Here is a 214,625-nt window from a genome sequence, read left to right as displayed (position 1 = left end):
CAGTCAGGCCTGCTGCCCTGAAGACACATGGGGGGCAGTGAATAAAGGAGGCGGCTTTAAAATTTGTTAAAATTCAAACCAAATTTCAATCAATAAATACCAATTACAGAAACTTTTCAAAAAAAAATTCTATTTTTTTATTGTATCATTTGAATATTCCATTTTATGTTAATACTTTTCTTCATTTGTTTTCAAACAATACATTTTCCCCTTTTTCCCCTCCCCCCTATATTTTCTTCATAGTTTTATCAAACAAATAGCAGTAAATTCATTCTTTGTAATCTCTTCTCCCATATCTCCTCATTGACTCCAGCTTCTTTCATCCAGTCCGCATATATTGTCCATATCTTCAAAATTTCACTCTGTTTATCTTGCCACAGTTTATTTTTTGTTATTATTTCGAAAATGTCCAGTGTCACTTGTTCCCAGATATATTCCAACCATTTCTGGATTGTCCATTTTTTCTTTTCTTTCCAGCCTAAAGCTATTGTTGCATGTGCTGCTTTGATCGTTATTTTGTACATATAGCTATATTTTTTATCAATTTTTCAAAATTAAGACTGGAATTAATAGACAAAACTTATGATAATGGGGGTGTTTTTCTTTTTCCAATGAATCAAACCACAGAGAGGAAGAATTCTTGAACCTTGCTCATATCCTGCGCTGAGATCTAGAGCAGTGTTAGGGCCCGTGGAATTGCTGAAGCCCTTTGAAAACCACTGGGCGTGTCTGCTCTCAAATCTCTCCTCCAAGGGCCAAATGTGCCCCTCAAATGCAACAGCACAGAAATTTACAACATAATAATAATAAACTCATGGAAGGGAAGTGGCATCGTGTCGCCCAATCTAGTCACATTTCAGAAGCTAAGCAGGGTCCAGACTTGGATGGGAGCCCACCACGGAAGACTTTGCAGAGGAAGACAATGGCAAACTACCTCTGCTTTTCACTTGTTCTGAAAACCCCTTGCGGGGGGGGTAACCATAAGTCACTTGTGACCTAACAACACTCACGCACCTAATAATAACCTCAGCAAGGTCACAAGGGAAAAACAGTTCCCAGTCTTGGTTCAGTGAAATGATGAATGAAAATGCAGACAGTCCCTAAGTAGTTCAGGGTTACAACCTGCTCTATTTCTCCCCAACCCCCAAAAACCTGAACAAAAGCACAGTACCTCTTGAACAAAGGACTATGGGTTCTTTATCACTGATTTAATCTATTGCAAATTATACACCCTTTCAAAACGTGGGGAAACTGGGTCAGTGAGAGAAATACACCAGGTCCAAAGCTGATTAGCCTGAGGTCATTGATCAGTAGCCAGCCAGGGTGTCAGGTTTTCTTTCCGTCCCTTTTCATCGTTTGGCAGGGGAAAGGCGGGCAGGTGACGGACAAAACCAGCATTGTTTGCTGCTCCCTGTTTCCCGGAGGGCTCGGAAGTTCCAGGGCAGCCTTCCAAAGGTTCCGTTGCTTTTTGACAGGTGGGAGAGGGTCACCAAAGAGAGAATGCACTCTTTTAGGAATCTTGCAACCATCTCAGTCGAGCAGGCAGGAAGCAGTAGGGAGGAACAGGTGGATAGAAACCGCAGACCTGAAGCTTAAAGTGGAAAAGCAGATTCTGCTAACTCGGTCCACCGTGCTTTCGTCACTTGACTCCCATTTGTTGGAGCGTCTATTCCAGCTTCTAGGATGTCCCTAGAAGGAGGAGAAGTCGATCTATGGCAGTGGTGGCGAACCTATGGCACGGGTGCCAGAGGTGGCACTCAGAGCCTTCTCTGTGGGCACGCGCAAACAGAGTCCCCCCCCCCCCACACACACAATAATACACACACATCTAGGGCTGGCCTGGGTCCTCCGATTAGTTAGCATTAAACCAATACAAGCACCTTAGTTCTTGGGGGAAGCTTGGTGTAGGTAACTCTGTAAAGCACTGTTAAACCCCACTGATTTTCATGCAAAGAACTAAAGCGCGATCCTTTACCTGGGAGTAAGCTTGGTTGCTGGCAATGGGGCTTGCTTCTGAGTAAACCCTCCTAGGATGCGTGGTTTCACCCATTGGAAGAGTTGCACGGTTGCTTCAAAGCAAAGCCACTGACTACCACCAAGCTTACTCCCGAGTAACGCACACCTTCTAAACTAAAACCTCAGCATTCAGGTTAAATTGCCGGGTTGGCACTTTGCGATAAATAAGTGGGTTTTGGGTTGCAGTTTGGGCACTCGGTCTCGAAAAGGTTCGCCATCACTGATCTATGGCTACCAATCTTGATCCTCCTTGATCTGAGATTGCAAATGCCTTAGCAGACCAGGTGCTCGGGAGCAGCAGCAGCAGCAGCAGGTCATTGCTTTCACATCCTGCATGTGAGCTCCCAAAGGCATCTGGTGGGCTACTGCGAGTAGCAGAGTGCTGGACTAGATGGACTCTGGTCTGATCCAGCAGGCTTTTTCTTACGTTCTTGTGTCCCACCTTCATGGTTCCTGCTGGGCTTGGCTGTCAGAGCAAATATGGCTGGATTCCTAGAAGGGACAATCAAAGGATGCAGGTCTCAGCCTCCAGCCACAGGGCCATGTCACTGGCTAGCCACACTTGCCCATAAATCTCTCATCCAAACCTGATTCTCTCCAGCCCCTGCCAGCCCTGTTACACTCTGCAGACTACCAGCAAAAGATGCCAGCTATTGGGTACAAGGCCATAGGGCCCACCTTCCAACATATTCCATTTTCTCCAGGGGAGCTGATCCTCATTGTCTGAAGATGAGTTGTAATTCTGGGGATCCCTGGGCAGCCTGTTGTTTGCTGGTTGAGGTGTGGAGATGAGGCTTTCAAGGTGGCTTTTGTGGGTTTTCCCCGATGGTGTTGCTGTGGTCTGGTAGTTTTTGCTCCTGATATTTCACCCATGTCTTTGGCTGTGCCATGGAGAGAAACACACCTTACAGTGATATGATGCCACTGAAGATGCTGGCCATAGAAGTGGATGAAACGCTAGTAGCAAAGTCTACCAGACGGCAGCCACACTGCCAGGAACACCCATAACGGCCAGTTGATTCCAGTCATGAAAGCTTCCAACATGTTGGCAGGGGCTGGTGGGAGTTGTAGTCCATGAACATCTGGAGAGCCGCGGGTTGCAGACCCCTGATCTAGTCCAGCACTCTGCTACTCACAGTGGCCCACCAGATGCCTTTGGGAGCCCTGCCTTTCCATTGCCCATATTCAAGGCAGCTTACAGAGTATAATAAAATCCAGCAGCAACAACAGAATTCACTAAAACACAATAAGGTACAATAAATACAATACAATAAAATCACGCAATGCCACTAAAAAAAGAAAATACAAATACAATTTTAAAGAATCACCTAAAAACACTAAAATTGCTGCTTGCTAAGATCTCATTTGTGAGATCTAGATGTTAAAGGCTGCCCAAAATAAAAACGTCTTCAACTGACAATGGAAGGAGAGCAGGGAAGGAGCAAGGCGGCTTTTATAGGAAGAGCATTCTAGAGTCAGGCGACGCCAAAGAGAAGGCCGTCTCCTGGTCCCTACCAAATGTATTGACGCCTCAATGAGAACAGTGGGCTATAAGACAAGTAAACAAATAAATAAAAATACTGTTTCCTTACAAGGAAACATAGCCTGTAGTATCCCCCCTTCCCCAAGAAAAGCCTCCTACTGCTCAAAGTGGAGAATTCAAAATAATATTGTTTCGTTAAGGGAAGCTGAACTTATTTTAAAAAGAAGCTGAAATGCCCCCAGTCGCTGTTCTGTGGTTTGCGTGGCTCTCCCTGCCTTGAAAACAATAATTTGCCAAGCAAGAATGTGACGGGCTCTCTTCCTTTGATCTGAAGGGCTGTCAGGTTCATTGGCAAGGAAAGCCAGCTGTAATTCTTCCAAAAGGAAACAGGAGGTTAGTTAACTGAGAATAAATAACTGCTCATTTGTTTAACTTCTCCTCTGCCTATGACTAATTGAAATCTTCATTACAAACGCTGAATCAAACCAACCCCAAACGGATAAGTATTTTGGCCAACAGTTAATTTAGAAGGCACACTCCCTGCAGAACTAAGCATCTCTTGTGATGGGAAAATATTTCCTTTTTAGTCACCCTTTATAAGACTCACATAGGGTGACACCGGGATTGTCCACTGTGGTCCACTGCACGCACGCACACAGCCCGAAGCTAGTTTGTTCACTAAGAACATATGCAAATCAATGGTACAAATATCAAATCAGGAATAATAAAAACTGTTTGTGATGAGTATGTAAATGCTCAGGAAGAAATTTTGCCAAATATGTTGAACTAGGAGAAGTGGCCTCCAGGTGATCTTTAGAAGTAGATCAGGTACTTCCTGGGTAGATTGTAGACATGTTCAAAGTCGTGCTTCTGTCTCCACGACAGAAATGCGTCAGGCCTTTTTTGTTTGTGGGTGGCTGCTTACTGTCCTCTGGTGGCCTTTAAAACTAAGATACATGTGCTAAAGTAGCATAGGAAGCTGAAGTCCAGCTGTCACTGTCTCTCCTTAGGACTGGGTATATTTGCTATTTTGCTACAGTAGTTGCACATTTCATAAATAGGACATGTAGCACACACATGCTAACTATAAATGGAGCATTTGCTATTGGAGAGCCACATTTTCTTCTCCATGTGTGAGGAAGGAGTTAAACCTTTAACCAACACTTCATGGTTTCCATCTGACTCCCAAACACTCCCAACATACACTCTCTTATTAGCATTTTCAAGGGGGAAAATGTGTGTTCTAAAGCGTAAATAACAAGCAGAAAGCCCAGTTTTCAATAGTACAGTTAAGAATCCAAGTTTTGCTTTCCCGCGTTACTCTGCGGCAAATTCTTCCTACCCAAAGCTACAATACACAAAGATACAATTTGAATTTTTGCGGAAGGAGTGAGACAAGTCATCTTCCTCTTTTCTATTGTCGCCCTTGATCATCTCATGAATTATAGCCACAATAAACTATGAAGTCATTGTTTCAAAGAAACAATGGTCAACTTTTAAGAAACCCTGGAAAACTCAAAAGGAAGTTCAATTGCCATACACTACAGCCCAAGAAGGTTTGGAACAACAACATCAGAAGTGTATTAATGCTTCTACTCTTGGTTGCTAATATCCAAAAGCTTGTTATATAAAGACAACCAGCACGTCAGTGTAAGGAACAACGAAAAGCAAAGAAAAATAATTTCATTCAGCAGAAACTGAAATCCATTGCAAAGCTGTGAGCAAAAATTCCAGATGGCAAAAGTGACTTTGAGGAAGACAAAAATGCAAGACTGGCTGTTTTTAAGTTAGTCTTGAGTTGAGAATTAAACTTGGAAATTACAGAAAAGGAGCTGTGCTGAACTGTCCTCAGTGATTTGGGTTAAGTGCATCTCTTGATCAAGGGCAAAGTGAGGAGGAAATGGAAACTCTGTTTCCCTGAGTATTGCCCCATGGATCTGCTATACCTATTTTCATCATGGAGATTTTCGTAGGCCAAAATCCTAATAGATCCTTGTGTCCAGTGGTGGGATCCAAAAATGTTAGTAACAGGTTCCCTCGCCAGCCCCCTCCCTCCCCCCCGCAAAGGGGGCAGAGGCGTACCTAGGCAAACCTGAGCCCTGGGCAAAACCTGAGTTGGATGCCCCCCCCCATGGGCAGCCACCCCACCACAACCCCCCCAAATTTTTTTGCACCAGGTCGTTTCTAAATCATCATCACGTTATAGAAAATGCCCCATCTCACAAATCTGGACACAGCAATGGTGAAACACACAGGTTCTTGGATAGAGACTGGTGAGATAAAAGGTACGAAAGGCTGAGAATCAATGAATTGCAGTACCTGAAAGGGATTAACCCAGTTCAGGGAGTTACATTATTAGTCGCAATTGCTATATGGAACCTTCACATTCAAAGGCAGTCTGCCTCTCGGGGAGGCGAGGGCGTGGAGGTGGAAAAGCGGACCCAATTAGTAACCCCCTCTCGGCACACACAAATAATTAGTAACCCACTCTCGGGAACTGGTGAGAACCTGCTGGATCCCACCTCTGCTTGTGTCACTTTGATGCTGTGTGCAACTCAGGGCTGTAGCTAGGGGGGACTGTGCCCAGGGCACGCATGTGCCCTGCGCCTCTGCCATGCCCACGCACCCCCTGTCCCCCTTGGCGCTACACCACTCGTACAACTGGAAGACTACACGGGGAGTGGGAGTGGTAATGCCTATTCCCTGGTGAACGTTCTGTTCAGTAAAATAAGGAGGTAGGCAGAAGGTGGAGATGATGCAGCTGAAGAAAAGGAAAACAGGGTAAGGAACCAGTGGGGATTCTCCTTCTCTCTGGGGTGGGTGCCGGATTTATCTGCAGGCTTGGCAGGTTGAAGCCTAGGGCCTCAAAATCTATGGGCCTCCAACCAAGGTGTATAATATTGTTGACACTGTCATAGGCCTTTTGTACACAGGCTGTCATAACACACTGCAGTCTCTAAACAACCCTTCAGTAATTTTCCTTGCACTCCGTTTCAGAATAATATTGTTTTAAACAGAGAACTCAACACTAGCATTGATTTCTGTATTGATTTTGTCCTTCCAGGACTTCGCCGAAATGGACTCCATTTAGTGAAAATGCTCCTTCGTGCTTTCCTTCCTAATAAATGTCGGAGATTAATTTTACTTTTCATTTTCAGATTCTAATTTAACGATAACATCTGATATCCTTTAGAGGAGGAATTGTGAATTGCGGAATTTTACACACCTGTCACCATCCTGGGCTTTACTCAGTTTTGTTTAAAATACTCTTGCATCTCCCTCTAATTGTGAGGGAGGGGATTGGGAGGGGCCTCACAAGTGGAATAGCCTAGGACAGTGATGGCGAACCTTTTCGAGACCGAGTGCCCAAATTGCAAACCCAAAGCCACTTATTTATCGCAAAGTGCCAACATGACAATTTAACCTGAATAGGTTTTAGTTTAGAAAAAATGGTTGGCTCTGAGGCGTGTGCTACTCAGGAGTAAGCTTGGTGGTAGTCGGTGGCTTTGCTTTGAATCAACCGTGCAACTCTTCCAACGAGTGAATCACGACCCTAGGAGGGTTTACTCAGAAGCAAGCCCATTGCCAGCAACCGAGCTTACTCCCAGGTAAAGGATTGTGTTTGAGTTCTTCGCATGAAAATCAATGGGGTTTAACAGGGTTACCTACACAGTGCTTAACAGGGTTACCTACACTGCTTCCCCAAAACTAGGTCTAAGGTTTAATGCTAATAATCAAGCCCAGTGACCCAGGTTAGCCTAGATATGTGCGTGGGGGTGCTCTATTTGCACGTGCCCACAGAAAGGGCTCTGAGTGCCACCCGTGCCATAGGTTTGCCACCACTGAGTTATGACAATAAGCTCCTTTGAAGCTCGTTCAGGTGGAGAAAAGCAAGATATAAAAACCATCTTTTCTTCTATTACCTGCTCTGTCTTCTGTGAAATGTCTTCTGAGGGGGGTTAACAGCAGCCCTGCTCTGGCCTCCACCCCCAGCCCGTCCCTCGTGCTTGATGTTCCTCGCACTGGCAGCTCTCTCCCCCTTCCGGCTGGCCAGCTGCTGCTTCCCTGTCATCACTCCCCAGGTTTCTGTCAAGTTTGTCTGTTGATGGAACAGTCAGGACCGAAGTGTTCTTTCTTCTGTGTGCCTCCCATCAACGTTGCCAATCCAAACAGATGGAGCTCAGGACAAGGTGCCACCAGCTGTTGGCAAGAGGAAGGCCAGCTGTGGAGCTGCTGCTTACCTTGGAGAGATCTGCCCCCTGTGGCTTAATAAGAGTGATGCTCTAACTGATTTGGAAAGTTCTCGCTGTTATTCTATTTGTGCGTTTTGCAGAACTGAGAATATATAAAAATATATAATTTTTAATCTTCCAATTCGGTTTTGTTTTGGTGAAAAGGAGCTCAGGAAAACACTTGCCAGGACTGGGTTATCTCCACCAGAGACGTAGCTACCAGTGGGCCCGGGGTGCACAAAAAAATCAGGTTCGTTTGTGTGTGTTTTGTATTTTTAAGTGTTTTTTTCAGTTTTTGGCCTGCAGGGGGCACAGTTTTTAGGCTATCAGCACCAACATTTCAGGGATTTTTTGGGAGACCCTCCTGAAGATACCATTCAAGTTAGGTGAGTTTTGGTTCAGGCGGTCCAAAGTTATGGACTCCCAAAGGGGGTGCCCCAGCCCCCATTGTTTCCAATGGGAGCTAACAGGAGATGGGGGCTACAAATTTGAGGGTCCATAACCTTGGACCCCCTGAACCAAACTTCACCAAACTTGGGTGGTACCATCAGGGGAGTCTCCTAAAGATACTGTGAAATTTTGGTGTTGCTAGCTTAACAATTGCACTCCTGACAGCAGGCAACCCCCCACCACCAAATTTCCCCAGATTCTCCTTTTAAATCCACCCCCTTCAGCATGGATTTAAAGGGAGAATCTGAGGTTCCCAGTTTAAGCATTGAAAGTGATGCTGTTTCAGAGTGGGGGATAATCCACCCCAAAACAGCATCACTTTCAATGTTGTTTTAACTGGGGACCCCAGATTCTCCCTTTAAGGTGGATTTAAAAGGAGAATCTGGGCTCCCTAGTTTAAACACCGTTGAAAGTGATGCTGTTTGGAGGTGGATTCCAGCATCACAGCGGCTGCCCATGGGAGAGGGGGGGGGAGCAAAACTCAGATTTTGCATCAGGCTCCATTGTCCCTAGCCATGCCTCTGATCTCCACAAATGTGGGCAGAAAAAACTATTTCCACATTCTTCCTTTTTCTCTTGAGCATCTCTAAATGATACATAACAGTCTGTCAGCTGTTTGCTCAAGACAAGCTAATACTCATCCTTTTGATGACCTGGAGAAATAATCCATTGAAACATCAGACCACCCCCACCCTAAGGACACAAAACACCCCCTGAGCCTGTCTCTTTTTTTCCCTAAACAGAAACTTGTAATCAACATCAAGAGAATCTCCATCTTCATAAAACCTTTTGTCTCAAGAGCGTGAAATATCACGCAGCAGGTCTGGAAATAAAACACAGGACAGAAGCCATCTCAGGGGGAAGTTGGGCAAGGTGGCTGCCAGTAACCCTGTTCATATGACAAGCAGTGAGACAGAAATAAAGCCAAGGATATTACATGTGAGCTACATTGGAAAGACCCTGCCTATCCCATTCATTTGCAAACTTAGACTGAGCATCTCTTATGGATTCTCTGGTGATTCAAGCAAAAGTGAGACTTGGCAGCAAGCGACTGGGAACATTGGCCAGGCCAGGAAGGATTATTTTACTCTTACAATCTACATTAGGTTTCAGGTATGAAAGTCAAGGGTCCCTCCCCTTTTAATGCAGATTGGTTTTAAAAGTGTGCTTATCAGAAGCCTGGAAATTTGCATCAAACTACTGCCAAACCAACCCCTTTTTGAGAAGGGCTTTTCTCGTGCTCTTTAGAATAGCAAAAGAATAAGTAAACGTTGTGAGACAAGCCATATGCCCAATTTTTTCCCCCTCAGTAAACATATGAGGAAACCATCCAGTTCAGCTTTCTGATTATTTTTCCAGATGGGCTGGTGATCTGAAAATTACCTATCCAGGAAGCTGGATGTCTTCCCAAAAGCAGGACTGATAAGGTTATTAGCAGACACAGCGTTCTCTTAATCCCGTGATGCCAGCACCTATTTGTGATGGGGGCATTAATAAAGGGCCATTTGTTAGCATGGAAAGAAATCAAAATGGGCTCCGATCACTCCCCCAGCAGGGGGGTCCGTGGAAGGTAGCCGCATACTATATCCCACCTGGGGGAAGATATAAGCATCTAAATACACATTTCCTTCCTTGGAGTAGAGCATTAGTTGCGAGGGTCTGTTAGATCACTTTTGCTCACATCTGGCGATGCTCTTCCTAAAGAGGTTTCACTATGTGAGAATGATCTAACTTAGGCCTGCTCAATCCGTCGCAGGCTGCTTGGATGATTTGCAGCCATATTCAGCAAAAGAGGCAGTGAAGGAGGGGTTGGGGCCTGTTTTTGTCTGTGAGCAGAACAGGAATTTCAGCCCACAGGTGGGACCAGGGGACCCCCAGAATTACAGCTCATCTCCAGACTACAGTGGAGGAGTGGGGAACCAAACCCAGTCCTCCAAATTAGGATCTGCCGCTCTTAACCACTACACCAGATTCACATGTCACATGCGATGCAGGAGTAGAGTGAAGAGCAAAAATGGCTCTGGAGCAAGCCCAGCTAAGCTGTCCTTGAGTCCTTGGTGTCACAAGCTAGCTCTTCATGGACCACTGAACACAGTGGCACCAACAGTGGTCACTGGCTGACCCTTTGCTTCATCTCACAAAATGGTAGAAGTGCAAGAGAAGACAACTGGTGAGCTGATGTCAGTTACCAATGAAGGGTAATTGACATGAGCTTACCAGTTGTCTTCTCTTGCCCTGCTACTAAGCAGCCCCTGAGGCACTGCAGAGCTGTGGGGTTTGGGCCACCAGCAGCCCTCAAGGGCCACGGCCTTTGAGGGAAATTTCCTGTAAGTCCAGTGGCCAGTCCACCACTTCTGAGGATCCTGCCCACCCCCCAACACACAGGAACAGCTTGTGAATGGAAGGAGGTCACAGGAAGCTAAATCAGGAAGAGGCAGGTGGGAAAGATCCATGTGGCTCTTGGGTCTGTAGCCATAACACATTTGGTGTGGTAGAACCTTTTCTGCTCTGCATCTTACATTCTCTACATGCTTATGCCCAAACAAACATATTTATTTGTAATTTGTCACAAGATGAAGAAGAATAAGAAGAGTTTGGATTTATATCCCCCCTTTCTCTCCTGTAGGAGACTCAAAGGGGCTGACAATCTCCTTTCCCTTCCCCCCTCACAACAAACACCCTGTGAGGTGGGTGGGGCTGAGAGAGCTCTGGAAAGCTGTGACTAGCCCAAGGTCACCCAGCTGGCATGTGTGGGAGTGTGCAGGCTAATCTGAATTCCCCAGATAAGCCTCCACAACTCAAGCGGCAGAGCTGGGAATCAAACCCGGTTCCTCCAGATCAGTGTGAACCTGCTCTTAGCCACCATGCCACTGCTGCTCTTCCTTCTTGCTCTTGCAGCAACAGACAAACAGGGTAGGGCATTTTCTACGCTGTTGGTTTACCGCTGAATGCAGCAGCAGAGATTTATTCAAAGTGGATTTAAAAGACAAAATATGGTGCTTTCCAGAAATTTTTCTTGTGATCTGTGGGAATGCTTTAATCTTTGATGAAAAGACAAAAAAGACCAGGCGCTCTTCCACTCCCAGTGCCTTCCGTTTGTTCCAGAGCAAGTCTCTGGAAATCACAGCAAACGCACTTTTCAAATCTATAAAGTTTGTTCCTTCCAGAGTTCATGTATTTGTCAGCTTGAAAAGCAAGCGAGAGGCAGTGATCCAAAGTCGTTTTTCCTTTAGAAAATCCAATTTGTTCAGGTCCAATAATGTTATGTGTATATAGCCAGTCCATTAGGTGTTGTTCTCAGTGTTTAGCAGACAATTTGTTCATGATGGATTAAAGGCTAATTGGCTGGAAACTGGCTGGATTATCACCCTTTTTGTATGTTGCCATGATTACGGAATTCAGCCAAGAATTTGGTTTGATCCCATATTGGTCAATAAGAATGAATAAATTGGCTAACTGCTGGGCCCAACAGCAGGGACGGAGTGAGGAGGGAAAGAGCCCGATGCTCTGCCCCTGCCACACCCCTGTCCGCCCCAGTCCTGGCCTGGAATGCCTCCGTCCTGCCCCGGAACACAGCCGGAACGCCCTCACCACACCCCCGCAGGGCATGCACCCAGTGCATTGCGCCCCCTGTCCCCTTGGAGCTACGCCTCTGCCCATCAGTTAACTTTTCCCCCCTCTAATTTGGCAGGTAAAACATCTAAACTTGGTGCCTTACCAGATTTTAATTTCAAAATCAATTTTGCTATTTCATCTGAACTTGCAGTGGGTTAGTTGGGTACATTTGATGGAATTATGTCATCCTCATTAATTGCTGTACTAACGATATGTTAAATACTGCCGAACAGGCATCAGCCTGTATTTGAGGGGGTATGTCAGATTCGGGTAATAAAGATTTGCTGTTCCGGGGACTGAAACAGCTGACCAAAAGGTTTTACTATTATGCGTTTTTATAATATTTAACAGATTATAAAATTAATCTTGGTAAAGTTCTTTGCATTTCAAGATAATAAATGACTTTTTTTAACAACAACAAAGAACCTTTATTGGCATAACAACATTATATACACAGATCCACTTAACCAAGTAGAGGGAAACTAAAATAAATGTACAGGGAGAGAAGGCTGATGTTCAGGATTTGCTCCTAAAGCACTGTTTTATATACAAATCCAAAAATTGGGTGACTGCATCGTTTGCATCACTACTGGGGCTGTCCAACAGAAAGGTAATCTTTTGCAAGTCAGATGCATACTCTTTTTTGAGTAGCAGGGGTGACAAGTATTTGACTCTGGGTACTGTGTAAAGTGGACAATAAAGTAAAATATGGTCTACAGAGTCAACACAATTCCCGTTGCATATGCATAGCCTTTGGCGGTAAGGGGTTTTAGTGAATCTCCCTGTTCATACGGCTGATGGAAGGGATACGGCTGATGGAAGGGATAATAAATGACTTGTAAAAGAAGAGTTGGTTTCCATACCCCGCTTTTCTTTACCATAAGAAGTCACAGAACAGTTTAAAAACATCTTCCCTTCACATACACCCCCACAACAAGAGATAGGTAGGGCTGAGAGATTCCTGAGAGAACTGTGACTAGCCCAAGCAGGCTTCATGTGGAGGAACAGGGAAACAAATCCAGTTCATCAAATAAGAGTCCGCTGCTCATGTGCCGGAGTGGAGAAATCAAACCCAGTTTTCCAGATTAGAGTCCACCAATATTAACCACTGCATCATGCTGGTGTGAAGATTAATCCGTTTAATGTTTATCGTGGAGAATTCCTTGGGGTTGAAAGTTCAGGCAGAAGAAACCAGAAATGTGAAATATGTCCCTTCAAAAAGTCCAAGAGCCAAAACCAAGCTGGTGGTCCCCTCTGCCTTCTTCTCACCCTCCCACGGAGAACTGTGAAAAAAACTTCACAGCAGCTGCACTCCACCTTGCCGGAAATCCACCCCCACTTACCCCACCCTTGCCAAGAAGCTCAGTTTTTGGGAGACCATCTCAGTTCCCTGGCATGCAAGGAGAAAGTGCATATCAAATCCACGCAGCAGAATTTGTTAGTCACAGCTGTCCCGTCCCAGTTGCACGAGACACTAGAACACTCTGTCTCACCTCTCACATTTGTCGGGACTCCATGAAAATTCAGTCTCTAATTGTGATGGGCTTTTCCTTCTTCAGACATAAATTGCAGGCTAACCATAGGGGAGAAGGCCGGCTACTCAGGCTGAAAGAAGCATCAAGGACTTGGGTCCAGGCTGCTAGAAGCCAGCACCTGCAGAAAGGAGCAGCAGTGGCGTAGTGGTTAAGAGCAGGTGTACTTGTAACCCCCATGCTCAGAATGGGTTGACCCAGTAAGGGGTGGAGACTCAGAGCAGCATGAGGCAGCAGACCTGATGCAGTTGGAGGAGACAAGGCTACCAGACTCGGACCTTGATTTCTATAAGCCCTTAACACCTTGTTAAGGTAAACTGCAATATTGTTGGGAACTACTGGGAAGGTAGTTGTTTATTTTTGCTATGTTGTAAATGTTGGAGTTTATTGTTTCAGGGTTTCTTTTTATGGTTGTAATGGGTGAGAGTTCTCCTGGAAACCTTCATCATGTTGAAGCCTGTTCATCAAGCCCTTGGAGTCTTCAGGAGCCAACCCACTTGCAAAGAAGAATTGGACTTGGCATTACAAGACTGTAAATATAAGGACTTGAAAATGCAACCTGAACAGGACCTTGAAATGTGATGTTAAATGTTGATGTTATATGTTATATGTTAAGAAAGTAAACCATTTTGTTTTTAAAATTTTGTTGTTGCAAACTCATTCCAAGTTCTGCCCCACAGAACCCACAAGCTGAGGTTACATACTCTAATCTGGAGGAACTGGGTTTGATTCCCCGCTCTGCCGCTTGAGCTGTGGTGGCTTATCTGGGGGACTCAGATTAGCCTGTGCACTCCCACACACACCAGCTGGGTGACCTTGGGCTAGTCACAGTTCTTCTGAACTCTCTCAGCCCCACCTACCTCACAGGGTGTTTGTTGTAAGGGGGGGGGGGAGAGGAAGGCATTTGTCAGCCCCTTTGAGTCTCCTTACAGGAGAGAAAGGGGGGATATAAATCCAACTCTTCTTCTAAAGTGTGAATGAAATATTTTTTTCTACTGTCAAGATAGTCCTAAAGTCTGCCATTCTGTCTTATTTACCAGGGAGAGCCGTATTTGCTAGTGGATGCGTCAGTTTCTCTTTGCTTTGCATTTAAAAGCTTCTCCAGCCAGTCTCCATAGGAGCTGGAGTCCTTCAGATTTCAGCCATCTCTTTGAAATCTCTACAAGCCAAAATTCAGGAGGCGTTCATGGAGTTGTGGGGGTGTGAACAGAAGCATCTAGACAAAAATCACTGTGCTATCTTGCCTTTCCACATGGCAAGTGGGGGTCCACTTACCAGACCCGATAGCATCACCAAGCTGTGGACTCTTTAAGGAGAGAAAGCCCCATTCAGTTCAGATCGGACCCCCGATTCCTTGACTGACTGAGTCCTCTCAATTATGCCTTGGTCCCCATCACTAAATTCAGACATCTGCTCAAGGTGACTGTCTCACTTGGACCTAATGGGAAAGAGAACTGAATACCCTACACAAACCCACAATCACTTGTCCCAACCCTGCTCGACATTCTAGAAATCACAGCCGACACACTTTTCAAATCTATAAAGTTTGTTCCTTCTGGAGTTCATGTATTTGTCAGCTTGAAAAGCAAGCGAGAGGCAGTGATCCAAAGTAGATTTCTGCTTAGAAAATCCTATTCGCCTGCCACTGCATAGACCAGGGGTGTGCAACCTGCAGCTCTCCAGATGTTCATGGACTTCAAATCCCATCAGCCTCTGCCAGCATGGCCAACTGGCCATGCTGGCAAGGGCTGATGGGAATTGTAGTCCATGAACATCTGGAGAGCTGCAGGTTGCACACCCCTGGCATAGACTGAGAGAGCTCTGAGAGAACTGTGACTGGCCCAAGGTTACCTGGCAGACTTCATGTGTAGGAGAAGTGACTCAAACCCGGTTCTCCAGATCAGAATCCACCACTCTTAACCACTACATTACGTTGACCTTGTGCAACAGTGCAGGGAATGGCCATTTAAAGCCACCTCTGTGGATGCTCCCCGAGCTTCCCAAGGAAACAGATGCCTTTAGCTGCCAACGCAGCTGGGCATGTTGTGGTCCAAAAATGGTAAAGGAAGCAGCGGGGAGCGAGCAGCTGGCACAGGGCAGCGGCAAGCCCTTCATTCAGAACTACAATGATGCCACATTTGCTCAACCAGTACTTGACAGCCCTTCCCCATCAGGGCCAGGGAGGGAGGGCGGCCACGACGACGACCCTGCAGAGGGACCACCTCCTCCTTCTCCCCGCCGGCCGCTTCGCTCACGGGCCCCCTGGACGCTTCCGCCTTTACGGCCCCGCCAGCCAATCAAGCGGCAGGAGGAGGAGGAGGAGGAAGGGCGGCGGCAGCCCAATCGGCGCGCTCTCTTGGGACTCGTCACCCCGGAGGCGACGGGGAGGGAGGGGTTGCGTCATTGGCTTCAAACGCCCCCCCCCCCGCCCTGATCGGGTGCCGCAGCTGAGGAGAATCTGCCCCACAGTGCTCCCCCCGTCCCTCCCCTGGACCAGCCACGCTGACCGCCGCCTTCGCACGAGACCGCACGTGGATGTTAGGGGGGGGTGATTCCGCTATCTTCCCGAGCCTCTTTGAGCTTGGCACCCCGTTTGGGCAATGCAGCCGAGAGCCCTTCGCACGAGGCCCCACGTCGAGGTTGTGGCGTGTCCGAGCCTCTTTGGGCAGGGGAGCCGCTGGGGATTTTGCTGCCCTCCAGTGGCCAAAGGTGTGAATTACAAGCGGAACCACCACCGAGACGCTCTCCAAACCCTTCCCGAGACCGTTGTAACGCGCTCCGAGAGCGTGCTAATGCACTCCCGAGACCGTTGTAACGCGTTCGGAGAGCGCACTAACCCCGCTCTGAGAGCGTGTTAATGCTTTCCGAGAGTGTTAGCGCGGTCTCAGAGAGGGGTTAGCACGCTCTCGGAGCGCGTTACAACGGTCTCGGGAGCGCATTAGCACGCTCTCGGAAAGCATTAGCGCTGTCTCAGAGCGCGTTAGCACGCTCTCGTAACGCGTTACAAACGTCTCAAAGCGCATTAGCACGCTCTCGGACGGGTTAGCACGCTCTCTGGCGTGTTACAACCGTCTCGGGAAGGGTTTGCGGGTTCTTGGAGAGCGTCTCGGAGAGGTCGGGAAAGCGTTACCACGCTCTCGGGGAGTCCTCCGCAGCAGCTTCCCTGCTCAAAGAGGCCCCGATTCGCCACTTTATAGCAACTATAACCTGAGAAATGCCGCGTGTGGAGGGGGTGGTGGTTCCGCTTGTAATTCACACCTTTGGCCACTGGAGGGCAGCAGCATCCCCAGCGTCTCCCCTGCCCAAAGAGGCTCGGACACGCCACAACTTCGACGTGGGGCCTCGTGCGAAGGGCTCTCGGCTGCATTGCCCAAACGGGCTGCCAAGCTCAAAGAGGCGTGGGAAGATAGCGGAATCCCCCCCCCCCCCTAACATCCACGTGCGGTCTCGTGCGAAGGCGACGGTCAGCGTGGCTGGTCCAGGGGAGGGACGGGGGGAGCACTGTGGGGCAGATTCTCCTCAGCTGCGGCACCCTATGGGGGGGGGGAGGTCCCGGGGGAGCCAGGCCAAGGGGGGGGGCGTTTGAAGGCAATGACAGGAGCCCCTCCCTCCTCGTCGCCTCCGGGGTGACGAGTCCCGAGAGAGAGCGCCGGTTGGGCCGCCGCCGCCCTTCCTCCTCCTCCTCCTCCTCCTGCCGCTGGATTTGCCGGCGGGGTGCCGATATGTCATTTTGGTGCAGATATGTCTAAAAATGCACCAATGCACCCTGCAGGCACCAATGGCCTGGTGCAAAAAATTTTGGGGGGTCGTGATGGGGTGGCCACCCATGGGGGGTGGGGGGGCATCCAACTCAGGTTTTGGCCAGGGCTCCAGTTTGCCTCCTTACGCCCCTGGAAGGCAAGGTTTCATTGGGAGCAAGCCTGCGCACGCACACCTACTCGGAAGTAAGGCCCAGGTGATTCAGTGGGGCTTACTCCCAAGAAAGTGCCCTGTAAAAGTACACAGAAACGTTTGGGGCGCAAGGTTTGATGATACTGCCACGTTTACCCTAAAGCAGTGGATACAGGCTAGGAAAGATGGGTGCTATAACAGGGTTGCCAACAGGTCTGGAGGAACCTGTCCTGTTCCTTTGTTAGAGGCGTAAAGCATGGAAATGGACACGTGAAGATTTTCACAGCACGTGGAAAAATTATATAACTGGGTAAATAACAGTCCATTAAATCTTTATTCAGAGATACAAGACATATTTTCCATCTAGGCAGTTAGCAAACCAATTAATTCCAATTCTCTTTCCCCCTTGGGACAATCAGCGCCTACAATTCCCGGTTCCTATGGCTAGTCCCACTCTGCTGCCTTAAAAAGCAGTCTGGGAAAGCCCAAAGTAAGCACACCAGTCTTTTGCTTCTTTGCTTTGTCTCTCTGCCAGGAAAAGTTTCACTTTCAAAAATGTATTCCTGAGGAGCTATTCTAAAGGCACAGGAGCCAGGACGGTTAAAAGACAGGGGCGCTCTATCAAGGCCATGCCTCAACACATCCGTCGGTTTTCTTTTTCCTCCCTAACAAGATCCATTCATCCACCTTTGACAAACTCACTTTGGTATTGTTCAAGGCCTTCCCAGTCAGAATCCAACAGCTGTTGTGGGTTTTCGGGCTGTGTGGTTGTGGTCAGTTAGCTTTGGCTCCAAACATTTTGCCCGCATCTTCAGAGGCACGTCATGATAAAAACATGTTTCTCTTTGTGGCACATTGTGGAGCGATTGCACGGCGGGCTGTATGTTTTGTCCATGTCATGGGGGTGGGGGGGGGGGGGGGAGGTGTATTTGCATGTGTCCAGGTGGAGTTCGTTTGCAATTGCAATCCTATTTGCAACTGCGCTTGCAATTATATTAGCATATGTCTGGGTGCACTTTGTACTTACTCTTAGTTGCAGATTTTGAGAAATAGGTTGGCACATCTCTGGGGCTGCCAGTGGCATGGACAAAACATGTTTTGTCTCTTTAACGGAAGCTTCGTGGGATGTTATTCCCCCTGGCATGATGGGAAATGTCAGCTCAGATTGAGAGAAAAGTACCCATATGAAGCCAATATAATTATATCTACAACCGGTGAGGCTGATGAAGTCATCGAAAAATGAGGATTAGGCGCAATGTGTTTTCCTCCTTGTGTTTAAAAGTGTTTAAAAGAATTTGGACTTCTGTCTGTGCACAATTTTGGACTTACCATTGAATACATACAGACTTACCTTAAGGATGCTGAATTGATGGGAGAGTATGAACTAAATACTTACCTGAAATAATACGGATGACCCTGAATTTATTTGTTATAATTGTTAAAAATAAGTTGAACTTACCGGTTGGATGTTGTCGACAAGAAATGATTGTATTTACAACCAATGAAATATATAAAAAATATGAACAATGATATAAACTCATGTATATAGATATACGTATTTGAAATATTAGTTATAGCCAGAGTGCAACAGTAGTGGTAGTTCTATTATTATTAATATTGACTGTTGCACCCACTTTTCTTATGTTATTCCCCCTGCCATGAAAGACTTCCACTGTTGGTTTCCAGCACTAAGGACATTTCCCCTTCCAGCTCTGTTGGCAACCCTAAGTTGAGCACTAGACCTCTCTCACCAGAATAATCAACTTTTTTCATATCCCTGCTCCTAGGTCCTTCTACTGCAATGGAAAACCAAGTGCCCCCCCCCTCCCCCAGTTCCTCCTTCTAAACAGCAATTACAGGTCCAGGAATCTTGAAACATCCTAAAAGTAAAATGTTAGGTCTTCATAACGCAAACCATAGAGCACTTTGGAGCATTTGAGCTGCTTAAGCTTAAAGTAGCTCCAGGTGGTGGGGGAGGGACCAGATCCTCCCAATGAAATGTCCGATCCTTAACTGCTGCTATTAGAAAGGAAAGCTTATTCGTCCAGTTCCTAGTGCTTCTGCAACCGTCCTTCAGACGAAGGCCTCTCTTGGGTGAGTGTAAAGGACATTCTAGACTCTCTGGTCCTATTATGAAGAGCAGAACATGAAACATTCTCATGTAAGCATGCAACGCTGACGGAAAGGGGAAAGGTATTCTTCCTAGAAATCCAAAGCTAGAGCTGACTGAAAATGAAATAGCCGTGCAGAAGGAAACGATTTGACAGTCTCTTCCCCTTTGTGCCCTGGCTACTGACAGATACGAGTCCCTTGATATATTTTTTAAAAATGCTACTGCAATTATGAGGATTAAAAATATTATGCTGCATTCTTTATACTCCTGGCTAGCTAGAAACCTCAGAAGGATGTGGGTGGGGTGTAACAAGCCTAGAGAAAAATGCCCTGTCTCTTTAACAGTGACTTAATAGGGTGTTCTTTAATGGGTGACATTATTTACCTTCTTGCTTTGAAAAGTTTCAGCTGCCTGTTTCTGCCTACCAAGTTTAAAGGGAGCGGCTATGTTCTCCAGGCCTGTCGGCAACCCTATATGTGGGTATTTTCACTATTAAAAACGTCTTAAATGTCTAGCTTGTCTCCGTTCCCACACAAACATGAGGAAGTGATTATTTATTTCGTTTATTTAATTTATGCCCCACTCTCCCTGCTGTAGCGCGCTCAGAGCTGTTTGAAATATACATCGTAAATAACATGAATAAAAATAGCAAGAGTGGATATAGCCAATGTCCCATTTTTACCTTTTCTTTTTCAGAATAGCTCGGCATGGGGTCCAGTGTACCTTGCGACTCTAGATAGTGAACAGGCATGAGAATATCCATGCCAGTTTGTTTCTTGGCTGGGCAGGAATTAAGTTTTCCATGCGCAAGTCCCCTATTTCACCCACTATATCCTCAAGGGGGATAACACGAGAAGCTGAGTCAAATATGGAAGAACATAAATCCAGGGCCAAGAATCCAGGGGGGTGACAGGTCTGGTGGAACTCTCTTTAATTATCATGGTGTTTCATTAGGAAAAGATCAGGATAGCTGAGCCACAAATGTGTAATAGGGGCCCCTTGAGGAACTCTCCGGGTTTTGACGCTCTTCTGAGCACGTGTTTACTCAGGGAGTGCATCTGCAGAGTTTTCTTGCTCTACCACTGGACGCCGAGGAACTCTTCTGTGTTCAGGTAACTGCTTTTGTCTGCCTGTGTGAAGCCTGATCAGGTTTTTTGGGTACAGCCTGAAAACTGGGTCATGGAAACAGCATGCCTCCTAGTGGTAGAAATGGGTCAAAGTCCTTAAAGGCTCCCCAGATGGAACACATCTCTGATGTGCTGTCAAATCACAGATGACTTACGGGGACTGCAGCAGGAGGCTTTAAAGGCAAGAGAGAAGCAGTAACCGTTTGTCATTGTCTTCCTCTGCGGAGTCTTCCTTGGTGGTCTCCCCTCCAAGTAGGGACCCTGCTGAGCTTTCAAGATCTGATGAAATCAGGCTATCCCACTACGCCACCTTCCTTCCTGGAACAAATCTATGCATGTACAGACACGTGCAGCCACTCTGGGCTAAAGTGCAGATGAAAAGGGAAATCAGATACATAATTTTTCTCATTATCTTTTTACAGGGACAAATTCTAACGCATTTAAAAAGTTTTCATAATGTCCGCTCTCCATTAAAAAACAAACAAACCTCTCCCTGCAAACCAGGGAGAAGTTTTTTAGCACGATAATTTTCTGCAGGTAGGAGGATTATTTAAAATGCAAGAGCCATCTAATGTGTACTTTAAACTCCCCCACACATTCTAAAATAGAAAGCCCCTGGCAGACTACAGCATGATATTTTTTTCTGCTCATGTAGATCTGTGGAACGTCTGCCCCGAATGCTTTTGGGAACTACTAACCAGAGGGGCCTGCAGAAAGTCCCACAGAATAAAAAGCTGCATGCATCTTGAGTAGTTACCTGCTCTTCTTTTGAAGCAAAACAGGTATTGGGGGGGGGGGGCTCTGGAGGTAGTCTTTTGAGTTTCAGCTGATTGTCAAAGAATAGCGATCAGCTTCCCTCTATGGTTGCCAACAAATCTGGAGAACAGTGCCCTGCCCTCCCCCTATTTTTTGTAATCAAGTCACAGCTGGTGATCCCATAAGGCTTTGAAGGCCAGAGGTATCCAGAGGTGGTTTACAATAGCCTGCCTCCATGTCACGACCCTGGTATTCCTTGGATGTCTCCCATCCATCCATCCATCCATCCATCCATCCATCCATCCATCCATCCATCCATCCATCCATCCATCCATCCATCCATCCATCCATCCATCCATCCATCCATCCATCCATCCATCCATCCATCCATCCATCCATCCATCCATCCATCCATCCATCCATCCATCCATCCATCCATCCATCCATCCATCCATCCATCCATCCATCTACTAGCCAGTATCAACCCTGCTTTCCTTCTGAGATCTGACAAAATCTAGCCTTCAATAGAGGCTCAATAGGATGTTATTTGCTTTCCCCACCCCAGCCCCGTAAAGTCACAAATGACTTAAGGCAACCCTGTGGAGTTTTCAAGGCACAAGACGTTCAGAGGTGGTTTGCTGTTGCCCGCCTCCGAGTCACGCCCCTGGTACCCAGTGGTGGGATTCAAATAATTTAACAACTGATTGTTTACGAGCACCATTTTAACAACCAGTTCTGCAGAAGTGGTGCGGACCGGCTGAATCCCACCACTGCTGGAATACCTTGGAGGTGTTGCATCCAAATACTTGCCAGGATGAAGGCTGAGAGTGTGTGCTGCTTGCCACTTTGCACGGCCTCAACTTTCCTGCCCTGCCGCTTGGGGTTCCTGCCCCCTCGCACGCCCCTGGTCACCTGCCTCATGCCACCCTCATATGGCCCTGACTTGCCTGGCCCACCCCCTCCCTCTTCCCCCCGCCCAGAAAGTGCCTTGCATGGGGAGGGCAGGGGGAGTTTGGCGGGTGGGCATGGGGAGGTGCTGTATTGCAGCAGTACAGCACTGAGGCTGATTGAGAACCAGCATGATTGAGAACCAGTAGTGGCTAAGAGCAATGGACTCTAATCTGGAGAACTGTGCTTGATTTCCCACTCGCTCTTCGACATGAGCAGCGGACTCTCATCTGGTGAACTGGTGGATTTCTTTCCCCTTTTCTACGCATGAAGCCAGCTGGGTGGCCTTGGGTGGCCAGCTGGGTGGCCACCTACCCGAGAAGGTGTCTGTCGCGGGGAGAGGAAAGGGAAGGAGTTTGTAAACCTCCTTGAGTCTCCTTACAGGAGAGAAAGGAGGGGTATAAATCCAAACTCTTCTTCTCTTCCGAGTCCCAGGCCACAAAGGGCTTTATAGGTCAGAAGCTGCACCTTGAGCTGATCCAAGAATAGGGTTGCCAGTCTCCGGGGTGTGGGGGAGCTTGGGTTCTTCCAGAATTACAACTGATCTTCAGACTACAGAGATCAATTCCCCTGAGGATAAAAGTAGCTTTGAAGGGGGGACTTTGAAGGGTGTGTGAGCCAAGCACACCTTTCGGATCTCCTTGCCCTCCGCATTTCCCAAGGCCCCAAAGGACTTTTTATTAACAACAAATTTTAACAACAAAGAACCTTTATTGGCATAACAACATTATATACACAGATCCACTTAACCAAGTAGAGGGAAGCTAAAATAAATGTACAGGTAGAGAGGCTGATGTTCAGGATTTGCTCCTAAAGCGCTGTTTTATATACAAATCCAAAAATTGGGTGACTGCATCGTTTGCATCACTACTGGGGCTGTCCAACAGAAAGGTAATCTTTTGCAAGTCAGATGCATACTCTTTTTTGAGTAGCAGGGGTGACAAGTATTTGACTCTGGGTACTGTGTAAAGTGGACAATAAAGTAAAATATGGTCTATAGAGTCAACACAATTCCCGTTGCATATGCATAGCCTTTGACGGTAAGGGGTTTTAGTGAATCTCCCTGTTGATATGGCTGATGGAACTTTTTATTAGTAAATTTGCCTAGCAGCATTCGGAATGCCTGGCATGGCATTGAAATCTCCCCCCACCCCACTCCAAAAGCTGATAAAGCCAAACCATGATCAGTTTTATTGACCTCCAGGTTTTTTCAGTGAATTAAAATCTTGAAAAAAAAACAAACCAAGGGTTTTTTCGGCATTTTGGGGTGATTCAGGTTTACTGAATTACCGTGTCTCCCCAAATAATAAGACAGGGTCTTATATTAATTTTTGCTCCAAAAGATGCGTTAGGTCTCATTTTCAGGGGATGTCTTCCCCCCCGCCCCACGATTTTGCCCCCCCCCCCCCCCCGTGACCAGATCAGCTGCACCGGGGAATCTGTAACTAGGGCTTATTTTTGGAGTAGGGCTTATATTTCAAGCATCCTCCAGAAATCCTGAAAAATCATGCTAGGGCTTATTTTGGGGGTAGGTCTTATTTTCGGGGAAACAGTACCAACCTTGGTTGTGATCATGCGAACTGGGATCTCAGGGCTGTTGCAGCTGCTTTGTCCACTAGATGTCATCAATCCTCAAAAAAAGAAGAGAAAATACAGTGGCAGTCAGCAATCAAATACTGTGTGCAGGGCAGGGGCTATGTGCCTTCTCTTTCTCTCTCCCTACATAAATTGCAAAATGTATAGGTCTTTTTTTTTTTAAAAAAAAGCATCTTGTGAATATAAAGAATGAAAAGTTTTCCTCTCATTTGAACTGGAGTTCTTGAGCCCTGTTGGGAAGGTTTTGATCGTGTAGATTTGAACATAATGCGTGGGAAAGTTTTAAAAATGCAACTTTCTGGCAGAGGGCGCATTCTGATCTCTAGCGAGGGCAGACTACCTGTGAATAAACAGCACATAGCATATGCTTCTCTTTCACTAGGTGGCTGTTTTGGCTCAAAAACGAACACATTCAGGCTCCACCCTCTAAGCCACCCTCTGACACTTCCAAGAAGGAAGTGAAAGTATCCCATTTGAAGCTGACTTCTCTTCCTTCACGTGGCTTTCTTGTGCCCTTGTTCGGACCTAAAGACACCTTGAAAGGAAACAGTAAACTCTATGAAGGAAAGTGAGATTTCACCATTTGTGTAAGGACTTGGAGAGAAACCCAGCTGGGAAGATCAGCAGAGTCATCTCGGGGGTGCTGTTTAAACAGCTGTCAGAAGAAGGTAGTAAATAATTGCTAAAGGTTTTGGCTTTTTTCTTTCAATATGGTGGATGTAGATGTTTTCTTTTCTACCAAAAAGTGTCATAAACTTACAAAATCAGTAAAAATATATATATTTGTTGTGCAGGAGAGGTTCTTTTTTCAAAACTGTCTTGTTAAGTTTAAAGCGCAGATAGAAGCAGAAGATGGGGGGGGCCCCCGCAAAATAACACAGTGAAGGGGGTGTTCTAGCATTTGCCCCTGATTTGAATGTGTCAAATATTGCTGACTGTACCATATACCCGATTCAAAATATGGCTGTTTGTGCATTTACTGTTTGCGACAGGGCTGTGTACTTCACGGAGGTGTTTCCCGCAGCTTTCCATTCAAAAGGAAAGTCTCCTGCTGCGAAATATCCCTAGCCGAACAGCCATTTTGCCTCCATGCAAGCTCCTTTTGGTGCTTGTTTGATTCCTGCGCTATTATTTCTAGCATTGTTTTGCTGGATTAAAGATAGATCTCCACTGCTAATGTTGAAAAATACCCTTCAGATGGCGCTTAATGTAATGGTGAAATTGGTGGGACTATTGCCCGCCTGTCACTTCCTTGTTTCTTTTGCTTGTTGCCTTTTTGGTTTGTTGACTGAGTTCTTTTTGCTTTTTAAAATGATTTCTGCATTGCTTTGCTGGCAGGGACCTTTGCTGCATTAATAGGTTTTTATGTTTGTTTTTAAAAGTAAAAGAATCTTGTGAATGATCTCAAATGCAGAACTAGAATGGAGAAAGGCAGGGAGCAGCACCATCTCCTTCATTTTGCCTGTGAAGGCAGGAGGAAAGTCACATTTTCCCTGCTTTTGTAAACCATTGGGATTCTCTTATCTGCCATGTGGTGAGTTTGGGAGCAGGGAAAACATATGTGCATTCGAGAATCTGACCTGAAGGTAATGTTCCCTTGCTACAGAGCTGACCATAGTGCTCAAATATGCTAAGAGTCCGCTATGAGCGCAGCATATAACTAAGCTTGGTTGTTTTCTATTCCTATATTAAAATAGTTATACCTGGCCTTAAGGTTGCCAACTCCAGGTAACTGCCAACTCCTTAAGGTTGCCAACTCTAGTACACCATTCCAGCGATTAGATGTGGGTCTGGCTACTTTGTAAAGTGAAGGTCCCTGTTTAAAGCACACTCCTTTCCTGCCTGTTCTTAAGACTGAATCAATTATGGCTTACCTTTGGCTTATCTAAAGCTGATAAAAGCAATACAATGACAACGGGGACATTTCTTTCTTATCGGTGTAGCAGGTGGGTGCTTGCAAGTGGCAGCCTTCTAAACTGGCTTTTTTTGTTTCGTGATAAATGAGGAATGTGTTTTCTACCAGAACAAGGAAATTAGATAAGAGGATGTAGCGGCTGGCCAGGGTAGAAAAGGCTGAGACCGGCTGAGACCAGTTGAACTGGGGAACTAGGCTAAAGGGCAAGGCTTGCATCAGATTGTACGTATCGAGCATGCTTAATGAGCTAATGCATATTAACTTTTATGTCCCAGCCTGAATAAGGGGCGTTGATAACGAACATACAGGAAGAATATGGGAGGGGGGCACATATTAAGGAGTAACATGCAAATAGGCAGACCAGAAAGTTGTAACTGTAAGTACCCTTAGCCAATGGAGGAACAGAGAGGGTGTGGCAAATTTGGGAGAAGAGGATAAACATGGTGTGGATATACTGTTTCGGCGGAGTCTGCCAATGTGGGGACGGCTCTCTTTTCTCTGCAAATAAATCTACTTAAAACTCTCTTCTGTTGGCTTGATATTTGGTAAAGAAATATTGGGCACCACAGTTTTGTTTTGGAATATGTTAATTTCTCTCAGGGGGTGACCAAAACCGAGAGACTGAGCTGGTTTTGCAGACTGCAGAGAAGTTCACTGAGGGCTTGGTTTTCTTCATTTCCCTTCTGGGAGGGCTGGAAACATTTGTGAAGGGTTTCTAGTCGGTAAAAGAGTTAGATTCAAATCTAGTGGCACCTTAGGCCCCTTCCGCATATGCAGAATAATGCACTTTCAATCCACTTTCAATGCACTTTGCTGTTGTGCGGAATAGCAAAATCCACTTGCAAACAATTGTGAAAATGGATTCTGCATGTGTGGAAGGGGCCTTACAGACCAACAACAGCTTCAGATTATAAGCTTTTAAAATATCTGATGAAGGGCGCTTGGACTCTCAACAGCTTGTGCCCAGAGGTGGGATCCAGCAGGTTCTCACCAGTTCCCGAGAGTGGATTATTAATTATTTGTGTGTGCCGAGAGGGGGTAACTAATTGGGTCTGCTTTTCTGTTAGAAATTCCATTAGGTCCAAAAATCATAAAGTCCTGTTGTTTCCTATGTGGCTGGTTAGCGAAGGTAGAAAACGGGATAATTCTCCCTGTTGGGCTGTTTTAAAAACATGTTTTAGAAATATGGTAAAGTTCCTTGTTTAAGGAAAGTATCCTTCTTTTGATTTCTAGAAACAAAATTAAGTATTTGAAAGTATTAAGTATTTGACAGGCAGTCAATTAGAGGAGAAGTAGTTGTTTCTGTTGGCAGTAGACGATAGGACTTGCTATAATGAGTTTAAATTATGGACAGAAAGATACCATCTAGAAATTAGGAACTTTTTTTTTACAGTAAGAGTTTTTTACAGTAACAGAGAAATTATTAATGCCCCGCCCCCGGAATGCCCGGCCACGCCCCTGCCGTGCCCCACCCAGCCCCATTGCGCTACGCCACTGTTTGAATCCCACCACCATGGGAACCTGTTACTAAAATTTTTGGATCCCACCACTGCTTGTGCCCTGAAACATTTGATGGTCTCCAAGGTTCTATTAGACAGGTAGCCCCATCCAAGAGCCTGGCCACCGCCCCCAAATAGGCCTTTCTGCCGGTGTGGTGAGGCTCAAAAAGTAAAACAGCCTCTGCCGAGAAGCCTCTTTGGTCCTCAATAGGAAACACCACCCAAAATGGTTGCTTAAGTCTCAGGAACAGCCTGCCAGAGTAAAGGCAGGGAGGCAAAGGCAGGGAGGGATCGGACTAATGTTGGCTCCTCCCCTGGTCACACCCCCAGCATCTACAAACTAGCAGGGAGAGGAGCATTGGCAAAGAGGAATCCTCTTGCTTGCTGAATAATCAGCCCCCAGGTTAGCTGCCACACTTCATACAACAAATGTAGGGTTCGTGTGGCTGGAAGAGAAGTGTGTCATATTCAGGTGGTTCCCCAAAGCCAAATATCTCTTGCTGTTGCCTCGTGATCAGGATTAGAATAAACGTGCGAAATTGCAGAATATATTACTCCAAGTAAGACAGGGGAAGCCTGCGCGCTTTGCTTCATCTGCTTAATTAATGCGGGAATGTGTCCGATGCAAATAGTTTTCTGACAATGCCAGTCAAGTCTGTCAAACGTTGCCTTATGAACCAGGTGCTTTGCATTTCCTTCACTATGGGAAAGGTGTGGAAGGATAATAGAAAAGGTCTCTCTGAGGTTTTGCTTAGTAAAGATATTGGTGGAGGCTCCCTTTTGACGGATCAGTGACGCTGCGCAGCAGACGGAAGGATGGAACAAGGTCCACGGCCTCTGGGTTTGTGGCCCCCCTTATTGTATATGACTCTGCAATTAATGCACAAAGGAAGTTCTTACAGAGGAACTTTTCTGTTTTTCACCCAAGACTGAAATGCAACAGCCAGCATGGTGTAGTACAGTGATGGCGAACCTTTTTGAGACCGAGTGCCCAAATTGCAACCCAAACCCCACTTATTTATCGCAAAGTGCCAACCCGGCAATTTAACCTGAATGCTGAGGTTTTGGTTTAGAAAAAACCGGTTGGCTCCCTCTTCCTCCGCCCCACCCACTTGAGCAGGGGCCAGCCTGCTCTAGCATCCAGCAAGTCCCGCGCGCACTGCTCTGTGCCTCTCTAGCCTCTCTGCCTCCTCTGCCCCCCCCCACCCCCCCGGGCAGCAGCCACCCAGAGCACAGGCACCAGGCCCACCAGCCGAGTCCTCCTTCCTCACTGCAGTGCGTGCATGTCGTGCTCAGTGGCCCAGGCCAGCCTAGATGTGTGGGGGGGGGGGCGATTTTCCGTCCCCCACATGACGAACTCTGTGCGCACGTGCCCACAGAGAGGGCTCCGAGTGCCACCTCTGGCACCCGTGCCATAGGTTCGCCATCACTGGTGTAATGGTTAAGAGCAGGCGCACTCTAATCTGGAGAACTGGGTTTGACTCCCCGCTCTGCCACTTGAGCTGTGGAGGCTTATCTGGGGAACTAGATTAACTTGTGCACACCAACACAAGCCAGCTGGGTCATCTTGGGCTAGTCACAGCTTCTCGGAGCTCTCTCAGCCCCACTTACCTCACAGGGTGTCTGTTGTGAGGGGGGAACGAAAGGAGTTTGTAAGCCCCTTTGAGTCTCCTTACAGGAGAGAAAGGGGGGATATAAATCTTCTTCTTCTCCTCTTCCTCCATATGAAGCCTGCTGTGTGACTTTGGACCAGTCCCAGGTGTAAAATCCAATTCTTCTTTCTTTTCAACCTTGGCATTTAGAATTTCATGATAGGTTGAAGCAGTAAAGTTGCCTCTTTCTTAGGTGATGTAGGCCATGTCAGCAACATTCCTGATGTCCGTGAGGAGAATGGCTGAGTCTGTGGGGAGGCTACAGCCTTCTTTTTCCAGGAATTTCCTGGGTTTTTTTCTTTTGTGTTGCCACTCAAAGCAGTAACTGAGTCAGATCTTCAGGGATCAGAGGGCCATGTGCCGTAACACTTGTAAGAAGGACAGAAAAGCAAGGTCAGTCACAAGATGTAATGTAAGACTTGATCAACATGTACACATTTTATGCAAGACCACAGCAAGTCAGTGGGTTCCAGTGGGAAACCAAGAACATGCTTGCTTGGGCTTGGACTAAAGAGGGCTAGGATCAGAAGCAATCCCTTCGCTCGATCTTGCTTGGAGAGTGGAGAAGGAGGCCCTTTCTGCTCAAACCTTTTAAAACGTTTTGAGACAGGAAATAAAACATTTCCTTCATAGAGTTTCACATTGTTTCTATTCCCTTTGTTTTATTTGAAGGCTCAAAACATTTTAAACGGATGCCCTTTTAAAACGATTCTTTGGTTGGAACATTTTCAAAACAGCTTCACTTCCTGTGCGATCTCTTTAAGATATTTTCTATGCCTCTCTGCCTTCCCTGACCTTCCTCCTTCGCATTCCCCCTCATGTGTTTTTGGAGCGTTTCTGTTAGTTTTTGTAGTTTTTTTGGGCTGATCTTTGAGGCATCTGATTATATGAGGCACAGAGAATTGCAGAATGAAGCTGTGAAGCCCATGAGGCATCAATTCGACACTGAACTCCCCCCCCCCCCCAAATCACATCATGATGGTTATGGATCATTTTGAGGGGGTGAGTGAGACATACATCGTGTTAAAGGGGTGAGGGATTGAAAACATTTTAGAAACGTTTTAGGTGCTTTTTGCGGAAGAGGCTGGAGTCTCGTCCCTGCGCAGTTTCCCTCTTGGTCTCTTCATGTGACAAGTTTTCAGTCCAAGTCGCCCTGTTTGCTTCAGGGCACAAAGAGGACAGCAAGTGAGCCATAAAAGGAAGGAAGGGGATATTGGTGACTGAAAGGCTCTGCAGGCTAATGAGGAAGCTGGAAGAGAGAAAATGCAGAATGGGGAAGAGACAGTGGGTGGAGGTGGCTGAGATGATTCGGAGAAACCATGAGTCAGCATGCTTGCAGAATACCTGAAAGTGAATGTGCCTGAATAGTACAGTACATTTAAAAAGTAGATCACCAGGACATAGGTCCCATGGCATGCTTACATGTGAGTAACCCCACTTGCACCTGTGGGACTTGCTTCCTCCCTGGAGGACTGGTTATTTCTTCTAAAATCTGGCGATATGCAGACAAAAGGACCCAAGAATGCAGCCTTGTGAGACATAGTAATCTGACACTACGAGTCTACACTTGTAAAGTTGTAAGTTTTGCTGTTCCTCTGCCAATATTGAAAGTTGATTGGTCAGCAGTCAACATATTTAATTGTAGTTGCAGCTGTAGGGACCTTGGGCCCTTCTTTGTGTTTCCTTTACAAAGAAGTCTTTTCCATCTGTGTAGCTACGGCTGAGGCTTCATTTCGGCTTGCAGAAAGACTTCGATCTTGACACAGCTCAAGTGGCAGGGGGGGGGGGGATTCAAACCCGGTTCTCCAGATGAGAGTTCACCTGCTCTTAACCACTACGCCACGTCGGCTATGCATTTTTTCAGGCTGCAGGGCCAAGGTTTGGTAGTTTTTGCTCCCAATATTTCACCCACATCTGTGTTTTCTTGCATGATACCTTCTGTACAAAATACATCCTGCCATGCCTCTGAAAATGCCCAGAGATGCAGGTGAAACGTTCGGAGCAAAAACACCACAGCCACACAGCCTGGACAACACACAACAGCCATTAATCCTGGCCATTGACAATACGTAGCTCAGAAAAGTTGTTAAATAAAGGGCATTTTTTTTGTAAAGGATGAGATGTTATCCAATCCCCCTATTGTTACTAAGGACCCCCTTCTACCCTGTTTCCCCTAATATAAGACATCCCCGAAAAATAAGACATAGTAGAGGTTTTGCTGAAGTGCGAAATATAAGGCATCCCCCGAAAGTAAGACATAGCAAAGTTTTTGTTTGGAAGCATGTCCGACGAACAGAACACAGAAAACTAAGACATCCCCTGAAAATAAGACATAGCGCATCTTCGGGAGCAAAAATTAATATAAGACACTGTCTTATATTTGGGGAAACACGGTAGCTACGGGCTGTCTGCCTCAACTCCACATTGGCTACATTTGTTGTGGTGATGCTATGCTTTGGAGAAGATGAGACTGAGGCTGTCCTCAGGCTACGTACATGAGTGGCCAAATACGTGGTTGGAAAATTGATTCACTGGTGGGATATCAGTAGGTCTACCCATTGCTGGGGTTTTTGAAAAGCTAGCCCCCCACCAGAAACGATCAACATAATTTCATCAGCATGAGCAAATCTTCCTGAGAACAAAATCTAATCACTGCCGAGCAGCCAGGTAGCTTTGATTGCTTTTACTGGCCTTGTCTGAACATCACCTGCCTCAGGTGTGCCTGAATTCTCCACCCCACCAGCCCTCTTGCCTCCACCCGGTCTGTATTCAATCACCTTTTGCTACCTTTCTGAGAAGCCTCCCAACACTCAATCAAACCACATTTTCTTATCCTGGCCTCGCCCTGAATTCCTAGACCTCACAGGTATTTCTTTGAAATTCTTTTGCGAAGGCTCCTATAACTATCGCTGTTCTGCCAGTCAGAAGTTTGCAGCCTAATCCCCACCGCCCGTTCAGGGGCTGCAAACTCTGCTTTTCTTTCTCTGAAACTTTGGGACGTTTCCTTGCCAAAGCAGGAGTGCCGCTCTGCAGCCTTATCTTCTCAATATTTCCTTGGGACACTGGAAGTTCTACCTAAAGGGCCCCTGCACCGAAATCTCTGAATCATCTATAGACCACATACTCTACACAGGTGAGCCTTCCTTTTCTCCTAAAAACGCCCTTTCCCCTCCTTGTGGCCATTCTCTGACACAGAATTCCCTCTCTGCCAGCTCGGCTCTGTTTTACTTTCTCTTTTTCTCATCTCTTGCAGCTTTTCGTACGCACACCCTTCTGAACAAATAACTCCACTGGGGCATAATGCCGTAAAGTTCACCTTCTCGTGTGGATGTTTTCTCTAGATAAACTGATCTGTGTCACCTGGAGATCAGTTGTCATTGTGGTATGCAGAGGCGTACCGGCCGAAAATGGCGCCCAGAGCAAGACCTTATTTTGCGCCCCCCCCCCCGCAATCAGAAACCACGCCCACTCAAGCAAGGCAGGCGCGGCCTCCAATAGAGGTGGGGGGGCAGCATGATCACATGGGAGTGGGATTTTGCGCCCCCCACGCAGTGGTGGGATTCAGCAGGTTCGCACCACTACAGCAGAACTGGTTGTTAAAATGGTGCTTGTTAAACAACCAGTTGTTAAATTATTTGAATCCCACCACTGCCCCCCCATGATCAAATGGGTGGCCCCCAGGGAGATGTGACCCCACATGTCCCTCTGGCAGATCCGCCCCTGATGGTATGTTGGTGTTGTTGCTTTCAGAGCAACTCTCAGGCCCCTTCTGCACATGCAGAATAATGCACTTTCAATCCACTTTCCCAATTTTGCAAGTGGATTTTGCTCTTCTGCACAGTAAAATCCAGCTGCAAACTGCATTGATAGTCGATTGAAAGTGCATTGTTCTGCATGGGCTCTGGAGGCTCCGCGATTGCTTCATGGGATTGCCTCCTCTGAAGAAGTGCGTCCCCAAAAATGAACCGGTCACAGTCGAGCGCTGCCTCTGTCTTCCTAGCTCCTAGGGAATAAATTGCCACTTCTATTGAAAACTGCGGAGGGGTGGGCTGCAGATTATCTGAGTCATCTTTTAGCATTGTGATTGCATGATGATCTTGTAACCAGTTGCCCCATTTGGAACTCCGTACTTCATTTTCCTGATCAGTTATGCCCGTTGCAGACAGACAGCTGTGGCTTCCCTTGCAAATAGTGTGGAGGCGGGCGGTGTATGTGTGTCAAGGTAATTCAGGCACGGACGTTCATGCCCTTCAGTTTTGACATTGCTATTCTCAGGATTGTTTTGTGAGTCATTGCTTTATTGTGTGTCGAGTTCCGGCTGCCCCAGAGGAACATACACCCACAAACGTTCCTTTGCGGTTATAGATAGGGACCAGGAAACAGATGGTTCTTGGTTAACAGGGACCTGTGCAGGACATTGCTTAGCCTCCCCACAGCACTGTTGCAGGGTGTGGCACGATCGGACCTTGTGCCTGTCGTCCCTCATCACGCAGGGTGGCAATTTGCATGGCTGTTCCTTGCCTCTGGACTGGAACTGGGGCAGCCCCACCACCACATGTTTATGGCAGCCCAAGCCATTTCCAACAGAGATGCACTATGAACCGGTCCATGGGTGGATATGTATTGGCATGTTTGCAGATTTTACTTATCTGCCTTTATTGAGGTGGAGCATTTGTCCAAGGCGTAGTTCTCCAAAGATGGAAGGTCTGCGCTTGCGCCTGCTGGATAGGAATGCTTGAACAGCTGACTTCTTTCTGACCTTGCCCGCTACGCGCCACCTTCTGTCTGGAGCATTTCTTCATCCCCTGCGTGCATGGTAGTAACGTGATAAGTTTCAATGGATTGTTGAAGACTTTCACGGCCGGATTAAACTGGTTGTTGTGGGTTTCCCAAGCTGTGTGGCTGTGGTCTCGTAGATCTTGTTCTGAAAGTTTTGCCTGCACCTGTGGCAGGCATCTCCAGAGGTGTATCACGGAGGGAAGTCTGTTATGCTGTGTCCAGTCTGTGTAACTGACTTCCCTCTGTGATACACCTCTGAAGATGCCAGCCACAGATGCAGGCGAAATGTTAGGAACAAGATCTACCAGACCATGGCCACACAGCCTGGGAAACCCACAACAACCAGCGATAAGTTTCCTCCTTTAAAAAGAATGTAATAGATATTGAATTGGGATTGATATGAAAAAAAACTGCAAATTCACAAAAGTTGCCGCTGTGCAGAATATGCAACTCGCTTTTAACAACAGTTTTGATTTGGCCAGTTGTGGCAGAGGGATGCAAGGGAAGTCGCGTTTAGTGCTCTTGGGCATGCATTTGCATGCTCATGTGCTGAAGCTGAGATGGTTCTCTCCCCACCTGTCAGGTAGTTGTTGCCTAGAAGGTCAGAAGAACTGAAGTGAACACAATAAGCTTTCCAATTTTACCTATCCAGGGGATTCAAGAAATTGACCAAGGTCCCAAACACACCAGTTCTCAGTGAGAATGCCCCAGTCTTATTCTTACAATCAAATATAAACACACCTTTTTAACCATCCATGCTAATAAGAGCAAGTTGCCAATTTCCAGGTGGTGCCTGAAGTTCCCCCAGTATTCTAGAGGTCATTTCCCCTGCAGGAAACAACAGCTTTAGAGGATGAACTTTATACCTGCTGAGCTCCCTCCATGCACCTGCCCTCCCTAGGTCTCCATGAATTTCCCAAGCTGAAGATGGCATAGGGCCGTGGTGGCGAACCTTTGGCACTCCAGATGTTATGGACTACAATTCCCATCAGCCCCTGCCAGCATGGCCAATTGACCATGCTGGCAGGGGCTGATGGGAATTGTAGTCCACAACATCTGGAGTGCCAAAGGTTCGCCACCACTGGCATAGGGTTTCCAAGTCTGGGTCGGGAAATTCCTGCAGATTTGGGGTGGAACCTGGGAAGAGTGGGTCTTGGGAAGGGGAAGGACCTCAGCAGAACATAATGCCATCTAGTCCACCATGCAAAGAGGAGGAGGAGGAGGAGTTTGGATTTATATCCCACCTTTCTCTCCTGTAAGGAGACTCAAGGTGGCTTTCAAGCTCCTTTCCCTTCCTCTCCCCACAACAGACACCTTGTGAGGCAGGAGGGGCTGAGAGAGTTCTGAAGAACTGTGACTAGCCCAAGGTCACCCAGCAGGAACGTAGGAGTGCGGAAACACATCTGGTTCACTAGATAAGCCTCTGCCACTCAGGTGGAGGAGTGGGGAATCAAACCCGGTTCTCCAGATTCGAATCCACCTGCTCTTAACCACTACACCACACTGGCTCTTGCTGTGACATATCTCTGAAGAAGTCAGCCACAGATGTGGAGGAAATATTAGGAGCAAAAGCTACCAGACCACAGCTACCAGAAATATTAGGAGCAAAAGCTACCAGACCACAGAAATATTAGGAGCAAAAGCTACCAGACCACAGAAATATTAGGAGCAAAAGCTACACAGCCAGGAAAACCACAACAGACAGATGTTCTGTAAATGTTGCAAAGGCTAATGAGGAATTTTATCTTTGCAGGTACAATTATGAGTTCGGCCAATTTTTCCAGCATGGAAGAAATCTCTTTAGACGATGTGGACAAAAGCAGCATGGAATATAAGATGCTGATGGTCTATGTCCAACGCCGGCTGCCTGCTAGCAAATACGGCCAACTTCTAGAAAGGGAAGCCAAGGGCCAGGAGGGTTCATCTCCGATCAGACTGGAGGGACCAGAAGCCACCCCGGTAGAACGAGGGAAAGCACCCCAGGACTTGCCTCCTGGAGATTCCAAATGCCCGTCTAGAAAGAAAAGCCAAAAGAAGAAGAGAAGATCCAACTTGAAACGCCTTTTCTTGCCTTCCTGTCTTCGGGGGCAGCCTGGAGAGGATCCCAGGAAGAGTGAAGTGAATGGGAAGCAGCCACCGCCATTTCGTGGTCAAGGTGGGTTTGATTTTTCTATTCATTTTCATACCCTCCACCGCTGCTCCCGGTATTTTATTGCCTCTTTTGTATGACTTCAGTGGTAAAGAGTTAAAGATGTGTTGAAAATTCTGCCTCTAAAACTGAGCACAAACTTTGACTCCATTCCAGTGCCACTGTCAATGCAGTTTGAAGCTGGATTTTTACTGTGCAGAATAGCAAAATCCACTTTCAAACAATTGTGAAAGTGGACTGAAAGTGCATTATTCTGCATGTGCGGAAGGGGCCTTGGATTGGCATGTGCTTTCTAAGCAGGATCTTTCCCTGCTGTTCTGCCTGAAGTTCCAGGAGCTGAGCTAAAGATCTTCAGGATGCAAACTGGGGGCTCTGTTTAAAGCAGCTCTTACACTCCTCTCCGCCTGCTCTTAAGGCTGAATCATGGCTTACCTTTTGGCTAACGTAAAACTGATAAAAGCAATCGAGTGAGAACACAGAACATGTGTAGTGCTTAAGAGCAGGTGGATTCTAATCTGGAGAACTGGGTTTGATTCCCAGCTCTGCTGCCTGAGCCGTGGAGGCTTATCTGGGGAATTCAGATTAGCCTGTACACTCCCACACACGCCAGCTGGGTGACCTTGGGCTAGTCACAGCTTCTTGGAGCTCTCTCAGCCCCACCTATCTCACAGGGTGTTTGCTGTGAGCGGGGAAGGGCAAGGAGATTGTAAGCCCCTTTGAGTCTCCTGCAGGAGAGAAAGGGGGGATATAAATGCAAACTACTCCTCCTCCTCCTTCTTCTCCTTCTCCTCCTCCTCCTCCTCCTTTTTCTTCTTCTTCTTCTTCTCCTCCTCCTTCTCCTTCTCCTCCTTCTTCTTCTTCGTCGGAACTCTCTCAGCCCCACCTACCTCACAAGGTGTGTTGTGGGGAGAGGAAGGGAAAGGGGCTTGTAAACCACGTTGAGTCTCCTTACAAGAGAGGTGAGGTATAAATCCAAATGCCTCCTCCTCTTTCTTGTCAGTGTGGTAGGTGAGTGCTTTCTAAACTGGCTTTTTTCTTTTGTTTTGGGATATGCTGATTTCTCTCAAACAGGTCCACTCCTTGGGGACAAGCAGTGTCTGAAAAGAAAGATTCGTACCTCCAGGATCTGGAAACAGATCCAGCTTTGTGAAGGCAGTGGTGTCCCTTGATGGAGGTGCACCTGAATAAAACATCAGCTGAAAAAAAAACTTAGCTAGTCTCTCTCTGTTTTTTTCAATAGGGGATTCTGGCATCACTCGTGTGGCCGACAAGCTTGCTGAGCTAGTTGATCATTCCAGGTTCAACGCTGGAGGGATAGAATTCAGAGGATTAGACCGTACTGTGAGCCTCGAGGAAGATGGCAGAACGGCCTCCAAAATGGCGTGCCAAGGTCCTGAGGATGATGGAAAAGGTAACCTGCTTCTCCTCACAGCTTAGCTATAGCTTGCTCCTGCAAAGCTAAGGTTTTACAATTTCCTGCTCTCATGGTACCTTCCCAACAGATTCATACGCAGGTTAACCTCTGCACATTGGCCCCAGAATCCCTGTGTATTGCAGTAGTAAACACGTGCAGTAGTAAAACACTTGCAGTAGTAAAAATCTGGAGCCTCAGTGTCGTCCTGTGAATTTATAGCATATGCCAGTGGTGGCGAACCTATGGCACTGGTGCCAGAGGGGGCACTCAGAGCCCTCTCTGTGGGCACGCACAAACAGAGTCCCCCCCCACACACACATCTAGGCTGGCCTGGGCCACTGGGCTCAATTATTAGCATTAAACCTAAGACCTAGTTTTGGGGAGGCAATGTAGGTAACCCTGTTAAGCGCTGTTAAACCCCTCATGATTTTCATGTGAAGAACTAAAGCGCAATCCTTTACCTGGGAGTAAGCTCGGTTGCTGGCTATGGGGCTTGCTTCTGAGTAAACCCTCCTAGGGTCGTGATTCATCCATTGGAAGAGTTGTACGGGGGCTTCAAAGCCACCGACTACCACCAAGCTTACTCCCGAGTAACGCACGGCTCAGAGCCAACTGGTTTTTCTAAACTAAAACCTAGGTATTCAGGTTAAATTGCCGTATGGCACTTTGCAGTAAATAAATGGGTTACGGGTTGCAATTTGGGCACGGTCGTGAAAAGGTTCGCCATCACTGGCATATGCTCTTTACAGTCATAAGTTTTGTCTGGCCTAACTGAGCCTGATATGCATCTAATGAACTTCAGGGGTCCCTGGTCCACAATTTGGAAGCCCAAGTGGTTCTGTCACACGATCCTCCCGGTATTGATGCAAAGGACTACAAAGATGCAAGGGTAATGATGCAACGGGCGTCCGAATGCTTGAATTAAGATTGCTATCAGGGCAGCCTTGAGGTTAACCAAGAACCAGGATAAGGAACCTGCCCTCTTTGTTTTTGAAACGATCGTAGAAATAAGAGTTATCATAAAGAACATTTATGCAAAAAAAAATCAAACTTTTGTGCGAAGTGTTTCCTGGCAGACAGTTCCAGATTTCCGTTCTCTTATGACTTCTGAAATCAGAGCATTTCTGCAGGGAATATCTTGACATGTTATCGCGAAGAGCTAATCCAGCTGTGACTGCTCAACAGAGGGGTTTTGAAGTCCTAAGAGTCTGCTGAAAATTGTCACTGTGGAGTTGTGAACCATCAGGGGCCGGGTAGAAAGTATTAGATAGGCATGGTGCGCATATTGTTTTTGTAGTTTGTAGACAGGGCTTGAAAGCAGGAAACTTATTCCACCGGCCTTCCTGGTAGGGTTGCTGTAAGCAGGACTGGCTCAAGATATTTTAGCATATGATGCAGAAAACCTAAAAGGTGCCACCAAAGCTATTCACCTGAGGGCATTTGCACCATAAGCAAAGAAGGATGGAGATAGTGTTTAGGTAACGATCTTCATTACATGGATCAGGGATTTTTCATTTTTTTTTAATGTTGGGCATGTTCCATACTGAGGTTTAGCTGTTTCTTTCAGAAAGCTTATGCAGCATTCTCCATCTTTAGGCTCAGTTACATGTGTTTTTCTTTTGCAAATTTAACTGGCAGGATGAACTCATTGAGGAGGATGACACAGGGAAAAAGGCGAGACTTTAAACCATTCCTTCATTTTATGCCATTTTCCCATGGGAAAGACTCCCCCAGCTGTTTTTACCCCACTGGCAGGTCGCCTATGGGTACTTGTTAGCTTTCCCCAGAGCCTGCACAAACAGCTCTAGGGTGGCTTTTTCCAGCACAAAAGAAAAGAAAGGAAGAGTTAATGTTTTGTGTATTGTCGAAGGCTTTCACGGCCGGATTCAACTGGTTCTGGTGGGTTTTCCGGGCTGTGTGGCTGTGGTCTGGTAGATCTTGTTCCTAACGTTTCGCCTGCATCTGTGGCCAGCATCTTCAGAGGTGTATCACAGAAAGACACATCTCTCTGTGATACACCTCTGAAGATACCAGCCGCAGATGCAGGCGAAATGTTAGGAACAAGATCTACCAGCCACACAGCATGGGAAACCCACAACAACCGGTTAACATTTTCTCTTTCTCTGCATACCACTCTCTTCCTTGATAGAGCAGTTCTGTCTGCTGCGTTTGCAAAGGGGGTAAGGAAATATAAGTGGAGCACTTAGGAGGCGTATTTGTTTAAAAAGTCTACCCATGAGCTCTAGGAGCATGACATTCTATTTATGAATTGAACGATGATGGTGATTTGAATGCATGCATTCAAAATTAACCACTGTGGGTTTATTCTCTTGACTTTTTGCCAGACCATGAAGAAAAGATTATTGACACCATCGTTGCCTTGTTAAGAAAATCAGGAGATGAGCTGGAGGCACAGGTAAACTCATTTGGGAAGGTGGTCACTTCTCTACGATCTTTCTCTGCAGGCCGCGAATTCTATTGCTCCCAAGTTGGAAGACTTATTATCTCTAAATCCCGTCAGGCCTGCCTTTTCTACACTTCCCTTTTCACAAAGCTTTTTAAGAGAATGCTTCCGCTGATTTGAATAAGGACAGCATTTTGCGCAACTGGGTCAGCTACTCTTGCGGGAAACCCTGCCAGATTTTTGCCAAGGGCACGGTACTGTGTTTCCTCTTATTTGTAAATGTGGTAACAATATTTTTTTCAGGTTCTAGGTGTTTCTTTTAGCTCTCTGATGTGTGTGGCTTCAGCTATGCCCGAGGGTGTGCACCATTACTTAAAACCCTCACTGCTAGACACGTCCAACATTCTGATGTGGCCTGGCACCACGTACCACAAACTTTTATGCTGGCTCTCAAATTTCTGTGGAGCAGAAGTCCCAAGAATTCAGCCGTTGACTGACCCCAACTCAACTCACTCCTCAGTTAAGAGCTGAACGATTTGATTTTTTTGTGCCACAAGGTGGAGTCCTACAAGCATCCAGCATATTTTTGCATTGGCTGGAGGACAATTTCTGATTGGCTGGAGGACATCAGAGCAGATGAACTTGTTTTCACAAAGCTACCAGCCTCAAAGCAAGTTGGCTGCTAGCAGTCACTTGTGGCGGACGAAACACTGGCGGGACGGAGAGAGGAAAACTGGATTTGACACGTTTGATGCGTGCTGATTCCTTACACACACACACACACACACATCATGAAATCACTCTGGTGGTTTGTGGGAAGGGGGAGCGTTATCAACCTCAAGTGAGGGAGGACTGCCAGCTTGATGTTGGGAGATTTGGGGGGGGGGAGGGACTTCAATGGGGTATAATCACTGGTGAGATTTAGCCTATTCGCACCAGTTTGGTAGAATAAGTAGCTAATTTTTTCAAGTTCGGAGAACTGGTTGTAATCCCACCACTAGAAGTTTGGAACCGGTTGTTAAATTATTTGAATCTCACCACTGGGTATAATGCCATAAAGTCCCCCTTCCAAAGTAGCCATTTTCTACAGGTAAACTGATCTCTAGAAATCAGTTGTAATAGCGAGAGATTTCCAGCCACCATCCCTAGGGGTCCTGGAGTTCTCCTGGAATTACAATGGATTCCCAAACTACCGAGATAATATCCATTGGAGGAGCAGGCTGCTTCAGATGAAATCTACGGCACTGCATTTCCATGAAGCTCTCTCTTCTACCCCAGACTCTGCTCTCCTCCCCAGAGATCCAGGAATGTCCAAAGCTAGTTGGCAATCCAAAAGGGGGTGAGAATGACTCCCTCTGTACTTAAAATACTTTGTGTTTATTCTCAGATGCAAAAGGACAAGACCTTCTGTTCGAGCTTCTGGGATTTGATGTCCTACTCGTTCTTCAGGAGAATTGCCAATCAGTTCTTGAAGGAAATTCCTGTGGACCCTGTAAGAGACTCGGAGGACCACGTGCAGAGTACTAGAGCAGCTTACGTGATGGAAGTCACAACCCGGCTGACGGCTGTCGACAACCATCCCATGAATCTTGTGCTGGGCTTTGGAACGAAGTACCTCAGAGAAAACTTCAAGCCTTGGGTCTGCAGCCATGGAGGATGGGTAAGGAAAACAATGGCTGGCTCGGTTGGAGGATCCCATTTTCCTGTACGCTTTCGAAACTGATCTGTGGCGGCTTTTGTGGGCTGGTCCCTACTTGGGTTAGGAATGCTTCGGTATAATGCTGTGCTCTGTCATGAACAGTAGTTTCCAACCAGAGTGAGCGCTTATTCTTCCTTCAGGGAACTGTAGTTCCGTGGAAGGATTAGGAGAATTTCCCACAGGTTTATCAGATGATAATTCTCAGGATTCTTTGGGAGAAGCTGTGTAGCACAGACATGCCCCAAGACCTCAGTGGGCAAGGGCAGGTGTGATGGGTGAGGGCCCATCTATGTGGGCACACTGAATAGTACTGAGAATTGCTCACTGCAATTAAGGCTGGCCAAACTGAAGAAGAAGAGTTGGTTTTTATATCCTACTTTCCTCAACCTTTAAGGAGCCTCAAAGCGGCTTAGAGTCACCTTCCCCTCCCTATAACAGACTCCTTGTGAGGCTGAGAGAGTTCTCCAAAAACTGTGACAGGCCCAAGATCACCAAGTGGGCTTCACGTGGAGGAGTGGGGAATCGAACCTGTTCCTCCAGATAAGAGTCTTCTGCTCTTAATCACTATGCCATGCTACCTGTGCATGAGAAAACTGATCAGCGAGTTCCATTAACCTAAGCTCAGCTTTGAAGAAAGCATCAGACAAGAGAGCCAAACTGCATTTTTAATTTTTACTTTTAAAACACCGATGATCCTAGTGGTAAACAGCGGCAAACAGAATACCACTGTGGTAAACAGAATATCCTAGTGGTAAACAGAATTTCATAAAACTTTATCTAATCACAAACTCATCAATCCATTAAACACACCGGCATGATAGGCCACAATGATGTGTGTCATTTGCCATCAAGTCATAGCTAATTTATGGCGACCCCATAGAGTTTTCGGGGCAAGAGAAGTTGAGGTGGTTTGCCATTGCCTGTTTCTGCATCATGACCCTGTTATTCCTTGGAAGTGTCCCATCCAAATACTGGCTGGGGCTGAGAGTGTGTGACTGGCCCAAGGTCACCTAGCAACCTTCCATGGCAGAGTGGGGGCTTGAACCTGGCTTTCCCAGATCCTAGTCCAACACCTTAACCACTACACCACACTGGCTGATAGGAACAGCTAATGTTTGTTTTTTTATTTGAAACGACTGTTCTTCCTTTTGTCTTGTGTCCAAAGCAGATGTGCTTCTCTACCACTGGGATAGCTCATGGGGTCAATAGCAATGAAACACCATTCCAACTCTCTGGTGAACCATGAGCTGGGTTTCACTTTGTCTTCCTCGGGAAAATATGTATGGCTTTCACCTCCTTGGGCAATGGCCCTCTCTGCTTAAACAGAATTGTGGCTACTGGGCAGTTTCCAACATGTAATGGAAGATCAGGATAGGTAACACTCAAGGTTCTTTTGTCCCTGAGGAGAAAAGGTTGAAGTCCCTTCTGATTCCTGTTCCACGTTTTCCTTTGAGTGCCTCAAGAGACTTTGAGTGGCACTTGAAGCTCATGCTTTAGGGTTTCTGTGGCAAGCAGATTCTGCCTGCAAATCCATCACACATGAACTTGGGTGCCGTCAGTAACAGCACACTTGTTTGTGTGAAGAACTTGGTGTCGGGAGTTGATGTGGTCGTATCCTCTATTGATGGAGTGCCATGGTCCGACCACTTTGCCCTGAAGGTTCGGATGGACTTGCCGCGCCAACCCTGTCTAGGCGATGGGCTGATTTATGCCCGCCCGCAGAGACTTATGGATCCTGTTGGATTCCTGAATGCTCTGCGGGATCCTGAACCTGCTGGCACCCTTGATGAGCAGGTGGAAGACTGGAATTCCAGGCTTCCCGATGCCACTGAGGTGATTGCTCCCCGGCGCCCTCTGCATCGCCGCTCCCGGCTAGCTCCATGGTATACTGAGGAGCAACGCCATATAAAGCGGGAGCTCAGACGGCTAAAGCGAGTGTGGAGGAAGTCTCGTGATGAAGCTGCACGAACATTCTTATAGGACGCTTCTGAAGGCCTATGAGATGGCGACGAAGAGAGATTATTTCTCGTCTTCTCTCGCATCCGCAAGCTCTCGCCCAGCCCAATTGTTTCGAATTATTTGGTCCTTGTCCTCATTAAGTGAGGGCTCTAAACATTCACAATTGGCTCTTAGCTGTGAGGCATTTATGAGCTTTTTTGTGGGTAAAGTCTCGTCGCTCCGCCATGAACTTCCTGCCACCCTTGATACAATTGGTGAACTGGAGGCTCCGTGGCCATCTTCAGGTCCTTGTTTGGACCAGTTTTCTCTGCTCGCTGAGGCTGATGTTGACAGGGCCCTGGCTGCTGTTAGACCTACTACCTGTCCTCTGGATCCATGCCCCTCTTGGCTGATTAAAGCTTGCCATGAGGAGTTGCGGCCCCACCTGTTGAATATTATCAACTGCTCCCTTGAGCAAGGAGTGTTTCCTGGTGGGTTGAAGGAGGCAGTGGTCCGCCCACTCTTGAAAAGACCATCTTTAGATCCTAGCAATCTGGCCAATTACCACCCCGTTTCGAATCTTTCGTTTCTGCGGAAGGTAATTGAGAGAGTGGTGTTGAAGCAGCTTCAGGGCTTTCTGGAGGACACATCGGCGCTCGACCCCTTCCAGTCCAGCTTCCGTGCTGGACATGGGACGGAGACCGTCCTCGTCGCCATCACAGATACACTCCGCATGCAGCTTGACCGAGGCAAATCGGTGCTGCTGGTGTTACTGGATCTTACCACAGCGTTTGATGTGGTCGACCACGATCTTTTGACCCACCGCCTGGCTGCTGCCGGGGTCCGGGGCATAGTGGCTTGCCTCGTTCCTCCGGGAACGGAATCAGCAAGTGTGGTGTGGGGATCAGGCCTTTCTTGTGGTGTGCCTCAGGGAGTGCTGTTGTCCCCACGGGGAATCAAACCCCGTTCACCAGATTAGAGTCCACCTGCTCTTAACCACCACACCAAGCTGGCTCTTAAATTCATACCTTTTACATATTGTATTAATTGGCATTATTTGTAGTCAAAGCATGGTAGGTTCTGTTTGTTATGCCTCTGAACATGCCAGTCATAGATGTGAAACATTAGGAGCAAAAACTACCAGACCACAACTACACAGCCTGGAAAACCCACAACAGCCAGTTGATTCTGGCCATGAAAACCTTCCATGATACTTTTCTTTCAGTTTCGTCTTGAACAGGGGTCTTCAAACTATGGCCCTCCAGATGTTCATGGACTACAATTCCCATCAGCCCCTGCCAGCATGGCCAGGTGACAGGGCTGATGGGAATTGTAGTCCATGAACATCTGGAGGGCCGTAGTTTGAAGACCCCTGGACATGTTGGGCACCGTCTGAGTAGAATATGGCTCCCTTAGTTATGCATTACGGTCTCTCTTGTGCTTGCTTCATCCACCTGTTTCTGCAATCTCTGTTACCTAGTGGGTTACACCTTGTGCCTGAGTTGGTATTTGCTTGTGGTTGAGAAGTTGGTCTCACTGTTCCGTCGCTCTGCTGGGACTTCCGAAGCATCCAGAACTGCATTCATCCAACTTTTCTCTTTGTTTTCAGGAAAAAGCGTTGGGATTATTGGATCAAGATGAAGTGGAATAATGAAAGACTGTGCGTTTCAGGAGATGGTTCTGAATCTGGAATTGCCCGTTTAGTGAAGAAGAAAGAGAAGAATACAACTTTGGGGGCGAATCACCTCAAAGTGTGTTTGGTACCTCTTACGTAGCTTTCTACCCTCCTAAGCTGGATTTAGGAGGGTGTAACTCTGCTTATGATGGTACATTTTTGGTATATGGCTTCTTGGAACTGAGGAGTTGCTCAATGCATTCCTAGTGAAACTGGGTACGCTTCTCTTCAGAAGAGGGGAACATATTTTGCTGTGACATCCCAGTTTTTGATTTGACGTGTATTTTGGGGAAAGGAGAGAAGCCCTCATTTGCCTCATATGTGTTTATAAAGAAAATAGCCAAGAGAAATTAAAAAGCTGAAGACTGGAGGAGGAGGGCAGACATGTCAGTTCTGACATGGGGCTTTGTATAGGGGCACGATTTCAGCAGCTGGGTTTGCCCCAGTAGCCTTCAGAGAATGGGGAGAGTCAACTAGTTCAGATCTTGCTGAGTCTTACTTCAGACCAAGTGGACAAGCAGCATGCTGGGATTAAAGACCACAGAGGATTTTCTTGAGTTGTCTTGCCCTGTTTATTCTCCCCTTCAGACAAAGTTCTGCATGCAGGAACACATTTACAGAGAGGAGTGTTTGGAGGTAGGAAATACCTTACCTGCATCCTGGTGGGACAATCCAGCAGGCGCTCCAAGTCCTATCATCCAAGAAAGGGCAGTGTCACGGAAAAGGATGAAACCTAGCTATGGAAAAGCATAAGATCGTGAAAACACTGCAATTAAATACAGAATGTAAACCAGTAATGGGGAAGGTTAAGAGGGTCAGAAGCAAGCCCTTTCTGAAATTTTGTCAAAGGGCTCTCGAGTTAGTTGCCAGAATTATCTGCGCCTGTTGTTGCTCATCTCATACTTGAAACGTTTATTAGTGATTCAAAGACTGGACATGCCAAACAGTCAAAGGCCCTCACCCTTTTCCCTTTTCCAAAATGGTGGCGTTGTAAAGTCATCTATGTTAGGGACGGCAAATGGACACCTCTGGTCAAAGCCAAGACCAGTACGGGATTGCCACATGCATTTCCAACTCGGTCATGCCAAAACAAGGGGGAGCTATGGAAACTGCCATATCCATGGTACAAGGACCTGCAGGCAGGTCTCCTCGGGAGGTCAGAATATATCTTCGACCTCTTCCACTCTGCTTTACTCCACTTTGTGGTCTTCCAGGCATGCCTGTTGCCCACCCCTTTCAGGGTTTATTAAGGTTGTCCTGACTGACCAGCAATTGTGGGTAAAGGTGTAAACGTGTCAAAACTGAGAGACGCTGATTACGTTCCAGGATCAGGTCCACCAGCCATGAAAGAGGCTGCCGTCTCTGCAGTTTCCGTCTACCTAACGACTTGATTGGCCAGGGGAGTGCAACTTTGCTCTGCGTCTACTGATGACGGAGGGTGCTAAAAACTTCTCACGCCTTATAACAGTGCAACCAAGAGCACTTCCTTTGAAAAACAGGGCTCAGCAGAGCCTGCTGCGATGTCACTGAAATGCATCTGAATTTTTTAAAAACAGGAGCGAGTCAGTCAAGTGCAGCTGATCACATGTACCTTGGTCAATAAGCTGGGTTCTGGTCAGGAGCAGACGGCATCGTGTTCTCTTGACTTTGGTCAGAAAGTGGATGGCAAGGGCAAGAACCCTTTTTCTACAGCTTTTGCACCGAGGCAGGATGTGAGGAGTCCCTGCCAAACACACTGCGGCTCCAGGGAGGGTGGTAAGCGTCAGCCGTCCCCAAAGACCCAGCTGTTTCTCATTTCCCTCCCTCTGTGTTCCTGGGTGGGGATGAGAGAGATTTCCTTCATCAGGAGCCAGTACAGAAAACCACTAGCCAAGAAAGCTGACTTGTGTTGGGAGGCCTGCTTTTAATTTGAGTTCGACTCACGTCATGAGTTAGTGAAATCCTACAATTGCTTGCTTTCCAGAAAGTGGGAAAGTAACTCTGGTTGACAGTAAGCAAGACACATTAACCTTGGGACCCGCTAATCTCACTGGATTTTATTGGCTTCTGCTTGCAGGTGAGCATGGGAAACAGCGAAAGGCAATCGGTCTCGAGGCGGTCATCAGCAATCGGAGGAGACAGGCTTAATTCTGCCCCGTTTTTTTCATTTATTCCTGCCAAATTAGTTCCAAAACTGATTCCAGGTTAAGCTGCCTGCAGTTCTCTCCAAGTTTGTTATATGAAAAGAAATACTTTTTCTTTTTAAGGGCTGAAGTTTTTCAGACCTTACAACTCAGGGCAAATGTCTACCATCTCTCAATTTATGGCTGTCCCCTGTGAAATGGGAGGCCAGAATTTCTTGCAGGGGTGAAGAATAGATCCATGAATTGAAGGGTGGGGAAGCTGTTGTGCTACAGCAGCTCGGTTGAACAAAGTGGTCGCCATTTTCATTGGACTGAATGTACAGTTTGACAATCTTTACTTTTGGCAAATGTAATAAAAGGAGAAAAAAACAGAAGTTACTAAGGACTCGTTTCAGTGCAGCGAAGAACCAGAAAAATGTTTGAAATAAATGCTTTTAAAAGGGATTTGGCACCTTACGAAATACACACACACACACACACACACGCACGCGCGCGCGCAAAGAGTTGATTCTTCTTGGAATTGAAATGAAAATTAGCCCATATCAGCAAATTTCTGGTTGGGGACTGTTAAGCAAAGAAGTGAAACCAGAATGCGTTACCCAAGCCTGTAGCAGCCAGCGTTGGACTACATATAGGTCTGGCTGTCTCACCTCAAAAAACATATCCTCAGAATGAAAATATTATGGGCAGCCCAATCCTGATTGGGGGGGTGGGGAGAGCAGCTTTAGAAACCAGCGTGTGGTTGTGCCAGCGTGTTTGCCCACCCCACTGGTGAAAGTGGCACTTAACCAGTGGGGAGGGCAAACTAGGAGGTGGGTAGGCATCAGAGATCTGAAGAAAGCCCAGCCCCCAGAGAAGAAGAAGAAGAGTTTGGATTTATCCTCCACCTTTCTGTCTTGTAAAGAGAACTATGACTAGCCCAAGGTCACCCAGCAGGAATGTAGGAGTGCGGGAGCCATCTGTTCACCAGATAAGCCTCTGCCACTCAGGTGGAAGAGCGGGGAATTAAACCTGGTTCTCCAAATAAAAATCATAAGAACATAAGAACGAGCCTGCTGGATCAGACCTGAATCCATCTAGTCCAGCACTCTGCTACTTGCAGCGGCCCACCAGGTGCCTTTGGGAGCTCACATGCAGGATGTGAAAGCAATGGCCTGCTGCTGCTGCTCCTGAGCACCTGGTCTGCTAAGACATTTGCAATCTCAGATCCAAGAGGATCAAGATTGGTAGCCATCGATCGACTTCTCCTCCATAAATCTGTCCACGCCCCTTTTAAAGCTATCCAGGTTAGTGGCCGTCACCACCTCCTGTGGCAGCATATTCCAAACACCAATCACTTGATTTTCCCTTTCAGCTTCCTGCGCACTATCCCCCTCATCTTTGAGAAATCCCCTTCTGAATCCACCTGCTGTTAACCATTACACCACGCTGGCTCTGAAATCAACCACCACAACCACATCGATACATCTTCCACTCTGTTTTATTATAAAAATCAACATTTTTTAAATTTGTTACAACTCAAATGTATAGTAATAATTGAAAAGGTGGGTCGGAAACTTTTTACAAGGCTTATATACACAGCTTGCAAGCAAAACATTTATTTTATAATAATATAAAAGGATCAGTGAGTGAAGAGGGCAGACCAAATGTTGGTCATTCTAACATAAATACATCCTTGCGAAGCTCCATCATACGGAAGTCGATGAAGAAAATGAACACACTCGCCGGATTTCTTTCTTTCTTTCAAAGACAAGGGCAAAGGAATTAAAGCTTATGGACATAGAGGAAATAAAATAACAAAACAGATTAAAAATAGCAACAGATCCTTCACTTGCAAACAAGGCATGTTCAGCTTATAACAATGGTACCCTCTTCATGTAAAGATAACGTTGTTTTCCCCCCCAATCAGCTAAAAATAATGCAGCTAGATTTTAGAAGATCTACCAGTGCTTTTAGGCCTTCAAGAGACAGCAGGTATGAAACACCCTTGAATCTCTGCTACTCTTATGGCAACAGAAGTGGCGGCTGCATCACGCTCATCTGTTCCTCTGGAATGGATGCTGGGAAAATTTATACTCATATTTTATACTGACAGTATTTGGTCTGAGAAGTATTTAAGGCAAAAAAAAAGTATAAAGCTTTTAGACGTTGATAATCAGCAGATGCAAATACATTTCAGAAAGAGCGCACGGATAGATTTAGGAATTATCATTTTACCTGCAAACTCCTACGCGGAAGGTTTTACCGAAACCCCTAAATCCTATTAAGAAGTCTTTTACTATCTTAGCCTTAGGTGTGTGAGTGTATTTTTGTTCTCTGATATCTACTAAAACCGGAGGTCAACATGTGTGGGCCCGATGTGGGCAAAAGATGCGACTCCTTTCATTTCAGTGGGTAAGATGCAGACACAGCTCTCTGCTCCTCACCCCACGATTCTTGCCATTTAAAACTACCAAAATCTGCACTCTGTAAGCACGTAGTTTTCCCATAGAAGGAAACAACAGCAGTAGCTGCAAAGATGACAACATGGGGCAGTGAAATCATACAGCAACTGCATAAAGCATAGATGTCAAACTCATCTATGATGGGAACTGTAGTCCATAACATCTGGAGGGCCGTGAGTTTGACATCTATGGCATAAAGGAAGGGAGCAGGCAGAGCCAAAGAGGCAAGTCAAGGAAAAGTGGAGTCCTCCCTTCTCTCTCTAACATCTTACAGAATTACATGCTGCAACCAACTGGCTGTTGGAAGCTCCCCCCCCCCCCCCCCCCCCGCTCTCTGCATCCACTCCAGGTAAGCCTTCTCCTGGTAGGAGGCATTGCAGCCCCCTGCTGGTAACACACAAGCAACAGCTCACACAAGAGTGAGAACATGTGCAAATTTCAGCTACGGGGAGTGACTTCAAAAGGATGTTATCTTTCTTATACTCAAGGTAGACCCTGCTTCACAAACCCACACCTGTGCCTAGGGTCCTCAGCTGCTGGCGGCTCACATTTCCAGGGCTTGCCTTACGTTTGCACCACTCATGCCGGATGGCTGTTTCGCACAGAAGAGTTATTGAGCTACTGCCCTGCCGAATTCAAATCCTCACGGGAGACCAATTCTACCGCCCCCTTTCGATTGTAAAAATACCCAAATGGAAACAAACAGGCAGCCCCGATACTGTCACAGAAAGAGGATACCACAACAATAAGCTTAACAACCTTACAAAAGAAACTAGCACGAAACACACACATTCATGGCAGGAAGAAAAGAGTGTTGCTGATGCGGCATCTGCATTGGGATAAAGCAGGGCAATAACCAAGTCCCCAGCGCGAGTTTATATACACAAACTCTCACGCAAAAGGGCATGTTTACAGATCTTGGCATTCCTGAAGCATCACTTCTCACCTGTCCTCTAGACCTGTGTTCAACATTCAATATTTTTCACCCAGCGGCAACACCACTGAGGTTCTTTGCTGGCTTGTAACACCCAGGTTTCAGGAGAGCCAAAGGGTAAAATGGACAGATACAGAACTTCCTATGGATCGGAAATGTGGCCCCCTACTTCTGTTTTTGCAAATGTCACAAAATCTGGACTTTGGTTCTAAAAGTTTGAAGAGAATTCCAAAATTCAAGTTGTAACACCATCACTGGAAAGTAAAATCCTTTAAACTCAGAGGGGGTTTAAACGTTTAACTTCATGCATTTAGGAACAGAATTCACAGAGATTTTCTTTAAAGCATGTCTAAACGCATCCAGGGACACTGTTTACTTCTGCTGGATATCCAAACATCGTGACTGGAGTACAGCTGAACTGAAGCCGAACTTCTGGCATCTGAGATGATGTGTACAAGTCAGTGTAAATTCTCCTGAAACCCACAGATCCAAAACTGGGAATGCCTGGAAGCCTGTCAGCTTTGGGTTGGCTGGGATAAGACGACAGGTGGGGGCAACTTCACACTTTGTGTAGCAAATTGTAGTTGCTACAGTTCCACTGTTTCCCAAACAGAAGTGTGCAACATGCCTCCAAACACAGTGGAGTTGCAAGGAACTGTAATTCCCTGTTCCAGGCACCTAGGTGAGTCCACCTTGTGCACATTTAGAACAGCAGACGCAGGTGTAACTCGGGAGTAACCAGGGCTAACATTTACTGTTGCTCCTAGCGAAAGCCATCAAACCTGCTGACATGGGCAGAGAACGATTTGCTAAAATCAGGAAGAGAACACTTGGTGCATCCTCCTCATGCTAGTAAGATTCAGAGAACCCTTTAAGAAAATCTGTATAGCAGATCCAGATATTTATCACCTAAAACCATTACAAAAATCGTGTAAACTCCAGTCTTTCTGCCTACTCTTGCTGGGCAGTTTTTAATGCGTTGTGTTTTTGCTGTTATCCAAAGCAGCCATCAAATGAAGACATAGCATCCCTTTCAAATCGCTACAGAGGTGTAAACAACACAAAAAAACCCCAATATGTAATGCAAAGGCATAATACATCAGTAGGCAAAGGATATCCTTGAAGACATGTATGGTGGTCTATGCCTAAGAACTGAATTTATGCCACGTGAAAATTAGTGGCACGTCTTAAGTCACACGGGCTCCTCAAAACTGCCTCAACAGGAAAGGGGAAAGTTTTCAGCACCCTAAGTGTCTAGAGAGCATCCTGACAGGAAAAGTTTAAAATGTTTCCTAGTAGAGAAAAGTAGTGTATTTGTGTGTGTGTGTATATATATGCAAGTGACTACTTATATATACACACACAGAGAGATTATTTGTGTACTGTGATATTTAATCTATACTCAAAGTACTGTAAGAATATAAGATTCATTTACATTAAACTAAAAAAAATCAAAGTTAAAATTTATAATTCATATAAATATGTCACCTATATTATTACTATGTTGTATAAAAATATGACGATTTTGTGGGGGGCACAGAAACATTTTGAAGAAATGGGATGAAACGTCGTTCAGGCATAGCGACAGTCACCGTTGTCACTGTCACGAAAACAGCACTGATGTGGCATGAGAACATAATCCGATTGTAGCGGCAGGGGGAAAAGCTCTTCTCTCGGTTGCATACGTGCATACATTTCCTCTCACACTCACAAACTTGGATCCTAACTCCTGGCAAAGGATGGAGGAGTCAGGTCTCATATGCTTACTTTGCTTTAGACCAGTGGTGTCCAACTCTGGTGCTTCAGATGTTCATGGACTACAATTCCCATCAGCCCCTCCCCATGGACTACAATTCCCATCAGCACCTGCCTGTGGACTATAATTCCCATCAGCCCCCTCAGAAAACAGAAGGGGTTGCTGGGAATTGTAGTCCACGAACATATGAAGTGCCAGAGTTGGACACACCTATTTTAGACTTATATCCCATCCCTCAACTGGGTCATGGGGCTCAGGACAACTCACAAGATTCAAATCCACTCTCCTCCCTGTTCACGAAGCTCTGCTCTGCTCGTTCCTCCAGTCTCCAGCTCATCCAGCTGTTTCTCTGCATGGATCCTGCTATCCTAAGAGCGGTCTTTCCAGGAATCAAAAGGAAGCTGCGGGAACACTGGCAAACCTCCATGACGGAATGGCAGGATGTCACCCAATGGATTCCCTTTCCTGTTTTCCCACTCCGGAGAAAAAATTGTGACAATGCAAACTAGGTGATCCCACATTCGCCAACACTGGATCCTTCCTGACCCTGCATGACAAACATGAGTCACTGGAGATTTAAATGGGCAGACTGAGGCCTCCCCAAGGGAAGGACGCCGGGGTACACTTGCTGAATGAATTAGTCAGGAAGAACTGAAAAAAAAAACAATTAAAATGAGACGCACACAGCCGTCAGCAAGACTGTGCTCGACGAGACAACTGAGCTGCCAGGAAGAAACGAACAAACAAACAAAATCCGCTTCGCCACTTCTGATGATCTGAATTAAGCATCCAAAGTCCTCTCTGCCGTGACTGCTGCATTCTCGTAGAAAACAAAGCCCTTTGTGTACCGCTGTTTGTTTGTTAGAACAGTTTTCTTCAAGTTTAATTTAAATTGCTGGCCCATCAAAGTTAAACGCAAGAGGTGATTTGGCTCCAGATGCTGCTCAGTGACAGACTTCTTTCATACTTTGCCTTGCTCGGGAAAAAGCTCTCCTCCTCCTCCTCTTCTTCTTCTTTTGGTATTTTGGCTCATTGAACAGCGACGCGCTCCCCTCCTTCCGTTTTCCCTCCGCTCAGTCACTTCACTGATTTAAGGCATCTTCTTGTGTTCCATTTGGAAAAATAATAAAAAAACACACTTCTGTGTACAAATTTAAATTTTTTTTTCTTATGGCACAAAGCAGCAGACTGTTTTAAGAAAATATATAAATAAACCTTCTGCACCCCCCCCTTTTCTATACAAGTTCTCTGGTATACCCCTCCCCCCCATTTAATAATTTTAATGGTTTCACCCTGCCTCAGGCCCTCCCCCCTCTTGATAGGAGCACTCCGTATTTACACAGTTGGTTGGAGGCAGTCAAAGGAGGGAGGGAGTCTCTCACGAGGAGTCCGTGCAGGGAGAAGGGGGCGGCGGATACAAGTGATGGGAATAGCTCCGCTCTGTGTAGGGAGACGGCGGGCAGCTCTCGTAGTTCTCCTCTGCTGACAAATACTGGCTGCGTGGCGTCGGCGGAGGGGGCACGGGCTCAGAGTCATAGTTCAAGTCGCTGGTGTAGCCCTTGCCCACTGTAGTCACCACCCGGCGGCTGGGGGCGTAATCACTGTCACAAATGTCCGTACTGCAGGGCGTCGTGGGAGGGGCAAAATGCCGGTAGCTGTATGGCCTGTAACTGGGGTAACAAATGGTAAGCATTAGTACGTGGAAAGTAGTATCTCGGGATCTTGATCTTCTGGGATCTAGCAAAATAAAAGCTGTTTGGGACTTATTTGCCTAAAAACAAACAAACAAACAAACAAACAAACAAACAAACAAACAAACAAACAAACAAACAAACATACATACATTCATTTATATATATCTATATATCTATATAACATTTTATATATATAAAATATATATATATATAAGATTTTAAGCCGCCCATCCCTGAAGGGCTCTGGGCGGTGTACAGCAGGCCTGCAATAACAATACATAATGACATTAAACACAGCAGGCTAAAAACAACATTGTACACATAAAACAAAGGTGATTTAAAACAATTACAAATTTATAATTATGCCGCCTTCCCACCCAAACAGCGTCCACCGTTTCTTGTTTATAACCTTTCGTTGAGGCAGCTACGGGGTTTCCCCCCCCAACTTGCTGGCCTTGTGATATTTGTCCCCCCTTCTCCTTCCCTAGTGAGGTAAATCTAAATTAGGAATGGCGAAGAACGGGGCACTAAAATTAATAAAATAAGTGATAAACTTGCAGCCTGAAACCTGCAACGAAGTACAAATCACACGCCAACATGGTTCTCACATGTAGCCAGTTCTGCCTGAAAAAATGCTGAAGCGAGTTTGTCCTTTCACCTGGCAGGAAGAAAACCACCCAGGTGACCAGGTAAGTCCCCATTCCTCACAGAGAGGGGCTTCACATAGAAACAGAAGGGGCTTCACCCATCACCTTCAATATATAGCGCTGTGTTGAACTAAGAACATAAGAACAAGCCAGCTGGATCAGACCAGAGTCCATGTAGTCCAGCTCTCTGCTACTTGCAGTGGCCCACCAGGTGCCTTTGGGAGCTCACCTGCAGGATGTGAAAGCAATGGCCTTCTGCTGCTGTTGCTCCCAATCACCTGGTCTGTTAAGGCATTTGCAATCTGAGATCAAAGAGGATCAAGATTGGTAGCCATAAATCGACTTCTCCTCCATAAATCTGTCCAAGCCCCTTTTAAAGCTATCCAGGTTAGTGGCCATCACCACCTCCTGTGGCACCATATTCCAAACAACAATCACACGTTGCGTGAAGAAGTGTTTCCTTTTACTGCTTTGGTTCTGCTTGTTCATAGCTGCCAGGGGCTCTCCAAGACAGCAAGCCACCGGGATCCTTTCCTGTTAGTCCAATGGCCAGTCCCCCCCTGCTCAAAAGCTACAAAGGATGCTGCTCCTATCTCTTCTCACCTGTAAGATCGATGAGTGGAAGGGCTGTTGGAAGAATAGCCAAACTCCAGAGTGTAATGTGAACGTTCAGTCGCTGGTGATGGAGGCGGGTTCAAAATCTTTTTTAAAAAAGCAAATGGGAAGGGAGTCATGAGGGTAACAAAATCAAGGCAAACAAGTGGCTTTAAACACGGGCTGTGGCTCACTGGAAGAGCATCTGCTCAGCATGCAGGAGGCCCCAGGTTCAATCCCAAGCATATGCAGTCAAAAAGGTCCAGGAAGTAAGTGACGCGAAAGGCCTCTATCTGAGTCCCTGGAGAACTGCTGCCTGTCTGAGTACACGACAGGTGAGTTTACAGCATCCAGTAACTCAATTTTTTTTGAAATCATACTACGGCTCTTGTTTTGGTTCACACTGGGTTATGCCTTGAGTTGGAGTTTGCCTGACTGCCCAGAAACACCTGCCAAGTGTATCCTTTTGTCACTGACTTAGGCCCCTTCCACACATGCAGAATAATGCACTTTCAATCCACTTTAAATGCCCTTTGCAGCTGTGCGGAATACCAAAATCCACTTTCAAATCGTTGTGAAAGTGGATTGAAAGTGCATTATGCTGCATGTGTGGAAGGGGCCTAAGTCTCTCATTTAAGACACAGGTGTCAAACTCGTGGCCCTCCAGATGTTATGGACTACAGTTCCCACCATCCCCTGCCAGCATGATGCTGGCAGGAGATGATGGGAACTGTAGTCCATAACATCTGGAGGGGCGCGAGTTTGACACCTATGATTTAAGAGATTCTCTCTGCCCATGACAACAGGGAATACTTGGCAGTCCTGTCGGGGCAACTGGGCAAACGCCAACACAAGGCATTAACTAACACATTTAACAAGAAACAGATGACCATGCGATAGTTTGCTTCTAGAGCACCCGAGAAATAGAAAGTATTTGCTTCCGTTCTGAGCTGTCCCACACACAGGTGTCAAACTCATGGCCCTCCAGATGTTATGGACTACAGTTCCCATCATCCCCTGCCAGCATCATGCTGGTAGGGGATGATGGGAACTGTAGTCCATAACATCTGGAGGGCCACGAGTTTGACACCTATGCTTAGAAGTACCAACGTTTTCTCATTTTATTGGCAAACTTTTACTCCTACGCATGGTTTTGATGAGAAAGCCAGTAAGGGCAGTGACTACAGTGTTTGATGCTGAGATATGATTGTTCTTCCCAGCTTTGGAGCTATTCTGTATTAATTTTTAAAAGCAGTAATAAAGAGTATTTGTACTTTTCCCACCTACAAGTTTTTGCCTTGCTAGGGTATAAGACCGGATACTGCACCTTCCCTCAGCCCCTTTCCCTGACTTTAGACCTTTAGACCAGATTTTCTATAGGGCTGCTAACACAGATACCATTAGTTGTAGATACTAAGCTTGTTCTATTGTGTGGAAGCATCTAAAGAAGAAGAAGAGTTGGATTTATATCCCCCCTTTCTCTCCTATAGGAGACTCAAAGGGGCTTACAAACTGCTTTCCCTCACAACAAACACCCTGTGAGGTGAGTGGGGCTGAGAGAGTTCTGAATAACTGTGACTAGCCCAAGGTCACCCAGCTGGCATGTGTTGAAGTGCACAGGCTAATCTGAATTCCCCAGATAAGCCTCCACAGCTCAAGCAGCAGAGCAGGGAATCAAACCTGGTTCCTCCAGATTAGAGTACACCTGCTCTTAACTACTACGCCACTGCTGCTCCTTTAGCTGCCAAACCCGATGCAGTTTTTGTAACAACATTGGTACTTAGCACTAAAGTCATGTTTCTAGGAAATTACTTACTGGTGGGAAGTAAGTGCCCTTAGTGCTTGAGGAACTACTAGAGGAAGCCCCGGTAACGTGGGCCCTGTCGTACGGAGGTCCACTGCTTCCGCCCATGATGCTGAGAGAACTGATCACAGATTTACCTCGGGACATTCCTGTGGAAAAGAAGATTCCGTTACAACAACATTCCAATCTGTAAAACAGTCATTGCTAAAGAAGGGCATGGGGGCGGGGAGAGAGTTTGGCTGTTGTGGGTTTACTGGGCTGTGAAGATGAAGTCTAGTAGTTTTTGCTCCTAACATTTTGCCCATGTCATTGGCTGGCCTCTTCAGAGGTATGTCAAGGTGGGATACGCTTCTCAGGGGAAACGTCAGGAGCAAAAACTACCAGACCACGGCCCGGAAAAACCACCTGTTGATTCTGGCAGTGAAAGCCGTCGACAAAGCTTTTTATACATTAGTGGCCATTTCCCCCCCAGGCCTGGCATATTATGAGGCCGATATTCCAGAATAACCACTCTTGACCTTAAGAGATACCAAATATACTCGAATATAAGTGGACCCAAATATAAGTTGAGGCACCTAATTTTGACCCAAAAAAACGGGAAAACTTATTGAGTATAAAGCTAGGGTGGGAAATGCAGCAGCTGGCTTCCCCTGCCCACCTCCATCCAAGGTCCCATGGGGTCTCCGATGGAGGTGAGCAGGGAATTTCTGCACCCTGCACCGGGCTCGGATACAGGCTGGATCCGAGCCCTGCGCAGGGTGCAGCCTGGCCCACTTCCCCTCCCCACCTCCATCCAAGATAGGCAGGGGATCTCTTCACCCTGTGCCGGTGAATGGCGCCTTGCTTCCCGGCATGGCAGTGAGAATGAGGAGACTTTGAAAGCCTCCTCACTCTAGCTGCCATGGCAGGAAGCGAGGGGGCTATCAAAGCCTTGCAGAAGCCAGCTGCCAAGGCAACCGGCTTCTGCAAGACTCGAGTATAAAGTCGAGGACGGCTTTTTCAGCACAAAAAATGTGCTGAAAAAGTCGACTTATATTCGAGTATATACAGTACATCACGAATGATAAAATTCCCACTGAGGGCCAGCTGGGTGGGTAAACTTTGTGAAGCAGCACTCGGCGAAAACAAAACGAGGAAAGAAGGAACAAAACGAAGGAGAAAAGATCAACGGAGAGGTACGAAAAATGCTCGCTGATATTTCTCACAATCTTTTGTGATTAGAGGCGCAGCTCTTTCCCGAAGTTTGTGGGAACAGGCCTCTGGGCATGAGGCCTGTTCACACCATGATGCTTTCAGCAGAACACGCAAAAGGGATAACCGACCTGAATGCACATCCTACTCAATGCAGTGAGGACAAACCAGAGGAAAGAGGGCAAATTAGACTCTGAGAAGACATAGCTGAAGGAACCCATTTTTTAGGGATAATCCCACTCTCCAACATGACTCTCCTTTCTACTGTGTGACGGCAGTCCCCTCTGCAGCACAAAGTAGTGGATACCACTGGGCAGATCCTCCTTTGGTTTGGTAGTTCTGTGGGGGGTGGGTTGGCAAGGAGAACCAGCTGGGAGCCCCACCCTCGACCACAGTGGCCATCAGGTTCAAGGTCCCAGGAAGCGATACTGGCTCAGGATCTGCCCAGTGGTAGCCACTACTTTGTGCTGCGCTCACACAAATGGCTACCAGGAAAACATTCTTCATTGCCATCATTTACAGAGCTCACACAGTTCAGTTTTTGATGTCTCTGTGTTATTATGAATCAATAACTGACACTTAAAAAGAATAAACTGTGCAAGAACCCATCCGGTGTAGCTGTGGAACAATACAGTATGCAGCCAAGCTCTAGAAACTAACCGGGGAGAGATCCAGAGAGTGAGCTCGGGTGAGGCACGTAGCCTAGAGGTACCGAAGCTGGTCCGTGCACCACGTAGTCGTTGGTCATGGTTTCCCCATCTCCTTTCATGCGTGGGCACAACACCCTCTGGCACACAAAGTACATCGCACCAACCACAAAAACGGTCAGGATCACACCAATGATGGAGCCGATTGTATTGCTGGCTTGTGGGGCAGGTTCCTCTGTCGTATCTGAGAGCAAGGAGAAAAACCAAAAGACGCCCAATGTTCACAGCTTCGATACTAGAGCACGTTCTAGCCACTGCCTCCAAGAGATTACGCCCCGACTCAAAGCTAATGGAAGGCAGGAGGGTGAGGGAAATCTCTGCTCTCAGTCTTCGTGAGAAGGGAAGCAGGAGGTAAGAGTAGCACAACTATAATGATACTTGGGAGAGGACAGCTCTGCGGCATTTCAGAACAAGGAAAGAGTAGAAGGAATGCAGTGAACTGGATGAGGAAGGTAGAGGTTCTTTAGGTGTTTTGGAAAGGCTATCAAAATGGCATCCACAGCATGGATGCCAGCATCAGACAGAAAGTCTCTGTTGTCCCTGCCTGCCGTGCAGGCTGAGTATGAACACAGAATCTTTCCATGCACATAGTAGGTAGAACCTACTTTTACAGCCCTGGCCCCTGCCTGGTGGAATGCTCTCCCACCAGCTGTCCGGGCCCTGCGGGACCTAAATGAATTCCGCAGGGCCTGTAAGAATGAGTTATTCCGCCGGGCTTTTGGGGAGGCCGGCTGCTGATATGTGCCCCTTAACAACTAAGACCCGCTGTTCCCCTCTCAGAGGAGTTAGAGGAGTTTTAATGGTTGAACGCCATCTGTTTTAAACAGTTATGAATTCTGAGCGCTGCATTTTAATTGGTATTAACTTTTTAGCACTTTATTTCGTTTAACCACCTGTTTTGTATTTATGTTGTAAACCTCCCTGAGCCCTTCGGGGGAGGGCGGTATAAAAGCAGAATAAATAAATAAATTAAATTAATAAACCTTCAGCTGGGGGACAGAGGACTTGCCACAACGCTGCTGTTTTCGGTGGCAACCCCACAGCCAGAATAAAGTGTGCAGTTAGTACATCAGACTTTTCACTGAAGTCTGTACATCACTGCTCTGAAGGAACATTCAACACCAAAAGATAAGGTTGTCCATTCTGTTCCTGGAGAACATGGGAGCCGGGGGTGGGGGGTGGGGGGTGGGGGAGGGAGTAGGAATGGACATTCTATGTAACTATGTGCCATGGCTGCAAGTTAGTCGATGCCAACCATCTTGTAGTAGTGCACTGCTGACCCAGCAGCGCCGTGGTAGAACGTTAGGGGCATATTAAGCCGGACCAGCGGCCTTGCCCGATTATGCGCCCTCCTCATCCCCATGAGTCCGCGGGTCATGAACTGTCTGAGCTCAATCACGGGCGCAGGGACCAATGAACTTGCCCCAGGTGAGGATTGGAAGCTCCAGGCAGCGTGCGGCTCCCTCATCCGCCGTAGCCAGATGAGATCATGCATCACATGATGATCTCCCGACCTCCCGCCTCCCGTTCTCCCGGAACTCCCCCCGGTCCTCCCTCCCTACCGCCCCGATGAAGTAACAATAAAGGTGCAGGAACCCGGCAGGCCGGGAAGACTTCATGGGAACGGACCTCGGTCTCCCGCTGCCAGCGTCTCCACCAGATGTTATCTCAGCGTCTGCGTCTGGATTCCATACGCTGACAGCGTGGAGTGCGACCTAGCTGGTGATTGCGAAACCGGGAATCCTCAGGAACCTCCACCCTGCTCACCGTGCATACAGCCTGGAAGGGCAGCGATACCGAAGTCCGGCTGGATGCGAGCATCCAGGGACCCGCGATTTCGGTATAAGCCTGTCCTCTGGTCCTGAATAGGTGCATCCAGAGAGAACAGCGATCCTACCGGACACTCTGCGATCGGCCGGAACGCACGGTGAGTATGGGAGCTTGCAAAAGCGGAGCTTATGATGTAAGCTGCGTTAGCCGAACTGAAAGCGTTAGCGAAATGCGCGGCAGGGGTCCCCATTAAAAGAGAGGGAGCTGCATAAATTGGTTGAGAGATTGAAGCTCAGTGTCCATGAATTTGCAGAGGGGGGACATTGAATCTCTGGAACTGGGAAAACGCCGAGTAGCACTCTTAGCACCACAGAGCCTGCGTAGCGCCCGATATTGGCTACTTACTGGCGTGGAGACAATGTTTTGTCATCAGCATCCAGCCTGCAGACCCTCACGGCTCCCTTGCAGCGTAGGCCGCCCTCACTTCGATCTTTCACCTTCAATTTCCAACCCGGAATTTTCTCTATCCCGCAAATTGGGCACCTGTCACTCCTTCTGCCCCTGGCTCCTTCCACGCAATTCAAACTCTCAGCGGCTCAGCCTCTGCTCCCACCTTCATTTTCCGAAGCCACTGCACCTCCGTCAGCATACGTAATGGCGGGTTTCAAAACTCTAAAGAGCGGTATTAGCCACGATCTGCAGAGAAAGAAACCCTGACGGAGACCGATGCGAATTCTTGCATTGTGCCCGTCCACTTCACAGATACTGAGGGGGGAGGTGCGTCATTCGGGTTGTCGAGTACCGCCCTTTGAAACTATAACATCCTCACTGAGCTCCATGAAAGCTAATGCGGGGCGTGGGAGTCACTGCTTCGATGAGAGGCATGCTGGAGACCGCCATGAGGAACCACCTAATGGTTCCAGGCGACTGAAGACCACCTTTTCGCATGCTCTGAGCCCTACTTGGTGTGGTCTGGGAAGTGAGTTCCATGGCAGTGCTTCAACAGAGCAGCCACCTCTGGCGAGCTACACCGCCCAGCGCTACGGCTTGAGGCTTCCTTCAGCTAGCGATCAGATTATTCCTGCCGAGGCCCACCCTTACGGTCGCCTCTGGAATTAATATAAGGCATTTGTTAAGGTCCCCAGCGCCCGGCCAGCCAACCCAGAGTTTCTCTCCTCCATCCGGCAAAAGCCAGAGCCCTATGCCGAGTTTGTGAACAGGCTCCAGGGCTCAAGGCGGAGTGAATGGCGAGGGAGGGCCCAAAGCGAGGCTCCTCGTAGCCTGCCATAGGGGCGCCTCCGTGAGGATGCCGCCAGAGGCGATCCGGGCCTGGGAAAAAAATCCTGAACTGGCCGACATGGCAAGGCTTGCCGGGACAGCCGGATCCTCCAGCCCACCAAGCCTTAGCCTCCTGCGCGCAGCACTCTCCCACGTGGAGGCAGTCTCAGGATGACTGCTTTAACTCGCGGCAGATCCGGGACACTTCCGAAGGGAGTGTAGGCAGCCCGGTGGGGGCCTACAGCCCGATGGAGGAGGTCCCTCCCCAGGAGGAAGACAGCCACCAAAACCCGGTGCCACGTTGCCAGGGGCTTCCACAGAAGCGACTGCCCGGTGAGCTCCCGCCAGCGTCTCCCCAGCCAGGACCAAGGAGGAGAGTACTGCGGCAGACTGGCAGCAGGAGCCCCTACCAAAACCACCCCTTCACAGGCGGCATCTGGCTGCATGCACCCAGCCCATCTCCTTCTAAGGTTTCCCCCACGAGGTTCTTGTAAGCCCCAACCCAGGTATGGCGAGCCCATCCCTACCGGGACAATTGGGCTAGATGCTGCCAAAGAGCCTCTGCCGCTGAACAGGGGACTGTTCATAAGTCTCCCGAGTGATGATGACTCCGCGCAAGGACCCATCCATCTCCAAGGTCTGGACAAGAGCATCCCACGGGGAGTTGCCACCAAGGCCAGCTCGCAGCTCAGCTGATTCTCTTGCTACCCCATGCAGCTGCCAGCTGCCGACCCAATAAAGGCTCTGAGCCCCAGCAGTAACATGGCGCAGCCCACACCACCCGTCGCAGGCAGTGGGGCAGCCTGCTCGGGGAGCTCCGCCCGTACCTGGAGCACAAAGCCAGCAGAAGGATGTAAGTTCAAGGGGCCTGGTGGTTACACGGCTGATGTTACCGTCATCAGAGCAGCCGGTGGCCCAACCAGTGGCCCGACCGAGGCTTGCGCACATACACTCTGGAAGAGTTTGGGGGGGGGGCGCTAAACCGGGCAGAGCCGGAGCATCCATAGCTCCACGGTCAACAGCCCAGGGCTTCGGCGGCAGCTCACAGTCCAGTCCATTATCGTTTTAGACATCCATGTCAATCTCTGGGAAGGGACCTGTGGAGTCCAGGTTAAAGCGACTCTGGTCTGGGATGGAGTAAAAGCCGTCACAGATCGCTGATCTAATCGTGCCCTCCAGAGACTGCCCCTTGCTAATCCCGTGGAAACTGTTTCCCTCTCCCACTCAGCACTGCTCTTTCTGGCTTTCCAACCAGTAGAGGCGGAGAGGGCCAATTGTGACTGGCCCACTCCCTGGATTAAAATCTGGGCCCGTCCTGATACGCCCAGCACTGTCAGGATTCAGGCCCAAGCTTAGGAGTTGCTGCAACCTAGATCCACTCCTTGATTTGCGGGTGGAGTGAATTGTTTGCCAGCCTAGCTGACCAATGCAAAGACCAGGCTTCGGCCCGAAGCGCCCACCAAGGAGAAGGCGGTCTGGCAATGGACGGCAATTCCCAAGATAATTGATCAAAATTTTAGCACCATCCAGCTTCACTGCAAATTTAGCCACCAAGGTCACGCAGTGGGGTGCAACTTTCCCGCCAAGAACCCCCCTCCCTTCTCCTTTGTGTATTGCTAGAGATTTTGCCTCTAATTGCCTGATTGCTTCACTCCTTCGGATGCACCCATCCCCACAAAAGGTGCTCCCAAAAAAAGCCGCTTTTTACGTATTTGCTGATTAGCAGCATGCATACCCTACAACCCCCCCAGGGTTGCGCCCTGCTCCCTCCCCTCGAGGCTGGGACCCACCAGCCTTGGCAGCACCAGATGGCGGCTCTGAAGCCAATTCCCACCAGGGTTAAGCATACCTCCTGCCCTCCCCTGTCAAACAACTAAAGAAGAGGTAGGCTGACCCCAGGAGGATTGGTTAAAAGCTTAACCTTCACAGGCTGCAAAACAAAGCCTTCTTCCTTCTTATATTAAATTCTAAACACTAAGCTTCGATCCCGATCTCCCGCCATCGGCTTTGAGCCTGGGCGGACCCGACCGTAACCTGGGAAAAGGGTGTGTTTCAATCCCCTCTTCCACCACAGGTTCCTGTGGACTCCGATTAAGCCATGACAGGCCAGCCCATGGAGATGAAGCCAGGAAAACCAACCCCCATCCGGAGATGGAGCAGCATGTCTCTAGAGGATCCATTAGCGATCTCCAGCAGGAGCGCCCGTCGCCAATGCCCAAAGGAACCCGAATGACCTGGGGGCGTCCAGAGGCGTCCACCAATAAACCCTAAGAGCTGCTGCTGCTTAAGCAGACCACCCGAGACACCCGGGGGGAACACTCTGTACGCAGCTCTCTTTAAACGATCATCACGTAGCACCGCGCTTTCGACCACCGTCCCTTGCCTGCTCTGCCTTGCCTCCTGCCGATGGCGATCCTGGCCCGCCCCTGACCGAGCTTTCACCAGACCAACATCTGGGAGCAATTTGCTGCAGCTGCCAGCGATCTCATCCTTCTGCCTGGGCCCGAGGTACCTGATTGGAGCCTGCTAAGCTCCTGCCTGCTCCCCACGATAAAGAAGCGCCGGAGACTCCCTAAGCGGAGTCTGGGCTAACCCCTTCATGAATGCCTCTTCCATCAGGTACCTCTATGGCGCTGACTAGGGACCTGCCGTCCAAACCCTCCCGGCCCGGCGCTCTCTCTCTTGTCACTGAAGACTACAGCCAAGCTAACCTGCGAATCTAACACCCTGCGCCCGCATGCGGCGCCAATAGCTGAAGGAACCGACCAGACCCGTTGTCGGCTGCCAGTGGAACTACACACACCGCAGGACTATTCCCCATGTTCGGAAACATCCTGCTCCCCAGGGGCTGGTTCTGGACCTGCGAGGAAGAGCGTTAATTACATTCCATGCCCGACTCTCTGCGGGACTCTTTGTTGCCTCCAGCTTGCGCCTCACCATCGTCCTACCCAGGCTCCACCCGGAATTTCGGCCGCCCGCCGCCGCTGGCAGCTCCAGCTCTGCCTTTTCGACCCTCACCTGTCGGACAGGCGGTGCAGCCCTCTCGAAAGCAGGGGATTCGTCTCCCTCGCCAACAGCTTCCCTGGTGGGAGTCGGACTTCGCTTCAGCTACAATGCCTAAGACTATTGGCGGCTGGCCTGTACCCTCGCCCGAAGATCCATCCAGCTCCACCTCCGCAGCTCTGGGCGCCCTGGCTCCGAGCAACAGGAATACCGTCAGGCGACCCTAGACAATGCGTGCAGCTATTGATTACTTGTTGTTGTTTATCCCACCAAGGTTGTGAGGATGTACATAATGACGTGTTATTTTGAAATCTTTCTGGTGATTCCCAGTGGGTTCACATGAAAGTCGCATTGAGCTGCAAGAAGTTGTATCTAATCCCGGGGTATGATGGTTTTTTTGCCCCATTGGTGGTGTAGCCTCTGGGAGCTGAAAGCTTACTTGGGGATGGTTGAAGTGCTATTGTACAGCTCTGCATTGGTTTAATTGTGTTGCGCCCATTGTTATCGGATGCTTGTTTAACGTTTAATGCGTGTCTAATGGCCGCACCGCTAACGTAATGTAAGAAGCCCCTCGAATTTCCCCTACCCGGTAAGTTCCTAATGTTACACAAAGCAGCTTGGTCAGCTTGACTGGCGAGGAGGAGACAAAGCGTCCCTTTAAATGCAGCCCTTAGCATTGCAGGCCCCAACTTTTTCTAAAATGTAAAAAAAGGAGGAGATGTAGTAGTGCACTGCTGACCCAGCAAGCGCCGTGGTAGAAGCGTTAGGGGCGTAGCGGACCAGCGGCCTTGCCGGTCGCCATCAGCGCTTCGCTCCCTCATCCCCCATGAGTCCGCAGGGTCATGGGCTGCCTGGCGCAAATGCGGTACGCCCAGGACAATGGTGCACCCCCCCCAGGTGAGGATTGGAAGCTCAGGCGATGCGTCACGCTCCTCTCATACGCGTAGCCAAGGATGAGATCATGCATGCGCATGATGATCTCCCGAGCCTCCCGCCTCCCGTTCTCCGGAACTCCCCGGTCCTCCCTCCTACAGCCCCGATAGGTAACAATAAAGGTGCCAGGAACCGGCCAGGCGGGAGACTTCGCTAGGAACTACGGACCTCGATTCTCCCGCTATGACGATCTCCGCGGATGTTATATAAAGGCGTCTCGTCTCGTTCTTACGCTGACCGCGTGGGTCGACTACACATCTGACCTGTGAGCAACAAACTTCTGCAATGGGCTGAAACCACCAATGGACTTACCTGTGAAACGTCCTTCTCTGCTGAGCCTAAGCAGGACATCTATGGGTGATTCCCACCAATCAGAAATTGTAATTCAGCTTCCTTTAACCTATGGGAGTTGCCCCTTGCTCTGTTTTGGAAACCCTGAAGAGCACCCCTAAAACAACAACTCGCAAAGAAGGAACAAACGTGTATAAACTAGACACAGAAAGGGGTAGCGATAGCATAAACAACACAGCCGTGTAAGTGTACAGTAGAATCACAAGATGGAAGAGGAATAAAGGAATTGTTCTCCGATGTTTGGACAGCAATGACTTCAGGAGGGCAACATGTCCTCCTAAAGCTCAGTGGAGAAGGACCTTTCACAGGTAAATCCTACGGTCATTTCAGCCCAGCTTAAAAGTTTGTTTGCTTGCGGATCAGAGAGGAGTTTACGTCGGTTGGCATCAACTAACTCGCAGCCGTGGGACACGATTCCTTGCTCAGTGGGAGATTAGCAGCTGCAGCGCACACGTTTTCATACTTACAGCAACCCTGTTCATCGGAGCTGTCACTGCAATCCAAGTTGTGGTCGCATTTCTTGTTTTTCCCAATGCACTGCCCGTTGGCGCAACGGAACTGATCGGACAGACAAAGAACTGGAGGAGAGGAAAAGTAGATCAGGAATCGTTTGATGTCAGGAATGATAAGAAATCAAGAAAACAACCTCCTTTCCCTTCCTCTCCCCACAACAGTCACCTTGTGCGGCAGGTGGGGCTGAGAGAGTTCTGAGAACTGTGACTAGCTCAAGGTCACACAGCAGGAATGTAGGAGTGGGGACACATATCTGGTTCACCAGATAAGCCTCCACCACTCAGGTGGAGGAGCAGGGAATCAAATCCAGTTCTCCAGATTAGAGTCCACCTGCTCATAACCACTACACCACGCTGGAAGAAAGGAGACAGGACTGGCAACTGTGAAGCAAACCCCACACCATCTGAGTCAGTCTGTAGGCTGACTGGGGGCAAAGAAACTGCCTCTCTGAGAATCAAATCATTTTAATACAGAAGCAGATTCGGAGCAGGTACGTGCAAAGAGAAAGTAAGATGTGAACGTTTGTCGTTTAAAAGTTATCGAGCTGGATTCTTTAACACTGAAAAAGTAAGCAGTGTGGTAATGAAACCAACCTGGTATCTAGTACCGATCTGGTATCGATCAACCGGTAAGTTGCAATATTTTGTAATAACAGGTGCCAGGGGGTATTTTAAACAGACGGGATTTTATTGGTATATGAACAGACATATCTTTTTGTATTGTACTTTTCATCGTAAGATGCCCTGAGCCCATATTTGGACAAGCGTGGGACAGAAATCCAACAAAACAAGCAAACAAATAGATATTTCTACTGCAGACTTCCAAGTGTAGCTCCCTTCCTGCCAAATTATAGATCAATGCCTCTTTCTCAACACGTCTTGGTGGATCCAGTGTTGCCCCACCCCAGCCTGGTTTCTATAGATGTCAGCTAGGGTGAAAGCACCAGAGCAAGGCAGATTCAGATCAGTCAATCAGTTTATAGCAATCAGAGACCAGTATAAAAACATACACTCCAGACAGAGCAAGGCGTGGCTCCCCATATGCTTCATGCTTTAACATGAAATTGCAAGCCTCAAAGAGAGAGGAAAAAATCTGGACCTTAGCCTCCAAACTCCAAAGGTCTACCAGATATTTTTCTTTATTTACTTCACAATCTGCCCTTCTTGCTGAGGCTCAAGGTAGATTCCACGGTGTAAAACAAGGCCACCCTATTGTAGGAGACATCTAATAAGCAACGCAAGTAGGACTCGCGTTAGAAACAGCACACCAAAAAAAGTATCAGACGCAATATGTCAAGCAACACAGGAAATGGAATTTATAAAAGTGGAAAAGAACACAGTTAGTCCAAGGAAAACTGCATCCCTTGATGCCCTGTAAGATATCCAAAGAGGTGCCAATGGGGTAGAAAATATTGACAGAGAGAAATTTTTCTCTCTTTCTCACAATACTAGAATCAGGGGACATTCATTGAAAGTGCTGGGGGGAAGAATTAGGACTAATAAAAGGAAACACTTCTTCACGCAACGTGTGATTGGTGTTTGGAATATGCTGCCACAGGAGGTGGTGATGGCCACTAACCTGGATAGCTTTAAAAAGGACTTGGACAGATTTATGGAGGAGAAGTCGATCTATGGCTACCAATCTTGATCCTCCTTGATCTCAGATTGCAAATGCCTAAGCAGACCAGGTGCTCAGGAGCAGCAGCAGCAGCAGAAGGCCATTGCTTTCACATCCTGCAGGTGAGCTCCCAAAGGTACCTGGTGGGCTACTACGAGTAGCAGAGTGCTGGACTAGATGGACTCTGGTCTGATCCAGCAGGCTAGTTCTTATGTTCTTATGAATTCTGGGAAAGGAATTTTTCTAATGGGCACTGGCTGGCACTTGAGTATCTTGTATACTTCCACACACCTTCCCGTTCATTATCAAAGTCAGAAGAAGAGTTGGCTTTTATACCCTGCTTTTTTGTACTGAGACTCAAGGTGTCTCAAAGCAGCTTACAATCACCTTCCTTTTCCCTCCGCAGAACAGATACCTTGTGAGGTAGCTAGGGCTGAGAGAGTTCTGAGAAAACTGCAACTAGCCCAGCCGGCTTCATCTGGAGAAGTAGAGAACCAAACCCGGCTCTCCAGATTAGAGTCTGCCACTCCCAACCACTTTTATTTATTATTCTTTATTAAACTTCTAGACCACCCCGCCTCTCTCAGGCTCAGAGCAGTTCACAACATAATAATCATGTAACGCAAAACTAATAACATCTCTAAAACAGTCCAATCCTATAGTTTAAAACTAAAAAAAAATCAAGCAGCGACACAATTTACAGTTTCTCTAAAAATTCCCCTTCAGACAAGCTGGGAGCAGGTAGGACTCAATCCATCTGCCACAGCGACTCCACCCGTTAACAAAGTTTAAATTATTATAAAATAATATATATTACACACACACATTTATATATATATACACACACACATTTATACACACACACACACACACACACACACACACACACACTTATATGTGTGTGTGTATGTATATGTGTGTGTGTGTATATATATAAATAAATAAGGTGGTGTATTACGAAATTATAACAATAATTATGATAAATGACAGAATTGAGGACCCTTTCGCACATGCAGAATAATGCATTTTCAATCCACTTTCAATGTACTTTGCAGTTGGATTCTGCATAGCACAGGGGTAGGGAACCTGCGGCTCTCCAGATGTTCAGGAACTACAATTCCCATCAGCCTCTGTCAGCATGGCCAATTGGCCATGCTGGCAGGGGCTGATGGGAATTGTAGTTCCTGAACATCTGGAGAGCCGCAGGTTCCCTACCCCTGTGCTATGCAGAATAGCAAAATCCACTTGCAAAAAATTGTGTAAGTGGATTGAAAGTGCATTATTCTGCAAGTGCGCAAATGCCCTAAGTGAAGCAAGGATTTTGCCAACGTCCATAATTTATAGTGACCGTAGAATCTAATTCCTCTCTCAGAACTGAAACTGCATTACCTGGGTGCAGAGGATGCAAAATAGCGGTAAATTAGGAAATAAATGAAAAGAAAAATCCGTAGGGTGAGTTAGAGCTTTGCACTCTTTTCCCCTTCCCAAAGCCATGACTGTTATGCATTCAAATGCTACCGTACCATCACAGTTCTTCTCATCGGAGCTGTCCTGGCAATTGGCTTCCCCGTTGCATACCAGGCTGATGTCGACACACTGCCCGCTCTCGCACTGGAACTGGGTCTCCGGAGGCACTACAAGGGCGAGTTCTTTCTCATCGCCATGTAGATCTCCTGCGCATTCTGTTGTTTGCCCGTCACGAAGCGTAAACGACAGGGATGCAGTCAATCTCTCCCGTGAAACATGTGAACTGTTGTGGTGAACACGTCGGGGGTTCTGTAACACAAAGAACCAAGGGATGCGTAAGCATCTTAACAAACAGCACATCTCTGGGATGGGAGAACACGTATTTTTGGAACTTTTTTTTCTTAATGAACGTCATTTTAGTTTGAACGAAGCAAATCTGCAAAGGACTTTTGACTGTGGTTGTGTACCAATGGACTCAGCTGCTTGCCTACTGGAGCTATATTTATTTATTCTTTATATTAGACTGCCCAACCCCGAAGGGCTCTGGGTGATGTACAATCAATATACCAGCTAAAACAACATCATAAAAACCTTAAAAACAAATCATGTAGGCTAAAAACTAATTCCCAGATGGCAAACAGCTCTGCTTCCCCTGGGGCGGTCAAGAACCGTTGACCACTGAAGTATAGGGAATGGCACATAGACATCGGTGGCTGTCTCTCCCCAAAGGCCCGGCGGAACAACTCTGTTTTACAGCCCTGCGGAACTGCTCCAGGTTGGAGGTAGAGTGTTCCACCAGGCTGGGACCAAGGCACTAAAGGCCCTGTCCTGGGTGGAGGCCAGCCACATCATAGAGGGGCTAGGGGCCACCAGCAGATTGGCCTCTGAGCTTGATTGCTGATATGCAGATATCATATGCTGATATGCTGATTGCTGATATGCAGATATCATATGCTGATATGCAGAACATGAGCTTGCTGGATCAGACCAGAGTCCATCTAATCCAGCACTCTGCTACTCGCAGTGGCCCACCAGATGCCTTTGGGAGCTCACATGCCGGATGTGAAAGCAATGGCCTTCTGCTGCTGTTGCTGCTGCTGCTCCTGAGCACCTGGTCTGCTAGGCATCTGCAATCTCAGATCAAGGAGGATCAAGATTGGTAGCCATAGTTTACCTGAATGGAAGACCAAATCCCTAATGAATGAATTTCGGCAACATGAGCTGAACTGACCAAGGCTGTGGGCCATTACTGAGCTCCCTCCTCCCCAAACAGGGCAACAGTACCGCAAACAAATGCTGTTTATGTCCCTTTGCCCTTTTGCATCTACATGCAATGGATACGGCTTGCTTTTCATCACATTCCTGCTTTAGGGGGTATGGCTGTGTCAAATGTCTGGAAGTGAGCTGGCCGCCAAGTCTGTAATAGGCTTTTGCAATTCAATCCCTGCTGGTGGTTTGCTAAGTCCAAAGCTGCTCCTTTTTTCTTACAGGAGTGACCATTTCCCCAAAAGCAGGCCGATCCAATCCACACAGTGACCTGCAAACGTGGAGATTAACTTCAGGGTCATTTTTGGACGGCACCCCCTCCAAAATTCTTCATCAATCTACGTCAAATTGATCTGGCTTTGGTGTCTGCTTTTCACATGCTGCAGCCCGAACAAATTAGAAGTGACGTTGCGGCTGGTTTACTATCTCAGATCTGCAAGGACCCAAGTCACTTAGCATCAGCATGATGGTGGGGAAATTTTCACACATCTCAGTGAGCGTAGCTTCCTCCTTCCCCAGTTCTGCAGACTAATTAGCGAGTCCCTTCTCGAGACTTCTATTTTCACAGCTACGGCCTTCTGTGCAATCCGGTTTTGTTCACAAAGGCACGTTACATTCCGATGCTCGCCAATAATTCCGTACGAAAACATTAAAAAAGAGAGATAACGCACAGCAAACGGACCCACCATGACTCAGTGTCTAGTTATGCTCATTCCACCGTTGCGTTCGCTCAGGAAGAATTCAGTTTGCTTCTTCAAGTCAATTATGGCTCTCTCACTGCAGCTGTTTGGACCTCCTTATCAGGGACACCCCTTACCATGGGCCCCACGGAGGAGATGAGGAAATTGCTCTCCCCCCATCCTTTCGCGGTATAGAACTCTATCTAGGAAAACACGGCCAGACTACACTAGCACTCACTCCAGTTGTTTAATTATCCTGAACAGAGCCTTGGACCACTGTGGAAACTGGGCGAGCTAATGAATAAAAGCCCACATGCAATTCACACCCCCAAACCCTCCCCGTTCCTCATTGAACTGAGAAGCTCCACCTTCAGAGACATAAAGGAAACACAGAAGGGCTCTAGTGACACATTCTAGCTGCAGACAGATCCCTTAATGCCTGGACCTTGGCTCTCATCTCAGCGTGGTGTAGTGGTTAAGAGCAGGAGGATTCGAATCTGGAGAACCAGGTTTGATTCCCCACTCTGAGTGGCAGACTCTTCTCTGGTGGACCAAATCTGTTTCCCCACTCCTACATTCCTGCTGTGTGACCTTGGGCTAGTCACAGTTCTCTCAGAACTCTCTCAGCCCCACCTGCCCCACAAGGTGTCTGTTGTGGGGAGAGGAAAGGAAAGGAGCTTGTAAGCCACCCTGAGTCTCCTTACAGGAGAGAAAGGTGGGATATAAATCCAAACTCTTCTTCTTTACTGTGAGAAATAGGAGAGATCAGGAGCGGTTTGTGGGATGTGCCATCTCCAACCTTTGTTTCTGTCTGGAAGTCTCTGTCCACCCAACTGAACCTTCACTGACTTAGCGTGGCCAGATTCAAGTCCACTGACACCTTAGCGACAAACAGGGCATAAGCATTCAAGGCTCGCAGCTCCTTTCTTTGACTCTCGAAAGCTTATACCCTGCAAATCTTGTTAGTCTAAGGTGCTTCATGGCTCAAATCCAGCTGCTCCAACACAACAACCCTGTGAAACGTTGACTTGGTGCTCTATCTTTTTATTTTATTTCATCCTTCCACCAAGGAGCTCAGGATAATATACATCAGGTGTGGTCAACCTATGGTGCTCCAGATGTGCATGGACTTGGATTCCCATCAGCCCCTGCCAGCATAGCCAATTGGCCACGCTAGTAGGGGCTGATGGGAAGTGTAGTCCATGAACATCTGAAGAACCATAGGTTGACCATCCCTAATATACATCATCCCCTCATCCCAAATTTCCTCACAACAGCCTTCTGAAGTAGATGAGGCTGAGGATGAGTGGCTGAGCTGTGTCACCCAACACACTTCCTGGCAGAGGTTTGGTTTGAAACCGGGTCTTCTAGCTCAACGCTGCAGCCAAAGAACTGCACTGACAGCAACCTTACCTCCACATGAAAGTTCATCCTGAAGCAGGACTAAGTGCACCGGGCAGGAGCATCGCGTGGTCCCGTCACCTTTCACGATACAAATGTGAGAACATCCGCCATTATCTTGGGAGCACAGGTGCTGCTCTGCAAAGCAACGTGAGAGGGAAGAAAGGAAGGGTCATGAAAAGCCATAGGCTGCCTGCCCCTGGTGCGACTCAAACTGCTCTGGGAAACTCTGGGCCTCTTCCAGATGAGCAGGTTCTCTGGGTTCCGGTGGGTTTTCCGGGCTGCGTGGCCGTGGTCTGGTGGATCTTGTTCCTAACGTTTCGCCTGCATCTGTGGCTGGCATCTTCAAAGGTGTATCACAGAGGGAAGTTTGACCACGGCTACACAGCCCGGAAAACCCACCGGAACCAGTTGACTCCGGCCGTGAAAGCCTTCGACAATATTCTCTGGGGTCTGCTCCATTATTATTCCGCAGACTCAGAGGTGGGATCCAGCAGGTTCCCGAGAGTAGGTTACTAATTATTTGTGTGTGCCGAGAGGGAGTTACTAATTGGTGATTTTGCCACGTGATTTTTGCCTTAGTAACGCCCCTCCTCTCAGCAGTAGCGTGCAGAACTTGAAGCAGTCTAGCAGGAGGTGCACCGGCATGCGCGCATTCGTTTCCCGCCCAAGGACCGGCGCAGCTGCTGCGTCCTTGCCACAGCCCCGCCCAGGAATGCCCCACCCGCGGAATGCCCGGCCATGCCCCCTTCGTGCCCCGCCCATCCCCATTGGCGCTATGCCACAGTTTGAATCCCACCACCATGGGAACCTGTTACTAAAATTTTTGGATCCCACCACTGCGCAGACTGGTTATGCCTTCGGCTCTACTTCGATTGTCTCCTGGCAAGAGAGACAGTCTTGCTAATAGTGCTAAGTAAAGACTATGATTAATGTCTAACAGAGACTTCGATGGGCTAAGCAATATATTTAATGTAATAATTTTAACTATGCCATTAAAGGCTGTCTTGTCTTGTCTCCATTTCCTTCCGGAGATGACTTGTAATTCCAGGGGATTTCTAAGTCGCTGGCCCTGGTATCCCTAGTCCTGAGCTATTCAGTTTCCCTTTTCCAGGTGGCTTTGTGGTACTTACTGTATTCCTGCATATTGAGTTCTTTGACAGCATGAATATCGCTGAGCTGAGCAATACGGGCCTGAACTTTTGTACGCCCTTCCCGGCCGGTCATGTCAATTTTTTCAATCATTTGTTGATGCTTGTCGATCCAGTAGAGCCAGTTTTCAAACACAGTCAGTCCTACAGGTTGTAATATGTTGGAATCTTCTAGAACTATCCGATTAGCACCTTTAAAAAAAGAGGAAAAATGCTGCTAAGATATTTTTCAAGTATATTTTACAATATACGAAAGGGGAGTAATTCTTTATATCACAAGTGCAGATTAAAAAATAAATTGCAAAAAAACCCCCAAACCCCAGTTAAATACTTTTAACTTTTCAACTCAAGCACAGAGAGAGCTAGCACATGGATTAGTCTTGTTCTAAACTGAGCTTGTGGAGAGTTAACCAGCAAACCAAGTTTTACACCCACAGGGAATGTTCCTGCTGTATTCCCAAGCATTCCTGGACACAAAGCAATATCAAAAATATCAAAAAGATGCCAGCCACAGATGCAGGCGAAACGTCAGGAGAGAATGCTGCTAGAACACAGCCATACAGCCCAGAAACCACACAGCACCCAAGTGATTCCGGCCGTGAAAGTCTTCGACAATACAATATCAAAAATATTTTGGGCCGTCCCCTGTGCCCCATATTCCACCTTGGCGGCCAACTGCTCGATGAGCCCATTGTTTATATCATCATTTGATTTTAAGATGGAGGTTGGAGCTGGTTGCTAATTGTGTTTAACTGGTATTTAAAAATGTTGTTTTATTGATCATAATTTAATGTGATTGTTTTATGGGCCGTACACCGCCCAGAACCCTTTGGGGATGGGGCAGTATATTAAATCTGATATATAAAATAAATAAATAAATAAATAAATAAAGATCAGGAAAGGAGCTGGGCTTGCAAATATTCCCCACAAACAGCCATCGAGAACATGACAAACTCAGCACGCTCAATAAAAAGCACTAACTTAAAGAAGGAAAAGAACATAATTCCTAGTAAATTGTGAAATACTTTTGATTTAGAAAAGGAGGGTGAAAAGAAAAAGGCCGGAAGCTTCACGCCACCTGAGAGGTCGCTGCTTTCAATTCTCCGGAGGTCAGAATCGGCCCAGAAGAGTTTCCCTAGCTGCCCGTCAATCGCCAAGGCCACAGGCTTGCTCAGCCCACTAGAGAAGAGGACTTCGCGTTCGGTCCCATCTAAAGCTGCCCTTTCTATTTTAGGAGACCTCTCCTGGAGGTTGGTGAAGTACATATACCTGTTAAAACAAAAAAATCAAGAGAACAAACTTAAATCATGCTTTCTAAACCTTCTTCGCCTTTTCCCTTCTCCCGCTGAGCTGAAATATTCCCATATATTTGCGGTTTGTGAGAACAGACCAGAATGATTCCAGTTTAGTGGTATTTACTATTCTAAAACGGTGCCATGAAATAAAATTTGTTCCTCATGATTGTGATTACGTCCAGCCGCTCCAGTTCAAGCCCACTGATTTTAACGGAGAAACCCTGCCTAGGATTGTACTGCGAGGGAAGAGGTGAATTTTCAAATGGTCCTCAGTTTCTTTCCCTTCGTAGAAGAAGACGCAGGAATTGAGGCACTTGAATGTCTGAACAGCCACACTATCAGGCCTGAATTCTGTGGGTTTTGCTTTGTGTGAATTCTTCTGCTTGTTAGCTCACTGCCTGCCAAACGCCAGGTGCTTTATCAGCTTCCCGGCGCTGGCCTCAAGAGCAGGGGTCTGCAACCTGTGGCTCTCCAGATGTTCACGGACTACAATTGGCCATGCTGGCAGGGGCTGAAGGGAATTGTAGTCCATGAACATCTGGAGATCCACAGGTTGCAGACGCCTGCTCTAGAGTGAAGGCCACTTTCCCAAAGCTACTTTCACACTGTTGCTCGCTATCTGGATGGGAGGGGCAGGGGGCAGTTTTGCTGATATGCATCAGGCAGAGCTATCTTTGAACTGTATTGGATCGGACTTATGCCTGCAATAAAGAAACCTTTGTGATTCACAAGTGTCTTGTTGTCTGGGCAAAGGGATCTTGACACACACTGGGCTACACTGGACTGCCACCATGTTGTAGGAGGAATACGCCTGACGGATGTTCCCTCAGGACCCGTTGCACCAAATATCTGAATTGTGGAGCATTTCAGATTATTTAAGAAGAAGAGTTTGGATTTATATCCCCACTTTCTCTCCTGTAAGGAGATTCAAAGGGGCTTACAAGCTCCTTTCCCTCCCCCACAAACAAACACCCTGTTAGGTGGGTGGGGCTGAGAGAAATCCAAAGAACTGTGACTAGCCCAAGGTCACCCAGCTGGCATGTGCACAAGCTAATCTAATTCACCAGATAAGCCTCCACAGCTCAAGCAGCACAGCAGGGAATCAAACCTGGTTATCCAGATTCGAGTGCACCTGCTCTTAGCCTAAACAAAGACACCGTCTATGTGGAATCCCACCTACCCTTTCTCTGGGTTCACAACAATAGCTCTGGGCCTATCCTGGTCGCCTCTCAGCACCACTCCCATGGGTCTCCCGTCCAGGCGAGTCACGTTGATCACATTTGTCGCCTCACAAGTCCAGTAAACGTAGCGACTATAAATGTCAATGCTCAGGTCATAAGGCTGGATGCCAAGGTTCTGGTTTGGGACTGGACTTGACACCACCGTAAAGGCCTACGTATCAGACAGGGAGGCAACAAAAGAAAATTATAAATTGACAGGTGACCACACAAGACAGGATTATGCGGGGCTTCCATTACGTCTTCAAAATAATTAGGAAATGCAGAGTGGACACACCACCCGTAAACAATTCTGAAACAGGAAGAATGAGCAAGCTACACCTTCTTCCACTTTCATGCTATTATCATAATTTTCAAAAATTGCGTCGTTCCGCTGATGCAAGAGCTGTGTGATAATCCAACATCAGGCGCCCATTCATCTATCATACTGCTCCACTTTGTACGTAAACAGTGCTGATCATTCACACTTCCTATTTCACAGCTAGTTGTAAGCTACCCTGCTTTAAGAAAACATCAAAGGGAACACGCAGCTAAGCACTCATCTCAGCCAAAAGGGAGGTTCTCTGATTTAAGCTTGACTACTTTCAGTTCAAAACACAGCATCTTCCTTGAACGCTGAAGTATCGGAAGGAAATTCAACACATGTATTCAGGAAATGATTCTAAGTCTGAAAACTCAAACAGCTTGATTTCAGTGCCCATTTTGAAGACTTGGAAAGAGTAAGATATGCTATATCTAGAGAAGGCTCCTTGAGTATTGTGTTTAGCTACTTATCATCTGACTGCTATGATATTCGTGCATCTTGAGCGAATATCCAACAAACCATATCTGGACAGTGGTGTCGCACCAACAGGGTGGGGCAAGACGCCCCAGGTGCCCACTGCATCAGGGGCGTGCCTGGGGCATTCTGGGGTGGGGCGCCACAGCGGCGGGGCACAGGGTGAGTGTGCCCCTGGGCGCAGTTTTCTCTCGCTCTGCCCCCGTATCTGGGGAGAAGTTATAGAGGCACCCCTTAATCAAGAGGAAAGGAAGACTCAAATTCTATTCAAACCTCCTCCACAAAACTAAGGTGGTTCTTGCTATCTATCTATCTATCTATCTATCTATCTATCTATCTATCTATCTATCTATCTATCTATCTATCTATCTATCTATCTATCTATCTATCTATCTATCTATCTATCTATCTATCTATCTATCTATCTATCTATCTATCTATCTATCTATCTATCTATCTATCATTCCATTTAATATGCCGCCCCTCACCTCTCGATAAACAATATCTTGAATATAATATCTAAACTATGAGTTGTGATTCACAGAAGCCGCCTCCTCCTCCCCCTCCTCCTCCTCCTCCTCCTCCTCCTCCTCCTCCTCCTCCTCCTCTTCTTCAGAAAAACAAGGCAACCTGTGCTGAGATACCTGTTCACCATCCTCCTGTGACCTCCGGATAATGTTCTGCCGAGAGTCGATCCAGTACAGCTGCTTATCCACAGGATCGTAGTCAATGGCCCGGACATTCCTGAGACTATGGACTGGAAGGATGATATCTGGACTCTGCTGTTCGTCTATCACCATGCGATTGATGGCATTTTTCTGACTGAAAAGCAGGAAACTTGTAGGGGCTTTAATATAAGCAGAAAAAGGGGGAGAAAGGAGGAAATTGAAAGAGTGGTTATTTTTATGGTGAAGGTTCGGAAATCTTTGACCTTGCCCCACATAGTTGTTTTATAAGACCATTGTTGTATAAGATCATTGAATTGATTTAAAGAAAATGCATTCAGATATAATATTTATCCAAATGGTTTCAAGTGAAGTCCACATCTTAAACAATCCTTTTTCAAAGATCATACAAAAGCAACGGATTAAAGTAATTAGAAAACACAATAGCATTATTATGAAAGTTAAAAACTGAATGTACAGTTACATATTGAAAAGTCCATTTCTGGGATTTCTGGCATTAGAGTATGGCTATCTGAATGCAACACTGAGCGGCTTATTATGAGTATGTTATCGCATTTGTCTGAACGTACAAAGATGTGTGATACATACAAAGAGATGCAGGCTTGTATCTCTTAGGTAAGGTTTGGAGAGATCAAAGCAAGACATAAAAGAGATTAAAGGATATTCTGACATCATTATACTACTGAATCTATTATTCAGCAGAAATTGTTTATGTATAGATAATTGTCAGAAATGTTATTCCTTACTTTTTTATACTGTTGTAACCCTATAGTCCTACATGTGATATACAAGCTTATGTAGCTTATCCAAATCACCCAAATAAGAAGTATACATAAAAAAATGTTCCTCAACTCATATTATCATACAAAGTTGCGCATACACTGTGAGTCAAAGAAAATCCAGAAGCAGTACAGAACATGGTATAAAATTTAGCTTCCCCAAAATTTTTGCTCTTGTATAAAAGACACATCATGACTATTTTAAAAGAGATCTACAGTTTAGCTTTTTAAGCAGTGCAAGATCAGTACTACTGATTCAAAAAGATAAAATGAGAAAGTGAGATCAGTGTACACTACCCTGAAATACTTGCAGGAGGGACAGCTAGATAGGTACAAAATTACCCCAATCTAACATTAAACACTTAACACTGTGCAAAGGATGATTGATTATAATACTAGGAGCAATGAGAGAGAGAGAGAAATACACTACAATGCTCACAGAATTTTAATGTAAATTTGTTAAAATTAAAAAGAACCAAAGGGACTGAATTATTCTGCATGCACACAATACCCCAACATTTTAAAAATACTTCCAGTCTCTCTATGCAAAAGAGCTGTTATTAGTTTCTACTCATCGTACATAAGCTACGGAAGTCTGGCCCAGTTGACTACTAATGGAGTGGGTGGTGGAGGGAGTTTATCTAGAAATGTTATCCAATGCATCATCTGAAAACAATCTTTTGTTTCCACATCATCTAGGTTGAGCTTGAAGTTTCAAAATATTCTCTTTTACTAGCTTTCCTATTAAGGCCTACTGCAGCATAGTGGTTAAACCTACGAGTAAAAATCCTCAGTTCAAACTTTGCTCAAGTCAAAATTCACTTCAGACTTGGCTGTCTGGGTGTTATGTGCCATCAAGTCACTCCTGACTTTGGCAACCCGATGCATTAATGACCTTCGAAATGCCTGTTGTCAAAAGGCTTGTTCAAGTGCTACAAAATAATGGCTTCCTTTATTGAGTCAGTCCATCTCATGTTCGATCTTCCTCTTTTCCTGCTGCTTTTAGCCTTTCTCAGCATCACTGTTTCTTCTTGTCTTCTCTTGTCTGAGAGCCAGCGTGGTGTAGTGGTTAAAAGCAGGTGGATTCTAATCTGGAGAACTGGGTTTGATTCCCCGCTCCTCCATCTGAGTGGCAGAGGCTTATCTGGTGAACTAGATTAGCTTGTGCACTCCAACACATCCCAGCTGGGTGACCTTGGGCTAGTCACAGTTCTTCGGAGCTCTCTCAGCCCCACCTACTTCACAGGGTGTTTGTTGTGAGGGGTCAAGGGAATTTGTAAGCCCCTTTGAGTCTCCTTATAGGAGAGAAAGGGGGGATTTAAATCCTCCTCCTCCGCCGCCATCATCATCATCATCATCATCATCATCATCATCATCATCATCATCATCATCATCATCATCATCATCATCATCATCATCATCATGTGACCAAAATATGATAGGCTGTTTAATAATTTTAATCAGTTCAGTCATTTCAGACTTGGTTAGCACCCTCCAAACACAGTGGGAACTTAAATAATACTTGTTTAACCTTACTATAAAGATTACCAGTATATGTGGGTTGATGGCTTACCGCTACAAGTCCTGTTGTCAGAGTTCAAGGAGTAATGAGCTGGACACCCGCAGATAAAACCACCGACCGGCACTGCCAAACAGAGGTGGGAGCAGTGTCCATTACTGGAGGCGCACTCGTTCCAGCCCGCTTGTCGGGATGAGTGGAAGACCAAGATATCCATCACATAATCCAAGTGGTTTTGGATGACTGTTCTGTTCTGGCCGCTGGTCTTGTTGGCTCGCTCTATGCTGCGCCGGCTCCAGTCTGTCCAATAGATATAATCCTGGTACTGAGTCAGGCCAAATGGATGAGGCAAATCGTCTGCAATAACATCACGGTTGAGTCCTGTTTGGAAAGTGAAAAGGGATGGGGAATATGTAAAAAAGACGATTGAGACGTTTCCCAAATCTACCTCCCCCAGCACAAATCAAGACTCGTTAAGCACAGTCTTAATACAAAACATCTGTAATTTGGGGATTTGTCTTTTTTTTTTTCCAACGCAGCCAAAGCATAAAATGAAGCTGTTCTCGTTTTATGAACTCTGCAAGTGAAGAAAGATGCTGCCTGCCCACCACTTCTTATGGAAGGAAGACCCCGAGTCACTCCAAAATAGAGCAACTCTATCCACTTCACATGGAAAATATGCTTTTTAAAACATTATAGTCACATACAGTGTGAATATATGTAGCCTATATTTCTGCATAGATACTTGTAACAACAAGACAGACTTGTTCTTTCTTGTGGAATCTTCATTCCAATAAAGGTGTATGTTAGATGAGAACAAAGGCAGGCAGGCAGGCAGGCAGGCAGGCAGGCAGGCAGGCAGGCAGGCAGGCAGGCAGGCAGGCAGGCAGGCAGGCAGGCAGGCAGGCAGGCAGGCAGGCAGGCAGGCAGGCAGGCAGGCAGGCAGGCAGGCAGGCAGGCAGGCAGGCAGGCAGGCAGGCAGGCAGGCAGGCAGGCAGGCAGGCAGGCAGGCCATGCCTGCAGTTCAGACCCAAGCATACTGACACTATTCTTAGCCCAATGACTTGAGTGGACCCAGTTTGGATTGGACATATGGACGCACGGAGCTACCTTAAACTGAACCAGATCACTGGCCCATCAAGGGCAGTGCTGTCTACTCAGAATGACGGTGGCTTTCCAGAGCCTCTGATCTGGTTCTTCAACATCATTTGTCACCTGAGCCTTTAAACTGGAGACCCCAGGAACTGAACCTGGAACCTTCTGCATGCTAAACAGATACTCTACCACAGAGCCGTGACCCCCTCCCATTACACTATTGGAGCCTAAGGGATCCTCCAGAGCTGCTCTGGGGAGGAGAGGAGCCATATGATTGTGCCTGGACCTCAGAGACAACATTGGGCCCCCTTCTGTGGCCATTTTAGGCTTGGGTGGTATACCTTCATATTTGGACCCTGCCACTGCCCGGCCGTCCCCAAAGGTGTGATTTCAAACACAAAGAGGCCCGGTTTTTTGGATTGCTTTTCCAGGGAGGGCAAGACATTCTGATGATGGGGTTGGTGAGTTGTTGCATTGGTGGGGAATGAAATTTAGTCAGCGATAAGCTGGCTATTATGTGCTTGAAAATTAAAGTTTGGACAAGGAGGGAGGCAACGGTGATGGTTAAATTAGGAAGAGATACGTTGGTGAGAGGGAGGTGAGCCAAGCAAGGGGAAAGTCAGACAAGCCAGGCCTGTGTTTCATACCGGTCAATTGACAAATGGGACTTCAGTTGCCATGCCAACCGGCTACTCGGCCTGGTGCTGCTGCTGGATAGCAGCTTAGTAGATGGGAGAACGCCAATCAGGAAGCTAACCTGACTTGCATGAATAAGACCTGGTTGGACAGGGTGGGGAGAAAGGCTCTCCACTAAGGATTTTATTACCCAGTTCTTTAGCCCCCAGTGAACACAGGGTTTCATTAACAGGGAAGGTTTGTGTGGAACTGGTTCAAAAGCGGGGGGGGGGCATATTTTTCTGCTTGAGGTGACTTGGCTGTGGAGCTGTGTGGCAGTCTGCCTTGTTTTCAGGTTTCTGGAGGTGGTTTGTTTTCGACTCTTGCTATGAGCACTTTGTCCTTGTAGGCCAGTCTATGAGAATTCCTATTAGATTTCAGAAGATTTTGGTGGGGAAAATATCTAAATAGTAAGCACAGAAACTGTACAAAGATTCACCAGCCTCTGTACAACCTCTCCAGCTTACTAGTAAATACTGACATAGAAGTCTTGTTAAGTAAACAAGACAAATGGTTTGCAATTTTAATTCCTCTTGCCTGGTTTCAAACTAGTTTTCTTTTAGCTGAATGGAGTCAGTTTGAATTTACTTTGAGTACCGACTAGGCCTCACTTCCACCTGAGGTGAGGTAGATAAGACTGCACATCTTTACGGGGCAAGAGCAGACAGGCCATCTAGCTACAAGTATTGCCACTGTTTCTGTGAAATGTGACTATAAACGACGGGTTGGATCTTGCAGAACAGATACACGGGCTCTAACCCTGTTAAGTGTCTTGACAGCTCAGTCTTCAACAGTTGAGAAAGTACAGTTATTACCTGGTGGGGAGCCTGGTTGTATGGTTATACTTTGGCGAGCATTCTCTCCTGTTGTTTTGCCTGCATCTGTGGCTGGCATCTTCAGAGATGCAGGCGAAACGTCAGGAGAGAATGCTGCTAGAACACGGCCATACAGCCCGGAAACCACACAGCACTCCAGTGATTCCGGCCGTGAAAGCCTTCGACAATACAGTTATTACTATTTGATTATTACTACCAGTGCAGCTGGTAACCTCAAAGTATCAAGACGAAGCACATTTCAGCCTTTTGCTGCTATAGTAAGTACCCTGCCTCTAGACTGAAGAGGAGAGAGACGATCTTAAACTGCATCCATAAACAAACTAAAACTTACCCAACATATCTGAAGATTCGATCAGGTTGGTATCCAGATCAGTCCAGTACAATCTTCTTTTAGCATAATCGATGGTCAGTCCATTTGCCCGTCCCACATTTAGAACCAACGTGGTCCGCTCCCCACCATCCATGGCTGCTCGGTCAATTTTGGGCTTTCCGCCCCATTCTGTCCAGTACATAAACCTAAAGGTACGCATCAAAAATAAAACACATTATATTTACAAAAAAAAGGAGGAATAGTATTGAAACAGATCTCAATTGTAAGGGTAAACTATTGTTAGCATGAAAGGGAAAGAATCCCGAAGACTGAGCACAAGACGTGAACCTAGCTCTCCCAGCCAGTCCTTGGCCACTGCTGAGTGAACAAATAGGAAAATTCACAGGTAAGCAAATTCTCTATTTTGCCTCCTTATCACTGTCTAGTAGTCCAGACATTGCAGTGTTACAGAACAGTGGGTTACCACTCCCCAAGCAATGATGGAAAGTAATCTTGAAGCAGAATACAGTGGGAAAATACTCCTTGACTACAAGGGACCTAAGCAAAAACAAAGGCCCCTTCCGCACATGCAGAATAATGCACTTCCAATCCACTTACAATGCACTTTGCAGCTGGATTTTACTGTGTGGAATAGCAACATCCACTCACAAACAATTGTGAAAGTGGATTGAAAGTGCATTATTCTGCATGTGCAGAAGGGGCCGAAGTGTCGTAGTATTTTGTGGAGACATGGGATGAGAATCAATGGGCGGCCCTGCATGCCTTCTGGGTGCAAGATGTAGCCCTCGTTGCTTAGGAAGGGGCTGCTCTTCAAATGCAGAGCTATGATTGGATCAGGGAGCTTTAAATATCTAAGCAATTGTAAGGCTGAAACCACTCAGACAAAGTTTACTTAGAAGGAAAACTTTATTGATTTGGCTCGCCCTAGCTACAGCGTGCTGGAACTGAGGATCCTGTCCACGGTTCCAGCATTTATTGCAGGTTCGAAACGGCTATGTCCAATCACTCTCTTCCCCTCGGCCTCTTTGGCTCAGTTGAGTTGTTGTCGCATTCCCGCTTTGGGACCAGGACGGCGGGAACTGGTGCATGTTGGGAGTTGTAGTCCTGACAGCAATATGACTCTGAATCACTTGGTGTTGCAAGAGATCACAAAGGGTGAGATATGTTTGAAGAGCAGGTCACTCATGATGTTGTTCCTGAGGCCCCTTCTAATAGTCCCCTCGGGAGCTGATGTGCTTACTGCCATAGCCCCTTATCTCTAAAGGCTCTCTCCTCAGAAGGCTTTATGTGTGTGTGTTTGTGTGCAGAAGACAACCAGTTAGAAGGCTGGCTCAGCAACTCAACTGAGCAATAATCAAGCAATGCAGGACTCGTCAGCCACAAAATAAGTTGCATTCTCAATTCATTCCAGGGGTAGGCAAGGCCTAGCTAGCACCCCAGGTTAGCTGAGATAGTAACATAGAAGATTTTGTGAAACGTATATTTATTAAAATATACCTAGGAATCCTTTACAGTGTGTAAGAGGTCTGAGAAAGATGTGCTTCTTCTGTAAGGGATTCTTCTGTAAGAAAGTCAGTATGAAATGGGTTGTAAAGTTGCAAACGCAAGTAGTAAAAGTTGCAAACCACTATACTGTTTCTCACCAAAAGGTGACAGGAGATTTGTGAATTAATTCGCCATTTCCTGGACTTTCTTTGCTCCACTTGGGCCCTAGTGCCTTGGAGACAGAACTAGGTAAGCACTAGGGCCCAAGCAAAGCATTCTAGAACAAAGAAGGTCCAGGAAATTACAGATTAATTCACAAATCACCCGACAGCTTTCAGTGAGAAACAGTATAACTGTGCCAAGAAGCTCACAGAATACAGTCCATGGGTGCTCCTCAGTAACTGAACAATACGGTTAACAAACAAAAACAGAAAAACACACAAATGGCTTACCCTTCGGCAGGATCCAGTGCCAGAGCTCGAGGGCTGTCCAGATCCTTCCACACCAGGACCTGGCGATGCTGTCCATCTAGCTTGGACACTTCGATACGATTTGTGCCTGTGTCGGCCCAATACAGGTTCTTCCCTAGCCAATCCACAGCCATCCCTTCTGGGTAATCCAGGCCAAATTCAACCACATGTTCCAGGGCGCTACCATTCATGAATGCCCTGCTGATAGTCTGCAAGGTGACAATGAGGGGGAGACAGCAAAAATCAAAAATCACAAACCAGTTTGTTCTCTTCAGTCTACCTCAGGGGTGTCCAACTCTGGCGCTTCAGATGTTCATGGCCTTCAATTCCCATCAGCCCCTGCTGGCACGGCCAATTGGCCATGCCAACAGGGGCTGGTAGGAACTGTCGTCCGTAAACAACTGAAGCGCCAGAGTTGGACACTCCTGGTCTATCGAATGCAGTCTGTCTTTGTAGGATGTTGTCACAGATGCACTTTGGCACAGAAGGCAAATCAGGTCCGCAAAAGATGTTCCTGCTACTACAGGAACACAATTTGGGGGGCATCCAACTTCCCTAGCATTGAACGAGGAACTCACAAAGCCAGCCTTTCAGCTAAGGCAGAAGAAAGGCTTGGGGCTATGCTGACCTTGACTTGATTTTCTTTTACATGCATTAATGTTTGATACATATACAAAAATGTGTGTGTGCATGCACCATCAAGTCACAGCTGACTTATGGCAACTCCATGGGGTTTTCAAGGTAGGTAGTTTACCACTAGAAGTGGTTTGCCAACACCTGCCTTCACAAGGGCTGAGAGAGTTCTGAGAGAATAGAGTAAGGCTCAAACCCGGTTCTCCAAATTAGAGTCTGCCACTCTTATCCACTACACCAAAATGGCTTTCAAAACAAAATACAAAAATAATTACATACAATATATACATAATCAAACTGTACTGCTTGGTTTTCTATTCAAAGTTTCAACTCGATTTACACATCTAGTCTGACGTCCACTCAATCTTAGAACTGGTTAACTTTAACTGAATTAACATATTCCAACATTTAATTTCCTCCTCTTCTACATTCCCTGTCTCCCCCCCACCCCCCAACAACAGCCTGTTATCAGTATCCTTACTGCCACTGTTAAAATCAATACCAGCTCAGTTTCTTAATTAACCCAGATTTTAAATATAACCTAAAATAATAACTTCTGGCTCTAAAATGATTTCAGCCTTGGCTCTTCTGTTAATTATTTGATGTTATCTTGACATACCCCTCTCCAATCAACCAAGCAAAGTGTTAGTAATATTGAGTGTGCTTTCTATTGTATGGTTTGCAGTTCTATAGTATTCTTCCTGATAGTTTCACTCCAGATTTGTGGTTGGCATCTTCAGAGTGATCAGAGGATCCCTCTGAAGATGCTGCAGCCACAGATGCAGGCTGAAACGTCAGGAGAGAATGCTGCTAGAACACGGCCATACAGCCCAGAAACCACACACCACCCCAGTGATTCCGGCCGTGAAAGCCTTCGACAATACAAAGTGTTGTGTTTTGTCCAACTTTCTCCAACTTCCTCCTTAAGCCAATAGCCAGTGAGTGTCAACTGCATGCCGTACCTTTAATGAGATGTCTGTCCAATATATGCGATTGTCTGACACATCAAAATCTAGAGCCGAGGCTTCTTTCACTCCCGTGAGAGGGATAGCAACATTGTTGTTGTTAGTCTCCAGAGAGATCCGTCTGATATCGGCTCTCCGGGAAAACAGTAGGAAAGCTTCTGGGACTATGCAGGTCTTCATGTCACTGATGAGCTCTAGTCCAATGGGGCAGGCACAGCGCAAACCCTGCGGCCTATAGAGGCACAAGTGGCTGCACCCCCCATTAGAGTCTGCACACGGATTTGTACCTAAGGACACAGAAACACAATGGTTTAGTATTGTTTGCCGATGCAAATTATTCCAACACACCAGTGATTGTAACTGCAAAGGCGACTATTATCAGTTAAGGCTGTCCGTTCCTGCTATTCCTCAAAATGACATTATGACATTGAAACCAGAAAAAATTATGACATTGAAACCAGAAAAGGCTGGAAGCATCTGTTCTTAGACTGTTTGTTTATTTTTCCGATTGATGAATCACCCTTCCCTGAAGGGCTCAGGGCGATGAACAACAGTAATAAAACATTACAACAACAACAATAGTAAAAACAGTGGGTCTCAACCTTCCTAATGCAGCAACCCTTTCATACAGTTCCTCATGTTGTGATGACCCCCAACCCTAACATTTATCCATTTTACAGATGGAGAACACTGATGCAGAGAGTCTTAGGCGACCCCTGTGAAAGAATCCTTTGACCTCCAAAGGGGTCATGATCCACAGATTGAGGACCGCATAAACGCAGCATAAAACTTTAAAATAATACAAGATTAACAACCCCTTATATGTCCCAGGGAGGCCACTAATATAAATGATCAAATCAATTTAGACCCGGCTGGCCTGGTGGAACAGTTCCGTTTTACAGGCTTGCAGGAACAATTCAAGTCCCTCAGGGCCCTGATTTCCTTGGGGAGGCTGTTCCACCAGGTAGGGGCCAAGACTGTAAAGGTCCTGGCCCTCAGGTTGGCCAGCCGGATGCCTTTTGGGCCAGCACATTTTCCTCTGGTGGACGGAGGGATCTTAAGGGGTGAGGTATTGTCCAAATGATCCATTTGTATCCAAAAAATAAAACAGCAAGAGAAAGTATACCTAGTCTAGCCACACTATTGATATGCTGGTTTCAGTGCTATGCTATGCTGGGTTAAGGGGTTTGTTGTTCAATGTAAGAACGCATCCAGACATTCAGCCCTGCATCCCATAACATCTGAAGAAGTGCTGCCCAGCAACAGTTGTGCCATGTGACAAGATGAACTATTTCGTACCAGCCTTGGTTGTAGTTCTTTGCTCATTAGAACACTGTCACGCGACAAAGTTGTAGTTGCACTCATTACAAATACATGACCTTTATATGGGTATCAAGATGCTCCCTCTTTTCTACATAAGAATAAAATTAAAATGAATATGAAGCAACGATCACTCATGTGGCACCTTAGAAGAAGAATGCAGGGGCAGGGGGCGGGTTGCTATCAAGTCAGAGTTGAATTATGGCAACCTTGTGGTGTTTCCAAAGCAAGATATGTTCTCAGGTGGTTTGCCATTATCTTGCCTCATGACCCTGGAATTTCTTAGTTGTCTCCAATCCAAGCATTAACCAAGACCAACCCCTAGACCACAGGTGTCAAACTCATGGCCCTCCAGATGTTATGGACTACAGTTCCCATCATCCCGTGCCAGCATGATGCTGGCACGGGATGATGGGAACTGTAGTCCATAACATCTGGAGGGGCAAAGGTTCGCCACCACTGTCCTAGACTAACCCTACTTAGCTTCCATGCACAATTCCATTTGTGCAGGGAAACCCAGCCTACTATATTGCAGCGCTTACCAACCCTATATACAGGAGAGCCTACATGCTGGCTAGATTTAACATTATGCCATCCCCGCTCCATAGAGAAAGACTCAAGGGTCTACCAAACGATAAGAGGCTTTGCCCCTGCAGTCCAGGGCAGTTGGATTCCATTGCGCACATTCTCCTCCACTGCCCACTTTACCAGAATCCAAAATCCAGCTTATTATTACAAATCATTGACTCTATGAAAACCCTGACGGAGCTTGATAAAGTAAATATGCTCTTAAACTGTAATGACCTTGACTGTTGTCTCGCAGTGGCAAAGTTTCTGGCTGAGGTTTGCGAGCTGAACTTATGATCCAGTGTGAAGTTTTATCTAGTAATTTTAACTGTATTTATATTGTATGTTCTGTATGCCAATAAAGGCTTATTGAAATTGAAATTGCTCCCAAAATCTAGCCTGGTTATCCAGGTTGGGACACCTTTCATTTAGCAGTACAAAAAAAAAAAATCAGTCTGAGCTACTATTTAAAATGATAAATATTTTCAATAGCTCACATGTCCTTGGTTGTTATTGAAAGTACAAAATCCAAATCAATTCTAATGCCAGCTATGGCCATAAAACAAAGAACACAAATATGGATTTCAAGTACACAGTTTAAAAAACTACTAAAAGGGGGGGGGGGGGTTAACATTTTTGTTGGCTAATGAAACTTTGCGAAGTGCCATGCACAGTGGTGTTGTTGAATAAACCACAAATCATACTGTTATCTTTAAGCCAAAATTATAATTGACTCCAACGGGCTAAAAGGAAAGAGATCAATTTAAATGGAACAGACAGATTAATTCCAGCAACTTTACGCTTAAACGGACTGTGGTTGTGTGAAAGGAGAATCTGCCACAGAACTCCCCAAAACCCTGTGAGTCATGTAAGGTGGAGATCAGATTTTTAGGGTACTCACCAATGATCTGGTGGACATTTGTTGCCTTCAGCCCCATGAGATCAGGCAGCTGGTCTATGATAATCTCTCTTTCAGCTGTCCGCTTGTGAACTCGCTCGATGCTTCGCCTTTGCCAGTCCGTCCAATAAATGTAGTCCCCCAACAGTGTGAAACCAAAGATGTGGGGCAACTTGTCCTCCACAAGGACTTTCCTGTTGGCGCCATCTGTGTCCATGACCTTTATGAATACCAAAGAGACGACTTTGAGGGACAGAACTCAACTTTTTGTATCCTTAGTACCTGCTAACTTTAGGCTGCTGTCCAATAACAATCGAACGGTGTGCCATAATAAACAAACAAACAATTCCTGCATCCCCACAGGAGGATATTCATCACATCTCTGAATGATGACCTGGCTTTGCTGCCTCAAGACAGTCTTTATTGGGGGCAAATCATCTTTTCATTACTGCCGTAAATAGGATTAGATTCAGAAATCCCTTTTGACAAAGACACAGCAGAATCAACTACCTGAAGAGGAGGGTGTGTGTTGCTTCTCTGCATGACTGACTCACTGCTAGAACTGGCAAAAGTCTGGAGAAAAATATCCTGGCCCCTTCAATAAAGAATTAACAGGATGTTACTTACCTCCATATTGTAAACAGCTTCACATGCCCATTTCCATATACTAAGCCTCTATTAAAGGAACAGGATACTTTTTTCTCCAAGCAGCTGGCAATTCTACTCGCTGCTTTGAGCTTCTCTCCATCCAGTTAGTAAGTTCATTCACTAAGTTACGTCTGCTTATGGGAGATTTGATTCTTGAATTGAACGAGGGAAATTTGATTCTCGAAAGCTTATATCCTTTCTTGCTGGTCTTTAAGGTGTTACTGGACTCTGCTTTAATTTTTCCATTGCAGAAACACAGTAACCCTCTGAAACTACTTACGGCAGTTCAGTTTGCACTTTTGCCTAGCCTAAAACTAAACCCTTTAGGTGTAAGAATGAATCATGTTTTCAGTTTTAATTTGGCACGGGTGGAGATTTATCAGTCATAAAATCAGAGAGACACTGAACTAGTCAATTCAATTAAATGTTACTGTACCAGCCAAAGACCAAAACAAAATCAAATAGCAACAAACATAACTTTTCATTAAAGTACATTTCATTCCAATATATACACAAGTCCATATCCAATCTTTAGCTGCTTTTATACCAGTTTTGAGGTCTAGCCCTGCTTGTGGTTACTTAAAAAATACCTGGGATGTACCATTTCAGACCTCATGTGAGGTTCCCATGATGCAATACTTCTCTGTCTATTAAAAACATTCTCCCTGATAGTTTTCAAAACAGATGGACTGTTTTGTAAGAATCGTTCCATAATATAAGCTCTCACCTTCAGTCTGAAGAAGTATAGCTCAAACATAAATTTATCACCAAGGTAGCAACTGTTGGGTCTATAAGACCTAATGAAAAAAACTTCAGTCATCAACTACTGTTTCACAGTATCTCATATGCTGTTGGATTGTCCTTTTTATGAGATAGGTAGGAAGAAGAACATTATCCCCTTCCTGCATGGAAGTGAAGGCATTACAGATAAACAGCCACAACTACGAGCTGTTGGAAGCGGTGGCTAAATTTTTAAATGGTGTTATTTTAACTCGTCAGAAGTTGTAAAGGCTGTTATTATCTTGCAATGTTGATAAACTATTTATATGCCATTAAAGGTATTCGAAATTGAAATCGAACTACTGTTTCACAATTTGTTTCAAAAAACCTTACAGCCGTTCACCTCTTGTGTATCTGTACAACATGCAGTGTGGTCTTGGTGAGGTTTTATAGCTTTGGTGGGTTTTCCAGGCTGTGTGGCCGTGGTCTGGTGGATCTTGTTCCTAACGTTTCGCCTGCATCTGTGGCTGGCATCTTCAGAGGTGTATCACAGAGGGAAGTCTGTTACACAACAGACTTCCCTCTGTGATACACCTCTGAAGATGCCAGCCACAGATGCAGGTGAAACGTTAGGAACAAAATCCACCAGACCACGGCCTGGCCGTGAAAGCGTTCAACAATACATTTTATAGCTTTGTTTCTACAAACACTCTTCCAGAACCTTGATGCATATTGACTGTCCATCAGGGAGGCAAGGGAAGTCCAATCCTGTTTTCCATGAGCCCCAGAAGCAGATCTGACCGTGCCATGCCTCTGAAGATGCCAGCCACAGATGCAGGTGAATTATTAGGAGCTAAGACTCCCAGACCACGGCCTGGCATAACATGTATAATAGCCAGTTAATTCCAGCTGTTAATGTCTTAGACAATACACAGCCCTCTAATTACTTGGTGCCTACCACCCTACCAAGTGAGCTACCACTTTGACAAACAGGTCCAAAAGCAGCGATGGCAAGTTTTCCAGGAAAAATGTCCACTGAACTTTAAATAAACAATTTAATATTTAAATAGTGTTAGCAGAAGAAGGATCATGAACAAGGACCAGGATTTATCCATGCTTCATATGCCCCATTTAGCCCATCTAACATGATTGACTTGTGGCACAACAGTCTTGAGAAATTTCAGCGCCAGATCACTGGCTAAAAGTGCCATCCTATGTGTGTCTTCTCAGGAGTAGGTCCTCTATATCCAGTGGGGTTTGCTTTCAGTTAAAAGGGTATAGGGCTGCAGCCTACATTCCAAAGCTGGAGAAATGCTCAATCTAAATCCTAAAACCAGCACCTCCAACGGTTTCTGCTGATTTAAACCACAGTGCGGTCAGGTTTCACATCCTGAGGCTACTCCTAAACCCTTTAAAACCACAGCAAGAGTACAGAGTACAACAAAAAACAGATGTTGCTTTACCACACTGCATGCTGACTCTTTCTTGCTAGGGTGACTTTCATATACAAAAATGTTACTTCAGCCATTACAAATATGCCAGATGCTGGCAGCTAAGAATTAGTGCCATTTTTTTCCCTGAAGCGCACCAGAAAAGCCCAGTTGGATCAGACCAGGGATCCATCTAGGCCAGCATCTTGTCCCACACAGTGGTCACCCAGTTCCTCTGGAGGTCCAATAGCCACTGATAGACATCTCCATGAGTGGCCTTAAAAAGTGATAACATTTGCTACTCTCCAATCTCCTGGTACACAGCAGTTGAATTTAGTGATAGGTAACATATAGGGGTTAGTACATCAGCAATCCCATATTTGAGTTCCCTATGAATTCTCAGGTTGATGTCATCAGGGCCTGGAGAATTATTGGTTTTTAATTTCTCCAACAGGTTTAGAACTTCATCTATCATCACCTCAATTTGACATAGTTCTTTAGATTCCCTTCCTAAAAATAGGGGCTGTGGCATGGGTACATGACCCCCACACTTGCCACAGAGAGGAGGCTGCTGCTGCCTTCTCGTCTTCCTTTGGCAATCCCTTCATTCTTTTCCATTGTTTTACTGAATGCTAGCATTTATAAGGCTTTTAACATTTTTGTTCTTTACCTCGAGAGTGTTGTAGCTAGGAGCAGTCATAACAGCAACTTCGAGTAAATAAATAAAACCCAAAGAACCACAAAAAACAGAAGTTGTCATTAACGTTTCTGCATAAATATCCAAATATTATTCCTGTTTTTTTTTAAAGAACAAAAGTGATGTGTAATTCAGATCATTATTTGGAGGACCGTGAGCGAGCTGCGCTCACATGCCCTCCACCCATTTTGCATGGCTTCCTGTTCGACTCCTTTTTAAATGTTTACTGCAACTTTTGGATTGAATTGGCACAGTATGAGAAGCCCTCGCACTCCAAACCAGAGCTCTGCTTCAAAATATTCCGGAAATCACAGCAACTTTTGCATTTGTCAGGGACAAATGTGGTGTAGTGGTTAAGAGCAGGTGGATTCTGATCTGGAGAACCGGGTTTGATTCCCCACTCCTCCACCTGAGTGGCAGAGGCTTATCTGGTGAACCAGATGTGTTTCCGCGCTCCTACATTCCTGCTGGGTGACCCTGGGCTAGTCACAGTTCTTTGGAACTCTCTCGGGCCCCCCTACCTCACAAGGTGTCTCTTATATGGGGAGAGGAAGGGAAAGGAGCTTGTAAGTCACCTTGAGTCTCCTTACAGGAGAGAAAGGTGGGATATAAATCCAAACTCCTCTTCTTCTAAACATGGAATGGGAGGTCCAGTGGAAGAGGAGGCAGAACTGGGGTTGCTGACTTTCAACTGGGCCTGGAGAAGGCAGAGTTTGGGAAGGGACCTCAGTAGAACAGGATGTCAGAGATTTCAATCCTCCGAAAGTAGCCACTTTCTCCAATAGGACTGCTCTCTGTAGTACACAGACCAGTGATTCCATTCTAGTTTGGTTCAGCAACTCTGCGTGTCTTCAGGATATTCATATACTCCTTCCCATCAGCCCCTGTCAGCATGGCCAATTGGGGCTGATGGGAATTGTAGTTCATGAACATCTGGAGAGCTGCAGGTTGCAGACCCCTGACCTAGATGCTGGGAACCATAGGGAGAACACAACTTTAGGATTTGTTCACAAACCTTTGAACACTGGATTGGAAGACTGTCTGGGATTTTAATGCTTGCATTGAGTGCCTACCTGTCTGTGGAGACTCGTTTCTATCAAATGCAGAACTGTTGCTCCCCCCCCCCCCCATCTGGTGTATCAGCCTCTTGATAGAAGGTGCATTGCTTATTTGCTAACAACTTGTGTTTACATTGTTTGTGGAACGGAGCGTTTTAGTTCTGATTTGGATGCTGTAAGCTACTTTCAGATCGCATCCGGCACAGAAAAAACACGAGTTAAAGCCACACAAATAAACGACTCGCTTGTGTAAAATTATTTTTCAAATTGCTGATTTTCTCCCCTCCTCACAAATATATAATAATTCTCAGATGTTCAACAAAACTTCAAAACTCACTGGGCCAGAGGTGTGCTTCGTGCGCCACCGATTTCTCTGGATCCCACTAATGCAGAACAAACAGATTCAGAACAATAGCTGTTGCTGGGGAAAGCCGTTTTAAGCACTGAAGAACAGGCCAGGACTCCAAGAGTATCCACACTCATTTGCAAATTTCAATACAGTCTGACCAGCTCTAGAATTACAATACTCAGCAGGTTTGGAGTATCTGTTTCGTCTGCATTTTTCTCTTAATGCTCGCCCAAGCCCGGGCCCCTTTCTAAACTGAACTACACAACAGTCTGTTCTCAGTTTGGCAGGGAATCAACTGTTCCGGCCTATCGACTTACATCTCTCTTTTGGAAAGGGCTGGAGGGAGAGACAGAGAAATGGGAACAGTAGGCACACAGTATGATTAAGCTCTGTGTATAACTCAGTATTTCACAATTCACAACATGTCTATCAGATTTTGCAAAGTCTAAAGGGCAGGGCAGCGCAGTGTTTCCTAAACTTTTGGTCTCTGGGAACAACTGTTTCTCTGCATGATGCGACCGGGGAGACATCTCGTGCTTACAGTCAAATATATATATATACATAAAATACGAGGGTTCCTTTTAAAAAGGAACAAATTTACGGTAGCTCATTTCTTCATGTGCGTACAAAGTTTCTCACCCAGCTTTTGCAACAGTAAAATAGGCGTCTTTTATTTACTGAACCAGTCATTTCCCAACCTGTAGCTGGCCGCCCTACCTCCTCTCCGTATCCCCTGCTAGGAACTAGGGAGGTTTGGCAACCCAACTGAGGACCCAAGGTGAGTAACAACAATATGAAAACAATTTGATAAACATTACAATAGGAGATATTAAAGCATCTAAAAACCGCTCTAAAACACTTCCCCCCCCCCCCTTTCCCGTGGCTTAGCCTGCCTCAAAAACTCCCCAGAATATCTGTTTTGTAGCCTCGCCACAAGATTAGGAACTTAGAAACCTTCTGACGGATTCTGGGAAGTTGTTCTAGAGCACAGGCGTCAAACTCACGGCCCTCCAGATGTTATGGACCACAGTTCCCATCATTCCCTGCCAGCATGATGGGAACTGTAGTCCATAACATCTGGAGGGCTGCGAGTGTGACTAGAGGTAGCCAGAAAAACTGAGTGGGGCCTGTTTCTCAACATGACTTAGGCAAGCCCAATGGCTACTTCCTTCCTTCCCATTTCCCAGTCAAGGTAGGGCATGGTCTGTTGTTTTCTGAGGCTACTGGGACGGTCCCACTATTGCCAGATGTAACACAGGGTTCCCTGGAAATCCTGTTGCTTCCTTAGTCCCTGGGGATGATGCCCATACATTTGTAGGAAGAATGTGAAGCAATGATATGCAGAGATATAAAGCAGCCAATTGCATTCACAGGGCATCTTTTCAAGGCATATGTATCTGTAACGGCACAGTGTACTATGATTGCCTTCACTGGGTTAAAGAGGCAAAAAAACTTCCTTGCGTCAAATGATGTGATATTTATTGTATTCATTTTTATTCTATTCAATTTACACCTTGCCCCCCCCTCCCCCCCCCCAGCAAAAGGCAAGCTCAGGGTAGCTTCCAAAAAAAACCCCGTTATTACAACTTACCACATTTCAAATTTAACAGTACAATTGCCCTGCCTTTCCCCCTAATGGGGACCAAAGAAGTCTACATTGTTTCCCACTCTTCCAATTAAATCTTCACAGCAAACCTGTGACTCACGACCTCTGCGTGGAGATGGGGGCAGGGGGTGAAGCAAGTCCAGCTGAGGAGTTCGGGGCTGGGAAGTTCGAGGTTGGTTACAGCGGGGTGGGGGGTGGGGGTCGGTCCAGTGCCCCGAGTACGCTCTGGGTGCTATTTTATAAAGCTACACCCCTGCCTGTGAGGTGGGCTAGAATGTGTCTCGCTCAGGATCAAGCTTCCACGGCACAGGGAGGATTCAAACCTCAGCATCCCAGAACCTAATCCGACTGTAACTCTCAGTGGGAGAAAGGAACATGGTTTTGATATCACAGAAATTGCTCTTGGATAGTTTTTGTACCACAGGGCTCAGGGAGTTATTATCGGTGGCACTGACTCATCACCCTGGGATCTGATCCGTGGGGTGTCCTAGGATTTTACTCCCCCACCACTAAATTTAAATGCCGGGCCCATTCACTGAGGTCCTCCACAGTTTTCCAGCTATTCATTTCTTTAGCTGAACCTCTGGCTCTGGCTCTCCTGATGCTGAATCAATGTCTGGCTGCCATGACCAAGAGAGTCGACTGAAACTAAAGATGGAGCTGATGCCGACTGGGGAAGTAGATCATCTTGCCCAGGAATTAGGGAAGGGTGAGGTAGAATTTTTTTTTAATTAAATAAAATTGCAGGCTTTGCAATGCTGCATGAAAGTATTAAACGGAGAACTCTCGGGATACCAATCTTGCCCTCAGGTTTGATATTTTGATCGCTGTGCACAGCTGGGCAAGTTCTTGCTCTCTTTGTATGTTGCACTTTTTTTTTTAGGTGTGTACTGTAGACTCCATGCAGACATTCACACTACTATCGTACAAGTCTATATACGGAGGCCAGACAGGATTTGTGCCTCCTGTCCCTGTGTTTGCAGAAATTAGACCAGGGGTCTGTAACGTGCGGCTCTCCAGATGTTCATGGACTACAATGCCCATCAGCCCCTGCCAGCATGGCCACTGCAGGTTGCAGACCTCTGAATTAGACCCTATAAGTTAGTAGGAGTGACTATATGGCACTCCAGATAAAGAGTGGATTCATAATTCCTGCCAGCATGGGCTAATTACACTGCTGGCAGGGGCTGATGGGAATTGTAGTCCATAACATCTGGAGTGCCAAAGGTTCGCCACCATGGCCCTATGCAAATGCAACCCTGAACGCAGTGAACTCATCTGCAGACCTCCAAACCGCATTCACACATTCATTTGCACGCTAAAGTAAATGTCTGCATAGGGCTTAATGCAGAGGTGGGATCCAACCAGTTCTCACCACTTCTCTAAAAGTGGTTACTAATTTTTTCTGAGTGCCGAGAAGGGGTTACTAAAGCAACCTCCCTGCCCAATAGGGACTGGAGGTGCGGCGCCACTGTTTGAATCCCACCACCATCGGAACCTGTTATTAAAATGTTTGGATCCCACCACTGGCTTAATGCGTTTTAAGGGATTACCAAAAAACTGGGGGGGGGGGGGAATGAATGCAAGAATAGACTGTCTGAAAATACCTGTATCCTAAAGGGACATCTTGAGCTAGAATAGGATAAAACTGCTTGTCGAGTTTACCACTGATGTAAATCCAGATTTGCCTCTGTGTGTTGGTGTACGTGTGAAATGGCTGTCTTTTAGAAGGTTTGCAAATTAATTCAGATGTTAGGTTAGGAGCTGTCTGAGTTAAGGGAGTATGGCCGTTTTCTAGTAGCATTCTGTGGCTGGTATCTCAGAGGATCCTCTGAAGATGCCAGTACCACAGATGGCAGGCTTTAAACGTCAGGAGAGAATCGTTGCTAGAACACGGCCATACAGCCCGGAAACCACACAGCACCCAAGTGATTCCGGCCGTGAAAGCCTTCGACAATACATTAATCTGTGCACGGTGAAGCAGAATTGTGGAAGAATAAATGTTTAGACCTATGGCACTGAACCATCAGGAGCATGGAAAATGAGTTGCAAATAGATTAATCCTGCACTAACAAAGAATGATAAACCTTTATTTTGCGTTAGTGGATGTTAAGGATCACCACTAGCAGGGGCTCATGCGTAAGAACTGCCTTCCTTAGACAAGGAAAGGAGCGAGAAAGGGGGAAATTGATGGGTAAAAGCCAAAACTAGAAAGCAAAAGCAAGCGCTTCAGACTGGAAAATAGCTTCCTCTTAATATGCAAGGATGTAATTGTACACTTGTAATTGCTACATCAGCACAGGATATTTTGGACCCAGCCTGGGTCTTAAGACGGCCGTGTACGTGACCAGCACTCAAAAGAGAGAGAGAGACAGAGAAAGAAGGAAACCTACCCCACGTTCAATTTAGAACCGAGAATAAATAAATATATAACGCCAATTCAACAAAAGCAGATCATACATTTTTAACCTCACGGCACGGCAGGGGGAAAAACCCGCTTCAAACCTGTAGCAAGTCAATGAGAAATCTTCCCCACTGGCAAGCACAATAGCAGCCATCCAATTCAATAGACGTTTATCAGCGGTGAAACCTGATCGAGATAAATGAGGAAGCTGTTGAGCCGCGGCCTGCCTCTGCCTGCTGCCAGATAAAATGGGAATAAAAGCTTCCTGCTGAACCCCCCACTGGTCTCCATTAGCCCCCGCTGACGCTTTATTATCTGGGGGCTGCTGGACTGTGCGGCATGAATCGGTAAGCTTCAAGAAAAATAAAATTAAATGCACAAATACAGAGCAAAAAACCAAACAAACCAAACACCTCCCCATCAAGACACAAAATCTAGGTTTGCCAAAGACATCTCCTTTTTTTCTGGGGATGTAGCGAGCTTAATAACTGAGTAATAGCCCATGCTGGAAAGGAAAATACCGCCATTGTTTTAACAGGGGTGTCCCAATTCTAGCGCTTCAGATGTTCATGGACTGCAATTCCCATCGGTCCCTGCTGGCATGGCCAATTGGGGCTGATGGGAATTGTAGTCCATGAATCATCCTGGAAGGCCATGAATTGACACCCCTTGGTTTATAATGTAGTTTGAAGCTCTTTTAGCTACAGGTGTCAAACTCATGACCTTCAGATGGTATGGACTATGAGTTTGTCATCATCCTGCCAGCACCATGCTGGCAGGGGATGATGGGAACTGTAGTCCATACCATCTAGAGGGGCATGGGTTTGACACCTATGCCTTAAAGTCTGTACTTCTAAGTAGGTTTGCTCAGAATCCTACTGAAGTAGCATTAGAGCCATATTTTAAATAGTCCCCCCAAAACTCTAAAATGTATTTTACATACTACATGCACTATTATTATAAAATATGAGACCATTACCAGGCGCTCCTGTAAATATTCATACGAAACAATTATTACTTGCTAATTTTTGGAATCGCTTTTCTAGGAGACACCATAATTTAGAAACATTTGAAGATTTCACAGGTACTTGTATCTGCAGACATTCCACAGATGGCACCATTATGGTACCCATCTTATCGGAAGATAAATTTTTTTTCAATGCAGTACTGCCAGTGGGATCATTTTAAAAAATGAGCGATTTGCATTCTCTGCTAATCCTAAAAGCGTCACTCCTTATTCCTTTAAATATATTTATGATGTCAGGGTCTTTGAAGCCGCTGAATCGTAAGCGGAAGGCATCAGCCAAAGCCGCACTAGGTAAAAGAGTGGCTCTTAGGATTGTTCCTTTGGCAAAGCGCTGGCTGTGTTCTCTTCCCTGGTTATATTCCATCACACCGAGTTTTTATTACATGGTCAAAAGCACAACCTAAAACAGGGCGTGGGGTATAGATAAAAGCAGAGGCATCTTATTTTCCCTTCTCCCACAATCTCTTATTCTGCTTCTCTCAAAGCCCCATAGACTTCCTGCTTCCTTCTCTCCTTCCCTCCCACCAGATAACTTGAGAACCTACTTTTATCTCTCCCCACCGCCATCCTCAGCTTTCTTTCCATCCCTCCCCGTGCAGTCTCTTCCTGGGCAAAGTCTGGCCAAGTTGTGTAGTGCTGGTCACCGGGCCAGGGCCAGTTGTATTGGTAGGGAGTCTTCAGTGGTAGGCCCACCCCCAAAGAGTCTTCCTCTGTCAGAGACATGGTAGGGGAAAGAATGGAAGTGCCTGGGAATCCCCCAAAGAGTCTTCCTCTGTCAGAGACATGGTAGGGGAAAGAACAGCTGCCTGAGGAATCCCAAAGAGAGTCTTCCTCTGTCAGAGACATGGTAGGGGAAAGAATGGAAGTGCCTGGGAATCCCCCAAAGAGTCTTCCTCTGTCAGAGACATGGTAGGGGAAAGAATGGAAGTGCCTGGGAATCCCCCAAAGAGTCTTCCTCTGTCAGAGACATGGTAGGGGAAAGAATGGAAGTGCCTGGGAATCCCCCAAAGAGTCTTCCTCTGTCAGAGACATGGTAGGGGAAAGAATGGAAGTGCCTGGGGAGATCCCCCCTAAAAGGAGTCTTCCTCTGTCCAAGGGGAGACATGGTAGGGGTAAGAATGGAAGTCCCTGGGAAGTCCCCAAAGAGTCTTCCTCAGTCAGAGACATGGTAGGGGGAAAGCAATGGAAGTGCCTGGGAATCCCCCAAAGAGTCTTCCTCTGTCAGAGACATGGTAGGGGAAAGAATGGAAGTGCCTGGGAATCCCCCAAAGAGTCTTCCTCTGTCAGAGACATGGTAGGGGAAAGAATGGAAGTGCCTGGGAATCCCCCAAAGAGTCTTCCTCTGTCAGAGACATGGTAGGGGAAAGAATGGAAGTGCCTGGGAATCCCCTGGAATTATGGCTCACCTCCAGACAACCGAGATCAGATCCCCTGAAGAAAATGGATGCTTTGGAGCACAGGTGTCAAACTCGCCGCCCTCCAGATGTTATGGACTACAGTTCCCATCATCCCCTGCCAGCATGAAGCTGGCAGGGGATGATGGGAACTGTAGTCCATAACATCAGGAGGGCCGCGAGTTTGACACCTGTGCTTTGGAGGGTGGACTCTACTACATTGTACCCCACTGAGATTCTGTCCTCCCCAGGCTACATCCCCAAAATCTCCAGGAACTTTCCCATCTGGTTCTGGCAACCTTACCCTCCCATCCCTCACTGGTGGCCAGGGGAGACGTGGCAACCCTAGCAGGGAAACAGGACCATTTGCAAATCCCCCCCCCCCCCCCCGGCTCCCTCCCATGGTTTTGCTTTACAGAAACCAGCCCCTGGACGTATCGTCGAAGGCTTTCACGGCCAGATTCAACTGGTTCTGGTGGGTTTTCCAGGCTGTGTGGCCGTGGTCTGGTGGATCTTGTTCCTTACCTGTGTAACAGTGTGCAACAGACTTCCCTCTGTGATACACCTCTGAAGAGGCCAGCCACAGATGCAGGCGAAACGTTAGGAACAAGATCCACCAGACCACGGCCACGCAGCCCGGGAAACCCACCAGGACCAGCACCGGGAAGGCTTTGCAATATTGTTGTCTTTGCCTATCAACGTCCGCGGTGGCCACTGCTACCTCAGTGGGCATTCTTTTTTTAAAACTACAACTGTACTGTATTTTGGAGGATTTTACTTTTGCATTCTTCTGCAAACTTAAGAATTCCGTCAGGTTTGTAGAGAAATCCTCCTCCTCTTCCCTGGTCTGTCCCCAGATCCATGTCATGGATCTATTAACCATGTCTTTCATGGCAGTTTTGGAACGAGATATAATGATGACGTGGACTTTACAAGATCTGCAGGCAGGCACACTTGTATGAATCGTAAAGTTCAGCACCAGCAACCCAAACTCCACACACACAACAGGCAGAACTATGATGGGCCAAAATTAAGCATTTTCATAACAGATGGTACTGCACCACAATTTCTTTCCCAGCTCAATGTGCCTTTAAGAAAATCTCCCAAGTCATTCAGACAACTTTGACCCTTTCTTAGAACAGCAATGATGATTCAGATAACTGTCCAAAGACTCAGAGAAAAGTCAAGAGAATCCTGGAACAAGAATTCGCCTTAACGCTATTTCCAATTGCTGCTTTTCAGAGCTACCAACACAGTTATGGCCACAAATTCAGGATGGGCCATCTCTAGAAAATAACCAACCAACCCCCCCCCCACCCACCCTGTATTTTCAATACAATAAAACACAGCTGATTACAGACCTCAATTTTGTCCGTTTTAGCGTCTCCCCAGTAGATTTTGTTTTCCTCATAATCCAGTGCCAGTCCATTGGGCCAACCAAGTGAAGTATTCACCAGCACAACCCTGTCTGATCCATCCAAAGCAGCTCTCTCAATCTTTGGAATCTCTCCCCAGTCAGTCCAGTACATGTATCTGCATGGGAAACAAGAGTTAGGGAGACTCTAAGCACCTACTATTTCCACAGTCATTATACCTTCTTCCTCCCCAAGGGAATTGTTACAATAAAATGCAACCATCACAAAGAGTGAACCATGGGTAGATTTGAGGGTGTGCTTCTAATGAAGTCTGAATGGTTATACATCTGTGTTGCAGTCTTTGTTTTCTTTAATTAAAGTGTACAGTGCTGTTCACATGAAACCCACGGCAATTTGTTGTGGAATTCTCATAAATTTGCTATGGAATTTATACATGCGGTAATAGTGGATACTATTATGTCATTGTTAGAAATATGTGAAGGAAACTCCACAGAGCTTTGCATATGCGCAAGGGCAAACTCACACACACGGAAACACATTTATTTGAGGGAAAAGAATCTCTGACACACAAAGTTGTTGTTTTAAATGAACCAATATGCAATGGCTTACTAACGAGGACATAACTATTTTGTTCAGTGCATTTTGAAAGATGGGGAATTTCCATTCTGGTATACAGGAGAACAAGTTAGTAAATATTTAAAGAAATAAACAAGCTATTATGGGATGAACCGCATAATGCCATCTAACATCATTGTTCCCACCCCCCACCCCCTGGTAAATCAATGAATAATTTCTAGTTTGCTTCTAGACTAGAAAAATACACTTTGCACATTCCTAGCAAATTGGTATTCCAAACTGGGAAGAAACCAGAGTTTGGAATCCTGGTTTGCAGAGGAAGCATAAACCACAGTTTGCTCATTTTAACACAATGACACCTGTGGTTTATTGCAAAGGTGGAAATCGTTCATTAGCTTGTCCGAAATGAGGGGAGGAAAGAAAGCAGAAGCCCAAAGGCTTTCCAGGCTCCTTTACATAGCAGCAAATCACAGTTTTCCATTATGTCTGGACAAAGCCATTTGGCCACTGCAAGGTCACTAAATGAGTTTAACAGCTGAGTGAGAATTTGCACAAGAGGTTTCTTCAGTCCACGCCCGACACTCTGTGCACTCCATCGGAAGTCTGATTGGGAATGGGATGCTCTCCAAAAGCAGGGTTTGAATGACTGTAGCAGAGTTTGGCAAGAGAAACCTCTACAACTTCACCTCTTGTCTCATTTCTCCTCAGGCACTTAGCAAAACTGCACCTGAGTGTGTGTGTCTGGGATTAAATGACCAAGCATGACATATTGCAAAGGGAAGTGAGGCATGAAGTCCTCTGTGTAGCAGTCATCACATATCCCAGGAATAGCTTGCAAGCAAACTATTCTCACAGCCTCTCCCCAGGTCTATAATAATATTAACTATCGTTCTGCAGATTATTGGGAAAACATAATTACAAAGATAAATTATGGCATCTTGGTGCTTACCAGTGTACAGGAGAGTTATGTGAAATCAGGGACTTTTGGGGGGCTGGTAGAAAACCTTTGGGGACAGATCTGGTCCTCCGGCCACCAGCTGCCAACCCCTTAGCTACTTGCTCTAGAACTGAAGAGGAGGAAGAGTTTGGATTTATACCTCGCCTTTCTCTCCTGTAAGGAGACACAAGACTGCTTACAAACTCCTTCTTTTCTTCTCCCCACAACAGACACCTTGTGAGGTAGGTGGGGCTGAGAGAGTTCTGAAGAACTGTGACTAGACCAGGGGTCTGCAACCTGCGGCTCTCCAGATGTTCATGAACTACAATTCCCATCAGCCCCTGCCAGCACGGTCAATTGGCCATGTTGGCAGGGGCTGATGGGAATTGTAGTTCACGAACATCTGGAGAGAGCAGCAGGTTGCAGACCCCTGGACTAGACCCAGCAGGCTTCATGTGTTGGAGTGGGGAAACAAGCCCAGTTCTCCAGATTAGAGTCTACAGTTCTTAACCACTACCCCATGCTGGAGTGGATGTTTCTAAATGGGGATGAGCCAGAAGACTGAAATGAAATAGATATTAGGCATTATTCTTAGAAGCTCCACAAATAAAATAAGCATCTTACCCAACCATGGGATCCAGAGCTATAGCTCTAGGTTCTTCCAGATCTTCTGAGATCAAAATCTTCCTCATGGTCCCATTAAGCCTCGTCACCTCAATACGATCTGTACCAGTATCAGTCCAGTAAAGGTTACGGGCAATCCAATCCACAGCAATTCCATCTGGATGTGCAATTTGCGCTTGGACAACAAACTGGCTAGATGACCCATCGATGAAAGAACGCCGGATGGCTCTCACTTCATCATCTGTCCAGTAGATGTACCCTTCCACAGGGTCATAGTCAATGGCAATGGCATGTCGAATATCTTCCAGTTGCAAAACAATATCAGTAAAATCTGGAGTGTCCAAAGAAATCTGCCTCAAGTCAGTCCTTCTGGCTAATAGCAGCAACTCTGTAGCTCCTAGACAAATAAATAAAACAAAATGAACTGATGTTTACATTAATGTTTTGCTAAATCAACGTCCTGCTCCTCGTTTAACATGCTCAGGGCAACACAGGTGATGCTACCTATGTAAGACATGGTTGGCTTGCAGCAGTACAAGCTGGCAGTCACAGTGCCTCTTTCAGGAAGGGCCACATCTGCTATACACACCAAAGTTAGTTGGAGGGGCCATGTGTCACAAAGGAAACCTATGCTTCCATCTGGACACTGGGATCTAGTAGCTCCCAAACCTGCAAATTTGCTCCCAAAGGGGAAGTACTGCTCCCTCCACACAGGATGATTCCACAACCGCAGCCAGCTTTGCAATGAACTGTACTACCACAGTCTTGTATGGACTGAGCTTCCATTTCGTCCAGACTACTCCCACTTCCAACCAACCATCCAAGACAAGCACTATCTCCCCAGATTCCACTTATGATGAGAGGCAGAGTTTGCATCACCCATATCTTGACAGCATCCCAAATCTCCAGACCACCTCTTCCAACAATTTCATGCACATGTCTACAAAGCAGGGGATTCCAGATAGTACCCTGAGAGGTTCTGAATTTCACATTAAGTCCAGCGACAAGACTTGGGTTGTGCTGGGCCCTCAAGTCGTTGTGACTGCCTCCCCCTGCAAAATAGCCCACTGCTTGCTTCAATTCAAGCCACCCAGCCACTGTTGCTACTGGTGGCAACAAAGCCAGAGTGGGTCTGAGGGTGTGTCATATCACACCATGACATCTGGGTTAGCCAGCAGGATCTAGCAGTCTGATGGAGGATCAGGTAGCAAGCTGCTGGACCAATGGCAGGCCAGGCACAGTAGGAGCAAGAAGAGTGGCATGACCACAACAAGCTGAGCCACTGGGAGGGAGAAGAGGTGTATTTAGAGAAGCCCCACATGCAGGCTGAGCAGGAGCTTAGTAAACCTACTCCGGGTGAGGGAACAGCAGAGGTTACTGAGAGGAGAGGAAATCAAGTGGAGCAATCTACTCCTCCCTGATTTGTGGCCTCAATTGGAAGGTGGACACAGCAGAAGGATTTTGAGGGTTGGGCAAAGGAGAGCCCCCTCCCCCCCAAAAAAATATGACAAGGGTTCTCCCATTTCCACCCAGTATTATCTTGCGAAACTGGTCATACAGAAATAATCTAATGAAGCACAGTAGGCCCAATAGCCATCTCCAAAAAGACATTATGGAACCATGGTATCAAAAGCTGCAGAAAGGGCCACAAGAAGGTGGTCAGGGCAATGGAGAAAATTGAAATCCCCAAACTGCATCTGAAACCGAATTGTGACAAGTTTTTCCTCTTCCTACTGAGGGGACACACACAGCTGCCTAATATTTCTGGTGTCCAGGTTTATTTTGAACTACAGACCTTCCCCTCAGTTTCCAGATGTTCCATAGGTAGTGAATGTATAGGCTTTTAATTTGTTGCTGTAAGGAAAGTCTTGTGGGTCACAAGGCAATTATTGAGGTTGCCGAGACGGCTCAATATATAAACAGTTAAGAAGATTTATTTATTTACAGATTGGTTGTAAAGGGACAAACAGGCAGCACAAGTCTCCAGATGGACAAAGCAGAAACCTGGCTGAAGCACAAAGATTTAAACTGGTTATGACTTCAGAGAGTTATTAAGACTTTTCTACGATGCTTTCAGGCACAAGCAGACTTTTATTGACTAGCCACTAGGTTGGCTCCTCTCTCACACAGGATTCCACCCACATCCGCCTGCTCTTTCCCCAGAGTCAGACTAAATTGTACAAGGTCTGCTCATCACCAACAATCGAGCACTGTCTTCTCTCCCAGGGATAGGGCTAAACTGCTCTGCCATATTACCAGGCACAGCTACCCTTTATTCTGCTCTTTTTCCTGAGCTGGACCTGAGCTCTCCTGGCTCCCTCCCTGAGGCAGAATGCAATGTCCCTTCTCCTGTGTTTCCTCCAATATCTCATCCCCTTCTCAAAGGTGACTGGATGCTGGTGCAACACTCCTACGGGCGCACCTGAGCGGCTACTTTTCCCTTCAAGGGCAGGATGGTCTCCTGTCTGTCCTAGTAATCAGGGCAATTGAGACAACCTCAATCCCCAAACTGGGTCTCAAGCCAAATTGAAAGGGCTTCACATAATCAGTTTTGTCCAAAAAAGACAGGGGATGAACTGCTACCACTTAGACAAGTTCTGCATTGGAAAGGAGTTGGTTTTTTAAACTAGGTGATAACAGTCCAACCCTCGAGGGTCCAGAGAATGCAGATTCCAATGCAGATTCTCACGGCTGCATTCGTCAAAGGCAGTCAAAGCCTTAGAGAAGCATTAACCATGCCCAGAACCCAGCTAGAAACTATAAATCTTGAAGGGCAAAGGAAGCATCTAGCACACAAATGTTCTGCCATCCTTCCCTACATATTCTGTGTCAATCCTCAAGTCACAATAACTGAAATTTTCCCAAGCTGCCACAACAGGTCTGTACTCCGACAATAAGTGTGGGATCGACCGTGCCAAATCCCTTAGCTGCCTATCCATTGCTACTTCTTATTTTGGAGCAAATGTCTGGAAACAGACATTCCATGACGAGTTAGTAATCAGCATAGAAGTAATTAGTATAGAATTCAAGAAGATCTATTGTTTCCACTTCAGACCCCTAAATCAACATTGTTTTTGGAAATTTCAAATAAGAGTGGGGGACAATTTGTACGCAACAGCTGTAAAGACAAATGACTGGCTTTTCCAAACTGCAGTTATAAACATACACACACACACTAGAAAGATCTCTCTGCTAAAAACTGAGATGACAAAAAAGTTAGTTGTCATGGAAACTGCTCCGCTGGGGTCAGCCTGGCTTGCCTGTGGCTGTACGGATCATCTGTCAATGCCAAGACACTATAAACACTAGAAATCCACATAGTATTCCCTTTGCTTCCCAAACCACCTCTAAATGCTCCAGCCCAACACACCAAGGAATGAATGCAAGATGCCTGTTAGATAAATAACCACTATCCTTTGAATTAACTGCAAATAAATTATGCCTGCCACACTTCTGGCAAAATCTACTAATGAATTTAATATTATACTACTGAGACGCTCCTTCCTGTTCAGTTTATATGAAATATACTTTGGTAGAATAATATAGCAAGTCTGATCACACATGCAACTTCTGTGTTTTTTTTTAAAGGTAAGGAAGAACTCATTATAACTGACATGCGTAACACCCTGGCTCTCTTCCAAGTTAGACCTTAGTGGAAAATCTTTCCATGTCTGTTTTTTTTTCCTTTGGGGTTTTTTTTGGTTGGTTGTTTTAAACAAGAAATTTGCTAAACAAAAATGGAAGATGTTCTGCAGGAAGAAACCTCTACGGAAAACAAAAGTGTTTTATTTCTCAAAACTGAATGGGAGATGAGACTCAAGCTGTTGGAATTTTCAGCCTTGTTTGCATGCAGCAGCAGCAGCACAGGCAGCAGGGAATTCTGGGAATCTGCACAAACATTCTAAAAGTGACAGTTAAAAACCATTGGTAGTTCTGTTGTTCCTTGACTGACTGAGAGAAAAGAGGTTTCTCTGTGTACTGCTAACCAATGCTATGTAAAAGTGTCTTTGACTAAAGATACTGTCTAAGCTTACCATCATGACCAAATTGTAACAAACGATGGGCCGTGAATGTAACGATATATATGTGATACTTTGTTGATATGTATTTACTGTGTATTTTTTTTCTCTCAGTTAAAGTAAACATCTTCATGTTTATGAACTTCTGAGGTAAAACAGCTGGTTTTTTGAGCGATAACTATTCTTATTTAACGTGCCACACAATCCACATTTCTGCTCGTTACTCTGCTTGACAGGATTATATATTGTAAATATACCTGTTGCCCTTCACAAACGACACTAGTCTTTTGGCATAAGAATATAAAAACTGATGCAATGGTTCAAGAAAACCAGAAGGGTCGTTTAGTCTAGCATCCTATTTGGAATCATAGAGTTGGAAGATGGAACAATCGAAATCAGCAGCCAGAAAATAAACAAAGTCACTGAATTCAAATACCTTGGATCACTGGTTTCAGCTGATGGAAACACATTGACAGATGCCTGGTCACGAGTCAATACTGCGTGGCTTAAATGGCGGCAAACCACTGGCATCTTGTGTGACAAGAAAATGACTCAAGGCCAAAATCTACAAAACAGTTGTTCGCCCAGTAGCACTGTATGGAGCCGAATGCTGGCCAGCAACAAGAAAACATGAACAAACAAAAGGCCCTTCACAGTGAGTCTCCAATGGACCCTTCATGTCATGGAAGGGTCCATTGGAGACTCACCGTGAAGGGCCTTTCTACTGGAAGGCAAGGAGGACATCTTGTGTGGCACGCCTTGGATGTTCTTAGGGCCCTCAAGGCCTTTATCATAAGAACAGACAGAATCAGACAGACTCAGAACTTGTTCATTAACACTTCTTCCTCCAGACTGGGGCTTCAAATGTCCACGGCCGCTATTAGTGCAACACTTAAGTGATGCATTGTAGAAGCTCATGAGGCCAAAACCTCCCAGTGCCCAGGGGCATCACTGCCCACTCTACCTGTAGCGCAGCTACCAACGCAGCCTTTTGTAACAACACCTCGGTAGAGCAAATATGCAAAGCAGCCATTTGGGCCGGCCCTTCCTCATTTGTAAGACATTATAAGTCATGGGGAGCTGCAGAGACCGTCTTCGGTTGCAGGGTACTGGAGAACATATTGGACACCTAGCGATGATGTTTTCCAAACCCCTTCTACCAAATGCTACACAAGATGTCCTCCGCCTCCAGTAGAAATAAGGATGCTTCGATGGATGCTAAACCTGACACTGTTCGACCATGTGCCGAATGATGACATACGGCAAAGACTTAAACTAACACCAATTGACCAGTACATGAGGAAGGCACGGCTAAGGTGGTATGGCCACATCATGCGCAGTGAGGAAACATCTGTGGCAAAGACAGCCCTGCACTTTGAACCTGGTGGATGCTGTCCACGTGGCAGACCCAAAAAATGATGGATGGACACAATCAATGAAGACCTGCGAGCAAAGAACCTTACCCCAGAAGACACTCAAAATCGTGACAATTGGAAGAGACAGTTACAAAACTGATCCTGCACATGCAGGAAACCAGTCTGGAGGAGGAGGAGGAGGAGGAGGAGGAGGAGGGGGAGGAGGAGGAGGAGGAGAAGGAGAAGGAGAAGAAGAGGAGGAGGAGGAGGAGGAGGAGGAGGAGGAAGAAGAAGAAGAAGAAGAAGAAGAAGAAGAAGAAGAAGAAGAAGAAGAAGAAGAAGAAGAAGAAGAAGAAGAAGAAGAAGAAGAAGAAGAAGAAGAAGAAGAAGAGGAGGAGGAGGAGCTGGAAGGGGAATACAGGTCATCTAGTCCAGTCCACTGCTTAAGGCAGGCGCAGCCTAAAGCATCCTTGACAAGTGTTTGTTGAACTGCTGCTTGAAGACCACCGGTGATGCTTCTGAGAACCCCCAAAGCACAGGATGAAAGTGACAGACCAGCTGTGCTCTTTGCTGCCCTCCACCTAGCAAATGCTCTGTTCTGTTTAACTGTCACGGATGCCTACCGCAGCTTTTTCCTCCGTGGATGTGCAGAAGCAATATTAAACTCAACGAAGTCACCAGCCATCACCAGATTTTGCTAATTTATGCACTGTATAAAGAGCCATTTTTTTCTGTCTGTCTCGAATGCAGCCCCCTGGCCATTTTCCTGGGTGAACCCAAGCTCTGGTATTGAATTAAACGCAGAGTTCTAGCATAACTGCAGGTGCAGGGAAACTGAACTGCCACAGTAGGCAGAGATTATGGAGGGGACAACTCTAAATTTTCTATGAGATTAGCTCATGAAAAATAAAAACAAAACAAATGAATATTCAATAAATAGCCAAAGGGAATCTATTTGTACAGAAATGGGTATCAAGAGCCTGCAACAAGCAGTTTGCTACCTTACTTGTGGGAGGTAGGGTTGGAGGTTGGAAGGGGAGAAAGTGGTGATGAATGAATTACCACTCCACTTAGATCTTTTGGTGGGAAAAGGTAATAGCGAGTGCTTCTAGAAATCCTCTGGAATGCTCCTTAACTGTGAATTGTCCAGAAGCCTTCTGATTAAAACCTGCTAGAATTATTAGGAAAGGCCGGATGCCACCAAGAATTTATCCAAAAGGGCAACCTCCACATGGTAATCCAACCCCCTTGTATCCCCCTTCCAAAAAAACCCCGTACCAAATATGTATTGTGAATATCTTTGCCAATTATGCCACACACAGAAATAAAATGCTGAGTGATCATGGCTGTTGTTCTTTCTGGAGGCGTACCATGATGAGTGGTATAGACACCTATCATTTTTTACAATGTCCTCTGCTCCAGGTTAAAAACAACATGAAGTCAAATACACTGGTAAGATTACCTCAGCCTACAGAGAGAAACTTCAGAGAGCTTCAACAAACCATTAGCTTTATCATTTCTGAATATCAAGACTAACCAGCTTCAAGGACTCTCTGTATTGTTTAACATACAGATTTAGGGAATTCTTTACCACAAGGTTTAGTTGATGATTGCTAGCTTATGTGGGTTCAGAAATATTAGAAAAAATAACAGAGAATGGATCTATACATGGCCATGGGGCAGATAAATGGGACAATCTCTCTCCAACAGATGGCAAGACTAAACATCAGGAGAATATCTTGCTTTACCAGCTAACTAGAAGTACCTAGCTTAACTCTACTGGAGACAGAATGCTGGACTAGCAAGTTCCTTAACTGATACAGCAAAGTAAATCTTACATTCTTAAGGGAAATATCCACATAGATCTGTTGCGGTGATGCACAGCAAATATTCACTTTACTGGTTAAATTCTTTCATTTGCATTTTGAAGTGGCACAATTATTCACTGTAACCTCCTAACAACAACATTTTTCAAACTCTTCGAATATTTCCTGTATATTAATTGACATGTCAAAAATTATTTTACTGTTTATTTTAAAGCTGCCTTCCCCCTCATATGGATATCACACAGAAATTCTCCCTGATTTATCATTACAACTGCCCTATGATGTAGGTTACAATTCTCAGCAGAGTTATTCTCTGAAAGAACTGTATTTTTTCTTTGTTCTCTGAGAAGACATTAATTTTAATGTTTTAATGTTTCTTGCAGTCGTGGTTTTATTAGCTGTTCATGGTGACAATCTGGAACATGCAGAAGAAACTGAACAAATCTAATTGTCTGATATCTGTATTAGATGTTATTTCAAATCGCTTTCAGAGGGAGTGTATTTTCTTTAGCAGTTGAAATGAGCTTTTCAAAATCCAGCTCTCGCCTAGAATAATAATTTAGACAGACAATGTAAACATTACTAGTTTATGCATCGCCGCAATTGGATGAGAAAATGTATTTTTGTGCAAGGGGTGGTAAGTGCACCAAATTTTGAAAGCTCAGTCGATAGCCCTTAGATGTCACAAGGCAACAAATATTTTAAGAAAGCTTTCCATTGTTCCATATAACCAAGTTATAAACAATGAGGGGGAAACTTGAAATGGGTAAAAAAGGAAACTAATATTGAAAAACAGTTAATGCACCCTGAAAAATGTTATGAAGGACATTAAAAATTGTGTGTATCCTGTGTGCTTTCAGAGGGATTCCATTTGACCACCCCAAAAGGCTATGCTGCAGATCATTGGACCTGCATGGACATCTGTGTGGGTTGCAGACTGTGATGAGAAGGACAATTGCCACAGCAACGCGTGGCCGGGCCCAGCTAGTATTTAATATATTTTAATAGACAGTTATCAGACTTCTCAACCTCTTTGGCTTTCGAGCAAACGAAACCCTCAAACGCAGGTCCATATAGCTATGCGCTTTGGTGCTGAAGGACTCTGATGTGCTTGGCGCAGCCTTCTGAACAACCGTCTCGCTGCCTGAAATTTTGCACATGCATCCCCTCCCGGTACCTTGCACCCCTCTCCACAGTTCAAGAGCTCCTGCCATAGTATGAACAACAGCAGAACTTTTCACATGTTTGCTTTAACTTACAGCGGGCTTGTCAAAAAGGGATACTGTTCAGTTATAACAAAAGTTCAATTTTCTTCTTCAGGGTTAAGTTTATTCTGTAATATTGTTTGAAAGCCAACGCCTACCATTTTTGCAGGTCTTCTCATTTTCAAGGAGCTTCACTCCCGTGGGACATGCACACTGATAAGACGACTTGAGAGGAGACATCAGGCACAAGTGGGAGCAGCCCCCGTTGTTGGCCCCACACGGGTTTGCAGCTGTCAAACATAAATACCACTCAGGTCAACTCTCCTGGTAGCACTAAGTAGAATTACATGACAAATTACGAAGCTAAATATCAAAGTTGAAGCAATATGGACAGCTGAAGCAGTCACAAAAAGTAAAAAGGTGAGTGTGTTTATCTTGGAAATTTATATGCCACCTCTCGCGTCTGAGGTGGCTAAACAATTTAAACGACGGAAGAGAATTTATGAAGACAAAAGGTCCCATATAGCTTCAGTTTTGATTAATATTTGAGGGTCACGGAAACACAAGATAAATGTCTGATTAAATCACAAAATGTACAGATTTGAACAAAACACTTTTTTTTGCCAATTCACACCTTGGATTAGTGTGCCAAATAATACATCTAAGGTAAACACAGGTTGTAAGTTAAAACCACATTACTGGTTCTATGAGCTTGCACTGCCCAGTGATTAGCTCAGCTGTTTGGAAGTTTTTACAAACACTCCAGTGATAAGATTTTTTTTTAAAAAAAATTGATGTCAGCATGGGGAGAGGAATTATGTTGGGTTGGTGAAAAGGGATACAGCAGAGAAGGCAATGTCACCAATCAGAATTAACTGTTTATGTGAGAATGATTATAATCTGTATACATATGTTCAGCCATTATTTATGGGAGGGCTATTGTAGGAGGGGAGAAGGAGGAGAAGAGTTTGGATTTATATTTCTCTCCTGTAAGGAGACTCAAGGGGTCTTACAAGCTCCTTTCCCTTCCTTTACCCACAACAGACTCCTTGTGAGGTAGGTGGGGCTGAGAGAGTTCCAAAGAACTGCGACTAGCCCAAGGTCACCCAGCAGGAATGTAGGAGAGCAGAAACACATCTGGTTCACCAGATAAGCCTCCGCCACTCAGGCAGAGGAGTGGGGAATCAAACCTGGTTCTCCAGATTAGAGTCCATCTGCTCTTAACCACTACACCACGCTGTGGAACGATAGCAAAGAGACTGCTGCATACAAATCCCACATTGCAAATCTCTATTAGGAAAGTCACTTTTATTTATAATGTTGTTTTGTAAAACAAAACAAAAAGACTAGTTCCCTTAACCTTTCTTCACACAGTGCTTTCCACAAACAAAAAGCAGACCAGCACATAAGGAGGGTGAGGAAAAATAGAAGGGTGACTTAATTTGGCCATCTTTTCTAAACAGTTGAACTGTGACGCACCATGTAGGTTTTGTCAATGGCACATCAAAACAAAGAGTCCATAACCATGGTTTGACAAGATGGTGAATGGTTGTCAGGCCTGGCTCCCACCTAGGCCTGGCATGGAAGGGCCAGATACAAAGCCACACCTGCGCTTGCTGTTACCTGCAGCCTGAGGGCCTTTCTGTTTTCTATGGCTTTGCTTGTAACTAGTGAAGTATGCAAACCTCCCCTCTTCTCTCCCATTTCCTGGAGAAGGGAGTATGTCTGGTTCTTGTGGGTTTTCTGGGCTGTGTGGCCGTGATCTGGTGGATTTTGTTCCTAACATTTCGCCTGCATCTGTGGCTGGCATCTTCAGAGGTGTATCACAGAGGGAAGTCTGTTTCACACTGCGTCTAAGTGAGAAGGGAAAGTTTAGAGTGGTATATTGTCCATGTCCCAATCATTAAGTGTTTGGGTGGAACTTGCTATGCAAAGGTGTGGTTGAGTGCATTGTATTGCGGGTGGGGTTATCAGTCCATTTTTTAAGTACTGGGAGCCAGACTTTGCTAATCTTTAACCTCTTCTTTCTTTTTGAAGTTGTCCTGGTGTTTGTGAATGTCAATGGCCTCCCTGCGCAGTCTGACATAGTAAGCTTCTGAACTGTCCAGAATTTCAGTGTTCTCAAATTGGGCAAACACATAACAATGCAGTATTCACACTATCCTTTTCTCATGCGGGCAATTGTGGGAATCAATGGGGGGACGGGGACGGACACCTGAATGAGTAATGTCTGAAGATATATACTTGCTGCAAAAGGTGGAGCACCAGCTCTAGCTTTCTGCAGCCGAGGTCCTGACACAGTTCAATAAAGCCCTTGAGTCTCAATAAAGCCCTTGAGTCTCAATTATTGACTGGAGCAACAGACCCTTACAGAGATGCATATTCTGTCATTCTGTTCAACAAAGTCTGAACTGTTCCTCCAATCTGTTGTCTTTCTGTCTAGCAGAAGAGAGACATGTCGGAGGAAGACTTTAAATTTTATTTATTTATTTATTGGTTATATTTATATAGCGCCCTCCCCCCGGATGGTAGGATACAGGCCAGCATTTCGGGAATATTTTGATAATTAATCGAAAGCTTGAGGAAACGCTATCTTCCTTTTCAGAAGGGAAATAAAGACTTCTTCAAATCAGTTCCAGCTTGGAGTCAGCAAAGAGAAAGGCTTGGAGCTCACCATTTGGTTGCCTCTGTTGGCTGAACACGTGGATATCCATAGGAGAAAAGATGTTGGAATGTATTTCGCGCAAGTTCTCCCCAGTATATTTGTTGCAGGACAAGATAGAGCGTGTGGTCCAATCAGTCCAGTACAAGGTGCTCCCGAATAAAGTCAGAGCGAAAGGATGTGGAAGGGTTCCTTTAACAACAGCTTGCCTGAAAAGGGAACACAGGTGAATAGTACAAGATCCATCTACATGCCATATGCCTAAACCTACAGGTAGATACTCTTATGACATGCTGGTTGACTGGCTGCTCTTTCAGGGCTAAACTGCTGATGCCATTGCCACCTCATCCAATTTTAAAAATGGAGGGAATATTTTCTCCTCAGTCAGTGCAAAGAGCCTGGACAGGTCTTTTTAAAGGTTAATTGAGTTTACCTAGGAATGTACAGTTTGATGGTTTGTATGCCTGACACACAATTTATGCATCTGAGGAAACATTTCAAGGTTAAGCATGCATTATTAAACCACAGATGTATGTTGAAGTCCTTGTCACTGGATTGTACAGTAGTTGTCCCGTATATCACTGATCTTTCTAGGAATGACTTTCAACCACATCAGCACCATCCTCACTGCGCTTTCAGGAGGAGAAAACTTTTCAAAGTTTTCAAAGTCCTAGAAAAGCATGTTACAAACATAGTTCTATGCCTGAACACTGTTCGTAATTATTTCAGGGCAAATATAGCAGAAAGGGAAGCGCACGGCACCTCGGTGTCTGACTGTTGCTGAAGTAACATCCCCCCCGCACCCGCTCATGTTACAACACCGCCCTCTAAAAACCCATCTCATTAGCAAAAATGCTTCCTGGGGGACTGTGCTGAGTGAGTTTCCCTTCAGCCAGTAACGTGTTAACTTATTAATTAGGACTCTTGCTGCAGGGTAAAGTGAGAAGAAAATTAATTCAAGATCCTTCCTTCGCTGGCATTGCAGCTCTAAATTTCAGTCACAGGAGAGCATGCTGGAAGCCCGTCTCATTGAATTATTCTCACAAGATGCGACTGTTCGCTCTGATAAGAAAGCAAAAACTTAAAACAAAGAGGAACCAGACACTCTCAATACTTGGGATATTTCCCCCCTATGATTTGCTGCTTTCCCTATCAATATTCCTTCGCCCCACAAATTTTGAAGATAATAATAGATTCATTTTAGATTGTCACTTCTTATATATCAGTCATCAGAAAATACAGCATTATTAGGCAAGAACTAGTTACTTAAATTCCATTGTTCAGCTTTGCTTACTATTAAAAGGGGCTTGGACAGATTTATGGAGGAGAAGTCGATCTATGGCTACCAATCTTAATCCTCCTTGATCTGAGATTGCAAATGCCTTAGCAGACCAGGTGCTCAGGAGCAGCAGCAGCAGCAGAAGGCCATTGCTTTCACCTCCTGCAGGTGAGCTCCCAAAGGCATCTGGTGGGCCACTGCAAGTAGCAGAGTGCTGGACTAGATGGACTCTGGTCTGATCCAGCAGGCTCTTCCTTATGTTCTTATTCCATTATGTTATTTCAGCAATGTGTTGCGCGGTTCTCAGACAGCGGGGAAACAGGGACATGCCTTTTCCCCTCTTATTTCCCTTCCCTAAGCTTTGCTTGTGGCTGGCTGTTGTGGGTTTTGCCAGAATGTGCAGCCGTGGTATGGCGGCTTTGGATCCTAACGTCTTGCCTGCATCTGTGGCTGGCACCTTCAGAGGCATGGCATGGTAAGATATGTTCCTTTCCATGGCACAGACTTTGAAAATGCATTTGCTTGTTCCATTACATATGGTGTTATTCTTGCTCATTTACAAACAATTCGCCTTTCCACTTCTGGTCTTCTCTCCCTGATCCTCTTTGCCGTTCGTGCACTTATCTTTGCCAAGGGTGGATGCTCCTGCGGCTAGTGGCAGAAGCAAGGGGCCAGCAGAAAAGCAAGCATCTCCCCTCCCACTAGGGCTCATTCCACACATGCAGAATAATGCACTTTCAAACTGCTTTCAGTGCTCTTTGAAGCTGTGTGGAATAGCAAAATCCACTTGCAAACAGTTGTGAAAGTGGTTTGAAAACGCATTATTTTGCGTGTGCGGAAGGGCCCTCTGTGTACCCCAAGGGAGACTACATTTTCCATGGTATATCTTGGTGCTGCACCTTTGAAACAGTATCTGAGTTGCCGGCCCCAATGCAACTAGAATGGTGGGAGCACAGGGACAGCCACCTGCCAGCATTTCTGCTCCTCCACTGGAGTAAGTACCATGGGAAGGGTGAATCCACTGGCATGCCCATGCGCCACTTCCACAGTGAGATTTTCCCCCCTCCTCCCCTTTTGGATGGGGCTGTTAGGCACCACACCAAATCATTTTTCTTAAGCCAGACTTTTAATTGAAATATTCACCACCTTGTAATTTAATTGAAATATTCACCGCCTTTGTATGAACTGCAGAGGATGGTCTTGTGGTTTTATGGGTTGGTTTTAATAATTCGAATGACTGTGGTTTATATGGTACTATTGCATGGCTTTTTTAACTTTGAGACACCTTGAGAAAGTCCCTTGAGAGGTGGCATACAAATTTTCTCAATAAAATCTACAGAAGAGCAACTGCTTCAATCATTTCATGAACACCAATTTCTGAATAACAATATGCTAGGTAGTAGCTTTCCTATTCTTGTTCTGGTTCTAGGTAGTAGCTTTCCTATTCTTGTTCTGGTTTTTTTACACTTGCTCCCATTCCCACTTACTTAGCCCCACACCGGCTTCACACTATGATCTACTCGCAGATGATAAATATCTTCTCCATTTAGATTTTTGCATTAGTCCCTCTGAGACATCCTAGTCCAAATATCCACTAACAGGGAGGTCTGAACTGCCAGTCAATGTGGCAGATAAAATTAAAATAGCTCAGATTCTTAATTAGACATGATATTAGCAAGTGGGTCTTGAAGGAGGCCAGAATTCTGCTAGCATGTCCCACTGGGAACTCCTGCCTTAGCAAAAATTATACACTTGCACTTCAAATCCAATCAAGTAACTGATGGAAAACATAATACAGAAGCACTTTACAGTTACATCCAGAGAGAAATTTTCCCTTGGTTCTGGTGGGTTTTCCAGGCTTGGTGGCCGTGGTCTGGTGGACATTCCGGCCACACAGCCCGGAAAACCCACCAGAACCAGTTGAATCCGGCCGTGAAAGCCTTCGACAATAAATTTTCCCTTGTTTGAAATTAAAAAAAGAAACTGAATTGAACAGAGTTCTCCACCACGCTGTACATTTAATTTAACTATATCTTAACTAAGTATACAACAAAGTGACTCGGGCGCAGTCACAAGACTGCCTTCCCATCACCCCAATGCTTTTTCTGTTTATTTTTCCCCTTGTTGGAACAAAAAGAAATACTGACTAATTTTGTCTGGTGCCAGTATAGTTAACTGTGAAGGTAGCCTGAGGCAGCTAATGGAATATTCTCCCAGGTACTGAGCGTGGTTAACTGTGGCTGCTAAAAAGTCTTGCAGGAAGAGAGAAATTGAAGAGAAGCCTGGAGCAACTCAATATTCAAAAATGCATAGAGGGGCACAAGAAATAGTGAAGTAGCTGAGAAGTAGAGATAACTGGGAACGATAGATTAAGGAAGAAGAAATCATGCATTTGGTTGGTATTGTATGTGAGTGCTGGATGCTTGACCCAAAAAAATACTCCCACTAGCATTCTGAGAACTTTAATACTAAAAATGGAGCCGGTTCGTTCATGCATGCTTATCTCTTGATGACTGCAACACCAAGGCATGATTTGTAAATGTGTGGATATGGCTGAGCCAAGGTATTCCCTCACCCCCAAGCAAGGTACGTGAAGAGGCAAGAAACTGCATGGTTTGTGCATATGGCTTCTTTGCAAAGGCCAGAATGTCAGCATGACGGAGGAGACTTCAGAACTGGAGACACCAGAAACCACCTGCCAGTCACTCGCCAACTTCCATGTATGGCATTAATATATTTACCACAGGCTAGACGGCGCTTGGTGGATTGACTAGAGAACCAGTTCTGCACTGAACAATTCACCTCAGGTCAAAACACTGCAGTCAAAATCTTCAGCTTAAAACAGTACCTTTTTCAGTGGTGTCTTTTCACACATTTCAACCACGAGTCATAAAATGTTGGGGTAAAGAAGCCTAAAAAATCCTCACCGATTTCTGTGGGAATCCGTTCTGGTGGGTTTTCCGGGCTGGGTGTAACAGACTTCCCTCTGTGACACACCTCTGAAGATGCCAGCTACAGATGCAGGCGAAACGTTAGGAACAAGATCCACCAGACCACGGCCACATAGCCCGGAAAACCCACTAGAACCAGTTGAATCTGGCCGTGAAAGCTTTCGACAATACATCTGTGGGAATTGGCTTCCAAAATGTGCTCACAAGTTACGTCAAAGTCAGGAACCTCCCAGCCAATGAACCAAATCTCTTTCACTGACTAATCGCAAAAACATTTTTTTTAATTGCCAACTGATTTTAAAATGGCAAGAAATAGAGATACAGCAAACTTGAGGGGTGCAGTTCATATTTTATGTAATACTGAAGGCTTGATCACAAGCCACATTGGAAAACTCTAGGTTTTAGCACTAGGAGCTTCTTACTGCACTGTAAATTATGATCACGGGAAAAGGGGTCTGCTTACCCGGCAAAACATCTTTCCAGCCTTTTGGCCACTGCCTGAAGAGAAGAGTGGCCACAGAGAATATGAAAGTAGGCCAGATTTGGTCTGTAACTGACTGCACTATACAACCACAAAACTTGTCATCTGTATTACTATAGATAATCCAATCACTCATGATAAGATCGTAGACCTCAAAAATACAGAACCACTTCAGGGGGGGAAAAAAACTCAGCTGTCAAAACCAAACTGAACCAAACCACAGTTATGCAAACCTCGGTTATTTCATGACTGCAAGGAAAACCGCCTTTTAGCCTTTAGCAATTTGTAATATAACAGGCTATCATTTTGGGTCCGGCATGTGGTCAGTTTCACTTTGGATGAGGCTTTGAAGAATACCCATTACTTTTGTGGATTTGAGAGCTTTGCTCTCACTAGAAGAAGGGCTTAAACACTGTGATTCTGAATTCAGGCCACAGTTTGCTGGGGAAAAAGTTATTTTCGCCATTTCCCGACAATCAACGCTGTCAAAATGTATTGTCGAAGGCTTTCACGGCCAGAATCACTGGGGTGCTGTCTGGTTTCTGGGCAGTATGGCCATGTTCTAGCAGCATTCTCTCCTGACGTTTCACCTGCATCTGCGGCTGGCATCTTCAGAGGATCTGAACGACGTGGAACTTAACAGTGTTCAAGCAGCGTTTTCCACTTTTAAAAGGTAGAATACAAATGCTAACATGTTCTTGAGGTGCTGTGTGGTTTCCGGGCTGTATGGCCGTGTTTTAGCAGCTCCACACAAACACAGGATGACTATAGACAATATACAATCAAAGGGAACAAAGGCCAGGCTACTTCTATTCATATGCCCTCACCTATTGACCTTGCTATCTTCATTGTTACTCACCTGCTACATACTTCATTGTTACTCACTTGCCAGGCTACTTCTATTCAGATGCCCTCACCTATTAACCTTGCTAACTTAATTGTTACTCACAGGTATATATACTCCACATGCATTCCTTTCCTACCATCAGATCCTCTGAAGATACCAGCCACAGATGCAGGCGAAACGTCAGAATGCTGCTGGAACACGGCCATACAGCCCGGAAACCACACAGCACCCCAGTGATTCCGGCCGTGAAAGCCTTCGACAATACTCTGTTCTTGATTAGTCTTTACTATTGCTTATTCCCCCCAACCGTTAAAACATTCAACTTGACACATTTGGTAAAATACAAAACACTGAAGTCAGCAGAACAAAACTAAACGGTTCCAAGCGGATCCGCATGCCTCAGAGTGCTGCAGACCAGAATCTACAAATGTGATCACTCACAAGGATAAGGACATTTTTATTTTACCTGTTGAGAGAAGGGAGGAGAGCTAGTCTTTTATCAAACTGAGCTTCACAGGCGGGTTAGAACACCAAGATCTAACTGCTTTTCCATGTGCTGCCAAAGACCAGCCCAGTCAGAGAAATAGCAACCCCCCCTCCCCCTCCGCTGGATTAGTAATGAACAAAACTTTACTGGCTTTAGCAACTAGCTAAGATGGATAAAATGTGTTTTCTGAAACACAGTCCTATTCCAACAGCTACATGGCAGTCAGCTTCCCAAACTGGGGGAAGGGGGTTTAAAAGCTGTTTGTTATATGATATGGGGATCTTCAATTCAAAGGAAAATGGTCAAAAATTTCACGGAGTATGATTAAAGCCACCTGAGTCAACTCTTCAGATCCGGGCTAGTGACAGGCAAACTGTCCTCACCTCAAAATCATAATCTGATTACAAATTGCAAACAGCTTCCTTGAAGACTTGGGAAAATGCTCACTTTTTATTTAAAAGTTAAAAATAGCTCATGCGTGAGCATTCTTGCATGGCCTCTTAGGGCACTTCCGCACATGAAGAATGATGCACTTTCAATCCACTTTCACAATTGTTTGAAAGTGGATTTTGCTATTTTGCACAGTAAAATCCAGCTGCAAAGTGGATTATTCTGCATGTGTGGAAATGCCCTTAGAAACACTGATTTGTACAGTGGGCACTGCCCTGCCTTGACAACCATTTGCCACACTTTTGTGTATCTCTTGCCTTGTGTATCTCTTGCCTTGTTTCATGGCTGGCTGCTAGCTAGTATTTATCCCGGATGTTCCAAAAGTATATTTTCAGAATATTTAAATGGTGCATGCCCTGTCCCTGAACTTGGGGCGTAAATAACTTTGCTGGCAATCTAGTAAGTTCTCTACCTGTGCCAACAGAAGGCATTAGCCAGCTGCTTAGCCGGGTGATTTATTCCACTGACAACACAGATGCAGAAGCACCGTACAAACTACAAAAGTATCTTGTTTTAAATAGTGGGAAATGTCAGCAATTTGAGATTACATGGGATTGACTTGAGAGAAACAAGCATTTCAAAGCAGGAGAACGCTGACGTTTGAGCATCTTGTGAGAGACGTTGCGTCCCCAAATCTGGGCAAATAAAAGCAGTGGCATTACAGCAGACGTACTCCCATTTCGAGCATTTAACTAGCTTTCATCCTGTGCGGATTTTTCAAAACAAGGTAGGGGATTCATAAACTCTTCCTTCTATGAAGGCAACATTATTACTATTGCATTGTAGTCAATTCTCAGGTTGTAGGGGAGGTGCCGAGCAACTGCAGATTAAAATGGCTTTATTCAGAAATGAGACAAACTAAGAAGTTTCCCTTGGGGACCCTTAGTAAATAGCTGTTTGATCTCTCTTGAAGTAAAAACACATTTTGTTTCTTTCCAAATTGATCCAAAGTATAATAAAATATAAACAGTTAAGGGCTCTAAATTAATTCACATTTATCTAGCTGTAGCTCACCGCTGTATTTAGAAAACAACACAAAGAGCTGTTCAGTGTATTGTCGAAGGCTTTCATGGCTGGATTCAACTGGTTGTTGCGGGCTGTGTGGCCGGGCTGTGTGGCCGTGGTCTAGCAGATCTTGTTTCTAATGTTTCGCCTGTATCTGTGGCTGGCATCGCCTGTGGTTTCGCCTGTGGCTATGGCTGGCACAGACGCAGGCGAAATGTTAGGAACACGATCTACCAGACCACGGCCACACAGCCCGGAAAACCCACCACAACCAACACAAAGAGCATTTTCGTAATGCCAACTGTGACACTTACCGATGGGTTCCGTCCAAGTTCGACCTGTGAATGAAGTTCAGTTTAGCATCTGCCCAGTAGAGCTTCCGTTCTTCATAATCCAAGGTCAGTCCATTTGGCCAATAAATGTCGGTGTTGATTATAACTGAGCGAGTCGAACCATCCATTCCAGCACGCTCTATCTTTGGCAATTCTCCCCAATCTGTCCAATACATGAATCTATGATTGAGAAGGGGGGGGGGAGAGAGAGAGACACAGCAGATCATGTAAGAGTATACACAACCCACAAGAAACATCTTCCCATCCAACCAAACAGGAAGTGACAGAACACTTTTTCCTGCCTCCCTAGAAGAGGGATGAGGAAGCACCCACTACAAGACGTCCTCCACCTCCAGGAGAAGAATGCTGTCTCCCCCCTCAAATATATTCTGCATATTATACCCAAATATATTGGAGCACTGCGGGGATAGAGTGGGATATAAATCCAATAATTAAATTAAATTAATTTAATGTATTTATAGTCTGCCCTTTTCAATGATACTCAAAGCAAATTACAGAAACTTTAAGAAATGCATTCGTACAGCACAAGACATCCAGCGAGCAATCTCACAGGACTAGGATGACAAAATTAGGTTATAAAATTGAAAACTGGAAAATACTGTGATCTACTTTAGACTAAATATACCATAAAGAATTCAGAAATGAATAGAATAGAAGATAACATGTTTGAGCAACATGAATAGAAGATAATGCAGTAAAAGGAAGATGATATCTAGAATGATCACTGCAGTTGAATTCAGTCCTATTTCATTATAAAGATGACTTCCTGGACAGTATTACAATTGCAATAGCTTTATAGAAAAGGCCTCCTGAATATTTCTGTTCCACTCAATATTAGAAGTAAAGCACTGTTCCTGATTTCCTCAGAAGAAGAGATTAGATTTATACCCCACCTTCTCTCCTGTAAGGAGATTCAAAGGGGTTTACAACCTTTCCCTTCTTCTCCCCACAAACAAACACCTTGTGAGGCAGGTGGGGCTGAGAGAGTTCCGAAGACCTGTGACCACCCCAGGGTCACCCACAGGAATAAAGGGAGTGGGACTCTGCTGCTCATGCGGGGAATCAAACCCACATGTGTGTAGTGTGTGTAGTGTGGTGGTTAAGATCAGGTGGTTAAGATCACTACACACGTGTGTGTAGTGTGGTGGTTAAGATCAGGTACACTCTAATTTGGAGTTTTAGAGTCTACCTCAGGGGTCCCCAAACTACGGCCCGGGGGCCAAATGTGGCCCCCTGAAGGCATTTATCCGGCCCGCCAGGCATGGCGGCGATGGCTCCATTCATGTGCAGTGGGGGCTCAAGGGAGAGGAGGAACCGGCCCCAACGGCTGTTGATTGCAAGATTACCATGATGGCACCCCAAATTCCTCCATGCATTTTTCCTGACCCAGAGTTGGAAATCTTACATGTGGCAACGCCTTGCTCCGCCCTTCCCTCTCAGTGCTACTCCCATGCTGTATTGTTGCTCTCAAGGCTTTCTTGTTCCACCTCCTCACTTCCCATTTGGCATCAGCCAGGCTTTGGCCGTAATCGATCGCTGGCTGCTAGGGAGGAAAGAACCCAGGAAGATACCTGATCCTGGGTTAGATGGAATGTTTCATTGGGAAAGTTCTGCTTTTTTTTTTTACAGGGGAAGGTATTCCACAGCCTCCCCAACAATATTTGGAGCCCACCCTGTACTTGACATACTTTGGTCACTGTTCTAAAAATAGACCATGACAGAAAGGCTGAAAGGTGAAATCAAACATTTTACAATCATTTGTGCATAGGAATTTGTTCATAGTTTTTTTTAGTCCGGCCCTCCAACAGTCTGAGGGACAGTGAACTGGCCCCCTGTTTAAAAAGTTTGGGGACCCCTGGTCTACCTGATCTTATTAGAGTATACCTGATCTTAACCACCACACTACACTGGCCGTTCTGCAAGGTAGGAGCCACCACAGAGAATGCACATGAATGTGTAGTTGGCAACCTTACTCATTTGAGGTGTGGCACCTTCAGAAGGCTTTGCTTAGAATTCAGGGGTCTGCAACCTGTGGCTCTCCAGATGTTCATGGACTACAATTCCCATCAGTCCCTGCCAGCATGGCCAATTGGCCATCATGGCAGGGGCTGAAGGGAATTGTAGTTCATGAACATCTGGAGTGCCATAGGTTTGCCACCACTGCTCTAGGTGGCTGGTAAATAAGAATGTCCAGCAAATCCCTGGTTTCTTCTCACCAGGCTTCTATCATGTAATCAATCTTCTCCTCCAGCAAACTATAGACAGGCGTGTAGCTCTATTCCTCACCAATTTGGCATCGCACAATGTCAGAAATAAAGTGAAGGCAGTAAATTGCCGATCCACGCATATAAACGAGTTTGCCATAAAACCACTGTAAAAACCAGCATAACGTTAAAGTGCAACATTGCTGCAATCCATAAAATCAAATATACTGAAATAAAGGGAACATACTCAATTTGAGAGATTCCATAGAAAAACAAGGTCGATAACTGCCTGAAACCACCAAGGGAATGGGTCTGTTTGATCTCACTGGAGTCTTAAGTTCCACAATACTACTAGCACTTTTATTCTTGGCAAGCAACAATGTCACGGTTCAGTTTCTACCATTACGGGAACCATTGCTTACTGTCTCTGAGCCGTGGAAACACATTTCGGAGGATTCTTGGGCATTCTGCACCCTGTTCTCATGAGGTATTGGATCAGGCCTCATTGTAACCCTACTGACAGTCTGGAGCCTTTCCTTGTTGCTGAGCATAGAAAGGAAAACTGGTAATCAAGTAATAAAAGGTCAATTTATGCTCACGTGCGCATGAACTAAGTCACTGTTGCCACATATAGTAAAAACCGAACAAACAATATGTTCAAAAGCGCAACATAAAAACTGCTGATAACAAAGAATTCAAAATATTTTAACTGGCAACTCAGAAAGATTTTAATTTTCCATTTACTTGGTGGGGAACTAAACTTGCTTCCAGGCAAGGGGGTGGGGGAGAACACATACAGGGCTTTCTTTTAGGCTAGGCAGAAACTGGCTAATGATGATGATGAAGATGAAGAAGATGATGAAGAAGAAGAAGATGAAGAGGAGTAGTAGTAGTTGAGTTTATATCCCCCCTTTCTCTCCTGTAAGGAAACTCAAAGGGGCTTACAAACTCCTTTCCCTTCCCCATTCACAACAAACACCCTGTGAGGTAGATGGGGTTGAGAGAGCTCCATAGAGCTGTGACTAGCCCAAGGTCACCCAGCTGGCGTGTGTGGGAGTGCACAGGCTAATCTGAATTCCCCAGATAAGCCTCCACAGCTCAGGAGGAAGTGCGGGGAATCAAACCTGGTTCCTCCAGATTAGAGTGCACCTGCTCTTAACCACTACGCCACTGCTGCTCCAGTTTGAAGGGATATGGAAGAGCATCCTGTATGCCGATGTCATATGCGGCTATCCTGGAAGAATCCATATTTCTCTGTAGGATGCTCCTTCCAACTCTAAAATTGTATCCCCATATTAGTAAACCCACCTCCCCAAATGCTCTGCCGTGCACATCTGGCATACCCCAGGTTGGGAACCATTGGCCCATGGCACGGACAAAGTCCATTATTGTGCAGAGATTGTATGAGGAGCTTGACACCTTGAAGGTTAATTTGCAAAAATCTGAACAAATAAATCTGGAGCATTTGGTTCAGGAAGCAAGAGACAGAAACAATTTGAAGTTTGTACCCAGCCTTATTTTCAGGGAAACCGGGTATTCAAGGGTGGTTGTAAAAATACTGTGAAAATTCAACAAATTTGTGCATGCAACATGCATCTAATAAATGTGTATGTGCCAGGAACCCACAACTGTCTGTGGCTCGCTGCTGAGTGTAGTTATTGTCACATGCACAGGTTTGCCTCTCCTGAAACCATCCCCATCCACTTTATTTTGCCATGAATATTCACGCAACTCTCCTCCCATTCACACAGATTCATACATACTTCCGCCTTTTCCTCACTCCGCTCTTGGTCTTTTGTCTCTCTCTCAACCTCTTTAGTCACTACTTTATTCAAATCTTCCTGGCTTTCTTTACAAGACACAGAGAGGAGGCTTTAGGAATTGGGCCAGGAAATGTTTTTGTTTCTCTCTCTGCAGTTATTTTTATTTATTTATTAAACTTCTATACCGCCCTCCCCCAAGGGGCTCAGGGCGGTGAACAACAATAAATAACAATAAAACATATAAAATAAGCATTATAAAACAGCAGCAATTCAGTAATCCACTTCTTTTCAGTTCCACCCTACTTTCCTTGGTTCTTAAATGATCCTTATGGAGTGTTCCAAACCACTAGATAGACTGTATACTGTCTTGTTTTCTAGTTGGTACTAATAAAAGGCATGGCACAGCTTTTGCTTTTGAAACTCTAGGACGGAAGAATAGCAGTTATGAAACAAAAAGGCCGAGCAGTAAACGAACAAAGAGTACGTGTGTATTTCACTGACAGCCGTAAACAACCGGTGTTTACATACATCTGGCATCCCAATGAAAGCGTATCTAAAAACAAGCCATTATCACTTACTTGTTCCCCAGACTTTCCCTGCAGGTCACTGACCCGTTTTCTCAGCGAGATGGCACACCATCTAATCATGCATACAAAATGCAGACAGCACACAGTTAAATTATTGCACCCTTTCAAGCATCCAGGTGCAATGATTCAAAACGGGAAGGTGGGGGGCGCTTTCGTTCTGGCCGCAGTCCAGACTTTCAGATGTAAAGAACCCAGTTTTTATGTTTGCACACAAGCAGGATGACAAACAATTTGCGTTGTGCAAATCAATTTCTATTCATCAGGTTATTTTACTCATCCCAGAGGATGAAGATCTAATTTCCTTGTAAAGCCGCACACTTTCCTCTAGTGTCTACTACGGTCCCTGTGAATGCCCAGAATTAGGTGCTGCAGCCAATCCCCAGAAGAAGGTCACTGACACATACTGTAGGTTACAAACTTAGCTGCTACTGGCTGTATTATCCACATATGATAACAATTTATGCAAGGAACTCTATATACTCTATATACCCTGACACCATCACCTCAAGTGCAATGTAGATAAGCAGTTGCTTAGCTTATAATAAATACAAATATAATAATAAATACAAATAAGTACAATAAATATATCCACAAAAGTAATGGGTATTCTTCAAAGCCTCAGGATTGATCAGTCACTTTGGGAATAATACATTAAAATTCTGTTAAAAGTATCCCTGTTGTGACCTTGGTAACATACTATAAAGAAGAAGAAGAGTTTGGATTTATATCCCCCCTTTCTCTCCTGTAGGAGACTTGGAGGGGCTTGGAGGGGAGACTTGGAGGGGCTTGGAGGGGAGACTTGGAGGGGCTCCTTGCCCTTCCCCCCTCACAACAAACATCCTGTGAGGTAGGTGGGGCTGAGAGAGCTCTGAAAAGCTGTGACTAGCCCAAGGTCACCCAGCTGGCGTGTGTGGAGTGCACAGGCTAATCTGAATTCCCCAGATAAGCCTCCACAGCTCAAGTGGCAGAGCAGGGAATCAAACCCGGTTCCTCCAGATTAGAATGCACCTGCTCTTAACCACTACGCCACTGCTGCTCCCTAAAGAAAAAGTCTTCACTGATGAAGACATATGAAAACGCATGTCAAGGCGTTACGCGTTTGAAGGTATGCCGGAGACTGCTTCGCACACGTAATTAACGGAGTGAAGGTATAATAATTTGTTAGGCTTTGTATAGCCAACAATTATCCAGGAGTCAAATTGACTGAAGCAATTCTTTAAACTTCCTGGTTTTCGGGAGCCTCCACACTCATCATATACAGCAGGAACGTTTATACACCACACCAAAGGACTGCCCCGGCAATATTGGACGAGTTGGATACACGGATTGGAACACCAGGTGTGGCTTATCACGCATGAGGTATTTTCCACGTTTGGAGGACGATAGCCACTTTAAAACTTCCGATACAGGCACGGACTGAATGTGACAATTCAAATTTGGATATTGAAATGTAAAAATCACAACTGTGTAGCAATATATTTATTGTATTTATTATAAGTCAAGCAGTGGTGGGATTCAGCAGGTTTGCACCACTTCAGCAGAACCGGTTGTTAAAATAGTGCTTGTAAACAAACTAGTGGTTAAATTATTTGAATCCCAACACCGGAAACAGTTGTTATATTATTTGAATCTCACCACTGAAGTTAAGCAACTACTTATATACATTGCACTTGAGGTGATGGTTTCAGGGTATATAGAGTTACTTGTATATATTGCTATCATATGCTGATAATACAGCCAGTAGCAGCTAAGTTTGCAACATTTCTTTCTTTTGGCCTCCTTACTGCACAATTCTCGTTGCATACTTTATACATACTGTAAATTAGTCAGAGACTTCCAGGGGTTGAGAAGTAGGTGAAAGACCAGAAGAGGGGTGAGAGACAGAACTTACATACATACACACATGAATGGGTGAGAGGTGCGTGATTAGGCATGGGAAAATTTCAGGATAATTTCAAACCAATTGGCCATGCTGGCAGGGGCTGATGGGAATTGTAGTCCATATCATCTGGAGTGCCAAAGGTTCGCCACCACGGGCCTAGGATTTCTCAAGAGCCTTGTTCCCAGATGTGGCCTGAGTGTGGAACCCCGCGAGGAAATGGATCCACGCTACAGCTCGGACTACAACTAATGAACACCTTGACTGCCTGTGCTTTACAAGGACATTAGGCAGAAACATGATTGTTTTAGTGATTTACTTGAAAATGTATATCATACTCTCTGCACAATGTTATGTTCCAGACAGCAAACCTTTAGAAACGATCATGATAGAAATTACAGCATCTTAAAAACCTTAAGATTTATTTTCTCAAATCAGTATTGTGAAGAGCCGCTCTTCTGCCAACCTGCAGTGTACAAAATTGTCTTCTGAGGGAACTAAAGGAGCAGGTTCATTTCTTAAAAGTACTGCCGGACCAGGGGCCTCCTGTTAGAATAATATTTGACAGAAATGGCTGGGTTGCCTTCACCAGCTTCACTCTTCCTGGGCAGAAAAAATCTTGACAGCGAGATGTTTGGCCTGGTAACATCTAGATTAGATTACCGCAATGTGCTCTACATAGGGCTGACCTTGAAGACTGTCTGTAAGGCACAGTTGAAACAGAATGAGGAGGTCAGAATGCTGACTGGAGTGTGTTGTAGGGATAATAATATCATTCCAGTCTTGTTCCATCAACACTGGCTTCCAATTTGCTTCCATGCTCAATTCAAGGTGCTGGCATTGACCTTTAAAGACTTAACAGCCTGGGACCAACATACCTAGAGTATGGCCTTCGCACATATGAACCTACTCATTCACTGCAGTCATCTTCAGAGACCCTCTTCGGTTCACTGAGGCTAGATGGGTGGCAACTGAGAAAACACTTTCTTGGTCATGGTTTCAAAGCTTTGGAACCACCTCCCAAGGAAAATTTGCCTGTTTCCCTCTATTAGTGTCTTCTGTCAGTGGGTGAAGATTTGGGGGGCTTGATTGGCGTATCCCCAATAACAGTTCCTAGTCTGCCTCGTGGGTTCTTCTGCCAGTGTAAATGTGTTTTGATTGAATTATTTTATCATTTTACGTGTTTTCTTTATTTGTTCAGTGTTTGAGTGTTTTACACTTGCTGCCTTGGGGGTCCTGATCAGGAGAAAGAGGATATCAAAATGTACATGAGAGCTTTTAAAGATACAGGAGCAATTTGGCACATTTTATGTCAATGATGTCTACCGTAACAAAAGTCGGCAACCAAACTACTAAAATGTTCGTGGTCCTAATTTTTGTGGCCTTTTCGTTGCAAGGCTGTTTTAAGGTCTGAATGACACGTCAGGAAAAAGCAAATGTCAAATACATACAACTCTACTTGTAGAGGAACAACAAAACATCATGATTGTTTCTAAAGGAGCAGCAGTGGCGTAGTGGTTAAGAGGAGGTGCATTCTAATCTGGAGGTACCGGGTTTGATTCCCAGCTCTGCCACTAGAGCTGTGAAGGCTTATCTGGGGGAATTCAGATTAGTCTGTGCACTCCCACACATGCCAGGTGGGTGACCTTGGGCTAGTCACAGCTTTTCGGAGATCTCACAACCCCACCCACCTCACAGGGTGTTTGTTGTGAGGGGGGAAGGGCAAGGAGATTGTAAACCCCTTTGAGTCTCCTACAGGAGAGAAAGGGGGGATATAAATCCAAACTCCTCTTCTTCTTCTTTTGAAAAGCAAGAATGTTCACCAGGACCTTGCACAAAAGAACAAACGATCTGTATGTTGACACGTAACAAGGAACAACCCATCTGTTCTAACTTCCTGATTTCAAAATAAAAACACAAACAAAATAAAAATGACACCAACAGCACTGAAAAAGCCTGTTTTTCTTCTTTGGGCTCTTTGCCGGCCCACATATGGGCGGTTAACAAGTTCACGAGCTGAGGGCTGGGATCTCCTCATGAGAAAATGGAATGAATCCAGCTGGGCCAAATGCCATCACTTCTTCTATTCCAACCTTCAAAGGCAGAATGAATGTGGACAGTTGAGGCAATTTCTTCACCACTGCTCTCTCTCTCTCTCTCTCTCTCTCTCTCCCCCTCCCTCCCTCTCCCTCCCTCCCCCTCTCTCTCCCCTCTCCTCTCTCTCTCTCTCTGAAGAACATCCTTTAGGAAAGCTAGAAAATGCAGAAATCATTCTTGCTGAGCATGCTCATGGAATCTGAGGCACAGGATGGGGGTGCTGTGTATCAGTGGGCCTTAAGTCCATGAAGTGGGGAGACATCCTGTCTTTGACAGGGCTGTATTGCCCTGGAAGGGACAGGTGTGACATCTGGGAGTGCTTTTGGATTCTGCTATGACACCTGAGGCTGAGGTGGAGTGGTAGCCAGCAGTACCTATTCCCAGCTCCAGCTAGTTTGCCAGCTATGGCCCTTCTGGGAAGAGATGGTAAATGTTTTAAAAGCAGTAAATTAAGGAAAGGCTTGGTAAGAAAGGATTACATCTATTACAAATTTTCCCAACATCCTCCCCCCTCCCTCCCCGGCAAAAAAGAAGTTTTTTCTCCTGCTATGTTCCAAATTTTGGAAAATTTCACATTTCTGAACAGGACAACAGATTTAGTAAAGAACAGAAAGTATGTGCGTGTGGAAAACCTATTTAGGAAAGAAAGAAAGAAAGAAAGAAAGAAAGAAAGAAAGAAAGAAAGAAAGAAAGAAAGAAGGTGGAAGAAGGAAGAAGAAGAAGAGAAGAAGAAGAAGAAGAAAGAAAGAAAGAAAGAAAGAAAGAAAGAAAGAAAGAAAGAAAGAAAGAAAGAAAGAAAGAAAGAAAGAAAGAAAGAAAGAAAGAAAGAAAGAAAGAAAGAAAGAAAGAAGAGGGGGGGAAAGCTGCCTGTGGTATCTGTTTCAACATGTCTCTTTAACTCCTGGTCCGAATCCCTTCCACAAGAGAAAACTCCAGACCCAGAAAAGTATTGTTTTGAATAATCAGTTCTCCGTTATGCAGTTTGGCTACCCTGAAGCCATTAAAATCTAAAAAGCTAAAGTCTTTTCAAGGGAGGTAGTCTGGTGAATCACACAAAGAAACAAATGAGGGAGAACTGGCCGGTCTCACAGACAGAGTGCTTGGAACAGGAGCTGCTTCAGAGGAAACCGTAGCTGGAAAAAACATAGCTATGGTATATAAATTAAAAAAATCTCAGAGGAGCTCATTAAGGCTGGCGAAAAATGTGCGCTGAGGCCACTGCAGCTTTTCTGGCTCTGCAGCATCTGCAGATATGAGCCCAAGCTCTGCAGAGCAAATCGTTACCCACTGATGAATCTCCAACGCTCAAACCCGTACCCTTTAGTTACATCAACAGGATTCTCAAAGGACACAAGGGAATCATGGCGAACCGAAGGAATCTGCGGTGAGTCTGCCGAATTGGTACATGTAAGTAGGCCTTGGTGAAGTCCAGGGAAGTCAGAAAGTCCCCTGGGCAAAGGGACTCTGTGGTGGATCTCAACGACTCCATTTTGAATTTCCGGAGCTTGATGTGCAAGTTCACCGTGCGAAGGTTCAGAATTGCTCACCAGGAAGTGATGGATTCTTTTTCCTGCCTCCCTGAGATGGGGTGGAAATCACCCACCACCAAGATGGTCTCCGCCTCCAAGAGATAGGGCCCACTGGGCGAACTCTCCACAAAGAGAACAATCAGTAAATTGAATTCTTATTGTCATTTATTTATAGAGCTGCAAGCTTTAATTGGGTTTAAGTGATGAACTGATCAGCTACATTTTCAGTTGACTTGACAATTCAGCCCTAAACAGTTACGCCCGTCTGACCCTTTTACTTAAATGGATTTAGATGGGCGTAACTTTGTTTAGCATTGCATTATAACGGGTGGGGACAAGCAATTAAGGGCACATTTTTTGGGGAGGTAGCTATTCTGATGATAAGTTACTGTAATAACCAATGAAGGAAAATCCTGAAGACGGTGTTACCTCTCAATGTTAACTTTTGTTCACCAAAGTGAATGTTTTCTCACTCTTCCTTCAATAGCTCAGAAGGGTCTATAATAAAGATTTGCAGACAAGCACATTTTGTTATACTGAATCAACTGAACAGGAAAGTTGGCCTCTCAGTTGCAATAAACACATACGCCCTTTGAAATCTACAAGTTAAATATATTTAGATGTAACACCAGGAGCACACACACAAACTGGGAAGGAAACAGCCAAATAATCTGGAAGCTCTGAAAGAAAGGGGGGCGGGGTGGAGAAAGGAGCAGGCCCATCCCATAAATGAACACCCTTGAAGGGAAGAGATGCTATTGCTTCCATGCTGCCTCCACAAAACTGTAGATTGGCTCCCTAGCCATTATTTGTGGTCACTGTTAGCACGCACAAATCCTCTCCTCCGCCGCAAATGTCAGAGCTCTACAGGAGCTGGATCTATTTTTCATTTTCCACAAAGTTATTGCAGAGGCCTGGAATTTGCAGAAAAGTTGGCAAGACCTCACTGAGCAGAAACAGTGAGTTGGAAGTCGTGCTTCTTTTTCTAGCTGGGATATACCAGTATTTATTTATTACTGCTGCCTGAAGGTACACATAATGTGAGAAGTGCACACACATTCCCTGAATTTTGTGCTACTTTTAAATGTGTGTGGCCCTGAAGGTATAGAGGTATGTTAACCCTGAAAAAGGTAATGCTAGGGAACACCAATTATTCTGCACATCCTCTAAAGCATAGGTGTCAAACTCGCAGCCCTCCAGATGTTATGGACTACAGCTCTCATCACCCCCTGCCAGCATCATGCTGGCAGGGGATGATGGGAACTGTAGTCCATAACATCTGGAGGGCCGCGAGTTTGATATCTGTGCTCTAAAGGGATAATGCTACCAGGCATCTGCTGTACCCAGTTACTTTGGCCAAGCTCTACATAAGAAAATAAATGGAAACATAGAAACATACCAAATTCCTAGGATGCTCGGTAACAATGCAAAACCACCAAAGTTCAAGCAGAAGGGTTTAATGGGAGATCTCAGAGAGAAGGTGCTGGATTCATATAATGATTTGGTATTATCAGAATCACTCTTATCCAGGACTCGTGGGGTTAAGCTCACTACGCAAAGCAATGGGCTTTTCTTTCACATGCTGGCGTGCCGAACCTATCTATTAAGGAATCCATCAACAACTGGTAGGCACACCCACTCTGGTTGGCGCATTTGTTCTTTTGTCTAGATCTCATTTGTATCTGTGATATCATTGTGTTGTTATCCCACCTGATACTTAACTTATCCATATCCTTGAAAACCAGGTATTCTGACCTTCACTTGTAATAACTTCCTCTGCTTTTCTGTACTTTGTAGCTTTAGGTACGGACTCAGACTGGATCACATGCAGATCAAACTATAATGTACTCTTTGTGCCAATGAAGCTTTGACTGGTTCAAATTGCAGCCAGTGCAACTTGCAGAAATTACATCTTACCAGGTTTAAAATCTCTCTACTGGCAGGCACTTTGGTTTGGGGCACCACTCAAAGGTTTTGACTATAGGAGCCAAGAGACTGCATTCTTTCATACGCACTGGCCTGCCAGTCAAATTCTTCAGCAAAAGCCCTGTTCTCTATGCCACTATGTTCTGGAAATTGGGAGGCCAGGCACTGGATGCAGGACCTTTTCGGTGACATCACCTTTCCTTTTGATTCCTCCACCCAGAGACATGCCTAGTGTGAAGTTTTGTGCTGAAGACACATTTATTCTCCCGAATCTTTTAGGTTCTCCACCTTGTTATCGGTTATACGGTTTGTTTTTAGTAGCTCATTTTAATGAAGGTTTTAAGGACTAAATGTCCTTAAAATGATCTTATCCAGCTTTGCTTTGAGATAGTTTATTGCTGCTATTTTATCTATCGATGCTTACCTGCAATGCTGTTGGCTTCATTCTATTGCCATTTTATTGTAAGCCATAGCAAATATAGTTGTGCAGAAAGGAAGCATATAAACATATTTTTAAATTAATTGCTCTACCTACCAACTTTGCCTATAGCATGCTACCACGGCAGGAATGTGTGCTATTAATGCGGCAGCTGATGCTGTCCTCATTCTTAAAGCGGTTTGGTCTCTATTCATAGACTTTTTCCCCATACGAAGTACAATTTATCATGCAATTGTAATGTTGCACAACTCCCAATCCACCTGTTGAGGAGCCCAAGCACTCCTCTATTCAATTCAGAACATGCGACACTTATCCCTACATTACCTCATGTCTAGACTCCAGAAATACATTATTGGGGGAGGGAAGGGAGCAGTCTCTGATGACAATGTGGAAGAGGCAGCCACTATCCTGATAGACGGGGATTATTTGACAGTTCACATAACAGGTGTTTGGCAATCAAACGCAGCCCATTCTCAACGCCTACTGGCTGCCAAGGCGAGCACCTTGTAGGGTAACCCTGGTGAGCACCGCAGAATCCAAAACGAGCGGCGCTTCGAGCGCCAGTGTGCCTGATCAACACATTCCATGCTTAATTGTGTCGATGCTCACTGCCTTTGGGGATTCAATTTTGTGGAAAGGCAGCACAAGCATGGTTTAAAGTCGGGGTCCCCAACCACCAGATGCTAATGGACTACGATTCCCATCAACCCCTGCCAGCATGGCCAATTGACAGAGCTGATGGGAATTGCAGCCCATGAACTTCTGGATGGTCATAGGTTGGAGACCTCTGGTTTAAATGAATACATTCAGCACAGTGGCCGGTCAAACATCGTCGGCAAGCTTAGATTAAGTGCAACCCTTGCAGCCCCCTCGGAACAGCTCGCACTTCACTTAAAATCTTTTTTCCCTCGTTAAATCAATGCCTGGGCTGCCTTAGTGCCTCTGTAGTTAGCAGCATTCATCAACTCAAAGAATCTTTTCACTGTTTCAAGATGGTTTTTCAGAATTCTCTATGCCAGTAAAGGCTTTTCTATGCCAATAAAGGCTTTGCTTGCTATTTTAGAATTTCAAAATGAAGCACTGAGAAGGCAGCATCTACTGTCTATCGAAGCGACAGAAAAAGTGCAGAGAAGGGCAACGAGGATGATCGAGGGATTGGAGCACCTTCCTTATGAGAAGAGGCTGCAGCGTTTGGGACTCTTTAGTTTGGAGAGGAGACGTCTGAGGGGGGATATGATTGAAGTCTATAAAATGGGGTAGAAAATGTTGACAGAGAGAAATTTTTCTCTCTCACAATACTAGAACCAAGAGGCATGCATTGAAAATGCTGGGGGGATGAATTAGGACTAATAAAAGGAAACATTTCTTCACGCAACGCTTGATTGGTGATTGGAATATGCTGCCACAGGAGGTGGTGATGGCTAGTAACCTGGATAGCTTTAAAAAGGGATTGGACAGATTTATGGAGGAGAAGTCGATCTCTGGCTACCAATCTTGATCCTCCTTGATCTGAGATTGCAAATGCCTTAGCAGACCAGGTGGTCAGGAGCAGCAGCAGCAGCAGGCCATTGCTTTCACATCCTGCACGTGAGCTCCCAAAGTCACCTGGTGGGCCACTGCGAGTAGCAGAGTGCTGGAGTAGATGGACTCTGGGCTGATCCAGCAGGCTTTCTTATGTTCTTACGCATACTGGACATACTAAGAAGGTTCCTTCAACATGAGGGGGCACACGGAGAGATAGAATTTCCAGAACTCTAAAAAAAGGGGGCATTGAAAGAACTGTAATACTTAACTTCCCTAAATCTAGTCAACAAAAATGTATGTTATTTGGACAGAAACAGTCTCATACAGTCACAATAGGACTATTAGCATATTGTGGATATCAAGTCAGCTTTTCTAACACTGAAAACACCAAACTCTTGAATATGTTATCAGATGCATGGTACCATGTTAACTGTTGCCAAAATCATTTAAACTAAAGCAGCAGACAAATCTCCAATAATATCTTCATGCTACTCATTTCATGTTAATGCAATCTCATCTTCTGTTCAGACACTGGAGGTATCTATTCTTTTTTAATTGCTTCCTTAAGTAAATATTGGAAGGTAAGCACAGAATGTATGCCTGTGGGAAGCATTTGAGTTTTCCAGATCAATAACTGAATCCTCTTCTCCCACTCTGTGCAAAGTAGTGGATGAGGCAGTGCTGGTAGTAGAAATATGGCCCTTAAAGGCTGCCTTGGCGGGCCAGGACTTGTCCTGTGATTACTTGGATCTTTACAATTCTGCATCCTAGCTGATACCCTGTATGGAATGCCTCTTTCTCAAGGCGAGCAAGAGCAGAGACGGGTTGGGGGTGGACAAAGAACAGAGACTTGGCGATGGTGCTTTGAACCAGATGTGTTTCTGCACTCCTACATTTCTGCTGGGTGACCTTGGGCTAGTCACAGTTCTCTCAGAACTCTCTCAGCCCCACCTGCCTCACAAGGTGTCTGTTGTGGGGAGAGGAAAGGAAAGGAGTTTGTAAGGTACTTTGAGTCTCCTTATAGGAGAGAAAGGAGGAATATAAATCCAAACTATTCTTCTTTCAGGCCACCCAATGACTGGTCCTTGTTATCCCATGCCTAAAGACCAGGGGTCTGCAACCTACGGCTCTCCAGATGTTCATGGCCATGCTGGGAGGGGCTGATGGGAATTGAAGTCCATGAAAATCTGGAGAGCTACAGGTTGCAGATCCCTGCTATAGACCAACCAGGACTACTTCTCTCCAACTCAAAGAAATGGGTTAGTACAAGCGAGAAAGTAGGATGGTGCTTAAATATCATCTACTCCCCAAACTCACTTGAAGGACTTATACAAGCCACACTCTCCACCATACACTCAGAGCAGCAGTCTTCCAATTACCCAGTTCTCAAATAATATTTTCATGGCTAGAATTCAAATCCCTCTTTTCTCACGGAGAGCAAGTTATTAGATTTCAGTTATGGGTATCTTATACCAAAAATGCCATGTTCTGGTTTGTATATCTTTCCACTTCAAGATTGTGTACACACACACACTCTCCTGCCTCAGAGTCTGAACAGCTTGTTAATAGCAAGGTTTCCTGCTGTGTAAAAGATTATTAATTCAGAACTGGCTACTGCAGACTGGAAATATCTTGCCAGATCAGGCCAAAGTACCACTGAGGGCAACATTCTGTTTTCAATAGAGGCCTCTATAAAGCTCCTACGTTTCTTGTTAACATCTAGAAACAGATACTGGCATTTCAGACAGATAAGAGAAGACAATACTGGATCTCTGCTAGTTAAAGGAGTCCCTTCCTTTATTGTACACAGGTAAGAGCTGAAATCAGGTAGCTCTGAAGCTTGCTGGTTATTCTGAACCGACAGTAAAAGAGACAACCACTTCCAATTATTCCTGGCAGCCTAATTTTGCTCTTGTTCCTTTTTTTAAAAAAAAATCTCAGCTTTATTTAACAGCATGCAGAGATGCAATTAGCAAGCCTAATAACAAGACAGATTAATATGCAACAGACAATTTCAATACTAAATCAGACACCCCATGAAGCAACATGCTGCAATTCCTAGAAATCAAAAGGAGACTGATAAATTAAGTGGCTGTGTAATTATTTGATCTGTGTTAAACTTCAGGTACAAGCTCCAAATGTTGTAAATAAAATCCCAGCACCTGAAGATGTAATATCAGTTTTGGGGGCTTGATTGTAAATGTGGAAAAGTAATCGTAATTTGAACATGGCAAACCTAATCAATTAGTCCTATACAAGTATGCAACGTAACCTGTGCCCTGTTTCCTACTGAATGTAGCTATTTAAAACACTTACATCCTGTCTTTCTCATAGCTTCAGTTTACCTAATTACAACATTACAATTTAGAAACAACAAAATAACACCCCCCAAATAATTTCCCTCTCCCCTAAAAGAAATGTGTAGTTCATTCCTCATTAAAAGCTCTAGCAAGTAAAATGGCCTTACAACAGCTCTTAAAAATTTCTAAAGACAGTGCCTGCCCCTTACTTCCTTGGAGTAGGAGTTACAATGTACCAGGCACAGGATCTGGTTGATGCCAACCTGAAGACTACAGTTAGCATATGGGGACATATGGGTGGAGACAGTCCTTAAGAAATGCAAGTTCAACTAGGCCATGAAAGATCATACAGGTCATAACCAGCACCTTGAATTGGACCTGGAAACCAACTGGCAGCCATTTTAAGATAGGCAAGGTATGGTCCTATCAGTTGGCCCCTGACAGTAACTGGACTACCACATTTAAAACCAGCTGCAGTTTCTGGGATACCTCCAAGGGCAGCCCAATGTAGACTGCATTATAGTAGTCCAGCCACAAAATTACAAAAGCAAAAGATCAGCATAACTGGTTGTTGGCCAGTAAGTCACAAAGCATGAATTATATGCGTATTTTAAAAACTTGATGAATAAAACAGAACTTTCCATAGGAAGGAAGTTTCAAAACAGAACTTAATATCCATCATTTGGAAACTGGCAGAAGAGTTAACAGAGAACCAATCATAAGTTCACAGTGATAAATATCTGTAAGTTTAATTCAGTCCGAACACAAATCGCTCCGCTTAGCCCAGGCTTGAGAAGGGCTGGCCATAGTTAGTACTTGGTCGGGAGAACAGCAAGTAAGATGGGGGTTATTACAGGGAGGAAGGCAATGTCAAACCACCTCCGCTCATCCTCTTAATTATGTTTGCACACTAAGAACACAAGAACAAGACAGTTGGATCAGACCAGAGTCCATCTAGTCCAGCACTCTGCTACTCGCAGTGGCCCACCAGGTGCCTTTGGGAGCTCACATGCAGGATGTGAAAGCAATGGCCTTCTGCTGCTGCTGCTCCTGAGCACCTGGTCTGCTAAGGCATTTGCAATCTCAGATCAATGGGGATCAAGATTGATAGCCAAAGATCAACTTCTCCTCCATAAATCTATCCAAGCCCCTTTTAAAGCACTGAAAAGGTATTAACGGCAACAGGTGGTCTTTTTCTTGAAAGTCTGTCCACTACTGACCATTACATCGAATTTTTCCTTTTCTTTTAACTTTTAAAAAGAAATTATGTATATTTATGGTATTAAAAGTTAAAATATGTTGATATTATACAACACTATACACCTATTTCAGCCATTTCTGAGTTTCTAAACTTTCTGCGTCGTCTGCTGGCCTTCATGCATCATCTGTGGCTTCCACAAAACTCCCCCAAAATTCCCATTCGATTTCTTAAGCCGTCCTGCAATATATCAAAACTGCGATGGGAAGAGTCACGATGTGAAGGGATAGCTGTAAGACCTATGCTGGCAGTACTGGCAGCAATACTTCGCATTTACACAATATTTTTGAGTGTCACATAATATTTTTGATATGTCAGTATTGTAGTGATTAATAAGAAATGTTAACATTCAAAAAATTCTTCCTAGAAAATGCATGCCTGCTCTCTCACCACCCAAAAAGCATGATGAAAAATCCAGGTCTTGTAACAGCCCTATGGTTTGTCACCTCTTGTTTATTTATTTATTTTGATTTACATGCCACGAGGGCTCACAGCAACAAATAACATATAAAATTTTGATTGAATAAAGCAATGAGAACAATTAAAACAGCTGCAATAATTAAAATCCAATCCAAACTAGATAAAATACATTTTAAAATTTTTAATCAACTTAAAGAACTTAAAATCAAACTTAAAGATAAGACGGGCAACATGCTATTAAATACAAATGGGGGATTAATTGTTTAGGGCCAACAACAATTACAATTTGTTATTTTTATGTCACTGGGGGGAGACGTTGAGGAGGGGAGTTGATTAGATCTTGTTAAGCAGGATTGTGGCTGAAGGGAAATGAGAATGAGGAAGGTTTCTGGTTTTACAGCTCAGTTGGCTGTAACAGTTAAAGCAATGTATCAAACAAAATTGGCACGGAGTAAAATGAAGCAAAAGTCCCATGGTAGTTGAACAATGACTAAATTTATTTCCACCTGTGATATTGGGAATCATAGCCCACTTTGCCAGATACATGATAGGGAAATTATACTAGGAGAAGATTCGAGTGTGGAAGAGGCAAGTCTTGGTGTGAATCACACTGTGAGTCTTTCAAGTGTAAATCTCAACGTATGGGGAAAAGGGAGGAGCTGAAGTAGAAGAAGAGTTTGGATTTATACCCCACTTTGCCTCCTGCAAGGAATCTTAAAGCAGCTTATAAACTCCTTCCCTTCCTCTCCCTACAAGAGACACTTTGTGAGGTAGGTGGGGCTGAGAGAGTTCTGAACGAACTGTGAGTAGCCCAAGGTCACCCATCAGGTTTCATGTGGAGAAGAGTGGAAACAAATTTGGTTCATCAGATTAGGTATCAGAGATTGTAGTGACGGTGGAAATCCAGGTCTGTTTAAGCCAAAAGGCCATGCAAAATTTAATTTCTGATGGGTCCCAAGTTAATATTTTCATTTGTATATTCCATCTGAAGTTGTTGTTGTGGTTGTAAAAATAAGCGCATCTTTCAATGCCCAAATCTTGTTTGCTTCCCAAATTATTTTCCTAGTCTCAGTGGTGACACTTTGAAAATTTCCTTTCCTAGTTAATGGGACTACATTGTTCCTGACAGTAGGAAACTAGAAAGTATTTGATGAGCAATGAATCTATCTTGCGTAATTGTATAGGTGTGTCTTCATTCTCCAATGAAAGTGGTTCTATTGCCAGATCTCTGTGTTATAGACCTGAAAATCACGGTTCTCTATTCCGAAGCCCTTGTTTTGATACGCAAACAATCAACTTGGTTAATTTGTGTTTTGACATAAAATGTGAGAAGTGCTTCTTACTATGCAATGCTTCAGAAGGTACTAAAAAGAACCCCTTTTGCATGCAGACATAATCAGGCCTGGTCATTCTTGTTGCCAACAGTTTCAGTTGCTGAAATAGATGTTGCAACGTAGAGAATATAAATAGAGTGTTACCCAATTCAGTCTCCAAATGCCTAGGTGAAGCCTGAAATGAATCATAAAGCGCACACATTGTAATCACGTTAACTAAACAATATCTTCTCAATGGATATTAGCATCAAATGTTGAAAGAACTAGGATGGTTATAAAATAAACCTTATCGCTCTATGTGCCAAACTAACTCTTCTTTGCTCTCCAAGGCAGGCAATATATTTAAGAGTTACCAACAAATGCTCCCCCTCCCATTAGTTTGAAGTCATAATATTGGCTAATTACTGTTTTTTTCATTAATTTAATACTTAGTTTTAATTATTTCACTTCAGACTTGTAAATCACTTCATGTCAAAGACATTATTGCCAGTAGGAACTGAGCAGAAAAAAAAATCCAGATTTATTGTTGAAGGCTTTCATAGCCGTAATCGCTAGGACGTTGTGGGTTTTCCAGGTTGTATGGCCGTGTTCCAGTAGCATTTTCTCCTGATGTTTCACCTGCATCTGTGGCTGGCATCCTCCGAAGATGGCAGGCAAAACGTCAGGAGAAAATACTAGTGGAATACAGCCGTACAACCTGGAAAACCCACAACATCCTAGATCCAGATTTCCTTCAGTTCACAACTTAAATAGGAATTCAGAGAAGGCAGTACCACACACAACTTCTCCTATAGCACCAACCAAAATGAGAAACCCTTCAATGCAAAACACCAGTTGGCCAACATGACTGACACGTGAGTGATGGGAACACATATCCAAGTCAACTGGTTCCCCACTTTGGACAGCATACTTCGTTTTGCACAATGCTAGTCGGAGTGACTGCAAGAATACAAAACAAACACAGAGAGAAAACAATAAAGCAGTGGGGGGAAAGCAGATGAGGAAAAGCAGGCCAGTCAGAGACAGGAAACCATCAAGAACTTTCGAGCTTGAATTCTAAAAGCAACAATGTGTATGTATACAACAGCCATATGTATGCTCATCACCAGCACTGTAAAATTGCTCAATGGAACACGTGGTTCTGAATAACAAGGAAGGATCCTGGGAGATTTTATAAGACATCTGGAGACAAAAAAATACAAATGAAGAGGAAAGGGAACCAAATACATACAAATAAGGGTAGCACTCTTCCCTAACAGACGTACATAGTCTTACGAGACACACACTAAGCGGCCAATCCCGTAAGAGCCTCCAACTAAGAACTTCGTTCTGTTTCAACTTCAAAAGGGAACGTCACAAGCAAGAAAATTTGTTGAAATCAGAACCAGATTCCCAGCTCCAGCTTCCCACCCTGTTCTGTTGCCAAGGTCTGTAACACCCTAAGTTCTATTTCCATTAAAGACAACAGCAGAATCATATTAGTAACAGGAGAATTTGCGCAGTAATGGGGGGTGGGGTGGGGTGGGGTGTTAAATTCATTCTACATATTGAAGGAAGAAAGAAGTTCTTTGTATTGTTGAAGGCTTTCACGGCCGGAATCACTGGGGTGCTGCGTGGTTTCCGGGCTCTATGGCCGTGTTCTAGAACACGGCTAGAACACGGCCACATAGCCCGGAAACCACACAGCACCCCAAAGAAGTCCTTGTCAGAACTTTACCAAATGCTCTCAATCTCCATTTGAAGTTCTGTAGTTTAAAGCCCTGAATAAAATCCTATCAATTCCCATTATAGGGGTTCACCTTGTAAGTGACCAAAAACGGTCCACTGGACTCTTCTGTGAGGGTCCTTCTCCCTAACCCTAACTTCCTGTGCTGAGCCTGGGCGCCATTTTGGCCAGTACGCTTTTGGCCTAGTAGTAACGAAGAATACTTAAACATGAATAACAGCTCAACACAGAACATGAGAACAAGTATATACACAGAACTAATGAGATAGGGAGGGCCCAGATGTCCTCCTGCCCCCAGAAGAAGGACCCTTCAGGTAAGAGTCCAATGGACCGTTCTCCTGGAGGTGGAGGACATCTGCTGTAGGACCTCCTAGAGCAATTAGTAAAGCAATAAATTGTATTCCATAAGCAGAACCTATATATAGGTCAATATTGTGCCACCACTAATTGGCCAGGAGCCTATAAATTTTGAAATATTTAGATACTGTCACTCAGTTTAATAGAGTGTGGACACGTTCTTGATACCCTCCGCTTAAATTCACACTCTTCCTTGTTCGGTACACATGGAAGCACCAAGACCCGTTCGTCTTTATGTGACATGTGGCTCAGTGGTACAGCACCAGCTTGGCATACAGAGTTCTCTGGTCCAATCACTGGCATCTCCAACTAAAAGGACCAAATGGCAAGTGGTGTGAAAGGTGTCTGCCTGAAACCACAGACAGCCGTTGCAAGTCTGAGTAGAAGATACTGTCCTGGATGGACCAATGGTCTGATTCCATTTAAGCTTCATGTATGAAAAAACTGGGCTTGAATCCTCAATTTAAAGAAAAGGTTGGAATTCAAAAATCCTGGAGGGGGCGCTCTGCATGTTGTTGGGTGAAGAGCTGTGGGTGACCACAAATTACAGTCTGGATAGAAAACCTAACCAAAGTTTGCTGACCCCAGTAACTGCTGCACCTAAGATGCAGAAATATAACCAGGGTTTGGCTCTGGGAATGAGCTGCGAGTCAAAATACCCGAGTCAACACCACTGCAAATTAAAGCCTTTTCCCTTAAAAACTAATACGTTACGGGCAACTTCCCTGCTTCCATGTCTTGGTAAGATATGTCAGTTAGTAGCTGTTTAGACAGGCCACAGTAAAATATTGAATTAATTATAGACAGAAAGAAGTGCCTGGATATGAGAGTTTAGCCGCAATAAATAAATGAAGTCCTACCACCAATATTAAACCAACAAGCTTCCCCATAAGCCTAAACAGGCTTCAGTTCCATAAAAGTCATCTTGAATCTTCTTCTTCGTCACTATTAAGATGGAAGCTAATGCTAATTGTAATCCTGTGTCCGAATGTTCGGCACACTCAGAACACATACTAGTTGTAACAGCAGGGGATCTACAGTTGATAAACAGGAGTCTTCTGCAGCTTAAAGATTAAATGGTATTTCCCTACTAGGCCTGCAGCTTAAAGATTAAATGGTATGTCCCTACTAGGCCTCTGCGTTCAGCAGAGGCCAATCTGCTGGTAGTCCCTGGCCCCTCTATGATGCGGCTGGCCTCCACACGGGCCAGGACCTTTACAGCCCTGGCCCCTGCCTGGTGGAACACTCTTCCTCCAACTGTCCGGGCCCTGCGGGATCTTGGTGAGTTCCGCAGGGCCTGCAAGACGGAGTTGCTGTCTCACTGAGGCCTTTGGAGTGCCCAGTCATGCTTGATGGGTGCCCCCTGCCTCCCAACCCTTTGGGCCCACTACCATCTATGGGCCACTCTTCTTCTCCCTTTGGGAGAGTTTAGTTTAGTAGGAATTGTTACGGGCACTGCTGTCTGTTGTTTATTAACTGCTGCATTTTAACTTAAATTATTTATAGTTTATTCTGTACCTGTTATTTTAATGTTGTACACCGCCCAGAGCCCTTCGGGGGTTGGGCGGTCTATAAGAATGAATGAATGAATGAATGAATGAATGAATGAATGAATGAATGAATGAATAAATAAATAAATAAATATTTCAGCATAAGCTTTTGTGAATCAGATCCCACACCAGTAGATGCACACCGTGTATAATTATTTTGGAGGCAAAAGGAGAAACAGACCTATAGTAAACTGTTCAGATGCAAGTCCCTCACCAAGCCTTCCACAGGAAGTAGCAAGTTTTCGTTCCTGCCTCCCTGAGAAAGGGTTGGGAAATCACCCATCCATCCAAGATGCCCTCAGTCGCCTCCAGGAGAAGTGATTGTTACATACAATAGATGAAAAACAAGGTCAAGGTCCCAGCCTTTCTTGGGGCATGCATAAAGGAAGGACCAATTAAAAATACACATTTCAAGTGATTAATGGTGAACTTGCCAAATAGGAGAAATATACATTTAAATCTAGACAACAGAACTGTAGAGTAAAAAATATTATGAACTCCTCAGATTGAAATGAAAACACACAGCACATGGGTTCAACAAAAGTAGCTAATCCTGTAAAAGGGTGGGGAACCACAGGTTTACCCAAGACATTTAGAAATGCCAAGCCTTTGTTTAGTTCTGGGAAGAAGTCAGTATTCAGTTTTGTAACAAATTCTGATTTAGGAGTTTCATAATGGACCCCCCCACCCCAAGTGATGTTGCTGGGAGAATTCTGTGGAATCATGAACCCACAGACTATCTCTGATTTCTAGTTGAGGTTAACATATGTGGTTTCTAAGGGCTGATGGCCGTGTTCTAGTAGATTTCTCTCTGGGACGCTTAAGACTGTATTTGTGGCTGGCATCTTCCAGAGAGATCCTCTGAAGATGCCAGCCACAGATGCAGGCAAAACGTCAGGAGAGAATGCTGCTAGAACACGGCCATACAGCCCGGAAACCACACAGCACCCAAGTGATTCCGGCCGTGAAAGCCTTCGACAATACATTATCCTGATTCTCTTTTGTATCTCAGAAAGCTATACAGATAGAAAACATAAATGGAATCCTGAATGGGTCTCTAACCAGGTATCATTTTAGATAAAGGTAACTTGAAGAGAGCCAGTGTGATGTAGTGGTTAAGAGTGGTGGACTCTAATATGTGGAACTGTGAGTGACCTTGGGTCAATCACAGTTCTCTCAGAACTCTTTCAGCTCACAAGGAGGAAGGCCATGACAAATCATCTCTGGATGTATCTTGCCTTAAAAACCCTACAGGGTTTCCATAAGTCAACTGTGACTTGACGGCAAAATCACACACACAACTTTCTGAAGCTCTCAGTCCTTACTTCGTAACTGGCAGTACCATTCTGGGAATGTCACAAAAAGGAGGGCAGGTCTCAGAATCATTCCCCAGCATTGCCCATCCAGACACTGATCAAGGATAGAATCCATTGCATGGAGAGGCTTATAGTTAAGACATATTAACATGGGCAGCAGCAACAGTATTTTGTTGGCTCTAGCCCCATAATTTCACATGATTTCATTCAATGGGCTTATGTAACATAGGTGATCCCACAATTCAGAGGCCCTGATTTAGTATTCCTGATGTCGCAAAATGGTATGATCCAAAGCACTGGAAGGTGCCAACAGACGGGTGTATTATAATCACGTATCAACAGTGTCTTCCTGCTTTCTGCATGGGATAACCAGGTCACTTGTGGTCAGATCTGTGTTCATTTTAAACATTAAAAAAAAATCAGAAAGCAGTTGGAGAATACTTCAGCCTTCCAAGGTATTTACTTACAGAATATCTCTGTAACTCCAACACCTAAAGACAATAATGTTGGCACATGGGTGGGGTGGAGTGGTCAGTGGACAGAGCCAAAGAGCAGAGATAAAGTCACAGAAGATAAGATCCTGCTCACTTTGTAGTATCTCTGCTATAAAGCAGTCTACCTGTATACAATACCAGTACCAGACAATCTAAACTCCAGTTTCGCACGCGCAAAGCAAGACCAAAAAGTAACACAAGCAGATTAACCCACCCGCTCCAACCTATATGTCACATCATATTAAGGAATTAACAGTAAAGAAAACACTGTCTACTTTACTTTAAACATTTTACAGACAAAAACCAATAAGGCTGAGTTTTTTTCCTGGACTGGGGACAATCGATGAATCTGTAGGCAGAGACAGAACTCAAAATCTGGGCAGAGTAGAACAAATTACACACCTTCCTATACTGCTAGATACAGTACAAATGAAGAAGCCAGATTCTCATGCAAGGAATGAAGTCTAAGTCAAGCACAGGACTGCTGCACCAGCAGATAGAATTTCTCCCGTCTGTAGCACATACAAACCCTTCTGGATTCTTTCACGTAATGCAGATGGATCCATTCAGGTTGTACAATTTTTTTTAAAAAAGGGTGAACAACTGAATTGAAAACTATTGTGAAAGGCTATAAAGATGCATAAACACATATAATACAAAATTCATTTCCTTACAGATCAACCTATTCTTATAGCATGCAGAATAAAAAGTCCTGCGCATATACCAATGAATGTCTAACACAGTAGTCTTAAAATCCAAAAGAAATGTAGAATTTCACTGAATTTCACAGGTAGACTGCTTCCACTGAATTCATCAGAAAATATCTGACACAAAGAAATCTTTGAAGCTGCATGCATTTTGTTCAATACTTGTTCACCACTTCTTCAAATAGTTCCATTCCTTGTTATAGCTCACATAACCTTATTAACTTTTTTCTTTTTTGTATTCAATATATACAGCAATCCTAGAAACTACTGCTGGAACCAATCTACTGCTACCGTTGTAAATGGGTCCTAAAAAATGGGGATATGGTAAATGAGCCCTGAAAAATTGTGGGAGTAGTCACGACCAGCTTCCTAAGGCTCCAATGATTGATTTTCTTACATTTTATAGTGTGTCTGTGTCAATGTCTTTTTGTGTAGTCTTGGTTTTGGCTTGCCAAGTTGGTTTGGCTTAGATTCTCTGGCTTGACATTGGCTCTGTAAGGGCTTGTTGGTTTTGTATGCATCGGGAGGGTTTTGGCCAGCGGTTACTGGCTCTTGGGTACCAAATAATCCAAATACTGGTATTTATGCTCTTCCCAAAATCTGAATCAGAAAAATACCATTTTTTTCAAGTGTACACCCCTAGCCATGTCTATTGAAAATGAAGTTCACAAAACTAGGTCAGCAAATGTACATGAACAGCAACAGATTTTGCGGAGAGTTGACTGGTTTGGTATCTGAGAACCTCTTCAATCTCAAACTCCCAATAAGGTGAAGATACGAGGGGGCAGGGAAGAAGAGAGAAAAGTCTGGGATATGGTACTAATGAGCTGTTGGCAACACTTAAAATTACAATTTCAAGGAAGTTAGTAAATCATGCAGCCCACACTAGTTTTCTTAGAACATGAGATTAATACCATCTGGAGAACAGCAAGTCTTATAGACACAAGACCATTTCTGCACAGAAACAGAAAGGTACATTAGTTTTCATTTCCAAAAGTCATTAGAATGCATACTTTCTGTCTTAGGGCGCACCTGCACAAGAATGACTAGGGGGGTATCTTGATTGGGTCTTCTTCCATTGCGCGCGGGGAGGCAGGAACCACTTAATAGAGTTGAAACTCCCCTTCATGGCGGCATTGCTCCGGGGTTATTCCCCTCAGTATTCTTTCCTGCCTGCAAGGAGTGCAAGGCTTCGCGCGCAGCTCCCCAGGAAAAAGTTTCTAAAGTGTATTTGTGTGTGCCTGTGTCTCCCGTCTGTCTCCCCCCTGACTTATGTAAGTAAGTGGGAAGGGGGAGGATTAGCCATATTGAGGGGGAAGCTAGGAGAGAGCTCTCGCTCGACTATTAGAGGCTTCCCGCCATTTTTCAGTGAACGAATATGAGTAATAAATAGAGGCATATGACTTCCAACGAGGGCAGAATTTTTCAACATTTTTATTCTTCAGTGAACCTTCTCAACCACCTAAAGAAAAATTGTAGAGGATCTGAGAACCTCTGAGGACAGCCGTTGCTTTTGGGAACACATTTTGGGAAAACCAAGATTCCAGGGCTCTCAAACTATGAATCAGGACTCAAAAGTGAGTTACAACTCTCCCACAAGTATGGCTGCCAAGAGGCCTGAGGAAGTGTCCTGTCCCTCTAATGGATGCGGAGGAGAAATGAGCAAATGAGGCTTTCATGTCACACACCAGATTATGTTATTTATCTCCACAGCATTCTTCTCCAAGCTTGCTAGAAACATTAAACATAAGTACCTTGCAAGGGAAGGAGGAGGAATAGGACAACTAGTGAGAAACACTGGGAAGTTTGATTGGAAATTTGGGTTTGTCTTCATATTTGCTAAATGGTCATGCAATACAACCTGTTACTCAGCAATGCCATATATTTATGAATATATGGGTGCATAATGCCACACACACTGGTGACCCTGCTGGAGTTTCCAAGGAAAGAGACTAAAAGAAAGAAGTTTGTCATTGCCTTCTTCTGCGATGCTACCTTGGAATTCCTTGGTGGTCTCCCATCCAAACACTTAGCTTCTGAGCTCTGTTGAGACCGAACCAGCCATTCAAGTTAGGGATATATATATATATATGAATGCTTTCTCCCCTTCCCCAAAACAAATGAAAGTATCTCACGTCAGTTAAGACTAACCTTTTTGTAAGACGCACAGCTGCGCAGACACCGTATTAGTGCTACACAGCTCAGCCAGCCGGTGGCTAGAAGGAGCACCCGCAGGCAGCTCACTTCTGCACAGAGGTAGGAAACTTCTGCGCGCTTCCTTGCCATTAGAGGGACCACTGGCTAAGGCGTAACAAGTCCATATTTTATTTATTTCTACTGAATATTTACAAATACTCAACCAGAAAAATAAAACAAACTTTTAAATAGTTAATTGACACGAGATACTTGTATTTGATTTTGGCAGAAAGTAGCATACAGTTCCTCTGAACTGAGGTCCTAATAACTACAGAAAGTTTAGAAGGGGATCTCAGTTCAGAAAGTTTGATATTCAGAGCTTGCACTTATGCAAGCATGTAAAGAGACATGGTTGCATTCATCCTTGGTTCTTCACTGCTACTAAAATCCGAACTATAAGTTCCTTGGGGGAAAGTGGCTGTTTTGCTTATTTTATAATTATTGATAATGTCAACAGGAACAACAATTGTCCATCAGATTCACTTAGCTCTATGGGGTTGGAGTGATAGGGAACGCTTGCAATAAAAGTATTATATATGAGAAGGCTAATATTTGGCTTGAATCATTTTTAATATGAGCCACTGAAAAATGTTTGGCTTTCTAAAACACAATATAGGAAAAACTGCCAGAGGCAGGCTTTGTATACATGTTTGTAGTAAAACACAGTCTGACATCAGCTTTGACTTGTATTCTTTGTCTAAAACACAGGTGTCATACTCGCGGCCCTCCAGATGTTATGGACTACAGTTCCCATCATCCCCTGCCAGCATGATAATGGCAGGGGATTATGGGAACTGTGGTCCATAAAATCTGGAGGGCCGCAAGTTTGACACCTATGGTCTAGGAATATCTACACAACCGGAAGGAGACCCAAAAAGCAGGGGGGGGGGGAGAGAGAGAGTTTTAAGAGAAGACAGACTTACCCTCTTACAGGATCTAAGGCGATCGCTCTGGGTTGATCCAACTCTTGCCAAAATAAAACTTTCCGTAAAGATCCATCTAAATTGGAAACTTCTATCCGGTTTGTTTCAGAATCGGTCCAGTACAGTTTCTCACCCAGCCAATCACAAGCCAGACCGTCAGGCGATAAAAGCCCAGAAACAACCACGTTTTGACCACTCCCGGTTTTGTTGAATTCTGTCCGTTTAATGGCTTCTTCACTTACGTCACTCCAGTATATCAAGCCACGGGCGAAGACAAAGTCCACGGCGGCTGCATCTTCCAAGCCACCCACCACAATTGTGGCATTCTCGTTCCCCTGTGTGGCATCCACCAATCGCAGGTCACGCCGATTTGCATACAGCAGCAGCGGGGCAGCTTGGGAAGAAAGAGATAATTGAGTCAGGATACGAATCAGATAGGGATTAAGCACACATAATGCAGTCAATATATTGACTGGCCAACAAACTAATAGTCTGTGGATACTGAAGAGCACCTAAAGACATCACTTTCCTGAAGAAACAGATGGGTATCGGAAATCACATAATCATCCTCATTCTTTATAACGATGAATTGGCTGCCCACCTACCTACCCCCTTATAATAATCAAAGCAGCAAAACAGAGTTCTCCACAGACAAGCTGGAGTTCTTGATGTACCCAGAGACTCCCTAACTATTCAAGATTTTTTTTGTAAATTAAGGAAACAAAAGGACCTGCTAAGGACAGAGCATGCTCCAGAGGAATAGCCTGTTGAAAATGGAGTGTCAGTAGAAAGGGAGGGGGGGGGGGAGAGATGGAATTAGCCTGTTCAAGCCAAAGATCACACAGAATCCTGGAAGAAGACATAGGTAGGAGAGGATTTTCACATTGTTCTTCCCATGAAATTCCTTAAATTGGTTACTGTAATAATACCTTTCTTGGCACCTGCCATGTGTTTTTAGAAAGTGGGTGGCGCCAAATGGGGCTTATGTCCAGCAAGGCTCCTGACTGATCATTAGAGAACAGATTAGCTATGCAAATTTTATAAATGCTGCCACCACAAACAAGAATACTTCACTGTGCGACTGAGGGTAAGCTGCAGCAGCTGTTTTATGGATGACTCCACCCCCTACAGCAGCCATTTTGTGGCTACAACCATCCTGTAATGTCAATGGCTAATGCCAGTCATGAAAGCAGCAAAACACAAGCCACTATACGTATTCTTTTTTAAAAAAAAAAAATCAAAACCAGCTGCATTTTTGAAGAGGTGACTGAAGTTCCAGCAAGCTCCAGCAAATACCTGGGCTATTCTGTGCTCCTGTCTCCAGACATGTAGGCAGCAGATGTCAAGTGCCAAAAGGAACTCCCAACTGTCATCATGGATTCAACATCCCACAATGTTCCTCCCTTCCCACCACACCCAACTTTATTCTAGCCATCTGAAAAGGGCAAGGAGAAATCCCTTCCAGATAAGGAACTTACCAGACACGCATCCCGTTCAGAAGGAATGAATAAATTAACAGCAACAAAGCTGGTACTTTTTAGTATAGAAAGGACTTGCTAGGCTATGAGCACCTCAAATTCACAAACCATGTAAAGGACATACTGAGGAGACTGGGACGCCATATTTGTTTTTTGGTGTTCATCATAAACGGGTACCTGGACAGCAGTGCCAGATAGACCTGTAGACTTGGCAGGCCAAAGCCTAGGCCCTCAAAATCTAGAGTGCCTCCAGCCAAGGTGTATAATATTTTTGACACTGTCATAGGCCTTTCTTACACACACTATAGTTTCTACACAACGCTTCAATAATTTTCCTTGCTCTCCATTTCAGAATAATACCGTCTTAGGCCAAGAACTCGAAACTAGCATTGATTTCTGTATGGATTTTGTGAATTGCAGAATTTTAAATACCATTGACCATCCTTGGCTTTACTCCATTTTGTTTAGAACACTCTTCCGTCTTCCTCTAGTTGTCAGGGTGGGAGATTAAGAGGGGCCTCACAAGTGGAATAGCCGAGGGTCTCTCTCCATCTGAGCACTGCTGGATGGTCAAGTGGGCTACAGCAGAACAATGTCAGATTTAACCCAGACAAGACAGAGATGACATTGGTTGGGGTACAGCTCACATATGAGAAGTGTGCAGTCTACCTTAAGCAAGTTTTGGCTGTCTTCTGCGTTCTGTGTGAAGAGCTTGGAGGAACTCTTAGGCCCAGCCTTATTATTTGAGGAAGAAGCTATTAATTACATCTTTCTCACCAGTTGTCTTCCCTTCTGGATTGAGCTGGTCTATGCCTGCAGATCCAAGCTACTGTAACCCTGAGGTTAACATGCCACGTATAGGTCTGCCCTTAAAGACAACTGAAATTTTCAGTTAATTCAAGTGGGTTTTTGGATGGGGGGCTTGAGGTGTGCAACAAGGGCCTATAGGCCAGGCCTTGGTGTTTGGCAGTTGGTGGGACCAGGGGAGGGTCAAGGGGGAGGAGTAGCTGACACGATGAGCGGGGAATTGGACCACCAGGACCAAGGAAGGGCAGGCTCGCTCCTGCCCCTGATTGGGGCCCGGGAGATGGGAGGGAAGATAAGAGGGGCAGGGGGCAAAGGGTTGAGGAGGAAAACGCTGGCAGAACAATCCTGGCACTTGGGAACTTTGTAGCAAAGACTGAGAGGCAGCGCATGAGACCTCCTCCCTCACTTCTGATGCCCATGGACTCCCCGGAGAGCTGGTAGAACCCACAGGAGCAGAAGGGCAAGAGGTAACCCCAGCACCAGGGGGTGCCGCAACCACATAGTAAAGGCGTGTCCACTGATGACATACCAAGCACCTATGATGGATTTGGTTTTTTCACAGAAACAGTACATCAGTATTTGGAAAAGCTTGAAATTGATTTGTGATTTTAAATTATGCATTAGTATGATATTTTTTAAAAAATGTATTTATATTTTCAGTTATTAAGATTTTAAACGGACTGATGGACTGAACTAATCTAAGATAGACAGACAGATAGACAATATTGGGCAGGTGAACCTACTAGTGGCTCCCGGACTCTGCCACAAGCACCCAGTCTACACCGTAGATCCCTGCGTTGCCTGGCTGTAGCAGCCAAGTCAGAGATCCTCCACCACCCAGCTCTGAGGAGCACATGTATTTCTAAACCTCTTAATATACAAACTGCTAATAAAGGGTTTCTATAAGCTGGCCTTGTAGATAAATCCATGGGAGTTACTAGCTCACCTGTCAGTTTATACTAACATGAGTCATCTGGGGCACAGCAGTTGCCCGAAAGAAAAACAATCCAGCTTCCAACATCTTCTCTGCATTGCTTGCCTGAAGACAATCCTTAGTCATTAAAGAGAAGCAGCTACCTGCAAACCTTCCTTAAGCTACACACACCCATTGTTTACAATCTGTTCTAAAGATGCGTGAAATAAGTTCCATTATTATTATAATTAAATCTTAACGTACCATGTTTACTAAAAAGTCAGGTTACATTTTTGACCTCTTTTGGCTTTCTTGAAAAAGGGCGGTGTCTGTGCTAGGCGGGGGTAGGTGGGAAGGGACGGTTTAACGTGAAAGATGATTTGCTGTGCAGACGGACAGGGATGGGGAAACCACAGGAACTCATTCTCCAGCAGAGATGAGTGGCAATGAAAGAGGTGTAACATCTCAAGTGGCTGGTTTGAGTTTCCTGAGAAGTTGGGTAGACTCACTGGCTTTAGAAACTGCCTGGCAAATGGGAAAAATTGGTAAAACCAATTAGGAAGTGAATCTGCTCATCTGCTAATACTGATCCACATTTCTGGCTCTGAATTTTACTCCATTTTTACATCTTCTCTTGCGCTTCAGGTGGGAGCAGTGGTGTAGCACCCAGGGGCCAGGGGCGTCTTGCACCGGGCGCGTGCTGGGGTGGGGGCGTGGCAGGGGACACACTTGCCCTGGGCACAGTTCCCCCTCGCTACGACTCTGGGCGGCAGTTGCTTATTAGTTCGGTTACAAAGCCTACAGGTTTTCCAGCTATTTATCCCATTAGCTATAACTGTTAGTGGACATTTTAGATTCTGTGGATAGTTTCATTGGGAAATATACAGACATCCCTACTGGATTGGTAATATAACACAGTCAGTCTCTTGGAAAGGTGTGACTCTGTAGCTTACAGAAAGCATTGCAACGGGGGTGGGTGGGATGGCCATTTAACAGGAGAGTTACACCCTTCTAAGCCCACTAATTTCAATGGACTTTTTTCTACTGTCAAGTCCCAACACATAATTCTATTCAGGGGTTGTCATCTTACATTCACCATCACCAATACAAGCTTGAATACACCTGACATTTTTACTAACAAAAGGGATGTCAATCAGAAGAGCACAACCTTCTTGCCTCTGTCTTCCCCGCGGCCTCACAAAATATCCCAAAATGCTGTTCCTGGGACTATCAGGACCAGCATGAGAGAGTTGCTGGAGATGAGAAGTGTTCTAGAAGGCGCAGTGCTGAGAGCACTTTGACGCTGAGTGAAGGGAAAAGGGGGAAAGCTAGCTGGCTCAAATTTCTGAAAGCGTAGAGAGGGGAGCAAGCTGGAAACAGTCTAGAAAAAGCACAAACAGGTTAAGAACAGCCTTCCGTAACACAGAAACCCCTTCTGTATTCTATCTTGGCATGCCCCCTCATTCAAAAAACAGTCAACAGAACCAGACTATGTTGGGCACCTTTCAAACAGCAAAAAATTTGAGGGCATACTGAAAGATTCACTGTACACAGTAGTGGGAAAATTTACTCAACAAAATGCAAATTTTCAGCCTCAAGTTGGAGGCAGGAGGGAGAGGGTCAGCTCCAAAAGCTGCGATTATGCCACATGGAATTCTGAATGAAGTGTCTTTTTTTCAGAATGGCACACATGACTTCTTTGGAATTGCAACATTAGCCGAAACAGAAATGGCAGCATATTCCATTTAGTTTTAAATTGAGTTTGCAGTAATGCCACTTTATCAGCTCCCAGGCACATTACGCTCTGCCACAAATACTATAATCCTTTCTTAAGGTTTTACTGAAATTGTTTCAGCAACAGACTGCGATTGTTCAACATGCTGAAAAGAGAACAGGATAAATACGATGGTATTAAGAGAAAACACCAAATCTGAAATTGGAAAAATAAAGGTTACGGTTTAAGCATGAAAGAGAAAAGAGGCATGAATGGATACCAGTTTTTATGGTATCCTGTAATATTTTGTACCCACTGAGGTTCTCACAAACATTTCCACAAATCTAGCACCAGTCAAAAGAGGCACCCATCATCTGTTCTGGATGCTCGTCTTTGTAATCCACTGGAGGTTGGTTCTGGTGGTTTTTCGGGGCTGTGTGGCCGTGGTCTGGTGGATCTTGTCCCTAACGTTTCGCCTGCATCTGTGGCCAGTTCTGGCTAAGGGCAGCCTTCGACAATCCACTGGAGGTTTACTTCTGCCAATATCAGGTATCTTCAGAGCCATCACTACCAATGCTTCAGGGATGCTTCAGAGGTGAAAACCCTCTGCTTTTCTTAACTTTTTTATATTTATAGGCTGCCCTTAGCCAGAACTGCATGCTGAGCTTACCCAATTCAATCAAAAGTGGTGTGAACATGGTGTAAAAACAATGAAATGGTCCATTGGTCACTTATCATGAAGGCAGGTAAGCGGCAGGATTCCTCGAAACGGTAGAAAAGGGGGGGGGGGGAGAGCCACAAAGGCTCGACCTGGCAAAAATTATCCTCCCCCTAGGAAAAAGGGGGAAAAAACCAGATGGTTCCAAAAAGGAACCGAAAAGATGGGAAAAAATGTTTGGATGGCTTTGGATCCAAATTACCCTGCTCTCCCTGTTGAGGGAGGAAAAATACTGGGGTAAAGATGGATGCCAAGGCTTCAACAGGAAGTGGAAAGTTTTAGTTTCCTGCCTCCCTGAAGAAGGGTTGGAAATCACCCCATCCAAGATGCCCTAAGTCGCCCCCAGGAGAACACAAAAATAGGGCTGGCCTTCCAAAGAGAAGCAGTCTTTATACATCCATACACTAACGAGGAAAAAAGAAAACTTTTTGGTGTACCAAAAAATGCCTCAAATGTTAATTCAGAAAATGTGTATTGACCAGCAGAAGCGCACATCCTGTACCACTAACCCTTTTCAAGGTGTAGAAGGTTTTTTTTTTCAGAGCAAACCTGCTCATGTGCTACGTGTACAGAAGGAAATGGCTGTCCTGGTGGGAAAACATAGTTTTGTTCTCACCAGCAAATGCAAAAAATAGGAAGATGGGCAGAGAGCAGGAAATCAGGCATTGCAGAAAAGAAACCAGAGTCCTGATCTTGGAAGTACAAAATTATTAGTAAGACATTCTATTAAGCTTGATTTCAGATCAATGGAACACAATACCATGCACAAATCTTCTATTATGAAAAATTAAAATCCTGACAATATGTCTACAAGGGCTTGTCAGGATAACAATGCCATTCCAAGCAAAGTTACACCCTGCTTAGCCTATGACTTTAATAGACTTTAAAAGGTGTAACTATGCTCTGTAAGGCTTCATTTGCAACGCTGCCAGTACCAGCGGAGGGCTAAAGAGAAGCAGTACAACTTTTTTTCCTCAGTTCTTCACAAAAACCCATTTTGAAAAGGTAAAGGTAGCCATTAGTGCAAGGACTGGGCTGCTACTAGGCCATGGGGTGATGTCACATCACATTTACTGGTCAGACCATGTTTATGGGGCGGGTTGCCACTGCCTTCTCCAGTCCTCTACACTTTACCCCCTGCGTCCACCTAGGGCAAGCTACCAGTATAATTTCAGAAGAATTAAAAACAGTTTCCTCTATTTGAAAATGTCAGCGTGGTGAAGTGGCTAAGAGCAGGGGCACTCTAATCTGGAGAACCGGGTTTGATTCCCTGCTCAGCCACTTGAGCTGTGGAGGCTTATCTGGTGAACTAGATTAGTTTGTGCACACCAACACATGCCAGCTGGGTGGCCTTGGGCTAGTCACAGTTCTTTGGAGCTCTCTCAGCTCCATCCACCTCACAGGGTGTTTGTTGTGGGGGGGGGGGGAAGGAGTTTGTAAGCCCCTTTGAGCCTCCTTACAGGAGAGAAGGGGGGTATAAATCCAACTCTTCTTCCTCAATATCTGATATATTATTCTATTTGTTCCAACATATAATAAACCACATTTAACAGTTTTGCTGCTATTGCCTTCGGGGTTCCTTGGTCTTGTTCAGTTCCTGGTGATGAAAAAATAAAAACTAAGCGGACACAGATTCCTGCCTTTTTCCTCTTCAACTGGTGATCAAATAGGGGCTTGATCACAATACTAGTAATCCTGTTTTTCACCCAGGACCATCGCCTAATTATTTTTCACCACAGCTACACATGCTCCCCCCCCCCCCCTGCATATTTATATTTAAGAGTCATTTACACAGACTGCATTTTCGGTTTCGCCCCGGCCCTGCAATCACAGCTGCACTGCTCAGAGCAATAATGCCACACCGGGATGTTCCATAAATATTTGATACTCCCTTGATGCAGGCTTTGCGTGAGCAACATATTTAAAGGGGAGAAAAGGTGAAGACTATCAACTCTCCAGTGTCTGGTCATGATTTCCAGCTGTGAAAATGACAATGTTTGAGCAAATTTCATCCTCCACCTCACCCTCGCCTATTGAAACTCTTCATAATGAGGAAACTCCCTAAAGAATGTTGCAGAAGCTGTTAAAGGAAGATTGCCTTGTATTAATTGCGGTGGGGCTGGGGGGCAGGGGGAAGAAGGGAATTCCCCTTTCTTTAGCAACATTTAGACTGTGATAGGGCAGCTAAGTTTTTTTTTAATTGCACATCTTTTAACATGCACACAAAACCTTAAGTGTACTCCTGGAATGATAAAGACTGCAACAAGAAGGGATTGGAAAACATCTGAGAGCCAGCATTGACTACAGCTCTCAGGGCAACCATAGATTTCCGGGAAATGAGAAATATATCTCCGTCAAGCCCGAGTCCTCTGCTATTTAAGAAAGAGCAGCAAATTCCACCAACTGCCAGCCGATGGACTTCTTGTTACAAACCACCTAGCTGATTTACATTCTGATCCTGTGACTAGGTACATTTACCTGAAAGGTCTTCCCTTGCTGCCTGGTAGAACTTGCTCCCATCTATGCAAAGGAAGGCAGGGAATTTTGTGGCACCTTGGCGATTAAGACACAGGCTGTGGCACAAACTCCATCCAACAGACTGCTGACCAGGGCATTTAAGCCACAACACATCTTTGATACATGCCACAAAACTCTTGCTTCCAAGTAACAGCTCAATGGAAGACAAAGAATCTTGGGGCATCTTGTAGATTAAGAAATGAACTGTGGCCCAATCCTGCAATGAACTTCAACCAACCAGCAGCACGAAGTGAGAGAATTATCAGACTAGAAAATGTCATTTGATGTGCAGTCGGAAGTCCATTCCATCTCAGCCTTGTGCCAGTACCGTCCATGGCACAGCAACCATATTCAAGCTGGCTCTAGCCATTTTGCCAGTGGTTTTAACAACGATGTAGAGCTGTCTAGCTCACACTGTAAAGACAGGCTCTCTGTAATATGCTGGTTATATCCTAAGCACTTATGTACTTCTAACTATGAAAGAATCAGGCATCATGTTTGTTTACTTTCAGAGTTAAACTGATCTGTTCAATGTATTGTTGAAGGCTTTCATTGTCGGATTCAACTGGTTGTGGTGGGTTTTCCTCTCTTTGGAGGGAGGCCATTGAAATTCACAAACACCAAGACAACTTCAACAAGAAAGAAGAGACTCTGAGAATTAACAAAGCTTGGCTACCAATGCTTAAAAACACCAGAATCAAAGGCCAAGGGCATGCTACATTCATGGACAATGGACTCCACCCAGACACAGGATTTGCATTCACCAATACTGCTGCTGCTACAGGGAATGCATATGCAACTACAGATGTTAATGGACCCCACCCGCAATACAATGCGCTCAACCATACCTTTGCATAGCAAGTTCCACCCAAACACTTACTGATTGGTTCCCCACCCTGGGACATGGAAAATATATACCCCACTAAACTTTCCCTTCTCACTAGACACAGTAACAGACTTCTCTCTGTGATACACATCTGAAGATGCCAGCCACGGCCGCACAGCCCGGAAAACCCACCACAACCAGTTAAACTGATCTGATTTCTTACCCCTATCTGGGATACATACGAAAATTACATACTGTCCTGTAAGGTGAATTGCCAAATAGGTAATAGAATCGAACCCTGAAGAGATGAGAGTCTCCAAGGAGTTCTGTGATAGGGGGATACACAACAGCACTTCAACAGGACATGCAAGATAACACTTTGCATGCTTTTACACCATTTCCACCTATTTTCAAAGGGCCACCAAAGGAGAACTGTTTTCTCGTGCAGTTTTCTCATCCAGTGAGAGCTGCACAAGAGAACTTCCCAGTGGATTATTCCCAGTTTTTCTTTTTAAACAGAACGGTACTAAAATGGAAGAAGAGAGAAATAAAAATCAAAGACTAGTGACAATATAACTATCTTCAGAAACTTTTCCCCTACAAAAGTATTAGAAAGTTCATCGAAACAGACAAGTGCAGCGTGACATTTAAACGAACAGAATTTGTGCCTGATGATTTTACACTCTTTGCAGGGCTTGTAACTTAACTCAGGGTATTTGGTTAGAGGCAATGAAACAGAGTCCTGTTAGATTTTTATGTACGGAAAATAATTACCCCCACAGATTACTTTTTTCATACCAAATGCCAGAGACCTAGTTAAGTCAGCCTTCCTTTCACAAGTGAAGCATTTAGCGTTACATCACACATTTGAAACATGTCTACTATTTCCAGGATGCAATATGGCAAACAGATGCCTGAACTTGGGATGGAAGAAGTATTTTTCCTCCCTACAGGACTGATAAAACTGGCTCTCCAAAGTTTCCTCTGAACCAATTCAATTTTCCTAAGCGTCCATCAAAACAACCTCACGTTGGCAGAAAAACCTGACGGAAAGAAGGGGGGGGGGGAACCTTGAGACTGGATTCCTTCTCACGCAAACTCAAGCAACATCCTGAGCTCCAGCGAAAGAGGATAGCGCCGAGATTGATGCGAACAAAGATTTCTCCCAAACTGCACTTGAAACAGCCCCAGCAAGCCAGGATCTGAAGCCAAACCTCTCCACACACCACAAATACAGGAAGTGAAAAGAGGAGGAGGAGGAGGGGCAAGGAAGACATGAAACCTTGAATAAACACACCATTATATCTTGCGCGCTCTTCTCCCCACCACCACCCCGTGGTGCCAATAAATAGCCACCTATGCCAAATCAGGACTCCAGAACTGAACATAAACTTTTCTTGGAGGTCCTGGAATCCCCACATAGCCTCTTCTCCTCCAAACTGAACTGGCACGGTGCATAAGGCGTCCACATTTAACAAGCAGTACAGACTTTGGCTTGCGTGTGTGCACACAGACTAAATGCATTATCACCCCCTTCCTTCTCGCCCCACAAGTACACAGGAAAATATGGCCCGCCTGCTGTTCCCAGACCACAGCAGTGTGTGTTTCTACACCCTTTTCGCCCAGGAAGGGCAACTGGCGTTGACTTCTGGCTGTTACAACCAGGGTGCACGGCCCACTTGTTTTCTCCAATAAAACTTACTTCCATGTAAACACACCTAGGAGTTTGGCCTGGTGCAGGCCCTATTTCTACAGTGAGTGCAGCCTTAGGCGTCCGCCAGTCTTTCCAGGGAACAAGCTCAACTGCGCTCAGTGGGACTTCTAAACACGAGTCAACATCCGAGTCAACACGCATAGGAGTGCCTGCCTGCCTGCCTGCCCCGGCCTGGTCTCAGCCCGATGTCCAAAGTGAATGCAGCCTTAGGCGTCCGCCAGTCTTTCCACGGAATAAACTCAACTGCGCTCAGTGGGACTTCTAAACACGAGTCAACACGCATAGGAGTGCCTGCCTGAACCACGGTCCGGCACAAACCCGCGTCTGACCTCGCTTCCTCGTGCAAACCGCACGCGTTTCAATGAGATTTCTCGCTCAGGGCTTGACCCTCCAGGAAATCCTCGGGAAGGCAGCCCCAGAGACACCAAGTGGGCTTGCTCCGAGCAAAGGGGCAGACGCGGGCTTTGCTTTCTCAAGTCCCGAGGAGACACGTCGGTGGAGGGACTCCTGGGCCAAGCTGCCCCAGCGCGCCGGCGCTCCCCCTCCCTCGCCAAATGCGCAAGACGTGCCCGAAGGGGCACAAGGATCGCCCTCCCGCAAGCTCAGCGCCCCTTCCCTTCCCTCCTCTGCAAAGCCCGGGCGGCCTCCCCGCTTCCCCTTCCAGGCCTCACCTCTCGCCAAGGAACACAACCCGCAGACCAGGAGGCTCCGCAGGACAGCGCCCATCTTCCCTCCGGGGGCGCGCTCTCACCGGCGGCGGGCGGCAGGGAGGCAGCGGTGCCTCGGCCGCCTTCTCATGTTTTCCGGGCGCGGGGAGAAGCCGAGAGCCCGGCGCCGACGGTGGCAGGCGCGGCGGCTCCTTCACGGCGCCTGGCTCGCCGGCAGTTCCTCGCCCGGGCGGAGGGCGCTCCTCCATGGCTCCTCCATGGCTGCTGCCGCCTGCTCAATGCGAAAGGCGGCTGCCGCTGCTGCTGCTGCTGGCGAGGCGAGCCTCCCCTCCAAGCCCTTCCTCCTCCTCTTCCTCCTCCTCCTCCGCTTTGGACGACTCAGGCAGAGCAGAGGCGCAGCAGCAGCAGCAGCAGCAGCAGCCACCGCCGCGCATCGCCTCCCTCCTTTTGCAGGCAGCCGCTCGGCCTCTCCGCCGGGATTTCCCGCATGCAATCCAGGGGCGGGGGGGAAGCAGCCGCCGTGGCTCGCTGCCTCCTCCCCTGGGTGCAGCGGCGTGGGCTCCGTATGGAGGAAAGGCTACGAAGGCCGCGCCGGTGCTTTCCTGCCTCTGCGCGCGCCCGCCTCTGCCCGGGGAAAGGGGAGCCGGCAGCGCGCGGCCGCATTCCACAGGGATTCCTTTGTCTCTCTCGTTTTTTGGGGAGGGGGTGATGTGATAAGGCCCTGGGCTGCAGAACACTCGGAACCCGGGATGTCGGGACTACTTTCGGGGATGCACACAGCCGGGGCAGCAGCAACCGCTGCACAAAGGAGGTAGAGCGGCTGCAGCTTCCTCCAGGTGAACGCACGGCCTGGGCTGGAGGTGGAGAAGCAGACGAGGGTGCATTGGCTGCCGCTGAAGAGTGCCCGGGCGCTTCGCAGTAGGCAGGATTGCCAGGGACTGGCTGTCCTGCAAAAGCCCGGCCTTTCTTGGTGCTTAAGTGCTGCAGGATCGTGGCCCGGAATCCTCAGGCCTGGTTCACACATTCGGTAGCGAGTCCGACGCGCGTTTTGGAACTGACACCCATGGTTGCTCCCCCACTCCTTGGCAGCAAGCCTGGGTGTCAATTACAAATTGTTAGTGTCAATTACCAATTGCATCAGCAAAGCCGGGCTTGCCCTCCCAAGATTGGTAAGCGTCTCGTTGGGATCTCTCAAGGTCTGTCCGGACCACAAGTGGGCCATGTGGTTGGAGGGGAGCCGCTTCCCCTTCAGCCTCGGGCCCCCCCCCCGCCCAATCCACAATATGGGCCTACAGTGCGGGGTCGCTGTTCCAAGGTGATAATCGGATCGTGTGTGTGAATGTTAGAAAGTGCAAGCAACAATCTAGCAATGCATGCTAATAAATATATAAAATCCCCTCAGACTGGTGGTGATTCAGTGTCTCACCTGTCTTGCAAAGTAGTCTGACTGGTTATGGAATCTAGTGGGACCTCCTCTAAAGTAATATGTAGGAGTACAAAATGATAATTCACCTTTAGGAAGTGCACCTAATACCTATTTGGTGCTAGGGCTGAAAGCTGGCTGGAGGTCACATCACATACATGTGTGTATGGGGGTGGTTGTTTAATGACGGGGAAAATGGTCCGGTCTAGGTACAAAGGTTGATCCTGAGTCCTCCCTCAGATTAAGCGCTGGCAGCTGATAAGGGCACCGGAAAAGAATGAAGACATTTCAAGTGTAGGATCCCCAGTGTCAGGGGGATAGTATCTAGTTGATTGGGATGCATTCCTAATTCAATGTTACTGCTACAAGTAATATAATGTACAAGTAATTGTACAAGTGATGTAATTGCTACAAGATGTAACCAGCCTACTATATGTTATCATTGCCATCCTGGGACATTCTTTCCTTGATCTTTGTGTTATGGCTTCACATGCCAAGTAGATAACTAGGCTTTCCCCTGACACTCCTGGGAAACAGGATTGTTTCCATTGTCCTTTGGGGGCAGGATGCCGGGTGGCTCTATATCTATCACCGACTTTGGAGCGCCTTAGCTCTAAACTATCTCACATTCTTTGGGAAAATGGGAGGGGAGGGTTAACATTGGAATAAAAATGGGTAGCAAAAGCCAGGTTCCCCAGAACTGGCTTCGTCCAGCTGGGTGCTCCGATACCTATCCATAAAGGCTGCTGATCAACAATACATCATATCAAATTCCAATATGATACACAACAACCAACAACAATACAGAGTTCGTTTATTGCTTCAAGATTTGAGTCCTAACACCCAGCACTTCAGGGGTGCTCTGTCACAGGACAGACAGAAGACAGGGTGCAGAAGACAGGGTGAAGATTAAACACAGGTTGGAAATGTCTCTTAAGGCACTGGTTAGAGTTCAGTCTGAGAATCAGTAAGCAAGCTCACCAGTCTACCAGGTTGTCACAATCCAAAACACAAATCCAAAAGCAGGTCCAGGGGGCAAAGTCCAAGGGTTGTTACAGGAAAGCAGGCTTTTCTGAACAATTCACTAGGTGATGAATTGCCTTCTGCAAAAACACACCGGCTGTGAGCTGTCTCTTATCAGCGTGAGGGTAGAAATGCTGTAGGAATGTTTCTGCAGGGAGCTGATCCTGCTAGTAACTTACAAATGCCGAACAGCCAGTTGACCTGATCGTCTACGTCTATGCTCAGCTAATTCAAGGTGTAACCATTGGCGACGCTGCTCTAAAGGGGTGTGTGAACCGGGAGGACTGTTTGCTTGGGGTGCTGAGGGTGGACTCTGAGAAAGTCCTAACTTCGAGGGCCCCGCAGAGGATTCTGGATCAACAGCTGGTTCATCCTCTTCTGACGAACAGCTGCTCTCACGCCTCCACTCCTGAAACATTCCTTCGCTGCTGTCAGTGGGGGGGATAAACAGGGGTGTGTGGTAGGCTGCTTTCATCTTTGCTATCCATTGCAGAGGGAGAACTGATAATGACACCTCTATTGTGCTTCCCACGTTTAAATTTTGTGAATTGGGTTGCCACATTGCACTCCACCTTGAATCCCAGAAAATAACACGAAACAGAAATTGATTGCAAACTCTGTGGCCTTTTGTTATCCCCACTTGGTCATTGCCAAGGTTTGTTTGTTTGATCGTGGAGGCCTTGTGTGAATTTGAAAGACAAATTCAAAGATATATATGTATATACATAAAATATTCTGTCATATCAATTGAAAAAAAGTCACCCTTTGTTCCCAGGTAGCCTATTAGCTGATTGTGGCTGTTAAAGAAACCCTGGCTGTTCACCAATGGTGTGTCACAACTAGAGTTTAGATTTATATGCCCCCTTTCTCTCCTGCAGGAGACTCAAAAAGGCTTACAATCTCCTTATCCTTCCCCCCTCACAACAAACACCCTGTGAGGTATGTGGGGCTGAGAGAACTCCGGGAAGCTGTGACTAGCCCAAGGCCACCCATCTGACTACATTTACCTGAAGTCACATTGAAGGCTTGGAGTGTGCAGGTGCTGAAAAGATGGATTTATGTGGCTTGAACGTGGCTGGAGAAAAACAGGAGGCATATCATGTCAGGTTACTATTGGAAGCGACAGCCCCAGTAATGTAGTGATATACAGTGGTAGGATTCAAATAATTTAAGAACTAGTTGTTTACAAGCACCATTTTAACCACTGGTTCTACTGAGGTGGTGCTGAATCCCACCACTGGTGATATACCTAACAATATGGAGCAAAGTGGGAAAGAAGAAGAAGAGTTTGGATTTATATCCCCCCTTTCTCTCCTGCAGGAGACTCAAAGGGGCTTACAATCTCCTTGCCCTTCCCCCCTCACAACAAACACCCTGTGAGGTAGGTGGGGCTGAGAGAGCTCCGAGAAGCTGTGACTAGCCCAAGGTCACCCAGCTGGCGTGTGTGAGAGTGAACAGGCTAATCTGAATTCCCCAGATAAGCCTCCACAGCTCAGGCGGCAGAGCTGGGAATCAAACCCGGTTCCTCCAGATTAGATACACGAACTCTTAACCTCCTACGCCACTGCTGCGTAGGAGGGTTAAGATGAAAATGCACAATATCCCAATGTGATGTCGTATGTTTTTGTCACTACCTATATTTTTCTGTTTACAAATGTACAATATATACATTTTTTAAAAAAAATCGTTTGTAGGGGCCTTTAAATATTAAGGCAGAGGAATCCATGGGGCACCTAAATAGCACTGTGGAGGCTGTTGCAGACTTGGTGTTTATCGGTGGCTCCTCCCTGTATGGTTGACCTTTGTTTACCATGACTCAAAATCACGTACATGACAAAAGGGATGGTGTAGATATTTTCCCCTCCTCTGACCAACAGCCATCAAGACTGGGCAAGATATCTCTCCCTCCCCTCCACACACACTTAGTTGAAGAGACGAAGCTGAGGTAGGTTAGACTTCGAAGAAAGAGATTTTAAAAATTCTCATTGGAAATGTAAGCTGACGTATGTGAAGGCTCAGCAACTACTTTCCAATAGCTAAATTATGAAGTTAGATGATCAAAGCGTCATCTGGATAAACTTATCCCCCCTCCCCCCTCATATTGGAAATACTTCAGGCTCGGTTGACAGACATAATTTTTGTTGTTGCAAAGGGATCCCGTTTTCACTGCCAAATCCCAAAACATTGTTTTGTTTTGCTTTACAAAACATTCAAGAACGTTCAGCACACGGACTCCATTAACCACAATGTGAATCTTCTTTGGAGAAGCAGGGACTGTAAACAGCTATCTTCTCAGAACTCCCCTAAGGAGTTCAACGTTTCGCCGTGCGGCACATCTCCCAAGATGACAGATTATGATTTGCTTAGAAAGGATGTAATGTTGTAGACTGCCTGGGACCCTCGTACCTACGAGACCGTCTGGCCCCATATGTCCCACGTCGGTCCCTGCGGTCAGCAGAGGCCAACCTGCTGGTAACCCCCGCCCCCTCTATGATGCGGCTGGCCTCTACTAGGGCCAGGGCTTTTACGGCCCTGGCCCCTGCCTGGTGGAATGCTCTTCCTCCATCTGTCCGGGCCCTGCGGGATCTCAACGAGTTCCGCAGGGCCTGTAAGACCGAGCTATTCCACCGGGCCTTTGGTGAGACCAGCCGCTGATATGGGTGCCCGAAACAGCCTAAGAAATATTCTGAGACCCACTGCCCCCCCCTTTTTAAGAGGAGTTTTAAATAGCTGGATGCCATCTATTTTAAATATTTAAATTCGCTTGGATTTGAAAATTGTATGCTGCATTTTAAGAAAATTTTTAAACTTCTTGCTTTATCTGTTTGTTAATGTTGTACACCGCCCTGAGCCCTCCGGGGGAGGGCGGTATAAAAATGAATGAATGAATGAATGAATGAATGAATGAATGAATGAATGAATGAATGAATGAATGAATAAATTTCTTTCCCATGGTATGCAGAAACTATGATGGAAATCAACTCCTCCCCGTTTTTGGAGTGCAGTTGTAAACAAGTCTGTTCAGAAGTATGGTCTATGTAGGGTAAAGTCACACAACATTTTATACATGGTGGAAGTTGTTTCAGCATATTGTTGCTGGCCTGTAATCATTCCTGCATGTTTCTCTCTTGGAGCAAGCTCTGAAAAATACCATTTGTGCAAATGTCCAGCATGTCAGGGAGAAAGCTGAGTTTTGTTGTTCTTTGGTTAATCCTTTTTTATATATATTCTTACATGCCACCGATCCCAAGTAGGTTTTACACCCATTTTGAAGTTGCTTACAATTTTTTATGTAAGGTAAACGATGGATGTCTAAATCAATAGTGTAAGTATCTGCTGAAAAAGCAAAAAAGACCTATTCTGAATGGAAGGGCAAAACAGAATTCTGGTTCAGTACTTAAGAGGACAAGTCTATGTCCGAGGCAAGTTATAAAAAGCAGATTTGTACTATGGGTGAAGGAGCTGCTATGATGGCTGCTGAGAATATTATGTCTGCTTTTATCACAAAAATCGCAGGCTCCTTCTACAGGGTGATGATTCTCCATGTAGTTTTCATTGCTGCTATGAATACAGAGGTGTTTTCACTGGCAACAGAGCAGCCACATAGAAGTTTTCCCTTCATTATCCTTGCCTCAACCAGTTTTCTAAACAATGACAATGGACTGGCTGACCAAATAGTCTTATTGTACTTGTACTCCAACTTGAGTCCCAGCAGAGTTTTGCTTTAGTTTTCCAGTGTTGGTCCAAGGTTATACCTCATACCATGGGGTGGGGCGGAGTGCAATGGCCCAGGCAGAGCAGCAGCGAAGGCATGGCCGAGCCGTCAAGGGGGTATGGTGTTCCAGGGGTTTATGATATGTTTGATTATAAATTAGAACAAGATTATCAGAATCTTTGGCAGAATAATTGGCAGATATGGGTTCAAAAGCAGCTGTTACGGGGCTTCCAAAATAATTTATGTAAAATATCTTCCTCTCTTTTTTATATTTTATAGAAAGAGGTATTCGGAAGTTGTTTAACTTTATATATTAATACTTTGTGTTGTAATATTTTGTTTTAAAAATAATATTCTTTATGTATATATTGTAAACATTAATAACATTTTCTGTTAACTTGTATTTGCATTTTAAAAAAGGCAAAATGGTGGAAAGGGAGAAAAGAGAAAAGCAGACTGTAAATATAAATAAACGTCATGACAGCATTACAACAGTCTCTCTACTCACGCATCATGCTGGCAGGGGATGATGGGAACTGTAGTCCATACCATCTGGAGGGCCGTGAGTTTGACACCTAATCTGCTGGATCTTCTGAATCCCCCATATATATTGTTTTAAAGCAAGTCTTTTTTTCGTTGTTGAGATGCAAGGGGATATATTCACAGTGAAAAGGATTACGGATGGTTTTTGAATGACAGCTGGAAATCCAGTGGATTCAGTAGATAGATTGTTATAATATTATAACATTATCATGATGCTGAGGCAGGCAATTGGCGAACCACCTCTGAACGTTTCTTGCCTAGAAAATCCTACTGAATAATCATAAGTCAGCTATGGCTTGATGGGGAATAAGAGAGAGAGATGTCAATTGCAAAAATTTTAAAACGCTCTCCAGTTGGAGGAGGGGGATGGATATGGCAGCTGCAGGGGGGCTGAGGCAAGGAAAATAAAATAGTGTTACATTAATAGGGTTGTAACGTTAGGCTACCATTTATTAAATATAAACACAGCACCCCGGGCACAAAAATACAATTAGTAAATATATTTTTTAAAAATAGGAATGTGTTCCTTTAAGACAAGTTACAAAGGTCATGGCAGAGTATCATGTACAACGTAAAAAGCCAAATACTACTATATAAAGAAGTAGACTGAGAACATGTATCAACTGTGATCCACTGTTCATATGTTTACATAATTAGATACATCACCTAGTATGACGTTACTCTTCAGAGACTTAGTGTAGCATACAAATAGGGTTGCCAACTCTGGGTTGAGAAACACCTGGAGATTTTGGAGTTGGAGCTCGAGGTAGGTGGAGTTGGGGGGGGGGGGTAGCTTAGAAGAGATGTGACGTCATAGAATCCAAAGCAACCATTTTACAAGAGGAACTGATGTCTGTTGCCTGGAGATCAATTATGGGAAATCCCCAGCCCCCACCTGGAGGCTGGTACTCATGCTTCGACTGCAGTTTTTTTCAAGAAGATTGTACCAAACCAGGTTTGGGAACGATCACAGCAATGCAGGGGGAAACATGGAAAGACAACAGTTAAGGGATGACGCAGTTACCCACAATATAATAAAAGAAGCACAATTTTGTTTTATATTATTTTCTGTTCATTTAGTCATAGTTTAGACAGGTTTTTTTAAAGGTCTCCATCATGTGCGTGAGAGTTAAAAGGCATCTAGGCCTGACTCCGGGAACTACATTCCCTCTGCTTCAATGTTCCTATTCAAAACATAAAGAGACTCATGAACCATCACACCGGGTGCAGGTCTTGTGACTGTCTTTACCAGCCGCACCCAGGAAGAACACCTTTAGCCGTGGCTACCACCTTTTGTCTCCTGAAGGGATTAAGTCGATAAGGTCCAAGGCAGGAGCCTTGGGCCACTGATGAGATCACCCACAGCAGGGAAGACCAGAGGTGGGATCCAGCAGGTTGTCATCAGTTCCCGAGAGTGGGTTACTAATTATTTGTGTGTGCCGAGAGGGGGTTACTAATTGGGTCTGCTTTTCTGTTAGAAATTCCATTAGGTCCAAAAATCATGAAGTCCTGTTGTTTCCTATGTGGCTGGTTAGCGAAGGTAGAAAAAGGGATAATTCTCCCTGTTGGGCTGTTTTAAAAACATATTTTAGAAATATGGTCAAGTTCCTTGTTTAAGGAAAGATCCTTCTTTTGATTTCTAGAAACAAAATTAAGTATTTGAAAGTATTAAGTATTTGACAGGCAGTCAATTAGAGGAGAAGTAGTTGTTTCTGTTGGCAGTAGACGATAGGACTTGCTATAATGAGTTTAAATTATGGACAGAAAGATACCAGCTGGAAATTAGGAACTTTTTTTACAGTAAGAGTTTTTTACAGTAACAGAGAAATTATTAATGCCCCACCCCCAGAATGCCCGCCATGCCCCCTCATGCTCCGCCCAGCCCCATTGGCACTACGCCACTGTTTGAATCCCACCACCATGGGAACCTGTTACTAAAAATTTTGGATCCCACCACTGGGGAAGACCCCTGCTCCACCCCTGGATTTGCCTTCCACCAATGAGAAAATAGGACCTTTTATTATTTACCCTCCTCCTATATGTTTGAAATTTTCCCCTATAAATTGTGCTGCATGTGCCTTGTTTGGCGCATTCGTCTTAGTAAAGTGCTCCTGCTTCAAGATTCTTGTGTCTGTCCTTATTTCCATTGGGAATCCCTCTCTTCTTGCCGGGCCAGGTTTCTCTGCTGCCCGGTTGGTACTGCTTCAGTTCAGCAGCATTAATTGTTACTCTGGCAGTGGGTAACAACACTGCAAAGACTCCTGCTCCAGTTTGAACGTCAAACTGGCGCAAACTCTCCCTGTGGAAGTTGGCTTTCTTTCTACAGAGTTCTCGATGCAGGCAATAAAAGTTGCAGTGTACTAAATAAATTACAAGTTACTTAGGAAACTTATTAGGGACTGTGGCCTATATCTCTGTGTACAGCTTGCTGAAACTAGGATCCTATTATGGAATTTTCCATCGTTTAATGTGTTGTGTTAAGACAAATGCTTAGCTTCAGTTCTGTTTTTACATTTCCATTTAGTTCTATTACAACCCTGAAATATTGCACTGTTTACTGAATGTCCCATCTGTCAATTGTATTGACTGCCTCTGTGTAATTACGAGCTATAAATAATGTAAATAAATAAATAAAACAGAGTAAGTTTTCAAACAAACCTTCTTCTTACTCTTAATGTTGAAACACTGTGCTTAATACAAACTGTTCCTCCTATATTTTTGACTTCCTTGGTACTAAATCAAAAATATTTTGTCCATCAAAGTGCTTGGAAATATGCATTAGCAGGGAAATATCTTTCCATGTGTTGAACTGGGATCTGTAAATGATGGCTCTGTTTAATTAAATGGTTCCTGCAGTGAACAGAAAAACAATCTTTTAGTGTATTGTTGAAGGTTTTCGCAGACGGATTCAAGTGGTTGTTGTGGGTTTTCTGGGCTGGGGGCCATGGTCTGGTAGCTCTTGTTCCTAACATTTCACCTGCATCTATGGCTGGCATCTTCAGAGGTGTATCACAGAGAGAAGTCTGTTACACACTGTATCCAGTGATACACCGAAAACACACAGGAAAACACTTCTCTCTGTGATACACCTCTGAAGATGCCAGCCACAGATGCAGGTGAAACATTAGGAACAAGATCTACCAGACCACAGCCACACAGCCCGGAAAACCCACAACAACCACAATCTTTCTAGCACTTACAAACTGGACACTTTGCAAGGGATAAATGAAGACAGAATAATTTACAATGATAGATATTATCATGGAGCAAATTCTGTCAACCAGAATAAGACTGAGAAGCCTATCTCAATTCTGATGTGAGAAGAATAGGAAAATAACAATTTTAAAAATCAAAACAGGAGGAAACAGCAAAGGGTTCTAGGCCAATGGAAATTAATTCCTAATTGTATCGCTGGTGCCATGATCCATGCATCTGTTAAGTAGAACTCTGTGTGGTGGATCCGTGTAATAGGAAAGCTTTATCCCAACTTCTCGGCGCCCAGTTGGAGTCTTTCCAATAAGTGAAAGGGTCTGGAGCAGCAGTGGCGTAGGAGGTTAAGAGCTCGTGTATCTAATCAGGAGGAACCAGGTTTGATTCCCAGCTCTGCCGCCTGAGCTGTGGAGGCTTATCTGGGGAATTCAGATTAGCCTGTACACTCCCACACACACCAGCTGGGTGACCTTGGGCTAGTCACAGCTTCTTGGAGCTCTCTCAGCCCCACCTACCTCACAGGGTGGTTGTTATGAGGGGGGAAGGGCAAGGAGATTGTAAGCCCCTTTGAATCTCCTGCAGGAGAGAAAGGGGGGATATAAATCCAAACTCCTCCTCCTCCTCCTCCTCCTCCTCCTCTTGTTCTTGTTCTTCTTGTTTTTCTTCTTGTTCTTCTTGTTCTTGTTGTTGTTGTTGTTGTTCTTCTTCTTCTTCTTCTTCTTCTTCTTCTTCTTCTTCTTCTTCTTCTTCTTCTTCTTCTTCTTCTTCTTCTTCTTCTTCTTCTTCTTCTTCTTCTTCTTCTTCTTCTTCTTCCCTGGAGAAAGGAAGAGCAAAGGAGGGCCTGCTTTTTCTTGCAGAAGGAAGGGCTGTGCCTGCAATTGACCTCTACCTTCAGCTTCCTCTGTCTTTTGCATAAACATCCACTGGTCATAGCTGTTTACACCAGGGATGGATTTATGCTCTTACACGGGCACAGGCAGGGCTGATGCTTTACCCAATGTTGCCTGCAATGCATCTTTTGTGTGTGTGTGGTGGTGGTGGGGGGGGGAGGGTTGAAGCTGTCATTCCTGGCTTACAACCCATTGCTATTTCCTCATCTCTTCCAGTGTCCGTGCATAATTTTTCGTACTCAGACTGCAAAAGAACAGCTGTCTGCAACACAAAAGCGACTCAACGCACATAGGCAATAATTATACCCATCCGATTGTTCTAAAGGACAGTTTCTTCAGGGACAGAATTAATTACGTTTTTCATATGTGGGGGTGAGAATATTACAAGAATACATCAGTTCCCTCTCTATTCATCTATTAATGAACAGTGCTGCCATAGACATATACCTCCTGTGAATCATATTTGATTGCAGGGATTTTTACGTTGTTGGAGTTTCAGGGGTCAGCCACATTTTGAAGCCAGCTTTCGGCAGAAATCCCCCATAGGATGAGATTAACCAGAGTACAACCAGCCCACTGTCTTTTGCCTGACAGATGTCATGTTGGTGAGGGAGCAAACTTGTTTTCTGCTGCTCCAGAGACTAGGACCAGCAGTAATGGGCTCAAGGTGAAGGAAAAGAGATTCCACCTAAATATCAGGAAAAACTTCCTGACAGTAAGGGCTGTTTGACAGTGGAATGCCCAACGGAGTCTCCTTCTTTGGAGGTTTTTAAAGAGAGGCTGGATGGCCATCTGTCGGGAGTGCTTTGATTGTGTGTTCCTGCATGGCAGGGGGTTAGACTTGATGGCCCTTGAGGTCTCTTCCAAGTCTAGGATTCTATGATTCTAAGTAGTGGGACCTGGAAAGCCCCAAACAGTTGTCTTTCACATTGGGGACCCAAAGTGGATTAAAACACCACCTTCCCCTTGCCTCTTTTCACTTTACAACCACCACCCTATGAGGTTAGGTTATGCTGAGAAAAAACTGATCAGTCCAAGTTTATTAAACTAGCTTCCAGGGCAGAGTGCAGATTTGAACCTATACCTTTCACATACGACTCTGACACTCTACCTGATTCAGCATGCGGGATCTTTAACTTACAGGCAATCACCCTTTTCTTGCCTTCCCCTCAGGTATCCTGTCTCTGAATCTGGAGGTTACATCTACCCGTATATACTCGTGTATAAGTCGACTTTTTCAGCACATTTTTCGTGCCGAAAAAGCCCTCCTCGACTTATACGCGAGTGAGGGTCTCACTTACTGGTAATTCAGGAACTCTTCGTAGAGGTGGCAGTGACAGAGGTCCACCCCTTCCCCACCTCGATCAGCCCCCAGTAGGTGAATGCTCTGTCTGGAGCAGCCAAGGGCTGGGGCTGCTGTGGGGATCTTATAAGATGCCTCAATTCATGTGATTTTATTGGTATCTATTTTTATTTTTTGAAATTTATCACCCTAGACTTATACACAAGTCAATAAGTTTTCCCAGTTTTTGGTGGTAAAATTACCCTGTTTCCCCGAATATAAGACATCCCCTAAAAATAAGACATAGTAGAGGTTTTGCTGAAGTGCGAAATATAAGGCATCCCCCGAAAGTAAGACATAGCAAAGTTTTTGTTTGGAAGCATGCCCGACGAAAAGAACACAGAAAAATAAGACATCCCCTGAAAATAAGACATAGCGCATCTTGGGGAGCAAAAATTAATATAAGACACTGTCTTATATTCAGGGAAACACGGTAGGTGCCTCGACTTATATGTGGATCGACTTATACACGAGTATATACGGTAATTGTCATGGTGACTGATAGGCCTATCGGCTGTGAATCTGTCCAACCTAATTTGAAACCCATGATTGCTTTTTATGAGAAGAAATTCTTACACCCAATCCAATGACATACAATTAAATAAAATAGATATCAAACCATGAAAATGACAATGCTAGCAGTACTTCATTAACAGAGCCGCCCGTTCAAATAGCAGGCAGCTGAAGCGTTTCCCCAGTCCAGCAATTGTTCTCCTTTGGCCCAGAGAGATAAGATAATGTTAAGCTCAAATCAATCATCCTGTAGCGTTGGCATGTGCTCCCCGAGAGGACAAAGAGCAACGTCAAAGATTATTGGGAAAGTCCATGGGGTGGGGAAAGGGTTGAACACTATTGGTCCAGCACTGATTCTTCAAACTGATTCTCCCCCCCCCCCCCACAGCCTTGTTCTGGCCTTTAAAAATGGTGGCGATCCAATTACAATGTTGCTCAGTCATCCTCTATAAAGGAAGTGTCAGTGTGGTTTAGTAGTTGGAGTGCTGAGCTAGGATCTGAGAGACTCGGGTTCAAATCCTACTCTGACACAAAAACTTTCTGGGTGACCTTGGGGCAGTCACACACTTTCAGCCTGACCTAAGTACCACACAGGGTTGTTGTGAGGGTAAAAAAAGAGGAAAGGATACGAATCATGTAAGCTGCTTTGGATTCCCATTGGGGAGAAATGAGGAGTCAAAGAGCCCCATCCAAAGAAAGGGAGATCCAGAGGAGGAGCAGTGGCGTAGTGGTTAAGAGAAGGTGTACTCTAATCTGGAAGAGCTGGGTTTGATTCCCTGCTCTGCCGCCTGAGTTGTGGAGGATTAGCTGGGGAATTCACTCCAGCTGGGTGACCTTGGGCTAATCACAGTTCTTCTGAGCTCTCTCAGCCCCACCCACCTCACAGGGTGTTTGTTGTGAGGGGGGAAGGGAAAGGAGTTTGTAAGCTCCTTTAAGTCTCCTATAGGAGACTCTTCTTCTTCTTCTCTTGGGAGCAGGACACATCTGTGCTGGTGGATTCACCCTCCTCGGGGCACTTACTTGGGCGGAGGGGTGATCCCACCAAAGTGCGGCAGCAGCTGCCCACCAGCACTGAAATGCAGTGCTGGGCACTTTGCCAGTGTTCCAGGGTCCTTGCAGTCTCTGCTGGAGTAGCAGGGGTGGGCTAGAGGTGTGGCCAGAAGAGAAGCCAACCGTAGTCATCTTCCTCCCGGTCTTTGCTGCTGTTATGCTGGTGGGCCGCAGTCCAGACTTCAGTCACCCTTTTGGATAGCATACGTCCATTGTAGTCCATTGAGGCTTCTCCTCAGTGGGGAGACTTTTGCACTTTGCGAGCCTCCTCACGCCACTGGGAAGCCGCTATGGGAGCAGCGGGGTGGCACCGCATCAGTGCCATGGCCTGCCGCCTCCCGTTTAGATGGGGCTGTAAATGAAGTAAAGAAATAAGAAGCTGGAAAAGACCTAATCAGACAAGCTTCCTCAAGGAGGGCATTTTAAATAATGTTATCGTTATAAGCCACCCTGAGCCCTGCTTGGGGAAGGGCAGCCTAGAAGACCAATAAATACATAAATGGTGCTGTCCCCAAGAAGGCCTTCCAACTTGGGGCCATTGCACCAGTCCTTCAGAGATGGAGGGTCTTCTTAGGAATGCCGAGGACATGGGAATAAGATGTTCCTTTTGATAGAGATGAAACCTGCTAGGGCTTGGCCCTTTTTGCACAGGCCAGGTAGCCGAGATAAATGGCCCTGGGATTGCCCCAGACTGTTTGTACGGCCTGGGGCAGCAGCCCACAAGGCTGCAGTGGTTTGCCACCCTGGTTTTGCATGGAGCTGCGGCTGCCACCTGTGCCACCCTTCCCTGCACCCTGGGGATCCTCCTCCCACCCGCAGGCCAGCATTGCAGTGGTGACCAGATGGCCATACAGGCACGGGGAGGGGGAGGAAAGGAGATGGCTCAGCCGTCATTAACTCACCTCCCCGTCAGGCCCCACACCAAGGCAGGATATTTGAAAAGAATAACACAAAGTGTGATTTTCAAATATCCCGCTCTGGAGGGTTTACACCAGGATTGACTCAGTTTAGGGGCGGGAACCGTGTGAAGTTCCTGCCCAAATCGGGTTTAATCCGGCCCCTACCCTGGGATAATCGGGCCGTGCGGAAAGGGCCCTTGAGAGGCAAAGAAGTTCATTGAACTGGATTCTAAAGGCAACTGGATGGTTATAATATGATCCTTATTATATTATTATATTTATATGGTTCCTGTTTTAATTATTGGGGGTACTGTGCTGGTTTTATTGTGTTTTAATGCTTTGTTTACTGTGGTTGTTCACCGCCCTGAGCCCTTCGGGGAAGGGCGGTCTACAAATTTAATAAAATGAAATGAATGAATAAGCAGCCTCACTAAACGGCTGGAACAGCACACCCCAGCCCTGTGGTGATTTCTAAACACTTTGGGTGCTTCCGCACTTACTGTGTTGTACCGGTTTCTACTCAGGTTCAACTCAGTGTATCCGCACTACAACCGAGCTCGACGTTGTCTTGTCTCTGTTCCCCCCGCTCGGAACCGCGACATCCCTGTCGCAGTTATGAACTGCGACTTGCTGGTGGAACAAGGTCGATATCGCTTCGAAGCTTCGAAATGCGGACGCATCGAAACGACACCGCATCCATTCAACCAATCAGGAGCTGCTTCGTTCGCATGCGCAGAACGGGAGAGTCGTGACAGGCAGAGAGCGCGGCTTTTTAAATACAGTTTCCCTCACGTTTCGAAGCTACGATATCGAGATCGTTCAAAGTGACGAGGAGAAATCACTGACTGGAAAAATTTTGGCGCCAAAGCTTCGTAGCTCCGACTGCGCCAGAAGTAGTTCAGCGTGTCAATGCTACGTAGCTGTGACGTACGGAAACTGTAAAAAAAAAACAAAGAACGTTCCCGTTTCCCTCCGTAACACAAGCGCCAATCACGATCGAGGAGCGAAACAGGTACCCGCCCACTTAGCTCGGTTCCAGGGGGCCAAGGAAGTTGCTGTGCGGACAGCCAGGAATCGTCCCCCATTGAAGGGAACCGAGTCGACCTTCACTCCCTTTTGTAGTGCGGAAACACCCTTTGAGAGTTTTATAGGAGCCACACATCGCAGGGCCTTGAAGTGCATAACCGGGGCACCTGTGGTGGTGTTGAATTGCCATGTACACTTCTTACAGTTCACAAGGCAGCAAGTAACAAGATCTAAGATGACTTGCCTTAAGAACAGTTTCCAAGATGTTTCCTAGCTTCACAGTTGATGCAATTTTTGTTCCTTTCTTCCTCTCTTTACAACAGTTGCGGAAAATCTAATAGCTTTAGAACGATCTCAAAGGAGCTTACGTAGAATAAAATCCCTACTTAATCTCAGCATATTAACAGATTTCCCCCTTGAACAATATGTCTTACACTCTTATTTTCCCCAAAACATTTCTTCCTTCTCAACTCAAAGCTCCAAAACAAATTTATCCAGATTTAAAAGCACTTGCAAGAATTGTAAGCAATTATGCTCTCATCACTTTATAACACCTTGTGGTGAAAAATCAAAAGCCTGTGGCACTAATAATTAATGGCATTCAGTACCTGTTCCTGTAGAATAGGAACCTGTCTGCTGCCATGTATGCTTTGGTGATTTCTTGGACTGATTACTGCAATCTCTTATATGTGGGGCTGCCCTTGAAGACTGTTCATGTATTAATGCCATAATTTATCTCTTATTAGGAACCAGCAGATGGGATTATCTGACACCCCACACCGTCATGCCAAATTCCAGCGCTTTTCTGGCCACCTCTCCATTGCTTTAACATCTGACAGTCAGCATTTGCTCAAGCTTTGTGGATGCAAGACATCCGCTAGGGCCTTGGCCAGACCATTTCTTTTATCCAACAAGTTACGTCCACATCTGTTCTATTGACTGTGAGTAGCACACATAAAGTTGCACATAACACAAACATCAGAATCTTCAGCATCTCTGACATGGCATGATGACTATTTTCACATGTTTTAAACCCATATTTTAAACCCAGCGAATTTTATTTGAACTCCACCCCCCCGCCCCGCTAGAACTTAAAGTGGATGGTGGGAGGGCACTGAAGATGATGGACTGTTGATTGAGGATGAATCTTTACTTCATGAGTAACTAAACTGTAGAATTCTCTGTTGGTGGAGGTAGTGATAGCCAGGAATGAAAATGACTTTAAAAAGGGGTTCGAAAGATTCATAGAGGGCAGGTCTATCAATAGCTACTTGTGCCAGGGTTAGTAAGAGGAACCTCAACATTCAGAGGCAGTAAACCTCTGAAACCCAGTGCTAAGAGGCCACGGCCTTTGTGTCCAGTGATTTTTAAGGATGCTATAATAGATCGACCACTGGACAGACCCAACAAGGCATTTCTTGTGATCCTGTGTTGTAAATAATCCACTGGTTCTCGGACAGATGTATGTGTCAGAGCCGAAACATTTCTGTATGCTCCCACCATGTTGTTGGGCTAAACACCAAACCAGGATAGTCACTAAGGTTGCCAGCTCTGTGTTGAGAAATTCCTGGAGATTTTGGAGGTGGCGCCTGGGGAGAGAGGTGTTTAGGGTGGAAGGCACCTCAGTAGAATACAATGCGGTAGAGTCCACTCTTCAAAGTGGCCATTTTCTCCAGGTGACCTGATCTGTTGCCTGGAGATCAGTTGTAATAGCTGGAGATCTCCAGCCATTACTTGGATGTTGTCGTCCTTACCTGTTGAGGTTGGGAAGATGCAGGCCATGTCTCACCTGATGTGGTTCACTGGTTCTTCTATCCTTGCAAGAGTCTCTACTGGGTTGCAAGTTAGCAGAGGCGTATCAGGGGGAAATGGTGCCCGGGGACACCTTCTCTGGGTGCCCCCCTCGGGTGCTTGGCTTGGGGGCGGGGGCAGCAGGGCAGCTGTTTCTTTAGGCACCTCCCTTGCGTCAACCCAGCTCGGAAGTGGAAGGGAGGGGGATGATTTTGCACCTCCCACCGTTGCACCCGGGGTCATTTGACCCCCTTGTCCCTGTGGGCAGTACACCACTGCAAGTCAGTGATAGGAAAGGCCTGCCTCCTCACAGGTGTTGCTCTTCCCAAATTCTGCAGCTTCTCCTGCCCCTGAATCTCTGTCCGCTCTCCTTTTAGCCTTCTTCACATCTCCCAAGACTTTTCTAACACTCCCATCTTCCATTTGAGCCCCAAGGTCCTTCAAGCCACTCTGTAGTTTCCAGGTCAGCCTACAGCCTTTTGATGCCTATGGATTGTATTCACTCTGGGTGATGCCAGATGGGGTCCAACTCTGCCACGGAGTGGATCCAGGGCCACTGGTGGTCTAGGGCAGCTGGGGAGAAGACAACTTCTAGACCCACTGGAGAATCAGAAACGCTTGAAAGTGTTCAAAGTCTCCTTAAATGTCCCTCCCCCAAGGGTGATGAGTAGCTGTACAAAGAAAGACGCCCTTGGACAATTGTTTTTGAACGCTATGAAGTACTAAGCGACAGGCTTAACAGAAGGGAGAAATAAATTGCTTGTGTATGGACCTCCTACTGACATCAATGAAAACTGCACATCCCGATGACTGGAACCATGTTGGGTGACTTGAAAACATTACCCAGCGGCAGCAGCACCAAAAGCCATCACGGCTTGTAAGTTATAGCTGCGTAGTCACGCGGAGGAGGAGAGCTTTAGGGAGCTCAATTTTTCTTAAAGTGGAAACACTTTTCCCTTTGGCTCAAGCGCGTGGGGATCTTTGCGTGAAAAACCTTCACTGACTAGGGCTGGGCTGGTGAGTTAGAGGCCGTCTCCGATTTTTCTCTCTGGGGGAAATTATGTGGCAGCAGGACCGTTCTGGCGGTTCCGAGATGACGCAATTGTCCCTGACTCATTTCAACCCAGCTTCAGGCCTGAGACAGCTTCAGTTTTACCAATATTCAACCGCAAGTTAAAGCTCGACAGGGGACAGTCACCCCTGTTCATTAATTTGTTTAGTTCAACTATAGCCTGCTTTTCTTCCTGATGGGGACCCAAAAATGGCCTACAATTTTTTTTCTCTTCTCCGTTCTATCCTCACTATCCTCAGAAATCAAGCCCGGTCTCTAGATTAGAGTCTGCCACTCTGAACCATCATGCTGGTGTAGCATATAGAAGCATACTATTTGACATATTTATGATATTTAGGAGCCTTAGTGGTTTACAAGCAAAACTGTGAATATATTCAATACCTACCAGAGAAAGAGAATGCACTGAAAATTGCTTCACCGTAGGTTAGTAGTACACGTATCTTACTTTTTGCTCCCTTAAGATAAAGTTGAAATCAGAAAACAAAAACTTTGTAGTAAACTTTTTGTAGTAAAGAGAGCAGCAGTGGCATAGTGGTTAAAAGCAGGTGCATTCTAACCTGGAGGAACTGGGTTTGATTCCCTGCTCCGCTGCTTGAGCTGTGGAGGCTTGTCTGGGGAATTCAGATTAGCCTGTGCACTCCAACTAGGGGCGTACCTAGGCAAACTGGCGCCCGGGGACAAAACCTGAGTTTGGCGCCCCCCCCCCCCGGCCCGGTGTATGGGCGGCCACCCTCCCCCACCATGACTGGGGGTGGGGGGGGGGGGGGGTGGGGGGGGGGGGGGGTGGGGGGGGGGGGGGGTGGGGGGGGGGGGGGGTGGGGGGGGGGGGGGGTGGGGGGGGGGGGGGGTGGGGGGGGGGGGGGGTGGGGGGGGGGGGGGGTGGGGGGGGGGGGGGGTGGGGGGGGGGGGGGGTGGGGGGGGGGGGGGGTGGGGGGGGGGGGGGGTGGGGGGGGGGGGGGGTGGGGGGGGGGGGGGGTGGGGGGGGGGGGGGGTGGGGGGGGGGGGGGGTGGGGGGGGGGGGGGGTGGGGGGGGGGGGGGGTGGGGGGGGGGGGGGGTGGGGGGGGGGGGGGGTGGGGGGGGGGGGGGGTGGGGGGGGGGGGGGGTGGGGGGGGGGGGGGGTGGGGGGGGGGGGGGGTGGGGGGGGGGGGGGGTGGGGGGGGGGGGGGGTGGGGGGGGGGGGGGGTGGGGGGGGGGGGGGGTGGGGGGGGGGGGGGGTGGGGGGGGGGGGGGGTGGGGGGGGGGGGGGGTGGGGGGGGGGGGGGGTGGGGGGGGGGGGGGGTGGGGGGGGGGGGGGGTGGGGGGGGGGGGGGGTGGGGGGGGGGGGGGGTGGGGGGGGGGGGGGGTGGGGGGGGGGGGGGGTGGGGGGGGGGGGGGGTGGGGGGGGGGGGGGGTGGGGGGGGGGGGGGGTGGGGGGGGGGGGGGGTGGGGGGGGGGGGGGGTGGGGGGGGGGGGGGGTGGGGGGGGGGGGGGGTGGGGGGGGGGGGGGGTGGGGGGGGGGGGGGGTGGGGGGGGGGGGGGGTGGGGGGGGGGGGGGGTGGGGGGGGGGGGGGGTGGGGGGGGGGGGGGGTGGGGGGGGGGGGGGGTGGGGGGGGGGGGGGGTGGGGGGGGGGGGGGGTGGGGGGGGGGGGGGGTGGGGGGGGGGGGGGGTGGGGGGGGGGGGGGGTGGGGGGGGGGGGGGGTGGGGGGGGGGGGGGGTGGGGGGGGGGGGGGGTGGGGGGGGGGGGGGGTGGGGGGGGGGGGGGGTGGGGGGGGGGGGGGGTGGGGGGGGGGGGGGGTGGGGGGGGGGGGGGGTGGGGGGGGGGGGGGGTGGGGGGGGGGGGGGGTGGGGGGGGGGGGGGGTGGGGGGGGGGGGGGGTGGGGGGGGGGGGGGGTGGGGGGGGGGGGGGGTGGGGGGGGGGGGGGGTGGGGGGGGGGGGGGGTGGGGGGGGGGGGGGGTGGGGGGGGGGGGGGGTGGGGGGGGGGGGGGGTGGGGGGGGGGGGGGGTGGGGGGGGGGGGGGGTGGGGGGGGGGGGGGGTGGGGGGGGGGGGGGGTGGGGGGGGGGGGGGGTGGGGGGGGGGGGGGGTGGGGGGGGGGGGGGGTGGGGGGGGGGGGGGGTGGGGGGGGGGGGGGGTGGGGGGGGGGGGGGGTGGGGGGGGGGGGGGGTGGGGGGGGGGGGGGGTGGGGGGGGGGGGGGGTGGGGGGGGGGGGGGGTGGGGGGGGGGGGGGGTGGGGGGGGGGGGGGGTGGGGGGGGGGGGGGGTGGGGGGGGGGGGGGGTGGGGGGGGGGGGGGGTGGGGGGGGGGGGGGGTGGGGGGGGGGGGGGGTGGGGGGGGGGGGGGGTGGGGGGGGGGGGGGGTGGGGGGGGGGGGGGGTGGGGGGGGGGGGGGGTGGGGGGGGGGGGGGGTGGGGGGGGGGGGGGGTGGGGGGGGGGGGGGGTGGGGGGGGGGGGGGGTGGGGGGGGGGGGGGGTGGGGGGGGGGGGGGGTGGGGGGGGGGGGGGGTGGGGGGGGGGGGGGGTGGGGGGGGGGGGGGGTGGGGGGGGGGGGGGGTGGGGGGGGGGGGGGGTGGGGGGGGGGGGGGGTGGGGGGGGGGGGGGGTGGGGGGGGGGGGGGGTGGGGGGGGGGGGGGGTGGGGGGGGGGGGGGGTGGGGGGGGGGGGGGGTGGGGGGGGGGGGGGGTGGGGGGGGGGGGGGGTGGGGGGGGGGGGGGGTGGGGGGGGGGGGGGGTGGGGGGGGGGGGGGGTGGGGGGGGGGGGGGGTGGGGGGGGGGGGGGGTGGGGGGGGGGGGGGGTGGGGGGGGGGGGGGGTGGGGGGGGGGGGGGGTGGGGGGGGGGGGGGGTGGGGGGGGGGGGGGGTGGGGGGGGGGGGGGGTGGGGGGGGGGGGGGGTGGGGGGGGGGGGGGGTGGGGGGGGGGGGGGGTGGGGGGGGGGGGGGGTGGGGGGGGGGGGGGGTGGGGGGGGGGGGGGGTGGGGGGGGGGGGGGGTGGGGGGGGGGGGGGGTGGGGGGGGGGGGGGGTGGGGGGGGGGGGGGGTGGGGGGGGGGGGGGGTGGGGGGGGGGGGGGGTGGGGGGGGGGGGGGGTGGGGGGGGGGGGGGGTGGGGGGGGGGGGGGGTGGGGGGGGGGGGGGGTGGGGGGGGGGGGGGGTGGGGGGGGGGGGGGGTGGGGGGGGGGGGGGGTGGGGGGGGGGGGGGGTGGGGGGGGGGGGGGGTGGGGGGGGGGGGGGGTGGGGGGGGGGGGGGGTGGGGGGGGGGGGGGGTGGGGGGGGGGGGGGGTGGGGGGGGGGGGGGGTGGGGGGGGGGGGGGGTGGGGGGGGGGGGGGGTGGGGGGGGGGGGGGGTGGGGGGGGGGGGGGGTGGGGGGGGGGGGGGGTGGGGGGGGGGGGGGGTGGGGGGGGGGGGGGGTGGGGGGGGGGGGGGGTGGGGGGGGGGGGGGGTGGGGGGGGGGGGGGGTGGGGGGGGGGGGGGGTGGGGGGGGGGGGGGGTGGGGGGGGGGGGGGGTGGGGGGGGGGGGGGGTGGGGGGGGGGGGGGGTGGGGGGGGGGGGGGGTGGGGGGGGGGGGGGGTGGGGGGGGGGGGGGGTGGGGGGGGGGGGGGGTGGGGGGGGGGGGGGGTGGGGGGGGGGGGGGGTGGGGGGGGGGGGGGGTGGGGGGGGGGGGGGGTGGGGGGGGGGGGGGGTGGGGGGGGGGGGGGGTGGGGGGGGGGGGGGGTGGGGGGGGGGGGGGGTGGGGGGGGGGGGGGGTGGGGGGGGGGGGGGGTGGGGGGGGGGGGGGGTGGGGGGGGGGGGGGGTGGGGGGGGGGGGGGGTGGGGGGGGGGGGGGGTGGGGGGGGGGGGGGGTGGGGGGGGGGGGGGGTGGGGGGGGGGGGGGGTGGGGGGGGGGGGGGGTGGGGGGGGGGGGGGGTGGGGGGGGGGGGGGGTGGGGGGGGGGGGGGGTGGGGGGGGGGGGGGGTGGGGGGGGGGGGGGGTGGGGGGGGGGGGGGGTGGGGGGGGGGGGGGGTGGGGGGGGGGGGGGGTGGGGGGGGGGGGGGGTGGGGGGGGGGGGGGGTGGGGGGGGGGGGGGGTGGGGGGGGGGGGGGGTGGGGGGGGGGGGGGGTGGGGGGGGGGGGGGGTGGGGGGGGGGGGGGGTGGGGGGGGGGGGGGGTGGGGGGGGGGGGGGGTGGGGGGGGGGGGGGGTGGGGGGGGGGGGGGGTGGGGGGGGGGGGGGGTGGGGGGGGGGGGGGGTGGGGGGGGGGGGGGGTGGGGGGGGGGGGGGGTGGGGGGGGGGGGGGGTGGGGGGGGGGGGGGGTGGGGGGGGGGGGGGGTGGGGGGGGGGGGGGGTGGGGGGGGGGGGGGGTGGGGGGGGGGGGGGGTGGGGGGGGGGGGGGGTGGGGGGGGGGGGGGGTGGGGGGGGGGGGGGGTGGGGGGGGGGGGGGGTGGGGGGGGGGGGGGGTGGGGGGGGGGGGGGGTGGGGGGGGGGGGGGGTGGGGGGGGGGGGGGGTGGGGGGGGGGGGGGGTGGGGGGGGGGGGGGGTGGGGGGGGGGGGGGGTGGGGGGGGGGGGGGGTGGGGGGGGGGGGGGGTGGGGGGGGGGGGGGGTGGGGGGGGGGGGGGGTGGGGGGGGGGGGGGGTGGGGGGGGGGGGGGGTGGGGGGGGGGGGGGGTGGGGGGGGGGGGGGGTGGGGGGGGGGGGGGGTGGGGGGGGGGGGGGGTGGGGGGGGGGGGGGGTGGGGGGGGGGGGGGGTGGGGGGGGGGGGGGGTGGGGGGGGGGGGGGGTGGGGGGGGGGGGGGGTGGGGGGGGGGGGGGGTGGGGGGGGGGGGGGGTGGGGGGGGGGGGGGGTGGGGGGGGGGGGGGGTGGGGGGGGGGGGGGGTGGGGGGGGGGGGGGGTGGGGGGGGGGGGGGGTGGGGGGGGGGGGGGGTGGGGGGGGGGGGGGGTGGGGGGGGGGGGGGGTGGGGGGGGGGGGGGGTGGGGGGGGGGGGGGGTGGGGGGGGGGGGGGGTGGGGGGGGGGGGGGGTGGGGGGGGGGGGGGGTGGGGGGGGGGGGGGGTGGGGGGGGGGGGGGGTGGGGGGGGGGGGGGGTGGGGGGGGGGGGGGGTGGGGGGGGGGGGGGGTGGGGGGGGGGGGGGGTGGGGGGGGGGGGGGGTGGGGGGGGGGGGGGGTGGGGGGGGGGGGGGGTGGGGGGGGGGGGGGGTGGGGGGGGGGGGGGGTGGGGGGGGGGGGGGGTGGGGGGGGGGGGGGGTGGGGGGGGGGGGGGGTGGGGGGGGGGGGGGGTGGGGGGGGGGGGGGGTGGGGGGGGGGGGGGGTGGGGGGGGGGGGGGGTGGGGGGGGGGGGGGGTGGGGGGGGGGGGGGGTGGGGGGGGGGGGGGGTGGGGGGGGGGGGGGGTGGGGGGGGGGGGGGGTGGGGGGGGGGGGGGGTGGGGGGGGGGGGGGGTGGGGGGGGGGGGGGGTGGGGGGGGGGGGGGGTGGGGGGGGGGGGGGGTGGGGGGGGGGGGGGGTGGGGGGGGGGGGGGGTGGGGGGGGGGGGGGGTGGGGGGGGGGGGGGGTGGGGGGGGGGGGGGGTGGGGGGGGGGGGGGGTGGGGGGGGGGGGGGGTGGGGGGGGGGGGGGGTGGGGGGGGGGGGGGGTGGGGGGGGGGGGGGGTGGGGGGGGGGGGGGGTGGGGGGGGGGGGGGGTGGGGGGGGGGGGGGGTGGGGGGGGGGGGGGGTGGGGGGGGGGGGGGGTGGGGGGGGGGGGGGGTGGGGGGGGGGGGGGGTGGGGGGGGGGGGGGGTGGGGGGGGGGGGGGGTGGGGGGGGGGGGGGGTGGGGGGGGGGGGGGGTGGGGGGGGGGGGGGGTGGGGGGGGGGGGGGGTGGGGGGGGGGGGGGGTGGGGGGGGGGGGGGGTGGGGGGGGGGGGGGGTGGGGGGGGGGGGGGGTGGGGGGGGGGGGGGGTGGGGGGGGGGGGGGGTGGGGGGGGGGGGGGGTGGGGGGGGGGGGGGGTGGGGGGGGGGGGGGGTGGGGGGGGGGGGGGGTGGGGGGGGGGGGGGGTGGGGGGGGGGGGGGGTGGGGGGGGGGGGGGGTGGGGGGGGGGGGGGGTGGGGGGGGGGGGGGGTGGGGGGGGGGGGGGGTGGGGGGGGGGGGGGGTGGGGGGGGGGGGGGGTGGGGGGGGGGGGGGGTGGGGGGGGGGGGGGGTGGGGGGGGGGGGGGGTGGGGGGGGGGGGGGGTGGGGGGGGGGGGGGGTGGGGGGGGGGGGGGGTGGGGGGGGGGGGGGGTGGGGGGGGGGGGGGGTGGGGGGGGGGGGGGGTGGGGGGGGGGGGGGGTGGGGGGGGGGGGGGGTGGGGGGGGGGGGGGGTGGGGGGGGGGGGGGGTGGGGGGGGGGGGGGGTGGGGGGGGGGGGGGGTGGGGGGGGGGGGGGGTGGGGGGGGGGGGGGGTGGGGGGGGGGGGGGGTGGGGGGGGGGGGGGGTGGGGGGGGGGGGGGGTGGGGGGGGGGGGGGGTGGGGGGGGGGGGGGGTGGGGGGGGGGGGGGGTGGGGGGGGGGGGGGGTGGGGGGGGGGGGGGGTGGGGGGGGGGGGGGGTGGGGGGGGGGGGGGGTGGGGGGGGGGGGGGGTGGGGGGGGGGGGGGGTGGGGGGGGGGGGGGGTGGGGGGGGGGGGGGGTGGGGGGGGGGGGGGGTGGGGGGGGGGGGGGGTGGGGGGGGGGGGGGGTGGGGGGGGGGGGGGGTGGGGGGGGGGGGGGGTGGGGGGGGGGGGGGGTGGGGGGGGGGGGGGGTGGGGGGGGGGGGGGGTGGGGGGGGGGGGGGGTGGGGGGGGGGGGGGGTGGGGGGGGGGGGGGGTGGGGGGGGGGGGGGGTGGGGGGGGGGGGGGGTGGGGGGGGGGGGGGGTGGGGGGGGGGGGGGGTGGGGGGGGGGGGGGGTGGGGGGGGGGGGGGGTGGGGGGGGGGGGGGGTGGGGGGGGGGGGGGGTGGGGGGGGGGGGGGGTGGGGGGGGGGGGGGGTGGGGGGGGGGGGGGGTGGGGGGGGGGGGGGGTGGGGGGGGGGGGGGGTGGGGGGGGGGGGGGGTGGGGGGGGGGGGGGGTGGGGGGGGGGGGGGGTGGGGGGGGGGGGGGGTGGGGGGGGGGGGGGGTGGGGGGGGGGGGGGGTGGGGGGGGGGGGGGGTGGGGGGGGGGGGGGGTGGGGGGGGGGGGGGGTGGGGGGGGGGGGGGGTGGGGGGGGGGGGGGGTGGGGGGGGGGGGGGGTGGGGGGGGGGGGGGGTGGGGGGGGGGGGGGGTGGGGGGGGGGGGGGGTGGGGGGGGGGGGGGGTGGGGGGGGGGGGGGGTGGGGGGGGGGGGGGGTGGGGGGGGGGGGGGGTGGGGGGGGGGGGGGGTGGGGGGGGGGGGGGGTGGGGGGGGGGGGGGGTGGGGGGGGGGGGGGGTGGGGGGGGGGGGGGGTGGGGGGGGGGGGGGGTGGGGGGGGGGGGGGGTGGGGGGGGGGGGGGGTGGGGGGGGGGGGGGGTGGGGGGGGGGGGGGGTGGGGGGGGGGGGGGGTGGGGGGGGGGGGGGGTGGGGGGGGGGGGGGGTGGGGGGGGGGGGGGGTGGGGGGGGGGGGGGGTGGGGGGGGGGGGGGGTGGGGGGGGGGGGGGGTGGGGGGGGGGGGGGGTGGGGGGGGGGGGGGGTGGGGGGGGGGGGGGGTGGGGGGGGGGGGGGGTGGGGGGGGGGGGGGGTGGGGGGGGGGGGGGGTGGGGGGGGGGGGGGGTGGGGGGGGGGGGGGGTGGGGGGGGGGGGGGGTGGGGGGGGGGGGGGGTGGGGGGGGGGGGGGGTGGGGGGGGGGGGGGGTGGGGGGGGGGGGGGGTGGGGGGGGGGGGGGGTGGGGGGGGGGGGGGGTGGGGGGGGGGGGGGGTGGGGGGGGGGGGGGGTGGGGGGGGGGGGGGGTGGGGGGGGGGGGGGGTGGGGGGGGGGGGGGGTGGGGGGGGGGGGGGGTGGGGGGGGGGGGGGGTGGGGGGGGGGGGGGGTGGGGGGGGGGGGGGGTGGGGGGGGGGGGGGGTGGGGGGGGGGGGGGGTGGGGGGGGGGGGGGGTGGGGGGGGGGGGGGGTGGGGGGGGGGGGGGGTGGGGGGGGGGGGGGGTGGGGGGGGGGGGGGGTGGGGGGGGGGGGGGGTGGGGGGGGGGGGGGGTGGGGGGGGGGGGGGGTGGGGGGGGGGGGGGGTGGGGGGGGGGGGGGGTGGGGGGGGGGGGGGGTGGGGGGGGGGGGGGGTGGGGGGGGGGGGGGGTGGGGGGGGGGGGGGGTGGGGGGGGGGGGGGGTGGGGGGGGGGGGGGGTGGGGGGGGGGGGGGGTGGGGGGGGGGGGGGGTGGGGGGGGGGGGGGGTGGGGGGGGGGGGGGGTGGGGGGGGGGGGGGGTGGGGGGGGGGGGGGGTGGGGGGGGGGGGGGGTGGGGGGGGGGGGGGGTGGGGGGGGGGGGGGGTGGGGGGGGGGGGGGGTGGGGGGGGGGGGGGGTGGGGGGGGGGGGGGGTGGGGGGGGGGGGGGGTGGGGGGGGGGGGGGGTGGGGGGGGGGGGGGGTGGGGGGGGGGGGGGGTGGGGGGGGGGGGGGGTGGGGGGGGGGGGGGGTGGGGGGGGGGGGGGGTGGGGGGGGGGGGGGGTGGGGGGGGGGGGGGGTGGGGGGGGGGGGGGGTGGGGGGGGGGGGGGGTGGGGGGGGGGGGGGGTGGGGGGGGGGGGGGGTGGGGGGGGGGGGGGGTGGGGGGGGGGGGGGGTGGGGGGGGGGGGGGGTGGGGGGGGGGGGGGGTGGGGGGGGGGGGGGGTGGGGGGGGGGGGGGGTGGGGGGGGGGGGGGGTGGGGGGGGGGGGGGGTGGGGGGGGGGGGGGGTGGGGGGGGGGGGGGGTGGGGGGGGGGGGGGGTGGGGGGGGGGGGGGGTGGGGGGGGGGGGGGGTGGGGGGGGGGGGGGGTGGGGGGGGGGGGGGGTGGGGGGGGGGGGGGGTGGGGGGGGGGGGGGGTGGGGGGGGGGGGGGGTGGGGGGGGGGGGGGGTGGGGGGGGGGGGGGGTGGGGGGGGGGGGGGGTGGGGGGGGGGGGGGGTGGGGGGGGGGGGGGGTGGGGGGGGGGGGGGGTGGGGGGGGGGGGGGGTGGGGGGGGGGGGGGGTGGGGGGGGGGGGGGGTGGGGGGGGGGGGGGGTGGGGGGGGGGGGGGGTGGGGGGGGGGGGGGGTGGGGGGGGGGGGGGGTGGGGGGGGGGGGGGGTGGGGGGGGGGGGGGGTGGGGGGGGGGGGGGGTGGGGGGGGGGGGGGGTGGGGGGGGGGGGGGGTGGGGGGGGGGGGGGGTGGGGGGGGGGGGGGGTGGGGGGGGGGGGGGGTGGGGGGGGGGGGGGGTGGGGGGGGGGGGGGGTGGGGGGGGGGGGGGGTGGGGGGGGGGGGGGGTGGGGGGGGGGGGGGGTGGGGGGGGGGGGGGGTGGGGGGGGGGGGGGGTGGGGGGGGGGGGGGGTGGGGGGGGGGGGGGGTGGGGGGGGGGGGGGGTGGGGGGGGGGGGGGGTGGGGGGGGGGGGGGGTGGGGGGGGGGGGGGGTGGGGGGGGGGGGGGGTGGGGGGGGGGGGGGGTGGGGGGGGGGGGGGGTGGGGGGGGGGGGGGGTGGGGGGGGGGGGGGGTGGGGGGGGGGGGGGGTGGGGGGGGGGGGGGGTGGGGGGGGGGGGGGGTGGGGGGGGGGGGGGGTGGGGGGGGGGGGGGGTGGGGGGGGGGGGGGGTGGGGGGGGGGGGGGGTGGGGGGGGGGGGGGGTGGGGGGGGGGGGGGGTGGGGGGGGGGGGGGGTGGGGGGGGGGGGGGGTGGGGGGGGGGGGGGGTGGGGGGGGGGGGGGGTGGGGGGGGGGGGGGGTGGGGGGGGGGGGGGGTGGGGGGGGGGGGGGGTGGGGGGGGGGGGGGGTGGGGGGGGGGGGGGGTGGGGGGGGGGGGGGGTGGGGGGGGGGGGGGGTGGGGGGGGGGGGGGGTGGGGGGGGGGGGGGGTGGGGGGGGGGGGGGGTGGGGGGGGGGGGGGGTGGGGGGGGGGGGGGGTGGGGGGGGGGGGGGGTGGGGGGGGGGGGGGGTGGGGGGGGGGGGGGGTGGGGGGGGGGGGGGGTGGGGGGGGGGGGGGGTGGGGGGGGGGGGGGGTGGGGGGGGGGGGGGGTGGGGGGGGGGGGGGGTGGGGGGGGGGGGGGGTGGGGGGGGGGGGGGGTGGGGGGGGGGGGGGGTGGGGGGGGGGGGGGGTGGGGGGGGGGGGGGGTGGGGGGGGGGGGGGGTGGGGGGGGGGGGGGGTGGGGGGGGGGGGGGGTGGGGGGGGGGGGGGGTGGGGGGGGGGGGGGGTGGGGGGGGGGGGGGGTGGGGGGGGGGGGGGGTGGGGGGGGGGGGGGGTGGGGGGGGGGGGGGGTGGGGGGGGGGGGGGGTGGGGGGGGGGGGGGGTGGGGGGGGGGGGGGGTGGGGGGGGGGGGGGGTGGGGGGGGGGGGGGGTGGGGGGGGGGGGGGGTGGGGGGGGGGGGGGGTGGGGGGGGGGGGGGGTGGGGGGGGGGGGGGGTGGGGGGGGGGGGGGGTGGGGGGGGGGGGGGGTGGGGGGGGGGGGGGGTGGGGGGGGGGGGGGGTGGGGGGGGGGGGGGGTGGGGGGGGGGGGGGGTGGGGGGGGGGGGGGGTGGGGGGGGGGGGGGGTGGGGGGGGGGGGGGGTGGGGGGGGGGGGGGGTGGGGGGGGGGGGGGGGGGGGGGGGGGGGGGGTGGGGGGGGGGGGGGGTGGGGGGGGGGGGGGGTGGGGCGGGGGGGGGTACGGGGGGGGGGGGGGGGGGGGGGGGGGGGGGGGGTGGGGGGGGGGGGGGGTGGGGGGGGGGGGGGGTGGGGGGGGGGGGGGGAGGGGGGGGGGGAGTGCCAAAGGTTCGCCACCACGGCTATAGATATTCTCCATGGAGCCTTTTTGTATGCCAATAAAGGCCTTGAATTTGAGAACCGGAGTTTAGCTTCAGGGGCAGGATAAGGAGAAACAACACCTCAGTTGGCAAATAAAAAAGGCCAAGTTTATTCAATTAATTATTTACATTAATCAAAGGCGATCTGTGGCACCTTCAGCCCATGCTCCATTCTAAATGCATTTGAGGTGCACGCAATTGGCAGGATGCAGAGGAGTCCAGCCTCCTCTTGTGTGCACATCCCTGAATTTATTATTATTATTTATTATTATTTATTAAATTTAATAGACCGCCCTACCCTCGAAGGGCTCAGGGCGGTTCACAAAACAATCAACATTTGAATAAAGCAAATAGTTTCAGTTAAAACAATAAATGAATTAAACATTAAGACACTAGCAGCAGTGATCTTCCACAATTAAAATAAGTAGATGATGTCCGGCATTAACCCCCCGGGAGGGGACTGGCCGATATTCAACCCCGGCCTCACCAAAACCCGATTGGAACAACTCAGTTTTACAGGTACTGCGGAACTCACCAAGGTTATAGGTATTAACAGATGGAGGAAGAGCGTTCCACCAGGCAGGGGCCAGGGCCGTAAAAGGCCTGGCCTGGGTAGAGGCCAGCCACACCATGAAGGGACAAGGGACCACCAGTAAATTCGCCTCTGCCGAACGGAGAGGTCAACTCGGGACATATGGGGTAAGGCGGTCCCGCAGGTATGAGGGCCGCAGGCCGTAAAGGGCAAGATCACCCTGGTACATATGTACAGCTTAAGGTCCTCTTTGCAAAGCCTTCATGATGCTTGAGGGAGGAGTTCCACTTCCTGTCCCTCTAGCCTGGGGCAATGGGTCCAGGATAATGACACCCCTCAAGGGCTTTGTGCCCCAGGTCCCGCATGTGGTACCTTTGTTTTCTTCTTCTTGCTGTCCTGCATCTACCTCCTCACCAAAAAGAGGAGGGGGTAGAAGAAGAGTTTGGATTTATATCCCACTTTTCTTTCCTGTAAGGAGACTCAACGTGACCTACAAGCTCCTTTCCCTCCCTCTCCCCACAACAGACACCTTGTGAGGTAGGTGGGGACTGTTGACTAGTCCAAGGTCACCCAGCAGGAATGTAGGAGTGTGGAAACACATCTGGTTCACTAGATAAGCCTGGGCCACTTAAGTGGAGGAGTGGGAAATCGAACCCGGTTCTCCAGATTCGAATCCACCTGCACTTAACCATTACACCACGCTGGTAAGACTCAGGCCTGCTCTCATATAGGCTTCACACACACACCCCCGCCCCAAACTCATCCTAAATAAAGCAGCATCCTGATATTTGGCTCATCTTTGTGCTTCTGTGACAAGTTGCTCTCCTTCTCCAGCCTCTCAGCGTGAATCCAAGAGCTGATAAATCATTTTTCATATGACCAGTTGCTGTACTTCCTTTTCTGCCATTCCTTCTGCCTATAACTTTCCCCCTTCTCTTTTGATCATTTTAAAGTTTGGGGTGGCTAACCAATCACAGCTTGCCATTTTCTCTTAGCATTTAGGAAAAGCTAGAAGCCGCGCGTCGCTTCCCGTGGAAGATTCATGAGCGATACCGATGAAGGAAGCCTAATCCGGAGGCCTCTGGGTTTCAAGAGATGACATCTCCACAAAATGAATCTGGGAGTTCAGAAGGCCGAAGAAGTTCTGAAAAGTCCAAAGAGCAGAAGCAACAGCAGAAAGGCGGCCGAAATCTCCACCAAGCAAGAAGCCCCAAAGTATTGAAGGTGATGGTTCACCATCCGAAAGGACCAACCAGGATGAAGGGCTGTAAATGTATTGAGTGTGGGAAAAGCTTCAAAGACAAATCTGCTCTTCTGAAACACCTGAACAGTCATGCTGTGGGGAGGCCTTTTTTATGTATGACTTGCGGGAAGAACTTCAGCAAGAAATCCAGCCTAGTGATACATCAGCAAACCCACACGGAAAAAACCCTCTTTACATGCAATGAATGTGGGCGAACCTTTGCCCGAAAGTCTAACCTTTTAGTACACCGCAAAAGCCACCTACAGAGCAAAGTTGACCATAGGAAAAGTAGTGCCTTGAGGAGCATACAGCACGACAAAAATCTTAAAGAAAGACCCTACAGTTGTCCAGATTGTAAAAAGGTGTTTGTTCTCCACAAAAACTTCATTAAGCATCAGATGAGCCATGTCAGGGTGATGCCACACAGTCCCGAAACAGGTAAAGATGATAGTTCTTTGCTAACTGGAGTTGGGTTTCTGTGTCCGCAAAAACAAAATGGCTGCCACAAGAGATGGAGCCAACCACGAAATGCCAGGAAGTGAGGTCATGCATAATTCTAACTCCATTTTAGGCAGTTGCTCTGTTTAACAGGCTGCCTTTTGGAGCAGCAGTGGCGTAGGAGGTTAAGAGCTCGTGTATCTAATCTGGAGGAACTGGGTTTGATTCCCAGCTCTGCCGCCTGAGCTGTGGAGGCTTATCTGGGGAATTCAGATTAGCGTGTACACTCCCACACACACCAGCTGGGTGACCTTGGGCTAGTCACAGCTTCTCAGAGCTCTCTCAGCCCCACCTACCTCACAGGGTGTTTGTTGAGAGGGGGGAAAGGGCAAGGAGATTGTAAGCCCCTTTGTAAGCCTCTCCTGCAGGAGAGAAAGGGGGGATATAAATCCAAATTCTTCTTCTTCTTCTTCTTCTTCTTCTTCTTCTTCTTCTTTTAAAATGAACATGGTGTTTAAAGTATTTTCTTGCATGCATACAGCTTATCTTCCCAGTGAATAGCCTTGTGTTGCTGAAGCAGCTTTTTAAAATTCTGTACAATAATCGGAAGCCCTTCTAGGCGAAAGTCTCACCTGGCCTTGCTTACTTCCTAAAAATACTTGGTGAATGTCTGGAAAGATGTTGAGCACAGTGGTATCTTGGGGCATCAGGTTGGGGATCCTGATTTATGGTATGAAACCATAAGTTTTTAAATTGTGGCTTCTAGTACAGACAGATTCTTATTGGTAAGACGTGGTAGACTAGAAAGGATGGGTAAAAGTCATGAACCGAAAAAATATAACCCTCACCCCATGAATATGAGAACTGGCCAAGGAGGATGGTGGTCAACATGCAATTATTTTGGATGTATTTTGCTACTGGGCAAGTCCCTAATACCTCTTGATTGGTGTGAAAGTGTCAACATTACTGTGTTTTAAGATGGAGCTCGCGTAGTCATTATTGAAGTCTACAACCTGAAAGGCTTCTTGTCCTCTGCCCCCTTCCTCAACTTCTAGCTCATCCTGTCAGGGAGCAACTAAGCAAAGAGAACCAAGCAGTCGTTCATTCAAGTGAAGGGGAGAAGCCAGCTGTGGATCAGTCAGAAATGATGCTTGAAGAATGTAAGTACATGGGGAACTCTGCAGGTCTGCCTGTAGGGCTTTCAGCTCTGGGTAGGGAAATACCGGGAGGTTTTGGGGGTGGAGCCTGAGGAGGGCAGGGTTTGGGGAGGGGAGGGACATCCATGGGGTACGATGCCATAGATCTTACATTCCGAAGTGGCCATTTTCTGCAGGGGAACTGATATCTGTCACCTAGAGACCAGTTGTAATGTCAGGAGATTTCCAGCTACTCCCTGGAGGTTGGCAACCCTAGTCCAAGTAGACCAACTGGAGGAATAGACAGCCCCAGTTGAAAAGATGGACAGATGTGTATCTTTGCTGAGCAACCTCAGTTTCTGAGCCTGAGGGCATTTTTGGAATTCTGAAACAGTGTGGTTAGAGCAGCCTACAAAATGGCTGCCACAGAGTAGAGTCAACCTCCTAGAGCAGTGGTGGCGAACCTATGGCACTCCAGATGTTCATGGACTAGAATTCCCATCAGCCCTTGCCAGCATGGCCAATTGTAGTCCATGAACATCTGGAGTGCCATAGGTTCGCCACCATGGACCTATAGTATCAACATATCAGTTAAAAAAAGGGGGGGGGGTACCTAGAGAGAACCTGGAACATCTCTGCACAAAATACATACACCAACCTCAAACAATTGAGGGTCAACTTAGAAACAATCTTTAAACAATTAGCTGATATAATACCTTGGATCAAAACAAGACTAACTTCAAAATCACTTCTACGTGAATCTGGGAAAAAAATGTACAAGAGAAAGGTTGTGACAGACACATTCACAGAAATCTCAAGTGATTCACTTGTGTAAATCTTTAACGCACGCAATACCGCCTCTGAATTGTATTTTTATTTCAAACAGATCTTTTTCAGGCTTCAAAACTGTAAAAAAGAAAAATAATAACAAAAAACCCATATCATTAGGGCAAGCCTTCTCTAATACAAAAAGGACAACCTACTCAATATAATGGCACAAATTGAAATATACAAAAGTTCATGTCACTAGGTCCCCAAAAGGGAAACTAGCATACAATGTAACTTACAAAGTAATTTTCAATTACGTTTTTCCCAGGGTACACTGTAAACCCCTGTGCTGCTCTTATAACAAAAAAATAACAAAAGCCACATATTAATAATCATATCTCACCACGGAGCCAATGATGCAGAACATCGGGGGAGGGGGGAGAAGTGGTAATGGGGATCGGTACTATTTGTAACCAACTGTTGTTATTTATTAGATGTTGGCGTTTTTATTGTTTTTAATATTTGTGTGGCGATTTTTAATAATTTTATTGATTGTATACTTTTATGTTGTGATCCGCCCTGAGCCTTATGGGGATAAGGTGGGATACAAACAAACAAACAAAACAAACAAGAATCTCATAACCCCAGCTCTCAAGAAAGGCAAATTTTCTCCCTGCCTCCTGTCAGTATCAAATGGGAGAGATTTATGGAGAAGCGATTTTGAAATGATTTTTGTTTTGATCCAAGGTATAAACTAATTGTTTTGAGACTGTTGACCCTCAATTGTTTGAGGTTGGTATACTAAGGTGACCAGATGGTCACCTTTCTGAACTGGGACGGGGGGTAGGCGGCCGCGCGCGCAGCCGCAGGAGCGCACTGCCTTCTGGGGCGCTGCCGTTTCCTGCCCTGTCACAGGGCGGGAAACGGCAAGCCCCAGAAGGCCGTGCTCCTGCTACCGCGCACGCGGGAGGCTGCCGCACTGCCTGCCTTGCGCCCCAGAAGGTAGTGCGGCAGCCTCCCAAAAATCGGGACAATTTCAATAACTCGGGACAAATTGTTTGAAGGCGCGACTGTCCCGCCAAAAGCGGGACGTCTGGTCAGCCTGTGGTATGCGCATTTGTTGCAAGGTGTTCCAGGTTTCACCTGGAGGATAGCAAACCTACTTACTTGATGGTTGGTTACCCACACGGGCAGGAATTGATGGACTTTCCCCACAGTGACCAAGATGAGAGAGAACGTTGACATGCTTGTCCTCAACCAGCAGTGCCAACTCCAGGTCTTACAAGAAATCCAGAAGCAGCTGGGGTTCCTTCTGCGTGGCAACGACCTCATTAATTCCAACGTGTACAGCCTTGGTCTCCTTCTGAGCAAGCAGGCCTTGGCCGTGGGCTCGCCTCTTCCATTCCTCCTCAACCCTTGTCACCTTCTCCCGGAGAGCGCGCGCCCCTTGTCCTCTCAGATCCCATCCTAGCCACCTGTCTCTGAAACCATTTCAAGATATCAACATTTAGGTGCCCACAGCATCCTGTTTGGGTGTCTTCCTGGTGGACTCTAATTACTCTGCGTTTGTGAAATATTTGGCATTTCGGTTTCCCTGAGATGGGCTGAAGGAGTGACTTTCAATACATGTTTACAATCCAAGGGCTAAGCTACAACCTACTAGCAACCTCCTGCTAAAACTGGAGCTGCAACAACAAAATGCTGGACCCTGTTCAGGCAACATATATCTTTCTTTATTTTCATCATGTGATGTGTAATGTGTCTGCCCACATATGTAACTTAAATAATGTCTATAAAACTTGGTTGGAGAGTTCTCCTCTTTACATGTTCAGGAACTTGCAGTTTAGGAGGATGTCTTCAATTTGAAAGCTTCCTCTGTCATGGGTAGATAAGAACTAGGTTTTTAGAAACTAAAATCTCCATTAAGGTTGGAGATTGTCAGCTCAGCTAATCCTATTGAATAATACACAGAATAAAAGGAAATGGAGAATAAGGTTAGAGGCATTCTCGGTGGCTGCTGGAAAGATTCATTATGTTATGGGGTTATAGTGGGTTCAGAAATGGCTGTAGCAAACCTGTTGGCATAGGCCCTTTGTATCTTTGTGTGGGGTTGCCCCTTCATAATTTAGAGGGCCGGGTTTTGCTCCAGAATTAGCATAAGCCAGATCAGTGAATATGTTGGCATCTACCCTTGCTGAAATAAAGGTTTCTGCCACAAGGCCTTGTAACAAAGCCATAGATTATTTTTTTTGAGCTAGACAGGTTGTATAAAAATCACAACAGTCAGAACACTCCCTCTATATTGTGTTCACTTTGTTGTAGGGTTACTGTAGAAGTCGTACTTTGTAGTAGGGTTACTACTACTAGGGCCTTGTTAACTGAGGTTCACAGCAGCTGTTCTTTGCAAATGGTTTGGGCTAAAAGTTGAAGTAAAATCTCCTTGAAGGCTATGACTTTCTGCTGCTGTTGAATAGCATCAGGCAGGATGTTGACTTCTAGGAATTCGTTTCATACACATTGTGCTTTAAAAATGTATTATACCTATTGTAACTGGTGTGGAAGTATATTAAATAAACTTGGTATTTTATCTTTAATGGTTTCCTTGTTTTCTCGTTTCCTCTCCCCCCAGTTCTTTATGATTACCGCAGCTGATCAGTTGAATACATACATAGATCCAGTGGTGGGATCCAAAAATTTTGATAACAGGTTCCAATGGTGGTGGGATTCAAACAGTGGCGCCGCTGCACACACGCACCTCCAGTCCCTATTGGGCAGGGAGGTTGCTTTAGTAACCCCTTCTCGGCACTCAGAAAAAATTAGTAACCACTTCTCTAGAACTGGTTGGATCCCACCTCTGCATAGATCTGACTAAACATCAGCTCTAGCCAACATGAATATAACTTTTCAGTGGGGTTTTGGCCTCTAGTTGAGTTTGCATTTCAACAACATTCAGTCTTTGTGGATAACTGGACACTACCCTGATTCCCTGCTACTTTTGTGCCCCATCTTTAAGATCGGGACTGGGGTTGAGTAACCTGCCTGCCTTAGGAGAGTTCCAAATGAAAGAAAGCAGAAGGAACCAGAAATGTGGGAACATGGCAGGTAAAAAAGATGGATTTGAGAGTTAAGGAGCCAGGCAAGATAGGGATCTGTCAGAAAATTTAATGAAAGGTTTATTTGGGAAGGAAGAAATACAATAAATGCGAATAGGATATTGGTTGGGATCTGTGCTGATCAGCCTTGCTGTGTGCAATAAACAAACATGGTGCTTAAAAACAATTGTTCTTGATACTTTTTTAAAAAAATATGCACTGGATCTAAATGCTCTTCTCTGTTTGTGGAAGAGGTGGCATGAGGCACTGTTTAATCAAGTCAGTGCTTCAATGAAATATTCGAGAAAAAAAATGAAGTATTTGGAGCAGTGCTGTCCCTCCAAACTGTGAGTATTTTTCTTAAAACATTTATATCCTACCTTTCCTTGTAATCCAGGTTGGCTTAATAACAGTTCAAACATTTTCAGTTAAGATCAAAAATAAAATATCAAGCTCCAAACCCGTCCTTAAAAGATACCTCCTATTTTGGAGGTGTGGATTTTCTGCTTCAAAGGTTTTGACCTCCTGTGAGAAGCTGACACACTCCTGGCGTATTCTGTGTAAACATACTGCTTTTTTGTTTTTCCTTCTCTCTTTACCTTCTTCCCTCCCATTCCTTGTTCTCTTCTTTCACACACTAGTGCAGGGTCGCCCAGCAGGGGCTGATGGGCATTGTTATCCATGAACATCTGAAGGGCCAGAGTTGGACACCCCTGCACTAGTGTTTTTTACACAGGGACAGGCTTGTGTAATTTGGCTGTGGCAGTGGCCAATCTGCTGCAGTGGCACAGGGCAAGGTGATCTTTCTGTTTCCCTGTTCCAGAGTGCCCCCCCCCCCCCACAGATTTCAATGTAAGGATATTCACTGGACGATTTTCGAAGAATTGTGATAATGTGTCAGACCTCAGATCTGGAAACCACGGAAGCTGTAGATTTGTTCTAAAGCCTTTATTTCAGAGCGTAGGTAACACTGTCAAGGAGGAATCTGGCGATTCCCACTCAAACCCACCACCTATATCCCATTGCCCCCTCCCACCGAGCCAAATGGCTCCTACTGTCTCTCTACAAACTACAAAGCATCTACTACAAAGCATTGTGAGCCTGGGAACAGTTCACACCTTCCTGTGGTAAGATCTGTGTCCAGGATGTCCTGGGGCACTGAGGGCTATGGGGAAGGCATCGTCCCGTATCAGCGAATGGTAAACCGCCTCCCTCTGCTCTACCTGCCATCTGTCTCTGGGCGTTTTCCCACTTACCTTAAGCCCCGCGCTACTCTCCTCAAGTAGCGCGGGGTCCCCCAGCACTCCCCACTACAGGGGTGGCGACAGCGCAGCCGCCCCGACACTGCCACTGTCGCGCCCCTCAGCGCGCGTCATTCCTGGCGCTCCTTGAAACGGTGCCTTTTGATGACCCCGTGCAGAGCGCGGGGTCGTGGGGAAGCCCGGGCACGCACCAGGAATGGCACGCGCTGGGAGTTGCGTGCAGCAACCTTTGGACCAAGGTAAGTGGGGAAACGCCCTCTGACAGGCGCAGTCCTGACATAATGCCACACAGATTATTTTACCAGTTTCTCTGAATCTCCAGCTTTAACTTTCAAAAACCCTTAGCACTTTGATGGCAGAGTGATTCTTTTTCCCTTGCTACCTTAATAGATGTATTTAAGTGGGGTGTTAAGCAAAGTAGACACACAGATAGCTATTTCATTAAAATAGTGCATTTAATTGTTGATTTTTAAAAAACCCAGTGGTTTTTAAAACTGCCACTACAAGCCCAGGGGCATGAAAATGAAGGGTGGGTGGGCAAGATCCCAAAAAATCTGAACTTTCCCACCCGTGTAGTAGCAATCTAAGCTATGCTGTGATCTTTCTCCAAGAAGAATCTCTAAAACATAGCTGCCACCTGAGGGCAGCAGCAAGTCAAGAAAAGAGTCAGTGTGCTGTGGTATTGAATGCCACCAGATGCTGATTCATTGTACGTGATGTGTCTGGGCACTCTTATGCAGAATGAGCAGGGTGGAATTCTGCTATGAATTTCTCAGTTTGAGGGTTGTTCAATAGCTGTGCTATCCCTTGCTTATTCTGTTGGTACACCAATGCATTAAATTTGGCATGGATAGGATAGTCCAGATGACGGACCATGGCAAGATCAGTGCACAGTTTAAATAATAACAATAACTACACCAATTATTATTATGATGGTTAATTTCACAGCTCCCAGTTCTTTAGTTGGTTGTTGGCCTTTCATTACAATTCGAGCCTCACCCATAGGCCTAGGAAGTTGTAATATATCGGTGTAGTATTCGTGCGGATCCCAGCAGGGCTGCCTTCTGAATCTGACAGATGTTAATTTTGTGAATTTGAAGATGTTTCAAGTGCTGCCCTAGTGTTTTCGGGATGGTGCCCAGGGTGCTTATTATCACTGGGATGACTTCAGCTGGTTTGTGCCATAGACGCTGAACCTCGATTTTCAAATCGTGGTATTTAGTGACCTTCTCATGTTCTTTTTCAATGACCCTGCTGTCACCGGGTACTGCTACGTGGATGATGGTCACTTTCTTGTCCTCGATCACGGTGATTTCTGGTGTATTATGTTTGAACACTTTTTCCGTTTAGATTTGAAAGTCCCACAGGATCTTGACTTTCTCTGTCTTCCCACCAGTTCTTAGCTGTTCTTATGTTGTAATTCTTGCATAAATTCCAGTGGATCATCTTGGCCACTGAGTTGTGCTTCTGTTTGTACTCAGTCTGGGCGATCTTTTTGCAGCAGCTGAGGACATGATCTACAGTTTCGACAGGTTCTTTGCACAATCTGCACTATTATTGTTGTTATTAATCTCTGGGTGTGGCTCAAATTGCAATGAAAGGCCAACAACCAGCTAAAGAACTGACAGCTGTGATAATAAAATAAATAAAAGAACTTGTATGAATGTCTTTATTGTGGTTGATGGTAGTAATAAAAACAAATAAATGATATTATTAATAAAGACAAATGTTCATCAGGGGGCTGCACATTTATATTTTTTTAAAATCCAGTTTTTAAAAGGGATTGCAATGAATGAGTAAATCATGCAACCAGCTCCTCTTAGGTGGCCAGGATAAGACTTTGGTATCTTTAAGAAGGGAGAACTGCAGGGTGACCAGTGGTGGGATCCAAAATTTTTAATAACAGGTTCCAATGATGGTGGGATTCAAACAGTGGCGCCGCCGCACACACGCGCCTCCAGTCCCTATTGGGCAGGGAGGTTGCATTAGTAACCCCTTCTCGGCACTCAGAAAAAATGAGTAACCACTTCTAGAGAAGTGGTGAGAACTGGTTGGATCCCACCTCTGGATGTGACTACTTCCTTCTCCCCTTCTGCTCCAAGAGGCAGCTGAGGAGTACGATGAAGTATGCATGAATTGTATTTTAGGTGAGGCATAGATAAGAAGAGCAGGAAGAAGAAGAGAAGGTTTTTATATCCTGCTTTTCTCCACCTTTAAGGAGTCTCAAAGCCTCTTACAATCCTCGCTCCTTCCCATCCGCAAGACAAGCTTTCTCCATATTGTAGTTATGAATTTATTTTTCCTATTTAAATTCAGAACTTTACATTCATCGCTGTCAAAATTCATTTTGTTAGTTTTTGCCCAAGTTTTCAGCCCGTCCTGATCATCCTGTATCTTGACTCTGTCTTCTACTCTATGTGCCACCCCTCCCAATTTAGTATCCTTTGCAAATTTAATGCGCATCCCCTCTATTCCTTCATCCAAGTCATTTTATGTTGAACAGCACAAGGCCCAGGACAGATTCCCGAGGCACTTCACTTGCCACTCCTCTCCAAGAGGATGAGGAACCATTAACAAACACTCTTTGGGTGCGATCTGTCAACCAGTTACAAATCAACCTAACAGCAATATGATCCAAACTACATTTTACCACCTTGGCAACAAAGATATCACATGGAACTTTGTCACAAACCTTACTGAAATCAAGATATCCTTGTTGTTAGCATTTTAAATCAGAAAAGGCATGTCCTGTCAAAACACGCCCCCAGTCCTTTAAAAAGCCTACAAAAACCAGGAGCCCAGTTTTGAGTGACAAAAGTGACTATAAGCTGAAACACTAGAAGCTCCCATTCAATTCCTTTCATGGCCCTAAGGCAAAGTGAGACTATACAAGCATAAGCATTTATTGTCATTGTGCACGCACAACGAAAATTTACAGCAGCATTCCTCGATGCACACAATTTCAGACTCATACCCCATCCTCACTTTCCCCTTCCTCCACCCATCCCTACACAGCCCCAAACACATCAACACAAAGCCCGGAGTTCAGCATCGCCACAGCTCTAGAGTAGAAGCTGTCTCTAAGTCTCTCTTTGTCCTAGTTTTTATAGACCTGTATCGTCTGCCGGATGGTAACAGTTCAAAAAGAGAGTGTGCTGGATGAGACGGATCTCTCAAAATATTTTGGGCTTTCTTTAGGCTTCGGGAATTGTAGAGTTCTTCCAAGGAGGGGAGAGGGCAGCCGATAATCCTGTGTGCAGTAGTGATCACCCTTTGGAGCGCCTTCCTATCCGCCACTGTGCAACTGGAGAACCATACAACCCTACAAATTTACATTTTATGGATGGAAGGAGATACATGATCTTCATCTCATCTGCTCAGGTCCCACATCTGACATACAAGCCCCCTAAATTGGTGCTCAGGGAAGCCAGATCCCTTCTGTTGATATATTTCCCCTTCAGATTCAGAGCACAGCAACTATACTATAGGACCCCACCCCACCCCACCCCACCCCCAACATCAGCAGTAAAGTAATGCTCGGGGACAGCCATGTCAAAATATTGTTTATTAAATGTTTAAAATAACATTAATTCCAGGTTAATAGGTTTGCTGAGCTTCTTGCATCCTTTCATTTTACGAGTCACTTTGCATCAGGGATCCAGAACAGAACACCCTTAAACCACAAATGTGATCTGTAGCTTTAACAGCAGTGCATTTCTTGTATGTAACAAATGTATAGAAAGATTGGTTTTGCACCTTACAAACTTTGGGCAGTGGAAGAATGAGTCTTCTGCTACAAAGTGGCCTCATTCTGTCATCCTCATTATACACGAGTGAAGAAATGGATTCTAAACATGGTTGTTTTCCACAGCAATTGCTTGACAGTTATGGAAGTTACAATTTTAGCAACAGGTAAATGAGATGGGACACCTTGACTTGGTTAAACCACATCACCTGTGTATTGCCCTAATGAGGTTTCACTTTCTTCTTAGTGAGAGTTAGCACCATATAGCAGGATAGCGTCTTTGCTGGGAATGTATGGCCCCTTCCGCACACGCAAAATAATGCATTTTCAAACCACTTTCACAACTGTTTGCAAGTGGATTTTGCCATTCCGCACAGCTTCAAAGAGCACTGAAAGCAGTTTGAAAGTGCATTATTCTGCATGTGCGGAATGAGCCTATGATGCATTTCATTTCTCATGCTCTGTCCTTAGGCCCCGATTCCTCTCCCTTTTCTGCAAGGATTTCAGCGCAAGAACAGAAACAACATCTCATTTCGAAAGTCAATGGTTTTCAAACTGTGTTGCGAGGAACTTTAGGGGTTCTTCACTGAGAAGACCATCAAGAGTGGACAAGCATCCCTAAAAGGCAGTATGTCTCTTCTTCCCCATGTCCTATGCAGAGACTTAGCTGTGGAGGTGCACTGTATGAGGGCACAGTTCACACCGGAGGGCAAGTGCTGCCTAATTTTTCACACAATGCGTGCTTTGGAATATGCCCTGAATGTCATAAGAATATAAGAACAAGCCAGCTGGATCAGACCAGAGTCCATCTAGTCCAGCTCTCTGCTACTTGCAGTGGCCCACCAGGTGCCATTGGGAGCTCACATGCAGGATGTGAAAGCAATGGCCTTCTGCGGCTGTTGCTCCCGAGCACCTGGTCTGTTAAGGCATTTGCAATCTCAGATCAAAGAGGATCAAGATTGGTAGCCATAAATCGACTTCTCCTCCATAAATCTGTCCAAGCCCCTTTTGAAGCTATCCAGGTTAGTGGCCATCACCACCTCCTGTGGCAGCATATTCCAAACACCAATTACACGTTGTGTGAAGGAAAAATGTCCTGCCACTACCTGTGGTCCCAGAGTTTCACTGTAAGGAGGTTACCCTGAAGTTCCAAGTTTGAAAACCACTGTATTATAACTTCTAGGCTTGACTGTTCAAATCCAAATATTCCTCTACTCTGTTCTCAGTCGGTCTGGCATAAAAATGATTTAAGACTAGCTGGTGACTTTCCGTTTCTGTGATTGTTTTGGATTTCTAACCTCAAATTCTTAGGCTCTCACAGGAATGAGGGGGTATACACTGGCATTTCACAAAGGTCAGAGGTTCACAACATTTCAAGCTGGCTGCATGAGTAGAATCGGTACTGAAAAAGTACAAACTGACAAGACACATGGACAGGTGCGTGAACGCCCACAGACACTAGCTCTTGGGAGAAGCCGCAGTGCCACAGTTTGACATAAACAAAATGGTTTGGTTCGAACATTTTTGCCAGGACGATATAAGCAGGACTCTGTTGTACAGCCATGGCCAACACCCCAAGTTCAAGCGTCCTTACAATGGTGCGTAGACCAAGACATGCTAGATAAGCCCCATTCAAGTGTGTGGGGACTGTCAACAACTGGAAAACTTATTGTTCATCTGGCATCTAGGCCTTTGGCGCCATATGAGATATGCTATTGAGTGTGTTTTCAAACTAAAAATCTGTTTCCTCCCCCATATGCCAAGCATTACCTTGATCTGTCTCTCCACCCAGGGGCTAGACATTTTAAAACTGCTACTTGGCAAACCCCGGGATCAATAGGCAAGATGATCTTGTGGGTCTGATGAACAGGAAGGCCGACACACATTAGGTTTGGGTAGAAACCCAGAGAAACTAGTGCACGTTGTGCAAACCCTGCTTAGTTAGGCTTCCTATCCTATGTAGTCACAGAGATCTGGCAGTTGGCAACTGACACAGTCAGTGATTGGAACTCAAGACCCTAAGAAAGCTATGGAAAAAAAACATGCAGAGGGCTCAGTCCTCACCATCTTCTCCTCGAGCCCATTCTGACTCCTATTGTGCAATATCTACGATGCAAATAAAGTGTACTTTTTGTTTTGGCAAGCTGTAGCCATTTCATCAGTCAGCAGCATGAACCAGCCAACAATCCACTAGCACATGCAGTGCAGGATGCATTAGAGTATGTATGTTATAAGTGTCAAGGAACTTTGGGACTTTCAAACACGCATGCAACAGGGCTTAAAATGGGAGGGGGAGCACTTCCTGTTGGCAGACGATTGTGCCCCAGTTCACTGTAGGGAGTGAGCTCTGCCAATCATTTTGTTGATGTAAAGATACATGGATTTCCTTTCTATGTATGCAAATATGTGTGACGGAAATTTACAGAAAAATCCATGTGTCAGTCATTTAATGCATATAGCCATAGCCATTATAATATAAAAACAATGTGTACACACACACACACAAGCAGCAGTGGCATAGGAGGTTAAGAGCTCATGTATCTAATCTGGAGGAACCGGGTTTGATTCCCAGCTCTGCCGCCTGAGCAGTGGAGGCTTATCTGGGGAATTCAGATTAGCCTGTACACTCCCACACACGCCAGCTGAGTGACCTTGGGCTAGTCACAGCTTCTCGGAGCTCTCTCAGCCCCACCCACCTCACAGGGTGTTTGTTGTGAGCGGGGAAGGGCAAGGAGATTGTCAGCCCCTTTGAGTCTCCTGCATGAGAGAAAGGGGGGATATAAATCCAAACTCTTCTTCTTCTTATAATATAATATAACGGCTATGGCTATATGCATTAAATGACTGACCGACACATGGATTTTTCTGTCATAAGACACTTTATGAAAGACCCCTGACTACATCGGTACTGGTATACAAAGTTAAGAAAATTGCAAATAGTTCCTCAGGCTGATCAAATTTCATAAAGCAGACGATATTTTAGGTAGTTTTATTTTGCCAAATTAATCAATTATTATTGTTAACGTTAGCAAACCTGTTCAAATTAGCCAAAAATGGTTCCAGCAAGTTTATCCTGTCTGTATGGTCGTATTGCCAGTCAAAGACCGTAATACAGACTGACACTGGCACCTGGAATGAAATGCTGTTTTTTTCTTCAGGAAGTACTTTGCCTCTGACTGCAGCGTATAAATTGTGGTGACAGAAGCACAGTATTGGAGAGACTCAGGACAGGTGACAGCAGTCCCCTTAAAGATCAAGACACATTTTTAAATGCATACGGAGGGCCTACGGAGCATACATGAGGTGACTAAACACCATTCCTTTTTAGGTAAGGAGGAAAGGCTCTTCAGTATCACCCACCTGGTCAGAAGACACCTATTTTACAGTGCAGAATTCCTGTGTGTTCCATACATAATGTTGCTATACCACCTGACTCACTCCTCCAAGACTTACAATAATAAGAATTCCAGAATCAAAGGCCAAGGGCATGCTAAGTTCATGGACAATGGACTCCACCCAGACACAGGATTTGCATTCACCAATATTGCTGCTGCTGCAGGGAATGCAAATGTGAATCTCTCCCTGGACTGAAAACCCCTACCCACAATACAATGCTATCAACCACACCTTTGATATCATATCTTGCTGGGGCAAGCAAATAAATCATGCTCACCCCTCTCCGTCGGAATAATACCAGAACAGGGGAACATAGCCAAATATCTTGAATTATTAACTGAACCCCAACAGAGATGGATTATCACAAAGGCCAGATCCAATACCTTCCCATCGGCCATTACAAAGGGTCGTTACTTATCCATCCCTCTCCAGGATCGGGTTTGTCCACATTGTAAAAATCAAGTGGAAACTCTTGCTCACATTATTCTTGAGTGTCCGAGATACGTGGGCACTAGGAATTTCTCTCCCAGGCTGGCCCTAGACAAATCTGAAAGTGACTCTGACTGTTCTGTTGTGGAGCTTCTGTTAAACAACACAGTTGTCGTGCTCTTGGAAAAAGTAGCAACAATTTCTTTGCAAGTGACAGAACTTTCTAAGTAATGTATACTGCTATATACAGTCTTCCTGTCTGCGTTTTGAATGTACTCTTGATTTGTATTTCAAAAATGTCTGGAAACGCTCTAGAACGTATTTTTTAAATGCCAAATAAAGGTTGTTGTTGTTAAAAAAAACCCCACACCTTTGCATAGCAAGATCCACCCAAACTGATTGGTTCCCCATCCTGGGACATGGACAATATATACCCCACTAAAACACAGTGTATAACAGACTTCCCTCTCTGATACACCTCTGAAGATGCCAGCCACAGATGCAGGTGAAACGTTAGGAACAAGATCCACCAGACCACGGCCACACAGCCTGGAAAACCCACCACAACCAGTTACAATAATAAGATTTCTGTATTTGTGCTTTAACAACAGCCCTGGAAGATAACTGGAGAAAACAAACCTTACACTTGTGTGGGCAACATTTGTCCAATCACAGCCAACTTAAGGCGACCCCAGAAAGAGGCTTCCTAGGACAAGCTAGAAGCTGAAAAAGCGTGCCATTGCTTTCTCCTGCAAAGTCTTCCCTGGGAGTTTATTCTCTAAAGTACCAACTCTGTAGCCACCAAGATCTGATGAGATTCGGCTATACCAGGGGTGTCCAACTCTGGCGCTTCTGATGTTCATGGACAACAATTCCCTCCAGCCCCTTCATTGGCCATGCCAGCGTCATGAAGCGTCAGAGTTGGACACCTCTGGGCTATACCATGCCATCTTCCCTCCTGCCTTTTAAATCAATAGCATTTAAAAGGGTTTTCGGCCTTTGATGCCCAAGAGACCACTTTCCTCCATATCCAGTGTGGCTCTTCTGCTAATCTAAGAGATTGGATGGAATGACACTCACTTAGGCGAACTGGAGTAGGAAGCAATCCAGAATCTGTAACACAGCCAGATGAAACTAAGATAAAATAAGAATCTAAGATAAAATAAGTAGAGGCTTGGCCTGGCGCAACACGCACCCCCCCGACCCGCTTGTTGCTCTGCCTCAGTGAGGAATCAAACCCAGTTTTTCAGATTAGAGTAAGCACAACACACACTGGCTATACGCTTCTGGAATATTTTCAAGGCACTGGAACACTGTGGGTAGTGTCTGTGGATAAGGAATGGTAACGAGTCCATTCTCTTTTCCTTGGCAAGTTCAATTTACCAGACAAAACAGTTCAAATAAGATGTTTGCCAGAAACCCTTCATAAAGGTACTAAATTCTCAGGGTTCACACAGTGCTGTGCCCAAGGCCCAAGTCTATTCTTGATTTCATAGGCAGAACTTCTTTTTCACAGGTATCCCTTTTGATTTGATGCTCCACACCCTTTCTGTACCACTCTAATCTTGTCTTGCCCTAACCTGAATGGCTTAGCTTAGTTGAATCTCTTGTCAGATCTCAGAAGCTAAGCAGATCAGCCCTGGTTAGTATGGGAAATGGGAGACCACCAAGGAGTACCAGGGCAATGGTAAATCACCCCTGAACATTTCTTGAAAATCCTATATCAGTGGTGGCGAACCTATGGCACGGGTGCCAGAGGTGGCACTCAGAGCCCTCTCTGTGGGAACGCGTGCACAGAGTTCGTCATGTGATAATAGTGTAATTATTTCAGGGAGATTATTAGCATTAAACCTAAGACCTAGTTTTGGGGAAGCAGCGTAGGTAACCCTGTTAAGCGCGGTAAAACCCTACTGATTTTCATGGGAAGAACGGAAGCATGATCCTTTACCTGGGAGTAAGCTCGGTTGCTGGCAATGGGGTTTGCTTCTGAGTAAACCCTCCTAGGGTCGTGATTCACCCGTTCGAAGCGTTGCACAGTTGCTTCAAAGCAAAGCCACCGACTACCACCAAGCTTACTCCTGAGTAATGCATGCCTTGGAGCCAACCGTTTTTTTCTAAACTAGAAGAAGAAGAAGAAGAAGAAGAAGAAGAAGAAGAAGAAGAAGAAGAAGAAGAGGAGGAGGAGGAGGAGGAGGAGGAGGAGGAGTTTAGATTTATATCCCCTTTCTCTCCTGCAGGAGACTCAAAGGGGCTTACAATCTCCTTGCCCTTCCCCCCTCACAACAAACACCCTGTGAGGTAGGTGGGGCTGAGAGAGCTCCGAGAAGCTGTGACTAGCCCAAGGTCACCCAGCTGGCGTGTGTGGGAGTGCACAGGCTAATCTGAATTCCCCAGATAAGCCTCCACAGCTCAGATGGCAGAGCTGGGAATCAAACCCGGTTCCTCCAGATTAGATACACGAGCTCTTAACCTCCTACGCCACTAAAATCTCAGTATTCAGGTTAAATTGCCATGTTGGTACTTTGCGATAAATAAGTGGGTTTTGGGTTGCAGTTTGGGCACTCCGTCTCGAAAAGGTTCGCCATCACTGTCCTATATAGTGTCCACAAGTAGGTTGCAACTTGATGGCACTTTCCTCTACCAATCGTGCATTAAAACATGACCGCGGAAAGCTAGGACTCTTCCTATTTCATGTTCATTTTTCTGAGTGTCACAAAATGCCACTCACTGGTGACAGTTTTCTATATCCAGGGGAAAAAACTGTGTTGCTTCATTGCTTGCTGAGGTCCATCATCTTGGCAATGCTAAGCTTCACTTCCAAAAACAATGGCCCCCTTCCGCACATGCAGAACGATGCACTTTCAATCCACTTTCACAAATGTTTGCAAGTGGATTTTGCTATTCTGAACAGTGACATTCAGCTGCAAAGTGGATTGAAAGTGCATTATTTTGCATGTGCGGAAGGGGCCTGTGTGGGTGTGGGTTTGGGTGGGTGGGCAGCAAATGAGACAAAAGGCTGAGGAGCTGCATGGGCCCCCTGCAGGCCAATGCTGGACCGTGCTGGACACTCAGCCCCATCCCCAAGGAGGTCGCTGCAGACACCGGTTCCCTGAGCCAGCCCATGCAACGGTTTTGCCTGCAGAGCAACATATGGCCAGCCTGGTGCCATCCTGTCTTCCCCCCCCCACCCCTCCTAAGCAGCAACTTGCAGCTGCAGGCAAGTCTGTGCCGCGTTTGTCATGAAAGCCAATCAGATTCAGCGGCTGTGTGGGAAAGGGTGGCTGAGGCCAGAAAAGGAAAAGAAGAAGAAGACTGAACGAGGACAAAAAAGAAACAAAAACCTGCAGAGAACATTAAGACAGCGTGAGCGTTCTCATCAATAGTCTTCTCAAAGGAACTGAGTGTATTACTGTTGAGACAAATTGTGCGGACCGAGAAAAACGCAGCCCAGCTTTGCTAGGAACAGGTTGTTAGCAGAGGCGCTCAGAATATTCTCAGGCAGTGACTTTCACAAGCGGAAGGCACTGAACATTACTGAAATGGATCCAGAGTACGCTACAGGCACAAATTGTATGGGGCCCCATGCCCAATAACTTTTCTTGGGAAACGAAGAACGGAAGGAAAAAGCCAGTGGTGGGATCCGAAAATTTTAGTAACAGGTTCCCTCACCAGCCCCCCCCCCCTCAGCAAAGGGGGCAGAGGCGTACCTAGGCAAACCTGAGCCCTGGGCAAAACCTAACCCCCTCTCGGCACACACAAATAATTAGTAACCCGCTCTCGGGAACTGGTGAGAACCTGCTGGATCCCACCTCTGGAGAAAGCTAAAGGTAGCCTCCTGTGCAAACATTGGGTCATTACTGACCCATGGAGTGGGTTGCCATTGCGTTCCCCACTACACTTGACACCCTTCAAGCTGGGAACTCATTTTACTGACCTTAGAAGGATGGAAGACTGAGTCAACTGTGAACAGGCTACCTGAAACTGACTTCTGTTGGGATCGAACTCAGGTAATGAGCAGAGCAGAGAGGTTCGCAAGGACTTGAACTGAGGGACCTTCAAGTTTACCTGTTGTTTGTGGTGAGTGCCAGGAAAGGGAGCAAATATTTTCCTCTTCAGATTCTTTGTGTGTGTGTGTGTGTGTGTGTGTGTGTGTGTGTGCCATCAAGTCACAGCTAACTTATGGAGACCCTGTATGGTTTTCAAGGTAATACTCAGAGGTGGTTTGCTATTGATCGCCTCTGCATCACAGGGTTGTGCTGGTTTGACCTGGTATAAATGCTTCCAGATCTGAGCAGAGATTGTGCACAGACCCAGTCAGTCTTGACTGTTGGCCTGTGCTTTCCCACACCTACTTTAAGCCTGCTTTCCCCCTTCACATCCAAATAAAAGGGAAGTAGGTTTTCTATTGCCATTCAGCTTCAATAGAATGCTTCCTTGCAACTGTTGAATAAATCCACTCCACAGCAGGCAGAATACTGATTTGTGAGGGTGGGGGTTAAACAGAAGCCCTGTTCACAAGTTTACAGTGAATGCACATACAATCCATATACAGTGTACACTTGATTTTTCTTTAAACGTATGTCAAGTAATTCTCATGTCGCACTTGGCCCATGTACAGTTGAACATGTGATTGAGACCACAGATATATCTAGGTACAGGTCCTTGTTTTATTTGTAAAATTAATGCACGTAGGGCCTTTGTTATAAAGAGATGTACATATCTTCAGGCAGGATGTACGTGTGTTCACTGTAACATGGAAATAGGACTAGTTTCTCTCTAGGAAGAACATTTATGTTTGAAATGTTTTGGCAAATTTAGAAGCCCAACTGGTTTAGAAGCCCAACTGTTGCTGTCTGGTCAATTGGTGGGTTTTGCCCTTGTCGACTGACAAACACGGCAAACAATTAATGGCTTTTGCAAGACAGACTCCCACCGCCATGACAGCCCAAATTATAATGATGCACTACACAGCCTGGCTTTTGCAACTACTGGAGGTCAATTGCATTTACTGTCATCAGCAAACTTATGAATGGGATTCAAAGTCAAGCTTGCGAATTCCTTGGTTGACAATTTCAGCTCTGAGGCCAAAATGATAATATCTGCTCTGTGCTGGGCTGCAGCCCAAAATGCTTATTCATTTGTTTTCCTCCAACTAGCCAACATCACATTCAGTATCTCTACATCACACATTTCCATGCCCCATGTCTCAAGGGCAACCAACAGGGAAACACACAATGCTACGTTGTCCCACCATGAATCAATTGTTCTAAAGGAAGAAGAGGAAATTAAGTGAAGGGCTGGGTTTTTTTTTAAACTAGCTGCGCTCACTGGTACTAACTACTGGCATCTTTTCCGGGGGGTGGGGGGAGGGCTCTTCCAAGTTCATGGTGGAAAATGATAGAACCTTACATACCCTGTTTCTCCGAAAATAAGACCTACCCTGAAAACAGGACCCAGCATGATTTTTCAGGATTTGTGGAGGATGCTTGAAATATAAGCCCTACTCCAAAAATAAGCCCTAGTTACAGATTCCCCGATGCAGCTGATCTGGTCACGTGGGGGGTGCAAAATCATGGGAAAAAATAAGTCATCCCCTAAAAACAAGCCCTAACGCATCTTTTGGAGCAAAAATTAATATAAGACCCTGTCTTATTTTCAAGGAAACGCGGTAGTACTATCAGCATTTTAAAAAAAACCAGCAACAAAAGAGAGCAGGAATATTGTTTTTCAACAACAGGGTGGGTAACACACAACCCTGGCCTTACAATGGCTCTCAAGGCATTCATGTAGGGGCATTTGGGGTCCCTCTAGATCATTTTTCAGCAAGTTCTCCTCTTTCCTGGTCAATCACAACATAGTTCGGCAAC

General features: G+C 47.7%; 2 protein-coding genes across 4 annotated transcripts; one reads left to right on the top strand and one right to left on the bottom strand.

Annotated features, from left to right (window-relative positions):
- The first annotated feature begins 24,251 nt into the window (after window positions 1–24,251).
- On the top strand, window positions 24,252–47,405 carry BCL2L14 (BCL2 like 14). 3 transcript variants are annotated; one of them, XR_007246114.1, is made up of 7 exons: window positions 24,252–24,427; window positions 35,358–35,759; window positions 36,994–37,164; window positions 39,513–39,583; window positions 40,959–41,231; window positions 44,818–44,959; window positions 46,940–47,405. XR_007246114.1 is itself a non-coding variant. In XM_048515451.1 (6 exons), exons 2-6 carry the CDS (start codon window positions 35,366–35,368, stop codon window positions 44,857–44,859), a joined length of 951 nt encoding a protein of 316 aa, XP_048371408.1. In that variant the 5' UTR covers window positions 24,252–24,427; window positions 35,358–35,365; the 3' UTR covers window positions 44,860–47,405. The 3 variants fall into 3 exon arrangements, 2 of the variants coding, with proteins under 2 accessions (XP_048371408.1, XP_048371409.1); XM_048515451.1 differs by having other exon boundaries at window positions 44,818–47,405; XM_048515452.1 differs by lacking the exon at window positions 24,252–24,427 and adding an exon at window positions 31,789–31,958 and having other exon boundaries at window positions 44,818–47,405.
- Window positions 47,406–48,468: 1,063 nt separating this feature from the next.
- Window positions 48,469–163,777, bottom strand: LRP6 (LDL receptor related protein 6). Its single transcript, XM_048515450.1, is given in 24 exon segments — window positions 48,469–53,810; window positions 55,085–55,182; window positions 56,892–57,028; window positions 58,731–58,961; window positions 66,580–66,690; window positions 69,766–69,940; window positions 69,942–70,018; window positions 73,069–73,194; window positions 74,190–74,399; window positions 75,286–75,476; window positions 76,683–76,894; window positions 78,163–78,365; window positions 80,557–80,883; window positions 83,440–83,624; window positions 85,377–85,603; window positions 86,990–87,279; window positions 89,781–89,997; window positions 102,472–102,643; window positions 104,624–105,020; window positions 113,187–113,318; window positions 115,703–115,899; window positions 123,505–123,702; window positions 152,073–152,466; window positions 163,431–163,777. Coding segments are annotated over 24 exon segments (4,854 nt in total). The 5' UTR covers window positions 163,486–163,777; the 3' UTR covers window positions 48,469–53,518.
- Between the last annotated feature and the right edge of the window lie 50,848 nt (window positions 163,778–214,625).

Source organism: Sphaerodactylus townsendi, linkage group LG14, assembly GCF_021028975.2.
Source record: "Sphaerodactylus townsendi isolate TG3544 linkage group LG14, MPM_Stown_v2.3, whole genome shotgun sequence".
In the NCBI taxonomy this organism is placed as follows: Eukaryota; Metazoa; Chordata; class Lepidosauria; order Squamata; family Sphaerodactylidae; genus Sphaerodactylus; species Sphaerodactylus townsendi.
Note: the sequence above shows the minus strand (reverse complement) of the source record. Positions and strands in the feature narration are given on the sequence as shown.

What these genes read in the sequence shown, in the direction of transcription:
- BCL2L14 (XM_048515451.1), top strand. Translation starts at nt 35,366, where the DNA reads ATGAGTTCGGCCAATTTTTCCAGCATGGAAGAAATCTCTTTAGACGAT. An exon ending in TCCTGAGGATGATGGAAAAG is followed by an intron (nt 37,165 to 39,512) that starts GTAACCTGCTTC and finishes ACTTTTTGCCAG; the next exon opens with ACCATGAAGAAAAGATTATT. An exon ending in GAGATGAGCTGGAGGCACAG is followed by an intron (nt 39,584 to 40,958) that starts GTAAACTCATTT and finishes GTTTATTCTCAG; the next exon opens with ATGCAAAAGGACAAGACCTT.